General features: G+C 34.3%; 7 protein-coding genes across 22 annotated transcripts; 4 read left to right on the forward strand and 3 right to left on the reverse strand.

Moving 5' to 3' along the window:
* The first annotated feature begins 6,679 nt into the window (after positions 1–6,679).
* LOC126778410 (ryanodine receptor) lies at positions 6,680–146,098 on the forward strand. Of its 13 annotated transcripts, none has more exons than XM_050501898.1 (112): positions 6,680–6,852; positions 35,765–35,891; positions 40,563–40,712; positions 46,267–46,320; positions 47,394–47,411; positions 48,276–48,353; positions 51,807–51,925; positions 52,662–52,731; positions 53,491–53,690; positions 54,026–54,208; positions 54,367–54,538; positions 54,839–55,008; positions 55,367–55,491; positions 55,742–55,945; positions 56,082–56,251; positions 57,431–57,621; positions 57,702–57,842; positions 57,909–58,063; positions 58,880–59,021; positions 59,842–60,052; positions 60,618–60,695; positions 61,535–61,665; positions 61,775–61,865; positions 62,032–62,181; positions 63,085–63,238; positions 63,522–63,649; positions 64,299–64,379; positions 64,515–64,614; positions 66,718–66,835; positions 67,044–67,124; positions 67,567–67,679; positions 68,066–68,177; positions 68,667–68,803; positions 69,334–69,462; positions 69,971–70,088; positions 70,780–70,918; positions 71,156–71,230; positions 72,578–72,723; positions 73,320–73,463; positions 73,888–74,062; positions 78,099–78,296; positions 78,965–79,070; positions 79,693–79,804; positions 80,795–80,935; positions 81,059–81,196; positions 81,788–81,940; positions 82,657–82,772; positions 83,362–83,536; positions 83,930–84,033; positions 84,567–84,700; positions 84,991–85,080; positions 86,576–86,700; positions 87,105–87,287; positions 87,431–87,478; positions 87,665–87,782; positions 87,962–88,176; positions 88,491–88,638; positions 89,230–89,424; positions 89,955–90,086; positions 90,511–90,640; positions 91,294–91,442; positions 91,885–92,033; positions 92,341–92,503; positions 92,870–93,062; positions 93,140–93,217; positions 93,419–93,539; positions 93,918–94,011; positions 95,136–95,273; positions 95,655–95,672; positions 95,786–95,942; positions 96,268–96,590; positions 97,343–97,497; positions 97,762–97,939; positions 98,302–98,437; positions 104,156–104,280; positions 104,890–105,010; positions 105,268–105,457; positions 106,025–106,274; positions 106,821–106,965; positions 107,874–107,986; positions 108,223–108,294; positions 113,050–113,208; positions 113,425–113,652; positions 114,093–114,205; positions 115,069–115,162; positions 115,735–115,863; positions 116,061–116,198; positions 116,559–116,738; positions 117,067–117,187; positions 117,917–118,027; positions 118,848–118,975; positions 119,705–119,835; positions 120,752–120,912; positions 121,177–121,378; positions 121,911–122,072; positions 122,160–122,316; positions 122,705–122,907; positions 123,117–123,320; positions 123,995–124,140; positions 126,088–126,187; positions 127,217–127,348; positions 127,557–127,650; positions 135,320–135,475; positions 135,931–136,024; positions 140,573–140,721; positions 141,190–141,320; positions 141,477–141,635; positions 141,796–142,003; positions 142,605–142,736; positions 143,284–143,550; positions 144,288–144,390; positions 145,452–146,098. In XM_050501898.1, the coding sequence occupies exons 2-112, from the start codon at positions 35,835–35,837 to the stop codon at positions 145,553–145,555; spliced, it is 15,435 nt and encodes a 5,144-aa protein (XP_050357855.1). In that variant the 5' UTR covers positions 6,680–6,852; positions 35,765–35,834; the 3' UTR covers positions 145,556–146,098. The 13 variants fall into 13 exon arrangements, with proteins under 13 accessions (XP_050357855.1, XP_050357853.1, XP_050357857.1 ...); XM_050501896.1 differs by lacking the exon at positions 64,515–64,614 and adding an exon at positions 65,302–65,401; XM_050501900.1 differs by lacking the exon at positions 95,655–95,672.
* On the reverse strand, positions 100,245–102,915 carry LOC126778483 (uncharacterized). Its single transcript, XM_050502076.1, has 7 exons — positions 102,789–102,915; positions 101,864–102,718; positions 101,631–101,786; positions 101,346–101,541; positions 101,225–101,271; positions 100,470–101,085; positions 100,245–100,382 (listed from the first exon to the last, which is right to left on the reverse strand). Exons 1-6 carry the CDS (start codon positions 102,828–102,830, stop codon positions 100,780–100,782), a joined length of 1,602 nt encoding a protein of 533 aa, XP_050358033.1. The 5' UTR covers positions 102,831–102,915; the 3' UTR covers positions 100,245–100,382; positions 100,470–100,779.
* Positions 146,099–158,436: 12,338 nt separating the features above from the next.
* Positions 158,437–167,455, reverse strand: LOC126778503 (Golgi pH regulator). The gene is made up of 9 exons (XM_050502121.1): positions 167,311–167,455; positions 167,011–167,174; positions 166,553–166,659; positions 165,340–165,443; positions 164,692–164,813; positions 163,667–163,887; positions 162,361–162,542; positions 161,784–161,969; positions 158,437–160,862 (listed from the first exon to the last, which is right to left on the reverse strand). Exons 1-9 carry the CDS (start codon positions 167,350–167,352, stop codon positions 160,602–160,604), a joined length of 1,389 nt encoding a protein of 462 aa, XP_050358078.1. The 5' UTR covers positions 167,353–167,455; the 3' UTR covers positions 158,437–160,601.
* A 1,040-nt stretch (positions 167,456–168,495) lies between these two features.
* On the reverse strand, positions 168,496–170,220 carry LOC126778492 (zinc finger protein 782-like). The gene is made up of 2 exons (XM_050502105.1): positions 169,885–170,220; positions 168,496–169,811 (listed from the first exon to the last, which is right to left on the reverse strand). The coding sequence occupies exons 1-2, from the start codon at positions 170,065–170,067 to the stop codon at positions 168,516–168,518; spliced, it is 1,479 nt and encodes a 492-aa protein (XP_050358062.1). The 5' UTR covers positions 170,068–170,220; the 3' UTR covers positions 168,496–168,515.
* A 309-nt stretch (positions 170,221–170,529) lies between these two features.
* Positions 170,530–209,922, forward strand: LOC126778467 (glycerol kinase). 4 transcript variants are annotated; one of them, XM_050502045.1, is made up of 14 exons: positions 178,093–178,154; positions 190,978–191,060; positions 193,073–193,229; positions 194,097–194,198; positions 194,934–195,151; positions 196,394–196,503; positions 198,181–198,286; positions 200,302–200,494; positions 201,177–201,354; positions 202,942–203,022; positions 203,239–203,363; positions 204,120–204,257; positions 204,754–204,840; positions 206,921–209,922. In XM_050502045.1, the coding sequence occupies exons 1-14, from the start codon at positions 178,121–178,123 to the stop codon at positions 207,016–207,018; spliced, it is 1,710 nt and encodes a 569-aa protein (XP_050358002.1). In that variant the 5' UTR covers positions 178,093–178,120; the 3' UTR covers positions 207,019–209,922. The 4 variants fall into 4 exon arrangements, with proteins under 4 accessions (XP_050358000.1, XP_050357998.1, XP_050358002.1 ...); XM_050502043.1 differs by lacking the exons at positions 178,093–178,154; positions 206,921–209,922 and adding an exon at positions 170,530–170,679 and having other exon boundaries at positions 204,754–205,542; XM_050502041.1 differs by lacking the exon at positions 206,921–209,922 and having other exon boundaries at positions 178,079–178,154; positions 204,754–205,542.
* A 1,553-nt stretch (positions 209,923–211,475) lies between these two features.
* On the forward strand, positions 211,476–213,446 carry LOC126778511 (uncharacterized). Its single transcript, XM_050502135.1, has 3 exons — positions 211,476–211,611; positions 211,719–212,909; positions 213,307–213,446. The coding sequence occupies exons 2-3, from the start codon at positions 211,752–211,754 to the stop codon at positions 213,400–213,402; spliced, it is 1,254 nt and encodes a 417-aa protein (XP_050358092.1). The 5' UTR covers positions 211,476–211,611; positions 211,719–211,751; the 3' UTR covers positions 213,403–213,446.
* A 1,478-nt stretch (positions 213,447–214,924) lies between these two features.
* LOC126778388 (3-oxoacyl-[acyl-carrier-protein] reductase FabG-like) lies at positions 214,925–215,689 on the forward strand. Its single transcript, XM_050501877.1, has one exon. It carries the CDS (start codon positions 214,925–214,927, stop codon positions 215,687–215,689), a length of 765 nt encoding a protein of 254 aa, XP_050357834.1.
* Positions 215,690–288,358: the final 72,669 nt, after the last annotated feature.

Consider the following 288,358-nt stretch of genomic DNA (forward strand, 5'->3'; position numbering starts at 1 on the left):
ATGAGGTTCTGTAGAAAGCCTGTTACGTCAAATCCATCTACAAGTACTCGCGAACTTGCCAGGAAGTGTGGTCTATCGAAAAATACTGTAAGTCGCCATCTATGCTCCATGGGGAAGGTGAAAAAGAGCAGTAGACTGGTCCATCAATAGCTTATTCCTCTACAATCAGCTAAAAGGTTAGAAATTTGTGAAAATTTATTGAAAAACCCTTTTGATATGAGATGTTACCGGATGATTATCACCTGTAGTGAAAAGTGGACTTACTGGCGAAATCCGAATACTCGTGAGCAATGGCTAGGTCGCGGTCAAACTACTTTTTCGGTTGCTGCAAGGGGATAATTTAAAAAAATCCATGCTTTGGGTTTTTTGGAATTTTGAAGGTGCTATCCTTCACGAATTTGTTTTTGATGTATGCTCTATGAACTCTCAACTCTACTGCGAACAACTGGATAAATTGTACGCCAAATTATCAGAGCGTTATCCTGCTTTGACCAACCGAAACCTTGTCGGAATAAAGGAGTTTTATTCCAACAAGATAATGCTCGTCCTCACACTTTTCGTCGAACCAAAGAAAAGTTTGAAGAACTTCGTAGGTTCGAACTCGTACCTCATCCACCATATAGTCCAGACCTTGCACCATCAGATTAGTACTTGTTTCGCTCCATAGACCATTTTCTTAAAGGGAAAAAATTTGATAATATTGCATAAGTTGAAATTGCGGTCCAAGAGTTCTTTGAGAGCCATCTCAAGAAATGCTATCAGCGTGGGATCGAGCAATTGACTAGCAGATGGTCGATAATAATGAACCATACTTTGAGTATTAATTGTATTTTATATCAAAGAAATAATAATACAAATATTTGGTTAAAAAACGGTCATTTTTTTGATACATCCTAATATTTGATAAATTCTAAAAATAAAAAAAAATATATTTTATTTTATTTTTTATTTGAATGTTAAGTTAGCCTATAATTGATATATATATCGTTTCACTATTTTTATATAAGCAATAAGAAAATGTTTTTCGTAATATATAATGTTGGCTTCCGAATTAATAAAATAACGATATGAGGGCAACGTAAAAGACATATCAAATAATCATTATAATAAGAAATAAATATTCACTCGTAACTGATATATTCGAATCTGATCTTCATAGGATTTTACAAGGAGGAAGCGGTGATATAAATGATGAAAAGGCGTAAAGACGATCCGTGGACCATATCGGACTAAGAAAACCTTATATGAACAGATACATTTTTCAAATTTTATGGTAAACAGAAAACTTATTTACCCAATTCCTTTAGTAGAGGCATTATTCCACTTTTATACGTGGATAAAAGCATAATGGAAAAGATTTTCATCATACCAATGAATTTGGTTGGCAACTAAGGGATTCCTCTCGAATCTCGTCTTCAGGATTGCTATGAAGTTACAATAGCGAAACAGTATACATTTTATTTGGAGTGCGCAGTCGCAATGATAAATAGTGGAATATGAAAAGACAATGTAAAACGCCAAAACCTTTCTTTATAATATATGTAACAAAAATACTTTGATGTCAGCCGTTGATTATGAGTCCATTCGATCAATCTTCCAGCTTTGGTCTCAATAAACTAAAGGATTTAATAAATATACTTACTGGTGGTAGGGCTTACTGGTGGTAGGGCTTTGTGCAAGCTCGTCTGGGTAGGTACCACCCACTCATCAGATATTCTACCGCAAAACAGCAATACTTGGTATTGTTGTGTTCCGGTTTGAAGGGTGAGTGAGCCAGTGTAATTACAGGCACAAGGGACATAAAATCTTAGTTCCTAAGGTTGGTGGCGCATTGGATATGTAAGCGATGGTTGACATTTCTTACAATGCTAATGTCTAAGAGCGTTGGTGACCACTTAGCATCAGGTGGCCCATATGCTCGTCCGCCTTCCTATTCTATATAAAAAAAAAAAATATCATTGATCACTTCCTGTTTTTTCTATCGTTAAAAAGTAATAACTTAATGTTTATAATCATTGATCAACCCTTTAAGTTATAATGTAGTTATACATACTATATTTTATATTTCACCATGAACTGGATTCACCTTCTGCAAAATCTAGTTAAAGATTAGCAACTTTGCTCCTAATTAAGATCAGTCTCTATCATCGTTGCCCCGTAAATTAAGAAACTTGATGCAGTCTTGTTGCGTGGTATATAACCTACCGTGTATTTAATGGTAGGGAAGACAGAAACTGCCAAACCTATGAGCTAATTTTCTTGTTTTGCAGCGTTTTAATTTTTTGATATTTTCTAACTCTAATTTAATTCGACTTCTGTTGTCTGAGGGTAAGCTTATACTTATGGGTGTACATAATGAATCCTAACATTTGAGTGATGTTAATGTTTTGTATACACTCTTGATAGGTATAACCCATTAAAAATAAAACATCTAGGTATATATATATGATATAAAACCAGATGACCGTAACAAGTTTGGACTCTACTACTACTTACCATCAGGTGGAGTAGAGACATTTGCCATCCCGGCGCTTATAAAAAAAAAAGCTTATGACGGGTTTCATCAGTTTTGTAAAATGAATGGTGTGGTGCAGACACCAAAAGGCAGAACGTTAAATTCGTACAATCATCATCTAAAAAGAAGCGGAGATTTTTTCGAGAATCTGGATTTATATTAACTAAAAAATATCTTTCAAATCCAATGTTGCTATATAGCACTTATTAGAAATGAGTTTTAGCACAGTACGAATGTACTATGTAATTTATTTATATCTTTTAAATTTAGGATAAGCCACATCTTGTTATACGATTTTGGTACCAAGAATATACGTGGTACATGTCGATCAGGACAGGTTTTACACTTAGAAATTGCTTCGATAGATAATAGTATCTATTAATTAATGTATCTATTAAATGGGTTCTTTCAGAATCAGTGGAAGTGTTTGGCTTTGGTAAACGAGGTTGATGGACTGTTTGAACAAACTTTATTTGATAACCGTTTATTCAGGATAAAATAGATTTATCACGTGTTACTAGGGACCATTGCTTACAAAAATAGACAAGTCTGCCAGCGTAACGTACCGGATCTACAACCGGTGGGTCTGCTTGGACCGCTATGTGTTGTTGTGCGACAAGGGCGCGCGAGGCGGCGCGTTATACGTGGCAGGCGGCTGGGGACACCGCGGTGGAACCATCGGTTGTCTGCGAGCTGGGGTCGTCGCCTTCCAGTTTAAATTCTTGCTGGCAGATTCCACGGGATTCGGGTTTTTGGGTGCATCTGGTTTCAGGTCCGAAATCGATTTCAAAACAGCCTTTGCTAATTTTGCCCAAGAATGAAATGGCTACCGCCATTTGTTTCTGTCTTGATTCAATGGCCCTATCTCCTTTGACCACTTGTTCCGTTAGAGCCGCCTTAAATTCGGCATTAATCATCAGTAGATATCAGTAAATCTGGATGTGCATTGATGTGCTTGTTAATATCTGGTCCATATTCAATTGACACGGACGGAACTGCTCTAATATGTCCAGTATTTAAGCTTTAACGCCGCTTGGTTGTTCATGCGAGCATAATGTTTAATTTAATGTCATAAAACATTATATATATTGATAAATATGAAATTAGAATGAAAATTCATCTAAATTTATTTCTTTCGTCTGAAGGTTGGTTAATTTACTACCTTATAACTTATAAAAAGTAGAGTAGTAGGTATAGAATTGCAGCGAAATGTTCCCACAGAACACTCTGATGCATATGACGTTTACCGGAGCAAGCAAATGCGACGAGCTAGTCCCTCAGACTACTCTGATGCATAATTACAAACTTGGTGCTTACGTTCGATACAATACAAATGCGACGAGCTAGTCCCTCAGACTATTCTGATGCATATAAACAAACTTGACGCTTACAGTCGTTACAATATAAATGCGACGAGATATTAAGTCAGATAATTCTGATGCATTCAAATCGATTTCATAATTAAAATAGTAATATGTTAAAGTACTTACTGTCTAAGTTTGGCGAGGATACTCTTGAAGAACATGCTGATAGGCGTGATGACGATGATGACGAACTTAGTGAAATATAAATGTATTCACGTGATTGAACATTAATCATTGAACGTTTCACTTCCTTTTCCAGTTTTCGTAATTTTATTTGCTATAAATTCCAAACTACTATCGCTAACACGTTTCGGCATGATATTTGCCTAATTTGCGCGAGTTCTGAGCGAATGAGTGAAGTGGTTGAGCACTAAAATGCGAATGAGGAGCTGCCGGCTGAAGCTTAGCGGAGCTAGACTGACTTGAGTGGTGGGTGGTGGGTAGGAAAATTTTTTTTTTTTTTTAACTATAGTGTGGAAGTGGTATCACATATGTGTTACTATATTGTGTTCAATAATACTTACACGTTACTAATCTCGACGACGAAGCACGTGTATAATTTAATTGTAGTTTGAGGTTAAAATGTATGACTAACTATTATGATAAAAGCGGTAGGCTCGTGGTATATACTGTTTATAAATAAAAAAAAAAATCAAATATCCAGCTCGGCAGCCATTTATTATATATCCCCCATATTAACATTCTTTGCCGCCCTTTTAAAAGACCATGTTGCCAACTTAAAAATATTAAAAAGACAATTACCAGTTAACAGAAAAATATCACGATATAATTATAAATATAACAAAATCAATGAAATATGGAAAAACAAAATAACATAAATATATATACAATTAATATGAAATATTTATGAATCCACTTAATCACTAATTGCAGGTTTTTTAGATAGGTTTGTTACATAACAGCGTGTTTATATTCCATTGGTGGATAAAGACTACTCCTCTATAACTGACAGGTGAACTTATAAAAATGTATGTTCAGATACCAAATAGGTACTGAATGATTGTGCAAAGACATGCACTATAAGGAGCCCTTACAAACGGACGGTTATCTTGACATTAGAATGACTGGCCGTTTTTAAATTAAATTTCTTTGATAATAACAGAGGAACTAAATATTTTCAACAAACTAAATGCTGTGTTAAATCCAATTACCGATTTGAAAAATAAAACACTTATTTTTATACAAAATCGTACTATTTCGCAATACTTATAATTTGAATGAAATACAACAAAATTCTAAATATATGACAAGCCCCCGTAGCCATATTGCACGTCCCGTCCATCATGCGGTATCTATGTCATCGCCGTACGAAAACCTCCTTACTAATCATTTACGGCTCATCTCGACGTCGCGCTTAACAGCTGGTAGTATTTTAAAGCTGATATGTCACAAGTTGTTGTCAGTAAGTTGTACAGTCATTCTAATGCACGACAAGAGGAGACTTGCTAATGATGAGTTACTTAATGGTAAATTACAATGTATTTTATTCGTCACGTAACATTTCAAAAACCAAGGAATATGAAATATTATATAATGTTTAAAATCAGCTTAATACGATGCTTGGTTTTAATTAAATAATTAGAACAATCATTTGTACCTTTTTTCAATTAGGAAGTCTGGGGCTTTTGAATATTTTGTGTCTTAACGAAACATTATGGTGAGCATCAAATATATCTTGAGCTACCGTTTGAAAAGACTTTTTAGACAGAGATTATTATAAAACTTAAGCGTAGTGTATACATTTCAAACAAATGAGTGCCGTGCTATTAAAGGAACGTTAATTTTGTTTTTTTTTTTTTTACAGAATAGGAAGGCCGACGAGTTTATGGGCCACCTGATGGTAAGTGGTCACCAACGCCCATAGACATGGCATTGTAAGAAATGTAACCATCGCTTACATTACCAATGCGCCACCAATCTTGGGAACAAAGTTGTTATGTCCCTTGTGCCTGTAATTACACTGGCTCACTCACCCTTCAAACCGGAACACAACAATACCAAGTACTGCTGTTTTGCGGTAGAATATCTGATGAGTGGGTGGTACCTATCCAGACGAGCTTGCACAAAGCCCTACCACCAGTAATATTTTTTTTTATCAGATGATTTGAAAGTGTTGGTTTTTTATTTGAAATACATAAATTAATATTGAAGGATATTAACAGTTATAATTAAAAATATAAATCAAATTTTAATTTCAAATTGTAAAAACAACATAGCATTGACAATGTTTCGCAATAACCATCAGTAATATACCAAAGTAATGTGATAAATTGACTATAAGAATTTATTTATAAACGTTTTTAGCTGGTGTTAAGTAAACAATGTGTCTCGTTTTTTCAAATGTGAAATCAAAAATGACAGAAAGAGAAACCTGTATTTAATAAAACAGCGTTTATAAGTGCGGCCTTGAAACATTTAAAGAATACACGCGTAAAAATTGGAAATAGCACACACAGGTCCATTTTACCGTTTTTATTCCTGCATTTGAATTAAGAATATAATAACAATAATTTGATATGTACACTAATTTAAAACTTCAAATATACTTTTTTTACATCCAAAGATAAGAAGTGGCTAAGATGTAAGTGTAAAAGTATTTATTATAATCACTTGATTATAAAACATTATTTGAAAATGGAATTAAATTGTAATTAAATTCTTGTACTCTCGTCCTAAGTGTGATGGCATAGGTCAATTTACATTGGCTTACGAATCTCGCCCAGCCAAAATATAAATAGCGCGTATGTCTTGTGTTCCCGTCCGCTCTAAATTCCGTCCGGCGCTCGCGCAGCCCGGACTGTTGAAAATTCCTATTTTAATGTAGGAATTCAATTCGAAATACGACTGGAAAAGGCCACTTGTGTTAATATCGCTTACAAATCGTTTCGTGTTATGTGAAAATGTGTGATCAGTGCATACAACGATAGTTATATGGATTTTTGATATGTGTTGGTGAGTACTAAATATATATCTATCGAAATACGCTGGAGCTAACCTCGAAGGAGACTTCGGATATCCAATTCATTTTTCGTCATAAAATAGGCCAATCCTGAATTATTATTGTATCACCATTTATTTAATTCTTCTACAGTTGTAATCTTTTTAATAAAAATAGTTATTTATTTATAAAGACATTCATAATATGTATATTAATTATGAACAAAAAGAACACTGTTGTTAATAAATCACGAGATCTCTGAAACTATAAGTCTGATTGATTTGAAATTTAGCATAGATACTCCTTACGCGACGTAGACGCTCACTAAGTACGATTTCTTATCCCGTGCGTAACCGGAACGCTTAGCTAACATATATGCCTAAATATCATAAGACATTTTATTAAATAATTATTCGCTACGAACATGTGATAACACATTAAGAATAGCATAATTTAAATAAATTCGTTCGTGTTCACGAGAAACGTGTTTTGTTTGAAAATTATTCATTCATTTTTGAATGAATTGAAAGAACAGAACTGGGACACGGGAGAACATGCGAGAAATTTATGTATTGAACTTAAAACTCATATTTAGTATATAAGGGTACTTATCATCAATCTTTTTTTTTCTTAATTTATTATTATTTTTAAAAAGTAATAATTATTCATTTCAATTGGTTTTGCATCTGCAGCTTTAGAATGTAATAACTTTTTTAAGTTGAAAATTTATGGTTTTTTGTTATATGTACAATTTTTTTAGGTTTATATACTTTAAACTTAGAAAGTTGTATATGTGTCAATTTTTTTTTCCTTACACTCGACTTAACGAGATCGCTATTAGTTATAAGGAAGCCATTTTAGACAATTTGATTAACTTTTGTTCAATTGCCTGTGTAAAAGTAACCGTTTATTTTTTAATGAAATAAAGTAAAGTTTGTTATACATGTTCTTCTAAGAGGCCATTGGTCATTAAATAATTAAATTTACAGAAATTAGTTTCTCTGTAACTGGAAACCGTTCGGTTCAGCATAATCATCATTTATTATAATATTAGTTCTGCATGATCATAAATTATGAAATAAGGATATCATATAGCTGGTACGAGGGACATTACTTCTTAGTTCTCTTCTCAGCTTGGCGTCAATGCACCAATTGACGTGGCAGGGAGTGGTTAATAATTCTTGCAGTGCTAATGTCTGTGGGAAACTACCCTCACGTGGATCATTTACCAGTTTACATGTTTGTAAGAAAAAAATACGTTTTTAGATATTTTTGTTAATGATGGAAAAGTCCTCAGATTTTATTTACACCTTGAAACATCTATAAGTAGTGAATTCTCGAGCTCGATGCCAAATATAAATGTTTTAATATCGTGCCGTTCGTCAGCCAGTTATTTTTCAAAACACATGCTTAATACGAAGTTCGTTTGAAATGCCAATGATCGCTTAATCGGTCATCGACTTTGTATTGAAAACAAAAAATACGAAATATTTTTTTGGCCAAGAACCTTTGCGGACTTACGTAGAATTGATTACCAAAGTTAAATCCCAGTCGGAAGTATAGGAACTTATAGAGGAACGCATAGAAGACACACATACAATGTAACATTCTTTTTCATTTATTTCATTATAAGGGGAGTATAGCTCCGGAACTTGCGCTACCTAGGGTCCACTATGTAACTCCAGTCATATTCGTGTAGTCTTGTCTAATAATGAGGTTGGATTAGCTATATCTCAGCTAGCTTCAATACCTCACAATAGATAGGAAATATTTACTTAAAACAAAATCATTTCATGCAGTTTATGTTTGCTTGGCAAAGTTTTGTGATCATTGCTACCCGCTAGTTTTGTCAAGGGTACATAAGGGTACAACGCTTGTCAATAAATATAATACTAGCAATGTGATCACAATTAAAAAATAATGAGTTTGATTAATCATTTACTCTGTAATATTTTAAGAAATATCAAGTTATGGTACAAAAATGACTTGTTCATAGGTATCGACAATTTTAAATTATGATGTTTATTTTTTTCTTATTTGTTGGTATTTTCATAGAGCCATGTATCGTATTTATTTATTTACTAACTCGCGACTAGTATTTTTTGAGTGTTGTAATGCCAGATTCATCCATAAACTTTGAAAGTGAAAGTAGTGTACTAGCGAGCCCGGTAGACGTCGTCCTGCCATACAGACAGACATTTTTTCATTTGGTGACATGCCGACAGCAGCGCCACCTATCGGGTCTAATTGGGTTTTCAAATTATATATATATTATATAATTATATATACGTATGCTTGTCACCTAACTCCTCTTAAATGGCGGACCGATTTGGATGAAATATTATATATAACATAATAAAATGTTTACCAATTATAGATTATAAATAAAACATTACTCGTATCTATTAAGTATTTGTAATAAGGTCTAAACATAGTATTCATTGAAAAATATATTTTCGAATCGTGTTCAAGAAAATCAATTTTTGTTCGAGCTCAATAAATAACGTACTTGATACTTAGTATTATAAATAGTAAATTAGGTAATACAAGATCGCGTCACACTGAATTACATCATCTAAAATAGTAATGAATAATATGTCAACTACTGCCAGCTGGTTTGGAAATAGATTTTTCGATTCACTGTACAAGTATAGTGTAAAAGCCAAAAAAGTCGTAAGTCAATCTTTATTCAATAAAGAAGCGTTACACTTGCTTATTGATGAACTGGCGAGAGGAACTCAGCGGAATTTTTTATCTCATATTTTATAATTATAGGTATAATACAATAATAAAAATATATATTTTGTTTAATATTTCAAATGGCCTAGATTTCCAAGGTGTGCAATTAAAAATGCCTTGGTTTTGTATTATATATCCTTTAGCATACAGATGTATTTTTGAACGTTTTAAAAAGCGAGCGAGCAGTTAGCATTTATTCACTACTATCCCCAAGTATGTAGAAAATATGGAGGAACAGAAACATTACCAAAGCAACCATGATCCGACTCGTACAAACGCTTGTTTTCCCCATATTTCTATACGCTGCGGAGACATGGACTTTGCGGCAGGTCGAAAAAAAGAAGATCGATGCTCTGGAGATGTGGTGCTGGAGACGAATGCTAAGAGTTTCGTGGACCGAATTTCGCACCAATATCTCCATTCTTCAAGAACTCGGCATCAAACAGCGTCTTTTGGCGCTGGTTCGAAAGCGCATACTAACATTTTTTGGACACGTCTCCTGGCAAGGAAATGACTCCATTGAGCGCCTTGTTATTCAAGGCAAGGTGGATGGCATCAGACCACGTGGAAGGATGCCCATGCGATGGACCGACCAAATAAAAACAACTGTTGGCGGTCCTTTGCATGAATGCACCAGACTCACCACTAACAGGGACATATAGCGAAGGCTCGTGATGCGAATAACTTCTGCGCAGAATAATTCATAATACTTCATGGCGACCACGACCGCTCTGACAAGATTGTCACGATGAAGAAAAGAAAATCCCCAAGTATTCTTTGCCCCTATCAAAGAGGGATTAAAGACAAATAAGCAAGTTTAAAATTGACTCGACATGATATAAGATTAATAGGAGGAATGTATAGAGGATGAGGAATAATATTCTTCATTTTGTGACACAATAGTGTTCTGAATATCGACGACGTTTGTATCTGTATTTCGAAGCTTAATAAGATAAAATTGTCTTAAAAGATTAATCATGGGAGTTTCAGATCTGAATATTGATTAGAGATCAGGGCCAACGAAATATTGGGTACATCGAATAGTAATTGAAAATACTCGGAAAAAAACGCATTTTGAATGTCAGAAGCCATATTTATCATACGATACATTAAAATCGATCTTGAAAGATTATCAAGGTCGTTTTTATTCTCGTCGCGCCCAAAGAGTTTCACTCCGAAAACCTTTTTCATAATTGTGTAATAATAACCTTTAATGAACATATAAAGTTATAATTATTAGGCGCTATAAATAGATCAAAAGTAATAATATTATTAGGCAAATGAAAGTAGATCGTGGTCTATAATTTGTCGTTTTTATTTTGGTGACAAAATTTATGCGCGTCTATACACTAAATTAAACTGCCTTATAACCAATATTTACTTAGCTGTCCCCGACGCCATTAACTAGCAATCATCATTTGCGATTAAAGACAGTTATGAAATTGTGATCAAATGTTTTATAATCAAAACTGATACTAATCATCGAGTATCATAACAATGAATACCATTTTGGTTCAAAACCCTTACCTTTAAACTTGGATTTTATTTTTCTCTTGACCTGTCATCCTGAAAACTTCTTTTGCTTTTTTCTATAATTGGTGACATACGAATAAGCTTAAGTAATCCTGTAGAGATGAGATATCCTTTTGGTTAGACGGCGTGATTATGAACTGAATATAGCTTTGTATAAGTATATTATAGAAGATACAATTCATCTCATGATAATGAAATAAGGAATAAGCTTCTACTTTTCTACCCTTCTCAAGAAGAGAAGTCTTTGCCCAGATGTGTTTTTTTTTTAAATTTCGAATTCCTAACTAAGCTTACCCGATTAAATAATCCTATTGCAAATCAAAATAAATAAAGCGTATTACTATTAAGCGTATTAAAGATTGTTCAGATGACTAATAGTAAGTAATTAATATTTGTTATTTATCACGTAGGCTTAATCATAATTGACTCAATAAAATGATCAAAATATTAACTTTTTCACCAGTTCTTGTCCGTAGAATTTACTTTTCGAAACAGTGGTAATAGCTTATTTTATCTTGTAAATCGTAAAATAAATAAGAGAATGAATTAATAACATCTAATTACATACATGCCTTACTCTACTTCAGAATCAATTCACAGACGTTGATCTTTATATCGACAATTGGAACATACCATTTGGCTTCCATCCAAACTTGAAACACGACAACAAAGAAATAAATAAACGTATGCCATCTTAAAACAGCTTTGTTACCGTCTGTTACGAATATCGAAGTAATTTATTAATTAACAATCTACAGACTACAGTTTATTTTCGAAATGAAATACTATTAATGATTATCTTATAATTATTTTTTTGTTCATTTATTAATTATTGACCTATTTATACCACTATAATATTCAGTATTTTTTTAAATTCATTGTATTGTATAATTCGAGATTAAAAAATGCTTAAAGGGAGAATTTAAAAAGATATATATATATATATATATATATATATATATATATATATATATATATATATATATATATATCTTTTACTTAAGTTCGCAATATAGAAATAGAATTAAATTGAAAATTAAAAAACTGTCTTCTAAAACTAGTAAATATTCAAAAACATTATGAGATACTTGAAATTAAGTAAATCTAATTATGATCATTAATTTTTCATACAAATTTTGCCTCTCTTTTTTCTTTTAGAGTACAAATTTCTAAAAACGGTTTTTTGTTCATCTTCGTACATATACACTTCGCCCTACTTTTCTACCGTTAAATTTTTAAATTTCGAAAAAGCCTTTCATAAATGTTGCGTTCATAATAAAAATAGCACACACTTATCGTTTATGTTCAGCATTCAAAAGGGTTCATAATGGTCTCAAGCTTACCTAAGTACACATTGTGGGATGCAATAAACGATTCAGTATTGAGTATACTTTCAAGGCTTGAACTGGATATTAGGTAATGATGAGACCTTCACTTAGCATTTTATGTTGTGAGTATACTTACGTGTTACCAGCTAGTTTGGTATAAGTAAATATAAATATACTAGTTCTGATAGTTCTCTGACGTACGTTTTCAGTGTGACATTTGTTTATCAGTACAGTAACAGCCTGTTAATTTATAATATAAATTAATGTCCCACTGCAGGGCTAAGGCCTCCTCTCCCTTTTGCGGAGAAGGTTTGGAGCTTAATCCACGACGCTGCTCCAGTGCGCTTTGGTAGAATACACATGTGGCATAATTTCAATGAAATTAGACACATGTAGGTTTCCTCGCGATGTTTTCCTTCAACGTCAAGCACGGATGAATTATAAACACAAATTCATTTGTTTATCGCTTTAACATATATGACCATATTTATTTGTCTTGTGTGTTCTAAATATAATGACACTGAATGGGTCGATTGGATGAAGTTGAAGGTTGAAGGGTTGCAGTGCCCACCTTATGATCCAAATATTACAAATTCCTTTCTTAGTACATTATGAAATGATTAATGTTTTTCTAGTGATTTTATGTGATATTTATCGTTTATACTCCTATAAATTTGTCTTGGTGACGCTATTCAGACCAATAGGACCAACAGCAAACTCATTTCGGAAAAAAACGACGCTCCATTTCTGTGAAAAATAATTTAAATACACAGTCATTAATAATAAATTACAATTTAGTAAGATACATATTATTACGTTAGACACGTATGGTTATTAGACGCATGTTAAGCTTTCCGACTGCAACGAGGAGAGATTATAAATACTACGTACGATATTACTCGGCTACTCGTATACTACGAAACCGCTATGGTGACTCGGTTGTTATAATACGTCAAAAGGGCCGCATTTTGAGATCCGAGGCCTCTAAGCACTTTAAAATTTGAGGCCCCTCCTTTCCGAAGCGGTAAGAGTAAAATTATATTACTTTTGACCGGGGACCCTAGACTGGTGCCTTTTAAGTCTTGGTATGAATCTGGCTGTTCGTTGAACCTTATTGAAAGCCAGGAGCTTAAAAAGCCAAGCTTCAATTAAAACTATTTCTCAAAATTGGAGTTCATGTACAGTAATCTAATAATATTAAAATATAATTTAAGTTTATCTATATACGTGTATTTTCTGTAAAACACAAATTTTACATAATTTAGCAATCCTGAATTATGACGCGAGCGAAGCCGCGGATATAGCACTAGTATTATATATATGTATGTATTAACCTGCCATTAATAGTCGTACTAAGCTTTACTAACGTAAGCTTTACAATTATACCTAGTAATGTTCATAGCGTATATTGTGTTCATATGTTTACTACGGTATGATAATCTGTATATAAATCCCCGTTATATTCAAATGATTCGCAACTCCGAATTTTCCCGAAGGCTGCTATGAGTTTGCGGATGTCAGTAATTCACTTGTATTCAGTTTTCAGTATGTCTGCGGCACTCGTCCGCAGTGGACGTATCTGGAGCGAGTGTAAAACGAAAATAAAATACTCACTTGTTTTGTCATTAAAGTGTGTTAAAATATGTGTACAGTGACACGCAAAAGTGATTCATGGTATACTATGTGATACTGTGTTGTGGGATTTACTTTCTAAAGATAAAATAGGTTCGTTTTTGTCATTTTGAAATTTTATGTAGTTAACCTGTATAATCAGCGGCCTTTACGAGGTTTGCAAAATCGATCAATGCATTTTCGCTATTGTTTCGTATAGGAAAAGGTCATTTTTGCTTGTCCGCATTTGAATTTCGTTAGCCAATGTTTCAATATGTACATGTGATATTTATTAAAATTGTGACAAAGAACGGGCACGCTTTTCATTAAGCTTATCGTTTTATTAAAGTTTTCTCTTTCTGTGTATGAACTGCACTGCAGTAAAATTATTCCTTTGCATTGCTTGCATGACTTCTACTATCGGTATGAACTAGCTTAGTACGGATACAATACAGTTTATCGGTATGAACTAGCTTAGTACGGATACAATACAGTTTATCGGTATGAACTAGCTTAGTACGGATACAATACAGTTTATCGGTATGAACTAGCTTAGTACGGATACAATACAGTTTATCAGTATGAACTAGCTCAGTACGGATACAATACAGTTTATCAGTATGAACTAGCTTAGTACGGATACAATACAGTTTTTATTCTATCTTAAGTTTAATAGATAATCCTTGCTATCATAAATGTGAGTTTGTTTGTTACACAAATTATATTAATTATATTTTTATATTAAATTTTGCATATACCTCAGGGGTATAGAAAAGGACCTACCTACCATCTCACACCCTCACACACTATACAAAATAAAGCTTTAACACAAATCTCATGATCTAAGAATCTTATTTAAGTGATTTTATAAACGTTTGGTAAAATATTTATTAAGAACAAATAAAAGACGACTTTATGTGATCACCGGCTGTGCAACATAGTAGCATCTGTTACAAAGTAACTTAATTTTTCTTGTAAGCAAATATCTAATACGTCTATCGCTACACTTATTCCACTTTAACGGTAATATATTAGAAACCTGAACAAGATTAACTATAGAAAGTTTCAACTGAATAAGTTGAATGGTTTAGGAAGGTAGGTTCTCAAACAAAGAGCATACTATATATATACTCATATAAATATAGCAAAAAGGCTATATACGAACATGATGTGACGAGACTATGTTAAACGGATTATTCACTTTTAATACTCTCACTCAGTAACAGCCTGTTTATGTCCCACTGCTGGACTAAGGCCTCCTCTCCCTTTTTGGGAAGAAGGTTTGGAGCTTATTCCACCACGCTGCTCCAATGCGGGTTGGTGGAATACACATGTGGCAGAATTTCGATGAAATTAGACACATGCAGGTTTCCTCATGATGTTTTCCTTCACCGAAAAGCACGAGATGAATTATAAACAGAAATTAAGCACATGAAAATTCAGAGGTGCTTGCCCGGGTTTGAAACCACGTTCATCGGTTAAGATTCACGCGTTCTTGCCACTGGGCCATCTCGACTCTCACTAGTCTTTTTAAATAACTTAATTAATTTAATCAAAGGTTTTTTTTTGTTTTATTATTTAAAATAGGTAGGCATACTGGCTAGCATATGGTAAATCATTAACGCCAATAGACATTGACATTAAAAGAAATATTAACCATCTTATGGGGCCAATGTTTATGCTTTTAATACGAAATACTATTGAATAATATTATAGTCAACAAATTTGTGTTAAGCAGTCATTTTTATTCACGTTCGCTCGAATATTTTACGATACATGTTTTTCTTTACAAAAACTTTCCGTAAGCATACAATAATCCCATTTGTATTGTACGTATATTATGAAATGAATTGAATATTATTATTTCTTGAACGTCTATTAAAAGTTTCGCTACAAATTATAAATAAGAAATTTACGGTAAAAAAAAATCGACTATGAGTATGCACATGCATACTTGTTTTTGTATAAAAATTATAAATTATGAGAACACAGCTTTCTTTTTAACATCACTATATCTTTGTCTTAAATAGATATAGTGATATATAGAATGTATTAGTTGTCTATTTATTACATAATAAATGACTGCCTCGTTGGTCTAGTAGTCTTGGGTTCAAACGCCATGTTGAGCCAATAAAAAATATTTTGTTTTTATGTCGACGCATTTTAGTAGCAGCCTGGAATTTCGAAGGGTGTACACTCCCGTGCTTCGGAAAGACCGTAAAGCCTTTTATCCTACTCCTGAACCCTTTGTCGTGTCAGATGGCCGTCCCACCGGATTATGAGAGTGTGGGAATAGAGAGTGCAGTGTTTGGGTTCACGATTATGCTTTATAATATATCCTACGCAGTTGGATGATCTCTCTTGAGATTGGGCGCCCTGGCCGAAATCGGTTAGGAAAAACCCATCAGATGATAAATAATAATTAAATAGTTGGTACATGAGAATTCCGGACAAGCATATTTTCTTGTTTACTTTGGCGATATTGTCATATTGTCATATTTGGCGATACGAAGCTAATGGGCAACCTGATGGTTATTTTTTTTTAATAACTCATCACTCCGTCAATACACCGCACGGTGAGCACTTATACCTATATGTATACATATACACCTATATATACATAATATACTCTTGTATCTGTGTTAATCGATACTAATCCCGCAATAATCCGACAGACGTTTTGCAAGGCGGTGTATTATTTTTTTTCTATGTAAGAGGGTGCAAGCGAGCAGGAGGCTCACCTGATGGAAAGCGACTACCATCGCCCATAGACACCTGCAGAACCCGAGGGCTTGCAGGTGCGTTGCCGGCCTTGTCATTTCGGTTCGGAAAAGTCGCCAACGAATGCTGGTTCCACATGGTGGTTGTGCGAGGCAGGAAATGTCTCAAAAATTGCGCTGTTGTGGATTTCCAGGTTTTTTATGGATTTTCGAATTTGTCGTACTATAAAGTCGATCTACCTAGCCCTTGCCTCCAGTAAAATTATTTACTATCTAGTAGTTACCAGATATTACTAGTACCAAGATGGCCCAGTGGTAAGAACGCGTGAATCTTAACCGATGATCGTAGGTTCAAACCCGAGCAAGCACCATTGAATTTTCTTGTGCTTAATTTGTGATTATAATTCATCTCGTGCTTGACTGTGGAGAAAAACATTGTGAGGAAACCTGCATGTGCTTAATTTCACAGAAATTCTGCCACATGTGTATTCCACCAACCCGCATTGGAGCAGCGTGGTGGAATAAGCTCCATACCTTCTTCTAAAAAGGAAGAAGAGGCCTTAGCCCAGTAGTGAGACATTCACAGGCTGTTACTAATTACCAGATATGATTTATGTCCTTAGCAAACAATTTCTACAGCATGCTCTTAAGCACTGACACATGATATTAATATTCATAGCCTATACGATGCAATTAGCATACCCGAAATTATGGTCGATTTCATTTCATTACGCTACACATCGGAATATATTAACTAGCTTGTTGTAACTGGCTTCGTCTGCATTAAAGAACCTTTACATAACATGAATTTACCATCGATATTATTACTAAATTCATCAATTTTACTATTGAAACCTTACCGATTTCGGCCACCGCCAATCTTAAGCGACGCTAACCAACTGCACGGTATTAATTACATATAGTGCACAAATATGACCGCAAGCACTTCTATTCCTCAATTTGATAATCCGATTGGACGGCGAATCCGATATGGTCAGAAAGATTTTAGGCGCAGGAACAATGACTTTTTGTGCTGTATGTGGTAGGACTTTGTGCAAATTCGTCTGGGTAGGCACTACTTTTTTTTTTTTTTATAGAATAGGAAGGCGGACGAGCATATGGGCCACCTGATGGTAAGTGGTCACCAACGCTCTTAGACATTGGCATTGTAAGAAATGTCAACCATCGTTTACATATCCAATGCGCCACCAACCTTGGGAACTAAGATTTTATGTCCCTTGTGCCTGTAATTACACTGGTTCACTCACCCTTCAAACCGGAACACAACAATATCAAGTATTGCTGTTTTTCGGTAGAATATCTGATGAGTGGGTGGTACCTACCCAGACGAGCTTGCACAAAGCCCTACCACCAGTATACTATAGTACTACATATATACATCAAATATTCTACCGTTAAATGGCAATACATATTGTTGTTGTGGTAAGGTTTGAAGGGTGATTCAGCCAGTGTGCACAAGTTCCCAAGGTTGGTGGCACATTGGCGATCTCAGGAACGGTTTATATTTATTACAGCGCCAATGTACATAGACACTGGCGAACACTTATCATCAGATGACCTATATAATTTCGGTTCAATAAGTCTTTGCTACCTTTTAAGTTTTAATACGAGTCGAATTAAATCGTTTATCACAGTATTAACCGCGCCAGCGTGCTCGTTTATCTATGTAGTGTTTCGTATTTTCGCTAGAAGTCGACTGATAGCGTCATGAATTTTTTCACTTTCCGCCATCTTGGTTACCGATTTTGAATCAATTTTAAATGAACCGCGAGAACGATAATTCAAAATCGAATTAAACTGCTGTACAGGAACAAATATTTAATTTTTATACTTAAATGGATATAGTCATACTCCTTATTATAAAGGAGTCGTATGCCGCAACAGCCTGTGAATGTCCCACTGCTGGGCTAAAGGCCTCCTCTCCTCTTTTTGAGGAGAAGGAATATATAAAAAAATATAAAGGAGTATGACTAATTTATTCCACCAACCCGAATTGGAGCAGCGTGGTGGAACAAGCTCCAAACCTTCTCCTCAAAAAGGGAGAGGAGGCCTAAGCCCAGCAGTGGGGAACATTTACAGGCTGTTGCTGTTACTGATAACTAATTTAACAATTTTGTCAATAGATTTCATTTGACGCAAGCTTTGTAAAATGACAATTAAAATGAAATTTATTGTTAGACTAGAGTTACCCGCGCCTTCGCTTGCGTCATAATTCAGTATTGCTAATTAACAATTTCTATAACTCTGTTAAAAAGTGAAATTTTCATAAAAACTTTCATCGCCTTTATGGGCACCACTACCTTAGAGGTTCAATTTTCTGAAAACTTTTCTTAGTACTAAAATACTGTGTAAGAGGTGCCATGGATATATACAAATATTCATGGTGCCTCAGAAGTTTGGGCTCTGCATTGATATGTCAGAAAGTCGGTTTTCTTTTACATATATAGATGTATAAAGTACTTGGATGGCCCTAATGATAATTAGTTATCAAAACCGCAAGCCCATTTCTAGGCTATACGCATTTTTTGACATTATATTCTGATGGCACAACTTTGTTGCGCTGTAAGTAATATTATTACAAACATAATTTTATCTTTGGACCGTGATTTTTGTTGATTGCACATGTTATTAACTTGGTCGCAATGTGTTTGCTGCGATTTTTTCCTTAAGAAGATGGAGAGTATCGTATCTTAAACTAATGTTTGGTACATTTATTAGAGAAATTATTTGAAAAGTTGTACTGGTTACAAAATATCTATATTTTCGGTTTAAAGGAATATGACCAAATCTAGGAGTATTGCACCCAACTAGATTTTTTTACAATAAGGCAACATTTTAATTTACACGGCATTTTTTTAACATCGTTGTTTTTGCAAACTTTCTCTGGCTTAATTATCTTCTTCATTATAAACTTCGCTTATGACAAGCTCTTCGAGAACTTCCGGTTCGCCATTCACAGTGTTATAGTGTTTCTTGTCTGTCTGAGAATACACTTCCGCAAGAAATCCACTTTTTAATACGTTTAAAAGTAGAATGTATATTATAAATTGAATATAGAACAGCGGGGCCCTCTGACGAATATTTTCTTATACTCTCTAGAAGACCCCCTTGATTATATTTCTTATAACCAATGTATATATCAATGCTAGTGTAATGCTTCAATGTTGAATAAAGTATTTTGATTTCTTTCCGCGGCATTGACTACTTACCGCCTAATGGTCCATTTGTCTGTCATACAGTTTTATAAAAAATGGCATTTGTAAAAAAATAGGGTCATATTTGCACTATTACAAAGAACGTAAGTGCAATCATACTATACCAAAGATAGGAGATCGCTATTAGTGATAAGGCCGCATTTGCATGCAAAGTAATGTAGAATTTTCTATTTTTCCGGAAAACTTTTTATACTTGAGACAATCAAGTTTTTATATATCTATCCATATAATTATTATATTATATACATATGAACGATGGTATATGTAAAATAAAAATAATATATGTTATAGTACATATGTATAATTTGATGTCTTTGTTATAAGTATAAAAAATAAACAAAATTTTTGCGATGCCATTGTTTCGTTTGAGTAAAATTAAAGTAATTATGTTATTTTAATTAATTTAATTATAAAGAGTTCATGAACCGCCCAACCCTGTATGAATGTTAAAGAAATATCGAAACTAGACGATAGTAAAGAAAAACAGTCGATGCAAGTCGTACTCACGCATTGAGGTTTCTATAGCATCTTTGTACTTTTTTAGACATTATTAACTACATATATAGATAACAGTCATAGTAACAAATATTTTGAGAAATAAATTGTTTAGCAATAAAGATTTTATAGACAAGCGACATCAGCTTTTAGTAATTGAGTTATGTATTCTATATACTAAAGATGATAATTTTTAACTAATAAATGAAGGCCCAGTGGTAAGAACGCGGAATCTTAACCGATGATCGTAGGTTCCAACCCGGGCAAGCACCACTAAATTTTCATGTGCTTAATTTGTGTTTATAATTCATCTCGTGCTTGACGGTGGAGGAAAACATGGTGACGAAACCTGCATGTATCTAATTTCACCGAAATTCTGCCACATGTGTATTCCACCAACCTGCATTGGAACATCGTGATGGAATAAGCTCCAAACCTTCTTCTCAAAAAGGAGAGGAGGCCTTAGCCCAACAGTGGGACATTCACAGGCTGTTATATATTGTTATTTACTGGATAAATCACTTATATATTAAACAGCTTATAATATTTAATGACTACTTAATTGGTTCCAAAAATTGAAGACAGAGGGAGACATTTTAAAGTTGGAAAATTTAATTGTAGTTATATACAGATTGGCAAATTAATTAATTTCTTTGTTAAAATGTTTTAACATGGAATGTCAGACGTCGTATGCGGACCTTTTTTTAAAATGACTGTGAAAGTCATGACAATAAAAGTAGTGAAAACTCGGTGTTTTAAAATATGATGGCATAAATGCTATGACGTAAGTAATAATGACGTCATTCTACTTAAAAATACCTCGGAGATATCGTCATACAACACATACATTACAACATACATACATTTAACAGATTATATTGTTTTTATAACATTAACTAAGTATTAATAATTCTCGATAGAAAGATTCCAATAACTTTTTGATTGTATTACCTGTATTGATTACGCAAGATGCTTCGCTGCCCGCGTGTGATTGGATGCTAATTACGGTATGTCCTTTTTTGTGCCCCAGATAAGGTGTATGGAAAAAATCATAATGATTCCTGTAGCAGTTAAAACTTGAAATTGTGACAAACAAACATAATCACACTCGTATTTTTTCCGTAACAGCCTGTGAATGTCCCACTGCTGGGCTAAAGGCCTCCTCTCCACTTTTTGAGGGGAAGGTTTTACACTTTACACTCGTATTTATGATATTATAATTTATTGCTATTATTTAACCAAATTGATAAAGATATTCGTTAATTGTATTATGTAAGAACAAACTCGAAACTCACCGCAGATAACGATCGTAAAATATCAGAAAGTGATATGCGACATTGACCATTATAATAATAAAAAAAAATACAGGCATCAAAATAGTGTATCACCATAAGTCGGTTGTCGACATTTCACGGATGAGTGATGAAGTGAGTTCTTACAATATAGCACCGCTGATCTATTCGCCCGTCCCTACTGTGCTCGTGAATATATGTTCACGCGTTCATTTAAATATCTCGATACTAGATACGAATGAAAATGACCTAAATTGGGTTGAAACCGAAATAATGATTTAGTTCAATTTTCAAAAAGAAAATTGGATTTGAACTCGTTCCTTCTTTCCAAGTGCGATAATTCTGTTATCGTGTCCTGATTTTTATCACTCATAGGGAACTCTAAGTCCCGCCTTCCACTCTCGTCCGTGACCTTATTTGATCTTAGCAAATATTCAAGGATGAGAAAAATACGTAGAGAACTCGATAGCCATAATCAATTCCATTCGTAGAAAAACGCAATATCTGACTCACTCTTGAATAGTTATATATTGTATAGTATAAGCGACTGTCTATTCGATAACATTCGATTATAAAAACATACTATACTGTATATATAATTTAACTGAAATTATACCATGTATAAACGATGGTATATGTCTACATAGATAAACTTATCTTTTAATTGAGATCTCTAACGGATATTGCTGATGGTTGATTACGTGTACCACACAAACCCCAATTGGCCACTGGTGGTGCACGCGCACTACACAACGTAGCATCAATATAATCTGTACCAGTTTTCACGCGCGGCTTTTCGCGCTCCTAAGGAGGGTATTAGGTACCATATGTCCTTTTCTGGACCCTTAACAATGTTTACGCATCATGATGATTGGTTGAATAGTTAAGTGAAAGCGTAACAAACAAACAAACTTACACATTAATAATATTACTAAGGAAGTAATTATTACAATGCTAGATAAGAGTACGTGTGTACAGAATATTGGCATTGTATGTCGGTATTCGCTTGAAGGGTAAAATAAGGCCTATGTCACACCGCCTAGCTTAAGTCCTTTTCAGGAGAAATTCTAGAGCTTATTTCGTCAGACTGATTCAATCCAATATTGTTAGATAATCATGTGTTTTACAGTATTTCATCCGACATGTGCACCGTGTTTTTAACTCAAAGCTTTATTTAACGTCTATATAAATTAGCAATGAGTAATATTATTTTTTTAATTAATAAATTAATAGTAATTTGAGATTACGTTTTGATCAAATTGGGTATTTATAAATTTATGCATCTCTGCCAGTTGGTCATAGTAAATAGTGATACTATATATTACTAACTATATTAAGAAGAATAAACTAATTTTCACAAATGACGTATCATTAAAATCTTAGTTCTATCTCGATTTTTAGGATTAATGACTCCGATAAAAAAACTAAAATGCGAATGCCGATTTAACATCTTTGTTTTTCTATGTATTAATGATGTGTAATTCTTAGTTTGGCGGGTTACGAGCCGGTTTTCGTGGTTGGTGGATGCTTGCCTTTCATGCCGAAGGTTGAGGGTTCGATTCCCACCCAGGACAGATATTGGTGTATGAACATGTCTGTTTATCCTGAGTTTTGGTGTAATTATCTATATAAGAATGTATTTACAAAAGAAAAATAGTATATGTAGTATATCAGTTGTCTGGTTTCCATAGTAGAAGCTCTGTACAAGCTTAATTTGGGATCAGATGGAACCGTGTGTGAAAAATGTCGCAAGATATTATTATTATTTTATTAGTTTTATCGTGAAAGTTGCAATACCATGGCGACTCTTTGGATATTACGGCGTTAATAAATTACCATGTTATGAAAAAAGCGATACAAAAGACGATAAGACCGTCTTACATAAATAATCTAAACGCGAAATCTCTTCCAGATAACCTTTGCGTCAAGCAGGTGCATTAAATAATGTCCTCCAAGGATACAGTCTACAAGATACATTGGTATTCTTGATCGTAACTTTGAAGATATTTTAAAATATGTACAGAACAGTTCCAATAGGATATCCTATAATCTACAATTTGAATATTTATATAATTTACTCGGAACCGATCAAAATAGAATATTAATGACAAATTATTTTTTAATGATATTTTTATCTATGGCTAGGGCGAGATCGAAAAAACCGCTTAAGGCTAAGAAGTCACAGAGGAATTTTTATCCGCGCTCGCGGTAGCAGAGCAGCTGTTTTATTTCTAAACTCACGAGACCGGAGTTCTGTTCGGTTGCCGCAGACGTCGCGGTTGCGGCTATCGCCCGCAAACTTGGCGGGCGATTTTCTCAAGACGAGCGATGGCGAGAGACGGTTATACAAAATGGCGGTTTTGTATACTCGAGCCGCCCACCAACCAATTGCAACGCGCGCGGACCAAACCCGCTGAAGCTGCGGGTGACCGCGATCTGCGTTTTTCTACTAGCTAGTTGCCTGCCGGTACAACGCGATCCGCAAACAATCACACTCGTTGCGGAAGTAAAGCGTGTCGTGAAATGTGTTTAGTTTTTTACATACATATCTGCATTCTATAGAAGCCGCAGGCGCGATACCGCGGCGGGCGTGGTTGAAAGCTGCTTCGTGGGTTCTTAGCCTAAAACGTAGTTGTATGTAAGTTCAAAGAAGTATAAGATGAATGATCTCAGTTATAAAATGTATTTTCTGCGTAGCGTAGATATGCTGTACTTATTGTTTATACATCGACGGAATTGAATTATATGGAAAATTCTATCGTCCCTCCAATTACGTGATTTCGAAGAAATAATAAAATCTTTGATTGTTTTACAGAACTAAACAATATTTAAAAAAAAATGGAAAATATTTGATATATTTTATTAAAATGAAAATGATTCCGCAAGCTTCGGCCACTTATAGGCCTAATTTGAATATATATAGGCACTGGTCCCGATAATAGGTCCCGCAAATGATCTTTTTCATAATTTAACTCGGGTTTCAATCACCATTATATCTTTTTTAATAGTTTGCTCTTAATTTCGATAGAGTTGCACGTGTCACAGACTGACTAGGAGCTTTACGCGCCTTACGTAAATAAAAATATAATAAAGTAAAAGTAACGGCCTATAAATTTCCCACTGCCGCGTTTAGGGCTCTTCATTAGAGGAGAGGGCTTGTTGTTTTAATAATAATAATAATAAATTTATTTATTCTCTCCCACAGACAATAATGTTTACATTTTCTTTTTTTATAATATATATAAATACAGTTATATGTGGGAGACAGGAGCCCAAACTCGGTTGCCCTGTGCTAAAGGTCTCCTGGCTCCCCCTCTTGAGTAAGGAACTATTTATTTGTTAATTTTATAGAAAACAGGAGAAACACTAAAGCTTTTACAATATGTTATCTAGTAATAAGTTATACTTATGTTAATAGAAATAAAGACAGAGTGTGTGTGTATGTCTGTGTGTGTGTGTGTGTGTGTGTGTGTGCGTTTGTGTCTGTGTGTCTTGTATGTATGTGTATATATGGTGTGTAGATTATTTTTTTACTACAATTGCTTGTTTATTATTAATGTATTAAATTAATAATTTTTCTGTCTCTTCATAGTCCATGTTTAGTAGCTAGTTAGTTAATTTCCTCTTTCATGCGAATTTTAGTAAATTTCAAATAGAGAGTAATTTATTTAATTTACTGTAAAGCCTTGCTGCTTTAAAATCAAAAAATTTTTGGGCAAAAAAAGTTTTGACCATTACAGATTTACATACTTCATAAGATCTTCTAGAGTCAGCTTAAATGATGTTCAAAATGTAATTTTTTCTGACTGCTAGAACATTTGCTTCCCTATATAGGTCTACAGTAGGAAATATGCGTGGCTTAGAGAGAGCTACTTTAAGTATCATTCTTTGAGCTCTTTCAACTTCAATTATGTGCGTTTTGTTAGAAGTTGGAGTTACATTCATTTTTAACGAGACACATGAAAATTTAGTAATGCATGTCCGAGTTTGAACTGGCAATCTTCCACTAAAATTCACATTTTTCGACAACTGAGCCATCTCGGTGTCTTTTGAAATTACCTATTTGCAAAATGCAATAGTTACATAACCTGAGTATAACTCTGCGTCCAATTGCTACGAATCGCGTCGTTCCCACATGAATAAATCAAAGCTTACGTGCAATTTACGCCATTGTTCGCTGGTTTATTTAATACCCACGTAAAACAATGTTTCTCCATTACAAGGTTTTATTTAACTCTGGGTGTGAGAGTTGTTTCGCGATGGAATTCGGAACTAGTTCCACTCAACCGATTTAGTTAAGATTTTGCAACTGCTGACAGGACAATCTAATAGACTAAATTGTATTTGTTTTACTACATGGACAAAATAAAAAAAGGTCATTTTAAAAAGGTTTTATTAAGATAACCTTTTTATATTTTCACTATTATTACTTTCATGAGTTGCTAAGCATAAATATAGTTTTAATTAAAACTAACTGAAACACAAATAAACAAAAATGTCGTATGTCCTACGTACTAAGTTTTATTCGAATCTGCTTAGCAGTTTTTGCACTTCATTTATGATATAAGTGAGTTATATAGATATATGCGAGTAATACTCGCAGAAATATATATTATTTCTTGGTTAACCAATTACCTGCTTAATTAATATTCGTGTCATGAAAACTCGTGTCGTCATAACAATTTTCAATATACACTGGAGTTTATATAATTTTCTTAACAATAAAAATAAATAAAACATACAAATATATATAAAGACATAATATTTAGATTTGTGATAAATTTACAAAGTTATTTTATGTTCACAAAATGTAATATGATTAAAATAAATTCACATTTCACAAAATTTTTTGTTCAAATAAACTAATATCAACAATAAATAATCAATATACCAAAAAAAATGTACAGTACAGTATAGTACAGAAACAGCCTGTGAATGTCCCACTGCTGGGCTAAGGCCTCCTCTCCCTTTTTGAGGAGAAGGTATGAGCTTATTCCACCACGCTCCTCCAATGCGGGTTGGTGGAATACTCATGTGGCAGAATTTCAGTGAAATTAGACACATGGCGGTTTCCTCACGATGTTTTCCTTCACCGTATAGCAAGAGATGAATTATACTCACAAATGAAGCACATAAAAATTCAGTGGTGCTTGCCCAGGTTTGAACCCACGATCATCGGCTAAGATTCACGCGTTCTTACCACTGGGTCATCTCGGCTGCGAAAAAAAAACATAAATTTTCATAAAAATAAACTGTTTTACATTGAAATATAACACAACTTAATTCGTAGACGTATAGTATTTAAGAGTTCAACAGCATTGTGATTGCTGCTTGTATTTATTTTACCCTCCAGTAAACCACACATGAAAATACTCGATGGATATAAAAAATAACGTGGCCGTCACAAGACGCCTGGCAGTTGTGAATCATCGTAATTGATGGTTTCTGAAATAGTATATAATTATATAATATAATTAAGTATGGAGTAAATAACAATAACAAAAAGATACCGCCTTACTAACATTAACGTTGTTCAGCGGCTGTTTAGTTAAACACTAATTTCCTTATTGATTTGACATTCGAAAGAAAATGACAAAGCATTGTTTTTAAGTGTTCACCCACTAAAAACTTTTATAAGTAATATATATTATATATATATATATATATATATATATATATATATATATATATATATATATATATAATAATATGTATATATATACGTTTTTCTTACACATAAGGAGGTGAGGTGCCAGAATGAAAATTTACGCGAGTTACGCTAGTAAAATAAAGCTTTCACTGGGTCGTTATGTTTCATACACGATGAGAATATTTGTAATTCATTGTTTATTCAAAACACGTCACAAGGTTTGAATAAACGAAATTATAAGATTTTCTACACAACTAATTACTAGTGAAGCTGAAATTTCTATGTATGTACGTACGTAGTTTGTTTATTGTAGTATGTATGAAGCCAATTGCTCTCATATGTCTTTTCCCTTCTACGTGATATTGGCAGAATATTTTGCGTTCAATTAGCGTAGATACACGCAAAAAAAACATCCTACGTGTTTTTTATCAAATGTTGAATTGGCCGAATATTTTACGGCCAACGTCCAAAGATACAAGCCATAATAAAAAAAAATAAGGAAGTTATAGTTCTGTTCACACGATTTTAATTTTCATTGTGGTGCCGAAATTTAGGTCAAGGATACAAAATGTAGGGTGGGTGGAATAATTCGCGACGCATTTTTATTATAAAACATAAAATTACATTTTCCCCAAGAATCGCTTGATAATGAGGAATACAATGCATCGTAAATCCTTTTATTACTTGGAATAACAATCAAACATATTTTTTTATATATATTCCGGGACAGCAAATGACTCCACTCCACTTGATGGTAAGTGGTCACCGACGCCCATTTTTTTTTTTTTTTTTTATAGAATAGGAAGGTGGACGAGCATGTGGGCCACCTGATGGTAAGTGGTCACCAAACGCCCTTTGACATTGGCATTGTAAGAAATGTCAACCATCGCTTATAGCCAATGCGCCACCAACCTTGGGAACTAAGATTTTATGTCCCTTGTGCCTGTAATTACACTGGCTCACTCACCCTTCAAACCGGAACACAACAATATCAAGTATTGCTGTTTTGCGGTAGAATATCTGATGAGTGGGTGGTACCTACCTAGACGGGCTTGCACAAAGCCCTACTACCAGTAAAATAGTGTTTTGTAACACTAATTCCATGTCCTTTTGTCCTTTTGTCAACAGGTAACTCACCGCTAGATGACGCTACAAGACATGAACATATATATACTGTTGACGCGATCACCATATTTGATATATACAGATTTAGACCGCCTGGTTGGTTTAATGGCTCGATATAAGGCCGAGATTCTGGGTTAAAATCCTAGGTCAGCGTGATAAGAAAAGTAATTGTATTTGAAAGTTTGAACACTCCTGTGCCTCGGAGTTTAAATCACGTTCAACCATTGGTCCAACGCAGTAAACTTTAGTACTTTTCAACTTTAGTATATTTAAGCTGTAAAATTATTAAATCGCTAATTAAAATATTAAAGTTCACAATTAACATATAAAAAAGGATTTATTTAAAATGTATATTTTACTACTAGACTGATTAACTTTTTCTATCTCTATATTGAAACAAAGTACGAACACGCCACAGTCTTGTGCAATTTTGTTATAAGTACTTATAACGTGAAAGGAAGTTCCATTATACTTGATTGAATTTTACTTTAACATATAGCTTGGAGAAATAAGCTTAGTGATTAGATTATATCTCCAGGGGAATATTTACTTGAAATGTAATTGTCGCAATCATTGTTTCTATTACCTTTTAGGAAGATTACATATATCTATATTACGTATATATTTTCTGGCCCCACACTAACCTCAACGCTGTCCACCACCATCTCGAGACAGGCCAGCAATGTTGTTTCTCATGGAGACACAAATACTTCGTCCTGCCGATACCAGCTACCTTAATTATCCCGGCTACACGATTGAAGAATCCTTCAAAGCGAAAGCCGGAGTATGCTTGTTTGTCAGGACGGATGTTTGCTGTCACCGACTGCGCTGCTTGGAGGACCCCTCCTTCTCCATGTTGGTGGTAGTCTACGTGTGGCTCTACAGATCCCACAATGGTGACTTGGAGACAAGCCGATTATTTGACCATCTTAGTCGGGTGACAGATGCTGCGCAAGAGCAGTTTCCTAACGCGGAATTGGTGTTTTTGGGGGATTTTAATGCTCACCACGAATCATGGTTGACATCCCTCAAAACTGACCATGCTGGAAGGACTGCTCATGATTTTGCTCTCACACATGATTTGGCTCAACTGGTTGATCAGCCCACCAGGATCCCAGACATTGATGGGCAAGCACCTTCTCTGCTGGACCTTCTGCTGACTTCTCACCCGGTGGAATATCAGGTTGTGGTTCAGGCTCCTCTTGGCTCTTCGGATCACAGCCTTATATCTACCAGAGTGCCACAGGCCAAGCTGCCGCCACTAGCGGTATGCAAACGTCGCGTTTGGCACTATAAGTCGGCAGATTGGGACGGTATGCGCGATTACTATGCGTCGGTCCCTTGGAAGGAACGTTGCTTAAGTGGGAATGACCCGACAGCTAGTGCCGCTGCTGTTGCTGACGAGATCATGTTGGGAATGGAATATTACATTCCTAGCTCAGATCTCGTCAGTAGGAGTACGCGTAACCGTTGGTTCACTCGTGAATGTGCTGATGCTGTATCATCTATGCAGGCGGCATATCGCAAGGGGATCAACAGCTGCGTTAGCGGGACATCTAACATTGACTCACTAAAAGCAAACTATAATAAAAATTCCAAGGCCTGTAGAAAGGCATACACGAGAGCGGATGCACAGCGCATTGTACAGATTGATCATGACCTTGTTTCGCATCCTAGGGGCTCCCGTAGCTTCTGGCGTCTGACCAAGTCTGTGCAAAACAATTTCTGCCAACCTTCGCTGCCACCGCTTCGGATCCGGCCGAAATCCGGACGGATCGCTAGCTCACAGTCCGCAAGAGCAAGCTGATCTCCTGGCTAAACTCTTTGCCGACAATTCCGTCATCGATGATTGTAGTGCACTGCCACCTACAATACCTGCATGTGGCCATACGATGCCTGACATTAAAATCAGGCAACGTGATGTGCGTGCGGAGCTGCAATCACTTGATGTACGGAAAGCTAGCGGTCCCGATGGAATACCAGCCATAGTGCTGAAGAAGTGCGCAGCGGAGCTGTCTCCTGTGTTAACGCGCCTGTTCCAACTTTCTCTCTCTTCGGGATGTGTGCCGAAGGCTTGGAGAAGAGCTAATGTGCAAGCATATATATATAAGAATATAAAAAAAAAAAAAAAAAAGCGGTTCCCAAAAAAGGGGATCGGTCTGACCCGGCACTAGAGTACTTTGTAAGGTGATGAAACGGATTTTAAAAAACCAACTGATCCATTACCTAGAAGATCACTGTTTAATTAATGATCGTCAGTACGGGTTTCGACCAAAACGGTCCACAGGTGATCTTCTAGCGTACGTAACACACCTCTGGGGTGAAGCTATCGACAAGCATGGAGAATCGTTGGCTGTCAGCCTCGATATCTCCAAGGCTTTCGACAGGGTCTGGCACAGAAGTCTTCTTTCCAAGCTGCCGGCATATGGTCTGCCCGCTCAGCTATGCACCTGGATTGCCAGCTTCCTACACAAGCGTAGCCTTCGTGTTTTAGTTGATGGTTGCGCTTCACAATTCTATGTAGTGAATGCTGGGGTCCCCCAGGGATCTGTGCTATCTCCCACACTCTTTCTTCTGCATATCAATGATATGCTCTCTCTTGGGAACATACATTGCTATGCAGACGATAGTACAGTACATGGTGGATACCACGGACGCGCAGTGGCTGGGCGAGCGGAAATTGAGGAGAGGCGGAAGGATCTTGTCATTGAACTCGTTAGGACGTTAGAGCTCATCGCCAAATGGGGCTCTGATAATCTTGTTGAGTTTAATGCCAAGAAAACACAGCGCTCTCACGGCGAAAAAGTCAACATTTTCCCTTCTTCCCTCCCTCTGTGGTACTCCGCTGGTGATGCAAAGCAAAATCGCCATGCTGGGGATTGACGTTCGCTGCGACCTTAGTCCAAGGGACTAATCGAGGCTGTTATAAAAACAGCTTCACGGAAACTCTGAGTTCTGAACAAGGTTCGGCGTTTTTTCACGCCACAACAACTGTGCCTGCTGTACAAAACACAGGTACGGTCTTGCGTGGAATATTGCTCGCACCTTTGGGATGGCTCCGCTAAGTACCTACTTGAGGCCTTGGACCGGTTGCAGCGACGTGCCGTACGCATTAAGCTACTTCAGTGCATGTTTGTAAATAAATATATCCGAAACAGCCTGTGAATGTCCCACTGCTGGGCTAAAGGCCTCCTCTCCTCATTTTGAGGAGAAGGTTTTGGAGCTTATTCCACCACGCTGCTCCAATGCGGGTTGGTGGAATACACATGTGGCAGAATTTCAGTGAAATTAGACACATGCAGGTTTCCTCACGATGTTTTCCTTCACCGTGAAGCACGAGATGAATTATAATCACAAATTAAGCACATGAAAATTCAGTGGTGCTTGCCCGGGTTTGAACCCACGATCATCGGTTAAGATTCACGCGTTCTTACCACTGGGCCATCTCGGCTTCCTCTCGGCTCTATTTGTGTTTATAATTCATCTCGTGCTTGACGGTGAAGGAAAACATCGTGAGGAAACCTGCATGTGCCTAATTTCATTGAAATTATGCCACATGTGTATTCTACCAACCCGCATTGGAGCAGCGTGGTGGAATAAGCTCCAAACCTTCTTCTCAAAAGGGAGGGGAGGCCTTAGCCCAGCAGTGGGACATTAACAGGCTGTTACTATACTATGAATAATGCGTTTTCTTTAAATAAATATATGGTATAATTTAATCAGACATATACAGGTTTGTAATAATTTATTTATTATTTTATAAACACACGCATTATTAAGTATTTCTTTATGCTAAATGAAAAATTCACAAGAGTATATTCAGCAATGAGTGCTGAATATTCAAAACCCTTCTCAGAATGATTGATGTGATGAGATGAGTGCTGAGGCTGTATCTAAATCTATTCTAGGTTAAGTTAGAGTTTCTCTTCTTCAATCCGCTGTGACTCCAAAGCTAAATATGTAACTTGGTTTTTAGAATTTATTTCAGCAATATTTCGATATAGGAATATCATTTTTTATACTACATGGTGATAACTGATGCAACAAAAATGGTAGAATGCACTTTATGATAAAAAAACACCAAAAAGAAACGCCTATTGTAAAAGCACTACCTACGGTGCATGTCAATGTCAACAATTGAACTAAGCTGCCAAAACCTAAGCCTGAGGCGAAATTGATAAGCCCTGCCTCCCAAAATGAGCGCAAAATTCGTTCCACCGTTTCCTAGCCACTGGTTAGACTACTTTGCTTTAATTATATTTACGTATTACGTATCTATCTTTTTTATTTTTGTTTTTTTAAAATATATATTTATATATTTCATCCAATACTCAACAAAACCTAAAATTATATTATGTACGTAATATAATCTGACGTTAAAGCTTTTCACACAAACTCAAAAAAATATTTCTAGCATTTTTTTTCATTACAGCGTCATCGTCATTTTGGAATTCTTGTTATGTCATAGAATTTATGACTTAGGTATCCTAACTGTATCTACGACACGGACGTATATAATATAAGTATACCAATTAACCAATTCAAAATATATTTTTTATAAAAAAAAAATTAATTAATAATATCCTGGGACATTATTCACACACGGTCATCATATTCCAAACTAAGCAAAGCTTGTATTAGGAAACCAGACAACTGATACACTACATATACTATTTTTCTTTTGTTATTATTATTGTTGTTATGTAATTATTTATATAATTACATAATTATACAGATAATTACCCCCAGACGAAGAACAAACAGACACGTTCATACATACAAATGTATGTATGAACCTGGGTGGGAGCCGAACCCACAGCCTTTGGCGTGAAAGGCAAGTATCCACCAACCACGCCAACCGACCCGGTCAAATGCATTAGTATTCTTCGCTGTGTCGATATCAAACAAAAATATACATTCGAATGCATTATAATTTTGTTTATAAAACATATAAGTAGGCACTGCTTGTACGTTAATAACGAAGCATTTACGTCATGCGAGCTTGACATGGCGTTGCGATGTAATGTATGTATTCTAGAAACCCCTCTCAGCTTTAAACTTTAAGCTTGTATTTAAACTTGTATCTAGAATATAATGTCCTATATAACATAACACAAAACTATCTGATATGTTTGCAGAAAGCGGGTTAGACATATTGAAATAAAATGAGTATGTTGAGATTCGTAAGTTCGAAGGTATTCGCCGCTTTCATCTCATCCAACTTTTGAAGGCCAGTCTTAAACCTGGATTGTTAGCGACGCTAGGCGGGCGCATGAATTTCTCTTCGAAACTCCAGTGACCGACTAGGGTGAAGCCCAAATATTTCACGTACTTGCCCTCCTATTTTTGGATATTTCATTCACTTTCGCAGACGTGCGGGATGAGCGGTTCCCAGCTCTTCAGTAGTTTGTGGAAAAAAGCGCCTCGGTATTATTAGACGCTATCCTTAGTTCGCAATTTTTTGCGACGATAATGTTCATTCCGCGCCCGTTTGTATTCCAATACAGCTTTCACAAATTGAGGTCCTCGGAGTAGTTATAATAATGTACTTTTTGCTACCCACATATGTTTGTACAAATTAAATATATAAATAAAAGTTGTTTACGTATGTATACATATAAGTACGCATTGCACTAATCGTTGCGGATTTCATTATACATATAACAAATATTATTAGTGCGTTTTGAGTGTTTTTTGTGTGAGAGTGTACGTGTATGTGTGTGTGTGTATATGACTGGTGACCTTTATATAAAAGAATATAGTATGTGCTTTTATTATTATTACAAGCCATTAGCCTATCGTCGGTAAATATAGCTTCATGTTATAATTGATGAAGCTAGTGCACTGTCGCGCATATAGGAAATTACGACGTAGAATCTATAGTAGCGTAGGTATCCTGTATTGGTATATATTTTGTTTATATACTAATAATTTTGTCAACAGATAAATTAATATAGACAAATTAAATAAATAGTTTAACGAATCAACAGCCACATTGTATTTACGTGTTGAAATAAGTTCTTAACCTTCTATTTAAGAACAGTCCTTTGCCCAACAGTGGGACTGTTATGGGCTATTACTATACTGTTAATCAATACATTTCACTAATACAGGTCATAAAAATGGAGGCAATCCTAAATAATTTACTTTGTGCAAGACTGTCCTGGTACGTACCACCCACTCACCAAATATTATTGTGTTCCAGTTTGAAGGATGTGTGTGACATAACATCTTAGTTCCGAAGGTTAGTGGCATTGGCGATGTAAGGGACGATTATCATGTGACCCATTTGCCAGCCCCTACCATAACATATATCAAAATAAAAAAGATACCATACTTCGAATACACCGAATGAAATCAATATTGGTATTTCAAACTGATTTTGTAGATATTGAATGCTATAAAACTTTACTAAAGGTCAAGTATCTGCCTGGGACGAGGTCAGAAAACAGTTATCGGAAAGTTTTTAGAAAATATTTCCAATCCAGTACTGAATTCGATAACTTATTTTCTGTTCAGAAACTTGAAAATAAAATATACAGACATTGTACAGCCGTAAATAAATGCCAGCAGAGATGCCATAATTAAATTTTCAAATGCAATCACATCGCGAACGTAGCTATTTATTAAATGATAAATTCTTAAAACGTGTTAATTTTTTACGGAGATTATCCCATAGACAAACAAACAAATTTGACACTTATTTAAGATGATAACAATCTTGTGTATATATTACGGACATGTGTAGGTACATAAAAACAAATATGTGTACATAGTACTCATTTAAGTATAAAGCTTACTAGGTGAAATTCAGTTGGTTACATAATAATACTACATAACAAATTCCATTAGAGGGTTGCATTCCGCAGTCATGGGCAAAAGTTTTCATCAGGAAATTGTTCTCATTGTTTTGTCAAGGTCTGTTGAGCTATTTTCAACCGTATGTTATAACTCTTAAAGTTTATTTATATTAAAATAAAGCGACATTGCCCGTTAATTGGTTAAGTGAAAATACAAACTTGAATATCCGTCATTTTGAAATTCAAAAAATAGCTTTGGTTTTACAATTATAAAAATATATTTGTCAACTACATATTTTTTAATTAACTTTTAACTATCTATAAAAATATATTAATTTAAATATAAAACTTTACATTTTCAAAATATTTATTTATTTATGTATATTATTTGTTTCAGATATGCACTTCAAGAGGAATGATAAAGCTATAGACATAATTTGACATTCGAGTGATTTAAAGAAACAAAGATGGCGGAAGCTGAAGGAGGAGCGAGCGAGCAAGATGATGTTTCATTCTTACGAACAGTGAGTTCACTGAAAATTTTTTTTAACACAAGTAGTGATGATGTATGCACATATACATTCATAAAGTACGTTAGAGCTAATCCGAATCGTGGGAAGACGTTTTTACACAGTCTGTGATGCTTTTTTGAAGTGAAAAATCATAAATAACTAGATAAAGTCCAGCCGTCCAACCAGCTCATTCTCTAAGAGAATAAGTTCTTAACTGAACCGTGATTGATTGAATGTGATCGATTATAATTTTAAAGTAATGAAAAATCATTACAGACTATATCATTATAGTCACAATTAAAATAAACTGAATTGAATTTTAAATAAATAAGTAAACTAACTTCCGATTAAACTTATTATGATTAGATTAACTAAGTTCCGACTTGACATATTATTAATAATTATGAAAAAATTGCACTGGCTCACTCATTCTACAAACCGGAACACAACAATTCTAAATATTGCTGCTTGGCGGTAATATATATGATCACTCGGTTTTGAAATCAGCTTGAGCCATAAATCAAATGTTCAAACCTGAAAGCGAAGTTCGTGACCGACTTACGTGACCTTCAATTACATTCAAAGTATTTTTGCTTAACGGTCTTATGGTAGCCAGTAAAGTGAAAAATAATATTCATAGCGAAATAAATATAATGCGTTTCTACAGAAATAATAAATTAATTAACAAACTCTTGTTACCAATACGCGCTGTCAACACAAATCTTGCCAATTTGCAAACTGTTGAAAACTTGGTTGCGGGCTTTTGTTCAAGCCCCTCTGGTAGGTTTCCACTCATATTCTACCGCCAGACAGCAATAGTTATCTACAATATTTAGTTTTGTGTTATACTTATATAAGTCTAATGTAATTCTTATGTTAATAAAATATTAATATAATTGTAAAGGCCATTGTGGTCAATTTGAACTGCACATAGCGACATGCGTTGCGGTTCTTTTAACATCAGAATGTGGATTGGGATACTCGTAATGTGGAACGCCGCAACATCATCTAAAATTCTAAGCCTTGTTTTATTATTACTTTAAATATTAAGCCAAACTATTAAGATACCCATGCTATATATACTTTTTATTTTAAAATATGAAAAGTAACCTGTATCCGGGACGCCCAAGCATGCTTCATAATAAATGTCATCCAAATCGGCTCAGACTTTACTTTACATTCGCTTTTAAATAGTAGAGATTTTTTATTTTCATAGAATTCTCTGTATATTCAATAAAGAAAAATATATATAGAAAAAATATGTCTGTTGATTTGTCCATCTTTCACGAAACAAGTGAGTAAGATTGAAGTGATAATCGACGTTACGTTTTAAGACCGCGGCTTAGACCGCGTGGGGCGTTCCTCACGTCCTTTTCTGAACCCCTAAAAACGTCTACGCTAAAGTATATTATGATTGGTTTAGCAGTTAAGACGTGAAAGTGTAACAAACAAACAAACTCACCTTCCCATTTATAATATTAGTAAGGATTAAATTATATTAATTAATATTGCGATCACATTTTTTTAACAGGTTCTATTTACATTTATTATAAACAAACGGCCCTTATAATGTAACGGTGACGTAATATACAGAGTTCATATGCATTTTAAATATACTGATTAAAAACAGCACCTTGACGGGTCGGAAGTTTGTGTCGTGACTTAAGCACTTCAGATTGTAACAAAATTTAAAAAATAAAAGTGTCACAAAGTAGAGTAAATAATATTTTAAAACAAGTGAATTTCTTATAACGCAATAAACGTATAAGAAATACATTTGTTTAACTAGAATTCAATAGTGATAATTTGAAGTATAAAACCCATTGGATTAAAATAAAAATGAATTTATTCAAATAAGCTTTTATTATTATTCAAACGTTATTATTTTTGACAATTAATTTATAGCATAACGAAATAAAATTGCTTAATAACTACTTATAATTAACGATTTAGTTTTATGCGCAGAATGATGAATTGATGCAGAATTGATTAATTTATTAGAATAATATTTACATCTAAGTAAAATATAAACGCAAGTCAAAAAGTAAATAATATTATTTGCCTTGTATAAAAGACTTTAATGTTAATAAATTTTAATAATAATAAAAGTTTTACTTTTTTCTAAAAACAATAGTATATAAGAAAGAAATCTTCTTCTATTCTAAAATAAGCATATTTATCAAACGTTTTCAATAAAATCTAGTCTTAAATAATTATATTTTTATAAACACAGTCTCTTCTGTGATCGTCGATTCAATTAGGTATATTGTTCGTCATTCTATTCGGAAAAGGCATTGGTCTGTCACCATATAGCCATCGTTTGAAATTAAATTGTTAGTTTTTTTTAATTTACTTTTTGTTATGGGAAGTGAGCACAGATTATTAATGTAGTTTTTCATATGACAGCACAGGCATTTCCCGCCAAAATACAAAGTGACACATGTGCCATCTAGCGTATTCAATTAATAATAGCTTTTATATTGCATTTCATTCTAAATTATTTGATTATGAAAAGGTAAAATCTTTTTTTTTTATAATTTAGTCCTAATAAACAAATAAAATATAATTTTGACAGATTATTATTAAAGTTTTGATACATTTTGAGATAGCGACAAGAAACTGTTCGTATAATATAAGATAAAATCTAATTTGTACATAATATATTCTATTTATACCTGCTTTGAGTGATTCAGAACTGGGGTTTGGCAACGGACGCCAAAATATAAATGTCTACCGCTTGTTATTTATAGATTTGGCCATTTTATAGTTCGTCTAGCAGTAAGGTATCGTTAAAAGATAACTGTTTATACATACTGTTTAACATTGTGAACAAGGCCCTAGAATGTCTATACTAATATTATAAATGCGAAACTCTGTCTTACGCTTTTACGGCTAAACCGCTGAAACGATTTTAATGAAATTTTGTATGAAGCAAACTTGAAGCCCAAGGAAGGCTATAACTACTCTTTTCAATTCAAAGTCCATTATGACTTCTGGTGACCTATGTTCAAATCGACGTTGCTACTCGAATCCGAGGGTACATCTCGACCAATGTTAGGATTGTCATTAAAAATGTTTAATAGCTTCGTTTCTGTATAATTAAATTCTTTTCGAGTTAGTTAACTGTGCGGTATACTGTATTAATACAAACATCGTTTTAATAAACTATAAGATTTTGTCATAATTATTTTATACATTATTTAATTAAATAAATAATTGGTTTCCGATACATATATGCTAATTTTTACATTCAAATCCGGTAAAAGTAGAAATTCAATTGCAAGAGGTAGCTTAAGTCGAAAATCACGTATTAAAAATGGCACTAACTAATGTCAAGGTGTGTTATTAGTGCCGAATTTACGGAACCAAGAGAGCGGACAAGAGGGCAACAGGAGACCGGACCTCACAATAGATATTTCTAGAAAATAAACTGTTTAATTACGACGAGCAAACAACTAAATATATCTTGTAATATAATATAGCTACATATTTTTGTTAGCCAAGATGGCCTAGCGGTAAGAACGCGTGAATCTTAACCGATGATCGTGAGTTCAAACCTAGGCAAGCACCACAGAATTTTCATGTGCTTAATTTGTGTTTATAATTCATCTCGTGATTGACGGTGAAGGAAAACATTGTGAGGAAACCTGCTTGTGTTTAATTGCATTGAAATTCTACCACATGTGTATTCTACCAACTCGCATTGGAGCAGCGTGGTGGAATAAGCTCCAAACCTTCTCCTCAAAAAGGGAGAGGAGGCCTTAGCCTAGCAGTGGGACATTCACAGGCTGTTACCTTTACTGTACTGTGTAATAAAAATCAATAAAAACTTTTTAAGTCAAAAGCATAATATGTTGTTCCAACATAACCACATAGAAAATATATCTATTTTAACAACAGACAACAAATTTGTGACGTCATGAACACGGTACCTATATAAATATACCTTTGCCAATAATAAATTTAAATGTCACGTTAAAAAACATTTCTTAATAAAACCTAATACACAATAAAGGTTTACATAATATTCGTATATGATGTAAACGTGTACAGTTAATATTCGTTGATTTCCATGCTGGATAAATAATGATTCATTTGTATTAAATAATATTAAATATTAAATGGGACCGAGCCCTTCCTTTGTTTCCCTGGACATCTAGAACTCTAAATCGGTCTCAGTATGTAATAATATATTTTATTTTACGCTTAAATTCTCACTACATCTTACAAATACCCCGTCTTATTTTGTAACATAACAACTATTACTTTATGCCTCATAAGGTTTTGATACAAGCAGAGAAAGAAGGAAAAAGGTGCTAGAATTTTATGTCACTTGTCATATGTAATGATTTGTTCGTAATTATTAAAATTTTGACCAATTTATTTAGTTTTGTGATATACTTCATAATAGCACTGACAGACGCGGCTTCGCCCACGCAATTTAAAAAAAAAATATTCGTGCGTTTTTAGCGTGACACATTGTAATTTCGAGATGTTCATACATATATTTATTTGTCTGGGTATTATAAAAAAGTATTTTGAACCGTCGACGGATGAAAATGAAGATAATCATTCAATTTAAGTTCTCTGTCATTATCAAGTCCTACCAATTAAAGAATTCGTGTCTTGAAAATACTTAAGCAGTACGATAAAAACTGTACTAATTCCCATGATTGTTTCCAGGAAGACATGGTGTGCCTGTCTTGCACCGCGACTGGCGAGCGCGTCTGTCTCGCGGCTGAAGGATTCGGTAACAGACACTGTTTCCTGGAGAACATCGCCGATAAGAACATACCACCGGATCTATCGCAATGTGTATTTGTAATTGAACAGGTTAGTGTTATATTCTCACTATTTAAAAAGTCGTATGTATTTGATGTACTCTACAATAGACCATAATATCTGAATATTTTCTTAGGGTATTAATAAAGCTGCTCCGCGCGGATTCGTTTTCGTTAAATGTTACTACTCTGAATCTATTGGTCGTAGTGCAATGTTACATAGTCTAACCTTTCTCAATAAATGTGCTATCAAACACAATGTTTTTCAAATGTTTTTTTAAAATCGAACTATTAAATCCTGAGATTAGCACATTCAAACAAACAAACTGTCCAGCCTTATATAATACTATAGTTAAATATAATATTCGTATTTCTCCCTCTGCTATTAACGCAGTAACAAGTAATATTACTTCTAATTAATCATTAAAATAAAGTAACATGTAAATTCCAAAATGAAACTAATTTTTTTTCATGTCTTTATACTTAGTGAAGAGATAAATATTCTAGCTAAGATTTCTACACTTAAAATCATTTTATAGCAATCTCAACCTGTAAACGCAGGTGCACCGTGAAGTAACATCATTTCCGTTCCGTTATAAAATTTATGAAGTCCACAATTAAAACTGTTTCAAAAGGGATGTATAAATAAAAATCGTATTTTTTTGTTATAATGAGCAACTTGACTTCATACAAAGAATAGGATTCTATAATTATTATACTCTTACAAAAGTAACACCTCCACTGTTACGGAAGTAATAATTTTTTCATAAGTAATTACTAATAAAAACATATACTATAAAATTAAAACTTGACGAGCCGGTTGACGTGGTTGGTAGATACTTGCCTTTCACGCCGAAGGTTATGGGTTCGATTCCCACCCAGGACAGACGTCTGTCCAGAGTCTGTGTGTAATTATCTATATAAGTATGTATTTACAAAAGAAAAGTAGTATATGCTACTATATCAGTTGTCTGGTTTCCTAAGCCCCAAACTACTTGTACTAACAAGCTCTGCTTAGTTTGGGATCAGATAACCGTGTGTGATTAATGTCCTAAGATATTACATACATAGTAATGCAAAATCATTGACATATTTGCAATCAGTGAACTGTCTACTTGTGTTTTGGTGATTGGTACGCAGTGGTACAATCAAAGGGTAGTTGCGCAAATAATCATGAATGTAAAGCTCGTTCGTAACAAATATATTCAATGTAAAGTCCGTGATTAAATTTGTCCCTGTTTGATTTTGATAAAGATTAAAAAGAATTACCCTTAGAAAATGACTTAAAGTTAAAACTGCGAATATCAGATTTCGTCTCAGTGCATTGACTTCTATACCAAGTTATTAGAACCCGTTAGCATATATTGTTGATATTATAATCAGTGTTTATGCTTATATTTTATTTTTATATGAAACGTCTTAACAGACGTGTTCTCCCTGTATTTTGTAATTTTTTTACTATATAATTAATGTAGATGTTATTATTAATAAGAAATAGTTGTGTATAATTAAAATAAAACATAAATAAATAGCAATTTGGTAGAATAGGAGCACGGCTGCTTAGTCGGTAGATATTTAATAATAGTATTTATATTAATTATATAAGCAAGTGTATGTTTTACAAGGTGGTAGGCCTTGGCAAGCCCGTCTGCGTAGGTACCACCTACACTTCAGATATTCTACCGCTAAATAGCAATACTTAGTATTGTTGCGGTTTGAAGGGTGAGTGAGCCAGTAACTACAAGGACAAGACATTACATCTTAATTGCCAAGGTTGGTGGCGCTTTAGCGATATAAGGAATGATTAATATTTCTTACACCGCCAATATCGATTGGAGATGCCATTTTTTATAGATTAAAAAAGCGGACGAGCATATGGGCCACCCGATGGTAAGTGGTCACCAACGCCTATAGACATTGGCATTGTAAGAATTGTTAACCACCGCTTACATTACCAATGCGCCACCAACTTTGGGAACTAAGATGTTATATCCTTTGTGCCTATAATTACACTGGCTCACTCACTCTTCAAACCGGAACACAACAATATCAAGTACTGCTGATTTGCGATAGAATATCTGATAAGTGGGTACCTCCACAGACGAGCTTGCACAAAGCTCTGCCACCAGTAAAATTTATTGTCAGGTGCCCATTTGCCGTCCACCTACTACTAAAAATATGAAAACACACGAGCTTTAGCATAAAATAAGAATGCAAGTAAAATTGTCAAAACAATAAACAAGTAGAACAAACGGGTAACATGCATTTTCAGAGAGTTTAGTTTGAAAACGTGACACGTTTGGGCGAGGAAGGATTTTATTATATTGTTACGTGTTTCGAATACTGAATGAATATTTAAGCGTCATCGTTTATTCATAGACGATTTCACCGTTTTATAAGAAATTGTATCTTTATTTGCAACTTAACCAGATTTATGTTTATTTCCACGCGATATTTTATGTACCTATATATGTATAAAAGAAAGAAAACCCAATGCGTTTCTGTCGCTGGAAATTCGCTGGGTATTTCTTTTCAGACTCGGTGGTAATTTCTAATTTGATATTCATCAATCAATTGCTTCTATTTTGAATAAACAATTTTTATTTGATTTGATTTATAAGTCAAGTTTTGCTATTAAATTTTAATCGAGTTCCGCTCAACCAAATGAGTTAAATTTTTCTTTATTCACATGTTGAAATTTTGTTTGTGCTGATGACAATATATTTTCATATTCTATTTTTCTAGTACATAGACTTAATCAAAATGTTTCCGAATATTTATATTTTTGCCATATTCATTAAATTTTATTAAGTGTTAAATATTAAAAATTTTAGTTCCTTACATATGAAATTGGCGTTTTGTACGGGAGGAATATAAAGTCAATTTTATATGCCCTCCCAATTTTGTACCCGTAGTATGCCGGAGCGTAGATATGCGCTCGAACGTTATCTCATATTGCAAATTTTTTTGGTTTTACACGACACTAGAGAAACATATACCTAGTTCTTTTTAATCCATAGTAATTGATGTATATTTGTCTCCCTCTTTCTTTTTTATTATATTATCATTTCGACCAATCAGCGACGACGACATTCACGTCGCAAATTCGCGGGCCAACATCTTTTTTTCGAATGCTCGCGGCCATATTTGTGAATATTTCGTAAATTGCAAAATGTTTTTCGAATATAATTATCAACAGTAAAGTGATTTTATTCATGTCAACAAAGGTTCTCGGGTAAGCATAGTATTTGTATATTCTATATATAAAATAACTTTTTGTACTTCTTCCGCAAAGATTTTAGTTTACCCTAAATAAAACTTAGATTATTATTATTTTTAAATTTATAATTCGATAATAATATTAATAATTTATATTTTAATTGTTTTAATAAAGTTATCATATTAAATTAATTTCATACGTAGGTATTCAATCTTTTTAAAAAAAAATTTGTATCAATAAGATTCAGGTGTCAGTTTCAGGTTGTGTTCAAATCTTAGTATTTGTGAACTCATTTTTTTAACTTCATATATCACAGCTTATAAATGATGAAAAGGCGTAAAGACGATCCGTGGACCATATCGGACTGAGAAAACCTTATATGAACAGATACATTTTTAACATTTTATTGTAAAAAGAAAACTTATTTACCCAATTCCATTAGTAGAGACATTTGAAATATTTTTTGCAACGTGGGATAAAATATAGATATAATTAATGATTAAACGAACTTACATGTACGTGAAGTTCTATCATAATTATACGAAGTTCTTCGTCCGAAGAGATTAGTAATGTGAGTATTATTGAACACAATGTTGTAACGCATACGTGACACCGCTTCCACACTATAGTTTAGAAAAAATAAAATAAATAGTTCCTACCCCCCACTCAAGTCAGCCTACCTGCGCTAAGTTACAACCGGCAGATCCTCAAGAGATTTTTTGATATTTCCTCCTTTTTATTTTGATATAAACTTTAATTTGAAGAGCGCAGTCGCAATGATGAATAGTGGGATATGAAAAGACAATGTAAACCGCCAAAACCTTTCTTTATAATATATGTACCAAAAATACTCTAATGTCAGCCCTAGATTATGAGTAAATTCAATCAATCTTCCAGCTTTGGTCTCGATAAACTAAAGCATTTAATAAATATCATGGGTCGCTTCGTGTTTTTTTTATCGATAAAAAATAATCATTTAATGTTGATAATCATTGATAGACCCTTAATGTTATAATGTAATTATAAATTAAATATTTTATTTTTCACCATGATCTCGATTCACCTTCTACAAAATCAAGTTAAAGATTAGCAACTTTGCTCTTAATTAAGATAATTTATCATAGGTTTGAGAACAATTTTTGACGAGGCTGCTGTATATACAAGTACCTTGTTCTTGCCAATGTTTTCCGTTTAAATATTTAATAAAAAAGACTATTTCGGCTTCAAAGAATTTCATAAACATTCATGCCAAAGTGGGCAGATATAGTATATGTTCAATGCAGCCACTGCAAGATTTAAATACAAGGGCATATATATATAAAACAATTAATATTCTATATATATATATAGAAGGTTTTTTTTATATATAGGAGAATAATAAAAGAGGAGATATTTCATATCAAAGTGGTCAGTACGACAAAACGCTAATTTCATATGTAAGGACCTAATATTTATTAATTCGTTTAACAAATTGCTTTAAATGTAACTATGCCTTATGTCACTATAAACCGCGTTTACTATAGAATTTTAAAACGCATTTTTAATTAAAATTTCTGTTTTTGTTAAATTAAAATAAATACTACGCGGTATCTGTAAATTCTTCAATCTTCAGATCCCGTAAAGATAAAACAACTTTGATCGACTTCGTAATCTTACGTTAAGGTTTAAAGTGGTCATTATTTCAAGTACCAACCTATCCTTCAAAACTCAGTAGAGTAAGGAAACGAGAGAGTGAATATACTAGTATAAAATTATAACTTAACCTATTATTAAACAGGTTAGGTATAATAATGACGGTTCTACAGATACAATATTCTACTTTCAAATATTAAAAAATATATATATTAAAAATGAGACTGGTATAAATTTTGGGATTACATATGTAGGATTAGACAACCTGGTAGAGAATACAAGTTGTCATTGTTTATCTATTAATTCTTGTCTTTTAAAACAGAAAAGTGAAGATAAAGATTTTATAGAATTTTAATAACTTATAAAGTAACAAAATAATGAATTTAATATTACAGTAACAGTCTGTTAATGTCCCACTGCGGGGCTAACGCCTCCTCTACCTTTTGAGGAGAGGAAATTTAATATAATAAAACAATTATAAATATATTAATTTTCTAAAAAACTGGTCCACACTTCTGGCGATCTAAGCTGGCGCTTATTTAGCCTTAAGGCTGTCTAGCGGTGCAGAGAGACAATAGTGCCAGCGTCTAGGCTACAATGCCACAGGACGCTCCTTTAGACGGCGTGTTTTTGCTTTAAATTTGTAATGTGTATTATAAATTAACATATTTAACGAAAAAATTGGACGCGTGCTCTTCAAACTTTAGGAAACTGGATTAGGTTATAATTTTAATTGATGCCTTTTGTTCTACAGGCGTTGTCGGTAAGAGCTCTCCAAGAACTGGTCACAGCTGCTGGATCAGAAACTGTAAGTATAACATTATTTTTTAATAATTATTAATGTAAATGAAATAAAGATTACAATTAACAATTGAACACCTATCCTTGAACTACTTTAAGTTTACTTTTAAATAATTTTCAGTTTAAACTAAAATGTATAAATCTTTGCAAACAGATGATTCAAATTTTATAACATGTTACTATATAAAAAAAATATTGAATTTCGAATGTGAAATTTTAAATACAAAACCAACTTGCCAGTACAAAAAAAAAAATAGTAAAACAATTTATTTAAGAAAAAAACATGTAGCTTGATTTAGAAAACGATCGTGATAGTTAGAAAGTGGTAAGCGACGTTGAGTACTATAAAGATAAGAGACAATGGCGTAATTAACTTTTTCGGGCCCTAGTTTAAAAACTGTAATGTACTTTGCTTATTATGAAAGTGGAGTTTAAGTCCCAAATTACAATTTATACACAACAAAGTTTTTTAGTTTCACAGAAAAACTGATCGTAGATGACTATACGATCGTAATCCTCGTCCTCGAAATAATAATATCGTTGAAATCCGTTTACGGAATTAAATTACCCACTGTACACTTTTTTCTTGCGATTTCTTATCTGACATTGAAAAAAGTTTTAAAATGAATCATTTGTATCTCCCTGGGACCGTATTGATTCCATTGGCATAGCTACGCCACTGACTTGCGATATAATATTTAAAGGATACGAAACGGCGTTTTACGATTGGTCCGTGTATCGAATTTCAAATGTGATCTAAAATGTGGGGCTTGGCATCAAACAAATAATTAATTTGAAAGATTTTATAATATATTATTGTGTTGTATTTATATTTTTACTATCGAGTTAATTTTACTTTGCAACTTTTTGAATTAAAAAAAAAGTTCTTTTTAAATAACATGTTATTAAATACGAATCTATTTTTTTATTTAAAAAAAGAACGATTTTAAACAGCAAATCTTTTTCTTTATCTGATATTCGTAATTCGTTATAATAATATTGTGTTTAACATTAATGTTACCATTTGTGAATAATATTTACCCTTTTTTTAAGTATTGCGTTCGTGTTTAAATTTTACAGGGCAAAGAAAACTTAGTAGTGAGTACACGATCAAATATGAAATATTGGTAATAATTCTGTCACGATAATAAATATCTAAAAAATATTGTTATGTTCCATTTTCAAAATTCTAAATTGTTCTACAGATATTATTTGTCGTGACTTTTTGCATGATATTTTGAAGTCACATGATTCACTATGTGACTGACTTACGATTACTTTTCGATTTTTTTTTTTCGTTTTTTCGGCTAAACTGTTTTCTTTCGTAACATATCCATATTATTTATTACAATCGAACTCATTTTTTACACTAATAATAATATTTATCATCTTAAATATATGTCAATTTATATATCATCTTAAATAGAAAGATTAATTCTTTTCTAAATTATTATCTGTCAATTTGCTTTTGAAAGTATTAATTATTGAAATAAATTATACATTATGTTCATTGTACATAGCAAATTACAATACAATGATATTTTCTCATGATGTTTTTTATTATACGTAAATAAAATAATGTTATTAAATGCTGTGTAATCAAATAATGCATGCTATATATTTTTTATTATAGATAAAATAATTTATGCATTTCACATTATTTAATATAGAAAGCTTAAGGTTGAAACTAATAAAAGCTTACTAATACTATATAAAAAGCACAATTAGAAAAACGCAGCAGTATTTTAGACCAATAAATATTATAGTTTTTTTTTTAAATTTTAATTTGTAATGTTCTTATTATAACTTTATGATTGATAATAGAAGCAATACTTTTTCATTAACTAAATATTTATTTAAAAATATTTTGTATTTGTTTATTAATTATTTTTATGAAGAATATATTTCCCTTTTATTATATGTAAGTGTTGTAATTTTGGTAATAATAATGTTTTCTTCCAGGGGAAAGGCACTGGTTCTGGACATAGAACACTGCTTTACGGCAATGCTATTCTCCTGCGTCACCTCAACAGTGATATGGTAAGTGTTACATGCCTATACAATAATGTATTCAATTGTTTAGTTATAAATATTCTTTCAATATTACACATTTACAGAAATATTTATTACGTGTTTTTTAACTAATAATAATGTTATAATATTGTTAAGACGCAAGTTTTAAAAAAAAAAAAAAAACAAACGTACAAAATATATGTAGCTATACCAGCAAAGCGACGATCGATTCTATTTTTTAAAATAACTTTTTAAGGAATTACTGATATACCTATTTATCCCTCCAATTAAGCGTTCGGCTTGTGTTAGATGTGGATACGACAATATCCTAAAAGGTCAACATCAAATCTGCGCCTTTTACATCGCTGAGCAGCCCGTAAACCCAGAGCCGGATTAACTATGTTGTTGCCCCTAAGTAACACGTCATCACATACATGTCTCAAGCCTCTTTACCCTTTTATATCTTGCTAAAATATTTTTTTTTTAAACCACAAAGACATTTTATTAATAATTAAGAGATTTTAATAGTATATGTGGAAGATACACCATCATCTTTTTCGGCTTCAACAATTTTATAAACATATATTTTTACCCCTAATTTCTGGGCCCCGAGCCGATCCGGGGCCCCTAGGTGGTTGCCTATAAAGCCTAATGGATAATCCGGCCCTCCGTAAATCATTGTGCTATTGAACTTATACACAGCAGCTCTCTAGTACTTTAGTTTAAGTACTCGAAAAGTGCGTGATTAAATATGACTTTAAACAGAAACATTAAAATCTACACCCCCAAGGTCAATAGTGCTTAAAAACGCGAGAGCTGTTCCAATTAAAAAAAAACTAATCACACAAGCAACACGGATTAAGAACGGGACAAACTATTTCCATACCAAATCTCATTGGTTTAAAATGAATTCCATTATAAATATTAATACCAATCGAATAGTATTTTTAATTTACCTAGATTAGTCTAGAAGACGTAGCCTAGATGTACCTCCAAGTACATCAAATAACGATCGAAATATTCTTCATTTTCCTCAAGAACAGGATTTACTGGTGGTAGGGCTTTGTGCAAGCTCGTCTGGGTAGGTACCACCCACTCATCAGATATTCTACCGCAAAACAGCAGTACTTGGTATTTTTGTGTTCCGGTTTGAAGGGTGAGTGAGCCAGTGTAATTACAGGCACATGGAGCATAATATCTTAATTCCCAAGTTCGGTGGCGCATTGACGATGTAAGCGATGGTTAACATATCTTACAATGGCCTATGGCCAGCGGTGACCACTTACCATCAGGTGGCCCATATACTCGTCCGCTTACCTATACTATAAAAAAAGGAAGTCTTAGTCCAGCTCCCACTGCTGCATGCATGCATTTGCAGGCTGTTACTTTCATGCACTTATAATTCCACACAATAAACAATATTTGTATTTGCATAACGTCTGTATACATATCTGCAAGCAGCGAACGAATTCTGCAGTGCGCAAACAGTTGTATTATAACTTCATGTTAAAATAATTGCATTTCCTTCGGCTTAAATATGAACATATAAGTGATTTAGGGCGTGTAATGCAGTTAGATTATTATTATTATTATGATTCCATATTTTTTGATTTATAATATATTTTTAAAGTAAAAATGTACGACAATGAATACAGTTTCACTGATCGTCGAAGAATCCCTGTCAAAGAGTGTGAAAAAGTATTAGGTCAACAAGGCTAAGTAAAGTAAATCTGTTTTGTAAGGGCAAATTAGATTCTCTTCGTAGAACAATATTGAAATGTCAGAAATTTATATGCGGCATTGACTGTGTGTTAAGTGAGTGCTGAAGCTATCTCTATTTCAAATTTTATCAAAATCCGTATTATATATAATTCTTAGGTAAAATAATAACAAATATCCATCCATCATCAGAAATTTTCGCGTTTATATTACGATATAACAAGTATCTAAACAGCGTACCACAATAAATTTGCTAACATTTCTGACTAACGAAAGTCCTATAGAACAATACTACAGTTCTGATAAATCAGTACGTCTTATGCCAGTTTTTTATGTATTCAAAAACGTTAAAATTAACTGCGATTTCTGTATACAAGGATACAATGTCTCCAGAAAAGGATACACTTATGAGTACATTACATCGTGGAATAATGTTTCAAAATATGTGTGCTCCTTCTATTATGAAAGCCATTATATACTTCAAGCACATTCAATAATAACAAAGCACAATTTATAAAAAGAAAAAAAAAATTGTACGCAATAAATTATATTAACATAGTGAAATTCAATAAATCAACATAGGCGGTGCTGTTCTCATTTCAACACGCACTAGGCACACAGATGATTAAAACAAATCGTATGCAAACATATTCTAAATCTGTATGTATATTTGTAGTGTAATAGAACCGCAATTGCATAATACGATATTTTAATAAGTCAACATATATTTATAAACATTATTAAATATTAAATTACGAAAACAAAATAAAACAACTAATTTCTGTTTAAATACGCGCGTGCCGTTATTTGTTATGTAGATTGCATAGTTTTTGACTTAAATTAAAATTGGACAACTTAGTATCGCGTGACTTGTTTTCGTGATTAATGCGAACAAAGCGATGTACAATATACATACAACTAGCGTAATAGTAGCATTCTCGCGGTAATTTAATTCTATCGTAGTGTCGCGGGTTTAATTTTTACGATATTTTGGGCAAATATTTCTATTGTATGATATTAGTTAGATAGAATAAGTAAGTGGTGGCGGTAAGTGGTCGCCAACGCCAGTAGACTTTGGCATAGGAACCGTAAGTGTTATGTCTTTTGTGCCTGTATTTACACTGGCTCACTCATCCCTCAAACTGGAACACAGCAATACTAGAAATGCTGTTTGGCGATAGAAAATGTGTTGAATGGGTGGTATGCAGACGAACTTGCACAAGGACTATATACATTTATATATATTTTTACATGTATTTTATTTAATATAATATATAAAACTGTTCATATACAATTTTTATATTTGTAGACCACACATAAAATTTAAAAAAACACTATAATAAACTTTGAAGTTACCATTCGAAGACAATTCTACCGTTTGTAGGTAGATAAGTAAATTATTCCTATCAAGTGTTGCGCTATGGCAATTCCTGCCTTCAATCTCAATTTGAAACACTGCCTTGATTCTATCGGGAATCGATTACTGTAACTGTTAGACAGGAAATGAACAATTCTGTCAATATAGTCAATTTATTTCCAAATGCATTAAATGACATTTCATAGTCGAGTGCTAATGTTTCGATCGTAGTTTTAGCCAATTGTAATTGCATATGAAATCAATCTGTCACGAGAAATGAAATTCGTGGTAATTACTGACATTCAATTCTCATTTGGCGAATAACTAAAACAAATATCAATATGTAAACCGTAAAATTCTAGGAATAAAAAGCACCTTTTTAATATTTATTATTGTTCTTGTAGTACTTGGCCTGCCTGTCAACATCTTCGTCTCAAGATAAACTGGCCTTCGACGTGGGTCTTCAAGAACATTCTCAAGGTGAAGCCTGTTGGTGGACGCTGCATCCAGCTAGCAAACAGAGGTGGATTTTTTTTTATATTTTTTTTTATATTCGCCGGGAGGGCAAATGACTCTACTCCACCTGATGGTAAGTGGTAGTAGAGTCCAAACGCGACGACGGCCAGTACAGACGGGAAAAACGTTCTGCACTAGCCGCCTCCGCCTTACCGGCCCGCAAGATGCCTCTTCACGCCTCGTTTGAAGGAACCCGGGTTGTGAGAGGAGGGGAACACGTGAGCTGGTAAGGCATTCCATTTTTTGGAAGTGCGACAAAGAAAGGAGTTGCCAAATTTCTTTGTTCGCGATGGAATTGATGTCACAGTTCGGCGGTGACATCGAGAACTAGCTCGCGTGGACTTAAGAAGGAAGGGGGAAGCAGGAATTAGAGAGAATAATTCCTCAGAGCACTCGCCGAATATATTACTTTTTAAACAAATATAGTCAAAATATAAGCAGTTTATTCTTATCTACTATATTATATCGTCTCAGCGAAAACTTTACTCTTATATTACATTACATTTATATATTTCTTATAGTATCTATTTTACGATTTATTTTCTTTGAATATTATTGTTTAATTATAGTATCGCTTTAATGTATTTCTGATTAGTCTAAAGGTTGAGTAGTAGAGAATACTGTCCGGCATTAAGTCCGCTTTTTATGACAACTTCAATAATTTGGGTTAGTTTTCTTTAATAAAATAAACGATATCGACTCGTATGTGCATTTTATTGTAATATTGCTTTTCTCAACTTCAGATCTGAGGGTGAGAAAGTCCGAGTTGGTGACGATTTGATTCTCGTGTCCGTCGCTACGGAAAGATACTTGGTAAATATTTCTGACTATTATGTCGGAGAGTCAAATGTATTTTCTTCGTACACTCCGTATTTTATCTTAAATCCCGTAAATATATATAAATATGTACTAATCTCAGGTCTCAGGATAGCTCTTCCTTAAATTTTATTACAACCGGTTTAGTGTTCCAGTTTGAAGAGTAAGTGAAACAGTGTAACTACAAACACAAGGGACATCTCAGTTCCCAAAGTTGGTGGTGCATTGGCAATTTAATTTATCAAGCATTTACCATCAGTTACCCAATTGCTTATCCGCCTACCAATTTCATAAAAAGTGCACGTGATTGTATCGGTATGGTCGTGAAATTGTTCTAAACTCAACCTTCAGAGGAACTGTTAAAACTACATTAAACAAGGCATTAACCAGACTTTTAGTTTCAAAATCATTCAAGAGTTTTATACGGCCATATAAAGTTCTATCGATATTTCTGAAGCCACCAGTAATTTGCAATAAATAAATAAGGGCAGTTATATCATAAAGCTAGTTTTTAATGTCTTCATATTTTTTTTAAATTTGAAGGCATACATAGTTTACCTGGATAGAAAGTGTTATCTCTTGTTCTGACTCACAAAATAACCCCTAATAAAAATTCTTTTACAATTTATACAAAGCTGCTTGGAGGTTCTAAATAAATATTGCTGTTTGGCGTTACAAGCATCCTTTGAGCTCGATTAATCTTGTTCACTGATCAGCAGGCAAAAGTCATAATATTTATCTAACTTTGATTTCTAGCACACAACAAAAGAGAATGAGGTCTCGATTGTGAACGCCTCGTTCCACGTGACCCATTGGTCGGTACAGCCCTACGGCACGGGCATATCGCGTATGAAGTACGTCGGCTACGTGTTCGGCGGTGACGTGCTGAGATTCTTCCACGGCGGTGATGAGTGTCTCACTATACCCAGTACGTGGAGTAAAGATGGGGGACAAAAGTAAGATTATATATTAAAATATATATATATATATATATATATATTGATATTAGTACGGAAATATTTTTGAGATCTCATGGTAATTAATACTGTTCAGTCATGATGACTTGCAATTTGCCCAGCCGTGGGATAAAAAAAATCATTCAATTGCCGGTTTCAAGTACTTAATTTTTGTTAGCACGTCTCTTGCTATATGTTTAAATAAAACGTGAGAACATTACTTTATCGAAATTCTGAGACTCACCATAACACATTAGCAATACATTTTCAGAGGACATGAGCTTTGAGTCTTGAATTTTTATTTGATCGGCTACTCTAAACAAATAACATTCCAGCATTGTGGTGTACGAGGGCGGGTCGGTGATGTCGCAGGCGCGATCGCTGTGGCGCCTGGAGCTGGCGCGCACCAAGTGGGCGGGCGGGTTCATCAACTGGTACCACCCCATGAGGATCCGCCACATCACCACAGGCAGATACCTTGGAGTCAATGATCAGAATGAGTTGTATTTAATAAGCAGGTGATTATATATATATATAATAAATATGGTAGATAAGGGTATTTTAAAAACACAGAAACATTCTCATTGTTTCATTTGGTTGCATTTTTAATTAAATATTCTTTTAATTTATTCCTAATTAAAACAAAGTGAAAATTGATCAACCAATTGGTTTATAGAGAAGAGGCCACCACAGCGTCGTGTGCATTTTGCCTTCGCCAAGAAAAGGATGATCAGAAGGTGGTGTTAGAAGACAAGGATTTAGAAGTAATCGGAGCTCCCATCATCAAGTATGGTGACTCCACGGTCATCGTACAGCATTCGGAAACTGGCCTTTGGTTGTCTTATAAGGTTGTTATTGATAAATATAAACATATTTATAACTTTAGCTCAAATTAGTACAAAATATTATACTTTTTTCTACTTAATTTTTACTCTTAGTGCTTTCAAATTAATAATGATTATAGTTGATTGATATGGTGAGAGTAAAAAAAGTAATGTAGTGCTGTAAGTGTAAGGAGAGGAAGATTTAGCCCAGCAGTGGGACGTTTATAGACTGTTACTATTATCTTTCAAATCAGAAATTAAATAAACGGAAAAAATACTGGCCTGAATTTTTTACTTATGCTATGGTATACTTATATTTAACAGTCATATGAAACAAAGAAAAAGGGTCTCGGTAAAGTTGAAGAGAAGCAAGCAATCCTACACGAGGAAGGTAAAATGGACGACGGTCTGGACTTCTCAAGGTCTCAAGAAGAAGAATCTCGAACAGCCAGAGTCATTAGGAAGTGCTCCTCACTCTTTACCAAGTTTATTAAGTAAGTATTTATTTAGTGCCTTATGTACTCGAAATTCGCCTTTCATTTTAGGACAAAATTCGACAGTTTTTTGTACATCTATAATACAATACACCTTTTAAATGATAATTTTCTAAGTTCACTAATTGATATATTTGCACTCCTTGTATGTAATGTGTTACATAAAAAATATATAAATAATAACGGCCTTACTAATTTTGTGTAGTGAGTAAACATGGATTTCTCTCTTTCTGTCACCGTTGATGTGACATTAGAAAGAAAAAAACAACCATGTTTACCAAATAACCCCCTAACACTTATAGGTTAAGCCGTTATTATTTTTCCAGCTCAAAATAAAAATTAAAAAACATTTTCACAGCGGCCTTGAAACATTACAAGAGAATCGTCGTCATTCGATGTTCTTCGCGTCCGTCAATTTAGGAGAAATGGTGATGTGCTTGGAAGATCTGATCAATTACTTTGCGCAACCAGACGAAGACATGGGTGAGTTTTAGTTTCAGATTTTAGAAAATCATTTATTACTGTTTTTTTTGAAAGACAAATAATCCTATCGTTTGTCAAGCAACTGGCTTAATTTTTCTGCCAAGATACTCTCAATAGCAACTTGAAGTTAGGAAGATGTTCGTAATACAATGTCGAGCCTCGATGCGCACTAGTTTTCGCACAAACGTTTGTTCCTTATTTAAGAAATAATAAAGGCAAATAAGGGTTTATGTTCTTATTTTTGTTACAGAGCATGAGGAGAAACAAAACAAATTCCGTGCTCTCCGCAATCGCCAGGATCTGTTCCAAGAGGAGGGCATCCTGAACTTGATCCTGGAAGCTATTGACAAAATCAATGTTATCACGTCCCAGGGTTTCCTTGCTGGTTTCCTCGCTGGAGACGAATCCGGACAAAGCTGGGATATGATATCTGTGTATTTGTACCAACTTTTGGGTAAGTAATTATGTTCAGAAGAAAACAAAAAAAATCAAGCGTTTTCAGTTAAATTCTTTGTAAGTAAGTACAAAATTCATGTATCAAGTATAATGTCTTACTTATCTTCACACACAATGCACTTTTCTCTCCCCAGCCGCTATTATCAAGGGTAATCACACCAACTGTGCACAATTCGCCAATTCCAACCGTCTGAACTGGCTATTCTCGAGACTCGGCTCTCAGGCCTCTGGCGAGGGCACCGGAATGCTGGATGTATTGCACTGCGTGCTCATCGACTCACCTGAAGCTTTGAACATGATGAGGGTGAGTGAGAAGATATTGTAAATGTTTTTAGAATACATAGAATATATCTTCATGCTATTTCTTATTGATAACATCAATTAAAGAAGTTTAAACGTAACTACTGTGACATAGTTTACTGGTGGTAGGGCTTTGTGCAAGCTCGTCTGGGTAGGTACCACCCACTCATCAGATATTCTACCGCAAAACAGCAATACTTGATATTGTTGTGTTCCGGTTTGAAGGGTGAGTGAGCCAGTGTAATTACAGGCACAAGGGACATAAAATCTTAGTTCCCAAGGTTGATGGCGCATTGGATATGTAAGCGATGGTTGACATTTCTTACAATGCTAATGTCTAAGAGCGTTGGTGACAACTTACCATCAGGTGGCCCATATGCTCGTCCGCCTTCCTATTCTATAAAAAAAAAAAAATAGTCGCTTAAATGGAACATATATATGTATGACATAATATTTATTTGTATAGTAAAATTATATACCCATTTTTTAACTTTGAATGACATGTATGTGGATGGATGGAAGACAAGAGACTTTCTGAAGGGTAACATGTAGCCAACGCAACGTAATTAAGAATAATAATAATATATAGAGATAAATATAAAAGAAAAAATAAACTGCACAAATACTGAAGTAAAATACTTTAAAAAAAACCACATAATTCTTATAAGTTAGTTAATTTTTAGTACGTTAAGCTATTTTATGCTTGGTCTACTATTTCATTATTATTTAAGCCCCACTCTTTGATAGATAAGACAAATAAATATTTATTTATTCATGGTATTTTTTTACGTTTACAATAATCAATTCCATTTTATTTAACTTTGAACCGAGGAGTGGAATGGCCGAAACATAGAGGCGAGACTTTCCGTTCATTCAAATTTTGCTAGAAATGTTCAGCTTAAACTAGCTTTACCATACTAGTTTCGGTGGTACCATTCAGTCATTGTTATTCAACCGCCAATCAGCAACGCTTATGCTTTTGCTTGTATTCCAGTATAAATAATGAATGAGCATAGCAACTTAGATTCCATCGCTGAACTTTCTCCAAAAAAAGTATCAGTAGTTTAATTTTAAATGAAATATTTAAAACAATAATCTGTATATTCATCAAACGATTGATAAAATTCTGGTAAACAATATTCAATAATTGTATTCTAAAACTTATATAAAAAATATTTTTCAGGATGAGCACATCAAAGTCATTATATCGCTTTTGGAAAAGCACGGTCGAGACCCAAAAGTCCTGGATGTGTTGTGTTCTCTCTGCGTCGGTAACGGCGTGGCTGTTAGATCATCGCAGAACAACATCTGTGACTATCTCCTACCAGGAAAGAATCTGCTCTTGCAGACTCAGCTTGTAGATCATGTGTCGAGGTAATAAATATTTAAAAAATTAATGCAAAGCAACGTCAGATATTAACAAACTATATTATAAACGTTATTCATATTTTTAGTGTGCGTCCAAATATCTTCGTAGGCCGGGTTGAAGGATCAGCGGTGTACCAGAAGTGGTACTTCGAAGTTACCATGGACCACATTGAGAAAACTACCCACATGATGCCACATTTGAGAATTGGATGGGCCAATACAACTGGGTATGAATTCTCCCTAATCTTCTTCAACTATATAAGAACATACTTGACAAATATATATATTTTTAGGTATGTCCCATATCCGGGAGGTGGTGAAAAGTGGGGTGGTAATGGTGTGGGAGACGATCTTTCCTCGTACGGTTTCGATGGAGCCTTCCTCTGGTCCGGGGGCCGGAAGACGCCTGTCAATAGAACTCACGCAGAAGAACCGTATATTCGAAAAGGTAAACTTTTGCATTTACGCTTGTACTATTTTTATCGGTTATTTTAATTGTTATTAAAATTTTATAAATGAGAACATGATGAAATGCATCTCATTAAAAAAATAACTGTATGACAAAAGACGTGTCGGTTTTTTTGATTTTCCTTAAATAAATATTCTATTAAACGCAAAAATAACTTTTCAAATCGCACTATCAAACATATCAAGTCTTCATTTTTATATTACCCAACTAATTGGTCCGCTTTCAGCAGCTTTAAGCGTAACAGAGTAGTTAGTAGATCGTTTAGTGGTAATGTGATTTTATATCCTGACTAGTATTTTATATGCGACAATGAGTTTATTTGTTTGTATAAACGCATAAAGAAAAGGACAGAGTACCTAAAATCTGCCTCTCACTCGCTCATAATTTTTTTTCTTTATAAATGGGATATATAGATCCTGAGAAAAGAGCGTTCAAATCGCAACTGGATCGTTGTGTTAGTAGAATAGGGATAATAATAATAATAAAATCATTTATTTCGACCAAACAGGGATCATAAATACAAATAAATAGTAAAAAAAAATTACAACAATAAAAATTTGAATTAAACCAAATCAATTCAAATTCACACTAATCAAAAGAATCAATCACATTAAATTATATTAAATAAGATTAAATCAAATATAATAAATAATAAAATAATAATAATAAAATAATAATAATAAATAAAATAAAATTAGATTAAATCACATTAAATTAAATTACATAAAAAAGGTTAAACGGTAACGGTTACATTATATTTGCGGTTAGAGAAATGTAATTAACAAATATTTTTAGGTGACGTCATCGGATGCGCTCTCGACTTGACAGTGCCGCTAATCAACTTTATGTTCAACGGCGTAAGGGTCACGGGTTCCTTCACTAATTTCAACTTGGAAGGCATGTTCTTCCCCGTCATCAGTTGTTCCAGCAAGTTAAGGTAAATGGTTATAATTTTTTAAATTTATTAATATGTCGACGTATCAATAGAGACATTAGGTAAATCCATATTTTTTTTATTATAGAATAGGAAGGCGGACGAGCATATGGACCACCTGATGGTAAGTGGTCCCCAACGCCCATAGACATTGCATTGTAAGAAATGTCAACCATCGCTTACATATCCAATGCGCCACCAACCTTGGGAACTAAGATTTTATGTCCCTTGTGCCTGTAATTACACTGGCTCACTCACCCTTCAAACCGGAACACAACAATATCAAGTACTGCTGTTTTGCGGTAGAATATCTGATGAGTGGGTGGTACCTACCCAGACGAGCTTGCACAAAGCCCTACCACCAGTAAATAGTATATTATATTGTAATTCAAACGTAATTTAAATTAATGGCGATCCGCCGATGACGTCCAACTACGATATGTGGCTGTCAGTTTGACGTTCTACCAGAGTGACATAACGACAAAAAGTCTGCAATCACTCTCGACTCAAATTCATTAGTCAAATTTAATGACGGCACCGCAGTCTCGCTGACAAATAATACGGTAAATTATTTTATCTGACGATTGGACGTCTGCCTATTATATATATGTATATGTATATATATATGTATATTACTTAACTTTTATTAGAGTATCGTTATATCAAACATATAGCTTACATTCTTATTATACCAAACTGTACTTCCATCAGGTCCACGCTTCGCCTGTCTTTCTTGAGTATAAAACAAATAACCAGACTTAGTGTTTCACACTTGTGCAAAACAGATAATTCACAGAAAATATATCCAATCTCTTGTGAACAGTTGTCGGTTCCTCCTCGGCGGTGAACATGGACGTCTCCGATACGCAGCTCCAGAAGGATATTCTCCACTCGTGGAATCACTTCTGCCGCAACAAATCCTGAGCCTTGAACCATGTTTCTATTTCGGAAACTTGGCTAAAAGGGCGCTCGCTGGACCGCCTCTCGTTCAAGATGACACAGCATTCGTACCCACACCTGTTGATACAGTTACAGTAAGTATATACTTACTTACTGTTTGCTTAGTAACGAGTTCAGAGTTAGTTCAAACATTACAAATATGTAATTGATATGATCCTTTGAGATAATGCTTTGATTTACAACAATATAATTATAGTAAAAATATAGCTAAAAAAATGGTAAAACGTCGAATTACAGAGTTATCTGTTTTGAATAAATAACCGCGGGTTAAAGCAAAACATTATAAGGAACTCTGAGTATGTCAAATGCATGTATCACCCACGAATATGCTTGTTAAGTATAAAAAAATAGCCTATAATTTAATAAAACTTAATTAAAATCGGTACAGTGATTTCGAAAGCGTAATAGACAGACATATAGTTACTTTCGCGTTTATAATATTAGTAGAGATTATAATTTATAACTAAAAAAATTGACATCAATTTCAACAACAAGATAAAATGTAATTAATAAGTTTAAAATAAGAACTGGTTTAAAAAATAAGAAGAAAAAAAGTTGTAAGTCTTGATGAAGATGTACTTAATAATATAATTATATTTGGATGTTATAAAGAAAACTTGAAATAAAAACATTTTCCAGATTACATTAGCAACATACATCGAACAAATAAGAGACAAACTGGCTGAGAATATTCACGAAATGTGGGCTATGAATAAGGTAATGTGTACACTAATGTTATTATACACACAAATACACACACACACACACACACACACACACACACACACACACACACTACACATTACACATGTACAAAATTGGTTTATTAACTGACTTCAAAAAGAGGAAGTACTCAATTTTTTTGTATCTTTTATGTTCCTTACCTCTTCAGTTCTCATTTAAATTTAAAGAAAAAATACCACTAATTATTTTTTGTCAAGATTACTTGACAAAAATGACGAGAATGTTGAAAGAGTTATAATATTCATGTTCAGTTTTATATATTACACAAAACTGTAAATTAAATTAATTATATAATTGCATTATTATCAGCCATAACTAAAATACTGATACTTATGTAAGGCGGATTGTATACGTCTTATATATATACTGCCTCGTCGGTCTAGTGGCTAGATATAAGGCCGCTGACCCGGAGATCCTGGTTTCAATTCCCAGGTCGGGCCAATAAAAAGCTATTTGGTATTTATGTCAGAAAGTTCTCAGTAGCAGCCCGGGATCTGGTTGGAAGTGTATTCACTCCCGTGCCTCGGAAAGCGCGTAAAGCCGTTGGTCCTGCACCTGAACTCTTTCCGGTCGTGTCAGATTGCCGTCCCATCGGATTATGAGAGCTAGGGAATAGAGAGTGCACCTGTGTTTGCGCACACACTTGTGCACTATATAATATCTCCTGCGCAGTTGGCTAATCTCTCTTGAGATTGACTGCCGGGGCCGATATCGGTCTGGAGGACCTTATATAGTGCAATACAATCGTGAGATCGCTACTATGAGAGCCCTCCTCGGGGTCCGTGAGCGATGTGTGCGAGTGGCGTGCGCAGATCGAGGCGGGCTGGAGCTACGGCGCGGCGCGCGACGACGCGCGGCGCGTGCACCCGTGCCTCGTGCCCTTCGAGCGCCTGCCGCCCGCGGAGAAGCGCTACGACGTGCAGCTCGCCGTGCAGACGCTCAAGTACGTACGCACTGTTCGTTACTTTGTCTAAACTATTCATATAAATGACTTGGCAAATGTCAGTGTCATTATAGCTAATGTGAAATAATCGATTGCCATTTCTTTTTAGGACGATCCTCGCTCTGGGCTACTACATTAGCTTGGACAAACCTCCAGCGCGTATTCGTAATGTCCGCCTTCCAAATGAACCATTTATGCAAGTGAGTTGTCTTGAGTATCATTTATTTCAGTTTATCTACATAATGTTAAGAAACTTAAAATTGATTATTTTTAATATCGTTAGAGTTCGTATTTATATTCATTCATATAAATTTATAGTCATACCGTTTATTTAAGAAGAGTGGTAAAATTTATTTATCTCCTTAGTCGAACGGCTACAAACCAGCTCCATTGGACCTGAGTGCTGTCACCCTGACACCGAAAATGGACGAGCTCGTGGACCAACTGGCTGAAAACACGCACAACCTATGGGCCAGAGAACGTATCCAACAGGGCTGGACCTACGGTCTCAACGAGGTAGATTCGAATTATTTCAAAGCAATGAATATATAGCTATATGATCTGTGATGTTATATAATGATATAGAAATTCAGTTTTTGACTAAATAACGAACAGTAATTTGTCAACGAATTAGATACATAGAAAATAAATTCATCATTTTTCTATTGATTGATTTATAAGACAGATTTCGAATTAATGGTTTTTTGTTAGTTGTTTGGTAGTTTGAACGTGATCTTGTAAACACTTCCGTGCCTCGAAAGTCACGTAAGGCCATTAGTCCTACGCCTAAATTATTTACCGTTGTGTCAGATTTTCCAACCCATCGGAAAAAATAGGAATGGACTTTTTATGCAGACAATTGTGCACTAATATGTTCTGAAAAGTTTGCTAGTATCCCTTGAGAATGGCGCCGCGGGAAATAATACGTATTAGTGGTGAAGGATAGTATAAGATACTAACCATCAATATTTGTTCATTTATTTTGAGTCTTAGTATTCTCAGGGAATCGTGAACCAGCGACCAACATTAGATTTTAAAGTTCGCAGTGTGTTGGCCGAGTTAACATTGAACGAATGTAACCTCCAATACACTATTTTTCCTGATATAATAATATCTTCACGCCTTATGTGTATTATTATATATTTATTTGTTTATTTTGTGTCTTTGTTTCCTCATTTAGAATCAAGGCCGTCGTCAAGAAGTTCTAGATCCAACTGCTGTCACTCTCACATTTAATATTTGTTATATTTATTAGGTGTGAGGGTCACAGCTAGTTGTGTCCAGAAAACCACGAGGAAGACTTAAGAGAAGAATTTATCCTTTATAATATGTCCTTTTTCAATTTCATATTTTAGCATCAAATAAATGACTCAAACTTCGGATTTCAAATTTGAAAATTAACTGAAAAATTATCTACAGGATTCAGACATGCACAGATCTCCACATCTCGTCCCCTACCCGAAAGTCGACGATGCAATTAAAAAAGCCAACAGGGATACTGCATCTGAAACTGTACGAACTCTCCTCGTTTATGGATATAACCTGGATCCACCGACTGGAGAACAACACGAAGGTACCTATTTTGTATAATCGCCATTACTGGTCACTTCATCTATCTATGAAATATATTTAAGTCTTCTATAAAGATCAATTTGCTTTATCTATTGTGCAAACTTGTCTAGAATTTACGTATTGAGTTTTAAATATGTAGCTTGCCATGCTATCTATGAAGTTTTACATTCAGGTGTTCATTTATAAGATTTTAAAATTTAAAAACTATATATAAAAGTTGGTCCTTCGAGCCGAGCCGGATATTTATACAAGAAAAAAATTAAAAGCTAATATTTTTTTGACAGCTTTATTAGCTGAAGCATCAAAACAGAAGCAAGCAGACTTTAGGACATACAGAGCAGAGAAAAATTACGCGGTCAGTTCGGGAAAATGGTATTTTGAATTTGAAATCCTCACTACTGGACCAATGAGAGTAAGTACATAAGAAATATTTAAACATAACAAATATATTTAAGGTATAGCAAGCTTCAAGTAATAAATTAATCATTCTTATATAAAATATAATTATATTACGTCTCGATATATTTCACCATCACTCTCTATTTAATACTTTAGCAAATCACACTATTAAGTTAGCCGAGATGGCCCAGTGGTGAGAACGCGTGAATCTTAACCGATAATCTCATCACTGAATTTTCATGTGCTTCATAGTAATTATAATTCATCTCGTGCTTTACGGTGAAGGAAAACATTGTGAGGAAACCTGCATGTGACTAATTTCACTAAAATTCTGCCACATGTGTATTCCACCAACCCGCATTGGAGCAGCGTGGTGGAATAAGCTGCAAACCTTCTCAAAAGGGGGAGGAGGCCTTAGCCCAGCAGTGGGGCATTAACCGGCTATTACTGTACTGTACACTATTAAGATTTATATTGCCATATAATCACGGATAAATAGCCACTTATTATTATATACAATAGTATTCATTCATCATCATTTCGTTTATTTCTTTTATTGCACTCATAAAAAGATATACTTCAAAATATTTATTTAATATTATAACGTTTTTATTTGTTTATAAACTTTTAGTAAATTATGAAACTATTTCATGTATTTTAAGGTGGGATGGGCTCATGCAGACATGGCGCCCGGTATGATGCTGGGACAAGACGAAAACTCCTGGGCCTTTGATGGCTATAACGTAAGTGACCACAATTTTACATATTACAATTTTAGATTAACTTTGAAAAAGTTTAAAATCAATAACATAATGCAGTATCAGAAATAATTTTCAAGTCTTGTGTTTATCGAATGTTAAAAAGTTTAATTACAACAGTCGTTAAAATGGCACGGTGGTACGAGCGACACGTTCGGACAGCAGTTGAAAATCGGTGACATTGTCGCTTGCTTCTTAGACGTTCCCGACCAAACGATTAGTGAGTTATTAGGATGTTCAACTACTTGTCTGATAAATGGTATTAACTAAACAAAATTCGGAAAAGAAAATCCGTTATAAAATTTAAATATCACAATAAAAGCATGAAATAATATTGATGTTGTATTAAAACTAAAATAATTACGTTTCTTCTCTGTTGTAACATTAGTGTCTGTATTAGTGTAGGCTAATTTCTGTTGTTTCTATCAATCTATTCGAACGGTATTTAGTGAATATAAAATCATTCATTGATTCAATTTCGTGCCCATTGATCGTTAACATTTGAGAAGAATCTTATACACATGAAATATCTCTCTAAATTAGCCAAACTATTTTTTAAAAGTGAATTTTTAACATTTATCAGACAAGCGCAAAAGTTTGTTATGGTTGGTGGTATTATCGAGTTTTGTCGTATGTGGTACCGTCTTATATTCAGTACAATCCTTATGGTCCTCAGTATTTTGACTTACCTGTAAATATTACATCCCTATATTCCTAATGTTGCTACTTTCCTTGATCCAATAATACATTATAAACTTAAAACAAATGGAATAAAATGAATATTTTATTAGAGCTCGTCTTTTCTAAAGAGAACAGAAAAGTGAAAAGAAGAATAAGGTTATTAAATGATATTAAGTTGCATAAAACATTTGCAACATAATTGTAAATTGAGACTTTAATTTTCAAGGAGGAAAAAGTGTACTCCGGTAGTACGGAGTCGTTTGGCAAGCAATGGGCAATGGGGGACGTTGTAGGAGTATTCCTTGATCTCATTGACAAGACGATAAGTAAATACTGAAGAATTTTGACTGGCAACATTTAGCTTGCTTATAGAGGCGTGGCGGGAACATTGTTTATGATTCTTTTTTTAAATAATTTACGCCCTAAACTGTTTTTTTTAAATACAAAACTGTTCTTTCAAATAAAATAAACATACTAAGTAACCAATTATACTTAACAATTAAAGTATTAGTATCGTTTTCAACTTTTAAGATATATAGAATTTATAAATGAAGTACACATTATATACTAACCTTTGTTCTATTGGTTTATTAAGACTTAACTTTGAATCTTTAGCTATTTTGTAATATTCGACATTCTATGTAATTAATTTCTTAATTGAATATGTAAATATGTTCCTGCCACCGTTAAATTCACGCCAGGCTTTTATAGCTGCTAAGCTAATCGGCAATATTGCGTCTGTTTCCGATGTAATACCATCACATCGCTTTGCTTATAAATAAAAAAAAAATTTAGATAGTTTTTTTTTACAATCAACAATATATCGATGAATTTATCATCATCGAAAGCATGACTAGATACTTAAAACATAATTGGATAATTAATCGCTCTATTGAAAACAAAATTTTTCAATTTGAGCGAGAAGGATATAAAAATATACAAATCTATTGAAATAGATTTTTGTTATTGTAAAATTATCAATATTTACACGACCTATATTAGATGCACTTCTAAATAAATTTGTGATATACAACACTTACACATTTGCTACTAATAATTTCAAAATGGACTTGACTCAAAGTTGAAAACCGTTTTGTGTAACCAAAAATAAATTTTGCCTGTTGCCTTGATTATAACTAAATGTTTCACTTTTGGAGTATCATAATTAATCAATGCTTATTCGAATTGTTTGTTTGGACTTTTAACGCCGTTCACCTCTTGATTTGCTGTTTGTTAATTTAAATGTGTTATAAATACATAATAAGGTTCAGAAATCTAGAGTAACCAAGATGTGTAATCAATGAAGCTTAAGTGGCACAAGCGTTATAGTTACAGAAAAGTATTTAGGTTACGATTTTCTAATTTTGCGACGTTTGGGAAAAGATGTTTTAAGGATTCCACGTCATGGTTACTCTGCTTGCTTGATCGTGCAGGTGTTTTTGAACCTTTAGTATCCTTAAACCTTGTCGTTTTTCATTATTTGATTTCTTTGTTTAATAAAAAAAAAAAAACTTCACAGAAAGTTTTAAAAGTGTTTATAAATAGAACGAAAATTGCTTTATAATTTGATCATCAGGTAAGAGCATGTTGGTGTCTAATATATTTTAGTTAAATGGTAATATTGATAATAATTGCATGATAGGTTTCTCTCTGAACGGAGAATTACTGATGGACGCTCTGGGTGGTGAGACGACCTTCGCAGATGTACAAGGAGACAACTTCGTACCAGCTTGTACACTTGGAGTTGGGCAAAAAGCAAGGTAAGTCACTTTTATTTAAAATTTTAACAAATCTATATTTAAAATTAACGAATCGATAAATTATAGCGATTACGGTACAGATAATTTATATTCTTCAAGAATTTTGTCGAATATCGAATCCTGTACTTAGGGTCAGCTTTATTTTATTCTTTATAATATTCTTAACCACCCCGTTATATTATTTTAATAAATATTTTGATTTTTATAGGCTTTCATATGGTCAAGATGTAAATTCCCTAAAATATTTTACAACGTGTGGTCTTCAAGAAGGTTATGAGCCGTTTTGCGTGTAAGTATCTCATATTTCTATTCTGATGATATCCTCTTAATCAATTACGGCCAATGCATCTGATCTCAAGGGAGATGCGCAAGACATAATATAAATCACAAGTATGTGCGTAAACATAGATGCACTCCCTATTCCCTCGCTCCCATAATCTGATGGGATGCCAAGCCGACACGACTGGAAAGAGTTCAGGCGTAGGACCGAACAGGTTTACGCGCTTTTTCCGAATTTCAGACTCCGGGCTGCTACAAATAATCTTCGACAGAAAAACGCAATAACTTTTTAATGGCCCGACCTGGGGCTCAAACCGTTGACCTCGGGATCAGCTCTAAACACTAGACCGAGGCTGTAGATTTCTATTCCAAAGCTGTACTACACATATGTATAATATATATTTTCCTCTTCGAATTATGGATAGAACTCACTGGGGTTACAATGTTTTCAGTAATATGAAACGTGACGTCACACACTGGTATACGAAGGATCAACCGATATTCGAAAATACGGATGAAATGGCAGATACCAGGATCGATGTTACGAGGATACCTGCTGGATCAGGTAAGTGTTGTAAAAATCGCTTAAAAATATTATTCACAACATAACATCACATTTTATTATGTTAAATTACATCAAAAAATTGTTTATCTGCAAAATTTGGCTTTGTGCAAGCCCATCTGGGTGGGTACCATTTACTCATAATATATACTACCGCCGAACAGCAATACTTGTTTTTCTTGTAGTCCGATTGAAAGGGCGAGTGAGCTAGTAAATACTACAAGGGAAATAATATATTAGTTCTCAAGGTTGGTGGCGCATTGGTGATTTGAGGAATGGCAGTGATGATAACATACCATCAGGCCTATCAGCTTAATATAATAATAAAAAAACATATACTTAAAACAATAAAAATATATTTATATAAAATAAAACCGTTAATATTACAGATACTCCACCTTGTCTCAAAATATCTCATAACACATTTGAGACCATGGAAAAAGCAAATTGGGAGTTCCTTCGTCTGTCCTTGCCAGTGATTTGCCAAGCGGAATTCATTGAGTAAGCATTACATTCTACATTGCAATTCATGTTATATCAACACGTGAATCGTGAATCCTAGTTGCGTGTCTCTTTAAAGTGTTATAATTATTTTAGTTCGCATATCACTTTATGACATTTCGGAGCCTGTTTCGTGATTTAAAAGTTATATATAACGTTGCGTGGTTGGTAGATACTTGCCTTTCTCGCCAAAGGTTGTGGGTTCGATTTCCACCCAGAAGAGACATTTGTGTACATGAACATGTCTGTTTGTCCTGAGTCTGGGTGTAATTATCTATACAAGTATGTATTTACAAAAGAAAAGTAGTATATGTAGTATATCAGTTGTCTGGTTTCCATATTACAAGTTCTGCTTAGTTTGGGATCAGATGACCGTGTGTGAATAATGTCCCAGGATATATATAAGATATGGTCTTACGACGTCTATTTTAACAAGGAACATCAATTATCACGTGATACAATTCTTAATGTTTTTTTATATTCTTCCAGTGAATCTGAGAAAGCCCGTCGTTGGGTCGAAATAAAGGAGCGTCAACAGATTCTGATGAAGGAAGCGACTGAGGCGCAGATGCCAGCCCACATCGACCAGATTATGAGGAGCGGGTTCACCATGAACGATATTAAAGGTAACGAAATTTATTGAAGATCAAAATTATTTAACGCTTCAAAAAAGTGAATAAAAATCCATTCAATTAGTTTTTTTATCGCTTTTGGAATCTTAATTCAACGATAAAAGAAAAGTGTAATATTGCTCCATTTGATATCAACTTTTTCATAAGAGATTTTTTTTCTCTAAATAAGTTAAATTTCTCTGCATTATTAGATATTATATTACCAGGTATTACCAGTGTTAGATACTAGATTTTTTTATACTTATTGTCACTGTCAATTGGATTTTTGTGATAATATGTTATCAAGTTATTTGTCATTCTTAAGAAACTATAAATTATGATAATTTGTGGTTTGTAATTGTCATATAATTGTTTGACTCTGTTTTGCTAATATGTTATTATAAATCCCTTTAATTCGTTAGCTTTATCCTTTGTAAATAAAATTATTATTTAGTTATTTTTGTTGCGCTCAATCCCTTTTAAGGTATTATTTTAAACTTGCTTCTTTGCCCCGTGTGACCCTTTCGTTTCTCCCTCCACCTAAGGTCTGCACTATGACGAAAACCAAGAAGAAATGCCGACGTCAAAGTCCAAGAAACAGCCTCCGAGGCCTCCAAGGAAAGGTTCAATTCCTCGTGGTGTCACGATACAGCAGAATTACAGTTTGCAACCAGGTTCTGACAGAAGCTTGAAACCTAAAATAACCTTCGCTTTACCTTAATTTATTTTATCAACGTATTTACTGCTTTTAATTTTTATTTATTTTAATTTATACAAATAATTAATATGAAATAATCGCCTTATATCTGAACAATTTAAAAACGTTTGCTGTTCTAAATCTTTGATATAAAATAAACCGAAATTAAGCTGTTGTATATATTATATCTCTTTCTCACACTATCTCTTCTCTTCTTTCGTTGTCTTATTTAATTTTAATCTTGTCAAATTAATTGAGTTTAGAAAATTTTGAGTACTAAATATGATCACGTGACGAATTTCATTAATTCGCTAAATCGTAGAGTAACGAAATAATTATTCTTTATTTAAAACACAATACTCATAAATTCTTCAATAACAAATCTATCTTCATATTTCACAATAAAAATAAAGCAGTTATTAAACATGTTTAACATAAAGCTATATTGGACCAAAATTTTTATTTTGCAATCATCGCTGTATCAGGTACGGTCAACGGTATGCAACGCTCTACTAGCGAAGCAGAAATGTCCAAATATGAGCTCGGAGTTCAGAGCGTCGTTGAAGATAAGAAAGCTGATAAGAGAGGAAGATCTCCTTTCAAGTAAGAAACGACTATTATTGCATATATTATAACGGATATTTCACGATAGTTTTAAACTTAAATCGTTTAATAAAATCGCCTTCTCAATTTCATATCTAAACAATCAATGCTGAAATTTTCTTGTATCTTGTAATATTTTTCTCATAATCGGCATTAAAGGAAATATGAAGTGGTAGAGCTTATGTGGTGGTAGAACTCTGTGCAAGCTCGTCTGGGTAGATACCACCCACTCATCAGATATTCTACCACAAAACAGCAGTACTTTGTATTGTTGTGTTCCGGTTTGAAGGGTGAGTGAGCCAGTGTAATTACAGGCACAAGGGACATAACATCTTAGTTCCCAAGGTTGGCGGCGCATTGGTGATGTAAGCGATGGTTAACATTTCTTACAATGCCAATGTCTATGAGCGTTGGTGACCACTTACCATCAGGTGGCCCATATGCTCGTCCGCCTTCCTATATTCTTTAAATTCTGTAAAGAAAGAAAAAAAAAATATCGAGAAGCGTGGTGGAATAAATTCCAATCTTTAATCAAGTAAGAAAGTCCATCGGACATAAATAAGACTTTTAAGCACATTGCTCTAAATTAGAATATATTTGAATTTATAATAGAATTTATAATTCATCCCTTATTGAAACTTTGCTTTGAGCTGTAATCGAAACTTCTGTAATGAATGTATCATCCCAATAGATTCTTTAGGAGCAAACGCGGTGAAAGTGGTGAGCGTTCGAAATCTCGAAAATCAAAAACACCAGATCCCTTCAGCGACACCGAGGTGTCTCCTGAGAGGGGGATGAGACGGCCTAACCCTCAAATAAGAATATCTCAGGTACTTTAAATTCTATTTTCATGTATATAAAGTTTGTTTTGCATTGAAACCCTTTATAGTTTTAACTTATTTATAGTAAAGTTTATATAATATTTTATTTAATGATCCTAATTTTAATTTCAATAATATGCACTGTCCAAAATTTTTAATATCCCAAAAAAATTTCCAGATATAATATTATCACATAACAATCCAAAAAAATGTAAAAATTTTTACGTGATGTGTTTTGTTTCTAAGGCGAATCAAAGGTACAATAATACGCAGGCTAGACCCAGTAGGCCTAACCTGTACGGAAGCCAGACGGGCTTGAATGTAAGTTCACAGTCACTGTATAAGCTATGTTGGTCTTTGTCTTTTCTAATTTGTAACTTAATATTCAATTCTTCAGTCTTCTGTAGTCGCTCTGTCTTCTATGATTGTGTATTAATGGTTTTTCTTTTCTGTAATATAACTTATGTGTATGTCTTTAACACTATCATCTTGAGACTAAGTTATTTAGTTGTATCTGAAAGTTGGTCTAACAGAAATATTCGTACATAAACATTTATGTAAACCAGCGGCTGCCTTCGTTGGAATAAGTTCTCCTTAATTTACTGAAACACACAGTTTTATGAGTCACGAGCAAATAGACAGACAAATTTGAATACAGGTACTTCTGCATCGATTTGTATTATTAAACCATTATGAAATTATACATAATAAATATATTTTTTTAAATACGTCTATTTTACAGTTTGACTTTTATTTATTTATAAAAAAACGCGTTTCAAATGCATTTGAAATGTTCAAAATTTTACAATATTATTATTGGCTCTTTTTAAAGTACATAAATATGAATTTACATAAAGTATATATGAAAGATACCGTAACCGTAACAGCCTGTGAATGTCCCACTGCTGGGCTAAAGGCCTCCTCTCCTCTTTTTGAGGAGAAGGTTTGGAGCTTATTCCACCACGCTACTCCAATGCGGGTTGGTAGAATTCACATGTGGCAGAATTTCAGTGAAATTAGACACATGGTTAGACACAGGTTTCCTCACGATGTTTTCCTTCACCGTAAAGCACGAGATGAATTATAATCACAAATTAAGCACATGAAAATTCAGTGGTGCTTGCCCGGGTTTGAACCCACGATCATCGGTTAAGATTCACGGTTGAAAGATAAATTAATACAAAATGCAGATAAATAAAGGAATATATATACATAAAAAAATCGTAACAACATTTTATCTTCAGGAGTATTTTCAGTATCAAATATATTTTAAGATTTCATCATAATCGTCATTCACTTGTATTTATTGCTTCCATAAATTTGCCCTCATAAATTTCAAATATTGGCCTCCAGCTGTTCTTGTTAATGCTTCATGGGAATTGTTTTCGGCCACCGTGCAGGCTTTGGTTGGCACCAAGTGCTAATGATATGTGGTTGAGGCGCCTAACACAAAAAAGATCACTCAGCTCTTATAAGGTCCACGGGTATTGGGGACGATATCATCATCAGCTTATGTTCGTTTACTGCTGGACGAAGTTCTCTCTTAGGGTACGCTATTGAACCAGATCCTCAGCATTTATTTTTCAACCTATTAATTTGGGCGGCTTTATTCTTGTGGAAACCACAGCTTATAGTTGAATATTTGTAAAAGGGACCAATTTATTTCAGACCAACCTAACAGTAGCGACGCCCCCACAAGAGCGCAAGCAGATGACGACGGGCGCGCTGTCGGCCGCGGCCACGGAGACGGTCGGCAACGAGATCTTCGATGCGGACTGCTTGAAACTCATCAACGAATACTTCTACGGCGTTAGGTAACAAATACTTAACAATAATTTATTAACACATTTATGTTATTTTATTCTTATTTCTAGGAGTGTAGAGATACATGAGCTTCAAGACATTTTCGCATTTGTAGTAGTGACATATTTGTATAGCACACACAGTGACAAAATTCGGGATTAACCAGTATACGCCTACGTGATTCGAAATCTCGTGTTAGTGTCATGTAGTTTTTATTATTCCTTTGTTACTAATTTGTTCATCATTGTTGATGAACTTATGATATATTACGGATATATATAATGAATACTTTCGTCGCAAAAAAAATGTCGCAATAAATATAAATGCTATAATGACATTATTTGAGGAAAATTTTAATGCCATAACTAAAAGGAATGGAGAAATGTTTGTCTAGACGCTATTAAAGAAAAAAATAAATTTCAAGATTTAGATACAATAGAAACACAATTACAAATTACGTTTAATATATAAAATACTTAATACCTATCTATACAAAAAAAAAACGTTAATTTATTTATCTGCTGACCGTACACTTGCACAATGCACAAATCAGCTTACTGATTTTAATGTAGAATTGCTAATAATCAATGTTTTATTATTTTCACAGGATATTCCCTGGACAAGATCCGACTCACGTGTACATTGGCTGGGTGACGACACAGTACCATTTACACTCGAAGGACTTCAATCAGAACAAAGTGACTAAGTCGTCTGTCATTATCACTGATGATTACGATCGTGTCATCGAAAGGTAACGTCTTAATTACTACTAAAATTTCATAACTGCCTAGTTGGTCTAGTGGCTTGATGTAAGGCCGCAGAACCGGAGGTCCTGGGTACAACTTAATAACTATTTGGTGCAAGCCTCTCTGGGTAAGTACCACCCACTCGTGACATATTCTACCACCAAAGGACGGTTGTTTAAAGGACGATTGAGCCAGTGTAACTACATGCACAAGGAAAATAACATCTTAGTTTCTAAGGGATTTATAATGTTTCTTGCAGTGCCTATATAATGGGCGGTGGAGACCACTTTCCATTACATGGTCCATTTATAAATCTACCTACCTATTTTATATAAATGTCTTATAATTACTTCCAAGACCAACGCTTATAGTTCCAAGTGTGTTGTGTATTGATAAGTTTCAAAGAGCAAACATTACACCGATTTCCAGCGTGAACCGTCAGTCCTGCTACATGGTGCGCGCGGACGAGCTGTACAACGAGGTGATGGCGGAGGCCACCGCCAAGGGTGCCTCCCAGGGCATGTTCATCGGCTGCTCCGTGGACACCTCCACCGGAACCGTCGCCTTCACCTGCGAGGGGAAGGACAACAGCATCAAGTTCAAGGTCACCTTTTGTTCATATATTGTTCTATTCTAGATTTGGTGGTAAATCATTTTACCATGTGTTTTATTTGGATCAGTTTTCTTGAAATATTTACTACAAAAATCAATCAACCATTCGAGTCTTCTTTGAGCTTTAAAAAACATTGAATTCCTTTTAAAACTTTAATATTTGCTTTGTTAAAACTTTTTTTTTTTTTTTTTTATATCGCCGGGAGGGCAAATGACTCTACTCCACCTGATGGTAAGTGGTAGTAGAGTCCAAACGCGACGACGGCCAGTACAGACGGGAAAAACGTTCTGCACTAGCCGCCTTCGCCTTGCCGGCCCGCAAGATGCCTCTTCACGCCTCGTTTGAAGGAACCCGGGTTGTAAGAGTAGGGGAATACGTGAGCTGGTAAGGAATTCCATTTTTTGGAAGTGCGACAAAGAAAGGAGTTGCCAAATTTCTTTGTTCGCGATGGAATTGATGTCACAGTTAGGCGGTGACATCGAGAACCAGCTCGCATGGACTTAAGAAGGAAGGGGGAAGCAGGAATTAGAGAGAATAATTCCTCAGAGCACTCGCCGTGATACAGTCGATAGAAAGCGCTCAGTGCTGCTATCTCACGACGCAATTGTAAAGGTTCAAGGGTGTTTGTGACCTTTACGTCGCCAATAATGCGTACGGCACGTCGCTGCAACCGGTCCAAGGCCTCAAGTAGGTACTTAGCGGAGCCATCCCAAAGGTGCGAGCAATATTCCACGCAAGACCGTACCTGTGTTTTGTACAGCAGGCACAGTTGTTGTGGCGTGAAAAAGCGCCGCACCTTGTTCAGAACTCCGAGTTTCCGTGAAGCTGTTTTTATAACAGCCTCGATGTAATCCCTTGGACTAAGGTCGCAGCGAACGTCAATCCCCAGCATGGCGATTTTGCTTTGCATCACCAGCGGAGTACCACAGAGGGAGGGAAGAGGGGAAAATGTTGACTTTTTCGCCGTGAGAGCGCATACTTGTGTTTTCTTGGCATTAAACTCAACAAGATTATCAGAGCCCCATTTGGCGATGAGATCTAACGTCCTATCGAGTTCAATGACAAGATTCTCCCGCCTCTCCTCAGTTTCCGCCCGCCCAGCCACTGCGCGTCCGTGGTATCCACCATGCACTGTACTATCATCTGCATAGCAATGTATGTTCCCAAGGGAGAGCATATCATTGATATGCAAAAGAAAGAGTGTGGGAGATAGCACAGATCCCTGGGGGACCCCAGCATTCACTACATAGAATTGTGAAGCGCAACCATCTACTAAAACACGAAGGCTACGCTTGTGTAGGAAGCTGACAATCCAGGTGCATAGCTGAGCAGGCAGACCATATGCCGGTAGCTTGGAGAGAAGACTTCTGTGCCAGACCCTGTCGAAAGCCTTGGAGATATCGAGGCTGACAACCAACGATTCTCCATGCTTGTCGATAGCTTCACCCCAGAGGTGCGTTACGTACGCTAGAAGATCACCTGTGGACCGTTTTGGTCGAAACCCGTATTGACGATCATTAATTAAAGAGTGATCTTCTAGGTAATGGATCAGTTGGTTGTTTAAAATCCGTTCCATCACCTTACAAAGTACTGAGGTGATAGCTATTGGCCGATAATTTGCCGGGTCAGACCGATCCCCTTTTTTGGGAACCGCTTGCACATTAGCTCTTCTCCAAGCCTCCGGCACACTTCCCGAAGAGAGAGAAAGTTGGAACAGGCGCGTTAACACAGGAGACAGCTCCGCTGCGCACTTCTTCAGCACTATGGCTGGTATTCCATCGGGACCGCTAGCTTTCCGTACATCAAGTGATTGCAGCTCCGCACGCACATCACGTTGCCTGATTTTAATGTCAGGCATCGTATGGCCACATGCAGGTATTGTAGGTGGCAGTGCACTACAATCATCGATGACGGAATTGTCGGCAAAGAGTTTAGCCAGGAGATCAGCTTGCTCTTGCGGACTGTGAGCTAGCGATCCGTCCGGATTTCTGAGCGGTGGCAGCGAAGGTTGGCAGAAATTGTTTTGCACAGACTTGGTCAGACGCCAGAAGCTACGGGAGCCCCTAGGATGCGAAACAAGGTCATGACCGATCTGTACAATGCGCTGTGCATCCGCTCTCGTGTATGCCTTTCTACAGGACTTGGAATTTTTATTATAGTTTGCTTTCAGTGAGTCAATGTTAGATGCCCCGCTAATGCAGCCGTTGATCCACTTGCGATATGCCGCCTGCTTAGCTGATACAGCATCGGCACATTCACGAGTGAACCAACGGTTACGCGTACTCCTACTGACGAGATCTGAGCTAGGAATGTAGTATTCCATTCCCAGCATGATCTCGCCAGCAACAGCAGCGGCACTAGCTGTCGGGTCATTCCCACTGAAGCAACGTTCCTTCCAAGGGACCGACGCATAGTAATCGCGCATACCGTCCCAATCCGCCGACTTATAGTGCCAAACGCGACGTTTGCATACCGCTAGTGGCGGCAGCTTGGCCTGTGGCACTCTGGTAGAAATAAGGCTGTGATCCGAAGAGCCAAGAGGAGCCTGAACCATAACCTGATATTCCACCGGGTGAGAAGTCAGCAGAAGGTCCAGTAGAGAAGGTGCTTGCCCATCAATGTCTGGGATCCTGGTGGGCTGATCAACCAGTTGGGTCAAGTCATGTGTGAGAGCAAAAGCATGAGCAGTCCTTCCAGCATGGTCAGTTTTGAGGGATTTCAACCAGGATTCGTGGTGAGCATTAAAGTCCCCCAAAAACACCAATTCCGCGTTAGGAAATTGCTCTTGCGCAGCATCTGCCACCCGACTAAGATGGTCAAATAGTCGGCTTGTCTCCAAGTCACCATTGTGGGATCTGTAGAGGTACACGTAGACTCGGCTCTGACGAACCAGGTCCACACGTACCACCAACATGGAGAAGGAGGGGTCCTCCAAGCAGCGCAGTCGGTGACAGCAAACATCCGTCCTGACGAACAAGCATACTCCGGCTTTCGCTTTGAAGGATTCTTCAAGCGTGTAGCCGGGATAATTAAGGTAGCTGGTATCGGCAGGACGGAGTATTTGTGTCTCCGTGAGAAACAACATTGCTGGCCGTGCTGTCTCGAGATGGTGGTGGACAGCGTTGAGGTTAGTGTGGAGTCCTCGGATGTTAGAGAACTCGACCTCAAACAGCGAGGGTATGGTGGGGGTGAGCACCGCTGTACGACCGTTATTTCTTTTTTGTTGCGCCATTTGGGAGAAATTAAATGGAAAAGAGACGTGAAGCGAGCGATGTATTGCCACGATAGGGATGGGCAAAGTGTGGAGGCGTGTTTCCCCAAGTGGTTGCCAAAAGGAAAAATACACTGACCCGCCGGACGGAAGGGCCCCCGAACCCCCCCGGAAGTGGCCGCCGGGACCCCACCTACCGGTCACCAACCGGCACGACGGTCCACCCCGAGATTATGCGTGGCCTGGTGGGGCAGCCTCACGAGCTGGTTAGGCACGCTCGGGCCCCTGTACTATGCCACGGGCGGCCAGCGGAACAGCCGTTTCTTCGGGTCTCCCTGACCGGCAGGTCAATACAGTTTCCCCCGGCATTGGTTCAACAGCCGTCTCCAACCGGACCAACACCCATCGCGGCAATACTCGCTCGGGCTCTGGCTGTACGCTGGCTGACCTCGAAACGCGGCTGCAAGCCACTTCACGAGTTTTTCACCATGCGTACGGTGGTAACAAGCCAGGTGGATGTTAGCATCCTACCACCAGATGAGCAGATGGTCGCTCAGATATCCCTTAGTCGCCTCTTACGACACCCATGGGAAAGAGAGGGGCAGTGAAATGTATTCTTTCTCCGTCACTGCACGGATCATCAACTTTGATCTGTGATAACAAAACCATAGATTTAATTTTACAAAATTACATTAATATTTTAATTATGACGATGGTGATATTTAATATATGATATCCAAGTAATCTTTGTCAGCAAGTATTTTTAGATTGTTTGTATTGAGCATTTAAAATTGAAATAGTTATATTTTCATTTAGATGGAACCGGAAACAAAACTCTTCCCCGCTATATTCGTAGAAGCGACATCAAGAGAGATCCTACAGATCGAACTCGGCAGGTCATCCACGAGTCTCCCGCTGAGCGCCGCAGTGCTGCCGACCAGCGACAAACACGTCAACCCCCAGTTCCCGCCGAGGCTGAAGGTTCAGTGCTTGAAGCCACATCAATGGGCGAGGGTGAGCAACGAATATTATTATTTATATATCTAAAATTAATTGCTTTGTTTATGTTGACGTCTGTCTGTTATTTAAATGTCGATTCACACGATTAATGATAAGAATAAATCAGTTAATTAGTTTATTTGAAAATATTTTACTTGATAATAAATAATTCAACTGTGCTTAATTGATATAGACATTAAATTTACTAATATCTCAAATGCACTACGTCACGTACGTGACGTCACAAGTACCTAATAGAATTTTAGGAGGCCGATTTTGTATAATTGGTATTTCTAAGTGACATACCTCTAACGCGCGCTTGGTAAAAGTCAGATTTACTAATTTAGCATTAGCCTGAACGCTCATTGCTCGCCCATTGCGACATCTTCTGATTTTGATCAATCACCATTAGATTGATGTCAAAATAGTTAATTTGACTTTAATGAAGATATCAGAAGGCTCCGTACCAATAGCACTGATAAATATATTGGCGGACTTACGCAAGCTCTCAAAAGAAACAATGTATTCAACTGGAATTGACATTAAATAATCATAACTTATAATACTCCTAAGCCTTCCCATATTATGTCAGTTTGAGAGAACATAAAGAAAAACCCTTTGGCGGGAAACAATATATAACGTATGTTTAATTTATTTTCTTATTGTTGTTTAATTATCTTCAGGTACCGAACCAATCGCTACAAGTCCACGCTCTGAAGCTGTCCGACATTCGCGGTTGGTCCATGCTTTGTGAAGACGCGGTGTCGATGCTCGCTCTACACATACCCGGTAACAATAATTAAAGCCTTTTCATTTAAACAAGTTTAATTTTTAATATTTAGATAACTCATTAATTCAACAAAAAAAAAAATTGAATTCCTAATTGCATTTTTACTTTGAAAATTTAAACGCCCTCACTTTTTATTATATTAATATAAACAATAAATTTAATTGTACAGCAAATTATTGACTTATTTATTAATTTGGTAAAATAGGATCATACAATTAGTTTAAACATATATTGAATGACTAACTAAGAAAAATAGTAAGTAAATTGAAACTATTAAGAGATGAGAATGTAATGAATGAGTCTGTGTGAGTGCGTGTATGTGTGCATGTTTTTGTGTTTTTTAGGTGATTATGAAGCTTCAATAGTGCAATACAAACTGCATAACGATATAAAAGTCTTTGATTCAATAATAACCTTGGACCACACTAATAGCTTTATGCTGAATTGGAAAAGAAAATACTAACATAGTCATACTTGATGCTTTATGGTTTAAAATAAGTCTTCACTTTAAAGGAGGATAACATATAGTTTTGGCGCGAAAATAACGATCGGATTTTTTAAATTATAAATGTCACGTGTTTATCGTACGCGTTTTAATTTTTATCAATTTTAATATTACAGAGGAGGATCGTTGCATTGACATCCTGGAACTGATAGAAATGGATAAGCTGCTCAGTTTCCATTCGCACACACTCACACTGTACGCGGCGTTGTGTTACCAGAGCAATTACAGGTAAAACAGAGTAAAAATGTCAAAACTATGTTCGTTACTCCAACATTATATAGATATTTGTAAGTTCTTTTTTTATCTTTTATTTTTAAGTGGCCTTTATAGGCCCCATCGTTACACGCTAAATTAAAACAAAAAAACCTCGAAAACTAAGACTAATTCCGTTTGAGAGAGAAAATGTCTTTATAACATGCAATATATCGGGAATATATAACTTGGTTGATATTTCTTCTGTAAAAGAGGAAAAATATAGAACTTCATCAATCATGATATCATATAGGATTTAATTACCCACATTATTTTAAGCGAAGAGTTTAATTTGTTGTTCTTTATTCCCGTGTACCGTTCGTGTGTTGTATGTATAATATTTAAGTATGTTAATCTTGTTTTCTCAAATTTTTAAAGTGCACTTTTTTTTTGAGAAATAAATTCTTAAATCGTAAATGATTATTAGGCAATATATATATAATGAAATCACGTTTTTAGTACGATATGCAGTTAAAAATATTGGGCTTCTATATTTCGCCATATTGATTTTTTAAAATAATGTTTAACTTTAGACGTATAATGATCGTCACTGAATGAATCGGATATTACATCTGTAATAAGATAATATCCCGGGACATTATTCACACACGGCCATCTGATTCCAAACTAAGCAGAGCTCGTACTATGAAAACCAGACAACTGATATACTGCATATACTACTTTTCTTTTGTAAATACACACAATACTTCATGTTTATACGCACAAATGTCTGCTCTGGATGGGACTCGAACCCACAACCTGCGGCGCGAAAGGCAAGTATCTACCACCCGCGCGAACCGGTTCGTCATAGCTCTTAAGTCTCCCCTTTTTTATCGACACTAGCTGTTGCAATAAATTTCCAATTCATGGCCTTTCACATACCGTTTGGTCAAAACCTTTTTTAGGTTACATTGTTAATCGATAGCAGTTCCATCACCACTATACTTTGTTTGTGTGTGATTTCAGAGCGGCGCATGCGCTGTGCCAGCACGTGGACCAGAAGCAGTTGCTGTACGCGATACAGTCGCAGTACATGTCGGGTCCGCTCCGCCAGGGCTTCTACGATCTACTCATTGCGCTACATCTCGAAAGCCACGCTACCACTATGTAAGCTTAACCATCTTTATAAATAAAGCGAGGTAACCATTTTTGTACTTAAGATATGCCAGTGGCTGAATGATACCATACCTTTGCCTTTTCATGAAATAATTACTTTCAATTTTTCTTTAGGGAAGCGTGTAAAAACGAATTCGTAATTCCACTCGGACCTGAACTGAAGGGGCTCTATGAATACCCCGAGATGGGGCACAGCTTGAGATCGCTACAAACGGAGAGTGTACGACCGCAGATGAAGATGACTGATATCGCGTAAGTATAAAATAAGTACCTGATTAATCTATAAACACGTTTAAAAACATTGTAAAAATTTATGCAGATATTTTTATAATTTTTTTTTATAGAATAGGAACGTGGACCAGCGTATGGGCCACCTCATAGTAAGTGGTCACCAACGCCCATAGACATTGGTATTGTAAGAAATGTTAACCATTACTTATATCACCAATGCGTCACCAACCTTGGGAACTAAGATTGACCCTTGTGCCTGTAATTACACTGGTTCGCTCACCCTTCAAACCGGAACACAACAATACCAAGTACTGCTGTTTTGGAGTATCTGATGAGTGGGTGGTACCTACCCAGACGAGCTTGCATAAAGCTAGAGCTTTATGTAAATGAAACTTAATATATCTTCCAAAATTATTTTATACCTTGCAAACAAGATAACTCTCATTTTGAATAAAGTTGTATCTTGGATAATTTGTGTAAAAACGATTCCATTCCACCAACCAGACCTTTATAATCAAAGACAATTGCCGTTTTTATGCAAATGGTCGCGTTTACCTTGCTATTGTCTGGTATCTAAGTGAGTTTTGAATGTATTTGTTTATGGCTGCATAGGGAGAGTATAACCGAGATCAGCAACCTGTACTCTCCTTACTTCCCACTGGAAGTGGTGCGGGAGTTCGTGATGCAAGCGCTGGCGGAGGCGGTCGAGACCAACCAGGTCCACAACCGGGACCCTGTGGGTGGCAGCAACGAGAACTTGTTCTTGTGAGTATCAATATTACAACAATTGACTATACAGCATCAATAGCTGATAATACAAAATAAACAATAGAAACATACCTTTTCATTCAGGAGTTTCGATGCCCGATATAAAAAGAGTTGACTGAAAAATTACAGTTTTAAAAATACCATTCGTGTTTAATTAATTGAGATTTACTTCTATGCAGTAGTTAAACTCAAAATATATTATCATACTATTATTTTTATATATTATATATGTATGTTTATGTATATATATTATTTATTTAAAAAATAAAAGTTAAGTTGATCTGTACACCTCCTTACCGCTTTATTTATTTATTTATTTCATGTCCTTCACCCAAAGGTTGTCTGGACGAGATCGCTCTTTTAGCGACAAGACCGCCTTTGGTACAATAATAGTTTTTTGTTTTTGTTTATGACTGTATATGTCTGTAACTCTTCTGGTGTACAATAAAGCATATAAATAAATAAATATTGACCAGTTTATAATAAAAATAACGTCTCGATCTTACAGAAATAATTGATAAACAAAAACTAATTATCTCTCGTCGGGTAATACTGAGTATATTACTGGAGATAAAAACTCAATAACTTTTATCCAGACCTGGCATTATACCCAAAAGTTGCAGGCTTACAAGCTACTAAACCGAGACATTTAAATATTAGGAAATAACTACAACTGTAAGAGCTTTTATATTTATTTTTACTGTTATTTTCAGACCCCTTATCAAACTCGTGGACCGCCTGCTGCTGGTGGGTATGATGAGAGATGAAGACGTGGAGAAGTTACTTATAATGATCAACCCTGAGACTTGGGACCCAACGTTTGATAAAGGTACGAAAACGGATACATTTTGATACGTGTTAGAATATTATTCCTCTTCGGAATAATATATTTTTTTTTTTTTTTATAGAATAGGAAGGCGGACGAGCATATGGGCCACCTGATGGTAAGTGGTCACCAACGCTCTTAGACATTGGCATTGTAAGAAATGTCAACCATCGCTTACATATCCAATGCGCCACCAACCTTGGGAACTAAGATTTTATGTCCCTTGCGCCTGTAATTACACTGGCTCACTCACCCTTCAAACCGGAACACAACAATATCAAGTATTGCTGTTTTGCGGTAGAATATCTGATGAGTGGCTGGTACCTACCCAGACGAGCTTGCATAAAGCCCTACCACCAGTATTACAATTTATACTATACGTTTTCTAAATAAATAAATAGTTTTTAAATTATTATAAGTAGTTGTTTGTATGAATTCGAAAAGTCTTAATTCTTAGTAAATTAAATTAATTAAAAAAATATTTCATTTTATTAAAAACAAAAATCAAAAATATTGTGATTATAAGGAACTGACTCTTTAGTACATCGTAGTATTATATACATGTAGTCTCAAATCGTTAAACTCCTTACAGAAGGTAAAGATGAGCATCGGAAAGGTCTCCTGCACATGAAGATGGCTGAAGGTGCCAAGCTGCAAATGTGCTACTTGCTGCAACATCTCAACGACATCCAGCTGAGACACAGAGTAGAGTTTATCATTGCGTTCGCGCACGACTTCGTCGGTGACCTGCAGACAGATCAGCTCAGGTAGATTCGAAAATCATTCATTCACGTTTCTTTTTTATAAAATAGTGGATTTATTGGACAGCCAAAAGGACCTCGTTAGGAACCCTATTATATGTATTTTTTGCTATCTATCTATTTATATATATATATATATATATATATATATATATATATATGAAACAGCGTCACTTAAATGGAAACAATAAATAAAAATAAAGCTATGTGACTGTAATCTATTACAAGATATTTATTTTTTATTTACCCATTTAATATAGTTACTTCTGAAGTTTGTGGTTTTAAATAATATGTTCCAAGTTTCGTTTAAAATACATTAAATGAGCTCAAAGTCACGTTTTAAAGCAGACGGCAATTTAATATATACTCATATCTACTGCTTAAATACCTTTATTTCAGACGTTACACGGAAATTAAACAATCGGACTTACCAAGTGCAGTCGCAGCCAAGAAGACAAAAGAGTTCCGTTGTCCGCCGCGGGAACAGATGAACGCCATCCTGAGTAAGTAACAAATTGGTTTCCTGTGTTATGGGCAGCTTTGCGTTTACTTTTTAAAATTTGATAGTCATTAATCAATTTTATATAGTTTGTTTTGTAATAATAATAATAATAATAATTGTATAATAATTAAAGGCAAATATTATATTGATTTAAATTAAATAAAAAAAGTTGGTACATTTTCTAAAAATAATTATTTATATATAGTCGTACATGATTACTTTTAACATATTGCACATCTGGCAATTGAATCCATTTGCTCGTTTACCGCCTCAAAATATAAATAAAATGGGTTTCTTAATTATTACTAAACGGAAATAATTGTAAATAAAATCGCAGACGTAATATTTATACGTATGCAAGATATCTCTCGAAACCGCAAAGGTTTTTAATGTATTTTCAATTTTGCTATCGCTACGATTCAAGATTATGAGAAAATAAAGCATCAAAATATCCAACAGATTTCAAGTCGCTAATATTATCAATTAAAAAAATGAGGTACCAAGATAATGGTTTCTAAATCACTCCTCAAACAGGTTTCAAGCACCTGGAGGACGACGACCCGGAGAACTGCCCGTGCGGCGAGGAGCTCGTGTCGCGCATGAACGAGTTCCACGAGAGCCTCATGGCGCACGTGTCGCTGCACGCGCTGCAGGAGCCCGACGGGGACGTGAGTCGCCTCCCACCATAATCTGCTTGTAGGTTGTAGACAAACGACTCCCTTGGTCAATTGCTCAAGAGGGGCAAACTAACAAACACACTTTTGCATCCACTGTAGGACTTTTGCTGAAGTAAAGGTATTTTTTAAGATCTAAATGTTTATCAAGGAAAACTTTGCAAGTATTTTTGTTTTGTCCATACATCAATTTTATGTAAAACGGTCATTGATCGTATTGTTTTCGTCAAACATTAGAGATTTTGGAAAAACTTGATGCAATTAACTAAATGGTTATGATGTAGGTATCAACCGAGCCAGAAACAAAGCCTGGAGCAATGGGGAGACTCTACAACATAATCAATACTGTTAAGGAGTTAGATGAAGAACCGAAGGTAAGTAACGCTTGTCAATACCGCTTTATTAATAAAACAAAAGTCAGGTTATAAAATTTTAATTGTTTTTATAACTAACAACAAAATCAGGGGTGGACCGTGAATCAGGGGTTTACAGCATCCGATCATGAAAAAACATATAACTAAATCACCAATACACACTATAATGTATTTCAATCATTATCGTTAAAGTGAAGTTAAATTATTTACTGTTTTTTAATTAAATAAAAAAAAATGTAAAAAGTACTAAGTGATATTATAAGTGAGTTGACATCGATTAAAATAAAGTGATAGATTTAAATATGATATTTATATATTAAACAAATAAGCAGGATAGCGTAAACCCCGAATGCAGCATCAAATAATAAATTAAAAAAAACACTGAACAAAACAACTAATTTCTATCTTAAATAAACATGAAGAAGGTCCTAAGAATGCCATAGATACAGGTACAAAGAAGAATAATTTATTAAAATTAAGTAATAACTTATATAATTAAGGTTATTAATGTTAACTTTTAAAGTGCCAAATTATGGAAAATTATTATTAATTAGCAATTAAATATTACGAGAACTATATTTAAATTAATGAAGCAAAGCTTTCAAACGATTCAAATCACATTAGGATTCAATCTAGGTCACCTAGTACATTGACAAAGTCTACGTTCAATTTTTGAGTAAATTATGAAGAAAAGAATAAAAGTAAATATTGAACCACGTGGAATATTGGTTAATGAATCTAACTATTGCATCAACTCACCTCAGGAGTGTTCAAATATATATAAATTAGGAAATATATGACTAATATTGCACGTAGCCGGTTTTGGTGCAAAGACTGGAATTAAACAAAAAATAGATTAAATACTACTCAGACAATAATGAACATGCCTCGACTAAACGAATACAATGTGTTTTACTTACGGTTTGGTAACCCGAACCTCTCAAATGAATTTTACAAAGTAGATGGCATAGGTAAGCCTCCGTTACATGAGATAGGTATATAATTTGAAACGTATATAAAAACCAATATACGAAATATACAAACGATATATATTCAATGCCAATAATCTGCCATATTCACTGAATATAATTAATTCGAATTCATCAGAAAAAATTAAGCGGAAAAACACACGTACACACACATACAAAAACACAAGCGCGCGCACACACATATGCGATTTTCTCGCGGTAATATGAAGCAAGAATGCTTTTTTTAACGGTAAATATTAAAACTTATATTATGTTCTTACTTTTAATAATTTATTTTCTCAAGTTTTGTATTATAAAATTGTAATCCTATATATAATACCAAATAGGTAATAACTGTACAACTATTTCTCTAACGCTGTTGATTGCAAGTAAAAATAAATAAATAAAAAATAATACTCGCTTTTTTATGTCAATAATAATTTCAAGAATAATTGTTATTTTTTTAAGAACTTATTCGGTAATCATTAAAATTTTAATATTTAAAAAATATTTTGATAATCTTTAAGGCAATTGAAGAACCATCAAAGAAATCGCCTGAAGAAAAGTTCAGGAAAATTCTAATACAGACCATTGTGAATTGGGCGGAGGAATCTCAAATTGAAACACCAAAACTCGTCAGAGAAATGTTCAGGTAATAATAATAATTCCCAATAAAAAATATTATATTCCCAATAAAAAATGGAAATCCATTTTGGAATTTGTAATGAGCTGGAATATGTTCTAAAGCTTCTCCTCAAAGGGAGAGGAGGCCGTAGCCTTTAGTGGGATATTAATTATAGTGGGATATTACTTTTATAGATTGGAAAAAAATTTGTGACATGAAAAACAAAACAATTAATATACCATCAATAAAACATTATATTTATCTCTATAAACTCTATAAGTTACGTTTAATATAGTCCTGCTGATAAGAGCCCACTTAAATAAGGGAACTGTTGCATGTACAATAGCTTGGTATTTAAATCTATGTACAATATTAACACCAAAAATATCTCTTTGTTTTCAAATAATATAAAATATTTTAAAATGTTTCAGCCTCTTGGTCCGTCAATATGACGCAGTGGGTGAGCTGATTCGCGCGCTCGAGAAGACGTATGTCATCAACGCGAAGACGAAACTGGACGTGGCCGAGATGTGGGTGGGTCTCAGTCAGATCCGCGCCCTGCTGCCCGTGCAAATGAGCCAGGAGGAAGAGGAACTAATGAGGAAAAGATTATGGTGAGCGAAGCTTTCGACTTCTCCCAAACGAGGATGATGATGATGTAGGGAATTGGGGATTCTTTCAAGCAACGATATTATTATTCACAGTTATTATAAAAAAACCATATAATTGTTAAAATTTAAAAAATAATTCCTCGCAGGAAGTTGGTGAACAACCACACATTCTTCCAGCATCCAGATTTAATCAGGTAAAGAAAACATTTATATATCGATTTTAGTTGTTAATATTTAATGAAAGAAATACTTATACGCACATATTTGATGTGTTTGAAGTCACATTTAGATTATAAAATTTAATATTTAAATTTTTTTTTAACTTTAACCAATCAGCATAAATCCTACGTTTTTGATAAATACTCATGTCGGAACACCAGAGTTCTGCGCGTGCACGAGAACGTGATGGCGGTGATGATGAACACGCTGGGCCGGCGCGCGCAGGCGCAGTCCGACGCGCCCGCCGCCGCGCCCTCCGCCGCCGACGACAAGGAGAAGGTGCGCCCGCTGACTTTGTCGCGACTTCATACGAACCCGTAACCCCGTACCAGCCTGTGACTGTCCCACTGCTGGGCTAACGGCCTCCTCTCCTCTTTTCGAGGAGAAAGTTTGGAGCTTATTCTTATATTATTAATATGAAAGCTAGCTTAAAATATATATATCTATTTATTTGACAGGACACGTCTCATGAAATGGTGGTGGCGTGTTGCCGTTTCCTCTGCTACTTCTGTCGTACCGGCCGCCAGAATCAGAAGGCTATGTTCGACCACTTCGACTTCTTGCTCGAAAACTCAAACATTCTTCTCTCGAGACCCTCTCTCAGAGGTTCTACGCCTCTCGACGTGGCGTATTCCAGTTTGATGGAAAATACGGAATTGGCTCTGGCATTGAGGTTTGACTTTTTATTATAAATTACTATCAGATATCTTCTAAATTTTTAGTTCGACTTACGTTTTTTCCCTAAATATAAAGCTATTAAGCAAAATCATTAATTAGCTAGATTACATACACATGTCATGACATAGTGTTATGTTCAGTTAAGTTTCTTCTTGATTTAAATTATTTTCCCAAACAGTTTACTTTTACTTTTCATAAGTAATTGTAAATGACTTCAAAAGAGCTCCTAAAAGTCTATTCGAATAAAGTAATTTAATAATTGGATTCTGACTTTCGTATGACGATGAATAATATTCATATTTGTTACAGAGAACATTACTTGGAGAAAATCGCAGTTTATCTGTCTCGTTGTGGATTGCAAAGCAACTCTGAGCTGGTGGAGAAAGGGTACCCCGACCTTGGCTGGGATCCCGTGGAAGGTGAACGTTATCTGGATTTCCTCCGTTTTTGTGTTTGGGTAAGTTCAAAAACTTTAAAACCTTACAGATTATCTTAGTTGTCGTTTAATTTAATACATATATTTGTTATTTATATTAAACAACCGTACTAATAAGTAAAATTAATTAAAAGCTTGTATTATAACGTAACAGCCTGTATATGTCCCACTGCTGGGCTAAAGGTCGCCTATCCTCTTTTAGCGGAGAAGGTTTGGAGCTTATTCCACCACGCTGCTCCAATGCGGGTTGGTGGAATACACATGTGGAAGAATTTCAGTGAAATTCGACACATGCAGGTTTCCTCACGATGTTTTCCTTTACCGTTAAGCACGAGATGAATTATAATCATAAATTAGGCACATGAAAATTCAGTGGTGCTTGCTCAGGTTTGAACCCACGATCATCGGTTAAGATTCACGCGTTCTTACCACTGGGCCGTCTCGGTTCTTATATGTATTATAGTACAAAGTTTTTTTTGTTGTTATATTCTATAATTATATAATGATCTGCTCACGTATCTACCAAACCGCATTGATGTAGTAGGTTCCAAACCTCCTCAAAAAGGAGAGGAAGTCTTAGCCCGCCGGTGAGACTTTACTTACTTTTTTTAGGTAAACGGTGAAAGTGTTGAGGAAAACGCCAATCTTGTGATCCGTCTCCTTATTCGAAGACCAGAATGCTTGGGTCCAGCGTTGAGAGGTGAAGGCGAAGGTTTACTTAAGGCCATTGTCGACGCGAACAAAATGAGCGAAAGAATCGCCGACAGACGGAAGTTAAGAGAGATGGAGCAAGAAGGTGACATCAATGTGAGTAATGGACTGTTGGTCAGTTTTTATTAATCAACTAGCTGTTGCCTGTGGCTTCGCTTTTAAGTATAAATAAAAGATAAATTATTTTTTGGAAATCTATGATTTTAAAGTAACAAGCATGAAACGTCATTCTAGTTAGAAAAAAGGATAATTAGGGTTTTTTTTTTAATTTGAGATCAATGATTATTCTTTTATAATTATTATTTTATAATCTTCACTAAGCTTCCTGACTATGTAGTTTTATTTGATATAATATTTTATAGTGACCTAAATGGTTTGAAGGAAAAATTATTTTTTATATGCATTCCGATATAGGATTCTGTTTTAAACATATTTACACATTGCATATTATTACTTAATTGGTTAAATAATACGATAAATTCTATCATTAAAGTTTCAGTTTTAAATACTTTATACAAATACCAATATAGACTTTCGTTTTAACGTTCGCTATGGATGTTTCGAAAGCATGCAAATATCGTAGGTACTCAAAGGTAGCGTTATTAAGCGAGTGGTTTGCGCGGCAGTTCAGCCACCCGCTGCCGCAGTCGGAGGACGACGAGGACTACATCGACACGGGCGCCGCCATCCTCAACTTCTACTGCACGCTCGTCGACCTGCTCGGCCGGTGCGCGCCCGACGCCGGCGTCATCGCTCTGGTAAGTAGATAACTCGACACAGGCACGCCTTGGCTAGTTCCTCGACTAGGTTCCTAAACTAGGTTCCTTACGGTAGAGATCATTTCATATTTGTAAATTTAAATTCAAAAGTGTTAAAGTATGTTTTGATTGTGTAACTATGTACAAATGTAATGAAGTTTCTAATTAATTGTAATTTTACGCTCATATTATAATTCATTTTCTTTTATTTTATAAAATATAAATGAACACAATAAAAAATATGCATTATATATATTTTTTATTCGAACTTCATTTATCTTAAAATTGCATCTAATATTTAAATATTACAATATACATTTTTATTAAAAATAAATAGAGACTTTACAATTTACTTTACAAACAAGTTATCAAATAACAATAATATAAGCAAATCAATTAATATGACTTTTTACATTTTCAACAGGGGAAAAATGAATCGCTCAGAGCTAGAGCGATCTTGCGATCTCTCGTTCCTTTAGAAGATTTACAAGGGGTCCTCAGTCTCCGCTTCACACTCAACAATCCCGCTGCTGGCGAAGAAAGACCTAAATCTGGTGACTATACAACTAAATTTAAATTATTCCTTCAACGACAAATATATTTTACATAATTATGAGATATAATGAGCACTTACAGTATCACCAGTTTATTTAATGGAATGAATACCAGTGGCAGAGTATGTATTTAGAATGTACGCTCACCTGGTAGATTTATATTCGAGACTAACCATCGGATAGAATATATATCTGCCCCTAAAAACAATTAACAAAAACATCTAAAATTGTTTTCAAAAACTAATACTAATATATTAGTAAATTCATCGCCTGCGAAGATTGTCTTGGAGATTACGCTTTATTGCTGAAATTCGGTCAGCAAAGTTATATATTGATATTATTATTATACATTTAATATAAAAGCGTTTATTTGTTATGTATTTTTTTAATATACCTTAAATAATTTTATTTTTATTTTATTATCTTAGGATCATATTAAAATTCATCGTGATATCTAAATTGCTAACAAAATATATCGACACTATGCTTCTAGGGCAATCTTTCTTATTCAAGAAAGTTATTAGATTTTAGTATTAGATAAAGTTATTATAATAAATTTGGAATATGTACATAATAGTATAAGAAAAACATTATTAACTTCATCACGTAATGCAATCGATAACACTTCATTATCTTTGATTGTTTTGTTACAGACATGCCCTCTGGTCTAATTCCTGGACACAAACAAAGTGTGGGATTGTTTTTGGAGCGAGTGTATGGAATCGAAACGCAGGAGCTGTTCTATCGACTATTGGAAGAGGCTTTCTTACCAGATCTGAGGGCTGCTACAATGCTAGATAGAGTAAGTTGAATACAATATTGTATTAATTAAATGTTGTTCCAGATTAAATAATGTCCTGATATCCTAAAGCTATTGTGTTTTATCCACATCAACTTAAAATATATTATAAGCTTTTTGTCTATTCGTGGTGAATTCTATTTTCACTTTTTTACGATGTACTCGGGCATCTTATAAATACGATAAACCCAAACGAACGGATAGAGATCAGCTGCAGGCTTTATTCAAATTCGTACTCGGGAAGAACTATTGTTAGTTTTTTTACAGAAAACCTATTACTTTTTCCGCCCAACACGAAATTTCAACCTCTTAAGGAAATCTTCAGAAATTTCAGAAATCTTTAGGCTAATCACTAGACCAAGAATACATACAAACACAAACTATGCAATCTTTTAAGATTCATTCATAATGCGGTATAACAGTAAATCGCATGTTTTTGCTTCAGAATGATGGTTGCGAGTCTGACATGGCGTTATCCATGAACCGTTACATCGGCAACTCGATCCTTCCACTTCTCATCAAACATGCCAACTTCTATAACGAGGCGGAGAATTACGCCAGTTTGTTGGATGCCACGCTGCATACAGTGTACAGGTAAGCACCAAATAATATTAAGTTGGGAACTTTTGAAAAAAGCAGTTTTACCATATTAGCATTCCGACATCAAAGTATTCGGTTAACTGTACCGTTTAAATTTGCATTTAATCAAATGATTCTCATTATCTAAATTCCAGTACGATTCGATGGTTGACGATTATGGGCACTGGTTCGTTCTTAAGGTCGTGAAGTTATATGGTCTATATAACCTTTCTCATAGTATGTTCTATCTAACGCTTATATGTTGTTTGCAAATAATCGTTTATCATACAAACAGTCAGTAATAGACATTCCCGTGTGTCAGACTCTCCAAGAACCGCATGCTGACGAAGGGTCAGCGCGAGGCGGTGTCGGACTTCCTGGTGGCGCTGACGGCCGCCATGCAGCCCTCCATGCTGCTGAAGCTGCTGCGCAAGCTGACCGTCGACGTGTCGCGCCTGTCGGAGTACACCACTGTCGCGCTCAGGGTACGTGTCGACACATGCACACATACAGCGTTATATTTCTTTGTTCCAACGTGAAGGGTATATAAATCAGTTTTACTGAAGATAGTTATTGTTAAAAGTCATTAAAGGATTATTATAACGTAGCGCATGGGGTCGGCACAGCTTGTTTCTCTCTTTCATTCATCTCATCTTTAGTCAAATCCCTTCTAGTAAACATAATATTTTGAATTTTTAACTATTCCGCCCATATCATATGAATATTATCTTATATCATAACTCCCAAAATTTCTATATCTATCACAACGTTATATACATACGGTACATTTAAATAGTCAGCACATGGGATTTTTATATGTTGACTGTTAGATGTTGATGTGACGTTTACAGCTGCTGACGCTGCACTACGAGCGCTGCGCGAAGTACTACGGCAGCACGGGCGGCCAGGGGATATACGGCGCCTCCTCGGACGAGGAGAAGCGACTCACCATGATGCTGTTCTCCAACATCTTCGACTCACTCAGCAAGATGGACTACGAGCCAGAACTGTTTGGGAAAGCTCTACCCTGTCTTATTGCCATAGGTATCTGAGATAAAATTACTAACTTTAGAATTGGAGGATCTGAAGATTATACAATTGAAAATTTGTTTTTTTTTCAGGTTGTGCCTTACCACCTGACTATTCGCTATCGATGAATTACGACGATGAGTTCTACGGAAAGGAAACGCAGAGTATAGGTGATTACATTTAATATTACTTTTCGAGGATAATCAAAATGGCCCCGTGGTCGGAATGCGTTAATCTCAACCGAGGATAACGGATTTTAAGACAAGAACAGATGAGTTTGCATGTGCTTAATTTGTATCTAGCATCCTTGACAGAAAATAATTCCCCAGTACTGGACTACATACAGAGTTAACTTTTATACCACCAATCAGGAGCCGATAACCCACAATACGACCCGCAACCCATCAACACGTCATCGGTGGCGCTCAACAACGACCTCAACACGATCGTGCAGAAGTTCTCCGAGCATTACCACGACGCTTGGGCATCCAGGTAAAAATATACAATCGAGTTTATCGAGATAATTACAGGCACAAGGGACATAACATCTTAGTTCCCAAGGTTGGTGGCGCGTTGGTGATGTAAGCGATGGTTAACATTTCTTACAATGCCAATGTCTAAGGGTTGGTGACCACTTACCATCAGGTTGCCTAGATGCTCGTCCGCCTTCCCATTCTATAAAAAAAAGAGTTTAGTGCAATCAGATAAATCTTGTTAGATGATGAATCAGAATTGATAGATTGTTAGAGAATATGTTTATTACGTATATAACAAATTCTATATAAATAGTATATATTAGTATTCAATTATTTATATATGTAGCTTGTTCTATGTTTTATTTATTGTATTATGTGATATTTATTTTATCAGGAAAATTGAAAACGGTTGGGTCTACGCGGAGTCATGGTCTGATAGCCAGAAATCTCATCCAAGACTCAAGCCATATAACATGCTTAATGATTACGTGAGTATATGATGACATTTTTACGTATTTGAATATTTTTGGCGACTTGTTTTGCCTTTTTGTATACCTCTCACTGTTTAATTCGCGAATAGCAACTTTATCATGTTTTAGCTACTTGCACGATTTGTACGGGTATCACTAATCATACTAAGTTACCGCACCTTAAGGATGATTACCAAAAATACTTCCTTAGCGAATGCTTATGTTGTAATAATAAATCATTTTATTTCGACCAAACAGGTATCATAAATACAAAACAATAAATAGTAAAAAGACAAAAATTACAATCACGATATTTTGCAGATTTTACATACTAAAATTAGATTAAATTAATTCGAATTAAATTATAATACCTAATCTTAATTAATTAAATCAAAATAAAATTTGAATCAAATTAAATCAAATTCACACTAATCAAAATAAATCAATCACATTAAATTAGATTAAATTAAATTATAAAAACTTTTTTTTAATATTATAATTTGGAAATATACAGTAAACACCACATACATTATACAACGATTAACTTTCACACACCAATCAAGTTTCCATTTAAAACTAATTCGTGAATGTCAGTAAACAAGCAATTCAGTAAATTATAAATAATAATTATCAAGATTTAAACAGTTAACAAACAGCAAAACAATAAAATATAAATATAAAAAAAGAAAAAATATATATATATTTGTGTGTTTAGTATTAGTTAAAAAACTTTGTTCCCAATTTCAGTTTTCTAGACTCAGAGTTTTTGCGCACACACTTGTGTTATGTAATAACTTCCGCGTGATTGAATCTTTCTTTAAAAAGGCTACCATTACGGATGTCGGTCAAAAAGACATTTTACATTTAAGTTTGTTCTGGATATTCCCTCTCAATTTAAAGTAGGTTTTAAAAATAAAACCGCCCTTCAAAAAGAGAGCTAACAACAGCATCCTAACTGCTATAAATTTGAATGTGTAATTCTTTATAACAATTTTTTGTTTTAACTACTCAACCAATCATGAAATTTTACATAGATGTTTTCCAGAGAACAGAGAAGTACATAAGAGTCCTTATACCATACTCTCACATGCGAGCAAAGTCGCGGCTGGAAACTAGTATCTTATAACTAATCAATTTCGTAGGAGAAAGAGCGTTACAAGGAGCCAGTGCGTGAGTCGTTGAAAGCCTTATTGGCTATCGGCTGGTCCGTCGAACATTCTGAAGTGGACATACCCAGCACCAACCGCAGCTCCATGCGGCGACAGTCCAAAACTGGAATCGTGAGTACACTTATAATATATGAAATAAAAGATCTTATGCAAAATGAATGAGATAAATTAAAATTTTGTTAAATTCTCGATTTTTCGATTGGAGATATACAATAAACAGTACATTGTAACTTAGATGAGTTATTATGAAAGTAAATTCTACTTATTGCTAAGATCAGTTTGCTGAGCGACTTAAAATTCTTTTGAAAATGCAACTGTCAGAAATGTTAAATTACTTATATGAAATAAATCACATTTCGTTCTCATCATCATTATTCCAACCAATAATTAGGATAATAATCCGTTTTACTTCATGTTTCATTAAATACTTATTATTTTTTATTAACTAAATAATATACGAAACTTTTTTTTTTATTTTCTTGCGCACTGAAGCAAGCTCTCGAGGTTTTTGTAAGTATTTTTTTTTCTTTTTTTCAAAATCTTCGAAAATATTATTTTAAATAAATATGATTTTAATTTAAGATCTTTCGAGTAAATTTTACTAAGTTAGTTTCACTCATTAGACGGATTCAGCGACACCCTTCAACTACAATCCACACCCCGTCGACATGACCAACCTGACGCTATCCAGAGAGATGCAGAACATGGCGGAGAGACTCGCAGAGAACGCGCATGACATCTGGGCTAAGAAGAAGAAAGAAGAATTAGTTACAAATGGAGGTATACTGTAGAAACTTAATTTATTTATAATACGAAGGCAGACTGACAATTAATGGACCTGATGGTACCTGGTCACCACTGCCACTGGATTGGTACTGTAATAAATGTCAACCATCCCCTAAAACTTGTTTCCGAAATAGTGTAAACTATACATTTTATAATAATTTTTCTATAAACTCATCGTTGAAATAGAATAATATAGCTATATATCAAGCTAATTTCGCTTCATTTAAATCAAAAGTATTATATTTAACAATATATTTTGAAAAACACTACAAAATAATGTTACTGTTTAATTAAAATTCATAACTGAATGTATTTGTAGGTGGAATCCATCCTCAATTAGTCCCGTACGATCTTCTAACTGATAAAGAGAAGAAAAAGGATCGAGAACGTTCTCAAGAATTCCTCAAATATCTCCAATACCAAGGCTACAAGCTGCACAGACCTAAAACGGCACAAAGTGATACAGAACAGACCACTACTGGTGTTGCAATAGAGCTCAGATTCGCTTACTCGCTGTTGGAGAAGTTGATACAGTATATAGACCGAGCTACAATTAATATGAAACTACTGAAGCCTTCCACCACGTTCAGTAGACGAACCAGTTTCAAAACAAGCACGAGGGATATTAAATTCTTTTCCAAGGTATGTAATTAAGATTGTCTATCCAAAAGTTCTAAGCGGATTTCTTACCAAAAAACCGCCTTTTGCACAACTTTTCTATATAAATATATCTGATTTTTACTAATTTATATTAAATTTTAATTATAGTAATAAACAGAAGATTTTATAATACTTTAGTATTAAAATAGATTCCAAGTGATTTTCTTAAGACAATTGCATGTGATCACAGTTTCGAGACAATTTAATATCAAAGATAATGAAAAATTTAATTTATCTAATTTAATTTTAAAACTAATTACAATAGTTCGTATTTTTTCACTTTTATCTTTAAATTTTTTTCGTGTAAATTTTTATTTTCCCTGCCTTTTGTATTTTTATTGTATTACAAGCAAGACAAATCGGAGCTAAAGTATTTCAAGAAGGTATAACTTTGATTTTATTAGAATAATCGTTAGTTGTTCTTACAGTTATATATTTATACTAAGCTTTCTAAATTATAGAGTATATATAGCTTTTGGTACATTCCTTATTGTAAATATGCTTCTATATAAAGGCTTATTATGTGTATAATATCAGAGACGTCCTTATAATATTATGTAGTATATTTTTTTTGCTTTAAAGCGTAACTCACATTTCAATTTATTTTTTAATATCGAACATGTTACCCAAAATTTTAAAATAAGTATTTCTTTAACTGGTAATATTTTTTTTTTGTCTCAATGTCATCTTGGGCTAATTTGAACAGTATTCAAATCCATTATACTTATCTTTAGGTGGTACTTCCTCTAATGGAGAAATATTTCTCGACCCATCGCAATTATTTCATCGCAGTGGCGACCGCCACTAATAATGTGGGAGCGGCCAGCTTAAAAGAGAAAGAAATGGTCGCTGCTCTCTTCTGCAAGTTGGCTAGCTTGCTAAGATCTAGGTATTTTTTTCTTTTAACTATATACTACCGTCTACTATTTCAAATTAATGGTACTTTATAAAATATTTCAATAATATTTTATAGTAATTTGAAAAATATCTATACGTTGTCAGTATTTCGTGTAATTTTTACAAGCTTTAAACAATTAAAAAATATTTATATGCGCAGATTTACATGTGTTTACATATTATGTACCAAGAATTAGTGGTTTCTCTGGTGGCGCTAATCCGAAGACATATCTTCAAATTGCATTTATTCTAACAGATTAGCAGCCTTCGGTCCTGATGTACGCATAACAGTCCGCTGCCTCCAAGTACTAGTCAAGGGTATTGACGCGAAGTCCCTCGTGAAGAACTGTCCTGAGTTCATCCGCACTTCCATGCTCACCTTCTTCAATAACGTAGCTGATGATCTTGGGCATACCATCATGAATTTACAGGATGTAAGAAATTAAATTTAGTTGTTTCAGTTTTTAAAAGCATATCGCAGGTACATGTCAGAAAAAGTAAAGTTGATATTTCATCTGTTACTTTATTCTAAAGAAAATCCATATTCATCCTTGATTTCATCGATTAGAAGTCAGAAAGGCAAATATGAAGCTAATAGTGGATATCAGCTCCACTTATTGAAATTGGAACTAAAAACCTTGCACCCACAAAACGGAAAAACGCCAATTAAAAAAATGAAGGCTTAATTATAATGTGGTGAGCGAGTTGATGTGGATAATTATCGCCTGCAGTCATATTGTGTAAACGTAACATATTCGTCACAGTTTTGGTACAATGTCGTGTATGGCACGTGCAGGGCAAGTACGCGCACCTGCGCGGCACGCACCTGAAGACGTCGACGTCGCTCGGCTACATCAACGGCGTGCTGCTGCCCGTGCTCACCGCCATGTTCGACCACCTCGCCAACTGCGAGTACGGCGCCGACTTGTTGTGTGAGTTGCTTTGACGAGCTTAAAAATACTACTACTATCTATAACAGATTATCTCTAACGATAAAACAGTTTTCCCAGCAACTTGGGTTTATGTGTATTATATCTGACATTTTTATTTAGTACTTAATGTAATAAAAATCCCGAGATGGCCCAGTGGTAAGAACACGTGAATCTTAACCGATGATCGTGGGTTCAAACCCGGGCAAGCACCACTGAATTTTCATGTGCTTAATTTGTGATTATAATTCATCTCGTGCTTGACGGTGAAGGAAAACATCGTGAGGAAACCTGCATGTGTCTAATTTCACTGAAATTCTGCCACATGTGTATTCCACCAACCCGCATTGGAGCAGCGTGGTGGAATAAGCTCCAAACCTTCTCCTCAAAAAGAGGTGCGGGGAGGCCTTTAGCCCAGCAGTGGGACATTTAAATAAAGCAAAATTTAAATAAAGCAAAATGATAATTCAAAATTGATCGTATGACTATTACGTGCTCAGACTTCAATAAAGTAAATTTTAATTTATGTACACAATAAAAACACCCAATTATCAAAATTTTAATAATTTTATATTTATTACAATTTAACTTTCGCTGTCACTCGAACTTGTAGATGCCGTATGTACCTGATATGCACTATTACATTCTTTCTTACATGTACTTTTAAAAGTCCCTTTCCTGCGTCTGCTACAGTCATGAATGGAACAAACCTCACTGCTCACATCATCACATGCCTTAATACATTTATCTCGAGACAACTTCTTGCATTCTTTCTCGGAACTACTGCGAAGTATTTGCTCGACTAAAGTTTCTAACGCATTATCGCGTAGACCTCTATTATTATTTTTCTGCAAATATAATAGCATTATTAATAATGAAGATCATCATGTCCTGACCAAATTTGGTCACGACAGCATGTTCTCAACGTAGAATAACTAATTCCATAGCTTATTATAGTGCTCAATTACGCCCGCAAGCACAAATGGACACAATCCGACGGGATGGTAAACTGACCCGATAAGAAAGATCCGTTCTCTATACCAGACCGGACAATCAACGGCTTTACGTTCTTTCCTAGACTCAATTAACTTTCAAACTTTGAGCTGCTGCTGAGAATTTCTTCAGTGAAATACTTAATAATTTTGTATTGCTCTCAACCGGGGCTTGAACCCAGGACCTCGGAATGGCTGTGCTTTATAAGGTACCCAGAACAACGGGGCCATGGAATTAATATTGTTACGACCCACGGTATATTCTAAATATTGCGCTCAATCGGTAATTCGTAAAAACGCATGAATAATTTTAATGTATTCTATTGATCGGTCGAGAAAAAGATAAAGATATTTGTTCGTATTTGGCCGCATAACTTTGACTTCCTTTCATCAAATTAAAATAAATTACAATCACTAACCATATTTCGAGGTATCATATGAGGTATGCAGACGTCTAAGAATGGTTTTCTAGTCGCATCGTGAACCCTGGAATCACCTGAAACTAACGTTATTTCTCAAATTATAACTCAAATAAACTTGCTTTTATATGAAAATTTTATTTAATAAAAATGTTGTCAATCTACCTTCTTCGTCGTACTCCTGACTATTATTTTTATTTTCAATTTCTATGTAGTCAAATTCTCGTATGCATTTAGTCTTAGCTTGGCTCTTAAAATCTGATTTCAAAGTTGAATTACATTCGGGATATGAATTGCAGACTTTTTTACTTACTTGCATAAGCGTCTGAAAATTATATTAAAAGAAAAAAATATATTCTTTTAAAACATTTATCGAGATGTCTTACGCACAAGCCTTACCTTGAAACATTTTCTTATAGCTACTTTAATACAGGCATCGCTATATTTGTCTCGCAGTATGTTGTGTCCTTGATCTTTCTTCCATTCATTTCGATCTATTTTTAAAATAAGAAAGCTCTTTTTTGCTTCACATTTTATCTGAAATTGTAAAAAGTAAACGGATTTTAAATATTAAAAATACGATTTTAATAATCGGTTCATATATTTTCAAGTTATCATTCTTACCAAAGAAAAAATAAATATTAACAGAAAACAATAATAAAATTTAGACAATTTCATTTCATTTTGCTTCAGAACACAATAAAACAAGATTGATTTTACGATTGGTTGCATTTCATTTATTCCGTTTATAAGTTTTGCAATTAAAACTAATTATTATAAGACTGAAAACGCTCTATATTCATTCTTAACTTTTACAATTACATTTTCTATTATATTAAGAGATTTAAGGAGCTTTTGGTTCTCTTATGTACCAATATTTGTGTTTTTTGCTATAGTTTTTGTTGCTATAATGAAATTACTGTTAATAAATGTTTCATGAGCCGCTACCAGAATCGCTGCTGTCGCTATTATCGCTGTCACTAGAATCTTTATCTGAATCTTTGCCTTTATTGACAATAAATATATTCTTACATTCCTCTTTACAAGATTTTTTAAAAGCTTTCTTTTTATTTTTCTCGCAAGAATTTTCCGAACATGTTTCCGTTGCAGCGTCATTACATGCTAGTATACATTTCATTCTGGAATTTTTTTGGCACTCTCTTTCATATTTATCACGTAATGAGGATTTCGGTGAAGTAATTGAAACAACGGTTTTATTGTTTGAATAAATTATGAAATCCTGCAATCAAATAATAATAATAATATTTTTTTATTTAGACCCAAATGTATTAGTATAGTATATAAGTATTGTATTTATATTTAATAATAATTAATGTCACCATTATTGTGTAAATCTGTCATTATATTTATGTACTTACATAATTATTGTCTGGTAATATATCCTTTGTAACACCAATAGAACTGTCTAAAACATAACAATTGACAATATGTTATCAATATTAAATAAAATTTATCTCATATTAAAAAAAGTTATCGTACCATTGTATTTGTATTTTCGTAAATGTAACGGATGAACTTTCTCGTCACTTTTTTTAATTTTGTCATCGTTAATTCTTTTGCTAACTGCGAAATGTTTCTTGCATCCGATTTTTCCATTTTTTATAAACTTGGCTTTGAAATCGGACTTGCATTTAAATCGTACCTTGCAAACTTTCTTGTTTACTGCTTTCACGGCCTTAAAATCAAAAACATATTAAATACTAAAATATGGTATCGAGTCATTATAAAGTATAGTTATATATACGCGGGCACTAACGAACTTACTCTATTGCATTTTTTAATAGGAACCAGTAAACACGTATCTCCATATGTATTTCGCAACAAAATTGGTTCGCGGTTTTTGAATTTATGTTCGTTTGATAGTGCCAGTTTTTCATCTACGTCTTGCTTAGCTGATTCTTCGAAAGTATTTTTATCATCCTAAAACGAGAAATTATAGAAACAAATAGATAACATGTAAAACTTCATTAAAGTTACAATTACCAAAAACCAGTTACCATTTCTTCTTTTGTCAAAATGACGATTGTTATTTTATCGTTTTTTTCTCTTCTTGGTCTTTGAGATTTGAAAAATGGATCTTCATTATTGTTCAGTTTTATGGGTCTACTAATAATTTCTTGCCAAATATTATTTGGAGAAAACGTTTCTGAATATACTATCCTCTTTATTCTCCTACCGTTATCTGCTATATTTAATGGTGCTCTAAAATTTATTTGTGGATTGCTATAATTTTTATTCGTTTGACGAGAACTAAGACGTTGTATACTGAACCTAGTTTTTTCACCTAAAATATTTTGAAATACTTTAGGCTTTTTATTTTTCATGGATTTCTTGTTATTCTTTATAGTGATTTTGTTTCCTTTCGAGTCTATTTTCGCAGGCATATCAATAGGTATTACTTGTATATCTTCTGATTCATTATATTCAGATGAATCATTATCAGTATCGTCTTTAGCATATTCTAAAGAAATATTTTTATTATTTGAATTACCGATCGATTTTTTTGGTTTATTTTTTTTAATTACATCATCATCAAACCATTCACTTTCATATATAAGCGCTGTCACTGGTCGAAATGTACTTGCCCTGATATTATCAACTTTTTTAAGTAACCTGTTCTTCTGCGTTTCGTTTTGTTTTTCATAAGATGAAACATTGGGGTCGTCATTACTCTTTAAAGTTACAGAATCGTTTCGTATTGTATCTTCTTTAGACTTGAAGATTTTTAGTATTTTATCATAATTGTTGATTAAATCGTACAATGCTTTATTTACTAACGAAATATTATCACTATCATCAGATAGAAGTTTAATATTTGCTTCTTTAGTTCTTACTACACTATTACATATTACCTGTAACATGAGTTGATTTTAAAATATAAAAATATATACTTATATTACTTTAAAAAAAAATTGTACTAACAGTAAATATCAAGAATATTTCAGGCAAATACTTGCGCAACATCTAAATTTTATTTCCGAATAACGATAAAGTAAATTGTTTGTTATACGACCTAGCGTGTTATTTCTTTAACAATATAATACGTATATATACAATATAATAAATACTATCACGAAAATATAATAGAAGATTTTACATGTAATAACTATATGTATGCTTAATACATATTTTGTATCAAATAACAAAAAATGTTCGATAAAATTTCAATAAATATTATTTAAGTATATTGTTTATAATGTATTTTTTGTATCGTGGTAGACGATTTTTCGGAGTCAATGACACATTAGAGATATGTTTTCCTAGTTCTTTGTGAACATCTGGGAATATATTTAAGATAAACTAAAATTTAATGATGAAAATTAACGCACACATCTTTTTTAATTTTATCTTTTGTTTATAAAGCTACTTATAGAAATATCGTTTTTATAATTCGTCTCTCGCTTGGCGGTTCATAAAATCTCAGTATGAAAATATTAACGAGCTATTTCTTCATTTTGATAAGATGAAATCTTATGCTGGTGACAATTAATATATTGAAACAGAATACGTATTTATTTGATACATTAATATATATTTAAGATAAATGTATGTTTGCTGTTGTTGCGGAGGAAAGTATATTAAAATGTGGAAAACCATGAAATAAAATTTACCTCTTAATAACAATTAAAGTAAAAGTAAAGTAATAGCCTGTAAATGTCCCACTGCTGGGCTAAGGCCTCCTCTCCCTATTTGAGGAGAAGGTTTGGAGCTTATTCCACCACGCTGCTCCAATGCGGGTTGGTGGAATACACATGTGGCAGAATTTCGATGAAATTAGACACATGCAGGTTTCCTCACGATGTTTTCCTTGACCGAAAAGCACGAGATGAATTATAAACAGAAATTAAGCACATGAAAATTCAGAGGTGCTTGCCCGGGTTTGAACCCACGTTCATCGGTTAAGATTCACGCGTTCTTACCACTGGGCCATCTCGACTTCAATCGAATAACAATTGGTATGATTTAAAAAGATAACAAGCACATTCTAATATTTAAACGTATAGTTACTATAAGATAAGAATATAGATTCTATCGAAAAAACGTCAAAAGAACTCTTTCAAAATAATTACAATTCAACTTATATATTTAGAAATGTGTCATAAAGTTATTACTTAGTAAAGTTAATGATCCTGAATCTGTTCTGAACGAAGGATTTTCATGCCAACAGACAGAAAAACCGAATAGCTTTTTAATGGCCCGAGATTTGAATTCAGGTCCTCGGAATTTTCAGCCTTAACTAGATCAACGAAGCAACCAAGTAATGTTACTAAATTAGTATTTTTGTTTAGTGGATGAAATTCAAGTGGCATCGTACAAGATGCTGGGCTCCCTGTACACGCTAGGAACTGATGTGGGACTTACACACGATAGGAAATACCTTAAAACTGAAATAGAGAGACATAAACCGGCTTTGGTAAGTATGACATATAACAGTTAAAACAGAAAACATTACGCAATTCAAGTTTTGTGTTGTTATATTTATTGACCAGCTAACATTCCAAGCGCTTCAATACCAAATTTTCTTATAAGAGTAATTTAGCGGATGATTAGTTAACGCTGTGTCTCCTTCTTTCGAATGTCACATGAATAATGATAGAAAGAGATAAATCAGTGTTTAACTAAACAGTCGCTAAGCAACGTTTACAGTAAGACTAAGATCATTTATCCGATACTCGTGCGTTATCTATTGTACATTAGAGATACCAAAAACTTTAACTGCACTAAGTCTGTCTTTTTACGGTTCAATTCTGTCGGGTGAACTATATATACAAACGAATACGAATAAAACAATCATTATCTTTATATACGAGTATAAGATAAAGTCAGACACATCTGATTGATGACAATGGGAATAGTTATACAAGTAACAAAAATAATATTTATTATTATTTTGTTGTATTTTTCCCTCCGACAAAAAAAGGACCTTCATTTCATTGATTTTTTAATGTCCTGTGTAGAACGAATAATTTATTATTTTCGTTTATCGTTTTGTTTTTTTTAAATGAATTTACAAAATTTCTAGGGCTCATGCTTAGGAGCATTTAGTTCAACATTCCCAGTAGCGTACCTCGAGCCTCATCTCAATAAACACAATCAATTCTCTTTGTTGAACCGCATCGCTGACCACTCGCTTGAAGCACAAGGTAAGAACAACAACATCACCAATTAAAATATCGTATCCAACAAGAACAACATTGGCCTAGAAATAAACAGAATAGTAAGAATTAATAAGAAAGTATTGAAGGAAACAGTTATAATTATTTCGCATAAGTCATGCAATTGGGTAAGATTGGAATCCCAACCTGGATGTTGGGATACTCATTGGTAGTACAATCACTTTTAAAACAATACTATAATAATAATAATGATTATATTTATTGAATACTTTATTTTTCCACAGATATAATGGCGAAAATGGAGCAATCGATGCCGACATTAGAGTCGATACTTAATGAAGTTGATCACTTTGTTGAATCTGACAAAACTTATAGCGAAGCTCCACACATTATTGATGTGGTTATGCCTTTACTGTGTTCGTACTTACCATTCTGGTGGGCGCAAGGACCTGATAATGTTACACCAACTGCAGGGTGAGTTATCATTTGACTGTTATTAGACTCATTAATTTAGTGGCTTATTTATAGAGCTGGAGCTTCCGAAGTACTTCCGATCTTGGGTAAGGCTAATTTGTCAAGAAATTCTCAGTAGCATCTTGGATTAAGCTATCATTATTATATTCCCCTGTCTCGTAAAGAACAATGGATTTGCGCGTGATCTGGTAAATAGGATAAGGAGAGTAACAAAATATAGAGTGCGCGATTTATGCACATTTATGTGCATTATATTACCAGTAGTCTAGTTCTTAAGATTAGACTTAATTTAACTATTAGCTTATATGCTTCCAACTTATTATTTAGAAAGTCTGTGTGTTTTAGTTAGAAAAAAGTATTCGAACCACTAAGCTGCTCCATTTTTGTTGGAACTCGTCTTGAAAGCCCTTACGATAAATATAAGTTTTCTTAGGATCTTTTTCGTCAACGTTGAAATTATAATAGCACTTAGAACAAGACAATTTCACTGTTGTTACATGAATTTGAGTCTATAACCTATTATTAAGAGAGCAAATTAAGATATCATAAAAATCACCTCATTTCCAGTAACCATGTCACGATGGTGACCGCGGAACATATGAATCAACTGTTGAAGAATGTTCTCAAACTTATCAAGAAAAATATTGGTAATGAGAACGCCCCTTGGATGACTCGTATCGCGACATACACGCAACAAATTATCATTAATAGTTCAGAGGAATTATTGAGGGAGTCGTTCCTACCGCTAGCCGAGAGGGTCAGGAAGAGGACCGATAATATGTTCCATAAAGAGGAAAGCTTGAGAGGTTTCATTAAGGTTTGTTTTTTTTATATTTTAAACTGTATAAAATACCTGCTTTTTACCGCATTTATTAGTATGAAAATTAAATATTATGTTAAACTATATTCGAATCCATAAATATACTTACGTTACGTAATATGTTCCAATTCTTTGAGATCTTCAGCTTCTTAGATATTTATAGTAAAGCTTAATTCTTATTTCACAAAGAAAACAAAGACGAATATCATATCTTTCAGTAAAGCCTGTCATACAAAGAAAATTATTCATATTTATATTTCTAGTAAAGTTTGACATACACGGAAAACAGTTTATATTTCCAAATATATCTTAAGCTGATTGCAAACTGTATTATTGTTATAATTGCTCTTTAGTCTTAGTTTATACACCTATGTACTATTAAAGTATTGTCAGTGAGTTGACTTGCAGACCTTGCTAACACGCAGCTTTGGGACAGACTTAATCTTATGAAAGATATCGAGATGAGGCCATAGACAGATTTTAATACTTTTTATAGTCTGAACACAAACATCATACTAAAATTAAATTGTTTTCCACTCCCAGTCATCAACCGACGACACATCTCAAGTTGAATCACAAATACAAGAAGACTGGCAACTCCTCGTGCGAGACATTTACTCCTTCTACCCGTTACTTATAAAGTACGTTGACTTGCAGAGGAACCACTGGTTGAGGAACAATGTGCCAGGTGAGTTTGTTTTACAATTTTCAAGGTCATAGTTATTTTTTTGTTTCCCTTCTTCATATGTCAAAAATTTGATGATGAAAAGAGATAGTAAATGAATTAAGATATCGTTATTGTAAAGTTGAAAATCATTTCGAAAATTTAAGGTTTTTTTGGTGTGACCATATAGAACCTAACCAAGAAACAATTAAGCAACCTGTCAACAAAATCTGTCTTATTGAAACTCACCGTAGAAATGTCAGATCGTGGTATGCGACATTGACTGTAATAATTATAATATTTATAAGGTTATATAGATCAAAATTGCACAGCAACATAAGTAGGTTTTCAATATTTTACGAGTGAGATACGAAGTGAATTCTAAAAAAAATGCATGGCTGGTTTACGTCAAAAAAATGTAAAAGACGCGAATGAAATAATTAGTAAAGAGTTACTAAACAAAAGCCGAGATGGCCCAGTGGTAAGAACGCGTGAATCTTAACCGATGATCGTGGGTTCAAACCCAAGCAAGCACCACTGAACTTTCATGTGCTTAATTTGTGATTATAATTCATCTCGTGCTTTACGGTGAAGGAAAACAACGTGAGGAAACCTGCATGTGTCTAATTTCACTGAAATTCTGCCACATGTGTATTCCACCAACCCGCATTGAAGCAGCGTGGTGGAATAAGCTCCAAACCTTATCCTCAAAATGAGGAGAGCCTTTAGCCCAGCAGTGGGACATTCACAGGCTGTCGGTTTTGGTACTAAAAATATTAAAAATTTAACTATTACTGTAATTGCGAATGTCTTCAAGGGCTGAGACAAACGGCATAGTGGTTCAAAGGTTCAATTATGAGTAATATGTATTAGTGTAATAAAGATGTATAAAAAAATAAAGATCTATTCTTAAAACATTCTGAATATAACAGAGGCGGAGGAACTTTACAATCACGTGGCCGAAATATTCAACATTTGGTCCAAGAGTCAATACTTCCTCAAAGAAGAACAAAACTTCATATCAGCGAACGAAATCGACAATATGGTAAGACAAATGAAAATGATCTCTATTCCAATTACATTACGTACTATTTCTGAACGTTGTATTCTTGATGTTAGTTGTTAATGTGTCGTTTCATCTCTATGTGTACCATTTGTTGGTAAATTTATATATGTTGGTTTATTTATATGTTGGTAAAGGCGCTAGTATCATACCAAACATTTGTGTCGTCTCTTTCTTTTGCCATTGTATTAAGGTTCATTTTCGTTTGTCATGAATAGGTGTTGATAATGCCCACTGCTACTCGGAGAGTTACCACCGTTGTGGATGGAACACCACAAGGTGGCGGGAAGGTAAATGTTAATCTACATTGTTTCTAACATTATTCTTCTTAATAATGACATGGTTCGCTTGATTCTTCTATCCTGGAATTAATTAAAATAAACTATTAACATAACTATTTTAATACGTAATTAAAATTAAATGTTGTCATATTATATAAATTAATATCTAGTATGAATAATATTTTAACAACTTAATTTGTTTTTTTTTTATTTATTTATAAGTAATACATAATTAGTTTACAACTGTCACGCTTTCCTACCTTGCTTAAAAGCACAGTAGTTAATGCAAATTATTCGTAGCTTCGTCTATGCTTCATGCTTAATCCTGCACTTTTTACTTGATCGGTAGATTTATCCATTAATTAATGAAAAAATAATATCGCATGTTATTGTCTCGCAAACTCTTAGATAGTTAAAATAAATTTAAAAACTTATTAACATTTCTAAATATTTAATAAACTAAAATCGTGGCGACTGAAATCGTGGCGGTATATAAATGTGGCGGCCACACAAATGCTGGAATCCGAAAATGCAAATCCTGATAGCGGGCAGCAGCGCTATTAGTGAAAGATTTCCAGCCACTGCGGTCACCAACCCGCCTGCCAAGCATGGTGACTAAGGCAAAAACCCCCCTATGAGCGACGACAAAAATTCACGGCCCCCAATTCCCGGTAATCACACTATTCCTGGCCACGGTACCGGCCATGGTAACGGTGCGATGGGGGGTGCTAAGAATCCCCGGGCTACGGCAGGGTACCACAAACGGCGACTGTTTCTGGCCACGTATAATGGACGCTCTCTGCGGCTGGACGAACATCTGACAGAATTGGAAGTAGAGTTAAATCGTATTAACTGGGATATAGTAGGTCTATCAGAAGTCCGAAGACAGGGCGAGGACACGATGACACTAGATGCCGGTCACTTACTCTACTTCCGAGAAGGATACCAACCATCCCAAGGTGGCGTCGGCTTTTTGATCCACAAGTCACTCAGATGCAATGTCGTGGAGGTTGGCAGTGTGTCGGCGAGGGTGGCATACCTTGTCTTAAAGATAACCGAGAGGTATGCCTTGAAGGTTATACAAGTGTATGCCCCAACGTCTACATACACTGACGAAGAGGTCGAAGCCATGTACGAAGACATAGTGAAAGCTATGTCTCGTACCAATACCTTCTACACAATTGTTATGGGTGTCAATGCCAAAGTGGGAGTACAAGAAGATTGTGAATCGAGGGTAGGAAAATTCGGCTATGTAAATTCGGCTAAATCATCGGGGACAAATGCTGGTAAACTTCCTCGAGGCTCAGCGATTATTTCTGATGAATTCATTTTTCCAGAAAAAGCCCCAAAGGAAGTGGACCTTGCGAAGCCCCGATAACATAGCGATGAATGAGATCGACTTCATTTTATCCAATAAGCGCCAAATATTTAGGGATGTCTCCGTGATCAACAGGGTAAACACTGGAAGTGATCACCGCCTGGTAAGAGGCACTCTGAATATTAACACTAAAATAGAACGATCGCGGTTAATGAAGTCGACTCTTAGACCAACTCTGCCTCAGGTCGAAGCTGGTTGCGAAAGCTTCCAGCTGGAACTACAGAACCGATTTGCCATGTTGGAAACCAGGCAGGGCATTGACGACGCCACCAATGGTCTGGTGCGTGTCATTCGCGAGGTAGGCCAAAATTACTTTCGACAAAAGAGCAATGGACGTAAGTCGAAGCTCTCAGGCGAAACTCTGAACGAGATGACGAGGAGACGAGAACAGCAGAACATGACGCCATCTGAGTGTCAGGCACTTAACAGGAACCTTCCTGTTTTTAACCTTTGTTTTTAACTTAAAAAACTAATAAGGCGTGACACAAGACGAGCGAATACCCGGAATATTGAAGATCCTATAGCACTCAATAGGGGCTCAAAGGTTCTTGCAAAGTCACATACCTCCTGTTGTCACCTGACAAAACTCAGAACCATACAAGGCACAATCGTCACCTCAAAACCAGAGGTTCTAGTTGAAGTCGAAAAGTACTATGGCGATTTATACTCATCACGAGTACCTCCACCTGAGTCCCACAGTGCGGATGACCCACGAGCCAGACTAACACGCCATCTATCAGACGATCTTCCCGACATCGATTTGGGCGAGATTAGGATTGCTCTCGGGCAACTTGGAAACAACAAGGCTCTAGGAGATGACGGAATTACCTCAGAGCTTCTCAAAGTAGGAGGCACACCAGTTCTGAGAGAGCTGGCTAACATCTTTAATTCCGTCCTCCACAATGGTATAACACCGAAGACATGGAGCAGAAGTCTGGTGGTGCTGTTTTTCAAGAAGGGCGATAAAGCTCTTCTGAAAAACTACCGCCCCATTTCACTTTTAAGCCATGTTTACAAATTGTTTTCGAGGGTAATCACGAATCGTCTTGCCCAAAAATTCGATGACTTCCAACCCGTGGAACAGGCTGGGTTTCGAAAAGGCTTCAGTACCGTAGACCACATACACACACTAAGGCAAATAATACAGAAGACCGAGGAATATAATCAGCCTCTATGCCTAGCGTTTGTGGACTACGAAAAAGCCTTCGATACCATCGAGACCTGGGCTGTTCTGGAATCCATGCAGAGATGCCTAATTGACTGTCGGTATGTCCAGGTGGTAAAGTGTTTGTACGAAGCCGCAACCATGACCGTCCAAGTACAAGATCAGAGCACAAGACCAATCCAATTGCATCGCGGGGTAAGACAGGGAGATGTAATATCACCGAAACTCTTTACCAATGCATTGAAGGACGTCTTCAAGACGCTCGATTGGAACGGACGCGGCATTAATATAAATGGCCAACACATTACACATCTGCGATTTGCCGACGACATTGTCATCATGGCGGAGACTCTGCAGGATTTGGAAGAGATGCTAAACAGCCTGAGCGATTCTTCAAGACAAGTAGGTCTCGGAATGAACATTGAAAAGACCAAAATTATGGCAAACCGTCATGTATCCCCGAGACCAGTGGTCGTAAATGGCTCTCCACTTGAAGTTGTGCAGGAATATATCTACCTGGGCCAAACTATACAACTTGGCCAGCACAACTTTGAGAAGGAGGCTAAAAGAAGAATACGTTTGGGCTGGGCGTTATTCGGGAGGTTACGTCATATTTTTGAATCGATCCCACAGTCGCTTAAGACCAGGGTCTACAATCAGTGCGTCCTACCTGTAATGACTTACGGTGCCGAAACGTGGACACTTACCGTAGGACTGGTCCACCAATTTAGGGTCGCTCAGCGAGCAATGGAACGCGCGATGCTGGGGGTTTCTCTGGCAGATAGAATCCGAAATGAGGACATTTGCCAGAGAACTAAAGTCACCGACATCGCGCTTAGAATTAGCTCGCTGAAGTGGAAGTGGGCTGGTCATGTCTCCAGGCGCATTGATGGCCGATGGAGCCGACACGTGTTGGAGTGGAGACCACGCTTGGGCAAACGTAGTGTAGGACGCCCTGTGACGAGATGGGCCGACGATTTAAAAAAGGTGGCAGGTTCGGGATGGATGCGGACTGCCCAAGATCGGGATGGTTGGCGTTCTATGGGGGAGGCTTTCGTCCAGCAGTGGACGGCAAAAGGCTGAAAAAAAAAAAAAACCTAAATAATAATATTGGACTTTAAAAAGTAATTGGAATAACAAATACGAAGTTCAATTGCGTTTCGTTTTATGAAACATATTTCAAAAGAGAACAATAGAACTATTCTGTACGAACAATTTTGCTATACTGTAAGAACAAACTCGAAACTCACAGCTGAAAACGGTCGTAAAATATCAGAAACTAATATGCGACATTGACCGTAATGATTATAACATTTCAATATAACACGCATTAAAACAGTATATCTCCATAAGTTGGCTGTCAACATTTAACGGGTGAGTAAAGTGAGTTCTTACAGAATAGCACTGCAGTCCGTAAATATCCCACACCTGGACAAAGGTTTCCTGACCTCTTAAGGTAAGTTTTAGACCAACTATCAGGTTTGGGATAATTTATACCTTCTAAGTTAGCTACTAGACCAATACACAAATTTATAAACTATTATCTGTGACAATACTGTTAGGTTGTATAATACTCAAATAACAATCGTCTGGAACGAAAACGTTAAATTAAAAAAAATGTGTGAGTGTCGAAGTACTCACGAGAATTGATGTGTTAGCATGTGTGCTCATGTACCGATCTCACGCACACTTACGATAACAAATATTACGCTGACGTCATCTGACGCTCGAACTCCGAGTTAGCCCCGACCGTGTACTAAAAAGCCGTGATGGCCCAATAGTGAATCTTAACCGATGATCGTGGATTCAAATCCGGGCAAGCATCACTGAATTTTCATGTGTTTAATTTGAGATTATAATTCATCTCGTGCTATACGGCGAAGGAAAACATTGTTAAGAAACCTGCATGTGTCTAACTTCACTGAAATTCTGGACATTCACAGGCTGTTACTGTTTACTGTACCGTGTACTAAAAATAAATAATAATCCTATAAGAAACTTTTATACAAGATCCATATAAGTACAAAAAAAATGTATACTCAATAATTGTGACCAGCACCAATTGTGTGTACAAAATCGGTTGTATGGAACATGTTTGAAAATCATTTGCAAGATTTTCTCGCACACGCTAATAAGTAAAAATAAAAATTTTACTTTGACAGTCTTTAACTTCGACTGAACCACAAAATAATATTTTAATATTTTAATTAAAATCTTACAGAAAAAGAAAAAGCACCGTGATAAAAAACGTGACAAAGATAAGGAGGTCCAAGCGTCGCTCATGGTTGCTTGTTTGAAGAGGTTGCTACCAGTCGGTCTCAACCTCTTCGCTGGTAGAGAACAGGAGCTTGTTCAGCATTGTAAAGATCGTTTCTTGAAGGTAAATTAAAGATACATATCTTCTTATTGCCTTCTTCTCATTAAGTTTCTTTCATATCTTGTCTTTTCCTTTAACTTTATTCAAGTAGGCTTTTATTTAATCAACATTTTACAAGAAATTAAAGCCGATACCGATTTGGAATATAGATTCTGCTCAGTATTTTTTACTTTAAAGTAAAAACCAATGTTAACTGTACATTAATTAAATATCATCTAGAAAATGTCGGAACAAGATGTCGCGGAGTTCGCAAAAACGCAGCTAACGTTGCCAGATAAGATCGACCCCGCGGACGAGATGTCCTGGCAACATTACCTCTACAGCAAACTTGGGTCGAAGAGTAAAGCCACTGTTACTGTGGAAACAACCGAGAACAAAGCCAAGATCATAGACGACACAGTGGAACGAATAGTCGCTATGAGCAAAGTACTCTTCGGTTTGCATATGGTAAGTTTATCTATGTATTAATTATTTTCGTAGTTTCTAAATATGTCATAAATTAAATAACTGATAGTATTTTATTGGGAACGTCTAATGAGATATTAAGTTTATCTCAAACGACTTATAATTGGTCATAATTTCCACTTACAATTTGTTCAATAATTATTTTCGGTTATCTAGTTGGTTCTTAATATTTATTGTTGAGATAGCTTAAATTGACACAAAAACTTATTTGAACAATGCAACGTTGGGGCAAAAATCCCCAAGAATAGTTCGAGTCCTACCATTATGCATATAATTACCGTAGCTTAAGTACCAAGTGAGTGCCGTATTTAGGGAAAGAATGAGTGAAGACCTATTAGCCAGACGTCAAACAGGTTAATAGGGTATACGAAGATGTTTTATTAAATCAGTTTTTTTATATTTTATCCCAAATTGTCGTATAGATTGATCATCCACAACAAATGAGTAAAAACGTGTATCGTTCCGTGGTATCGATACAACGTAAGCGCGCCGTCATCGCCTGCTTCAGGCAGACCTCTCTGCATTCTTTGCCAAGGTTTATAAGACATATCGTGTGTGTTTGGTGTTTTATTATAACATATTTTTATTGTTAATACATAACACAACGCGTTCAGTTTAATCATAACATAATTTTGGTTCCATTTGTTTTTCAAGTCTTTATGATTTGAAATTAGTTATTCTGAAATTCATCCTCTCGAGGTTCTAACGAAATAAGACAGCACCGTAAACAATGTATGCATGTTTTTTGGTTACAAAATACTACTAATATTAAAAACATTATTTTTATTTTCCTTTTTCAATACACATTTATAGCTTAAAGACCTGAACCTGACCTGAACTAGACATTGATGTAATTGACCCTAAAAATACAGTTAAACTTAAAGCTAGTTTGATAATAATTTAATGTTAACCTAATAATAAGTGATATGCATGCTGCATTGGACTAATAAGGCCACAAAGCCGAAACAACGTTCGAATAACTGGAAAAGAATTCTTTGTGCTGCGAGGAAAAGAGCGGCGGTCGCATGCTTAAGATCTAAACACCTTTATAAGATCAGTCGGTAAGCAAATGTAAACAAATGAACATGGTCGGTTTGTTCCCAAGAATCAGCATCTTAGTTAGACTTTATTGTAATTATTCCAAACTTCATTATAATCATATTTATAAAAAAAAAACTGAGTACCTTACACACGAGAATTGATGTGTAAATATCAAATCTTACGCTGACGTCACCTGACGCTTGAAATCTTGCTTACTCGTCTGACTATCAAAGTTACAGTTATTCCATAAATTTTAATCATGCGTTACGAATTCGTAATGTTCTTTAGTAGCTTTCTAAAAACACTGAATTTATTTTGACAGTCATTATGATATTTTTTTATCATATTACTCCCCAGACATCGAGCTTGCAATATTTTCGCCCGCACGTATTACGAATTGTGGCTGGAAGAGGAGAACATAGGGCAAGAAGTTATGATAGAAGATTTAACTGTAAGTTCTGCTTAAAATATTTCTTGTACCTGAATTTAAACTAGCACTTTAAATACCGTATTTTTGAGACAGTTATTTCTTGTAACTGTATTATATTATATGATCAAAATATTAGAATCAAATATAATAATCCTTAATTTGTAAGCACATCACAATACGGTGGTTCACTGGTGGTAAAGCTTTGTTCAAGCTCGTCTAGGTAGGTACCACCCACTCATCAGATATTCTACCGCAAAACAGCAGTAGTTGGTATTGTTTTGTTCCGGTTTGCACTGGCTCACTCACCCTGAGCCAGTGCAATTACAGGCATAAGGGACATAAAATCTTAGGTCCCAAGGTTGGTGGTGCATTAGCGATGTAAGCGATGGTTAACATTTCTTACAGTGCCAATGTCTAAGGGCGTTGGTATGTAGGTATGGTTGGTAGTATATGGGCCACTTTCCTATTCTTTAAAAAAATATGGAAGAAGGAATAGATATAGTGAAATAAATACCTAAATAGTACGACTTTCTTAAGCCATGTTTCCTAAGTCATGGTTATGATTGTAATATTATTACTCTATAAACTTACAGCAATCATTCGAAGACGCGGAACTGAAGAAGAGTGATGTGGTAGAAGAAGAAGGCAAGCCGGACCCTCTCACTCAGCTGGTTACGACGTTCTGTCGCGGCGCTATGACTGAACGTTCAGGAGCCCTACAGGTAACCTAAATTACTTCACATATTTTTCCCATCGAAAAATTCTAAATTTCTCCCTTAAGCTATTTCTTTATACAGTGTTAAAATATTTATTTTAAAAAATTCTGGGATTTTATATTATTTGCTATTATTAAGAAAAGGACTACAAAAATGATCTTTATTACTCTCAAATAATGACGTATTATGTGTCTATTTTGTAGGAGGATCCTCTATATATGTCATACGCTCACATAATAGCAAAGTCTTGTGGAGAGGAAGAGGAAGAAGGTGGTGAGGAAGAAGAGAGCAGTGGGGGAGAAGCAGAGGCTGGTGAAGATGAAGGCGGTGCTAGTATACATGTGAGATTGACGCTTTTGGTTATATTTTTAATTTAATTAGATGACTTGTGAAATCAATGAAGATTATACGATTAAAGTTAAAGTGTTTGCTAATTGCAATTTAAAATGAATTATATATTATGTTACATGCAGAAAACTATGGATACATATATGGTATGTATGGATATCGTAAGTGATAGATAAAAGTGATCGACGAAAAAGTTATTTGTTCAGTTTATACCAAATTACTCATTGATAGCAATGCAAAAATTACGACTGGCTTGGAATAGAAATACCCAGACCAGAAAATAACTGTTAAAATAAAACTAAATTATTAAAAACGACAAACATAATCGACTACAATGTCTTTCATACCCCCAGGAGCAAGAGATGGAGAAGCAGAAACTGCTGTTCCACCAGGCGCGGCTCGCCAACCGCGGTGTGGCGGAGATGGTGCTGCTGCACATCTCTGCGTCCAAGGGCGTGCCCAGCGACATGGTCATGAAGACGCTGCAGCTCGGGATCTCCATCCTGCGTGGCGGAAACATCGACATACAGATGGTGAGCACTGGCTGTCGTTCTTAGCACTTCTTACCACTGGGCCAACTATTGCCGAGCGGATTTAGGCTTGTTTTTTCTTATTCCCTTGCATTTATAATTGAATGATATTAATTGAAATATATATATCTTTGTAAATATATATATCTTTCAATTATACATTTTTTATTAAAATATACTAGAAACTAGAAATAGCAGAAATTAGTACAGCATGTGCACTAACCACCAATGCACTATTAAATTTTCCAAATTGTCTTCTGTCCTCTTCTGTCAATGAATATTACCTTTCAAAACATAAACCCTAGTTAACTATATTACTTTAAATTTTCAGGGTATGCTTAACCATCTGAAAGATAAGAAAGACGTAGGCTTCTTCACGTCCATCGCTGGTCTTATGAACTCCTGTTCGGTTTTGGACTTGGATGCCTTTGAAAGAAATACTAAAGCTGAAGGTTGGTACTTAACTACTATTACGCATAAAGATCTTATTTTTTATTTATTGACATGAACATTCTTTTGATTCCATAAGTTACAATATTAATACATTATAATTTTTTTCATATTTTTTTATTAATGTCAATCAACGATAAATATTATTTATGCAATTTCCACATTGCTCCGACCTCAAATAAATGAAATGGATGGAAGGATGATGAAATGGAATTATACTAGTAAATATTCGAGATGCATCCCTTTACTTTACTCTTTAAATTTGTTGGTAACAATTATCCTGTACACACATGCCACTTATAACAGTTGATAGTATTATGTCATATAGTATTTGACGAGCCGGTTGGCGTGGTTGGTGGATGCTTGCCTCTCACGCCGAAGGTTGTGGGTTCGATTCCCACCCAGGACAGATATTTGTGTGCATGAAAATGTCTGTTTGTCCTGAGTCTGGATGTAATTATCTATATAAGTATGTATTTACAAAAGAAAAATAGTATATCTAGTATATCAGTTGTCTGGTTTCCATAGTACAAGCTCTGTACAAGCTTAATTTGGGATCAGATGGCCGTGTGTGAAAAATGTCCCAGGATATTATTATTATTATGTCAGAAATTTTCAAGCCCCTAGCAACAACATCATTACAACTCAATCGGTTGAGCTAAAAGCGAAGGCATAGAATTCGAACAAAAACAAGCCTTATATTCTATATAAGGGGACTTATTTCTTGGTAGGATTGGGAGTCGGTCTGGAAGGAGCCGCGGGAGAGAAGAATATGCACGATGCGGAGTTCACGTGTGCGCTATTCCGCTTTATACAACTAACTTGCGAAGGTCACAATTTAGGTGAGTGCTATTTTATGAGTTAGATGATATAACGTTAAATACTGCTAACTAACTAGCTGCTAAACAACCGAGATTGGTCAATCGCCCTAGGCAACTGCTGCTTCACGACAACGCAAGACCACACACTGCACAACAAACAACCACTAAGTTAGATGAGCTACAGTTAGAATGTCAGCGACATCCATCGTACTCCTCGCACCTTGCTCCAACAGATTACCGTTTTTTCCGGAATTTGGACATTTTCTTACAAGGAAAAAAACTCCGATGCGGCAGTCCAAACCGCCTTCAAAGAGTTTATTAATTCTCGCCCCCATGGTTTTTTTAGTAAAGGGATCAATGAACTACCTATGAGATGGCAAAAGTGCATAGATAACAATGGTGTATACTTTGATTAAGTAAATATATTTTACAAAAAAAATATATTACTTTATGTTCCTCCCGTACAAAATGCCAATTTCCTATGTAAGGACCTAATATTTATTTTGAACAATTAATACATACAAAAACAATATATACGATAGTAATTACAATAGTATTAAACTGCGTCGTAGCTACTGAAGCCCTCCATCTCGGCAGCACTTAATTGTCGTATTATATTTCTTATTTCGTCAATAAAAATACCTCATTCACATAACAATATATTAAAAAAGCTATATTGATACTTATTTTGTGACGATTAAAATATACATGTTAATATCAGCCATATCTTCTTGGCTGAAATTTAAAAGACGAATATTGTAGAAGTAAATAAGAAATATTAATTGTCTTTAATTCTATGATTTAATTGTTAATTAGGTTTTAAATTGCATATCTTTTACAGAATGGCAAAACTATCTCCGAACCCAAGCTGGTAACACGACCACCGTGAACGTGGTCATCTGCACTGTCGACTACCTGCTACGTTTACAGGAGTCTATCATGGACTTCTATTGGCATTACTCCAGCAAGGTATTAAGCCTTTATTTACGCAAATCCACGGCAAACAATATAAGGAGACCAGTTAATTAAGAAATATTGGAGAGAATAGGTGTGTGCACCAGCAAAAATACCTTTCTACTATAATTCTAGGAAGGGAATCCGACAAGACGGGAGAACGATAGGAGAAGTATTGACAATTTTACTTATTTTCAAACATGGGAGTTTAACAATGCCAACTTTTTAACTTGAAGTTTCTGAGAATTTTATGCCAAAAAAACAAATCACGTATTTGGCCAATCCAATATTTGTTTCTAGCTAGTCAATGAAACATTTAGTATTAAATAAAAGATCTTATACTAAATATTACTTTTAAATATACATACTATCTATGTTTGAAATGGTATCAACCAATAATGACTGCGATTTTTTCACTAGTTGGCTGAGAAAAAAAAAACAATTAATCTGTTGGAAATAAACCTAAATCAAGTTCCGAACAATTAAATATAAAAATTTAATTAGTTACTACCTTTTGTTTCTGTTTTTTGTTCTTTATTTAAATATTTTTATTTTCTTTTTTTTATTCTATTTTTGATTTGTATATTTTGTAATTGTGTTTGTGAATGGCGTGTTCTCCTGTAATTGATTATTCATAGTTAATTTAATTTAATTTAAAAGTGATGTGTATGTGTCTTATGTTGGAGATAAAAATAAATCTTATTTAAAATATTCTGACATCAAATATTTTGTATTGTTTAACAGGAATTAATAGATCCAGCCGGTAAAGCAAACTTCTTCAAAGCGATAGGCGTAGCGTCGCAAGTGTTCAACACACTCACTGAAGTCATTCAAGGTCCCTGCACGCAAAATCAACAGGCTCTAGCACATTCGAGGTATAAATACCAAATACTACCTGACCGACACTACTAACTCTGTTTCTTTCTACACATATCAAGTGATATAACGTGTAGCTTTGTTTATAAATTACTTTATGAAAATACTCGTTTCATTCGATCAATGACGTCTCAAACAATGTTTTTTTTTTATCACAAGAGAGATAGGGAGAGATAGAGAAATTAACGGGGGGTGATCTATTCGGTACAGCTTTTATGTATATATACACGTACACATTATATATTATATATATATATACAAATGTGTATCGTATAATTCTATGTATGCGCGACGACGAATACAGAGTTAAACTGGTAACACACGTAACGATATAACTCAATTACTCATTTACCTTAATCATGAGCGAGTGTCACACAGTGAATAAATATTATGATGATGATGATTATTATTATTATTAAAACAATTTTAAATTCAATTCATACATGTTATTGCCGTTTAGTCGGGTAGTCGCTCTCACACAATGTATACATATGTATTACGCGCTGAAATTAAAACTGTCGACAACTCATAATATAGTAACGTTATCTGTGGTCTGTTAAATTAAACATTGTTAAAATTACATTATTTTGATTAACTACATATAATTTTACTGGAGGCTTTGTGTATGGGTAGATACCACCCACTTATCGGATATTCTACCGCAAAACAGTAGTATTTGGTATTGTTGTGTTCGGGTTTGAAGGGTGAGTGAGCCAGTGTAATTACAGGCACAAGGAACACAACATCTTTGTTCCCAAGATTGTTAGTGCATTGGCGATGTAAGCGACGGTTTACATTTCGTACAATGCCAATGTCTATGCTCTAGCATATGCTCGTCCGCCTACCTATTCTATAAAAAAACTTATTACACAATCTTAACTCGAGCTTTTAATATATGTACAAACTATTTTTTAGGTTATGGGACGCAGTCGGTGGTTTCCTGTTCCTTTTCTCCCACATGCAAGACAAGCTGTCGAAGCATTCTTCTCAAGTGGATCTACTGAAGGAACTTCTCAACTTGCAAAAGGACATGATCACCATGATGCTGTCTATGCTTGAAGGAAATGTTGTCAATGGTGAGAATATGAATAATACGATTTTATATTTGTTATGTGAATTCCTCACATCATTAATTTACCTAATCCACTGTGGGTTGCAACGTACATTTTCCAAAATTTCTTCATACATTAAAACTTTCCGACATAGTATTGCTGTAGTCAATAAAAAGCGCAGTGGTTTTCCAGCAATTCTAAAACTCGCATTTTGAGAAACGCCTTTTTTTCAGACAAATTTTACCTAACAATTATAATAATAGTAACATGAAATGTCTTTCATCATAGGTACTATTGGTAAGCAAATGGTAGACACGCTAGTCGAATCCGCATCAAATGTAGAATTAATTCTGAAGTACTTCGATATGTTCCTGAAACTAAAAGATTTGACGTCAAGCGCTAGTTTCAAGGAAATAGACACCAACAGCGATGGCTGGGTCCTGCCGAAGGATTTCAAAGAAAAAATGGAACAACAGAAGAGTTACACACCGTAAGTTTATTAGTATTTGTTATTAATCATATTAAAGTACAGAAGAAACAAAATAAACCTAACGTGCTGTTGCAAATAATTCCTTTCATATAAAAGAAAATTTGCGTATAAAGTCGCTTGCATTATATTACATATATAAAGAGACGGATAAACTTAACTTTTGTATCAGAAAAGGTATTATTAATAGATTATTTAATGTATTTTATTTATCTATTCATATATTTAAAAGTTATCACATGAAATTATTATATGCCGTTATAACTCCCACTACCCACACACTTCAATTAAGTGTAAAACTTGTGGTATAAATGTAAAAACCCAATAGTTTAAGAGGTTAGGACTAATTTACTGTTGAGCTATTGACACACACACATATATATATATATATATATATATATATACATATATATATATATATATATATATATATGTCAATAGGTTAGTACCTTTGTATAATATATAATTATTATATACATTAAATATTATATAAAATTATTTGGGAAATCCCCTTATATATGTTATTTTCTTACAGTGAAGAAATAGAATTTTTGCTAGCCTGCTGCGAAACCAACCACGATGGTAAACTTGACTATGTCGGATTCTGTGATCGCTTCCACGAACCAGCTAAAGAAATCGGTTTCAATCTTGCCGTTCTACTCACCAACTTATCGGAGCACATGCCCAATGAGCCAAGGTAAGACTTCAGTACCCATATTATTTTCAGGGGATATGTAAAATTTTTTGGACTAAATTAAAATTTGCTCCATCTCTCTATATTCAGATTAGCTCGCTTCCTGGAGACGGCTGGTTCCGTACTGAACTACTTCGAGCCGTTCCTCGGCCGTATCGAAATCATGGGTGGCTCCAAGCGCATCGAGCGTGTCTACTTTGAAATCAAAGAGTCTAATATCGAACAGTGGGAGAAACCTCAAATTAAGGTACAAACTTGCTAGCAAAATACTCTACATCTTGATGTAAAGATAAAATAAAAATGTTCTTTCTTATATTATAAATGCGAAAGTGAGTTGGTTTGTTTGTTACGCTTTCGTGTCTTAATTTCTCAACCAATCATCATGAAATTTTGCATACACCTTGTCAGGGGTAAATAACGGGACATAGTGTACCGAAGACTACCCCTTAAACACAATCGAAACCGCGGGCAAATACTAATTTATTTAATGGCTTGTTACATCTTCAGAATGACATTTAGCAAATCTAATTAGTCCTATACTATATGCATGTATATTTAAGTGTTCGATGGAATCAAAGTTTCCACGCCTCATATGTATACTCCCTTTATAATAATTGCTACCTGATGTGTTCCAGGAGTCGAAGCGCGCGTTCTTCTACAGCATCGTGACGGAGGGAGGAGACAAGGAGAAGCTGGAAGCGTTTGTCAACTTCTGCGAGGACGCCATCTTTGAGATGACGCACGCGTCCGGTCTCATGGCGGCCGGGGAGGACGCCGTCGGGGGGCCCAAGCACCGGGAAGCCTACCACGTGTACATGGGAGACGACGAGGACGAGAGGTGAGCCTGGGGCTACGTGTCAACATTGGAGATCTACTACGACGTCTTCATATTTTCCTTATAGCAAAAATATCTTAGAAGCATATTCAAACTTATATATACACACAATACAACAATGTTAGCATATTATTCTAATTAAATCATATCTGAATCACTTACTCCAACTAAGTATTTAAAAACATTAAAAGATAATATAATATTCCTTACAGAGCAGGAAAAGATCCAATCCGTCGCGGTTACCAATCCGTTAAGGACGGCATCTCCGCGGCATTTTCATCATTATCCCCTTCTAACATAAAGGCGAAAATTGCGGATCTTCAACAGATGCCTCCATCGGAACTCTTCATTGGCTTCTTCAAGCTTTTCTTCTACTTCTTCTATTATATCGGATACGGTTTTGTCGTTGTTATCAGGTGAGTTCGGTACTTATTTCGCTAACTATAAGGTTTAAATTTGATTGAAATAATAATGATGGTTGTCTCATTTCACGCAACGTTCTCGGTGCACAGTCATTGGTAAAAATTCATATTTCACTTGATGTTTTATAAAATTTTTACACTTTATTTATTTAATTATATTTTTGGCACTTTTCTTTATGTTTTTATCTGAATATATACGGAATTAATAGCTAAAATATATTTGAATGGCAAAGTCATGTGAATGTTGCAGAATCAATGCCGATCTTTTAGTTTTTGTTACCTTATATTATCACAGAAAATCAATGTTATATTCTCATTTTATAGTCAAACGAGAGTTATTATAATATTTTATTACTTTTTAATGGCGCTTAGTTGCTTTTTACCTTTTTTTTATGTAACGTGGCGATTAGAACGATAATTGTACTTACGCTAGCATTATATTTGTTTTATGAATATAGCTTTCATTTCGTAACATCTTAAAGTACATTTAATCTCAAGACACATTAAAATTAAAATTAACGTTTTAGTATCAATGCATTTTTAGAATAAAACTATAAAGGACTTCAAAGAAATAAGGTTCACTGTTTCCCCCGTATGAGTGCTGTATACCCAATTATTGAATCGAGTTATCCGCTTCTCGCTCGTTTACAACGTCCCGCTGGGCGCAGGTACGTGTTCGGCGTGCTGCTGGGCCTGATGCGCGGCCCGCAGAGCGAGGAGGCGCCGCCCGAGCCCACGGAGGAGGAGAAAATCGGTCAGTTGAAGCTCTCCCTCGCACACGCACACACACACGCGCTGCGAGCCGCGCCCGCAAGTAAGACACGCACGCGCACGCGCACGACGCTTGCCGCCACTCACACCGTGCTGCCGCGCTCGCCGGGGAAGATGCACTAACAGAAGACGGCCTTCATTGAATTCATTCAACCTACATATACTACTGTACAAGAGGGTTTATCTTTATCCCATTTTCGTGGGATCGGTGGTGTGTTTTGGTCAAACATTGCAAGACAGAGGATTTAGTAAACTATTATGAGAGCCCGTCTGCCGGACGCCAAACCTTCTTGGACTTAATTTACTTTTCATTCAGAACATCCAACGACAGTAACATTAGTTATATAAAACACATGAAATAATATAACAAATACAGTTAAATGCACTTCTAATTATAGGACATTATATGAATTATAGTCTGAACAAATTATAGTTAATAAATGGCTTCTCCTTTTTTGAGGAGAAGGTTTGGAGCTTTTTCTACCAAGCTGCTCTAATGCGGGTTGGTGGAATACACATGTGGCAGAATTTCAGTGAAATTAGACACATGGCAGGTTTGCTTACGATGTTTTCCTTCACCATCAATCACGAAATAAATTAAATTACAAATTAAGCACATGTAAATTCAGTGGTGCTTGCCCGGGTTTGAACCCACGATCACCGGTTAAGATTCACGCATTCTAACCACTAGGCCATCTCGGCTTTTTTAATTAATATAATTATACAAGCTAATGGTTACATTAAAGAAAACAATGACAATATCATCAAATTTTATCATTTTACTGTTGGATTGATTTTCCATCCTTCGAGTTATTTCTTAGATAACTAACCGGCCCGTAAATGCATCAATTGCATTTAGGAGGTTGGCGTGGTTGGTAGATACTTGCCTGTCACGCCAAAGGTTGTGAATTCGATTCCCACCCAGGACAGACATTTGTGTTCATGAACATGTTTGTTTGTCCTGAGTCTGGGTGTAATTATCTATATAAATATGTATTTACAAAAGAAAAGTAGTATATGTAGTATATCAGTTGTCTAGTTTCCATAGCACAAGCTCTGCCTAGTTTGGGATCAGAAGGCCGTGTGTGAATAAATTCCCAGGATATTATTATTATTTAGCACAAAATTTCGATTAAGTTGGCTCATACGACACCTACATGTTGAGATAACAGAGAGTACAAACAGTGAAATTTATAACCGAACGTATAGTGGGTCACCGCGCTATAATGCTATGCAGGTTTTACGATTTAATTAACATTTGTTTGAAATAACGCGTTGCCATAATTAATATGAAATTTAACAACAATTTTCTTTTGATTTGACTAATAAGTAAAACTACACAAGGTATATAAGTACGTAAAATAGTGTTTACGTTCACAACCACCAACAAAAACAAATAATGATTGCTATGGCAAAAATATGTCTTCGTCTTAAAAGTTTTCACAACATAAATACCTATAGTCCGACACACACATACACACGGATACTCACACAAACAAAAACTCTCACAACACACACACACTTTTACGACTATTAATTCTTTGTTTTTTTTTCAGTAATAATCTTTCATTCAAGGGAATTTTGTTTAATATCATAAATGCTTGAATAAAATTTCACACGCTAAAACAGATTGTATATTTTTCTATTGAGAGATTTTCTGTGAGATTTTTCATTAATAACAATCAATAAATTATATTTTCTTTAAGCAAGTAATACAAATGTATACTATTGCAGTACATAAAATTTTTAAAAAAGAACATAAGTTATCTTACATCTATCTATCTATAATATATCAAAATATCTATTTAAGATTAATAACACATATATGCTTACCAATCATATACATATATGTTTACCAATCAAGATCAAACGATTTTGAAATTGATCAATGTTAAACAGATGTACCAACAATATTTTTTGTATTTAAAAGCTTTTAAATCCCTTTTCGCAATTAAGTAAAGGATTGATATTGAAATTCCGATTTACGCAGGTCCAGTTCGGCATCTACCAGCGTTACCACCAGCGGACGACACTGGACAAATGCAAGTCTCAGCATTCGGTCTGGATATCACCAAAGAAGATAATGGCCAGTAAGTTTCTAACAATGTGTAAACTTTTGAATGAAAATAGTGTATTTTTAAATCCGTTCAATGGCGCATTACCCTCAAACGTAAGAGACTCCTCAAGTTGATCGGGGTCTCACACTACTTAGACAACGAAAAGGTCGTGGAAACCCTAATAAACAGAATGGTCGCATCATACCAGGTGATTTCAAGCCAGAGGACAAGACTGAAAAGGTCATTAGGAGGCAAAAGGGTCGGAACTCGGCTATGAGTAACATCATAGTTGAAGTAAGCCCAAGCATAAGCCCACTCATCAGATATTCTACCGCAAAACAGCAATACTTGATATTGTTGTGTTCCGGTTTGAAGGGTGAGTGAGCCAGTGTAATTACAGGCACAAGGGACATAAAATCTTAGTTCCCAAGGTTGGTGGCGCATTGGCTATAAGCTATGGTTGACATTTCTTACAATGCCAATGTCTAAGAGCGTTGGTGACCACTTACCACCAGGTGGCCCATATGCTCGTCCGCCTTCCTATTCTATAAAAAAAAAAAAAATACATTTTAAATAATTCATTGTAGCAAAATTATCGTGTATGTATTGATAGAATTACTAGTGGCGAATCGTAAATAAATTAAAAAATAAACAAATAAGTCATCACCATTTTATAGTTAGCATAATATATTTAGCATTACATTAGGCAAAGTTCTCGATGGTGACGATAGAACAGATCAAAGCCTACAGTTACATTTATTTGGTATCGGCTGACTGCAAGAAAAGTCTAACTTTACCTTCCACCTGGATAACGCTAACCCTTCTCGGGAGTGCTTTTGCTGGTGGGTTGGTTTATTGCCACCACACAGTTGTTAAGGTTCTGCTACTGATGGTATTGGTATTAATGCAAAATATCCACTCAATTGTAACTTATAGCAATGGGGTTACATGGGTTGTACTTTATTGAATAGTATACGACTTTCTAACGGGTATAAGTATCAGCAAATAAATATGCTTCGGTGAGTTACTCTTTTCTCTGATAAAAATAAACTATTGTTTCAGAATTCAAGTAAAACCACACGAATCACCCAGTACATCCACTCCATCATCAGGCGAGGAGGCGGAAGTGTCTCCGGATGAAAGCGTGGAGCATACTGAGGAACAACAACCGCCCTCTCTTATCGATTTGTTGGGGTATGGAATTATTTGATTACTCTTCCACAATTACTGTCACAATTTCCTCCCTTCCTCAATGTTTGACCTAATTTGTTCAAATGAATATTAGTCCTTATTAGTTTTAATGAACTTGACTCGGGGTTTGAAACAAGGACCTCGGACCTTAATGAGGAGTTTTCTTTCGAATTATCTCTATATGTTATTGTATGTTGTAATTATATTTCAGTGGCGAGCAAGCGAAGAAACAAGCCCAGGAGCGACTGGAAGCTCAGGCAGTTCAACAAGCCGCTATGTCGGCCATCGAGGCTGAAAGCAAGAAGGTATGTTATGTTTATTTCTGTGTAATTCTAGAAAAAAAATACTCGAAGAATATTGACGTCATTTACAGAGTTCATATATTTTCGGCTTTATCTTTAAATGTTAAGGGAGTGGTTTGTTAAACGATGCTGTGTCTTCTTCTTTATGCCAATACAACGTTGACAGGCAGAAAGAAAAACAGTGTTCAACTAAACACCCGCTAAACGTTTACGAGTAAAGCCATCATATAAATTTGTAGGAAGTTCTTTATTAATATTAAAATTAACTATTTTGATATTCCCAACCATTAATTAACATTCTAACATTTATACAAATAATGATCGAATTATTTTTTTGTAAATTATACATATAACAAAAATAATGTATATGTGTATACAAGTTACAACACGACATGTTATTAAAATAACAAAAAAAAACAAACAACGTTAAATTTGAATCGTTCTTATCCATCACAAAAATAAATTTAAAAAAACGTTCTCACTATTCACGCAGCAAGGATACGGGAAAACATATTTCCACAACAAACAGGTAAACTAACAGATAATAATGTTATCGTTCCATTTGAGGAGTACATTCGTAGCTGGCCTTTTTCTCACATAATTAATACTTAAAGAATATCAGCCTTCGAACTTTTTTTTTAGTCGAATACACGTAACTTTTGGAATAACGTCAGTGACAGTTACCATTCCATTCCGAAAGGTTCTATCTTAATGGTATTCGCAACGGATAATAAGTTAATTGCTTATGTAAACTTTCTTAATTTCGAAGGTATTAAAATTCAAACATTCTTCTCCGTCTTAACAGTTTTATTATTTTAATATAACTCAATATTATCCACAGTGGTAATACAATTTGTTTTACAACTCAAAAATTACCGATCCTCTTTTTAAAAAACAAAACAAAACAATGCTAGCTTCTTGCTAGTACTCAACTGACTAATCATAAAATAATATTTTTCGGAACCGGTAGTCAAAATAGAGCTACTAAATAATAAAAGTACGAAATATTTAAATATACAATATAAAAAATAAACAGGCAAAAATCACGTTTTGTAGTAAATATGATAATAATATTAATTATAACTTATTAAATTCTTTTCATAATGCAGACTTATTTTAATGGGCACGGATATTCTTTACAAAATGCTCAATAGTTATTTGAAATTACAGTATGATTATTTTATCAAGCTAACAATTCGTCCATCCTGATAAGTTTCGCGTCCCCGCGACGAATACAAATTTATATGGTGTTTACATTCGATTACATATATAACTACTAGTATGTTCTCACAAACACATGTTTATTTATTATTATATAACGGTAATTACACAAACATAGGATAATTGGATAAATTAAATTTACTATTCTAAAATCACTCATTCCTATAGTTACTGTGCACTTTGCACTTCACAAGTAGTGTATCATCTTAGCAGTACATACTTACCTCCGTGCACATTGCACTTCACGTAATAATCGCTCATAGCGTTTCATATGGGTAATTATGTGCACCTTGCACTTCAAAATTGTTTTGCTCATAGCAAATTAACATTAATATACAATTCTAAATTAGTAATATATATATATATACAAACTCAAAAATAGAATTCCAAATAAAATTACTGTTTTTATTTTGCATTTCTTATTTAGTTAAACATGAAAATTAAGCACATGAAAAAATTTTTCATGTGCTTAATTTGTGATTATGATTCATCTCGTGCTTTACGGTGAAGGAAAACATCGTGAGGAAACCTGCATGTGTCTAATTTCACTGAAATTCTGCCATATGTGAATTCTACCAACCCGCATTGGAGCAGCGTGGTGGAATAAGCTCCAAACCTTCTCCTCAAAAAGAGGAGCCTTTAGCCCAGCAGTGGGATATTCACAGGCTGTTACGGATTACGGTTACGGATTTAGTTAAACAAATCATTATTGTTTATCTTTCACGACACTATGCTTTATAAATACACGAAACACCCGCAAATAAATATAATCGACCACAATAATATTTTAAATTAATCATCAGTATTCTCGCTAGTAGATGATTCACTATCCTGGCAATTAAAACAAAGCCAAGGATGTATTTTATCAACTGAGTATATACCCTTATACTTTGTACCCCCTTTTTTTGTAATAGAGTATCTACTACCTCAATTCTATCGTGATCCATAATTTTTGTTATTCTATATGGCCCTGTACACTTTGGTAATAACTTTCTACTTCTACCTATGGTATGAGTTGTTCTTTCAACTCTTACCAAATCCCCAACTTTAAAATCTAACAGTTTTTTTCTCTTTTTATCATATCTATTTTTCTGTTTTTCTTGTGATATTTTTGTATGTTCATCTACTTCATCCCTCATCTTACGTAAACTGTCATGTATGTTGCTTATTTCATTTTCATCAGGATTGCTTTTGATTATGTCTTCATCTATTTGCGAAATGAGTCTACCTTCATTAATTCCAGTAAGCCTTAATCCGAATAAAACTTCAGTAGGAGTTTTGCCCGTACCTTTATTAACTGTATTATTTAATCCCCATTGTACCTGTAATAATCTGTCATCCCAAAGTCTTTCGTCTTTACCGTGATTTTGTGAGGCAAAGGAGTCCAAAATAGTCCGATTATATCGCTCTACCTGGCCATTTGCCCTAGGTGAAGCAACTGCATTCTTTATGTGATGAACTCCCACTTCAGTAAGAAATTTTTAAATTTCAAACTTGTAAATGACGTGCCCCTATCACTAATTAGCCGTTTCGGTAAACCAAACGTTCCAAAATAGTCCCTAAGAACTGTAATAGTGGAAGTGGATTTAGTATTTTTAACCGCCTTCAAAACAATAAATTTTGTGAACGACTCTACTATAACCAAGATGTAACAATTCTTCCTTTTTGATTTTACAAATGGTCCAACATGATCAATATGAATAGTATGGAAGGGCGTAGTTTCTTTAGGGATCGGGTGCAAATAGCCCTGCTTTTTCCCCGATGGTATTTTATTATAAGCACACTCTAGGCAGGAATTTACATATTTTTTTATAAATTTCCGCATGCGTGGAAACCAATAATGTTGTTTTATTTTATCAAATGTCTTATCAAAGGCAAAATGACCTATTTCATCGTGATTTTTCTGTAGTATCTGCCACCTACAACCCTTCGGCACCACCCATCTTAATCCATCCTCAGTTATTTTATACACTCTCTCTCGTTTAAGGACAAAATTCTTACGTATCTCTAACAAATTCTCAAATTCTTTATCAGAAAGATTTTTTTTTATGCGTTGTATTTCGGAGTCCTCTAGCTGTACTGTCGTTAACCAATCATCTGTTATAGTCATTATATCTGAAGCGTCAATAGCTTGAATTATCCCTGCGCCTTCCATTATCTATTTCTCATTATACTCAATGCATCAACATGTATCATACCTTTGCCAGATTTATATACCACATTACAGTCATACTCCTGAATCAAACTCCACCAACGCGCCACTCTTGGTACCATATCTCGTTTTAAAAATGTGGCTCGAAGAGAGTTGCAGTCTGTTACAATGGTGAAGCTTAACCCAAGCACATAGGTTCTGAATTTCACCAACGCGGAAATGACTGCGAGAGTTTCTAACTCATATGATGAAAAATGGGACTCTTCAGGCGATGTCTGTCTACTGTAATATGCTACTGGCTTAAAAACTCCATCGTTTTGTTTCTGTAACAAAATGCTCCCTATGCCATGTTTGCTTGCATCTGTATGTATCTCTGTTTCCAGTTTGGGACTGTAAAGTGCTAACACTGGCCTTAAAATAAGGACGTTTTTCAATTTATCAAACGCTTCTTCTTGAGCTTGAGTCCATTCCCAATGAGAGTTCTTCTTCAATAACTTGGTAAGGGGACGAGCTATTTCACCAAAACCCCTAATAAAACGTCGGAAAAAACTGGCTAAGCCGATAAACTGTCTGATATTATGTACGTCTTTGGGCTTGGGAAAATTTTTGACGGATTCAATTTTATTAATTCCTGGTCTTACGTCTTCGCTGGAAATTTCAAAACCTAGGTAGTCAACATTTTTTCGGAAGAAGTAACATTTTTGGGGTTTTAGGGTCAATCCCGACTCTCTAAGTCTTTCAAGTACGATTTCTAATCTCTTAATACCTTCTTCAAACGATGTACTAGATACCAAAATGTCGTCCATATACGCTAATGCGATGCTATATCGTAAATTGCCCAGAACCAAATTAACAGTTCTCTGGAAAACGGCTGGTGCATTAGCTAATCCGAAGGGCATTCTATTAAACTCAAATTGCCCATCAGGTGTTACAAACGAACTTTTACTCTTACTTTCTTCAGCCAGTGGAATTTGGTAATATCCCGACGCCAAATCTAAAGCACAAAAATATTTATTTTTGCATATGGCGATTGAGATTCCCGTTCAATGTCATATTTCAAGAGTTCTTCGACCATGATTCTAACTTCTTCGCGTTCTGAGTGGCTCAATCTATATGGTCGATAAACAACTGGTTCTGAATCCTTTAAGTGAATATTCATTTCTGCAATCGTTGTCTGTCCTAGTTCCGACAAGTCCTTAGCAAAACAATTGCGGTACTGGTTTAATGTTTGTAATAATTTAAGTTTCTGTCTTTTATCGAGATTTTCATCAATGTTAAGGTCATCCAATGTAAGTGGAGTTTTAGCGTGGTGATCTTGTACATCTTGTATTCTATTAATGCTTTTAAAGTTTTTATTTGTTTCCATAATACAGGCACGAGCTAGGATTTGACCTTCTTTAAAATGAATTAATTTATTTTCATAGTTCAGAATAGTTAAATGACCACTACCGTTTTTGATATTGTAAATACCAATCATTATATCATATTTTAAGCGACGACCATTTTCAACAAAAACAATTCCACTAAAATTTGTATTGATGAACACCTTTACAGAAATACAACCTTCAGTCATAACAGTCTTTAGAGATCTTAAAACCAGTCGCGTATCGTATCTCACTCGCCTATCGGTAATCAATAATTCTTTACTAGTTTTAAATACCCATAAGTGTGGTTGCTCCGTGGCAGTCTGTCCAATAAGTAGATCATGATTTAGATAATTATCAGGTACCACAACTGTCTCTACTGTAATTTTTGCATTGTCAATACTTAACGAAATTTTAATTTTACCTAAGGCATTCACGTATGTATTACCAAAACCCTTGAGAGATGGTAGATTATTTACTTGCCACTTTTCGCGTGGTACTATTCCTTTCATGACTGATTCTTTTATCAAAGTACACTGACTACCAAAATCTACGTACCCCGTTAACTGTACATCATTAACTGTTATACTCTTGATAAATTTGTCGTCTTCTCGCATGTCAGAACTGGTCTCTAGTCATAATGTTCTAACTTCGGCTTTATTTACCCAACCGCTCCTATTACATTCAGGATCATCATGACCAATTCGTTTACACTTTTGACATTTAATAATAGGTTTTTGACATCCCGATACTACATGACCTGTTTCATGACATTTAAAACATTTTAATGGCCTTCCTAAATCATTCTTAATTGGTTGATGTGGATTTCCAGTTACAGAACGTACCGGTTTTTTATTGAAGTTGTCTAATCGCTCATGCTTAACACCCCTCAAATAACCCAATAGTTTATCAGTATTCTCGAAGCCTACTGCCTCTGCCCCGTATCGCACCGACCTATCGTCTATTCCATAAACAATGCAATCAACAGCGTTCCTTCCCACTATCCCACATCGATTCAAGGCTATTAACTTTTCATAGTAGTACTCTTCTAAATCATTTCCAAATTTTGCTCTTTTTGCTAACATTTCTGTAAGTAAATGGCCATAATTTTCGTATGACGGGAAGGCAGATTTCAATTTTGCGACCCATTTGTCCCATGTAATCAAAACTGATGGCTGCCCTTCGTACCATTTTTTTGCATTACCAATTAGCTTTGGTAGAGCGTAATGAGCAATCTGTTTGCTATCCCAACCATAAATCTCAGAGCATTCTTTTACTTTATGCAGCCATGTATCAATTGTTTGATTTTTTGATTTAGGATCAAATTCTGGAACTACATTGTTATTCGTAAAACCATCTTTATTTTGTGGTTGTATAGCAGAAATAGATTGTAAGGACTCTTTGATACATTTGAGTAATTCACTATTAACATCACGGACTGAACTACATGATGTATTAACTCTTTCTCTACAAGGAGTCTTTAATCTGCGACGCTTTTGCCTACTACTACTACGATGATCTATTAGTTTATCTATCGGTCCACGTAACTGCGTGTCCAAGGGTGATGTACGCTGTAGTGGAGATGTTACAACTGACCTGCTTCGACTTCTTGCCTGGGGCTCCCTTGGAGGTGATCTTCTTGATCTGCGACGCTCGATGTCACGACGATCAGCGTGGAGCTCTGCTGGTGAACGATGACGTTGCCTCGAGCCTCGAGCACGCGTCCGGGATCGGCTGTGTTTCGCAATACCTCCCAGCACAATGCTGTGATGCCTCCCAGTTGACCTCCGTCTACTATTGGACCTACCACGAGGCATTTTCACTCGATTGTACTGCACCCACTGATTCTGAAATAATTATAACAACAAGTATCTATTTTGTAAAATAAAGTTAATTGTACGAAACACAATTTTTAGTGACAACTGAGTAAAGTACATAAATTGATAACTTTGCAAAATCGCATAGTTAAGTTTTCAATTTCGTCATATATGCATATTTTAATTATAATTTAGTATTTTATTAATTATAATTTTTATTGACAGAGCAAACTGTATTATTTTATATTTGTTTGTAAAACAATCATAAATTCTAGTATCCTTCTAACCTATACTATTATAGACAAACTAATTTCGTTACCAGTTAAATGATTATAACAAGAAGATACTGTTTATTTAGAATTACACAGTTAAAGTAGTCTAATTATGATATACCTTACAAGAAGTATTCAAATTCATCAATTACTATTATCAATAATCTCAATTCATCATAGAGTAAACCAAAAAAAAATTTTTTTTTATACCATTGTTTTGAACAAAAATAACTAACTAAAAGTTTGTACTTTTAATAGATAAATAATTAAATTTAATGGTTACATACCTTGATGCAGGCGTATGATCACACCAGAGTAATAGAATCTCACCAGTATACCCCGATGTAATATCACTTCTGAATTGTAAACTTTCTTAATTTCGAAGGTATTAAAATTCAAACATTCTTCTCCGTCTTAACAGTTTTATTATTTTAATATAAGTCAATATTATCCACAGTGGTAATACAATTTGTTTTACAACTCAAAAATTACCGTTCCTCTTTTTAAAAAAAAAACAAAACAATGCTAGCTTCTTGCTAGTACTCAACTGACTAATCATAATATAATATTTTTCGGAACCGGTAGTCAAAATAGAGCTACTAAATAATAAAAGTACGAAATATTTAAATATACAATATAAAAAATAAACAGGCAAAAATCACGTTTTGTAGTAAATATGACAATAATATTAATTATAACTTATTAAATTCTTTTCATAATGCAGACTTATTTTAATGGGCACGGATATTCTTTACAAAATGCTCAATAGTTATTTGAAATTACAGTATGATTATTTTATCAAGCTAACACTTATAAGAATAAGCTTTACAAACGTGAGTTCATCAGGCGGTGCAAGGACCCGCGCCGTCCGCGCTGTCGCAAGTGGACCTCTCGCAGTACACTCGCCGTGCCGTCTCGTTCCTGGCACGGAACTTCTACAACCTGAAGTACGTCGCACTCGTGCTCGCCTTCTGCATCAACTTCGTGCTGCTATTTTACAAGGTGGGTTATTTTAAATTTTCTATTAGTTCTATGGATAACGTAAGTGCAATAAGTCGTATGTGAAAATTAAGTCCCATTTAGAAACAACACAAGAAACACTGGAAAAAAATATATGAACATTATACTAAAAATCAAAAAGTTATTTTAATGTTTTCTTTTAAAATAAACAGACGTTACATACGACCTTTTACACTAACACTAGATATATGTAATCATTGTCATAACTTTTGGGGCGTGTGTACATGAATTTGCGAAAATACCTAAATGATCAACCTATTTAAGTAGAGGCTTACGCATTGGTATAAACAATATGCGTTCAATTTGGGCATCTCTCTACACTTTATTGTATTTATTATTTAATATATATATATATATCAATACTATGCACATATCCAATCCGCTACTACATTGGCATGTCTAAGAACATATTTCATGGACTGTCCTTTTGATTTCAGGTTTCAACATTGGAGGTGGAGCGCGGCGACGGTTCTGGTATGGGTGACATTATCAGCGGATCGGGTTCTGGACAAGGCTCCGGTAGTGGAGACGGTATGTCATTATTATACATTCCAGAATGTTCTAATACCAGATTTATTTTAAACACGTTTGGTCGAAATTCTACAAATATTTTCATATATATCTGTAGCACAGCACTTTTCAAATGATATTAATTGAATTCCCCTCTTTTTTTAAAACGAATAAAATACAGTTGTAAGACAAATTACGATTAAAATAATATATTTGTATTTAACTGAGTAACTGACGGTACGTCGGTACGGTGCGACACAGAATAAAAAGCTCCGTAATATTCTCACAGTAAAAAATTACAAAAGTTAATAAATGTGTGTGTTTGTGTGCTTATAATTGACTGATGCCTATGTGTTATTATATTGATAAATAAATATATATATATAAAAACTCTAATAATTCTCGTATAAAAGAGTGTACTCAAGAAAGAAAAAAGAAGGGAAATCTTAACAGGCTTAGTGTGTGGCGATCAAATGTGATTGTAGAATGAGTGTAAGATTATTAAAAAACGAAATGATAAACAAATTGGAATAAATAACAATAACTTTTTGCGTCGGTAATGGTTAAATAAAAATAGTGACTGAGATTGAGAAGTATCCTACCTTCAGTTAATTTTATACGTTATAACAATGGTACATAAGGAATAACATCTTTAACTGTCTCACTTGTACGAAATTGGTGTAGCGGCAAGGCCCTAAGGTGATACACGACGAGTTAGGGATCCCTCCCTCCCAGCTGCGCCTACTCATTCGAAATTGTATTTTTTTTATATTTGATTTGGATTTGTGCGAAATGCATATGGATAAAAAATCAATCAACTTTAGATAAGTTAGAATAAGATATTAGATGTTCAATGCATGATAGACAAGAGATAACTCATAAAATTCTTTCCGTTATCTATATATTACCAAAACGTGCGAGGGCTTCGTACTAACACACGAGTTTCTATGTAACCTTCAGAGTTGTAACCATGATGTTATAATACCCACAGAAACTTGGCTTAACAACCAAATCAATGACTCCGAACTGTTTGATAACCGGTATATTGTCTACAGAAAAGATAGAGAAAATTCAAACTTTCATAAAAATAAAGAAGGTGGTGGTGTATTAGTGGTAGTGTTGAAAAAAATTAACTCGTACAGACTAAAAACATATGAAAGTAAATGTGAGGAATTATGGGTAAGAGTTCAACCAGCGAATAGTAACTGCTATGGAATTAATATATGTGCGATGTACCTTCCTCCTCCTGTAAAAATTGACATTCTTACTCATTACATAGAAAATTACAACAAGATCTCCGAAATCATTAAAAATATTGTTGTCGTCGGTGATTTTAATCTAAGTTGCATAAAATGGTCTCCAAACGAAACGGATGTCACCTACATTAGTAAAAATAACGTTAATGTAGCGAAGGAATTTGTAAATTATGTATATCTCAACAATTTCACTCAACACAACAATGTTAGCAACTGCAATGATAGAATACTAGATTTAGTTTTGAGTGATAACAATAACGTGTCGCGGAATTTCATACCTCTGGTACCAGCCGATCAATTTCATTCACCGCTAGAGATATTTATTCATAATAACACGTCATCCAAAGGAATTTATAATAACACAGAACAAATAAGAATGAATTTTTTCAAGGCTGATTATGATAAGATAAACAGTGCACTGGGTGAAATTAACTGGCTACATTAATTTAAAAAATTGCAGTACAGTTAACGTAATGGTCGATATCTTTTACCGGAGACTATATGAAATACATAATAGTTAAATATGTACCTAAATGTAAATCCAAGGGAAACAAGCACCCACCGTGGTTTACAAGATGCCTTATCAAAATGTTAAAAGAAAAACATAAGCTACTAAAAAAATTCAAATTATACGGCAATCCGTTAGATGAAATATCATTGCAAATATTAAGTAAACGTTGTAGGGTGCGATCAAAGGAATGCTACAATAATTACATTAAAAATAATGAAGATTGTATAGGCAAGAATCCAAAATACTTTTGGATTTTCTTAAAGAATAAAAATAAAAAAACATAATAGATATCCTAATAATATGTACATACAGGGTAAAAATGTAGAGGGTGAAATCAAAATTTGTAACGACCCACTATCACAAACCACCATAGAAGAGCGAGGGAATGACTTGATGGGCACATCTCTTCTGAATCATTTGCATATTACAAGAAAACTAATAAAACATCATTTAAATAGTCTCACAGTAAACAAAAGCACAGGCTCAGATGACATCCCACCTATATTCGTGAAGAGATGTGCTAATCAATTAAGCCCTCCGTTATGCTTGATATTTAACAAGAGTCTGCAAACAGGAACAATTCCCTTGAAATGGAAAGTTGCAAAGGTTGTCCAAATCCACAAATCCGGTGATGTAGATAAAATTGAAAATTATAGGCCAATGTCTATTTTACCAGTAATTGCCAAAACTTTAGTAGCTTTGGTTCTTCAGCTCCTTACTTTTTATTTTAAGCATCACCAAAACAATAATCAACACGGTTTTGTAAAAGGCAGATCGACAAATACTAATCTGGTGGCATTTATAGACCATATTATGATGTTATTGGACGATCAAATACAAGTCGATGCTATCTACACAGACTTTTCGAAAGCCTTCGACAGAGTATGTCATGATACACTATTAAAAAAACTATCCAGTTATGGAATAGTTGAATCTTAACTCGATTGGCTTAAATCGTATTTAAACGATCGTACACAGTACGTTGTTGTAAGTGGTTTTCGATCTGTCTCTTACAAAGTCAGTTCTGGGGTTCCACAAGGGTCACATCTGGGTCCATGGCTTTTCAATGTTTTCATAAGGGATGTAACCAATACAATCAAGCATAGTGAAGTTTTCCTTTTTGTAGATGATTTGCAACTTATTAAACCAATTAAAAGTAATTTAGACTCTGTACAACTTCAAGAAGATTTAAACGCTTTACATATGTGGTGTGAAATGAACAAAATGATAATGAATCCCGAAAAATGTTTTCATATAAAGTTCACCCACAATATAAAAAAACATCTCATCAGATTATTGCACTCAGGGATCCATTTTAAAAGAAGTTACACAAATTCGGGATCTGGGCATCATTTTAGATTCAAAGTTAACTTTTTTGCCTCATTTAGATCACATCACTGCAAAAGCTTCAAGAAATTTGGGTTTCTTAATAAGAAAAACCAAAATATTTAATCACGCGTCAACAAAAAAAAAATGCTATACAATGTATACGTACGAAGCATCCTAGAATATTGTAGTACAGTATGGTTACCACATTATAACGTGAAATAAATAAATATTGAGAGAGTACAAAAAAGATTTTTGCGTCATTTAACTTTTTCAAGTGAAGGTTCAAAACAAAATTATAACTACAAAGACCAATTAACATTTTATAACATGTAAAGCCTTTCAAATCGTAGAATTCTCTTGTATCTTTTGTTATTGTACAAAATAGTTAGAAATAAAATTGACTGCCCTCAAATTCCCAGGGGAATAAATTTCAATGTGCCTAGGAAAGTATGTCCAAGTTATCCAATAAGTGTATTTTACATTAGACCATCTAAAACTAAACTAGGACAAAACGCACCTCTTGTAAGATTAAGTAAAATGTATAATAAATACTCAATGTCACTTGACATATCTGAGGACGCCATTAATAAATACAAAAAAATAATTCTGAAGTTATTATTAGAATTCTAATTACAAAAAAACATATGTTGCATGTTACAACATAGCATGTTAGTATAAGAAATTAATGAAAAAATTTATTTAAAGTTATTATTATTATTTAACTTAAATTTTGAAATTTTTAATTATTTACTATTTATTGTTTTCTTATTTAAATTATTTTATTATATATTTTTAATGTGATAAGTGAAATGAGTGCACTCGTTAATTATAATATTTACAGCTTTATTTTCAATGTTATTAATTATTATTTTTTATTTATTTTTTTTTTCTATAAAAATGTGGTAACAATTTTTAGTAATTTAGTATTATAAAAATATTGCGTATGTTATTATCTGTTTATACTGTACCTTAATATGCATGTGTGGCCGTCTTTAAAAGTCGCACATTTTATGTAAGTTGAATGTGTTTGTTTTTTTATTACATGTAAAAGTGTAGTGAAAGCTGATGGTCCTTAATAAAATAAAATAAAATAAAATTGGTGGAGTCTGTATTATTGTTATTTATTGGTTTTTAGTATTTGTTTATTTCACTTATATACTTTTAATGTATCTTGTCTTGTATCACCGATTATACTGACATAGACTTTGGTCACACGCAGCCGTGATGCGGACTGCCAATACTGTCTTATGAAAGGTATCACGATGAGTTGTAGGAAAATTTTAGTACTTTTTATATTTTTGACATATTCCTAACAGAATATTTATTATATTTAATTTTTTATATCAATTATTTCCTAAGTGTTGATTTGTTTACCGGTTATTCTCGCCAGAAACAAACATTCTGAAATAGTCTACAGCCTACTCAAATAAAGTATGTTTTCATATGTAATAGATATTGGTGTTTCACCCTTAGGTGGTAGTGGTGAAGGTGACGATGAGGATCCACTAGAAGTGGTGCTTATAGATGAAGACTTCTTCTACATGGAACACGTGATCAAAATCGCCGCCGCGCTGCATTCTATCGTATCCCTCGCTATTCTGATTGGTTACTATCACCTTAAGGTAAGCTTTATCGACAACAGAATATAACTTTTATTATATAACAAGAACATGAAATTTACGCTTGTCACCTCAATAGTCTATATTTGTAGCGCTTGACTACAGTGGTAAGAACGCGTGAATCTTAAGCGATGATCGTGGATTCAAACCCGGGCAAGCACCACTGAATTTTCATGTGCTTAATTTGTAATTATAATTCATCTCGTGCTTGGCGGTGAAGGTAAACCTCGTGAGGAAACCTGCATGTATCTAATTTCACTGAAATTCAACCACATGTGTATTCCACCATCCCGCTCTCGAGCAGCGTGGTAGAATAAGCTCCACACCTTCACCTCAAAAAAATGGGAGAGGAGGCCTTTAGCCCAGCAGTGGGACATTCACTGGCTGTTACGGTTACGGTTGCCTATCAACACGTAATCTTCTTTTAAGATTTACAGTTCTAACCACTGGTCCACCTCTAATATATTACAGGTACCGCTAGCTATATTCAAACGAGAGAAGGAAATAGCTCGTAAACTTGAGTTTGACGGTCTGTATATTGCGGAACAGCCAGAGGACGATGATCTGAAGAGCCATTGGGATAAACTCGTGATTTCTGCTAAGTGAGTCAATGTATATATTATCTGTTAAGAAAATTTTATGTTCCATATGAGTTTTGACCATAGCGATTAATCACAAATACTATTCTGGTGATGTACTAAATAAAGCAATATACATATTTGATTGAAAAAAAATAATAATTAATGTTTCGTTAACAGATCTTTCCCGGTTAACTATTGGGATAAGTTCATCAAGAAGAAGGTCCGAGTGAAATATTCGGAGACGTACGACTTCGATTCGATTTCCAACATGCTCGGGATGGAGAAGACTTCATTCTCAGCTCAGGAAGAAGAGAGCAGCAAGGGATTCATCCATTAGTGAGCAGAAATTTGTTATATAGCTTTGTTGGTTTAGCTATAAGAATAATTCCCGTTTCTATTATATATTGTATTGTATATTTTTTCGGAAACAAAATGTATCCCATAATAGAATTAGAATAACTTAATTTAGTCTCATAATAAATGTTCTAATTCTTAGCATAATCAACATCGACTGGAGGTACCAAGTGTGGAAGGCGGGTGTAACGATCACCGACAACTCATTCCTGTACTCCCTTTGGTATTTCTCCTTCTCCGTGATGGGCAACTTTAACAACTTCTTCTTTGCCGCTCATTTGCTGGACGTGGCTGTCGGCTTCAAGACCTTAAGGACCATCTTACAATCTGTCACTCACAACGGGAAACAGGTCACTTTTTTATTGTTTCGGAAAGAAAAACTTGTATTTCTATTTATGAATTGCAGGATTTGTAATGATGAATGATGATGTCCTCCACCGAAACGTGACCGATTTTGGCTTCGGTGATAATCTCAAGAGAGATTAGCCAACTGCGCAGGACATATTATAGTGCACAAGTGTGTACGTAAACACAGGTGCACTATATTCCCTAACTCTCATAACACTATAACCGTATGATAACCGATGGGACGGCAATCCGACACGACCGGAAAGAGTTCAGGCGCAGGACCAACGGTTTTACGTGCTTTCCGAGGCATGGGAGTGTACACACTTCCAACTTCCAGACTTCGGGTTGCTACTGAGAAACCCAATAACTTTATATTCGCCCGACCTTGAATTGAACCAGAACCTCGGTGTCTGCGGCCTTATATCTAGCCACTAGATCAAGTCATACATTATTATATTTTATTCTTTTACAGAACAAAAATTGCCTACCTACCATGAAATGTTACATTGCAAAAAAAAAACAACGAATACATCTCGAATTCTTAAATAATTATTTTTTAAGTTATTTAATGTAATGCCACGTCATATGAAACAATCTCCGCAGCTGGTGCTCACGGTGATGCTGCTGACCATCATCGTGTACATCTACACCGTCATAGCGTTCAACTTCTTCCGCAAGTTCTACGTGCAAGAGGAGGATGACGAAATCAACCGGAACTGCCACGACATGCTCACGGTTTGTTTCTGTTGTGTTCCTCGTGTATACTGTAATAATTTCTTTTTTTATTAAAAAAAAAATCTGAAAAATCTTTTATATGATTTTGCATTACTCTGTACAAGTTTTAATCTTATATCATATTTCTTTTAATACGTATTTATATTAAAATCGCTAGCAAACCAACTTGCTTCTGACTTGAAACTTGAGATCTAATCCTCCAAGAATCCATTTGACATTTTTCACACACGGCCATCTGTTCCTAAATTAAGCTTGTACAGAGCCCAAACTATGGGAACCAGACAACTGATATACTAAATATACTATTTTTATTTTGTAAATACATACTTATATAATTACACCCAGACTCAGGAAAACCGGAATCGAACCCACAACCTTCGGCGTGAAAGGCAAGCATCTACCAACCACGCCAACCCACTCGTCATAATAAAAATCACTATATATTTCGATACGTTTTAAAACTCCTACGTACTTTTAATCAGTAGAAGGCTAATCAGTGTACAGTACTACGAGTGTAAGAGTTCTCTACGACTCCGGGTGTCCGCAGTGCTTCGTGTTCAACCTGTACAAGGGCGTGCGCGCGGGCGGCGGCATCGGCGACGAGCTGGAGCCGCCGGACGGGGACGACTCCGAGGTGTACCGGATCATCTTCGACATCTCCTTCTTCTTCTTCGTCATCGTCATCCTGCTGGCCATCCTGCAGGGTCTCATCATCGACGCCTTCGGGGAGCTCCGTGACCAGCTGGAGTCCGTGAAGGAGGACATGGAGTCCAACTGCTTCATATGCGGCATTAACAAGGATTACTTCGATAAGGTAAGATCTTGAATTTCTCTCATTATAAATTTAAGTTTCATTTGATATTTACTCGATGATAGACAACAAAGCATGGAGTTAATATTTACAGTAACAGCCTGTTAATGTCCCACTGCTGGGCTAAGGCTTCCTCTCCCTTTTTGAGGAGAAGGTTTTAGAGCTTATTCCACCACGCTGCTCCAATGCGGGTTGGTAGAATACACATGTGACATAATTTCAATGAAATTAGACACATGCAGGTTTCCTCACGATGTTTTCCTTCACCGTCAAGCACGAGATGAATTTTAATCACAAATTAAGCACATGAAAATTCAGTGGTGCTTACCCGGATTTGAACCCACGATCATCGGTTAAGATTCACGCGTTCTAAGCACTAGGCCATCTCGACTTACACAGTTAATATTTGATAGTTTTCAATAAAAATATATGTATATTATTTATTCAATATACTTATTTTTTTATACAGATTCCATTATTGGATTAAAAATTGGCTTAATTTAATATCTCTTATCTGACCAACCTTACTTTTGTTGACAAAGATTTCAACAAAAGTATGGTTATGGGTAACGAATAATTATAGTAGAAATAATGTTAAAACTATTTAATCACATCGAAAACTCTTTCCCTGATTCGTATCGCCGATTATTGTTAAGATTAATTTAAGTCATACACTAATATATTTTTTGGGTGTAAAGTCATTCCTATTTTTTTTTCAATTAATAATAATAATGTTTCAGGTTCCACACGGGTTCGACACCCACGTGCAGAGGGAGCATAACCTTGCCAACTACATGTTCTTCCTCATGCATCTCATCAACAAACCTGACACTGAGTATACAGGTGATTGAATTATATTAAAAAATAAACATTTTAAATAATACCTTCACCATACAAGTAATAAAATTATTTGTAAAATAATTTTCATAGACAAATTAATAAAGCTGCTATTCACTATTGTTATTTCCCAGCACTTAAGTTTTATAATAAAATATAACGATTAAGGAATTGATTAGATAATATAATATTAAAAATAATAACACACAAAGACGTAATAATTAAAGTAAAAGAGCATTTTCATTCAGACTACTGGTGGTAGGACTTTGGGCAAGCTCGTCTGGGTAGGTACCACCCACTTATCAGATATTCTACCGAAAAACAGCAGTACTTGGTATTGTTGTGTTCCGGTTTGAAGGGTGAGTGAGCCAATGTAATTACAGGCACAAGGGACATAAACTCTTGGTTCCCAAGGTTGGTATCGAATTGGCGATGTAAGCGATGGTTAACATTTCTTACGATGCCAATGTCTATGAGCGTTAGTGACAACTTACCATCAGGTGGCCCATATGCTCGTCCGCCTTCCTATTCTATAAAAAAGACTACCTTTTTATTTATTTTTATAGCCAATAAGCATCATTTTTTTCTAAAATATCACGGAATCCCTCTAAAGCTGTATTCTAAATTCAAATAATATGTTCAAATATATAATATATATTATATATATATATATATATATATATATGTATATATAACATATTATTTGAAAAAATAATATGTTCAAATAATATGTTATATATACATATATATATATATATATATATATATATATATATATATATATATATATATATATATATATATATATATATATATATATAAAGTGTAATCTATAGAAAAGTTAAGTAGCAACCTGTAAATGTTTCACACATAATATCTGTCATTTTAATAGGATAAGATTTTTAATAAGTGCTAGGAAAAATGTTACACTATTATTGAATATCGCCTTTTGTCTATGAAGAAATTTATAACAATAAGTGAGCACGAAATCTTCTTCTTGAGGTTTAAGACTAATCGTGTATCTCAAACAATACACTAACATATTTTTTTTTCTAATTATTCTCCAGGTCAAGAAACATTCGTATGGAACATGTACACTCAAAGGTGTTGGGACTTCTTCCCAGTGGGTGACTGCTTCAGGAAGCAATATGAAGATGTAATGGGAGAATAGATTAATAAGTCCAAATGTTAATCAATAACCTACCTGTCTCTTTTTCTCTATCATTTCTATGAAGAGTGACAAAGACGAGAAGGGTGACCTGACGTTTGGAATTATCCTGTACAAATGTTAAGTTTCAAAGTGTAATCATAATTTAAACATCAATTGTTGCTCAAAACTAAAAAAAAAAATATAAAATGAAGCGCTAAAATTATATTTCATTGATATAGATATTAAAAAAAGTTACAGTGACGTCAAATTTTGTTTTTATTTTAAATTATGCGCGTATTATATTGCCTAATCCGAACTAAGCTATTTATTTTTATATTTATACGTTTTCAATATAACTAAATTTTTAATATTTCAGAAATAAAAATTATCATAAAATGTTTAATCTGTGGCTTCATGAATGTTACAAATGTCAAATGTTATATTCTTCTCTAGTAAATTAATTAAGGTGGCCTTTCCAAGAAAATTTTCTATTTTAACATTTGATATAGTTTATGTAAGATAGTTTAAATGTGTTAATATATAAATAAATCTCTAATTTATCCATTTTAGTGGTTTTATTTGAAATAAAATTCTTCCCTTTTGAAATATTGCCTTAAATAAATAATTTTGTTCAGTACGTGCACTTTTACAAAATCAAATAAAGTTATCCCATTTAGAATCCTTGATTAAATAATTGAGAAATTTAAACGTTCTCAATGTCCCCAATTCTTCTCGATAGCCAAGAGTAATTTACTGATGGGCCTCCTCTAATGCCTCCTCTCCTTTTTAGGAGGTTTTAGAGCATATCCCAAAACGACTTGCAGTTTATGACAAGTGTCGTAATTATAGACTATAATTAAGTATTATCTGTATCTTCAGAAACACAGATAATTAATTTTACTTTCGCTTTCAAAATGTCACAAATTCAGGCAAGCTTAAGCTATATTTATATTAATATTCTTTTTTTATGTTAGAGTGGGCAAACGAGCAGGAGGCTCACCTGATGAAAAGTGAAAAATAAATAATTTATATAATAACTAATTTCCGCCGACGTGTGAGCCTGTGTTAGGTAGCCTAACGTGTATGAACAATTTGATGATTGGCCAATGGATCATTCCTTTATAATGCAGGAGCTTTAAGACTTATTGACTTTAAGACTTCTTGACTCCTTAGAACACAGCAAAAGGTCGCACCAGAGCAGTGATGAGGCACGAGGAAGACAACAACAGCCGAGACGGAAATACTCTACGCAAACGTCACATCTAACACGCCCTGTTGCTTGCTGCAATTTATAAGCACACAAGCGTTTAGCGGATAAATATTAGCCTATAGCCGAATTTTACCTATTGTTGTCGCTGTTATTTATATATATTAAAAATCGAATATATTAATATGTCGTGTTCATGTACACCAATCGGATCCGATTTAGCACTTTATACGCTCGAAAGCCATGAACGTGTATATCAAAATATTATAAAAACCCCGATTGAAGGACCCACTAAAATACATATATAATCCTAAAAAAAAAAAAAAATATAATATATATATATGAAAATGAAAATGAAAATAAAAAAATAGTTTATTCTTTATCATGTTGTACATAGCAAATAAAGGTTGGGACCCTCTAGTGAGTATAATATAATACTCGTGACAGAAGGACCCGCTCTTCCATAACATACAATTCTGTCCATGTTCTTAAAAAGAATAAACAATATCTTATTATATACTAAAACTCACAATCAGTAGGTAAACTAACATTATATCAAAATGAATTTTACTTGTTTGTGTGTGTGTGTGTGTGTGTGTATGTGTGTGTGTATGTGTAGATTACAGTAGATTAGATTATGTTTTATGAAACAGAATTAATTCGGTGTCATCGTATGTTTTTGTTTTTAACCATTCAAATAATTTCTGTTTGACGTTAAAATATTGTTCGGGATATATGTTTAGAATTTTATTAATTTTATTATAAAGGTAGGCAGAACGTGTTATATATTGGTTGCAAGCAAAAGTAGTCTTAGCACCATACGTTTCAGCAATTTTATGTTTTATTCTTCCGTTTAATGAACTGGATTTAATGAATTTTAATGATTTATGAGCTTTAAGAATGATACGTTGGATATACATTTGTCTGACAGTCAGTATCTGGCTCATTGAATATAGCGTGTCCATTGAGAAGCGATATGGCTTGAAGTGGATAACTTTTAGCAAAAGCCTTTGCGCTTTCTCAACTTCAATGAACTTAGATTTAGCAGCTCCTCCCCATACAGGAATACAGTATTCCAATATTGACTGCGCCAGAGCTTTATATATTTTATGTAATAAGGCCCAAAAGGCTTTGTGGCGTAACATCTTAAATATCCAAATTAGTTTACGCAATCTACATCCTATAGCTTCTAGCTGTGCATCCCATGATAGTCTTTGATCTATTAACACACCAAGGTACTTGAAAGAGTTCACTCGTTTGATCATGGAGCAGTTATTACAATCCTCACATTTAATGCTATTGGAAACATGAACTGTAATATTATAGTTACTATCTGGCTGGGTTCGATTATAGATGGAAAAGGGCATGTAGTTTGTTTTGGTTGTGTTTAGAGACAGTAAATTTGACTTCAGCCAACAGGAGACAGTGAAGAGACCTCTTTCTGTTGTATTTTTAACTTTAGTCCAACTAGTATCTGTAAAAACAATTGCGGTATCGTCTGCATAGGAAAATATTTTAGCATTGTTTATTTTTAAATTACTGAGATCATTAATGTAAATTAGAAACAAGGTAGGTCCTAAGACACTACCTTGCGGTACGCCATAAGTTATTTTTAAGGCACGACTAACAAACTGTCCAATTTTGACTTCTTGAGTTCGGTCGCTCAAGTAGTCCCTAAAAAGAGCCAGCGAGGTATCTCTGATTCCCAAATTTTCTAACTTTTTCACAAGAATGGGGACAGAGACCGTATCAAAGGCTTTTTTTAAATCAAGGAATACAGCCAAAGACCTTTTACCACTGTCAAGACTCTTAACAATGTGCGAGGTTAGAGCTTCAACAGCGTCCTCCGTGGATTTGCCCTGACGAAAACCATATTGAGAGTCTGACAAAAGCTTAAATTTATTTAAATAGTTTAATAATCTCACATTTATAATTTTTTCTATTAACTTTGATATTGACGGCAAAACGGAAATTGGACGATAGTTACTAACGTCATCTCTGTCACCACCCTTGTGAACGGGAGTTATGATAGATCATTTAAGCAGGGACGGAAAGATTCCTTTTCTAAAGCAAAGGTTCGTTAGACGACAGATTATTGGAACAACTACTAATTTAGCTATTTTTAAAAATTTAGTTGGAATATTATCCCATCCAGGGGCACTATCTGTTTTAAGAGACATAAGTAGATCATGCACTTCTTTACAGTCTGTATCAAGAAGTACAAAGGAGTTTAACTGACTTGTATGAGTATTGGAAAAAAATTAACCACTTGTTTGGACAATATCAGTGGCCAGTTTTTCACCTACGCTAGCAAAGTAGTCATTGATATAATTAATTGATTCAGTGGGATAAGATCTTATGTTTAGTAATTCTGTATTATCTGATTTTGAGCAGTTCAAGTTAGTTATAGATTTAATGTTATACCAAATTTTTTTAGAGTTTTTAGATGATTTTTCCAACTGATCTCTGTCGTATTTTCGTTTTAATTGTTTGATAAGTTTATTGCAGAAATTACGATACCTTTTGTATGAGATTTTTAAAATTTCGTTAGATGGGTCTGATCTTAGCCTTTTTTGCATTCTACATATTTCTGTTTCGAATACATTTCAATATACCGGGAGTTATCCACGGCTTTATAACTCTTTTATTTTTAGGTACACGTATAGTTTTGGAGTTATCTTTCAAGGACTCAGCAATATTATGAATAAGCTTTTCAATTACAGTTATTGGGTTATCACAAAATAGTAATTCTGACAGATTTTTCTCCGCTAAACTAACAAGAGCCCCATCAAAATCTACAATAGTTTTTATGTTCATATGTGCTTTATGTTTAGATGTAAGTGAAGCCAAACAAAGAAATATCATATTATGGTCTGTGATGGTAGTGTTCAGGACTGCGATTTGGGCAGAATTTTTGTTTTTGTCTAATTTTAACATGAAGTGATCAAGACAATTGTTTTCCCTTGTTGGGAATGAGTGACCCGGCATCAAACTGTGCATCGATAGCATGTTCACATAGTTTAATCTATTATTACGTTCCTGACTTTGCTCTGTTTCTTTAGCGACAATATTTATATTAATGTCCCCAGTTAATATAATATTTTTAAAAGATTTTAAAGTTTCCAGATGGGAATTTAATGAATTGATGAACTGTTCAGCGTTTATGTTTGATGGCGAACGATATATGCCCAGAATAACAGTAGTTCCAATACTTATTTGAATACATGAAGCATGACATAATTTAATTTCTTTTGCTTTTGTGCAAACAATATTTTTATTTAAGTATACCACAACCCCATCATTCTGATTGAGGTGATGAGTCATGGCGTGCACATTATAATTAGAAAGGTTTGGAATTGTTTTACTAGGATTAATTCTACATTCGGTTAGTATAATTATGTCAGGGACAAAGTTTAATACACTTAAGGCAACATTCAAATCGCATATATTACTATAAACACTTCTAATGTTTTGTGATATGATAGTTAAGTCGTTTTCTTTAACGGGTATATACTGCTTAAGGTCTTCAATATCACATTGCATTGCTCTACTAACTTCGAGATCGTCTATTTCATTCTGAGTAGTAAGAGACCTATCCATAACAATGTGATAAATTTAGTAAGCCAAGTATGTAGAGTATGTAAGTTATATATATAGTAGTATAATATATAGATATTTTTGTGAAATATTGTTTTAATAAAGTTAAAAAGAATACGCGTGCTTCTGTTGTGAATGGTTTTAACATATACTTTTGTAGTCAGAAAATATATGGTTATTAGGTGGTGTGTATGTGTGAATGTGTATTTGTGTATATAAGATTTAGATATGTGTACATTGTAAATGTGTAAGTGTGCTGTTGATTGTATGATGACGAAAAAAGGTAAATGAGTTCCATGCTGTGTAGTATAAATGTTCTTAGTACTAATAATTACATTTATATATAATAACAGCTAATTCTAATAATAACCAAAACATAATTTTACATATAATATTTTTAAAGTACTTTAAATTGAAACACATTTGGTATATAAAGCCGGCTACATGTAGTCATTTTTGTAATAATTGATGCGCTTGTGTCTCACTATTTATGTTAATAATAGGTGAATTTTCATCTTTCCGTAGATAAACTTTACCGTAAGCAGTCCAACAGAACCGATACTTTTTCGATTTAGCGATGTCCCGAGCCAGAAAGTACAGTCGGACCCCTCTTGGAGTAAGTTGTTCCGATATGTAAATCGGAGTTTCTTCGGCTGTTCTTATCCCTAAGTGTTTGGCACATAATTTAGATTTATGTTTAATATTGTAGGCTTTACACATTTTCAAAATGCCAGTTTTTAAAGTGGTGGACGAAGTCTCAACAACGATGGAGCTATTTTTTGTTTTTTCTTTTTTCACCCGTACTCTATAAATGTCCTTAATATCGGTTTTCTCAATATTATAGCCTACATTTCTGGCCAAACATAAAACCATTTCAGTAAGGTCTTCTTTGGTTTCGTTGGATTGTGATGGAACGTTCTTTATTTCGAAGTTACATTTACGCATCCCTCTTTGAAGATCTTCAATCCGATCCTCCAGCGTGCTTATATACAGTTGATCGTCCTTAATTTTACCTTCTAATAATTCAATTTTCTTTTTAAATTCCTCATTCTGGTCGGTTAAATAGGCGATTGAGTTTTCGATATTTATATTTGTTTGTTGTATTTCTTTTTGAGTAGCAATAATTTTTTGGATTTCCTTCGTTTGTGTAGCAAATAAAGATGTTATCATACTTTTTATCTCGAGCTTAAAACTATGTAGGTCTATGTTGAATTCGGTTTCTCTAGCCCGTTTGTTCCGATACGCAACATAGTTCGGTGGTGTTTTATCCTCTCTACTAATTAAGTCTATTTCCGAATAGGAGGCTGACTTGTTTAACGATGAATCCATGGTACTAGGATAGTGTATATCAGTAGGAGCTTATAATAAATAACGCTGGTTAGATCTCGTATGGTAGGTGGGATTTTAGATTCCAATCAGTAATTAGTACGTAAATCGTAAGTGCAAGATGGTCCGGTCAAAAGTACCTCATAGGTGATATAAGCAGTTGGGCGGAGTCATACGACCAATTACAAAGCAGTTGGGCTGGGTCATAGGACCAATGGCCAACAGTTGGGTGGAGCCACCTGACCAATCACGTAGCTATAGGCAGAAATTTCAGTCGCAAGCGCAAGGTACCAGGGCAACAGGTAAACAGAAGATTCACTCACTTTACAGACGGTCTCTTGCGATTTATGTTCTCCTATTTTTCACAACACTATTTATTTACTTTAAGTGTTTTTTTTTTTTTTTAATAAGATAAAAAGAGGTTCAAGTAGCACGTCTACACCGTACGGCGATCCGGGGGGAAGAGGATATATATAATATATAAGAGGATATGTATATATATATATAACACTATCGGATCTCATGATACGGATCGATGGTATTAAAAACAGCAAGACGCTAAATTTGCTTCGTTGGAATTATCATTAAATGAAATATCTATCCAAAATATGAAATTAAGAACACAACAACAACAAGTATGTCCGTATTCATCCACATGTCATTATTAAATCATTGTTTTAATATCGTATGCATGTCTAATTTTAAGAATCTTTAAATAACTTGATTTTTTTTCCTAATATTTTTATTTATTATAGTTTAATTTTTTTTAATGTGTGTCTTTTTTTAGCGCCCTTAATGTTTTGTCTATAATTGGAAACTTTATCGGTTTATGTATCTGTTATGTTCATTGATTTTATAGAACTATAATATTGTTTGTTTCCTGCATTTAAATAAATAAATCTTTCAGTAAATTATGACGGGCGGGTTGGCGTGGTTGGTAGATACTTGCCTTTCACGCCGAAGGTTGTGGGTTCGATTCCCACTCAAGACAGACATTTGTGTGCATGAACATGTCTATTTGTCCCGAGTCTGGGTGTAATTATCTATATAAGTATGTATTTACAAAAGAAAAGTAGTATATATAGTATATCAGTTGTCTGGTTTCCATAGCACAAGCTTTGTACAAGCTTAATTTGGGATCAGTAGCCGTGTGTAAAACATGTCCCAGGATATTATTATTATATTTTTATTTTACATTTTCCCTCGTATGAGGTAACAAAAACCTAAAAACACGGGGCGTAACTAAGCGCGAGTAGGGTCTAGGTGATTGTATAAGAAGAAGGATGAAGTCGTTAGGAACTTGCGAGTGAGGCGGCATGTGTTCAGGATTGCCTTTTGGAGTAAATTATGAGTGTGTTGAGGAACCTGTAACATATCAAGGCTACGTTGTAGGCTTTTAGGTACGACTCCAGTCAACGATATGACAATGGGAACAATATGGATGGTGTTTGCTCGCCACTGACGTTTCGATTCAATTGATAGATCTTGGTACTTGTTACTGAGCTTTTCCAAAATTGTCGACTGTATGTTATGTGTGTTAGGAATAGCTATATCAATAAGATAAATAGTTTTGTTAATTTTGTCATGAAATGTGATATCTGGTCTATTGAAATGTATTGTTTTATCCGTGATTATAGTTCTGTCCCAGTATATTCTGTAACTATTATTTTCTAGTGTAGTGTTGGGTTTGTATTTATAATATGGAGTCTTCTTTTTTATAAAATTATGTTTATGTGCCGAGATGGCCCTGTGGTAAGAACGCGTGAATCTTAACCGATGATCGTGGGTTCAAACCCGGGCAAGCACCACTGAATTTTCATGTGCTTAATTTGTGATTATAATTCATCTCGTGCTTTACGGTGAAGGAAAACATCGTGAGGAAACCTGCATGTGTCTAATTTCACTGAAATTCTGCCACATGTGAATTCTACCAACCCGCATTGGAGCAGCGTGGTGGAATAAGCTCCAAACCTTCTCCTCAAAAAGAGGAGAGGAGGCCTTTAGCCCAGCAGTGGGACATTCACAGGCTGTTACGTACGTACGTATGTTTATGTGCGAGATGTTGATGTATGATGGCGCTCACTTGGTCGTGTCGATGTTTATAGTCAGTTTGCGCAAGGGCTCTACAGGCGGATGTTATGTGTTGAATAGTTTCAGTATTAGAATCACAGTGCCGGCATGTATCTGATTGGATATTAAGTGTACGTATTATGTATTTCTGGTAGTTCCGGGTGTCGATGACCTGGTCCTGAATTGCCAACATAAAGCCTTCAGTTTCAGGAAAGAGTTCACCACGCCTCAGCCAAGCGTTTGACGCTGCTTTGTCAACATATGATTGCTGTAAGTCATGGCGATGTCTTCCATGAAGGGATTTCTGTTGCCATGAGGTAGTTTTTCATTAATGTCGGTAATACGTTCATTCCTTTGCAGGTTTTGATCTTTAAGGTTTAGAGGGGTAAAGTGTTTGTTGCGAGTGTTACTGTTTTATGCAGTGGAGAGTGTTCCGAGCGTTGATGAAAAAAGTGTCAAAGAGATATGATTTGTTTGTTGTGTAGGTTGACTACGTCTATTAAGCCTCGTCCACCTTCACCTCTGGGAAGGGTCATTCTCTGTACGCAAGATCTAGGATGGTGTTTTCGGTGGGCAGTTAGAGAAGTGTTAATAACACGTTGAAGGTTGAGTAGTTCACATTGAGACCATTTAAAACTATAAAGAATAAGTATGTACCGGAATCGCGTAACTATTTATTGCTTTAAACAAATTGCGGGAGTTGAGTTGAGACCAGAATAGAATATTTAAACGATGTCTGAATTTAGTTTTAAGACTATCTTTTGCTCCTTTTTGATTAATCTGTCTAGCTTGTTTAAAACCTAAGTATTTGTAGGTAGTGTACGGTTCTAGAGGTTCAATAATCTCTTCTGATTCTAAGATGTAGCTACTTGGGATGATTTTTCCATTTTTAACCGAAAATGTCTTACACTTGTCTATCCCAAACTCCATATGAATGTCGCTTGAGAAAGTTTAGGTGATATCTGCAAGATGACGTAATGATGCTATTGTGCTACTGTATAATTTTATGTCATCCATGTACATGAGGTGTGTAAGAGTAGTTTCTGTATTTGGTGCGGTGATAGAGTAACCGTGATTTGATTTGTTCAGCATATGGGAGAGAGGATTTAGCGCAAGACAAAACCACAGCGGGCTAAGGGCGTCTCCTTCAAAAATACCTCAGCGTATTGAGATTTCAGCCGTTTCGGTTTTAACCTGTCCTGCGATTTTAAGCTTTGTTTTCCAGTTTTGCATAGAGCTTTCAAGAAAATAAATAAGCTGTGGGTGGACTTTATAGTATTGTAGTACGTAAAGAAGACAACTATGTGGTACAGAGTCAAAAGCTTTTCTATAATCTATATACATGGTATTAATATTTTTTTTCCTAGACGTAGCGTGTTTCATGGCTATTGTGTCTATTACAAGCTGTTCCTTGCAACCTTCTCTACTTTTTCGGCATCCTTTTTGTTCTTCGGCAAGAATATTGTTAGTTGCAATGTGTTCGTGTAGGATTTTAGCAATACATCCTGTAAGTATTTTTGGACGATATTTAGCTGGATTTTGATGGTCAGTGTCTTTCGGTATCATATACGTGAGGCCCTGTGTAACGAAGTGTGGCATTATGTTAGGTGTTTGAATAAAGTCGTTGATGTGATTGTGGAGTAATGTATGGACTGTTGTAAATTTTTTGTACCAATAATTGTGTATACAGTCACTTGCAGGTGCCAGTTGTGAGTCTTATTTAGTACCCGCACGAATATGTCAAAAGGTATATGGTTGAAATTCATAGGCTCGATTGAATTAATTTCTTCCAAGTCTAGTCACGCAGCGTCTATATTGTGATTTACTGGATCAGCCCACACGCTAGACCAGAGACTATGTATTGTGTTGGTAGGTGGTGATGGTAAATCTTGATTATCTGTGCGTGTGTTGTGTTGTGAGGCAAATGACAAGGTTCTATAAAAATGTTTCTCATTGTCCGATTGAAATTGTGTTATGTGACTTTCTAAGAGTGAAATTTAAATATGTTTTCAACCTACTAGATGCGGCAATTAGTTTTTGTTTGGGGGTGTCAAGGAAATGTTCATTGTTTGTGTTATGTTCTTCATGCTGTGAGTGTATCTGGTATTTATTCCTTACCTTTTCCACTAATAAGATAAGCCTATTGCTCCTATTGCCATTGTTATATTCTGTGAGTCTTCCAATGTCTCTTCTTGATGATCTTGTATCTTTTTCTGAAACCTTTTCTGCTATGCAGGTTCTTTTTTCTGTTGGTTGTTAAGTTGGGGGGTGATATCCTTAATCTTAGTTCCATTGCAAACAGCTGCTTTGTATGCTGCACAATAGATTATGGCATGAGTGGTCTGAAAATCTTGTTCTGCTGAAATTTGTTGCGGTATTATTTCGGTATTAATCATATTAACAATTTGAGCTAATTTTCTTGAGGTGTTTTGTTTTAGTATGCAGGGACGGGCAACCGGGTTGGTGCTTTGAAATTTTTGTACTGTAATTTTGTATTGTTCCTTAATTTTTTCTACATCGGGATAGTAAGTAGTTTGGTTCAGTTCATTATTTCCAGCGATGTCTAATAGAGCATGTATTTTTGTTGATGGGGTGAATAGATGTGTGTGATTGTTATTTTCTTCTCTGTTGTTAGGTGTTTGTACGGGTGTTGTATTTTGTGATAACATTGCGTGTTGTGAAGTATGTTCTAAACGGTTACGGCGCAAACAAAGATCGTCCGATATTTCTTCATGGATTTCTTTAAGTTTTCATCACTAATCATTTTATTATTAAGGATGACTCGTAGCTGGTCTGATATTCTCTGTTCACTTACTTCTGACAATTCTGGGTGTTCTGCAATTACTGCTTAATAAAGGGGTTGACGGTAAGCTGATCTATTTTCTTCTAGCTCTGTAATTTTATAGTAGTTTCTAATAATGGTTTCATTGTACTCAGTGGTCCATCTTCTTCTCTGCCGTACCCCTTGACAGTGTTTGTGTGTCTGTATGTTTGAATAAGTTTGTATGTTTTGTACTGTGTCCTGGTTATTGGTTTGTTGTAGATAAACAGTAACTTCTTTTTTATTTGGTCTAATGTTTCTTGGGAGAGTAAATTATTTCTTACAATAGCTCTGCATTGGTCACCTAATCTCTGTCTGGATGCCTGCATCTGTGGGAATTTCCTTGAAAATTCGTGGTGTATTTTTTGCTTGTAGATAATTTTGTAATGATGATGGCAATGAGGTACGTGCGCCCTACTGGTGGTAGAGCTTTGTGCAAGCTCGTCTGGGTAGGTACCACCCACTCATCAGATATTCTACCGCAAAACAGCAATACTTGATATTGTTGTGTTCCGGTTTGAAGGGTGAGTGAGCCTGTGTAATTACAGGCACAAGGGACATAAAATCTTAGTTCCCAAGGTTGGTGGCGCATTGGCTATAAGCGATGGTTGACATTTCTTACAATGCCAATGTCTAAGGGCGTTTGGTGACCACTTACCATCAGGTGGCCCATATGCTCGTCCACCTTCCTATTCTATAAAAAAAAAAAAAAGATGAACTTATTCATCTCTTTCGACCATCTTTTGCGCGCACGGCTTGTGTCTGTAGCGGGTGCAGGTTCAATGGCAAATGCCTCCTGCACAACATCCACAGACGTAGGTGAAATGGTGTTTGATGAAATATGACATGAGAGTGGAGATGAAATGGGTGATTTATATGAATTGAATGGTGACGATGTCGATGGAATTATTTCACTAAGTAAATCGGAGTCCTTTTTATCTTCTGCTAGGGTCACATCGCGGGAGCGAGTCGTAGGGGTAGATAAAATTAGTAAATTTTTATCATCGCCCAAGGGGTCGGCTGTATTTTCTACGTTGTGAGTCCGCCTGTTCAGCTCAAAACGACTGGCTGTAACACTTTTACTGGTGAGTGCCCGCCTGCTCAGCTCCTCACCACCGATGGTTCGCATGCTGTAGCATCCAGCGTCGGCTCCAGATGCGCCCCGGCGCACCCCGGGAAGCGGCCGTAAATTGTAGATTCTTTTATTTATCTCCATTTGGGTTTGGGACCGTTAGTTGAGAAAGACGTAGCCAAGGTTTAAGTGGCTATTAAATTTTGTGTATCTCCCGTTGTTGTGTATTTAACAGGTCAAGACCAAGAGACCTTTCATGTCTTCTCATAAGCCACGGCAAGGTGGGGTTATTATTATAATTATTAATTATGATGATGTATTGAGTCACTTAAAAAAACATCTCCAGGAGAACAACTTTTTAAAAAGTCACGTTAAAAATAGTGTCGTCCACACTTGTATGTTTTTTATGAGAGGGCGTAAAATATTGATCGGTCAGTTCGGATATCAATGACACAAGGGTAGTTCCACGCAAGTGGCGCTGTAATCGCTCGTCTAACCAATAGGAACGTTCCTATTCGGTTTCCTCTATTATGAATTAAGAAAGTACTCAAATTAATTTAAAAAAAGATATAAAAAAACTAGATAAATCTTTTTTCTTAGGATTGCATTGTCTTTAAATTGAAACAAAAAATAATAATTAAATTTATAGTATTAATTCTGATAAGAAATTAATTAGAAGTTTATTACGGTTCGAAACATATTACATATTATACAAATAAAATATATTTAAATATACCTGAAAATAAAATATTCTTATAATATGAGTTACGCAATAAAACAATTACTTTTTTTAGCATTTTAATAAAACAAATATACATATTTCTTGATCTTAACATAATCTTAATACTTAAACACTAGACTGTCAGTCTTAATTACAAACGGCCTTAATTATAAACGTTGCTTAGCGACTGTTCTGTTAAACACTGATTTCTCTCTTTCTGTCATTATTAATTTGACATGCAAAGGAAGAAGACAGCATTATTTAACTAATCACCCGCTAAGCAACGTTTATAAGTAAGGCCGTATGTTTCTGCTTAGTCTTCACATGACTGATGACTTTAGTAATCTCTAACCCTAATACTTTAAAAAAGTTAAACTAGAATATTTCTCAGCTTAGATAGTTTTATTATATATATTATTATGTTTGTAAATGGTCAAACTAAACAAGAATACTGGTGATAGGGTTTCGTTTGGATATATAGCACCTAATTTGTTATACCGCTAAACATTAATTGGAAGTTGAAAGGTGAGTGAGCCAATTTTTAACTTTGACTGACTGACTTTGACTCATCTCCGTGAGCATATTTTGTCAGAAAGTTCCTAGTTCTTGTTATATATATATATATATATATTACAGGTCATTTGACTGCCTCGTTGGTCTAGTGGCTTGATGTAAGGCCGCAGACCCCGAGGTTCTGGGTTCAATTCCCAGGTCGGGCCACTAAAAAGTTATTGGGTTTTTCTGTCAGAAAATTTTCAGTAGCAGCCCGGAGTCTGGAAGTTGGAAATGACTACACTCCCGTGCCTCGGAAAGCACGTAAAGCCGTTAGTCCTGCGCCTGAACTCTTTTCGGTCGTGTCGGATTGCCGTCCCATCGGATTATGAGAGTTAGGGAATAGAGAGTGCACTTGTGTTTGCGCGCACACTTGTGCACTATAATATCTTCTGCGTAGTTGGCTAATCTCACTTGAGATTGGCCGCCGTGGCCGAAATCGGTACCATTTCAAAAGTGTTTTGTAAAATTACAGTTTGCCTGTTTTACGAGAAACCATTTCACATATTACAACAAAAATACTTATCGGGATGAAATCTAAATTCAAACCGTTTTATTTAGCGATTTTTTTCCCAACCATAAAAGTGGTAACAGAAAAGCGTATAGTGTTCGAGTGAGGTAGCATGATATAATACGTCATTGATAAACCTTTTTTAATAGCACAGGTTATACCAAAGATAATTTTGCAAATGCCTTCATGGTATTCATACCATATTTTAAATGAAAACGAAATCATTTTAAGCTGATATCACTGTTTTATGGAAAATTTTAGATACTTAATTCATAGTATTGAATATGCCCATAAAAATTCTTTAAGAGATAAGGACTATTTATTGCTCAGCAATGTAATAATTATCTATCGTATATGAAGGATATAAGTGGAAGGTATCGTGAAACAAAAAGATTATTTTAAGTAATTATCAGTTTTATGTATTAGAGTTGATTACTTATTTGTTTACAAAGGTCATTCAAACATTACGTTTATAACTTCTAAAGTTTTAAAACTTGAGAATTGAAGGTACCATCATGTGTATAGTGACTTAAACGTGTAAAAGTGACGAGCCGGTTGGCGTGGTTGGTAGATACTTGCCTTTCACGCCGAAGGTTGTGGGTTCGATTCCCACTCAGGACAGACATTTGTTTGCATGAACATGTCTGTTTGTCCTGAGTCTGGGTGTAATTATCTATAAAAGTATGTATTTACAAAATAAAAATAGTATACGTAGTATATCAGTTGTCTGGTTTCTATAGTACAAGCTCTGGTTAGTTTGGGATCAGATGGCCGTGTGTGAATAATATCCCAGGATATTATAGGATATTATTAAAATGTTCATTGATGTAACAAATTAAAAAAAAATATATGAGACAACACTTTTATATACTTATATTTATTTTTATGTTTGAAGTAGGCAAACGGGCCACCTGATGGTATGTGGTCACCACCGCCTATAGACATTGGCGATGTAAAAAAAAAATATTAACCATTCCTAACATCGCCAATACGCCACCAATCTTTATGTATCATTTGCCTTTAGTTACACTGGCTCACTCACCGTTCAAACCGAAATACAACAATATTAAACATTGTTTATCGGTAGAATATCTAATGAATGGATACCTACCCTGACGGGCTCGCACGAAACCCTACCTAGTATACGTCTTCATATATTTAATTACGGAAATGCATTAGTATTATAAAATTTAATTAACGGATGGTTGTTTATGAGCCAAGTACAGTGTGAATATACTCGTTAAGGCACTTACGAGGAATATCACGTCGAACCACCTGTGATAGAAGTTAAATTGCAAATCGCCCAGCACCTGTGTTATTATTATCCTGTACTCCGGGGGCATGTTCATCCTCATCAGCAGGACTGACGAACAAAAGTACATCCCCATTATTTGTGCAAGTATCAAGACTATTATGTTTGATGATTTCGATGACGATATTTTGTAGAAGAACTGTAAACAAAGAAGATCAATTAGAAGAAAATAAAGCAATATTAATGTCCCACGGCTGGGAGAAAACCCACTCTCCTTTTGTATAGAAAGGTTTTCTTCCATCAGGTTTTTTTTTACGACTTACCCTTCATCACACGAGACGAATTTGAAACACAAATTAATCTTCTAAAATTTTAAATACTTCACTTAAAATCATTTCGACCCATCAGAAATATTCTAGAAAACATATCAAATGTCCAACTTGCAATTTTGTTTGATTGATTAAAGTTTAAGACTGTTAGACATACAAACTAAAATAGACCTTATTCGTTGCGCCGTTAAAGTCGTTTGTTGTGGATTTTAGTTATTTATAAAGTGCCTTATATAATTGAGTAAATGGATTTTTTTTTTCGAACTTTCTAGTTGCTGTTGGCCTTTATGGCCTCTACAGCGTCACACGGCGGGTTGGGCGAGATGAACTCAGCCGGATGTTGGGAGCCACACGAGGGGCTCAAGAGAAACGGACATCCTAAGGGCGCCTCCTGTGAGGTCGGACCTCGGCTTAGGTCCTCGTTGAAGTCGGAAGGGAGGAGTGCATTTTAAACGCAGTCATACGCTTATGAATAAGGGTCGTCAACCCCGCCGACGGGATCGGTGTTTATTCTATAACCTAGCGTGTTACTATTGGCCGATGTAATATTATCATCGGGGGATTAAGGACGTCTTTAGGACGCCTACGAATGGTTAAGGAGTAAATGGTCGTGAACGAAGCCACGAACGGTAAAAAGAAACAAGCTAATTAATAAATCTTTATAATTGAAATTATAGAAAAGAGTAAGAACTCGATATAATGTACATTGACGAACCGCTAGTAGAGTGGCGATCTACTAAGCACGCCCTCTGTTAAACAAAGAGCTAAGCACATAAGCTAATGCAACGTACCTTGGTGAGTGTGAGCAGTAACCCTCGTATGCTGGTGAGAACGATGCAGCCCACCAACAGGAAGGACACGTGTTGCGACCAGAAGCCCACGTCGATGTCCACTCCCAGCCGCAACACGGCGAGTTCGAGCCCACGTGTAACGGGATCCTTTTTGCCCACTCGGTCGAACACTATGTTGATTGTTGACTGGAATTAATATTTACCACGTCATTATTAAAAGTAAGAAACTGTTTACTGGAAATGGTGGTAGAATTCTGTGCAAGCTTGTCTGATTAGGGTACACCCTCATCAGTTAATCTGCACTAAAGTAACAGACAAATAATGTCCCAGAGCTAAAATCACATCTATCTAAGAGGTTTGCACTTGATTCTATAACTTTGGCACAGCAATGAGGTGACGCATTGCTCCATTGCGGGGTGGTAACATATGTAGCAAAAGATAATTGCACCATGATAGAATTAAGCACCGACATTTTTCAAAAAGCAGTTTCCCAACCGTCGGATAATTTCTGGTTGTTATCCTATCTATATTAGTAACATACATAAAAGTATGTATATAAAACAAATTGATTACTTACAATAAATATCTTCCAAATACAATACAACGAGAAGAAATAACCGAGGAAATTGAAATATTTCCCCTGGAACGTTCTAGACCATTCTATCTTCTCTCGCATTGTTCTTGCATCGTGTGCTTCTAGGAATAGCTGCCTACTTAACTCTTCCAGGCTGGATATCTCTTGACGTAATTGATTTATGTCTGAAAAGTTGTATGTAAATTTACATTTAATATCCGTTTTCATAGACCTACATGTAACTTTATAAGAGTGGAATACTTTTTTTTTTTTTTTATATCGCCGGGAGGGCAAATGACTCTACTCCACCTGATGGTAAGTGGTAGTAGAGTCCAAACGCGACGACGGCCAGTACAGACGGGAAAAACGTTCTGCACTAGCCGCCTTCGCCTTGCCGGCCCGCAAGATGCCTCTTCACGCCTCGTTTGAAGGAACCCGGGTTGTAAGAGGAGGGGAATACGTGAGCTGGTAAGGAATTCCATTTTTTGGTAGTGCGACAAAGAAAGGAGTTGCCAAATTTCTTTGTTCGCGATGGAATTGATGTCACAGTTAGGCGGTGACATCGAGAACCAGCTCGCGTGGACTTAAGAAGGAAGGGGGAAGCGGGAATTAGAGAGAATAATTCCTCAGAGCACTCGCCGTGATACAGTCGATAGAAAGAAAATACATATTTTTTTCTGTATTAAAATGTATAAAATTTAGTAATTATATTGTCATAAAAAAAATTGTCATTACAAAAAACATAAGGCATATTACACAACACAAAATTACATAGGCTATATAAAAAAGTGTCGAGTAAGTATTTATTGATTATATTTTATTTGATCGAGTCTGATTAAAATGGTGAAAAATATTGAATACTGATATTCTTATCGGTTCTTCTTGGTAGAATTTATGTACATTATTACCAGTGGTACTTTTTGCACTGAATTCGACGAATTTTTTGACTTTATTTCATTTAATTTTTGCAAAAATAGTATATAATTTGTTGTAATTTGATACACAAATAATCATATCATTGTAATAAGTCATATATTATGAAATAATAATAATAAAATCAATATGTATATATATGAATGACACACAGACAAAAATATTTACCTGAACTACAGAAATTAAATTTTATTTCAGCGAGAGCTATATCAATCAATTGACACCAACAGTGTTATATAACTGCACTGCTTATCCCTTATGTAAAGAGATTTGGGCCAGCAGTGAGACATTCAGACAATAAGTGAAGAAAACAAAACTAAAATAAAGCTTTTTTTTATAAAACACCTATATTTGATATATATAAAACATTGCTCACTCTCGCTTCCCTGGCTCAATGGGTTAGCAATACTCCCAACGCTGGACAAAATATTGGTCCAAAACCCTTTGTTCTTCGCATTAGACTGGTCCATCATATACTGGTTTCGGCCCATACTGTTATTCTCCGCTAATGCTATCCTTTTCTTCTTAACTAATATCATGTCCATGGTTTGGAGAAGTTTCTTTTCTATTGATAGAACATCTGACTGCGTAACGGGCCTGTAAATATTTGAGAAATGTTATTACACTTTTAATATATTTAATAATAGGTGTTTGGGCTTTGTGTAAGCTCGCCTGGATAGGTATTACCCACTCGTCAGGTGTTATGCTGCAAAACAGCAGTATTTAGTATTGTTGTGTTCCAGTTTGAATGGTGACTGAGTCAGTGTAATTTCACTCAAAGGATATAACATCTTAGTTCCCAAGATTGGTGGCACATTCAGGATGGTACACGAATGGTACATATATTTAACAATACTAATTCTATGAATTGTGATGACCGCTTAACATCAGGTGGCCCATTTACCCTTTCACTTATGTGTTCCTTAAAAAGAAAAGTATATATATGTAGTAAGGTTTTCTCCTAGCCTGACGGGGTAAGTACGACCCACTCTAATACAAACATAATTATTTCTTATTGTACAACAAAGTACACAAAACCTTTCATAAGATTCAGGGAAAAATAATTGTTATTAAAAGTATGTATGACTGGTGGCAGGGCTTTGTGCAAGCCCGTCTGGGTAGATACCACAGACTTATTGTTGTGTTCCGGTTTGAAGGGTGAGTGAGTCAGTGTAATTACAGGCACAAGGGACATAACATCTTAGTTCCCAAGGTTGGTGGCGCATTGGCCATGTAAACGATGGTTAACATTTCTTACAATGCCAATGTCTATGGGCGTTGGTGACCACTTACCATCTGGTGGCACATATGCTCGTCCGCCAACCTATACTATAAATATATATATTATTGTTTTTTTTTTTAAATAACGTTAAGCCTAATGTTTTACACAACCTCTGTTACCTTATAAATATAGCCATTGAAGTGTATGGGTAATTGACCGCACCAAATCCAGATAATAATGCCATCACTGTAACACCTATCACTCCAATCCGAGACACACCTTGTTCTATTGAAAATATACCCTGAAAATTAAACAATTTTTAGAATATTATCATTCCTAAGGTGAAATTATTAAAACAAAAACATATGTGTATAGTATCATCAAGAATAAGTAAATATAAAATTAGAGCCAGATGTGGCTTGTAGCTTCTTCTCATGCATGCTCACGATGTTTTCCTGTATCGCCAATAACGAGACGACTATTGTCGTCTTGAAAATTTAGTAATGTTTACCCAGGTTTGAATTTCAATCTTTGGTTAAGATTCGCATGTTCTAGCCATTTGGCATTTCTTTGTTAAATTGCATCGTTAAAGCATATTTCAGTATAGCGCAGCCTAATATATATCAGTATAGCATAGCAACTCATACAGATTTTGTTAAAATACAAATATGTTAAGACATCTTATAAATACACTTAACATAATATATCCAAAATAATCATTAACAAATATTAATATACAAGTAAATTGTTGTTACTTGGCTTACATTCACATAAGCGTCGTCTGTTGTTACTGGACACTAAATATGATAAAATAATATTGACCTTACTTGTTTTGGACTGAGAATAGGAAATGGATCTCCGATTTTCCAGAAGAAGTATAGGTAAATGAACCAAACAAACATCGTCAAGGGCCTTATCATGTTCTTCGACACTGCAATAAGATATTTATATATAAGCAAGTTTCCTCCAGCAGCTTCGCTCTCAAGAGAGAAAGAGAGGGGATCAGTTGTTAGGTACCCTATGGCCATTTCTGTAACCCTTAACATGTAATGTATCAATGTGTGTGCAAAATTTCATAATGATTAGTTGAGTATTCAAGATGTAAAATATAACAAAACAAATTCACTTTGGTGTTTTTAATATTTGATAAAATTTTAATTTTAACTTTAAATCTACAATCTTCACGAGCTGCGACAAAAAATTGTCATAAACTACCAACTACTACTACTACAAATTGTAATTGATTATTTGTGTTATTTTTAGCTCGATTAATTTCCAGTACCAGTAACAGCCTGTTAATATCCCACTGCTGGGCTAAGGCCTCCTCTCCCTTTTTGGGGAGAAGGTTTGGAGCTTATTCCACCACGCTACTCCAATGTGGGTTGGTGGAATACACATGTGGCAGAATTTCGATGAAATTAGACACATGCAGGTTTCCTCACGATGTTTTCCTTCACCGAAAAGCACGAGATGAATTATAATCAGAAATTAAGCACATGAAAATTCAGAGGTGCTTGCCCGGGTTTGAACCCACGTTCATCGGTTAAGATTCACGCGTTCTTACCACTGGGCCATCTCGACTCTCTCATCTCATCTCGATTAATTTGCACTCTTTATTATCTATTACATAAACTGTCAGGTGATTTGTTGCAATAAATTTTATTTCAAATATCACTTATGAATTTGGTACCATAATGAATTTTAAAGTAAATTGCTGATTGTGTAGTACATCAGTTTTGCTACTACTGTAGTGCATATAGTTTTGCAAATAAGCTTATCAAAATGTTATCATAAAATAATGGTGATACCGGTGTATTATTTTCTATCATATTATTTCATATAAATAAACCACTCATCTTGCATTAACATTATGTTTACATATATCAAATAAAAAAGTATACTAGACCAGGAAGACTGACAATTAGAAAAAGACAGCAGAAAGCCATTCAAAAGGCACAGGATTAGAGCGGCCCCAATTGGGGAAGGCAAATATTATCCAGCGGTGTATATTTAAAAGTATTGGATAGATAGAAAACTTACCAAATCTCACATTACTGATGCAGAAGTAAGCAATATAAAATGGGATGAGTGCTATCACCATGAACAGCAAGAAATAGAGACCCATGTTCCAATGGAAATATCTAGAACTGCAAAGATTTAGATTAAGTCTAAAATATATTCAAATATATAAATCTAATATCCAATGTATTTAATTAAGTAATGAATTCTGTGGTTAGATCATATGGATCAAAAATACTTTGATTTTTAATATTAATAAAACAACTCTGTGTCTATAAATGCTACATTTATCAACTTATTTTCTAAAACTTAAAAAAAACTATTTTAAAAATGCAAATAATTTTTATGTAATTAAATATTTTTACATTTTTGTGCTTTCATTATTTTAGTATTTACAGACTTCATAGCTAAAGTTTTACTGCTGGAGGCTGCTACCTGTTCTATTTAAACAAATTAATTAATTTTATTACTTTTATTACCTTGACTCTAAGTACCCTATTATCTCAAAAATTATAAGTTCAAACATTGTACAGCTCAACGCAAATGTCACTGAAAATATGAGCTGCACTAGTGTATGATGAACTTCATAATCACGGAATAGCTGCTTTACAAAAAATATCCACCCGCCGACGAAGAAAATTGTCTGAAATATAAAAGAATTATTTAGCACCGTTACAATTGAATTTTACAATACAATAATAATAATAATATTTTGTAAATGTTCAAAGGAAAACAAATACAATAACTGAAGATTCAAAGTTTCAAGCATATCTACATACTTGTGAAATTAATATTATAAGTGTATCTTCTAGAAACGACATCTTAGTTTTCGAATTTAGTAAGATTTATACCATTATCGTTATAATTAAAACTGTTTTAAACTATTTTAAATTGTTGTCGTAAAATCGCCGACTGTTTTGCAAATTGCAGTACATGTCATGCATGTCAAATGTCAATCTTACAGTCAAAGCTAAACGTCAAAGTAGAAACCGTAATCAAGTTTCATGCCCTGAATGATGGTCAATTGGCTCAAGCTCAAGACTAAAATAGTTACACTATGATTAAAAATACTAGGCAAGTCATTTGAGCGATTTTTTGCTATCCGCTTTCTTAGAAAAAAGATAGGTGAACAGTCAAAAATGCCACCTGATGGTATAGTAGATGGTCACCACCACAATACATACCAATACATTTAATACGGCACCAATACATATTGGTGCCGTATTAAATATTAACCATTCTTTACATCGCCAATGCACCACTTACTTTGTGAACTTAGATGTAACATCGCATATGCCTATAGTACACTGACTCACGCACCCTTCTAACTGGAACAAAGTAATACTAAATATTGCTGTTTGGCGGTAAAACATGTAATAAGTAATTAACCTACTTCCACCAAGTCTTTACTTGGTACCTACATTAAGTTTCTACATTATTGAATTAGTATTTATCACTGAAAGGAACCGGCTAGAAATTCAGTAGTTACCTGTTTCTGAATCTAAATTTACAGTGAACTATAAATATTTTATTTAATGTCTGTCTTTGCATGGATAGAATAAGGGTCCAAAGACATGTATTCAAAAAATTTTATTATAAAAATAAAAGAAAAAAAGAAAAATTATGGTTTAAGGCAGTAACTACATTATGTATATAACCAAAATATAAAAATTGAACAATATCAATATTATTTGATCAATTTTTTAGCAATGTATGTTGCAGAATTAAGTTTTAAGATAGTATTATAAATCTTTCTAGATTTAATATAATATGTTTCTAGGTATAATATAATAAAATGTTTTGTAAAATATATGCAATTTTTAAATAAAATACATTTATTTATGATTGAATAAAAGCTTAGAATTTGATTTACTTATTATAAACTAAAACAAATACTACAATTTTATTACATAATAAAACCAAATAATTTTGTAAATATTTAATACAAAAGATGACATAAAATTTGTAAATTATTAAATATTGGTTAACTAATATGTTGAGTTAAATTGTATTCTTCATCGGACATCTCCAAGAAAATTTTTTCCTCTTCTGATAATTGTAAGCGGTGATTTGACTTTTCGTGTGTTTTTTTATGTTTCTCTAAACATACCTGCGTTGTATATTTTATATTACAAACATCACATTTATATGTTACATCAGAATGGTGACGTTTGATGTGATCTGCTCTTCTTGACGCAGACAAGAATTTACTATCACAAAAGCGGCATTGGTAAGGTTTCTCACCTGTGTGTGTGCGTGTGTGATACAATAATGATTCCTTAGATACAAATTTACCTCCACATGTAGTACATTGAAAATTCTTTTCTTGTGTGTGTTTGACTATGTGTGCATTCAATCTGCTTATAGCCCAAAATTTCTTTTTACACCATTTACATTCATGTCCCTTATAATTGCCATGTTCATGTTGTATGTGAACTCGTAAGGATACTTTTTGAGTATATTTTTTGTTACAATAGTCACAAGTGAACTTAGCATCAGCCTGAGAGGCTCTAGTATTTTGACCACAGACATTCAAGTCTATATGTTTTTTGAATGTCGTTTGGCTTTTATAAATTCGTCCACAATCTTGACAGACGAGTTTCAAATGATGGCTAATTTCATGCATTTTAAGTGTGTGACGGTTATGGAATGTTTTCCCACACTCTATGCAAATAAGAGTGCAATGACTTTCACTCTTATGACTTTCTACAAGAGCTAGGGAACCAAATTTTTTATTACAAATTGAGCATTTATAGTCTTTTGGAGCGTGAACTCTAATGAAATGATTTCTTAAATTTGACAAAGAAGGATATGTCCTGAAGCAAACTTTACACTTTAAATTTGTTCGATCATTTTTGTCATAAAGCATTTCCCTTGTTTTAATAGGAACAGAGAAGTAATCTCTTCTTTTTCTTTTATGAGTTTGTTCAGACATTGTAATATTTTCTTTTTTGATTGGAATTTCAGTGTTTATATTGAAACCAGAGTGATTATCGATAATCGATTGGAATCTTTTAAATGCATTTGTAGTTGGTGAACCTGAATGTTTATAATCATAGTATTGTTGAGTAGAAAAATTATTTGGATCTAATGTCACATACAATGCATTGCATTTATAACTATTATCGGCAATATTATCGATACAAGAATTTAGGCTACACAGTGCCTTACTAAGTACTTCAAAATTCTCTTTACACATTGTAATGAATTTATAGCATGTAACCGCTGAATGAGTACACTGCTTACATAAAAATTCGACAGCAGATATATTGTTGTATGTCTGAAACAGTAAAAAATTATAAATGTATACACTTGTATAAAAAATACAGTTTAAGTGTTAAAGTATAACATACATCGGAACCGAGTACGAAAGATAAAACATCAAATATCTTAATAGCGCAGTCTTTGTCATCTTCTTTTAAAATAACTTCATCTTGTATATTAACAGGGTTTTCCTTGATTACTTTTAAGCATAAGCAACAAAATTCATTTTTTCTTGTGATTATGCTTTGTAAGACACGATTGAGACCTGCCATACTGGTCAGTGATTAAGATTAAGTATTTATTATAAATCCAATGTAACACGAATTGTATATTAAATAACTTATTAGTAAATTGCTATAGTACGAGTTAAAATCATTTTTGTCACTAAACTCTGGTAAAGGAACAACTTTCCAAGTTTTACAACAGACTGCAGAAAATTGTTGTTGATGTCAACAATGACAATTGAATATTGACATTTGACATACGTAGTTAGTATTTAGTAATTGTAGATTAATGAAAAGTTATACAAGAACTGAAAAACTAATATTTCTATTAATAAATTGATTATATCAAAAAAATAAGTCAAATATCTTTATACTCATACTAATATGAACGGTATTCAAGTAAAATCAGTTTATAAATTACATAGATTGTGACTTTGGCCTCAAAATATTTCATTGACATTTCTGAATATTTATAATTTATCTGTGTCAGTATTTCCGCGAATTTGCAATTGCAAGGGAGTAAATTTCTCTTTTACTTCTTTCATTTATATTAAAATAGTAATTTACAATGATGTGCAATCAATGAAAAATAATTTATAAATCGGTTTGACTTTTCTGGATCCTTGGATCATAATTTATTTTGAAGACATTTATAAAAAGGTGAGAACACTTTTTTTAATAAATGCAATTTCTTATTGGTTACACAATTTTGTTGGAATATATTTTGTGAGGCTTTTGAGTATATTCATATGTGAGTAATTGGCTATAACTGAACACTAGCAGGAATTAATTCATTCGCTTAAATTTAATAATGTAATGGTTTCAAAATAAGTATAATCTTTCTATTTAAATTTACGAATATTTTTCGGTTACACATCTTATTTTTCTATACACACATAATATATTTAGTGTTTAACTACAGAATCTACATATAAGACAGCAAATAATTTCAAATCTTTGAATACTTAACCATTTTCTATTAGACTTTTTTTATAAATATTCGATTTTTAAGTTTAAGTTGCAAAATAAAATCGTATTCCTTTAATCTATTTCCATTTTATATAACAACTGTAAGCACAGTCAATTATAAGAAAAACAAATAAATATAACAATGTTTAGTAACTATACATAGATGTCATATTTTTATAGTTTCGTAAAAACTAAGGGCAAAAGTACAATTGTGTAATAAATATTCTTATCATTTGTACTTTGGAAGCGACATATTGCTATCTAGAATTGTACTTAAACAAAATTGTTGACAAATATTTTTATTTATTATTTTATTGATAGCAGTAATTATTAAGATTAGTTTTTGTACTCATACCAGTTTCTTTTTAAAATTTACAGATTAAACATTTGTAATGGAAAATACACAATTTTTATTGATTATATAAATAGAGAATAGTTTCATTATTTTTATTTAACCTCACATATATGTGTGGGTCAAATATTTAAATATTGAAACAACTTTCGCCTAAATTAGATTTAATTGAAATTTTGTACAACATTTTGGTGCTGATTTAGTATTAAATAATTTTCCTTAAAATTGTGGGGCCAAATAGCTTTTTAATTAATTTATTTTAATTTTTTTGCTTATTAGTGAATGTATACCCACATTCAACCATTTAAAATAACTATATGCAAAATTTTCCTTATCTAAAAAAAATGTTTTAAGCAATAAATATTTAAACATTTGAAAACAAATATCATATGTTTTATAGGTAATCTAAGTGTAATAATAAATAAACTTCAATTTGTAAAATAAGCAATATATAATAACATGTTAAATTATTTTGTTTGTTTTCTGAATTTGTCGTTTGTATTTTTCGTATAATAGTTTACAAACAAAACATTGGATATGAAGATATATACATTTATACATTCTAGATAAACTATGTGTACAATTAAAATGTTTTTAATCACATTAAATATCTTTAATAATAAAATACATGTATGTATTGTTAATTAAGCTTATTTAATATACATTACTTATTTATTTAATACACATTCAATAAATATGATTCAATTAATAACTGTTTCGGAGAATATAATAAAATGAAATATTAGATGCAGATAAGAAATCTGACCATTATTAAATAGATAAATGATTCCTACTCTATTAAAAGTTTGTCATACATTAGTGTGCACATGAGCGGGTATTAACTTTAACTCCAACCTGCTATAAGTGATAATGCCAACATTCTAGTGGCATCCATATTGCATTTGGAAAAAAAACCACAAATGATAGAATTTGTAAATAATTTTTTTTTTTTATTTGTGCATAATCGTCATGCTTATTTTAGTAGTAGTAACAGCCTGTTAATGTCCCACTGCTGGGCTAAGGCCTCCTCTCCCTTTTTGAGGAGAAGGTTTGGAGCTTATTCCACCACGCTGCTCCAATGCGGGTTGGTAGAATACACATGTGGCAGAAATTCAATGAAATTAGACACATGCAGGTTTCCTCACGATGTTTTCCTTCACCGTCAAGCACAAGATGAATTATAAACACAAATTATGCACATGAAAATTCAGTGGTGCTTGCCTGGGTTTGAACCCACGATCATCGGTTAAGATTCACGCGTTCTAACCACTAGGCCATCACGGCTTTTTTTTTTTTTTTTTTAAATTCAATTTTTTCTTTAATGTAGAACACTCAAATTTCCTTTCTATTCTGTTTTTCTTAAATGCTTTAGTTTTGACAGCATTACTTATGAAGTTCTTCCTATCACTCATTTTATGGACGTTATAATACGTTAGTTAAGTCGCGAAGTCGGAGGTGAATGACCGATTACACCAGTGACGTCAGATGGTCGCCCTATAATGTTGGTACATATTCAAAAGTACGGAAATTATAGATGTCTTTTATTTCTTTCCGTTGTATCCTACGAGCGCAAAATATGCTGCCATTGGTATGTCTAACATCAGTGGATTAAACATTTGCTTTCATGGTTCGTCGTTGGACTGAACTAGAAAAATGACATTGCACACAGAATAATAACAAACATCTTTAATTTTTTTTTTTAATGAATAAATTAACATGACGAATAAAATAATGTTGCCATTAAAAAAAACCAACAATTAATTCGATCGTGGCGTATACAAAATTTTAAGGCAAGCAACGATAGAACGGGCTTCGTAGGGCAAGGATTTTCGAATATATAAAAAAATAATTGAAATTATACAATTATTAGGGTTGTTAAAAAGGCTGCAAACAATCATCGTAGACCTTAGCCTATTAATATAATTAATTTAATCCAAATTTTAAATGTTATAGTTTCCAGGAAATTTTAATTAATTATATTTGTATTTTATAAATACATGTATACACCAATAATTTACAATGCCCAATAATTTCAAGGCTACTTAAAACACTTAGCACCACCTCATCAATTATTTTATTTCTCAATTTATATTTATTTAAATTGTCGTGCTCTAGACAGAAAAAAATGTAATTGAATGAAAGCTACTTCAAAAGCCAAAGTCTATGGTTAGATGTGTGTAATTGGCATATAATATGCTCGTATGCTTTCCAATGGGGAGTGTCCCGAAATCGTCTGATTCTTATGTAATGTAAAATGAAAAAGTAATATAGATTAACGTATGTGTAGATACATATGTATATCAATGATAATTCTATTCAGCTGTAAAACACACTATTTTATCATTTTAATACGATATCATTATCAAATCGATATATTTTATTAAAATTTTACTAAAATATATTCTTGTAAATACAATGTCTACATTTTTAAATAAGAAGGTATCCATACCATCTTATTTTCATATCTTCTTACTTAAAAAAAAAAAAATGTCGAGTAAGATTTTTCGAATGATTTCACACCTTCGCCCATTTGTACTGGAACTAGAAGAATTATAATTACCTTTAAATGTTATATAATGTATAAACATCTATAGGTAATGCTGACAATCAAAAATCAACGATGACACAAGGAAATCGGTGTTTAACCTAAACACGCGCTTCTTAAAAGTAGGGCTATTAATGTTTTGCGATTTCAACTGATAAGTTTATTATAAGTATATGATCTGTTTATATATAGTAAGGGTTACCAGACTTGCACAAGGCTCGAACATCGGTAGAACGTCACGGTAGCATGCGAAAGCGATCCCGTGGCGCTCCTCGTTAAGACGGAAAGGGTACCGCTGGTTTTTTAGTCGGTATTAAGATGTTAGGGGCGCACTCGGCGCCTTGGACACTGGCGAGCCCCACATACCCCCCCACTGTTCCCGTGGGGGAAACGCGTAACGCGTTTTTACAACCTAACATCGTACATTCAAGTAGCAGTAGGCTGAAAGATAAAAATCAAGGATCGAATATAATTTTTAATTTCGTCACATATCGTTAATATTATCTGATAAGGAGGCATGGAATTAGCAATCGTTGATTTTCATGCAGGATAATATACAAAATTATTATAAATATTATAATAAGAGTAATTACAAAGCTTATTGCCGGTTCATCATTTTACTGGTGGTAGAGCTTTGTGCAAGCTCGTCTGGGTAGGTACCACCCACTCATCAGATATTCTACCTTCACCTTCCTATTCTATAAAAAAAAAAAAAAAAATTGGGTAATTAACATCGAAAGGTTCGACAAAAAGAACAGCCACAGGTGGAGGCGTGGAAGAACCCGCAACTTCACCAAGTGTGGATCGCTGGAACCGTGGTGGTTTTAGTCGGTAAGAGTCCGACATAACCCTCCTTGGGTAATTGGGTAATTAAGATAAAAAAAAATCCGCTTCGATTCATTCGGTAGTTTTTCTCAGATTTGAGGTATATCTTTCTAATCCGATGGTAAATATTTGACAGTCAATAAGCAAGTATATTCGTTTTATTTTGAAATCTGGACTTTTTACGTACATACGTAATGCAATTATCCTTTCAGTAAAGTCAATAGAGCCCAATAAGGGTTCGAAAAATTGAAAAATAAGAGGCTGTGCTAGTCTGTCTGAGTAGGTACCCTCGTCATGTATCCTCTCCAAAGAGCAATACTTAGTATTCTTGTGTTCACATTTGCAGGGTAAGTGAGCAGTGTAGCAACTGCAAGTGCAACTACAGACACATGATAAATAACATCTGACTTCCTAATATTGGTGGCGTATTGACGATGGTACACTTGGCTAAAATTTCTTGCCGAAGGTGGCCCGATTGCATATTATTTAAAAAAATATTGTAAATATCGAAAGGGCAAAGTCAACATGAAATCGAGAACTTGTTTAAGGACTTTGTACGTGATATCAGGGTAGTAGGTACAACCGCACAACCAACGAATTCTTCATTATATAACATTGGTATATAAAATATAATGTCATTTATATTTTATTTACCAAGGCTTAAATGAAATATATTTAAAAGTTTTGGTAATGTTACATAAATTATTTAATTTTTTACATCCGACTAAAATGAATATGTATTCGAAGCTATTTAATAATTTCCAAAATACAGTGGAAACGAACTTATCGCTGCTACTACGACTTTCGCACCGCACCTTTGAAGTTATCGAGAAGCCGCGGATACGACGCACCGCTACGGACTTATCTGCGATTCCACAGACGATACTCTTATGTTGATAAGAAAAGATGTTATGTCCCATATGTCGGTTGACTGTAGATCACTCACCCTTCAAACCAGAACACAATAATGCTAAATATTACTATTTGGAGGTAGGATATCTGATAACCAGCTAATCGAGCCATTGAATGTTTCACGTCAAAGAGAGACGTCTCGCTTTGTCAGAAATGTATCCGTTTATATAACATGCCTAAAGATCAACTATCATTGGATTTGGAACGTAATAGCCAATTACGTTTTGATTATTTTTTATGTTGGACTGTTTTTTTTTTAAATTATTTGTTACATCAACAAAGGGGCAATTAGTTAAGACAATAGCATTGTTCGAATCGTCTTTTGTCACTCACGTGTGCCCCTGCCGAATTGCAAAAATAGTTTCAACGCGGGTGTGTGATGACGTGACAATCATTCCTTTAGAATTCCACGCGATTTTATTTATTTAAATTTATTTTTATATATATCTTTTGGATGATTTAGAATAATCTAAATCATTTGCGTATATAGGTATACACGTAACAGAAGCGAAGTCTTTTTAGTTTCACTCAAACGTTACATGTTAATACGTTGCACTAAAATTTCACCTTAACAACAAACGTTTAATGTATTCAGGGTCAATGTTCTTATGCGTATAAATAATATATGTAGAGTTTACTACATAATTTGATGAACAAACGATTCTCACAACTATAAAGCCAAATGTTTGTACCTACGTGTTACAATAAATTATAATGCTTGTAATTCAATGGTCTATAGCCGCTTAATCAAATGACTGATCAAAGTGGATAACTTAATGTCCTCTACTAATGTTTCCGTACTTAAAAATAAATTATATACAAAAAACTAAGCAATTTAACAACAATAGTACGTTTTGTAATTTTGATAGTTGAATTATTCGATAAGGAGTTTCTTGATACTTTGCGATCGTCGTGATTAAAGTAACAAGATATATTTAGGTGAATAATGTAAATTTTAAAATGACTATACAAAATTGTTCTTTTTATAATGTTTTTATTTTATGTGCCATTTTTCGTGTGCCCATTTTTGTTTTGTTTCGCAACGTTAGGTAATTGGGATTTTTTAATACATCATTTACTTATATACATCGTTATATTATATTATATATATTTTTATGGTATTGATAAGTGGATGAGCAAATGGGCCACCTGATGGTAAGTGGTCACCATTGCCATTGTAAGAAATGTTAACCATCGCTTACATCGCCAATGCGCCACCAACCTTGGGAACTGAATGTTATGTCCCTTGTGCCCGTAATTACACTGGCTCACTCACCCTCAAACCTAAAAACAACAATACCAAGTACTGTTGTTTTGCGGTAGAATATTTGATGAGTGGTTGGGTGGTACCTACCCAGACGAGCTTGCACAAAGCCCTACCACCAGTGTTATTTCAAGTCATATTTTTTGAATAGAATTAAAGGTATAATTCATTTTTGATATGAGGAAATACTTGTTATAATTTATTTTTAGAGTATATAATGGTAAAAACATAGTGAATGCCAAAAAAACTGGGCTGGTAGATTGCGTAAAATAATGTCAGGTTTCTATGAGCACGTACAGTGTATCAAAATTTTTTGTTAATCAGATATATTAAGTAATTGTTCACTTAAATTTTTAGACAGTTGGTAAATTTAAATATAATTGTAGCGCTTTTTTGCTGCTGCTACAAGGAATACAGATATAAGTCAGTGTATCCATGAACTTAAATCAAAACTTAATACAAGCAAAGAGCGTAATCATTCCTTAAAGGCCGGCAACGCACCTGCAAGCCCTTGGGTGTTGCAGATGGGCGGTGGTAGTCATTTTCCATCAGGTGAGCCTCCTGCACGTTTCCCCCCTCTTATACAAAAAAAAAAAATTATTATTATACTTACTTTTTTAAGTTGGTAGTCTCTTGCGAGTATTTTTGATTCGGTAACGAGATGAAAAAGTTCATAGTTAAAATAGGTTCAATACTAACCTCAATACTTTTTAAATATATTTTTCATGTAAAACATCCATTCGTGCGCCGTGGGTGTAAGGCCGACTCGCATGCCGTTACGGCATACGGGATGAGCACAGTACGCATAACGCTCTCTTATTATGCCGTTATGCTTCGACGCCGCTCTCTGCAGCCTTGTGTATTCGTAACACGTACATACATAATTACGTATACTTCGTTGCTATATATTATTATAACAATAAGTGACATTTATTTATGTTATCAAAAAAAAAAAATTATAATGTTAATAAAAAAAATCTTTCAATAACGATCAATTACGATGTTTTACATTAGTCGGGCGTCCTGTGACGGCTGTTTTTTTTAATTGTATAGAAGAACGTCTCAATGAATCATATATATACATTTATGCAATGTTAATTACAACTATTTTTATCTTGTTCGCAATGTTCATTGTCTCGCCAACTTCCCAATCGCAAGACCCAATTCAATAACTAAATTTAGTACGTATAATGTGGTGTAGTTGTGTACAGGTGTGCTTAAATTGTGATAAATAATGAGTTCCAAGATTCTACGGAGACAAAATTCTGGTATTATTTTTTTCTTTTCTTAAAGCTCAAATCTTGCTGCCTTTGCATAACTAAGAAATAAAAACGTAATGGTAGTTAAAATATAGATACGACAATAAATAAAAAGCATTTATTGATTTTATGAATTTTTTGAAAATTCGTTTAATGTCTTATATTTTAATGTAATATGTAATATATTATCTATAATTTTTGGGGGTGTTTTATCATATTATATTGCAAGCGTTGCCGATAAAGAATTAGGATGGCTGTAATTTGATAATAAATATACGTAGGCTCAATGTCAATATGTTTTGATGACGTAATACCTACGTCATGTCGCTGAATGTGAACGGAACGGGTCGCGGGCGTGCCGTGCCGCGCCTCCCCAGTGCAGCTATTTGTTTGCGCGGGAAAGCGCGCGTCTCTACATTAAATCGGTCTGGCCTGTGTTAAACGTTTGTTTATAAGTGTTTTTCTTTGAGTAGGAAAGAAAAGTGTTGTGTATTTTCCTGTTTTAATAATGGAAGATGGTATGTTCTTTTTTTAAATTATGTTGGTGATTAATGATTCTGTTACTTGTAAAAAAAAAAAATTCCAAAGTAAATTAACTCGTCGGTTTCAAGATTTATTTGATGTAGTTTATTAAATTACATGTTATAAAATGTTTATATCTTTCTAGAACAATTTATAATCTTCAATAATAATCATAAAGTTCATTTATTGAGGAAAATTAAATATCAAGAAAATAAAACTGCTATATTTTCCAAATGAAGTTATTGCTTCATATTTAATATTTTTTTATGAGTAATTTTGTACTTGTGCGAATATTTATTTTATTTATTATTTTGCCTTCGTAAGTTTAGATTTCCTTATTTAATGTAAATTAAATATATAAATATTTGGAATGCATTTGAATTTTATAATTTTTCATTCAAATCCAAATACAAAATATTTTTTGACGTTCACAAATAATACAATCAAGAAGAGCTAAACAGTTTGAACAATAACTAATAGGCATCAAAATGACAATATTAGCATTAAAATATGTAAATAATAATAATAAAAGTATTAAATATTATCTAAAAATAATAATAAAATAATGTTGTACCTATTATCATAGAGATAAGATTATTTTAACAAATGGATTATAGAATAGGTATTTACTTTATTTAATATTATACCACAGATTGGTAATTAATTATTTCATTATGAATTATCAGATATTTAATTATGAATATTTTTTTTAATAAAACAAGAACCAAGTCTAGGATAATTATACAGCCTAGAATAAAATTTAGTGGCGTAGCATAGGCTGCTAGTGCGGTTCACAAATTTCCCGCCATCTTATTTTTGCAATTAATTATAATAAATTTGGGGCATTGTAAAAATAGTACTCTTATTGAAGGACATTTGTTGACATACGGAACAATATATTTGTAAAAAAAAACAATAAATGTTCATTGATAATATTGCATATTATTGGTAAACTTTTTTTTTACTGCGACCTGTGTAATATTTTTTTAAATGTACCAGGCCATTATCTAAGTTTACAATGTTTAAATTTTTTAACCGAATACGGCTTAACTAAGAAATATATACTAAATGCATACATAAATTTGATCAGCAAAAGGAGGTATTATATGTATATCAGTATATCACTGGCAGATAGAAATTTATGGCGACGCGGACGCATGAAAGGGTGTGCGAGGGGGGTGGCACGGTAAATGTAAACTTAATAATTTGAATATATACTATTACGTTTTATAATATATAATATAATTGATACGTGCATAGATATATATGTACGTATATAAGGTTATATTTAAATTTACGATGATGGATATAAATTTATATTTAAATCGTTCATTATAGTTTAAAAGCGGACAGTTTGAATCCTTTTTTATTATTGTCTCGTTACTCGCAAAGGCTGAAAAGTAAAAAAAGGATCTGTGCAGTAAAAGGAGATTACATTTCTTTGTATAGTACTTCTGTACAAGTTTTATCAATAGTTAAGAAGTGCCTCAGAATGACCCTTCATATTAGTTTTTTCCAGTCCTGTCGGATGTTCCGTCCAAAAGATTAGAGTGCATTTGTGTTAGCGCACTGGTGGTAGGGCTTTGTGCAAGCTCGTCTGGGTAGGTACCACCCACTCATCAGATATTCTTACGCAAAACAGCAATACTTGATATTGTTGTGTTCCGGTTTGAAGGGTGAGTGAGCCAGTGTAATTACAGGCACAAGGGACATAAAATCTTAGTTCCCAAGGTTGGTGGCGCATTGGCTATAAGCGATGGTTGACATTTCTTACAATGCCAATGTCTAAGGGCGTTTGGTGACCACTTACCATCAGGTGGCCCATATGCTCGTCCACCTTCCTATTCTATAAAAAAAAAAAAAAACGCACACACTTGTGCACGCGTAAGCAAGTTAACTTTGAGTATGGTCAGGAGAATACCATCATCACTATAATTATATTAGGTAAAAGTATTAGGTATTAAAACTGTCTTGCTATTTATGAATGATTCATCTATTGATATAAATTAAAATTGCTCTCGAGTTTACGGTTCACAGTTCAAATCCGAGATTACATCGCAAGACAAAGGACGACATTTCTATCTATTACAAGTTATTTTCAGCTTTAAGTACTACTGGTTAAGTCTAAATTTGCTTAAATAATAAAATGCATTATTATTAATTAATTTCCATCAGAGTTAATTAATAAATAATTAGTCGTTAGTAATAACACGCGCTTATGCGTGGCTGATTTATCGGCCTCGTTTGTCTACTGCAGCGATACTCATTTTCTTTATAGGCCCCACATACATGTTAGTCACGGTGTCGCGGGCCGCAAACAAATAATATTTAAGTTATGATTTCTTGTACTGGAGACCCGCACTGGAGCAGCGTGGTGGAATAAGCTCCAAACCTTCTCAAAAAAAAGGAAGAGGAGGCCTTAGCCCAGCAGTGGGACATTTACAGGCTGTTACTGTACTGTACTGTACTGATTTCTTGTAGTAATGTTTCGGGATTGTTACAAATTGAACATTTTTTTAAAAAAACATTTCATTACGTTTCAAACGCTTTGCAGTGTCGTGGCCACGAGCAGTTGTTTATTTAGAATTATTTATGTGTTAATAAAGCCGAGATGGCCTGGTGGTCAGAACGCGTGAATCTTAACCGACGATCGTGGGTTCAAATCCGGACAAGCACCACTGAATTTTCATGTGCTTAATTTGTGATTCATCTCGTGCTTGTCGGTGAAGGAAAACATCGTGAGGAAACCTGCATGTGTCTAATTTCATTGAAATTATGCCACATATGTATTTTACCAACCCGAAAAAAGGGAGAGGAGGCCCTAGCCCTAGCAGTGGGACATTTACAGGCTGTTAATGTAATAAAGCCAATTGAAATTTGAAATAGTTGAAAATAAAGTAACATCAAAGGGACTAACCACAAATGCATGGCGGGCCGCAGGTTGAGTACAGCTGGTCTACTGGTTAGCTAATAATGCTGTAGATCGAGGCTCCGGTTTCGAATACCACGTCGGCTTTGTAATAGTTATTAGGTTTCTCTATTAAGAAATATTGTCATGCGTGTTCAGGAGTTTGGTGTCTGTGAATTTATTTGTCGCCACTATCTCTTCATTCCCGTTATTTGGAAAGCACGTAATGCCGCTGGTGGGACGCCAGATCTCTTGTCAGATTGTATCACTTAGGATTTTATTGAAGTGAATCTTTGCATTTACTGTGGAATATACCTAATATCTCCTTTCAAGTTGTTCAGTGATAGCCTTCGAGATTTGATACCTTAGCTAAACTAAAACTCAAATATTATGCAGACAACATTTTGAACTTTTTCTTTAACCACTTTTATTTGACCCTTAATGTTTAAATATATTGTATTAAATTTAAATGATAACATATTCCCAACAACGGTGAATGCCCTCGTATTTTACTTTTATTCTTTTTTTAATTGGGCCCAACTCCACTGACCTCGTATAAATAATTTAATAAAGAAGGTCGTATTGACGCGGTGGAAACTGTATTTTTAAATGCAATATAATTAATTCATTAATTTTTTAAAATTAATTAATTAGTTTATGCACTTTTATATGGAGGAAATATCTTTCGAGATACCGAGATCTTGGTGGTAGGGCTTTGTGCCAGATACTACCCATCACACATTCTACCGCCAAACAGAAATACTTTAGTATTGTTGTACCGTTTTGAATGGTCAGTGAGCCAGTGCAACTAGAGGCACAAGGGACAACATCTTACTCCCGAAGGTTGGTGGTGCAATGACGATTTAAGGAACGGTTAATATTAATGGACTATGGGCGATGGTAACCATTTACCGTCAATTATAATATATTTCATAAATTAAAAAGATACCTTAGAACAATATATTGACATTAAAGATATTATTTTTATTCACGGTCGTGACACACTTTTTTGTTCACAAGTATTATAATTATGTGAAAATGATAAGGGCTGTCATACTGGCCGGGCTGGCTGACAATTTTTTACTTAAATTCGAATGAAATTATGACAGTTACATAGATATTTAACGTAATATTAGCAAAGCCCAGACGTCCTGTGTGTACTAGTTTTCGTCCGCGTGTTACGGGAAGAGGGGTAGGTAAAAAGTAGTCTATGTTCTTCCTTGAGGTTCAAGCTTGTTTCAGCAAAATCGGTTCAGTCGCTGAGCCTTGAAAGCATAGAGGGTTGCTTTCTCATTTAACGGCAATAACATTACAAGCACAATGTGAATCATGGAATATGTCGATGACAGAGACAAATTTTAATATTACATAATAATTTATTTGTCTATTTAATTGTTTTTTGAAATACCTTTGACAGAACGATTCACTCAGTCTAATCTCTTCGAGGTCGCCCCCAGAGTTGTGTACTTGTGCGAACGTAAACATAATTATTTCGCGGATTTCTCCTTTACATCAATCTAAGACTTGTTTGCTATGAACTAATTATCTTAATTCTGCAATTATGTTCCGCGAAGAGATATCAGTCCTTGTTTTTTGGTGGATTTGGAAATCCGGGAAAGTCCGGATGCGTTTGATCGAGTAACTAGTTACTAGACTTTTTTTTCTGAAAGTATTTTTTCTACTTAATAATATAAGTGGTTTTGTTTTAGTAATAAGTTTTGCCAATTTTTTTTAATTTTATTTTCGATTTTACACAAAAGATAATATTCGCAAATTTATACTTTACGTGTCCCAAAAAAAAAAAAAACAAATGCAACCGCTTTATTTTAATTGAAATAACTAAATATTTAAATAGTAGACTTTGCCTTCGTTTATTTGGAAGTAAATTAAAAATGCAATTATATTTAATCGATAATAAAAAAAAAAAATGTTTTTTTTTTCATTTCACTACTTAATCTACTTATTTCTCTTCGCATCGTGTGCTTGGCCTTTGGGATTTTGTTTTACTCCCGCCTGCGTTAGTACCACCCACTTATGAGGTGTAACTACTTCGTAATTTGCTACTAGATTACGTTCCAAAAATATCCCATACAAAATTTCATTAGATTTCGTGCATTCTTTCGATCTTGATTGAGTAATAATCATAAACACACAAGCTTTAGCATTTATACAATAGCAGTGGTATAAATACTATATAATATAACCCTGCCAAATTACAAGCCCCTCTACATATCTTACTTCTTCATAATTCTGATGAAATGACTCGTGAACTTTTGAAAATGCTTACGTTGGCACTACACTGTCTCCACGGCCTTTCATTTCGCTTAGGTAAATATATAAATGGGTTTATATAGTATGTGGGGTTTATATATAGCTTAGCCTGATAAGACTGACTCTATGTATTTTTCTCTTTCATATGAGTTTTGATGAGATTTTTTTAAAGTTATTTGTTTTTTAGTTATATGTTATTATTGCTATTTCTTTGGACTAAGAGCTGAATATTTGAGTTTAGTGGTATAGACGGCTATTTATATATCGATTTTATAATTAATGTTGATTTTTCTTAGCTTAACTTGTTTGATAAAGATATTCTGCTGACCGATTCTGGCCAGAGTGATCAATTCCAAAGGAGTCTGAGGCGCACTCTCTAATCTTCAAGCGCGGGTTCAACGTATTTTCGTGCTTTCTGAGAAACGAGAGTTTAACTACTGTCAGCCTCCAGACTTCAGGCTTTCAGTGAAAACTTCTCGGGAGAAAAACACCATAATATTTTGGGTGTGGCTTTATAAGCTAACTAGACGAACGATGAAGTCTAAGTTAGCATGTTTAAAGTTTGCGTAATATTTTGAATAACAGTTATAAAATTCAACTATAAAGATTAACAATTTTCTGTCATAATAATCGCGCGCTAAGATTATTTTACAGCGCAGATAAGCTGGCAATTGTCGTTGTTTGATAAATATTATGACTGTTTTAATACTAGTTGTGTAATTTATATATCAACTTATATAATATGTTACAAGCGGTACGTCATTGTTGCAAGCTGAGCCGTAAATACAACAATTGGACTAATTGCTTACTTTCACGTGTTGAAAATTCAGCTCTAAGATTTTAATATTGTGTTTGGTTTTCGTATTTAATTCAAAGCTAGAATGGGAACGATTATTTCATTTTGAATATTAATGATCTTAATGGAGCTTATATTAATTCAATTAAAACAGGTTTTTTAAATAATATGTAACTCATGTGTCTGACGTTATTGCGTCAAGTTATTTTTACTGCAGTTCGTTTTTTTTTATTGTAAAAGTGCTTAGTGCTTACGAGACATTCGCCATTTTTAATAAGAAAAGACTTGTAGCCTTCCTTGGGTACTTTTTGTGAGCCAGTGTATCATACATTCCTAATATGTTTACCATACGCTTTTTTATAAAGCATACTTTTAAAGAGTAGTTTATTAAACATTTTTATGACGTTATAACTTTCACTAAAAACTGTCAATTATGTTTTCAATATATTTTGATTGAAATTGAGAATAAAGGTGGGAAAGTATTGCGAACTTATAATATATAGATATATATAATATTTTTGTCGAAAACAAACAATTATGTTGCACATTGTATGAGCCAGTAATTCTTTGAAGGGTTTTCCTTTACAAACGAACGTCGGGAAAATACCGAGAATGCTTAGACTTTACGTTTCTCTGTTACAATTATAGACTCAATGTCTGTATGTATATGGTATATTTTTAAACGTCACATTAATATTTTTTTAGCTAAGTAAGCACTAAGCATGACAATAATATGTATTTTAACATTTTACTGTTCCATAAATATGTGCCTATGTCTCGTTTTGTTTATGCTTAATTATATATAAATTTAATTCTTATAAAAAAATGTAATGCCGTTAGAATTGTTTTCAAGGCACGGCTATCTGCGAACAAAGGGGTTTGACGTAAGTCACGTGAAACTTAACACGCTTCTGCAATTAACTATCGAGAGGACATTAATATAATCAATACTTTCGATAAAAAAAAATTTACGTTGTTGTTTTGGTGAACTGTAAAACGCGAGTCTACATATCAATGGAGAAAATATTTCATAGAATAGAACAGTAATGTAATTATATAATTGTGATTTAGTAATTAGTATATAAAGCTATAGATAAGGTTCTGGATTTAAATCGAATCATGTCTGCTACACTCCCGTGTCGTGGATATCACGTAAAGCCTTTAGTCCAGAGCCTTATCTCTCCCCGACCGTGTCGAAATGCCCTTCCATTATATAGTATTATGAATTTAAGGAAATAGAAAGCAAACATACTTATAAACTGTACTGTTTTCTGGACAATTGCCTATTCTTCTTTGTGATTCGAAAACGTTCAACATAAATTAGTGTATCGAATGTAATTCGTTTGTTTATTTTCACATGAGAGAAAGGAGAAACACGTTCACAGACACAAAAACACGCAAAGAATTGAATTTAAGGAAATAGAAAGCAAACATACTTATAAACTGTACTGTTTTCTGGACAATTGCCTATTCTTCTTTGTGATTCGAAAACGTTCAACATAAATTAGTGTATCGAATGTAATTCGTTTGTTTATTTTCACATGAGAGAAAGGAGAAACACGTTCACAGACACAAAAACACGCAAAGAAATACAAATAGAAAACAGAGTCATCCTCTTGGAGAAGTTTATTTCAGGGTGGAGGTCGTATCAGTTACATTATTTTCTAAATGGGATATCTTTAAATATGGGTAATATACCCAGGAAGAGTTAACCAAGTATCCTCTTCCATTTAACTTCAAAAAAACGGAGACACGGCTACTCGTTAGTGCTGAAATTTGTATAAAACCGGTTTCGGTAATGAGGTCAAAGTTCTTGTGACAATTCGAACTAAAGATTACTTGTAAAATAAATGAATGATATCAAAAGTAGGTCAACTGATTTCGGAATTCTTTTATGTAATGTTTTTTTTTTTAAATAACAAGATGCCTTTTCTGACTTCGAACGATTAAATTAAAGATTTTTTACCAAAATAGTTTTTAACCAATGAGTGATTATGAAAAAGTGTATTGTGAGGCTATGATATATGATATATAAGGATATGATTCCTAATAATTATGATTATTTAGGTGAGAAAAAAAATTGGAATACTTGCAACAACGTCACTTACCGGGTCCAATAGCTAAGAACCATCCAGGCGACCGCACTAGTATCAGATTATTATATTAAGAATGTTTCATTAAAATCGGTCAAGTCACTAAGGAGAAGAATAACGAAACGCACATCTGAATGATCTACATGAAGATAGCCTGTGCAACTTCTCGCCAGAAACGCTACAGTCAAACGTTCAGACTCGATTTTGAAATTTATGCGGTCAAAGAAACTTCATCTCAAAACTACAATAAAATATACATACTAGTTTTATGATGTTAGAGTTGGACGATAAATATGTTTAAATATGAGAGTAAATTGATCGTTATCGTGTGAGATTGCGTACTTCCTCACTTAGTATAATTATTGGATAGTTAGTAATTACTGGCACAAGGGACATAACATCTTAGTTCCCAAGGTTGGTGGCGCATTGGCGATGTAAGAGATGGTTAACATTATATTTACATATAATGCCAATGTCTATGGGCGTAGGTGACCACTTACCATCAGGTGGCCCATATGCTCGTCTGCCTTCCTATTCAAAGAATTCAAGAAAAGTTATAATCTTTATATTATCTACAAATCGTCTTGATGCAAACACTATTTTCTCGATCCATCGTCGACATCACTTTCTCGTAACAGTCTAGATTGCGGTCTAGAGCAAAAAATAGGTACTATAACTCGCTGCGTCAAGCTGCTTAGTACAAGTGGAAGCATGGTTGCCAGAAGATGCCGCACACTTTTTGTGCAGCGAAGTATTTTAATTCATTCAGTTATTGTCACCTTTTTTATCATAAAGCACAGTAGATTTCTTGTCAAAAAATTTCGATGATGAATGATTGCGTTATCAGGATTTTCACATGTAATTAATTGACCGGTCTAGATTACCCACAAATAATCCAACGTTATCAATATTTTTGTCGAAACCATCTGTTACTCGTATCGTAATCACTTAGTAAATAATATGTTTAAGGTTATGTCGCTAGGATGTAATGGAAGAATCTAGAATGTCGTTATAAGTCGTTAGTCGTGGCCTTTGTTCGGATTAAACTTGAGAGTTAGTTGCATAGATGGATGAAAATCTTCAGTTTATATATTTGTTATAGACTTAACCGTTCCATCGGATTATGAGATTGAGGGAATAGATAATGCATCTGTGTTTGCGCCCACACTTGTGCACTATAATACGTTCTAGGCGGTTGACTAATCTTTCTTAAGATTGGTCGCCGTGGCCGATATCGGTCAGGAGGATACCATAGACCTGCATATATGTAATTTATTATGTTTAGTATATATTAAACATTCCAAAAAAATTGTATGTTTTTTTTTCTTTTTTATTCCGATTTTCGTCTACAGTTTATCTCCTATCATGGCTGTGAATCAAAATTAGTTAACAAACAAACCGCATCTCTTTTTCTTCTATCATTTGCTTTTCGTTGAAAATATGAATAATTTCATGTAATACTTCTTGGTTTTGCGGTAAACGATGTTCGTGTAAGACACGTGACACCTGTGTCATACAAGGTCATATTTATTAGATCATACGTTAAAATACTATGTTAAAATAAATCTAATTTTATCACCAAGTTGTTTTTTTGTGTTTTTTTTATTAATAATATTCGTGTCCAAGGTCATTTCGCGTCCTTGCCTTTTTAAATTTTTTTTGGGGATATATTTCGTGGCTTCGGTTTTGCAAATTTAAGGTTACTTATACATACATAACGCAATACTACTTTTTACTATTAATTTATATTGCGGGCCGGCAAGGCGGGGACGGCTAGTACGGAACATTCTTCCCGACTGTACTGGCCGTCGTCGCGTTTGGACTCTACTACCACTTACCATCAGGTGGAGTAGAGTCATTTGCTATCCTGGTGCATATAAAAAAATACTATATAAAATAGACTGACTTTGCAACGTATAATCTATACCTACGTAAAAATCACATCAATGTATCGACTCATTGCCACTTTCCATGTAGGAAAGGACAAAACAATAAACAATTTCATATTTGTTATATATTATAATTTGTGATTATAATTCATCTCGTGCTTTACGGTGAAGGAAAACATCGTGAGGAAACCTGCATGTGTCTAATTTCACTAAAGTTCTGCCACATGTGAATTCTATCAACCCGCATTGGAGCAGCGTGGTGGAATAAGCTCCAAACCTTCTCCTCAAAAAGAGGAGAGGAGGCCTTTAGCCCAGCAGTGGGACATTCACAGGCTGTTACGGTTACGGTATATATTATATACATATATAGTACATAATTACACATCCGCGTCTACATAAATAATTATATTTTGTTTTATCTGCGACTTTGTGATATAGCCGTGGATCAGCCAAAGAGTTTACGCGAATGATGCGTAGGTATATAATTTGTTATTTATTATATAATAGCTAACATGAAGATTACGATGTTACGATTGAAATAAATATAACGATGATAAATGTTTTTGTTTTATTGATGTTTTATCGATAGCTTTGATGTTGTGGAAAATTTTATTGTTATAATTAATAAAAACATTTTGGAACAATATATATGATTACATTCGAAATAAGATATACTCGGGTATTACGATATAATATATAATTATTAGATTATTTGTCAAAAAACCTTTTCAGCCTTTATTTAACTGTCTATCTAATGTATCTAATGTTGGTTGTCCAAAATAAAATAAATAATAATATTATAAATCGAAAGTAACTGGCTGTCTGTTACGCTTTCACGGCTAAACCATTGAAGCGATTATGATGAAATTTTATATGAAGTAAGCTTGAATCCCATGGAAAGACATAGACTGCCTTTTAAATACCTAACCCCCCACACACACCTCCTAAAACGCTGGCGAATACTGATCTTTTAAAAAACAATTTACACTCTTATATACTAGCGACACACCTGGATTCGTCCGCGTGCAAGTTCAGTGCATTTCTTCATTCAAGTGTTTGTTATGTTTAAAATAAATACCGTTCCATCGACTTGAGTTTATGGATGAAGCGTGCTGAAGATATAAAGCGTGCTGAGCAAATATATAATAAATAATTAAATCTCGCCTTAATCGCGTGTACTGGCGACGGGACTAGTTAATTTTTCGCTCAGAGGATTCAAAAGTCAAGTCCTGCTAGTATTCTTGCCACCTTCTACGTGGTCATGATTTGTACAGTAGCCGTTTTAATTTTTTATTTGTACATATCCTTAGGTTAGGGCCTTAATGTAAATAAAAGTATATCTCTCTGGTGGTAGGGCTTTGTGCAAGCTCGTCTGGGTAGGTACCACCCACTCATCAGATATTCTACCGCAAAACAGCAGTACTTGTTATTGTTGTGTTCCGGTTTGAAGGGTGAGTGAGCCAGTGTAATTACAGGCACAAGGGACATAAAATCTTAGTTCCCAAGGTTGGTGGCGCATTGGCTATGTAAGCGATGGTTGACATTTCTTACAATGCCAATGTCTAAGGGCGTTTGGTGACCACTTACTATCAGGTGGCACATATGCTCGTCCGCCTTCCTATTCTATAAAAAAATAAAAAAAATAAAAGTATGTATAAAAAATCTTATCATTTCTATTATGTATTTTTTATTAATTTATTTGGAAATTTTATAGCAAAAAATTTTTGGTATAAAAATGCCTTTTAAATGTCTTAGTTCCTAGGAAGTCACTTTAAGAATTGTTGATCTAAATATCCGAAAATATTAGATTTGAGGCCTGAATTTCAGCAGCCTATCCACTATATATACAACTTATTATCAGAGATCAAATGCACTTCAATGTTATAAGGTATCCGATACACGTGTTCAAGTAATAACATTAATCAATTCGGATAATCCATCGAGAGAAGCCAACGCTAACAGCATAAGTTGGAAGTTGGCTATGATAAAATCCTATCGAGTTTATATATTTATCAATCAATTCAATGAGATTCTTGTTCAAGAAAATGAAGGAAAATGCCTTATACCTGTCAATTGAACTTACATGTACCATAAATAAGGAAAGAAAAAATAAACTCGTTTCATAGAACACCTAAGAATTCCTTAGATTTTTTTAAATATATCTTTTATAGCAACATTGTATAAAATATTAAAAAAAAATCGTAGTTACTTATAATAGTTTATAGTTAAATATTCCTCATTTAAATTGTTCTCGATTATTAATTATTATTAATAAACCCTTAACCGATATTCGAAAGTTTATTAAACGAATTTTAAATATTTTTAAAATAAAGATTATTTTTTTCATTTTCAGTGGACGAGATGCCAGTCAAGGACGGCGCCAAAAGGTCACTCATCGGTGTCATTGACGATGGGACAAAGACAGTTCGATTTGTGGTATGAATGACTTTTAAATATTATTTGGCTTGTTGTTCCGATTCGAAGGGTGAGCGAGACAGTAACTACTGCGTGTAACTACACGCACAAGGGACATTACAACTTAGTTTCCAGTTGACGATGTAAGGAATGGTCAATCGCCTATATCTAATGACGGTGGTGACCGCTTCCGCCTATATATGTACACAGCAAAATGGCTAATATTATAAACTAGTTTTTTGCATCAACTGCATGGATTTCAGATTACATTTGCCAAGCTAATAGTTAATTGTCAATACTTTCGCTTTTTATACGAAACGTCTGCTAGAATAATATTATGTTAGCTATTTAATTGCATTTAATTGTCTCTACTTAGATGAAGCCAATATTGGATTGACTGAGTGGATTCGTTCTGCTACTGGCTTTGTGTAACTGCTTTTAATGCTTCCTTTTTATTTCTATTGAAATCTAAAATGGCTTTTTAATTTGAGGCAGCAGAGGCTGAAACGTTACAGTAAATCATAGATAATAATAAACTTGAACGTGATGTGACTGTCATATTAAATACATAGTCATAGATATATCGCGCGCGTCCTGTGCAGCCGCCCTCACCGGGATTCACTTCAACAGTTTAATACGTCCTGTAAAAATAGAAATATACTCGTCATTTTAAACTATACACGTTTAAATATAAATAGACAAAGACAAATCAGTTCAATACGTTTCTCTTCTCTGTTTGTCATCGATTTTTATTGACGAGCTTTCATTATTAAATAATTTGTAATAAAGATTAGAAAAAATCATATATGTTTTCCTAAATTTTTCAATAATGTCTTTCGAATGGGCGATCGTTCATCAAGAGTTAATGATGAGTGTTCTGACTCCGAACGAGTCTACGTCGGATTTACATGTAAAATCGCGATAGAAGAACGCTTAATAGCCTGTGTGAATAAAGTATATTTTGATATTGAGTTCAGTAATAAGGTCATTAAAAAACCTTTGTCACGTGATGGTAAGTGTTTAATCCTCCCATAAACATTGACACTGTAAGAAATATTATCCATTTCTTATATATTCAAGGCGTCACCAACCTTAGGAGCTAAGATATTATTTGCCTGTAGTTACACTGGCTTACTCACACAGAAAAGACAGGTGGATTTTAGTGTAAATCTAAATCTAGCTCAAATAATAATTGCAAAGTTATTCAGGTACATAACCGAATAATGGAACGTCTATTTTGTATGAACATTACTGGTTATGCTAATTTTCTAGATATTTCGAAATAGTAACTTACGTAGTAATAAAAGTATATCGTATAAATAGATATAGTAGTTTGGTTCAGTTAGGATGAAGTTTGCATTGAATATTTATAAATTCAACTCATTTTTAACAACAAAAAAATGCTCTAAAGTGGGGATGAATCCAAGAAGCGTTTTCTGCTAACCTTGAGACATAGTACATAATGTTTGGAAGTGTGACAAAATATACGCGGAAAATAAAATTCTACTCAATTAAATACATATTTACGAATCCATACGAGATAATATGTATATATGTATTTGGGACAGTTGGTAGATGTTAATACTACGATTGTCATGTTCTAACCCATCCTGAGTTATTATTAATATAAATTTCAAACATTTTTGCCTTTTGTCTAGTAAATCAAGACTTGCCCTAATTTTATATTTTATCTCAATAGGTTGTAATATAGCCGTAGCATGTAAAATACACTTGTATGTGGACGGTAATATGGCTAACGGTGAACCAGATTCATAGAAACAGCTTCGGTTTTTGTGATTGGTTTATACACGCAACTAAATGAAATAACTATCATTTATCAACTAGAAGGTTTAAATAGTTTAAAGAATTGAACATTGTTTGTGGGTTTTTTCCGCTTAAATTTGGTCTAACCTACTTGGTAACTATTGATAAGACAAGAATAATATCTCCTGAATAAAATAAATTATACGCAATATTTCATAAAAACAGTTTTAAAAACAAGACCATCTTTAAGTATATCAATTTTATTTTAGGTATACGAAGCGGAAAGGTCTGAAGAATTGGTTTCACATCAGTTAGACAAAACAGAGGCTCAGCCGCAGGAAGGATGGTACGAACAAGATCCCTTAGAGATTTTACAAAATATTAAAATGTGTGCTGAAAATGCTATCGACCAGTTGGCTGAATTTGGTAAGATTTGTTTTTCAGTCTTATTTAAATATATCTTTTTTAATAATTTGTACCATTTCATCCGGCTCGAAGGACCAATTTTATTTTAAAGTAAATATTCACATGAAATAGAGTTTTGAAACATATTCAATAGTTATTTAGTTGCGATAACTTAAAATATGAAGAATCGATCAATGATGACAGATTCAAACCTAGATTTGCATATAAAAATACATATTCAACCAAGTTTAATTTCGAAAATGATTATTATTTGCCATTGTAAGATTATATTCCATTAAACCTTAGTGCTGATTTGGATGTAGACGTCTTTAAAAGACGAATATCGGTCTTTATCATAAGAGGATTAAATAGAAAGCAAGTTTTTAGACTTGTCAAATTAATCTTGTATGTATCTCTGTGATAAGCTTTAGGCGTCTACACAACAAACCCGCCGAAACAGCCCGGTGGCTAGCTATATGGTAGCATCCTTTTCTGGGAATCATATCGGGACTTACGTACATATAGCCCAGCAACTTGTGGTGTCCTGTGTATGTGCTCAGTTGCCCGATGTATATAATATATAATTCAATAGCAATCTTTGCATATATCGTGCCGCCAAGATTTTCGATATAATTACGAGATGTTAAGCTGGCGACCGGAAGGGGGTTTTGGAGTGCGGACTTCTAACACAAGCTTAAATATTTATTAAATGGGAAAATAGTATATATTAGATTCGAAAATAGCGATTTTTTTAAAGATCAATAAACAAGTCAGTACTTATTGAAACGTTTTGCGGACATCGAAACTGAATTTTGGTTTATCTTTAAACTAATTATATTTCTAAGGTGTATGTATACCTTTTTCATTTCCCATTATACTTTTTTGCAGGATATTCAAAAGACGATATAGTTACTTTAGGTGTGACGAATCAAAGGGAGACGACAATAGCATGGGATAAATATACGGGTGAACCTCTGCATCCTGCAATATGTAAGTATTGACAGAAATTCATAGATTTTATTGACAAATTTATTATGCGCAATAGGTGATTTGTTAAACGATTGAGAACGGACCTAATTATGAACGTCTAATAATGCTTTCTCTCCTTCTGTCGTCATTGATTCGACATTTGTAAGTCGAAGATAGCATTGTTTAACAAACCATCCTCTATAAAATAGAAATCTACTTACTAACCAAACCTGTATAATAATGTTAAGATTATGAATAAAACAGCATTAAACATACAATTGAAATATATGTATATATATATATTACTGGTAACACTTGGTTATATCGCATTTTTAAACATAATTAGTTTTTCTCTCCGTCGAAGCAAACGTCTTTTCAGTCCATTTTAAAATTCCACGCTCGTTGTCTAGTTCTCTTACTCCTAGTTCAAACTTTGATTGAAACGGAGTTTTTTAAAAAATTTTTTTATAGAATAGGAAGGCGGACGAGCTGGTAAGTGGTCACCAAACGCCCTTAAACATTGGCGTTGTCAGAAATATCAACCATCGCTTACATAGCCAATGCGCCACCAACCTTGGGAACTAAGATTTTATGTCCCTCGTGCCTCTAATTACACTGGCTCACTCACCCTTCAAACCGGAACACAACAATACCAAGTACTGCTGTTTTGCGGTAGAATATCTGATGAGGGAGTGGTACCTACCCAGACGAGCTTGCACAAAGCCCTACCACCAGTAAAGACCATTTTCCTTTCAGCATGGAACGACATCCGCACAGATAGCACAGTTGATGCGATATTAGCGAAATTACCAGACCGTAACAAGAATTATCTTAAAAATATCTCCGGCTTACCAATCAGTCCCTACTTCAGTGCTCTGAAGATGAGGTGGATGAAGGATAATGTGATGGCCGTGAGACGAGCGAGCAGGGATAAGAGACTACTATTTGGTACCGTTGACTCTTGGATCGTTTGGGTGAGTACTGTAACAGTAGCAGCCCGTGAATGTCCCACTGCTGGGCTAAGGCCTCCTCTCCTTTTTTGAGGAGAAGGTTTCGACCTTGTTCCGCCACGCTGCTCCAATGCGGGTTGGTGGAATACACATGTGGCAGAATTGCAGTGAAATTTGACACTTGCAGGTTTCCTCACGATGTTTTCCTTCAAGTGCGAGATGAATTATAAACCCAAATTAAGCACATGGAAATTCAGTGGTGCTTGCCAGGGTTTGAACCCACGATCATCGGTTAAGATTCACGCGTTCTAACCACTGGGCCATCTCGGCTCAAGGGTGAGTAATAATTAAAAAAAAATCGAACGCACCTTTTTTATATAGATACATAACTTTATATCATTAGCCATTAGGATTCACCGAGAAGTCATTAGCGAAATAGGGTTGCTTATTCAAAAAGAACCCGTTTCAATAACTACGGACGTTACAATAAGGTTTTAGTTCACTCGGCAAAATTACTTGACATATAATGAGAGATTTGTTATGTAAAATATACTAATACTTGAATATGCTTACTTGAATAACGTATGAATATCCTATTTCCAGTTCCATCCTATCTACCGTTTAGTCATATGCTCCTCCTAACTGCCGCTCCTTCTACCACTGCATTATTTTTTTATAGTATAGATAGGCGGACGAGCATATGGGCCACCTGATGGTAAGTGGTCATTAACGCCCATAGACATTGGCATTGTAAGAAATGTTAACCATCGCTTACATCGCCAATGCGTCACCAACGTTGGAACCAAGATGCTATGTCTCTTGTGACTGAAATTACACTGGCTCACTCATAAATCCTGTAAAATCACAATATTGATACGATTGCATACAAATAAGCTGAATTTCACTATTTAATATAGTTTGAAGGGTGAGTGAGCCAGTGTAATTACAGGCACAAGGGACATAACATCTTCGTTCCCAAGGTTGGTGGCGCATTGGTGATGTAAGCGATGGTTAAGCGATGGTTATTATATATATATATATATATATTTCTTGTATCTTTAGACTATTTTTATTGTTTGGGGGAGAGATATCCTTAACCAGGATATCCTTAACCTGAATTAACCTCGCCAGCCTATATGCTGAGTTTTATACGGTCCTAGATCAATTATATTATGTTCATAAAAGTTTTTCTATGAAATAAATATATTCAATTAAAGTTATTGTTTGTAATCTTTATATAACTTATTATATAAAATTGTTTAATAGAACTTAACCGGAGGTGTCCACGGCGGGCTTCATATAACTGACGTGACAAATGCTTCACGGACGCTGCTAATGAATTTAGAAACATTGAACTGGGATCCAATGTTATGTAGGTATGTATGGATTAATTTTGTATTGTACCCTCAATCACTGTAAATGATGATGTTCTGATTGATTCCGGTCACATAGCACAGGATATATTAAAGTGGCCAATAGTTTTTTTGTTTATATAATAGTTGGGCGGACGGGCAAATGGGTCATATATATAAGTAATTATTGCCGTTTATATATACAAGTAATTATATATAATAATTCGAGGCACATAAAATGCATATAATTTGTCAATAGGCTGATGATAGGAAAGGAAAAGAGAAGATGATGAAATGTGGACTATATATATATATATATATATACTACTGTGGTCAGTATTATGTGGTAGTATTTATCTAGGGGTTAGTCAAGGTAGTACCTTGGGTCCTATGCAATTTTTGATGATGATGATAAATGATTTACCTAGTGTTATCTCTAATGCCAAATGCCTTATGTTTGCTGATGATTTGAAACTGTACCTATCTGTAACCGAGACTAAAGACTGTGTAGCGCTACAACGTGATATCGATGCCGTAGTTGACTGGACTATAAGAAACAAATTATCATTTAATAATTCAAAATGTAAAACTATCACTTTTTCTCGATCTCGTAAACTTATTAAAAATATATATAATCTGTCTGACACACCAATGGAACATGTACCCAAAATCAGGGATTTAGGTGTTATAATGGATAGAAAACTAAATTTTCATGACCATATACTTAAAACATGCAAAGATGCTAATAAATGCCTTGGTTTCATTATTAGAATATCATCGCAATTTAAGAATACCCAAGTAATAGAACAATTGTATAATGCCTATGTCCGTAGTAAATTAGAATATAATGCAATAGTTTGGAGTCCGCTTGAGGCAATGTATAGTATAATGTTAGAAAAAATTCAACGAAAATTCTGTAGATATTTATTTAAACGTAAATATGGATATTACCCTTTTCTCTATCCTTCAATGTTTGTGTCAGGTATGGTTGGTCTAGATTCACTTCAGCTTAGACGGGAAGCCGCACTTATAAAATTTTACTATTTAATTCTAGTGCATAGGGTGGATAGCACTGCTGTACGCGAATCAATATATTTATATGTTCCCGACAAATATATGCGTGGTGTTGGAAGACGGCAACATAGATTGTTTTGCTATCCACCTATGTGGCATTCTCCCCAAGCTAGCAACAGCCCCACTGCTAGGGCTGTTAAACTTTTAAATGACTTCGTGCGTTGTCGAGATGTAGACATATTTTATGATCCCTTTTATACTATGTTAAAACAAATTTATATATTTCAGAATTTTAAAAATTAATTTTGTGGTTCCTAAATAGATTTAAGCTTATTTTGTTTACAAATTTTAATTCTATTTTTGTTTTACTAAATTTTATTTTATTTATCCTTGTAGTATGTTATGTTAAATTAGTATGAATAATTAAAAAATGTTTAGTAATTAGTGTAGATATAAGCGACTTGGTGTAAATACTGTAATGCTTATATTTTCAAATAAAGATTATTATTATTATTATTTATCTAGAAGGACCACGTGTTTGCGGTGTGTGGTGTATGGTGCCACCCTGTCATTAATATCCTTTGATTTCTAACAGTTTTTTAATTTGTATTTTTTACCGATTGATCTTGTCAAGGCAGTTCTCACGATCATTTTCAATGTGTTTTATATCGATTTTTTTTTCTACAGACTATTTGGCATACATAGAGATTCGTTACCACAAATACGTAGCAGCGCAGAAATATATGGTGCCGTCAAAGATGGCTCTGTTTTAGAAGGCATTAGGATATCAGGGGTGAGTTTAAGCTTGAATTACTTAAATTTGAATCTCTGTATTTTCATTAGTCTGTAACGATACTCTTTACTCACTATTCAAATAGAATATAGATATTATATAGAGTTTTGAAGTTTGGAAGCGAAATATTTAAAGCGGTCGAGATCTTGCCCTGAAATACATTATAAAACTAAGAGGATAATATTTTTCATTTAAATTATTTTAATTAAATACTCTGTTTTTTCATTAGTCTGTAATCATACTCTCTGCTAACTATTTAAATAGAATACAGATTATATAGTTTTGAAGTTTGGAAGCGAAATATTTAAAGCGGTCGAGATCTTGCCCTGAAATACATTATAAAACTAAGAGGATAATATTTTTCATTTAAATTATTTTAATTAAATACTCTGTTTTTTCATTAGTCTGTAATCATACTCTCTGCTAACTATTTAAATAGAATACAGATTATATAGTTTTGAAGTTTGGAAGCGAAATATTTAAAGCGGTCGAGATCTTGCCCTGAAATACATTATAAAACTAAGAGGATAATATTTTTCATTTAAATTATTTTAATTAAATACTCTGTTTTTTCATTAGTCTGTAATCATAATCTCTGCTAACTATTTAAATAGAATACAGATTATATAGTTTTGAAGTTTGGAAGCGAAATATTTAAAGCGGTCGAGATCTTGCCCTGAAATACATTATAAAACTAAGAGGATAATATTTTTCATTTAAATTATTTTAATTAAATACTCTGTTTTTTCATTAGTCTGTAATCATACTCTCTGGTAACTATTTAAACAAAATACAGATAATATATACAGTTTTGATGTTTGGCAATGAAATCATTAAATAATTACATTACAAACATTAGAAGAACAACAATAGCAGTAGTACATTTAAATATTTTTAATTATATACTCAAAGTGCCGACGATGGTAGCTTCTTTATCAATCGACTTGCTTGATCTCCAGGCGTGGGTATTCGGGCGAGGAGAATACTTCTAGTACTTCAACAATAAGTTGGATAACGCTTAACCAATCACGTAGTAATAATAATAACACGGAACTAAAAGAAGAAATAGCACGTATGTGGCACTTGCAGAAAGTTACAATAGTCCCTTTAATTGTTTCTACAACTGGCGTCATACCCAAACAAATGCATACGTCCTTAAATACTCTAAATCTCCCAAATGCTCTTTATGTTAATATGCAGAAGGCAAGGCTGAACACATGCCGAATTGTGCGCAAATTCCTTGCAACAGAAGGTGAACGGGAATTGCTTTAAAAGCTCAAGGTTTTAATAAGTATCTGCTCACTTGGCTTCGGCCGTAATTCGACGTAAATCCCGGCTCTAAGCAGAGCTGTTAAAAATGACTAAATAATAATAATAATAAATAAGTTTATTCACCGAAAAGAAACAAAAACAAAATTAAGGTACAAAACCATAAAGAGTTAACAATATGATATTTGATAATTTGGTGAAAGGGTCGTAGTCTCTAGGCTGCTTTTTAGTCTACGCCTTATACATATGCTGCCAACGCAAACGTTACATTCGGTGCAGTAAAGTTTGGTAGCGCTACTCTTGACGTCGTAATGGGCGGTCCTGTCAAATTTGTCGCACTAAATGTCGTTGGTCTAGTGGCGTTATGTAAGGCCGCAGACCCGGAGGTCCTGGGTTCAATTTCCAGGTCGGGCCAGTAAAAAGTTATTGGGTTTTTCTGTTAGAAATTTCTCAGTATCAGCCCCGAGTTTGGAAGTTGGAAGTGTGTACACTCCCGTGCCACGGAAAGCACGTAAAGCCGTTGGTCGTGCGCCTGAACTCTTTGCGGTCGTGTCGGATTGCCGTCCCATCGGATTATGAGAGTTAGGGAATAGAGTGTGCACCTATGTTTGCGCACACACTTTTGCACTATAATTTCCAATGCAGTAGGCTAATCTCTCTTGAGATTGGCGGCCGTGGCCGAAATCGGTCTGGAGGACATTATCATACTAATATAAATAGATATTCATATGAATTCCCATCGATAGATTCTTGGCAACCAGCAGTCAGCGTTAGTCGGCCAGAACTGTCTCCAGGCCGGGCAGGCGAAGAACACGTACCGGACCGGCTGCTTCCTGCTGTACAACACGGGCCCCCGTCGCGTGCAGTCCACGCACGGCCTGCTCACCACCGTGGCCTACAAGCTGGGCCCCTCCGCGCCCGCCATCTACGCGCTGGAAGGTACCCCCTATTCATAAATACATTGAGAAATTGTTTATGGTTAATATAGGGATGTGATAATACAATTGAAATAGAGCTACAAATTAAATTTTATTACATAAAAGACTGTATGTATTAAATTGAAAATGCGTGAGTATAATTTCCATAGTCTATGGCAAATATTGTCTATACATGGTGTTCTAATTGATATAGCGTGTAAATTAGAACGCACGTGGCTTTGAAAGGCATTTTTTGAATGTTTAGTCATAGTAGGAATATGAATATCGATCAGCTACTGGGCTAAGGCCTCCTCTCCCTTTGGAGGAGAAGGTTTTAGAACTTATTCCACCATGCTGCTCCAAACGGGTTGGTAGAATACACATGTGGCAGAATTTCAATGAAATTAGACACATGCAGGTGTTTTCACGATGTTTTCCTTCACCGTCAAGCACGAGATGAATTATAAACTCAAATTAAGTACATGAAAATTCAGTGGTGCTTGTTCCACGATCATCGTTTAAGATTCACGCGTTCTAACCACTGGGCCATCTCGGCTTTTTTTTAATATGTATATTTAATATGTATATTAAGAGTCTATTAAACCATGATAATTAGTGAATATATCATTAACAGAATTATATTCGACAAGTGAAGATTCCGCTTCCCTCTTATTTCTAATCAGTTTTATTAAAAATCGATATAGGGTCGATAGCAGTAGCCGGCGGTGCGATGAAGTTCCTCCGCGACAACCTGAAGCTGATCAAGGACGTGACTCAGGACACGGAGCACATTGCGGGGCAGGTTTTCTCCACTGGAGACGTATACTTCGTGCCGGCTTTCAATGGACTCTACGCACCCTACTGGCGGAAGGATGCTCGGGGGTAACTACTCATTGTAATTTTATCGAGGACTGAACCCTGGAAGTGCGTTCAGATATCAGAATACACAATAGTATAATATGCCACATAATCTTTATGAATAGACTTCATAAAGATTATAGATCAGGAATAATAATAATAATAATCATTTATTTCTCAGACAACAAAAGTACATACTATTGAGATAGAACAAAAAAAAAAATATATAAATTTCTTACTATATTATTGTTAGACAGGTGTCTTGTTCGACAGACCTTTTAATAGAACGACAATTAAACGTGCTTAATTTGATATTTGTTCTGACCATCTGACCCATATTATTTATTATTTAAAGCGTTCCGTGTATGTCGTTCTCTAAAGCATCTGTATACTAAACCTGCTGGCCAAAAATTGGTTTCTAAAAATGAATAGGATGTAATAGAAATTATAACTAAATTTTTTTTTTTTTTATAGCATAGGAAGGTGTACGAGCATATGGGCCACCTGATGGTAAGTGGTCACCAAACGCCCTTAGACATTGGAATTGTAAGAAATGTCAACCATCGCTTATAGCCAATGCGGCACCAACCTTGGGAACTAAGATTTTATGTCCCTTGTGCCTATAATTACACTGGCTCACTCACCCTTCAAACCGGAACACAACAATATCAAGTATTGCTGTTTTGCGGTAGAATATCTGATGAGTGGGTGGTACCTACCCAGACGAGCTTGCACAAAGCCCTACCACCAGTATTTATTTAGTTTTACCAGAATTTCACTCAAAATCACCCAAAAATGACCCAGTAAGTTTATAAAGAAAGTTATCTATTAATTACACAGATTATATATTAAATTTTTAAGGATATAATTTGTTTTAATTTTTAAATCTGAAATAACGATAAAAATATCTCTATAATATACAGATAAACATTTATGAGATTTTCGTTGTCTATTGTGTAGGAAGCGTGGATTTAGCTAAAAAAAATTCGAAATTGGATCAAGTGGAGTAAAGACAAATAACTATGACCTAGAATTGACGTGATCTCATTGGTCGAGATCTAAAATAATCTATGGATTTGTAAAACAAATGCCAAATTCATCCTATTAATATTATAAACGCGAAAGTTTTTGAGGGTGGCTGGATGGATATTTGGTACTCTTCCATAACGCTAATACTACTGATCGGATTAGGATGAAATGTGGAATAGAGATGGCTGACTATACCCTGACTTAACTAGGCTACGTAACACCTCTTACAACCTGGGTTCCTTCAAATAAGGCGTGAAGAGGCATTTGCGGGCCGGCAAGGCGGAGGCGGCTAGTGCAGAACATTCTTCCCGACTGTACTGGCCGTCGTCGCGTTTGGACTCTACTACCACTTACCATCAAGTGGAGTAGAGCTATTTGTCCTCCCGGCGCATATAAAAAAAACCTGCCCACCTACTATAACACGCGAGCGTTGCTGCAAGCTAAATCCAATGTTTTATTAAATTATCTAATTATAAATGCCTTCAATACTCATCAATTTCGATGTTACACGTCTGCCTTGTGACGGACGTGACGTCACATTTATTTTAAATCTATTAAATATTTTTTGTCTTATTCTTCTAGTATCATCTGCGGTTTGACAGCATTTACGACGAAAAATCACATAATTCGAGCTGCTTTAGAAGCTGTATGCTTTCAAACAAGGTGAGTCATGTCAACAATGATTAAATAAATATGTAATAATTTGTTTAGCATTTCCATTCATAGAGAGTTGGCAAAGTTTTTAATTGATACAACGAGATACATATGTTATTAAAATACCCGCTCGTGCCGAAATAAACAGCTCCGAAGGAACCCGAGCTGAGGCCTTCATCTGAACATTGGTTAGAGATACTATACTGTGTCTCTTTCACCTTCCAGAGATATCCTGGAGGCCATGAACAAAGACTGCGGCATGCCGCTGTCGAAGCTCCACGTGGACGGTCGGATGACTTCCAACGACCTCCTCATGCAGCTGCAGGCGGATCTCACCGGGATACCCGTGTGTGAGTATATAACTCGCATATCACATATACATATATTATGTATGTGTCTTATATACACTCTTTTTATATCTCCATAGGCGTGCTATTCGTTATTAACGTTATTTTAATACATGCGTGCCTGCATTTTTTTTTATTTCCAGGCAGCATCAAAATCTATCTATATCTATCTCATTTTACGATTGCAAATTGATGACAATTTAGTTCTTACTCATCATCATCATCATCATCATGATCATAGTATGCTAATAATGTCAATATTTGCATAGTCCAATACAAACATTGACATACGACGACAACTTTTTTCTTTATTGCCTTTCATGGCAAGCAATCGGGCAGCGTGATGTGTAGTGGTCACGGTCAACGATACCAGAGAGACAGCCAACAGAAAACACTTCATAAGTCTCGCTTAATAAAAGACCAATTGTAACGATGAGGGAACACTGGAGACGCGATCATTCTATATTATTAAAGAAAATAATTTATTCATTGACTGTCTAATATACATTATGAAATACAATAATTTAGTAATTTTTTCACAATTAAATTCAATCTTATTGCTTAGAGGCTAAGACATATAATTAATCTGTTTTTATAATTCTTCTAATTTCAAGTCGAAAGAGCCAACTAGACTAAGTAGCCTGTCAGTCAATATCTTGAGCAATAAGTGACGCATGCGAAAGGAAAGAAGCGTTTTAGGATAAGTGCAAGAAAATAATGCGGGTAAACACACCTTAACATTTCGATATATCGTTCTAGTGCGTGCGCAGTCGTGGGATATGTCCGCGCTGGGCGTGGGCGTGGCGGCGGGCCACGCGGTGGGCGTGTGGGCCATCGAGCGCTGGCGGCATCACGCCACACCCACGCACACCTTCCTGCCCACCACCACGGACGATGGTCAGTAATGATCGATGAAATCTATTGCATTTTGTATTGATGACAAATACCCGTTTGAACGATGAATTGATCCAGTTTTTTTTTTTAATAAAAACAGAAACGAATTAAATTTATTTAATGTCATTGTATATAAATTAGAAAAATTCCTCTTATAACATAGACGAGCCGGTTGGCGTGGTTGTGGGTTCGATTCCCACCCAGGACCCACCTTTGTGTGCATGAACATGTCTGTTGGTCCTGAGTCTGGGTGTAATTATCTATATAAGTATGTATTTACAAAAGCACATAGCACAAGCTTTGTACAAGCTTAATTTGGGATCAGATGGCCGTGTGTGAAAAATGTCCGAGGATATATATATATATATCCCAGGATATATATATATATATCCCAGGATATATATATATATATCCCAGGATATACATATTTTGTTACGTTGTTTATGATCAGCTCCCCTAAAAGTCCAATCGAATAAAATATACCTTGATTGTATTACAGACCGCGATGCGAGATACACGAAGTGGAAGATGGCGGTTCAACGGTCGCTGGGCTGGGCGAGTACTAAGAAATCCATCACAATGACAGGTCAGGCCAAAAGAAAAAGTAGCATGTTTCAAAGCTCCGATACACTGACCCCGCCCGGCAGTAGGAAGAGTTCCTGGGATATAGACAATATAAAACCGGCCATAGACAACATAAAACCAGCCACAGACGAAGGCGTAGATAACTATATCGAGGAGTTAATACAATATTCGGCGCGAAAGTTCTCGATATTCGTACCCCTTAAAGGTCCTAAAGACGAACATACAATATTAGACGATGCAGAGTATTATATGAGTAAAAAAGAATGCGATTACGACATGTGTCAATGTTGCCAGGGCAAGAAAAAGATACATACAGATTGGAAGACGATTGAGGAAATAATTGAAAACGATCCCGAAATTATTTTCGATAGCGACGACAATCCGATAGTCGTCGAGCCGATAAAAGATTATATGTACGAATCGGCGCCGTTAGTCGGGACTAGTATGAGGAAACGGATGCAGTTGGGAAAATTGCCCGTCGCTTTTAAAACGCACACTTCCTTATCATGAGAATGCAATGAATTCCCACTGCTATAAGACATCGAATATAATTTTAGAAGCTTGTTCTTTGTAGTTGGTACTGTTATGTTCAGGTGTAGTCCACATATAGTTTTAATTTATTTTAATTTTAATATTTGTAACGGCACGTACAATAAGGCTACTTGACCTCAGAATAAAAGTATCATTTTACCTACTAAAGGTCTTTAATTTTTTTTTTAACTTTAATTTCATACTTGCATGCTCTTGCATGAATTTTTTTACCAATAACTTTGGCTTAAGCACACTAAAATACAAATCATGGAATTAAACTGTAAGGTTCATGGGACATTCACGATTAAAATTATTTATGAGATTCGATCATACACTTTATACAAACCAACTTTAAGAGAAAATTAAAAATATGGAAGGGAAGGAATTGGAATTAAAAAACAAATAACTATTAATATTTTCCATTTTTCCAAACATTCAATTATTTATATAAATTTTGAGTGTTTATTTGACCATTAGGTATCGCATACTACATATTGCTGTCAATATTTTTTGTCAGTTAAAACAATTTTTTAAATGGCAATACTAATCAAATTACTTTTTATAACAGTTAAGTTACTTAAATTATATTTATTTCTGTATTGTCTCGTTGATAATATATAAGTACAAGGATCGTACTATCCTTTTGCTGACATCAATTTTATCTTTAACTGATTACGTCAGTCAAAAGTAGTTATGACTCTAACATATATTTATGCACATTAATGTGAAAGTAGAGTGAATTTTTTTTCTCAATATTAATATTAAAGTATTCAAGTCCTACCTCAAAGAAAAGTTTTTTTGTTTTTTAATGAAAACATAAATCTTTTTAGGACAAGGAACTTATAACCATAAATATTTTGACTACTTTCAGTGTGTTTTGTTTTGTTTTTTTGAGTCAGAACTAACTTTAAACTCGATAATTAAAATATATTAATCAATTGAGCAATTTAAACATAAAAATTATGTTTTCGAGTGCATCTCGTTTTTAATAAATTAGTCATGGAGAGATGAAATAAAAAACAGGCGCAAAATTTGAATATCTTTTTTCTAGTAATTTATGCTCTTATAGAAAATTTTATGAGGCTATGTAACTGACTAAGATATTTTGTGACGTCATATTAACGAGCTTACGAAATCACACAGTAATCGAGGCGTAATATAATCGTCGACGGTTTTTCAATCATGAAATAAGCCATTAAATACTCTATCATAAATTATATATCATATGTTGGTTTAAACTAAATTCTGTAACCCAGTGCTAAAAGGGCCAATATCAAAAACTCTTGGTAATCAGAATGGAATCAATGAGCAGAAACATAAGCTTTTTGTGTAGTATTGTTGGTATTATTACATTAAAGCTTATGCCAAATTAGCACAAAAAAAAAATTAAATAATTTGGAATATGTCAAAATTTGGTTTATATTTAACTCATGTACTTTGGCCTTTTTAACACCAGGCTACAGGTACAGATAATAAATAAAACATTGTTTTTTTTTTTTTAAATTGACTTTTCGACGTTATGTGATTTTGAACTTTTCATTTTTTTACAGAAGAGAGATTCAAGCTATTGGCGTCAATTCCTGCTACGCTATATCTCATTGGTAGCTTCACCATGCTAGTCGTATCGAATATCCTTAAGGATAGGTGATAAGTTAATAAAATGGTGCGTTTCCACATAAACTGTTGGCAATTTCTGTGTTTGCAACTATTTACAATTCATTGTCACAATTAATTACACAATATTTTTGTTGATAAATACATTTTTCCTACAACATGTTATAACACACAAGTTGCCAAGTTTCCTTTTGTGGACAGAGCTTAACATTTAAGGAGTGAACACACTAGCGCTACCGAGTAGGGAGGGAGTACCGTCTGCACCTAAATTCCTTCCAATAAATGAAATTGTATTCGACTTTTATTGATTAATTTTGAGTATCGAATGTTTTTTTATTACTTTTATTATCTTTTTAAAAAGGAAAAAAAAACTATAAGGGTTTGCATTTATAATTTTATTTATTTAAATATTGATACTTTTATAAAATCTGGAATATTCGCTAATTTTAATTGTAAATAATTAATTTATTACTAAATCGCTTGGAATCATGCTAATATTATTTTTAAAGTGTTTACATTTTTGGTGTTTTGTTTAGTCAATCGCTAAATTCTGCTCGTCAATAAATAAGACGAGGTTTTTTACAGACAACATTGGCAACATTTAAAAGCTTTGTGAATGATTAGCACTTTAAGCGCTTACAAAATATCTATGTTTATGATGTTTCGCTTGATCGTAAACGTGTTGTATCCTTAGAAACTTCGATAAATGTTTTTAGCAGTGCCACTGTGTTCGTTCTTTGACATGTTATTGTCAATTTTAAATATCTAATAAAAAAATGAAATCCTATTTAAACTATAAGAATGCTCAGACAATACTTTTTCTAAGTCTTAATATTTTTTTATTCTCACAATCAATTACAATATGACATATTTAGTTAGAATATAAAATTTTGTTAATTTATTTGACTAAATATTGCATTTTTTGTTGCCATATTATTAAAATCTTTTATACCGATGTATGTGTCATAAATAATTTTATTAAAAATATGATTTTCCCTAAAACTATAACTGTGAGTAGGTTTTGTAAGCATTTATTAATCATTAGTCAATTTTAAAATATTCCAGTGTTCGGTTATATGATTGGTGTAAAATATTTATAATAATTATTAGAATCAATTGTATAATTGTATCGAGTAGCATATATCCGACTCCATAGTTAAGAAGTGCTATGTATGTACAGTTTGTTTTTGTATATGTAATCGTGTAGACAATGCCAGCGAATTGACTATTCAAAAACCGATACCATAATAGTAAATTAATATTTAAAATCTCAAATTGCTTAATACTATATGTAAATAATCAATATGATGCCCGCCGCCCGACTCGGATATGAAAATAATCGATCAGCGCCATCTATTGGTTCTGGGTTGTAACTTAGGCATTTAATATGTTTGTAAGAAAAATCGTGTTCAATTTAATCGCACTACCATATAATGCAGCTCAATGTTAGATATATAAGAAAGTATGATTAAAACAATTAGTGATTATTCTATCCAAATAAGATTGGAAGTGGATTGAAAAACTACATTTCGCTATATTATTATGCCATTAATTAACCAAGCACAGTTAAAAATTTTGAATAAAAGTTAAAATAAAATTCAAAATATTTTTTTGTAAACTGTACTTTTAGTGTCAATTGATAGGTCATACTATCCTTATGTGGATCGCTTAATAACTAAAATTTCTTCTATTATATTCCCACTTACATTTACGTATTCTTTACATTGTATATAGCATGTCATATTTTGTATTGTATAATAAAGTTATACGACAAACTACTCTACGATTGAATTTAGTTGGCAACTCGCTGAATATTTTAATTTTTTATCTGTAATAATTTTTAATAACTGTTTGTAAGACCTGTTATTGATTTGTAACAAAATCGAAGAAGTGCAAGTTGCCAAGTTCATTCAACTGCATAGTAAAAACATAATGCACAAAAATTTAATATATCGAGACGAATAAATATTAATGATAAGGTCTTAAAAATATTGTTATCATATATACATTTATCGAGTAAGTTATAAATGTCAATAGTCACGATGAGATTGAAATTTTAAGGTCAGATTTGAATCTCGAATTTAAGTGACATGATATGACATATATTGAATTACAAGCATTTTTTTTTTAAATCTATGCCGTGACTTAAGTGTAATTTGGGTCATCACAATCTAAAATTTAGAATAAATGCTTTGCCTGTCTATTTTTGATGTGTATAACAATAAATTGTGACTATTTCAAGTTTATTTCAATGTTATTATAATTAATGTTGTAAAATCATGTTTGACATTATCGATATATCCACGCCATAAAAGAAAAACAATACTAAAAGTTAGTTTGACATCCTGTCATGGAAATGACATATAATCCATATTACTGGGGTTTTATCTGCAATCGTCCTTTTCTATTTGTTTTTTTTTTCGCCGACATTTCATAGATTTTCAATGTGATCTACTGACTGATGTTGCCAATAAAAAAATGATCGCGTGTAAAACCTAAGTAAAAAAATATAAAATAATATGTAGGTATTGTAATTTGTATAAAAAGATCGCAAAAATTTTAAAATGTAATCTAAAATATATTCATTCCCGTTGTTCATGCATTTCGATCAAATTATACCAAATAAAACTTTAATTATGATTATTATGTGATATTAATATAAAGTAATTTGATATTATTTTGTATAAATTTGTTTTTTTTTTTACGGTACTTAAGTCAGTTTTGGTTTGGGAACATTTTTGCGTTTAGAGGTTTTTATATTATAAGATAAATTTTATTTAATTCTTCGAGGTTATTTCTCAATTTAAGCGCTTTTTTACTTTATGTTTTTGTAATAAAATTTGGAATTATTTCATCACAACAATGATTTTTTTATAATGTTAAATCAATTTGTTAATTGTTTATTTCAGCTCAATATGAATAAAGAATTTGTTGGTTATTGTAATTTGTTTTATTATCAAATAAATTATTTGGCAACAACAACATCAACTTTTACCTATTTTACCAGACAATACAAAACTAAATAGTAATTATTTAGTTACCACTGCCTGTTATCGCTTCTACAATAGGATATCAGAAAATATTGAAAAATAATATAGTTAGTTGTAAAACGTTTGTGTGATAATTACAACTGATATGATAACTGTGATACATAGTTAAAACTTACGATTTTATAGATGAAAGCAAACTTTATGAATGATACGATCCTCCCCAGCCTTTATTCAATAATAACTTATTATTGTAAATAAAAATAAAAATGGCGTGAAAAAATATTCAACCCATCAGTTATTTTCGTTAGTTAGGTATTTTTTACCAATATCTGGTAATTTTTTGACAAAAGTGATGGCTATATTATATATGGGAAACCTCTCGAAGTTGTTAGTGAATATACCTACCTAGGACAGATAATACAAGTCGGTAGGAACAACTTCGAGAAGGAAGCCGATCGAAGAATTCGCTTGGGATGGGCAGCATTTGGTAACCTTCGTCAAGTCCTCAAGTCGTCTATACCGCAGTGTTTGAAGACGAAAGTCTTCAACCAATGCGTCTTACCTGCCATGACATACGGTGCCGAAACGTGGACACTAACTGCGGGACTAGTCCACAAATTCAAAGTCGCTCAGCGTGCTATGGAGCGAGCTATGCTCGGAGTATCTTTGAAGGATAAGATCAGAAATGAGATTATCCGGAAAAGAACCGGAGTCACCGACATAGCTTGCAAAATTAGCAGGCTGAAGTGGCAGTGGGCTGATCACGTATGTCGTAGGACCGATGGCCGTTGGAGCAGACGAGTCCTAGAGTGGAGACCGCAAATCGGCAAGCGCAGCGTAGGGTGCCCTCCAGCCAGGTGGACCGACGACCTTAAGAAGGTGGCGGGCACCAACTGGATGCGGAAGGCGGAGGACAGGGAGCTTTGGCGCACCTTGGGAGAGGCCTATGTTCAGCAGTGGACAACGATTGGCTGTTGATTGATTGATTGATTGATGGCTATATTATCAATAAGTAACATTACATTTATATATAGTCATATAACCATAAAGTACTTCACTAAGTTAACTCAAAAGTTAGATTAAAATTTTCAGGACAATTTTAGGTGCGTCCCTTTTTGGGCTCGTTTTTATTTAATAAATATATAATTATTTATCTTACTACATGTATAACTTAAAACATTAATGCACTTTATTTCTTATATTGTTTATATTTTTGCGATCCGTGACTGGATGACTATGAATTAGAAACTCACTTCAGTTTCAAATGTTTGCGCCTTGTAACCGTTCTGAAATTCAATTTTGCGGCAAATCTTTTTTTTAAATTGACTTTAATCAATATGGCACTTTTATTTTCTTATTAGATATGCAATGCGGCTAATGATAACACAAAAAAATAATAATACGTGAATGTTTACAAAAGTAGTAATCTTATATCTTTAATAATCTAAAAAAGAATACGGCGTTTTTGATTATACAATCAATTCTACCAATATTATCAACGTAACCGCGAAGGCTAAATTGTCAAAATCACGAGTTTCACCTTGATTATATATTAAATTAATGTTACTTATTTTTTAAAATGTTTATTATTTATAATCAACTAGTTCATACAGTCTTTAATATAATGTTAATATAAGGTAAGAATGTATTATAAAATAATAGTTACATCAATTAATAGAAATATGATTGAACGCAAATATAGTTTATTTATTTATATTTATTTTGAAAGTGTAAAAAATTTCAGTAAATAACAGCATAAATTTGAAGCTTAATAAAAATGGAAGAAGTAAAAATGGTTAACGAAGTTTTACATATAAATGATTTGCCCCTAGAAACAATATTGGAAATACTTTTAAAAATTGATGGAAAAACATTAGGTGGATGTAGACGAGTCTGTAAAAGATGGAGAGAATTTATTGACGAAATTGATTATTTATGGCAGGAGATGTGCCGTAAGGAGTTTAAATATTCATCTAAAATTGCCAAAAGGAAATCTGGAACTGATTGCAGCTGGTATCACGTATATAGAAATCTTAACCAATGGTCGGACTTGGCAAAGTTCGAAAAAAATGTTAAAGAATTTTACAAATTCAATATACACGACAAATCTCATGTATTAGATATTGACTATGGGATATTGCCGCTTAAAGATTCTAAAGGCATAGTATTGTACGATGTTAGCACATTTAAATATATACCAGCTGCATTACCGGAAATAAATTGTTTAAAAATAGTTAACAACGATAATGTGACTGTAGTACAAATTAAATCAGGTCTTCTCATTCAAAGATCGGTTGACACACAACCACCAAATTATGTTATGGAGGAATTCTTTAAAGCTGATGATTTCATTGTATCAAATGATATATTATACTTTTATAACAACAGAGATATTTATAAATGTGACCTGTCGAGTCAAAATTTAACTCCAATTTTCATCTTACACTGCGATTATGATATCAAAGATATACAACATAGCAATAATAAAATACATGTTTTTACCGATAGCGGTCAAATTGTAAGCATAACAAATAGTAAGGAAGTGACCGTTAAACCAATAAAGTGTCCAATAGAATGGATAAAACAATTGAAATACATTCGTGCAGTAAATGATAAAAATTTCGTATGTTACTCGAGAAATATATTTAAAATTGAAACTGATAAATATCAGCATTTGTATTTGGAGTTTCCACTGGTCACAGCTTTATTTTTTTATGTTGACATTGTCTTAATTGGAACAAAGGCTGGTGAAATCTTGCTATACAGGTTAGCAAGTCAGAAGAAAGCAACTCTGCCTATATTTGAAACGCTGGCAACATTACCTGAAGGCAAATATGCAGTACAATTAGATGTGTGTGAGAGGAAAACCGGACCGACAATAATTGTTTCAACATTTTTTGAATTATATCTTCTAGAAATAAACTTTTTTCCCAATGTAAGTCAATTCAATATATCTTATATAATAATAATATATTTCTATTTCTGTTATATACAGGTATACAAAAAAACCTTATTAATGTGAAGAAAACCTATTTGCTCAAAGTACTTTAACTATGTTGTGAAGAAACAGCTATGAGTATGATTCTGTCCAATGAAATATCTCTAAAATAGTATCTTGTTCTAGTTTATATGAAATGTCCATGATTATTCTTTTAAATACTGTTTTAAAAAATGAATACATGAATTTCAATATATTGAAATAATACAAATTAAAAAAAAACATATTCAGCTGTAAGTAACAGCATTAAAGCTAGTTGCTTATTTATAGAAATGCAAGATAATGAAGTTTGTTGAACAGTATTACCAACATAACAAATTGAATTTATTTTCAGGAACCATCAAAGAAGCAATCATTTTCGACAAATAAAATGCATATGTATAAAAGATTGTTGAAACTTAAAGACAGGCTCCAAGGATCTCAAGTTTGAAAATCTTAATTTATTGGAAGAGAATAATATAATTAAACCAAAAATGTTTTTTTGTTAATAAATACATATTATTATAATTTATTCGAAATTATTAATTATTATTTTATAGCATAGAGAAACAACATGAAAGAGAGAAGAGGTTTGGAATATCTGTTAAAATTGTTTTCATATAATATTTTCACAACTTTACTTTTGTTTTAAATTCATAAACATTTGCAATGAGAATATTCATAATTAACCCATAGAATTATTTAACAATGAAAACACTGTTCAGAATAAAAAATGATTAATAAGGTTTATTTTGTATTTTTGTATATGGGTTTCGTTGGCACCACAGCTTAGAGATAGTCAGACCAAGACCGTAGCCACCGAGGGTACACTTTGCAGACATAACCTGAAGGTTACTTGGGCAGAAACTTACAAATTGCATATAATATAAATTAGGATATTTGAACAATCCATCGGAACGGCCATCGGTCCTACGACATACGTATGTCGTAGGACCGATGGCCGTTGGAGCAGACGAGTCCTAGAGTGGAGACCGCGAATCGGCAAGCGCAGCGTAGGGCGCCCTCCAGCCAGGTGGACCGACGACCTTAAGAAGGTGGCGGGCACCAACTGGATGCGGAAGGCGGAGGACAGGGAGCTTTGGCGCACCTTGGGAGAGACCTATGTTCAGCAGTGGACAACGATTGGCTGTTGATTGAACAAACTAGTTTTGTATTAAAAAAAAAAAAAAAAAACAAAAATCTCTTTCAATATAGAAGCGTTACACTTATTGATTGTCATAAATCTACCACCGGTTCGGAAATAAACACCTCAGACCTGAGATTATTTTCTTTCCTGCATAATAGCAAGAACTATTTTTATGCTTAATGCATACAACTTTAGTGTGACATTTCTCTTCAAATCTTACCAGAGGCGTTGCTAACCCTAATTTCGAAGCTGCCTTTCTTATGATCTTCATGAGTACCAGTAACTTGGTGTTAGGGTCTTAGGCAAGCCCGTCTGGGTAGGACTATCCACTCATCACTTATTCTGCCGCCAAGCAGCAATATTTACTGTTGCTGTGTTCCGGTTAAAAGGGTGAGTGAGCCACTTTTATGATATAACAAGATGTTTACTGCAGTTCCATTCTGACATAACTCACTTTATTACTCACCCGTAAAATGTTGACTACCCACTTATGGTGATATACTATTTTGATGCGTGTATTCTTGAAATGTTGTAATTATTGTGGTCAATATCGCATATCACTTCCTGACGTTTCACGGCCGTTTTCTATTATGAGTTTTGAGTGTGTCCTTACGGTATAGTTCGTTCGATCGTTTACTTGAGTACAAGTACTTCAAAGGTAATCTAATAGATATTATAATTAATCAACAAATATGAAAATTACTTATCAATACATAAATTGCCTCTTGAGATAAAAAACAGTAACTTTTTTTTCACACCATTCTATATATTTCCTGTCATTTGCAATTGATTAAGAGCAGTGTAAACACCTGTAACAATTATCATAATGAGTTTCATGAACAAAATAGTACTAATAACGGGCGCTGCATCTGGTAATGGAGAAACTATTGCGCTCCATTTCGCGAAAGCGTCAGCGAGATTATCGTTATTCGACATTGATTTCGATAAACTCAATAAAGTGGCCGAGAAGTGCGAAAATTTGAGCAAAACTAAAGTTTTCAAAGTGTACGTTGATGTTTCGAAAGACGTAGATTTAAAAGAAGCAGTTAACTCGACAATAAGGGAATATGGAAAAATTGATATTCTCGTTAACTGTGCTAAAATTAAAAAATCGAATGGAATAGAAAATTTCGATATATTAGATGATTATGATAGAATTGTTAACGTAAATCTTAGATCTGTAGTAGCTATAATACGTTTCGCGGCAGAGGCTTTAAAGGAAAGTAGAGGATGTGTTATTAATGTGTCAAGTGTTCTAGGTCAGAGGATAAATTCTCATGGCTTAGCATACAATATATCGGAAGCCGCTGTGGTACATTTAACGAAATGTGTTGCTTTGGAATTAGCTGACAAAGGAGTAAGAGTCAATTGTATTTCGCCTGGTATAGTCAAGAGAGATATTGCATTAAATGATGGAACTAGAGAAGATGATAAAACAATAGTAAGCTATATAAAATCGTTGCCATTGAAGCACACAGTAAAAGCTGAAGAAATTGCGGAGTTAGTTGCATACGTAGCAAGTGATAAGGCTAATAGTATTACCGGTGCAAATTTTTTAGTCGATTCCGGTTTCACATTAACAAGTTTGTAGATTAAATTTTAATTTAAATACATGTTATTATACCTTTAAATATATATGTTATACTTGTGAATATTTGAATTTACTGTCAATTCCCTGCAATGTATTTAAATGGTGTTTTGTCAGAGGTAGAGATATTTTTTTTAGATAAATAGTTATAGCGATCTTGTAATATAATCATAATTTCTAAAACATACTAAGTAATATGTATCATTTCTAATACGAACATAACTAACATCATTATTAAAAAAATGGTATGTACAAAATGTGTTTATATATATAAAAAACATAATAATATGTGTATGTGTATATATATAAATAAGTATATACATTTATAAAATCTATAGTTCTGAACACAGCGTTATCGATCCATATTGATATCAGTTTGTAATAAAATAGTCAATTAACAATGCAGCATATTCTAATGTTAATATTTTAACAAAACCTACGAAAGACGTTATTATAATATTAATTTATTTTATAACTCTGGTATATCGGTTTTATTAAAACTATTATGTCGAAAATGTCAGTTATACTGATGTTTGAAAACATGTAATTAAAGCGCCTGTTACTAAATCTTCTTGGTGATATCCTCAGGGCGTAATTAAAATAAGACACTCGACAGTAGATACTTAGGTACGTATTATGCTTCAATTTATCGCTATCTATGCTTCAATTTATTATAAAGTTAAAATCTATTTATTATCTGTTCTTATTTTTCTGTTACAAATTTATAATATAAAAAATGTTGTCTTTAAGGAATTAATTTTCTATCTCGGTTTTTTTTATTCTTTTTTATAGTATAGGAAGAGACGACGGATGGACGAGCATATGGGCCACGTGATGGTAAGTGGTCACCAACGCCCATAGACATTGGCATTGTAAGAAATGTTAACCATCGCTAACATCACCAATGCGCCACCAACCTTGGGAACTAAGACGTTATTGTCCCTTGTGCCTGTAATTACACTGGATCACTCACCCTTCAAACCGGAACACAACAATACCAAGTACTGCTGTTTTAGAATATCTGATGAGTGGGTGGTACCCACCCAGACGAGCTTGTACAAAGCTCTACCAGTAAGTTATTTGATTTATATGTATGTATGTGTTTGAGTTTTCTCTTTAAGAACGCGTAAATCGTTACTGACGATCGCGGCTTAAAACCCAGGCAAGCACTGAATTTTCTTGTTCGGCGGTGAAGGAAAGGATGAATAGCAGAAAATGCTTTTAGCGTTAAGCCCACCTCATATACGATGTGTGTTGTGCAATAGTGTTAAATAAATAAATAAGCTAAATTGTAATATAATTTATTTGTGTGTGTGATAAGAGTGAGGGAATAGAGAATTAATTTGTTTCTGCACACACACTTTTATACTATAATATATATCTAGGCATAGAAAGAAGCGAGGAAATTAGTATATCAAAGGGTGATCGATTCCCAAGTCTGAACTCAAAATCGGCCTGTGAATGTCCCACTGTCACCACGCACCTGCATGCGTGGCAATGGGTGGTGGTAGTCACTTTCCATCAAGTGAGCCTCCTGTCTTTTTGCTTGCATTGTCATAAAAAAACCTTTTATTAGATTTTTCTTAGCAATTTACCCATCGGGCGTTCGGCGAATATAAATAGAATCTTATATTTTACTTCCCTAAATAAATATTTACTTTTGCACAATTTCTGGTTCCCTAATTTTTATTGTTTATCCTTCATTAGTACTTATCTAAGTATTTCTCGTCACGTAAATTTATAAATCGTGTTATGAAACGTTTCCGTTCATGAAAATTTGAAATAAGAAAACCATTTTAATATTTGAAAATTACAAACTACTGTAACTGACCTCATTTGAGTCTGGGCATATACGGGTTATATTACATAAAATGTTGGCTTTTTGATATTTACATAATTATGTGGTTTTATAAAACCACTGTTTTATAAAACTTTGTTAATTTTGACGATTTTTTGAGTAAATATTAAAGCGAATATTAACATTTGGTTAAGTTTAATACTAAGTTTATTAAAATAAGTTTGTTAAGAAATTATAAGTATCCACCAGAAGTTGGGAAGTTATCTATGGTTGTAAAACAAAACGTACGCAACATTACGTTTTATATGGAGGTTGAGATGATCCGGTTAGAACAAGAGAGTCTTAACTGATGATTGCAGGATCAAACCTGGAAAAGCACTGATTTTTTAAATAAATCTCTATCTTGGCGTACGTGAAGAAAAACATTGAATTAGATTAAAGATTATAAATCTGTCACATGCCGTTTCTTGTATACCTAGCTGGAGCATCGCGTTAGAGGCCTTAGTCCAGCAGTGGTATACATGTTTTTGTACTTATACAATTAAAAATACGCTTAGAACAAAATGAAATGTTATCGTATTTTCCATCTATTTATTTATGTAAAAAATATATTAAATACAAACACAAGCTTTAGCAAAATTGGTATAGAAATCATAACATTTAACGAATGAATATAAAATAAAAACGGTAACTAACTTTTCTATTCATTACTTTCATTGCAAAATTTCGAATTTCCATAATAAATATCAAGTTTGATAACGATCCTTACAACTTCGTAACTGTTAAAAAAATATCCTAAGCAATTATATTACGTTGAAATATAATAGCGTCGAGTTTTCCGAGGTTAATTAGTTATTTTAGAAGTGCACAATTTAATCTTGAAACAGTTGTGTGAACTTTTCATAATTAATTTTGTTCATTTATTTAAGTACAATGACATGTCTTTTAATATATGCACACACATATATAATATGAAAGAACTGTACACACACATATAATTATCAGGATGCGTTCAGAATAAACATAATTTTCAATTATAATAATGGTAATTAATAGCGGTAATAGTAATCATAGTCGTCGATGTGGAAGAGCGGTTATTTTTTATTAGTTTACACTCGATATATATTATACCTGATGGTTAGTTATGATGCGTCTATAACGCACTTGCCCTGCAGATACCCAGATTATAATGCTCTGGAAACATAACCGCTGGACATCCTACATCTTGGCTGTGCGCATAAAAAATGAGGAAGCAATCGTAAAGTATGGGTATGCACTGACGGCGTCTAATTGTCCCATGTGAGAAGTGTGAAGAAGGTATTAACTCATGTAATTCCCGTGTAAAGTTACGACCAAGATGGTCGTAACTTTACACAATGGTTCAACTTCAAACAAGTTGTATATTTAAAAATTAATTATCCAAAGATAATAAAATAATTCTTTAAAAAGAACTACTGCCCAGAGTCGATTGTTATAAGACGTGTCGGGTTTAGAAGGTTGTAATTTAATTCAATAACGAAGCACTTGATCGCATCTTAAGGAGATGCAAATTAGTTTAATGACGTTTCCTCCCATCCACTTAGTAGGGTTGTCCATTGTTATTTTAAGAGCACAGCGGATCGGTAATATTAAAATATGTTTTATTAATGAATTACTGCCATTTAGAAAATTACTTTTTTTATATAATTTATTTTAAAGAGGGTTTTTTCTTCAAGAATATGCCACTCTCATAGTGCTTACCGAACATTAAACTTTATACATTGCTTAATGATATCTATTCTAAATATATAATTCACTAATTTGTAGAAAAATTTCGCTGGTTCTGATGTAGGGTCAGCGAGGACATTGTTACATGCCTCCACATCCCTGCAATAATTAATTAAACCTAAAAAAAATATCTATCAGCTTTATTTCGAGCACACTCCATGTAATACATGATACGTGTCTTTTGTCTTTGATATTATATACACTGCAATTGGGTGGCGGTGTTTTACCCATAACATAACCAAAGTTATTTAATGGAATGTGTCCGGAACGGAATTGAAGAGCTGTAACAATTGAAGACCTAATCATATTGGCACCATCAAACCAAAGACTTTTCCATAGTCCAGGCTGCATTGTTTTGTACCAGACCCACTTAGTATGCGATTGCCAGATAAATTTTGCTAGATATAATAATTGCAAATGGAGGAAAGTACTTACGTTGTAGAAGACATATAAGATCATGATCAGATAAATAAGATAATATATGGAGTTCTTAGGTAAATATTATTTACAAATTAAGCATATAAAAAAAAATGAGAACATTGTCAAGTCGAAGGAAATACCAACTTTACCTTAGGACCTAATTATCTCAGGATCTGTTGATCTGATTATATTTTTACGTTTACCTATAAAGGTTAAAATAATAATAATAATTAAGGCATATTATTGTATACAAGATTGATTATGTCCGCCTAACTGATTTCCATAGTGGCTATTATCAAATAAATAAATAAATAAAGAGATTAGCTGCGGCGCAGAAGAAAAAAATAATCTTAAAACCAAAATGCAACCAGACGCAGGTCCTACTTAAAACTTCATCTTTCCGAGTACAATACGGAATCACACCTCGAAAAAAGGTGTATAGGATACCACAAACTAGGTGGATTGATGACGTAAAGAAGACGACGGGAAATACCGTATACAGAAGTCTCAAGACCCTGGATTAGCGCTTATTAGGGAAAGCATATGTACTAGCAACAGGTGGTATAACCACATAATATGCCGAGGAAGAACCGCTGGTGGTAGGGCTTTGTGCAAGCTCGTCTGGGTAGGTACCACCCACTCATCAGATATTCTACCGCAAAACAGCAATACTTGCTATTGTTGTGTTCCGGTTTGAAGGGTGAGTGAGCCAGTGAATGCCAATGTCTATGGACGTTGTTGACCACTTACCATCAGGTGGCCCATAAGTTCGTCCGCCTACCTAAACTATAAAAAAATAATACAGTGGTAGAAGGAGCGCCAGTTAGAAGGAGCATATGACTGTATAAACGATGGATAGGATGGTACTGGAAATAGGATATTCATACGTTATTCAAGTAAGCATATGCAAGTATTAGTATATTTTACATAACAAATCTCTCTTATATGTCAAGTAATTTTGCCGAGTGAACTAAAACCGTTTCAATAACTATGGTTATAACAACCATAGTTATTGAAACGGGTTCTTTTTGAATATGCAACCCTATTTCACGAATGACTTCTCGGTGAATCCTAATAGCTAATGATATAAAGTTATGAAAAATTTATGTGAATACTCGACATGCCGCCGTATTTTTAAGTGCCTCATTAAATATCATACCGTCTAATTTATCATCATACGCGGTAATTTATTTTGATAAATATGTGGCCCCGCCCACAGCGTCCAGCATCGATTACCGCGAACTACAAGAACAGGACTTATGGATGTAACTAGTTTCCGCTCGTGGCTTCGCTTGCGTGTGAGGTTTTATGTACCCTGTGTACTTTTATGTAGCGTGACAACGTGCATGTAAATTTTCATGATAATCGGTTGAAAAGTTAAGACGTGAAAACGTTGCAAGCTAACAAATCGACCAGACAGATGGACGGACGGACGTATTAGTAAGAGAATTTGATTGTAAGATTTTAGATATAAAGGATTCTAAGATGTGCCAAAATGATTTAAGGCAGATTTTTTACTATTTAATGAACTGGTAGTGTTCTGGAAGTTGTAAGTGTGTACAATCCCGTGAATCGGAAAGCACGTAAAGCCGTTGGTCCTGCGCCTGAACTCTTTCCGGTCGTGTCGGATTGCCGTTCCATCGGATTATGAGAGTTAGGGAATAAAGAGTGCACCTGTGCTTGCACCCACACTTGTGCACTATAATATCTCCTGCGTAGTTGGATTCTCCATCTTGGGATTGGCCGCCGTGGCCGAAATCGGTCTGGAGGACATTATTAGTGCTCTGAATATTTTATATAATAATATTAATTATCTATTTAAGTGAAGCTTACGTGATCTGTTGGAGGACGTTCAACATATATCGGAAGATCACTTCATAATTTATTAATAAAAAGGGGAAGTGACACCGCAATAGCTACTTAACAAGTTAATAGTTAAAAGGTCCTATTGATAACAAAAGAGTAGTTAATTATACAAACACTGGAATTTAATATATGAGAGAAAGTGAGAGAAAATAAATAGTAAAACCAATATATAAGTAAACATAGCATATATTTAAAATAATAAGTATACGTATTTCTAAGCGAACTTTATTAACTCGACATGAAATAATTAATATAAGTCACATAATCATTAACATGATAAATACAGAAACATGCTCACCCAGTACGTTACCAAATGAACAGATCAGAGCACTGATTGTGCCGCGTTCAACACTGAACCACTTCTGTACTGTTGGCATTTGTTGAATTTTATATAAAGATTTGTCATTTGAATCTATTGTGCTATAAGTCCGGAACTTTATTAAGATAATATTATCTATATATATCCTTGGCACTCGTCGATAAGACGGAAAGGGTACCGCTGGTTTTTTAGTGGGTATTCCGATGTTCGGGGCACACTCGGCGTCTTGCACACCGGCGAGCAACACGTACCCCCCCCCCCCATTGTATCCGTGGGGGAAACGCGTAACGCGTTCCAGCGATAAAAAAAGGGAGAATCCGTAGGCTTACCGGTGCACCTTTAAAGGCAATAGAATAGCAGCGCTATTTTGTAACACACAGCGTACTCACGACTTATGATGATATCATATTTTGATGCGTGTGTTCTTGAAATGTTAGGATTATTATGGTCAATGTCGCATATCTCTTTCTTACATTTCTCGACCATATTCAACCATATTGGAGTTTGTTCTTACATAATAGCTACGCTAAAAACTTTTTAAGTAAATAAAAGTTTATAGTTTGGCCGTGTTTTTAGTCGAAGCGGTTTTTATGTTTTTAAATTTTTCCACATTAAAATGTTCTATATGTTGATTTAGACAATCAGCTATGACTACATTAAAGGAGAATGACAATTTCGCTTAGGAATGAACAGAGATATAAGTCAAGTTATACCATAATTCTTAGCTATGCCTTAATTTCAAATACTAGAAATCAACGGACACTTCATATTAATAAAATAAAAAAATAACAGTCATTTTTTTGATTTCGATATGGTAACTTAGATCCCCAAAATAGAGACAAATTCAATTTTAATCCGTAATCGTCCGTAATATTAGAAAAACGATTAATACACTAATTTTTGTATCGCGTGGCATAAAACATATATAGACTGTTTGTTTGTTTGTCTCAAAGAAAGTGCCATCCACTGTTCATATAACTAAAATGATTTGATCACCTTATGATAACTTCCACACTATATATACCCAGAAGCGAATATTTAGACAGCACGATTCAGGAATGTGACAGATTCAATCAACGCCATCTATCGCTATTTATTAGTAATATACGCCTTTATTTATTATGTAGGCGGATCGACAAATGGACAAAAAATTAACGATTTTGTATTTGGCCTCTGTAATTATGACAATTAGAATAAATTATTCAACATACAGACGCTACTTAGCTACATTTTTGTTATTTGTACAGATTAAAGAAATTATTACATAGTATAATTAACCAATAATTTAATTATATAACAATTAAACAACAAATGAATTGAAATATTATAACACAAGCTTATAAAACATGAATAAAACTTTGTAAAGTTTAAAATTTGTTTTAAGTTAAATCGTAAATTCACTTTGGTTTCAAAATGATCTTTAATGCATCGTAATAAAGTTCAATCAAAAATGGTAGACTACAGTATTGCTATGAATACTATCAAGTTTATTTCCACTGTCTTAAAAACGTATCACCGTAATGTATACTCATATAAATGCGAAAGTTACTCTCTGTTCGCTACGCTTCTTCTTTGCAAACAATTTATCAACGAAGTCACTTTCTTCACTGTCGCAATTTTTTTAATTTTTTTATTTAAACACAAACGAACAATAATAAGTTGATACATGGATTACAAACTGGTAAGCTTATGTACTAAGGCATAACATTAACAGTAGCATTACATAAAAATGTTGGTTTCACTTTTATTTTATTAGGTGACATTCGCATTTATAATATTAGTAAGTAAAATTACTCCTATTAGTTTGATGCTGTTTGTCGTGATTATTCACGAGGTTTATTTTGTTAAGGCATAAGCCTATATAAATATAGAAACATTAACAAAATAAACCTCTAATAGGTGAAAAAATCAAATGTGTTTGGTGGCCCTTTCAGATTTCAAACAGTAAACACCGCGTCGAAATTTGACAATTCGTTTAGGACTTACGATGCCACATACCGACACAGATACACAGGTGGACACACGTTAAACTTATAATAACCTTTTTTTATTTCGCGAATTAAAAATAAATCGATATTTGTCAGTCCATTTATCTATCTATTCTGATAGTAAAATACATATTCAAATTATAAGTGTAACTGGTGATAGGGCTTTGTGCAAGCTCGTCTGGGTAGGTACCACCCACTCATCAGATATTCTACCACAAAACAGCAGTACTTGGTATTGTTGTGTTCCGGTTTCAAGGGTGAGTGAGCCAGTGTAATTACGAGCACACGGGACATAACATCTTAGTTCCCAAGGTTGGTGGCGCATTGGCGATGTAGGGGATGGTTAACATTTCTTACAATGCCAATATCTATGGGCGTTGGTTACTTACCATCAGGTGGCCCATATTCTCGTCCGCCTATCAATAATATATTTTAAAAAATTAGCTTAACACTTATTGATAGTCAAAGTAAAATGTAAAAAAGATTTATGATTTGAGTAAATATAATTAATTTGTTATTTAGTTTTAAGACAGCAAAATTTAATGGAAACAGATCCATACTCGGACGAAATTGTGGGTGATGGATACGAAAAGTTTGAGAAAGAGCAACTTCTTCCCCGACACGGCTTCAATATAATTTACCAACGTTATTACATTAAATTAGAAACTCAGAAATAATTATATTATATATTTTAAATAAAATACTTTAACGGAGTTTCAATTGATGTCGTTTTAAGCTGTTTCGTAGCACGGCATTGCAATTTGTTCTTCATTTTGAGTTCGTGTCTATGTCAAGTATTAATAATGTCATTATATTATTTTCATTATTGTACCGAGAATGGTTTTTTAATAACAGTAACTTGGTGCTAAGGCTTTGTGCCCGGTTTGGTATTCATTCATTACATATTCAACATTGACCTAACTTATTTTTTCTTCCAACTAGGAAGGGATGGGCCTTCCTTACACTTTATAAATTATATTTAGGTTAATTATATTACATTTTGTTAAATTAAATTGTATTCTATTTTATGTTTGCATTGGACAAATCTATACATATAAATAAAATTGAAGTGTCTGTCTGTGATTTCAAAATAACTGCCTCTTTTAAAGTTAATATGGCTATTTGCGATTTACCAAAACCAAAACAATATTTTTTTTATTTTTGCCTGTCTGTCTGTTTGTCCAGGCTAATCTCAGAAATGGCTAAAAATTATAAATTGAATATAACTAAATTATTATAAGAAGTATTTCGGGGTTTCGTTTAGTCTTTGTTTCATCAAAATCGGTTGAGTCTATCAAAAGTTATAAAAAATACGTATTTTTGTATACAAATATAATTTACTGACTAATAACTTTTACTGACTAATTCATAAACACAGAACCTGGGGTTAGAAACTTGAAATTTTGGCAGTTGATACATCTAATGATGTAAACACCTACTAAGGAAGTATTTTTGGAAATTCCACTCCTGAAGGGTTAAAATAAGGGATAAACGATTGTATGGAAGGCATGAAATTTCATATACAAGTTTCTGGTTATAAATAAATATGTATTTCAGTGCTTTTGAAAATTTACCCCCTAAGTAAAATTGGAGTTGATAGTATGGGAATCCCATCATTTTTGATGTAAGAAGAATGATATTTAATATTAAAGCTTCTGATTAGAAATAAATGAATATGTTTTTCGTCGTTTTTAGAAATTCAACACCAAACGAGAGAAATGGGGTTGAAACATTGATGGGGTTGATGAATTGATATAAATATAGTTCAAAGTTTTCAAAAATTCTAGATAGATATTTCTTTAGTTGTTTTTTTAAGTGTTAGAACGGTCGTATGTACATATTCGCTTAAAAACTTCATTTTCACATACCTCTTGTTGCAAATACCGAAATGCAAAATACACAATGTTTTAATATCGATATCATCTAGGGAGGTGCAAGTAATACTTTTTTTTAAACGAACTTTACTATGTTAGTGATGTTTGTATAAAGAAAACGTGTCCCATTATTGCCATGTGCACCACTTAATTTATATACTCGAAGCTTAAACATAACTATTAACTCCTACAGATTAGTTTTCATTACAAGAATACCATCCATGAGAATATATCATGGACATTTAACAGGATACATGGACAGTTTTTATGTTGCATGCTCCAGGGTGAGCTCTGCGAGTAAGTTAGTAAATTAAGCCCCAAAAGGAAATACCGCGTTTTTTATGTAAATAATATGTATTTATATAAGTTGTATTAGCGTCGTATGTGTCTAATTTAATTGAAATTCTGCCACATGTGTATTCTCCCAAACCGCAATGAAGCAAGCGTAGTGGAATAAGCTCCAAACTTTTTCCTCAAAAGGCTAAGGAGCCTTAGCTTAGCAGTGGGACATTAACAGGCTGTCACCGTTACTTACTTACTACTATGAACGTACAAGTAACGGCACGTGTCAACTTGGGATATACATATATATTACAATATTTCTGTTAACATCTTCACAGTAATAGGGCAGGCCGGTTGGCGTGGTTGGTAGATATTTGCCTTTCACGCCGAAGGTTGTGGGTACGATACCCACCCAGGACAGACATTTGTGTGCATGGACATGTGTGTTTATCCCGAGTCTGGGTGTGATTATCTATATAATTATGCATTTACAAAAGAAAAGTAGTATATATAGTAAATCAGTTATCTGGTTTCCAAAGTACAAGCTCTGCATAGTTTGGGATTAGATGGCCGTGTGTGAATATCCCAGGTTATTATTATTATATGTATCAAACGTCTGTCGAAAAGAAAATTAAAAATATAACTTTAGTTATTGTTATTTTTAATAAATATAATCATTATTTAAATGGGCATTCAGACCGTAATCGCTTGAGCCGTAATCTCGAGTATTGCTGCGAATCGCATAATAATCCACTTGCTTTAATTTTCGTTTCAAATTTTAAAATTGACCGTTGCATGGTATATTTAAAAAGAAAATCATTCAAAACATTTTGTTTTTGGCACAAAAAAAAAAACAAAGTTTTATTTGCGCTTGAACGCAGAACTAATCAAAGTTTCGTCACATTCGGATAAGTAGTTTAGGAATGCCTAGCGGAAAAACATACAGACATGAATTTTTATTCCTATCAGAACGATATATATAAATGAAATATTCTCAACGTATCTGGCCGTATGCGGTTTGTTATTGTACTAGTGCTTTATCCGCTCGCATCATAATTTTTAATTGTTTCTCCAGAAACCAATTTCCATATCTTACAAAAAAGGAACCCGTATGCAAATCTTTATAGTGCTAGTGTTAGTAGATTGAGCTGTTGATATGTTAGTCAGTCAGTCAGATATTCTTTTATCGGAATAAACTTCTATTTAATTTCTTATAAGAATTTATACTACAAATTTAATTATTGTTTTTTTTTTGTTTCAATTTATTAGATAACACAATCTTTAGAAACAAGATTTATTTAGTTTTTTTATTATTTTTTTGGAATAAGTTTGAGCATTTTTTTCATTCATAATAGAAGAAACCAAATAGGTTCTCAATCTCAAGGTTCTCATCGGTTAGACGCGCGACTACAGTGCCACATGCGTTGAACAACCCTCATGTCATCGATATCCAAACTCATCGGTCCTTATTTTACGCGCTCTCATAAAAAAGCTGTGATTTGTGTTCTCTGCGAGTTCTATCATCATATATGTAGGTGTGGACGATACTCCCTTCAGCAACTGGTAACCTATGGAAAGCGTATAAATAGGATACTTCGTAAGCTGGTTGGTGCTGGAGGTAGGTGCTTAGACTCAATTTCCTATTGTTTGTTATAAAAAGTATTTTTACAATCAGTACTATTATATCCACACTAACTATATTTATGTTTTAAAAAAAATGGGAACAAAAAACGACTTATATACTTTTATTTAGTTTTAATTTTCACTGACTTTTAATCCGTATCAAAATAAATAACAAATTAATTTGATGGAAATAAATATTGCCTTTTACAATTTGAAATTTGAAATACTAGTTTTAGAAGTATTACTATTTATGTAAATAAACGTGAAATAACGCGGGATGTGTTCTATCACTCAAACACGATCATGCATCTACAATTTTTGTCTGATCTATTTTTATGATTACAATGACGGCTTACGAGGAAAAATTAAGCAACCGATACTTTTGAAATTTCACCTTGGGTGATAAAAATAGAATATTATTATAAGAATAAATAATATATTTAGGTGAAGGTTTTGGAGCTTATTCCTTAACCTTATCCTCAAAAGGGAGAAGAGGCCTTAGCCCAGCAGTGGGACATTCACAGGCTGTTACTAATAAAAAATATTATTTAGCATGGGGAATCTTTGGAAATTTTTGATATTTCTTTTTAATAGTGTATACTTAGGTATCTATAACATATTCCAATTTTCTCTATGCGAATTACTGTTAATTGAAATGTGTATTTTGTCCGGACTAGTATAATGCACAGTCTCATAATCATCAGAATTAAGACGGTTTCGGCACCACGGTGACCCACGGCGTTGCTTTCCTTGGCATGTGTGTGTAAGCAAATTCCGGGAGCTACTGAAAAATTGTTAGCAGAATCCAATAACTTTTGATGACCTGGGATTTGAACCCACAACCTCGGTATCCTTATAAACTAACCACTAGACTAATAAGACAATTGTATAATTATGAACTCAATTAAAATCTATATAAAAAATTTACTTAATACTTATCTTAATCATGAACTTTTAATCCTAAATGGCCTAAAGGCTAGAAAACGTGAATCATAACAAGCGCTGGGGAGTCAAACCCGAGAGAGCACCACTATAAATAATAAAATAAATAATATATGCTAAGGAAAACATCGTGAAGAAAACTGCACATTTTAGATGAATCCCTTCAACATGTGTAATTCTACTCACACTGTAGCAGCGTGGTGAAATAAGCTCCAAAATTTCTTAAACGTATAATATTTATTTATTAAGGATCTCCAACAAAGGATACACAATTACGAATACATTACACCGTGGAATAATGTTTTATATTATCAGTGGTCCTCCAAGTATAGGAGACCATATCAAGCAAATAATATAATGACTATATAAAATTAAAAAAAAAGTTACATAGTCGTACTCAATAAATTAATATAGGAACTACAAAACGGTAAACAATGTAAGTTAAAGTACATATTACAAAACAAAATATAAAATTTATTTAAATGTTAATAAAAATTAAGATTACGAAAATAATAAAATTAAAAAAGAAAATTTAAAAAAGACAATCAAAACAAAACATTATGATATTATTGACAAAAATTTTTGAGATATTTTTTAAACTAAGATGAATTCTTAGCTCAGCAGTGGAATATTTACAGCTTATTACTTAACTTTTAATATGAGTATTGTCTTATTCTCGTGACTTGGACCACTTAAAACATTCACGAACCAGGCCAAGTGGTCTCTCATTGCATTTTCTGTACAGTCGAAAATGGAAACAAATGAGCACTCTTATAATCAAGTACATTGCATTAAGATGAACTCGATATTATATTAATATGATTATAAGAGATTCAAAGAATTTGATCATTTTGAACAGATGGCTTCCCTGCTGACGTCAATGTTCTATACATCTTGACAAATCATACTATCTCCGATTTCAAAATAACTGCCTCTTTTTAAGTTAATTTGGTTACATTCAAATAGCAATTATTTGAATGTAACCAAAACAAAAACTTTTTTATTTTGGTTTAGATTTTTTTTTAAATTGACAATAAATAAGTATAGTGCTCAAATATGATTAAGGTTCTACGTCAAATATTTATATCGTAATATATAACTCTATTGGTTTAGTCGGCATAATTTTTTTCTACGTCTTATTAATTAGATAATTAACACAAAACCTTAATTAATTATACACTTAAACCTTCTACCTAAATCACTCCGTACATTAGCGAAAATCGTATGAAAATACAATTTACCTTTTTTTTCGAAGGTTTATAACCCAATTGTAAAATATGTATCGATGTAAATTTTACTTCATTCAGTAACAGTCTGTGAATGTCCTACAGCTGGGCTAAGGCCTCCTCTCCCTTTTTGAGGAGAAGGTTTGGAGCTTATTCCACGCTGCTCCAATGCGGGTTGGTGGAATACACATATGGCAGAATTTCAATGAAATTAGACATGCAGGTTTCCTCACGATGTTTTCCTTTACCGTCAAGCACAAGATAAATTATAGCCACAAATTAAACATGAAAATTCTGTGGTGCGTGTCCGGGTTTTAACCCACGATCATCGGTTAAGATCGCCATAGCCATTCTCCATCTCATGCGTTCGTTTACTTTATTCGTGAATTACTATAAATATTAACCCTTTAAGTGAAAATGTTGTTGTTACCTTGTTGAATATAAACACTACCGAGCCTTTTAGGCCTTTCAGGAAGTGTCGAGGTCCACAACCACTTACATCAAATGGATGTCCTGTTTCCGCCTTTCCTGAAACATCGCCTAAATGAAAGCATAAATGTCGCCAAATGAACTTCAACATAACTCTTTCGATTATCACCTTTTTCACACTAAGCATAAAGTACATAATCGCATACAATTCAACCGAACCAACCGAATTTCTCTGCAAATATTTACGACATTTTAACATTGAAAAGAAATTTCTATTTATGTAGGATTATTTTGTACGTTTTATTAGACGTGTATAGTATTTGCAGCTGACTGTTGCTAATGTTAACGGGTTCATTTCCAACATACGATAAAAAATAGCCAAATTGTCAGAGCATTATCCTGCTTTGACCAACCAAAAAGACGTTTTATTCCAACAAGATTATGCTCGTCCCCACACTTCCCGTCGAACCAAAAAAAAATTTCAAGAACTTCATGACTCTCGAAATCCTGCTTCATCCGCCAATAGTCCAGACCTCGCACCATCAGATTACTACTTGTTTTGATCCATGGCCCATTTTCCTCAAAGGAAAAAAATGATAATTTTGCGGAAGTTGAAATTGCGGTCCAAGAGTTCTTTGATAGCCATCCCAAGGAATGTATCAGCGTGGGATCCAACAATTGGCTAGCAGATGGCTAATGACGGTTGATAACAATGGACTGTATTTTGATTATTAATTGTATTTTGTATTAAATAAATAATAATACAAATATTTAGTTAAAAAATGGTCATTTTTTTGTATGAAAAAATTAGTGCACAAGTCTGGTGAGCCGAGATGGCGTAGTAGTTAGAACGCGTGAATCTTAACCGATGATCGTGGGTTCGAACCCGGGCAAGCACCTGACTCTGTGGTTAAACTTAAAATTTGAATGACATTGTGATTAATTAAAACGGGACAATGAATTAAAACGTATACCAAAATACATAAACCTCAGTAAGAATAATTGAATTTAGTAACGACGTGTTTATTTAAAATCTTTATTATAACTCACTATTTCTTGATTATTAGAACATAGAAAAAGACCGGTGTGATATTTGAAGTAAAGTAACAACATGTGAATGTCCCACTGCTATATTCGTTAAAAAAGTCATAAGAAATAATTAATAGTTTGAAATCACAATTGTAAGTATATAGAATAGAATAGAATAGAATATGCTTTATTGTATACCAAAAGAGTTACAGAACCATTTTAAACACAAACACAAAAGTAAGTATATATTTAAGGAACTATTAATATTTGTATTTATCCCTCCAATTAAGCTTACAGCTTGTATTAGGAGTGGGGACAACAATAGCCCAATAAGGGGAATCGCACCCAACACTTCTAAAAATCTAGTAAACTATTACACTATTGACGCTTTAATGAGATTTAATATATGTGTAAAGATAAATTCAATGGTCTTTTTAAGCACTTTTCGTATTATGCTATGTATCTTTTTTGTCTGCGTAAATGATTTTATATTACGGCACATTAATTGCGCGAATATATTGCCCTTTTCATATCTCGTCTTTACGGGCAGCATTCGTCTTGTGTTTCTTCAATAAATAAAAGCTCTTCCTTATTTCCATTTTCAAAATAAATAAACAGATCGTTTTGTGTTCTGACTTATTTGTTATGTTTGTAAGACCACATTAGCAATTGATAGTTTTTTTTAATAGACACGATTTCTCATACTCACTCATGGCAAAGATTACATAGAATGATTTAAAAATTATAACTTTCCACTAAACTCTTTATTATATTTATTTTAAGGAATATAAGAACCCGTTCGCATGTCACGAGATCATTATTTGTTATGTATCTGATTTTAATTGTATTTACAAAAATACATTTTAAATGTTATTGCACAATAACTTTCACACAATGATAGGAGAGTTTCCAATTTCCTCTCTCGTGGGACGTAAGGTGATATCAATAGCTAAAAACTATGTTATATCATAAATCTATAACAAATTATAACTTTTGATATATATTTTGTAACGCTCCAAAAAATTACACTTTTTTATCATATCAACTTAAAACATAAAATATTTGAAATCTTGACGCAAAAAGGTTGGTCCGTGTTCAACCTGCTTTCTAATTTTATGATAGGCATAAGTTATATGGCAGTTCAGCCATAAAGCAGCATATTTTTTTTTTTTATAGAATAGGAAGGTGGACGAGCATATGGGCCACCTGATGGTAAGTGGTCACCAAACGCCCTTAGACATTGGCATTGTAAGAAATGGTAACCATCGCTTACATCACCAATGCGCCACCAACCTTGGGAACTAAGATGTTATGTCCCTTGTGCCTGTAATTACACTGGCTCACTCACCCTTCAAACCGGAACACAACAATACCAAATACTGCTGTTTTGCGGTAGAATATCTGATGAGTGGGTGGTACCTACCCAGACGAGCTTGCACAAAGCTCTACCACCAGTATTTGATATATATTTACTATTTGATTGTGATGATTTTAACGGAGAATAGCCGACAGTGCATGAGGTTTTATAGTGCTCAAGTGAGTACACAAATATAGGTGCACTCTTATAATCCGATGGAACGGTGATCCGAAGAAAACTCATTTCAAGCGCAAGACCTGCGTTTCGTTTTTTCTAAAGCACGTGACTTCCAAATTTCTGGCTGCTACTAAGAATGAGAGAGAGAAGAGACTATGAGTTCAGTCCATCACGTATTGAGGGTTTGTATGCATGCAGTAGTTTTTCATCCAGCACATGCAGATTGAACAATGTATCAGATTTATTCACCACCGAGAACCAGATTCATGATTAACTACGGGCACAAGGAACATGACATCTTAATTCCTAAGGTTGGTGGCACTTTGTCTATGTAAGAAATTGTTAATGTTTCTTACAGTGCCAATGTCTATGGGAGAAGATAGAGACATTCATTAAATAAAAAAAAATTAATAAATAACACAAATTAAGCACGTAAAACATAGCAATGCTAATAATGGAATTTTTTCTTCGAAGTTATTGGAACTACTCAAAGTTGTTTCATCAGTTAATTTCTAAAGGAAGATCTTGTCCAATATTATTACATTGGTTTTCATTTATTTGTTGCCAAAAGTCTTCAACTAAATAAAACTATGATCAACTGATCTTATCACTCGGATGTGGTGAATTTTATTCAAGTCTAAATACGCCCTAAATTTGTATAGAAAAAATTACTTCCACGAGCGAAGTAAGCGAAGAAGAGAGTTCCACTAACATATAAAACTATTGAATTGTATAAAATATCAGACGGTTACTTGCTTTATACAATTGTTATAGAAGGACTGGTTTTACTGGCTCGTCGGTCTAATGGCCAGCTTTTCCAATTGTATACATAAGGGCTCTCAGGTTCGTGGAAATAAAAATCAATGTTGATGATATACTTTCTTCAAATAGGCATGAGACTATGCACTTTTTTATACCATTGTTAATATACTATTAGAAATCAGTAACGAAATAGGTTTTTATAAAGAGATAAATCGAAACAACTATACAAAAATAAAGTAAACGTAGGTCGACACGTTTTTATCAATTTACACACACAAATAGAACAAAAGAATCAAAACTGAGCAACTGAAATATTATTTTTGAGATATCCGCCACAACCGAGAGTCCATTTGCCAGACACAGACAGGGTCCTTGCGCCAACGGTCCAGTCAAAATATTGAATAAATATGCCGTGTTTTATTTATTAATGACAAAGAGAAACCCATTTGTAAGCTGATATTTTTGTCGTACACAAAATGCAATGGCCTTTCGCAAAAAATACATTTCTCTGTGATTAATTGAATGTTATCAATCTTTTCACCGTCGTATCTCGGTTTTATTGACTGTCTCTTTGGCCTAGTGGTTAGCTTATAAAGCTGTAGATCCCGAGGTTCTGATGTTGGTCCCGTGAATTCTTGGACCGTCCCATCGGAATAATCCCAGTAAGCGAATAGAGATTGCGCTTGAATTTGCTTACACATTTGTGCACTATGATATATCTTGTATGAAGACATCGAATTGTATTTACTGATCAATACAAATATTTAACTATATGCTCAGTCCCTTGCGTAATCATTTTTCTATTAAATATCTGAAACTATTTTACAATAACTATGTACAAACGTTACTTTGAAAGAGTTTATAGAAAACACTTCTGATATTTCAAACAAACGAACCAAATATATAATAGGTACTTGAATATCCTTGGGAGTAAAGAAAATAAATTGTCAACTGAATAGTGGACTGCGATTTGTTCACATTCGTTCAGAGAATACTAGACACATAGTGCCCTAACGATCTTCACGGAGTTATAAGGTTTATTTTCAAGAACTGAAAGACCATAATGGCGTACACTTCCGTGTATACAGAACGTGCTGAGCTCAGCGCTTTATTGAATTGGCTTGACTTTAAGATACCTCATCTTGAAAAATCGTAGTTTCTTAGAGTTCATCTATCAATTTGTTTTGGCTTCCTTATATCATCTATTTGATGTGTATTGTCTTCAATAAAATAAAGCGGTTCATTTAAAGTTATACTTTATAATATGTTTATAAGAGGTAAAGACTACGGAGGTTATATATCAGTCTAGCTTTTACCGCCAAATATCCAATATCGTATATCTATGTCACAAACGGCAGTAAGACATTGTAATTCAGGCTTAAGTTGCACCTACATCGCAACTCCATTTTTTTAGATCTCCAACAGTTTTACATAACATACATCCAAAACATGCCTTATATTTACTTAAAACTAAGTATGTATAACCAATTACAGGACACACCATTCCCTACCACAATAACGACAAAACGGTAACAAATTTATATACAAATAAAAATCAAAAAACAGATACAAAAAGTTGTACTAATTAAATTTTGAAATGAATTTAATTTTTAAACTAAAATATATATCACACTTATTCATAAACGACGAGAGTCCATCACAACCCGTCAAAACAAAATGTCTAGTATTATTGTGGTTTTTACACAATTGTCGCGAGTATATTCGCGATGTTAGTGATAGTGGCAATGAAATGAATGCATCTTACAATACCGTGTCTATTAGCAGACGTAACCTTTTACAAAATAATCTCTTTTCATTATAAAAAAATAACAAACATTTAAATGTACATTATATAAAAGTTATAACTATCCTCCTAAAAATATATAAAAAACATTTTTTTTATTTTACTTATTTAGTTACATTAATTACACATTTAATTCATTCTTAATCACACATCAATAATAAAACATGATACACATTAATTATTAGTATTAAATTAGAATTGTAGTTATGATAATGATAATAATAAAAAAGGGAATAAAATTAATCACAAAAATAACAATAAGAAATCATAAGAATGAATAATTAAATAATGCCATTTGAAGAAAAACAATAAAAAATATGTAATAAAAGTTTAAGTATAATTTAAGTATCATTACTTATGTTATAATAATAATAATAACCACGAAGCAGGTACAATTAACAAGGTTAACCATCTATACCACTTTCTACCCCTTTAGGGAGATACCAAATTTACAGGCACTTACATCTGACACAAAAACGTACACCTTCCTACTCACAATCCCAAAACCTTTTTTATAGAGAAATGTTTAATCGAGTGTACAATTTGCTGTCGCTACCCGGGGGGCGCCGGGGCAAATCTGGAGCCGATGCTGGATGTGACAGCATGCGATCCATCGGCTATGAGAAGTTGAACAGTCGGGCTTCTATCGCAAAGTCTACTACAGCCAATGACAGTTCAGGAACACCTTATCGAACCCCACCTTCCACTACGAGTAATACATCGCATACGAGTGTTGCACAAGATACGCTTTATGTCGAACAACTTGTGCCCACCGTTAGCGCTAAGCGCAAAAAATGGACGCAAGACATGAATGAGTTCATACTGCGCACTTATCTCTGTCTTACCACAATGGAAACAGATATTGCAGCCTATTTATCACCATTACATACAAAATTTCTCGAAAAATATCCTCATATGCAAGTAAGCCGACAACGTGTTGATGATGATGCAATTATGCGTAACAAATTGTTGACTTACCATACTATTGAAAATATATATGAAGAAGTAAGATCCGATTTACAGACACTTAACCCTTAACACAAACACCGGTACACACTCGTATGCACTGGAGTAAGGAACATAATGAAGCTATTATTAATATATACTATCGAGTCACATTAATGGAAACTAATTTAACAGCATATAGGAAGCAATTCCATATGAATTTAATCGGAGTATTTCCAGCTCTTTCGCATTTATCCGAAAAAAGAATAGCAGATCAACGAAGGGCTATTATTAATAATGAGCGTCTGGAACAAATTAAACAAAATGTACCTAATGTAAAAGATTTACAATTAACAATTAATATAATAGATTTAACGGTCAATACTTATTTAACAGAAAATAATTCCGAGTTAATTAATATTAATTTTTTTTTTTTTTTTATATTCGCCGGGAGGGCAAATGACTCTACTCCACCTGATGGTAAGTGGTAGTAGAGTCCAAACGCGACGACGGCCAGTACAGACGGGAAAAACGTTCTGCACTAGCCGCCTTCGCCTTGCCGGCCCGCAAGATGCCTCTTCACGCCTCGTTTGAAGGAACCCGGGTTGTAAGAGGAGGGGAATACGTGAGCTGGTAAGGAATTCCATTTTTTGGAAGTGCGACAAAGAAAGGAGTTGCCAAATTTCTTTGTTCGCGATGGAATTGATGTCACAGTTAGGCGGTGACATCGAGAACCAGCTCGCGTGGACTTAAGAAGGAAGGGGGAAGCAGGAATTAGAGAGAATAATTCCTCAGAGCACTCGCCGTGATACAGTCGATAGAAAGCGCTCAGTGCTGCTATCTCACGACGCAATTGTAAAGGTTCAAGGGTGTTTGTGACCTTTACGTCGCCAATAATGCGTACGCCACGTCGCTGCAACCGGTCCAAGGCCTCAAGTAGGTACTTAGCGGAGCCATCCCAAAGGTGCGAGCAATATTCCACGCAAGACCGTACCTGTGTTTTGTACAGCAGGCACAGTTGTTGTGGCGTGAAAAAGCGCCGCACCTTGTTCAGAACTCCGAGTTTCCGTGAAGCTGTTTTTATAACAGCCTCGATGTAATCCCTTGGACTAAGGTCGTAGCGAACGTCAATCCCCAGCATGGCGATTTTGCTTTGCATCACCAGCGGAGTACCACAGAGGGAGGGAAGAGGGGAAAATGTTGACTTTTTCGCCGTGAGAGCGCATACCTGTGTTTTCTTGGCATTAAACTCAACAAGATTATCAGAGCCCCATTTGGCGATGAGCTCTAACGTCCTATCGAGTTCAATGACAAGATTCTCCCGCCTCTCCTCAGTTTCCGCCCGCCCAGCCACTGCGCGTCCGTGGTATCCACCATGCACTGTACTATCATCTGCATAGCAATGTATGTTCCCAAGGGAGAGCATATCATTGATATGCAAAAGAAAGAGTGTGGGAGATAGCACAGATCCCTGGGGGACCCCAGCATTCACTACATAGAATTGTGAAGCGCAACCATCTACTAAAACACGAAGGCTACGCTTGTGTAGGAAGCTGGCAATCCAGGTGCATAGCTGAGCAGGCAGACCATATGCCGGTAGCTTGGAGAGAAGACTTCTGTGCCAGACCCTGTCGAAAGCCTTGGAGATATCGAGGCTGACAGCCAACGATTCTCCATGCTTGTCGATAGCTTCACCCCAGAGGTGTGTTACGTACGCTAGAAGATCACCTGTGGACCGTTTTGGTCGAAACCCGTACTGACGATCATTAATTAGACAGTGATCTTCTAGGTAATGGATCAGTTGGTTGTTTAAAATCCGTTCCATCACCTTACAAAGTACTGAGGTGATAGCTATTGGCCGATAATTTGCCGGGTCAGACCGATCCCCTTTTTTGGGAACCGCTTGCACATTAGCTCTTCTCCAAGCCTCCGGCACATTTCCCGAAGAGAGAGAAAGTTGGAACAGGCGCGTTAACACAGGAGACAGCTCCGCTGCGCACTTCTTCAGCACTATGGATGGTATTCCATCGGGACCGCTAGCTTTCCGTACATCAAGTGATTGCAGCTCCGCACGCACATCGCGTTGCCTGATTTTAATGTCAGGCATCGTATGGCCACATGCAGGTATTGTAGGTGGCAGTGCACTACAATCATCGATGACGGAATTGTCGGCAAAGAGTTTAGCCAGGAGATCAGCTTGCTCTTGCGGACTGTGAGCTAGCGATCCGTCCGGATTTCTGAGCGGTGGCAGCGAAGGTTGGCAGAAATTGTTTAAATTAATAAAAAAAAATTAAGGTCAATAATTAATAAAAAAGTCTTATTAAAAAATGTTTTTACTAATTTGTTCTGCTTAGCTTGTGATTGCGCTAAGTTTGTTGGGGCAGTTGTACCCCAGATTTCTATTAAATAGTCTAAATGTGGTTTGATAAGGGAGTTATAAATATAAAGAGTTATAATTAATACAACGAAAGGATTAATCGAAACCACTCCTATAAAAATTCAACGAGGCATATTCCAAGGTGACACTCTAAGCCCTCTTTGGTTCTGCCTTGCTCTCAGACCACTATCTAATTCATTAAAAACAATGCACGTAGGATACCAATTACACAAACCCACAGACAGACAAAATATTACACTAAATCAATTATTTTATATGGATGACATAAAACTTTACACTTCTACTCAAAAATATTTAGAAATTATAACAAAATCTATATAACGGTTTTCACAGGACATTTGTATGGAACTTTGTATAAATAAGTGTAAAATCAGGTCAGTAAAAGCAGGTCAATTTGAAAGATCAGTTATTTAACAGAAAATGGCACACAAATCGATCCATTAGATGAAAATGAAACTTACAAATACTTAGGCTCAATCAAAACAAATTTTACAAAAGGAAACAAAAATAAAAGTTACGCAGGCTTTTAGGCATCGAATAAACTCTATTTTTATATCTAATTTAAATTCAAGAAATTTAATAAAAGCCATCAACACCTACGCCATAGCCACATTGACATATTCGTTTGGACCAAGGATGCAAAATTTTTTCGCATTAATGCGTCGTAAAAAACAGTCTATATTCGCTTCAGCAAACAGCCCTGAAGCACTACAGAAGCGAGGCAACCCCATCAGCAACCTAAAGGCGTTATTGTACTGGACACGAAGAGCATTGTATGATTTTAATGAATAATTAGCCTACATGTATAAACAGAGGTACAGTAAGCGCGGAATAATGTTTTCTTTACAGCCCTTGACGCACGCGCAAAATCTTCTGACAATCATGTTAGCTTTTATTGACAATACTCTCCTCTCCCTTTCAATGTCATTATTATCGTTAAGACTGGTGGTTAGTATATGTCCAAGGTATTTAAATTGGAAAACCTGAGTCAAGCCCATATTACTAATTTTTACCGAAGGTATTACTTTTGGACATTTACTACCACTTTCAAAGATCGCTTTTTTATACATTATATATAAGTCCATATGTTTTGGCATAGCCTTCACAAGTTGCTAATAGTTTTCTTAGACCACAAACTGATGCGCTAAGCAAAACCATATCATCAGCGTAACTGATATTATTGACGTTAACTCCATCAATATGGCAACCAAAATGCTGGTTACTGAGTATGTCAATGAGCTCGTTAACATAATGATTGAAGAGTGTAGGTGAGCTCAGCCCTCCTTGTCTTACCCCGCATTCCAAACTATACGATCGAGATAGCACTCCATCCCATTTGACATTGTTAATTTGACTGCTATGACCAATGTTTTAAAAATTCTAGTAACCTCTGGTGTCATTTGTGTCTGTTCCAGCTTTATTCAAAGGATATCATAGGCAACCAAATCAAATGCTTTCGACAGATCGAGAAAACATGCGTAAATAGGTGTTTTATGTTCCGTATAGTATTTTACAGTTTTCTTTAAACTTAATATTGCAGCATCAGTCGAGAGACCAGATCGAAAACCAAACTGATTATCATGTGGCTTAAAATATTTATTAAGTTGATTGTTAAGTACACTGTCAAAAACTTTGGAAATTATCGTAGCTAGTGATATATTATTTTTTATAATAGGTATCACTATTGTTTTTATCATATTACTTGGCAAATATGCATGAGATAGACAAAAGGAAATAACATTGCCAAGATTCTGGGCAAATGAGCATACCAGCAAGTTATAGATGCTCTACGTTGAGACCATCATGACCAGGAGATCTACCTTTAGCTAAATTATTTATTGTCTCTGCAATGCCAAAGGCGGTAACTCTTATTCTGATTATATCAGAACCTAGAGGCGAACAGAAAAGTGATCTACAAAAAGATTTGCTATCTCAATAGAATCACTAACACCATCAACGCTCATGGGAATGCCAGGTTTATTGTTTAGATTATTTAAGTGTTTCCAAAAAGTTTGGAAGTCTTTGTTGTAATGATGTAAAGCTAAAATATCCATCTTAATTTGATTTTCATGATCTTCACTATTTCAGACGTGATTTAAGTATTCTCCTAGCTTCACACATTTGCTTATATAAACGACCCGCAACAGGCTTTGTTTTTGTAAGCCCGAATTCCAAATTACTGGACATCTAGATTGCATTCAATTACTAATGGAAAGTGATCAGACCATAATACATCATATCTAACATAAGTATTAACTACTGAGTTCTCAGTCGTTTTAGTTACTATACAATGATCTAACCATCTCCATTTCTTGTTATGTTTTGGCAAACATTTTTTATTTTTATATCCTATATTTTTATTATATAACCTATAACTACGAAATGTTAACTTTTGTTGTTAACTTTTTTTAATGTCATAAAAATAATTAAATATCCCTCGTCCGTTCAATTAACTTGATTTTAAAGCAATCTTAAGCAATCTTCATTACTTTTACTACGCATTTAAAATCTGAGTTTATTTTCCGCTCGATCAGACAATTAATAACGTCTAAAAATCTTAAAAGATTAGCTTATTTGTTGAGGACTGTTCAACGTTGCACAAAAGTACTTTCTTCTATATTCATTAAAACTTTTCGAACCTTTTAATATACTTCTTACAATCCGTATAAAATACCTAATTTACCGAAGTCGTAAAAAATTCTAGGGTGCTGCCAACTCTCTAATTAATAAAATTTCGCTTCAGTTCAATGTTAGAGGCTAGGTTTTTTAATCAATATAGAATCCAAGGCTTAACTTTCTGTGAATTCTTGTTTTAAATACTTCAAAAGCAATCCTATTGCATTCTTGTTAAGGAAATCAGTTTGAAAGCGAAGTGTCTTTCATAGTTCTTGTTTTTGCCTTTCGTTAATTCCAGCTATAGATTCAGAATTACTATTCGGATATATATCATCATATCTGTTACTTATTGCTAAGCTAAGCGAGGATTGCTGATTGCAATGAATTTTCAATCTGTGAAAAGATGTATGTGTTGATATTCAGCCATATGTATCCATCAAGACGAATTGGAGTATAGTACTGGAATCAGCATCAATACTTCTTCTTGAGAGGAGAGCAGACCTCTGCCCAGCAGTGGGACATTTATAGATTACTATATTGAAAAATCATTAGTAAGCTTAATATTTACAAGAATAATATATAAATGATAAAGACGAGTATTTTTTTAAGCAATGAATATGAATATTAATTGCCTCAACACTCCACTAGGGTATGAAGCGCCATATCTCGAGTGGTACCATGTTAACGGCTAAAGTCTTGCTATGTTGTACGGGCAGTGCACATAAAACTGAAATTAAAAAAAAAATAACAACACGTATAATATTATTTTGTGAGAAATATGCATTGAGTCGTTTCATGGGTGTTTGAAAAAAATTTTAATATATAACAAGCACCTAAAGGATTGCTATAAGCAGTATAAACACAACAGAATTGTATGCAAGCATTCCATTTTGGTTAGACTTATTTTGTTTATTTAATAATGACGTCAATATAAATACTAATTGTACATATGTACGTACGTATTTAAAAATACAATTCCGGTAAAGGGAAATATATTACCTGTTACTCGTATTAAAAAACGCTTACATTGCAGCTGCGCTTGCTTATTCATGGTCCTTATTCATTTCGTCCTCACTGTCATTTGAAATTCTGTTACATAAATATCTCGCAACCATCGTAACAGGAAAGCCTTTGTCAGCAGATCCTTTACTTGGCTGTGTGATTATATATTTTGTTAATTTTCGTATTCATTTACATGATTTTCATGTAGAATAAATAATAATATATACATATATGTTCAATTGCATTTAATATATTTTTATGTAAATTAATACTTATATATAATTCGTATCTACATTTGGAACCGGCTTTACATTAAATATAATCGCGCCTGTGTGTCGCGGCTTTAGTTAAATAATTAATTGATTTTGAATTAAAATTAAGTATGTATTTTATATGGTTAAAAATATAAGTTCTAATAAAAAACGACGATTAGAGTACATTATAAACAACTTTAACTTGGTATAAGGGCTTTGTGCAAGCCCGCATAGGAAGGTACCACCCACTCATCAGATAATCTACCGCTAAACAGCAATGGTTAGTATTGTTGTGTTCCGGTTTCAAGGGTGAGTCAATTACCAAGGTTGGTGGTGTATTAGCAATGTACGGGATGGTTAAAATTTTTAACTTACCAACAGATGGCCCATTTGCCCTTCCTTTCTCTTCTCATTCAATGTTATTCCTATATGAAAGTTATTCAAAATAAATAAAAATATATTTATATTTTAGTTTTTTTCTCGCGGCTTAATGCTAATCTAGTAATTTGGTCACAGTTTGCATAGAACTAACAAAAATAACGAGGAATTTGATTCGCGTTCTGTTGAAATTCCACACACTGAATATGAAACTGAATATGAAAATACAATAGGGTTTTGTGAATTCGCAGTGCAGCATCAAACTAAGAAGAACATTCGGATTTCGGCACGGTTACAACTTTTGCCGACATTGAAAATCTATTTTTAATTCAAGTGACGTCAGGTCGTTGCATCAGTCAATCATCGCATGCAGTCGATTCTTTATCAGCAGCGCTATTTCGTAAGAACTCACTTCATAATTCATTTATAAATTACGGTGATACGCTATTTTATTTTGTGTATCGTTTGAAAGATGTAATAATAATTATTATAGTCAACATCGCATATCACTTTCTGATATTTCTAATATTTCACAATAGTATGCTCTGTGAATTTCAAATTTAGAAAAGCTTTACAGTTCAGCTCTGTTGCTACTACCCGGTAGTACAATTTTTTTAGCTTTACTGTTGTAGAACAAATAAGCTTGGTTACAATTTTGTCTTGTCGGTCTATCATTTTATATTTTTATCTAGTCTAGTGGCTAGATTATTAGGTTGCCGCTCTCGATCTATATTCGTATTTCGGGTCAGGTCAGACGAGATGGAAGATTGAAGGTTCAATTCTGATAAGATCCAAAGTGTGTGTGTTTGTGTTTGTGCGTGTGTATGTGTGTGTGCGTGTGTATGTGTGTGTGCGTGTGTATGTGTGTGTGCGTGTGTATGTGTGTGTGTGCTTAATTTGTGTGTACAATTCAACTTGTGTTCGGTCTTTAAAGATGACATTGCGCCGAAATCTACATTTGTCGGATATAAATCTTCCACATGTGTAACCCCTGTACTTCATTTGAACAACTTGGCCGAATGAGCTCAGGAGGAAAAGGTTCTTAAACCGAGACGATGCGATGAAATTAGTTTTCATAATTCAATATATTTGAACAAATACATGGCACATTTTGTCTGACAATATATAGATTTCTAGAAAAAAGCCGTAATTAAAAAAAAAAGATTATTCTACTATTACAAAAGTTTTTATATTATGAAGAAATTCGTTCTTTTATAAATCCTCTTGTGTGGATCTAACGAATCGTGAACTTAGATTATTGCATTGGTAGCCTTAACAATTTGTATCATTAAAATCAAATTTCATGGCTCGAAAAATTCTTTGTATGCCACGACCATATTTTAGTTAAGATATCTTTTGAGTAACGAATAAATCTTAACAAATTGAATAAAAAAAGGTTTGTCTGAATGGATTCTTTGTCCTTTCGAAGACACTATGCGTAACTTTATTGCTTTTACTGGTGCGCTGGTTCGGTGGCTGCCCAAAAAAATCTAATTAAAATTCAACGGGAAAATGTTACTAGCAATTTCGCCATCAAACCACACTATCGTTGTACAGTAGCTTTTAGTCATTATTTGTAAAGTAACTATTTCCGATTTGTATGTAACATATTTGGTTAAGTCTTCAATAAAAGTGGATTAGGAAGAAGCATACAATACCAAAGTCTGTGGGTGTAATATACCATCGGGGAATTCACTTACCAGTCTGCCTACTTAATATCATAAAAATGACGTGGACAGCGTGACCGGACCCAAAAATTAAAGACCTCAAACAATGATCCATTAGTAGTCCAATGAAATACTGGAATAAAAGTAAATAGAAAATTTCCATTTATTTATGTAGATAGAAAAAGCCGAGATGGCCCAGTGGTAAGAACGTGTGAATCTTAACCGATGATCGTGGGTTCAAACCCGGGCAAGCACCACTGAATTATCATGTGCTTGATCTATAATTATAATTCATCTCGTGTTTTACGGTGAAGGAAAACACCGCGAGGAAACCTACATGTGTCTAATTTTACTGAAATTCTGCCACATTTGTAATTGTAACACCAAGCCGCATTGGAGCAGCATGGTGTAATAAGCTCTAAACCCTCACCTCAAAAAAGGAGAGGAGGCCTTAGCTCAGCAGTGGGACATTCACAGGCTTACCTTACCTACTTATGTAGATAAATATTGCCTTTCACACTTGCAATTCATAATATAAGAAATATAACGAGATATTTAAATAAACAAGAACAGTTAATTTATATATTAAATCGTATATAATTATCTATGTAATCATTTGAGACTAAGACTAACAACTGAGTTTCTTGCAAGAAATTCTCCTTAAAAAAAAATTAAATTAAATGTGTAATCAGCGCTTTCCACGCGGCTTTGCTCGACCTTAATTAAGAATACAAATTCTCTTCTTCAATCCTTTCTTGAAATTACAAATTGTCATACAAACTTTTTTCCCCTTAGGAGTTAAATTTTCAAAAATCCTTCCTTAGTGGTGTATAAGGAACCCGTGTACAAATTTTTATGGTTAGTTTCAGTAGTTTGGGCTGTGCGTGGATATGTCAGTCAGCCAGTGAATTATCCTTCTGTATATATTTTAAAGTTTATATATATCAAAATCAGTGAATCAGTGGTCTCCTTCATTCTATAACTACGTAACTTATCAGTTACATAGTCCTATTAAAATTACTTACAAATCTAAGCTATCTGTGTCTTATAGAGTCGGCTCGCTTACATAGGTTGGTTTTTTTATAGAATTGGAAGGCGGACAAGCATTTGGGCCACTTGATGTAAGTTGTCACCAACGCCCGTAGACATTGGGCCACTAAACTTAGGAACTAAAATGCTATGTCTCTTGTGCCTGTAATTACACTGGCTCACTCACCCTTCAAACCGAAACACGACTATACCAAGTACTGCTGTTTTGCGGTAGAATATCTGATGAGTGGGTGGTACTTACCCAGATGAGCTTACACAAAGTTCTACCACCAGTAATATAACTTCAGATCCGTGAAACTCGAACCTCGTACAAAGTTTTAAAACCGACTAAAATTTAAAATCAATTTTGCATTCCATCGACCATAAGAACATATTTTAAAGTTTGGTTTGATTGTTTTGTTTTTTTTTTTATGTAAGAGCAAATGGGCCACCTGATGTAAGTGGTATAACATTGTAGTGGCCATAAACATTGGCAAGGTAAGAAATAATAACCATTCCTTACATCGCCAATGCGCCACCAATCTTGGGAACTGTTTGTCTGTTTGAAGATGTTATGTTCCTTGTGCCTGTAGTTACACTGGCTCCTTCACGCTTCAAAACTGAACACAATAATTCTGTGTATTGCTGTTTAGCGGCAGAATATCTGATGAGTGGATGGCACCTACCCAGACGAGCCTGTTCAAATCCCTACTACCAGCAAAAGTTGTATTTTAATAATTAGCAAACCACATACATAGCTGCAAATATTCTAAAATATAAGAATAATATAATCATTGAATAAATCTTTAAATAACAGATTTTTTGTTTATTTTTTTTATTGAAAAAAGGCTGTGTAACTACCATAATTCATTTAGGTCCATAAATATAGGATTAATTAAATGAATTGACTACAGAGCTATCTATCCTAACATAACTATGAACATATTATCTTGTCAAAATAATTCTAAATACCTTAATGAATTACATCATTGGGACTAGAAGTATCTTAAACAATATGTGGATGAAACGGTGGTGCCGTTATTGATTCACAATATTGAATTTGAAACGAGAGTGATTGCATACTTTTTTGTTGTTATGTCACTCTGGCGGCCATCTAGTGGTTGGACGTCATCGACGGGTCGCCGTTAATGGGTTTACCTAATGTCTCTATTTACCTTTTGTCTACGCCGATACCGACTTATACATAAAGATTAAATACAGAATTAAATGAATACAATAACAGTAACAGCTTGTTAATGTCCCAGTGCTGGGCTAAGGCCTCCTATCCCTTTTGAAGAGAAGATTTGGAGCTTATTCCACTACGCTGCTCCAATGCGGGTGGATAGAATATACATGTGGAATAATTTCAATGAAATTATACTCAGAGGTGCTTGCTTTGAACCCACGATCATCGGTTAAGATGATCTAACTACTAGGCCATCTAGGCTTAAATGAATTAATTAATGAAATGGATTTAGACACAAAACGTCACTCGATAAATCTACAATAAAAAATATAATTAAAACAAATATAACAATTCTATATGAATAATAAAATCAAATCTATATATCACGTCGTGTTTAAAAACAATAAATATGTTATAATTAAACAAATATACTATACTGATTATTTACTATATACTCTCATAAACTCTTTTGTAAAATCTTTACTTAATTAATAGTTGTATATAATATAAAAAGCTGAAAGGAACAATCGTTGCAAATATTTGTCTCCTATCCCAAATTATGTCTTAGTTCTGTTTGCAGATGAAGCGTTTGGACCTTCGAGGGATAGTGCGAAAACCTTCATTATAAATATCACACGTCTTATTGCTTCCTTTATTTGCCTCATGTTCTAATTAGTGATCGAAGCCATAGGTTGGGAATCCAAAGGGTAACGCTGCTGTCTTGTCACCATTTCACGGGGTGATGATTTCAGTATCTATTTTTAATTTTTATACATTAGAGACTTTAATGTAAATAATTATTATCTATATAAGTATGTATTTACAAAAGAAAAATAGTATATTGATTGTCTGGTTTTCATAGTACAAGTTCTGTACAAGCTTAATTTGGGATCAGATGGCCGTGTGTGAAAAATGTTCCAGGATATTATATATATATTAAATAATGTTTTTTTTTCATATTTTAGATACTATTATTACTGTTTTTATTTTATATTGTAATTTTTAAATATATGTATACAAAACTGTAATAATAATATCCAAAATATTTGAAAAAAAGACATATCAAAATTAAAAGTCAGTGCTGACTTATTGTAATTTCAACCAGCCCGAACGTGGATCTCGAATATGAATTATCCATCTAGTCAGTAAAGGGCTTTGTTGGTCCGTCCGAGTACGTTCTACCTATTCATGAGTTATTATTTTGCTCTATATAATTTGTAGTGCGTTACAGACTTTAACTTACAGTGTAGTGAAAATTCGCCTGTGTATGTACTATTCGATTATTTTTATTTCATTCTCGATAGACCTTTGTGTCCGATTTTTGAGGTTTTGATTATTTTTATGTGTTTTTTATGTCGCCGAGATGGCCTACTGGTTAGAATGTGTGAATTTTAACCGATGATCGTGGATTCAATCCCGGGCAAGCACCACTGAATTTTCATGTGCTTAATTTGTGTTCATAGTTTATCTCATGCTTGACGGTGAAGGAAAACATCGTGAGGAAACCTGCATGTATCAAATTTCACTGAAATTCTGCCACATGTGTATTTCCACCAATACGCATTGAAACAGCGTGGTGGAATAAGCCACAAACCTTCTCTTCAAAAAAAAAAACAAAAGGAGAAGAGGCCTTAGCCCAGCAGTGGAACATTCACAGGCTGTTACTACTTTTTATGTATATTTTGAATTAGTTGGATCAGTTACATACGAATATATTTTTAATTTCGTTTGTAATTTTGTATGTAGCGAAAAAAAAGTAAAGTAACAACCTTTTAACATGTGTGTTGGTCTGAAGCTTCCTCGCTCATTTTAGGAAAGGAATATTAATATAAACACAAATTAAGCACATGAAAATTAAGCTCGGCTCGTCTCAGTTATTCTACCACTGGGGCTTACCTTACTTATCTTTTAATTATGAAATAAATTATGAATATTTTTTATGCAAAACAATGTGTACGATAACAATATAATTATTTATAACCTTGTTTTTATTATTTCCTCAGAAGGGAGAGGAGGCCTTAGCCCAGCAGTGGGACATTAACAGGCTGTTATTGTTACTGTACTGTTGTTTTTATTATTAAAAGTTTTGGGTCAAAAGTAACATTAAAAAAAAAGAGATATAACAAAGTTTTTAAATATTTTAATCTGTTTTAAAATTTTTATTACCAGAGGGATTATTCTCAGCTTACTCTTTTATTATTATGAATGATAGTTTGTAAGTTGTATGTTATTTCCGTTTTGGCTTTTTGCCAACTAACTTTTGATAGTGTCGTACGAATAACTAGTAAAACAGCGAAGATATTTCATTATTAAAAAAAAACATAGACATGATTTATACTTGAGAGCTGACAAAGACAAGTAGATCGAAATGTGCATCACGATGTGAAATCCAGGTTTTGAAATTGTCATGGTACGCTTTTAGGCCCGTTTTAGAAGTTTTGAGAATTCGATTTTTCTGCGTTAGTCTCTTTTGTCATGGCTCTGATATTGGGTTACGTAGCTGAAAAACTAAAATGTTCCACTTATATCGAAACGTATGGTCACGTTATGTACAGATTATGTAAATATTTGGCACGGGAGAAATTGAACAAGCAGCTTTTAGTATATGAGCCTAATGCAGCTGCTACTGCAGCGACCAATTATTTTCGTTTCAATTTAAGTATTAATTGTATTTATTTATTGAAACTTTTATACTTATGAATTACATACTGACAAACTGCACTGTAAATACTTATCATGAATTAAGACTAATAAATAAATAAACAAATACTAACACAACGCTTTTTAAACATCTTATATATGTAGATGGATCGTATGTTAATTAGAATCATCCATTGTATTACGTGTGCTGGAATGAATGTACTTGTGCGTTTAACAGGAAAAGACTAATTTAAACAATAAAAATAAATTAATCAATTATGTTCTGAAATATTTGTTTATGACGTTTAATTAATTTTAACAGGTCTATCTACTTTTGCGGGTAAGCAAACTAACGTGTTTATGATTCAAATTTTACATCTTCGCGATACCAAAACTGAAAACTTTGAAGAAGACTATCTCGAAACAAGGAACAACTGTCGTTATAGCTAAGGACTTCGCACTTGGTAATGGAATAAAACCATATAAAATTCTAAGTTAAGAAGATAAAATCAATAAAATGTTGCAATTTCCTTACAAAGTTTGTACACAAACAAACTTTATGTTTTGATACTTACATTTAAGATAGAAGCATTATCAAAATTACGTTAATCGTTAAAACTTTAAGACGCGTAATTTAAGTTTGCCGGTCTGGGGTTAGAATCTCCGAGGTTATTAATTACTTACTTAAGACAGTTACGAGTACATATCGCGCTAAATACGCATTCCTTAATCTCTTCTCAAGCAAAGTCGAGGCCTCAACTCAGGGATAAAATAATTCTCACTTGGAGCAGAATGGGTCTCAATCCTAGATAAGGTTATGTATGGGTAGGTGGTGAATACGTAGTAGTGGGTACATACTTCTGCCCAACCATGGCCTGCCGGAGTTCAAGATATATTTCGGCTCTGTAGCAGAGATATTTTGTAAAATAAACTTGTTTTACGAATCTCAATCAAAACCCACTTATGATATAAATATCATAGAATGGACATTTATATAATTTTATATATCCATCGATTCCAAAACGCTTCATTTAACTCGATTTGTCGCAATAAATGTTCGATACAAAATATTGAGCATTTCGGTAAATTTAACGTTTCCCTAAAGAACGAAATGAGATGTAATACGTGACTAGTAATAGTAATACGATTTATCTATCGATACTATAGTCCTTTGGGTAAGTTTTGGACGTAATTGAAGAACTCTTGGGATGTACATTAAAATTTAGTTATATAAAAAATCATACAGTAGAAAAAATCATGCTTTAAATACATATTGTATGTGCATATTATGAAAACGTGATAATCATGTGAATTATGCATTGCAATACCGTTATCTAATTTTTTTTTTGACATTTTGTAATAAATAGAAATATTGAATATAATAAATAGTGAAAAAATCAGCGTTATTTGTAAACTAATTATCTAAAACATGACAATACTAAGTATAATAACTAAGATAGTAAGTATACCTGCCCAGACGTGCTCGCACAAAGTCCTACCACCAAGTAAGGCTACAGCGTAAATGAAGCGTATGATAACCAAAATACAGCTTTCGATCAGCATCATCAGCAGCATGTTGACGAGAAATATCTTGTGTATCTGACAAAAATGGATAAAGTTTTGAATTTGCTGGATTCCGTGTAGAAATAGCACCAAATACATTGGTATGGTTTTACATTAAGTGACCATACGCTCCGTTTGTAAATGGGATAATCCCACTTTACTATATGACTCCAAAATATCACGCAATGAAAACATGTCATCCATGACAATAAATTAAAAAAAATCTTCATAAACTAAAACAAAACTAAGCTGATAATCTAAAACATATTAACGTGATATTTTAGAACAATGCAAGAGCCAATGCTCTTGCATTGTTCTAAAAACATAGAAAGCTGGTCTAGTTTAAAATTGATCATTAAATAATTGATAGACATTACGTTTATTTTCAAATTTAGTTATAAAATTAACAGGCAAAAGGTTTGACGTAAAAAAGTAGTATATGCTTTAATTATATTCAGACAACTATTGAGATTCATGCAGGTTTTCAATAGAATGGACGTGCCGAATGTTAGTTGAAGTGAAGTTAAATTCAAAAGAATATTTCACATATATTTTCACGAACTTACAACCAACTATATAGGTGCAATTTATATTTTCAGATTGTATCAAATCTATATCCTCAAAAGAACTCATTAAACAAGTCGCTTCGAAGTTTCAGAATATCAAAATCTAATATATATTGGATTTGAAGAAGCTATTCTGTTTAGTTGCGGTATACGCGTTCCAATATCCCTTTGTATAGCTGAGTTGCAAATCTATAATCAGAATATAGAATTCAGTTGGAATTGAAACATGATTGCATGTGCAATGGTTTTATCATTTAAATGTGTAGGAAGTTTAAATTCGCAGTTGTGTTAAGTAAGAGTTTATTTTAACAGCACATGTGATGGAGCTGTTCTCCTCAATTTCTCATGAATATCCGTCAACTGTCAGTGGAGCAGAGTGGTGGAATAAGCTCCCAAGCTTCTCCTCATCTTTTCTCAGCAAGTGGAACACTTACGGGTAACTAAAATATCCTAGTCTTTAATTATTTAAAATTTTAGTAAATTTTTGTGACGAAAACATTTAATAAATAGTTTTGATAATTGGTTTAGGTTTAAGCAAGTAATGCTAATTAGTAGCACTTGGCAGCTGCACTATTCTAATAAGATGGACTATAGTGTAAATTTTGCTGTTTATTCTGAGAGTTTTAACTGTAAGAACGTAAATGGGATGCTGTCGACAAAACATGCATAGAAAATTTTTATGCAAAGAAAAAACAACACATCAAAAGCAGTGAATAGCTCGTGCGAAGCACTTGCTCCGTCTGGAAGTCGTCAAATGGTACAAGTTACAAGCAATAGCGGGAAGAGTTTTAGTAAATTAGCTTTAACGTCTACGTAAGACAAGATTATTTATTTTTTTGTTGATAAACGATATACGTTCAACATACGTGCAGTAGAGACCACCCTTCCTGGCCGAGCGCCAGAATACCCATTAGAATCAATAACACCCTCTGTGTGTTTGAGTTACGGCAAGCGATCGCTTACAACCAGTAGAACATACAAATGAATCTAAACCTAGAAAAAATATCACCCTTGATCTTATAAGTAGAATTACGTCACAGAAGTAATTTATATTAGGTAATAATATTCATTGTTTTTCAAATCAATGCGTGACACATAGACTTTAAACTGATAAATTCCAGAGAATGTTGTATGTTTTGAAAGAAGTTAAATGATGAATATCTGCCGTGAAGGCTCAATTAGACCACATTAAATATTAATATATTACTTATCTGTTAATAAAAATAGAATGTTATTTTTTATCTGTGAGATTTTTTTAATAATTAGTTTTAATATATATAAATTATTATTATTGTACTACAAAAATGATCGTTTATGCAGCGATCTATTCCAGACAACCTTTGAGCAGAGAACTAAAAATTGCAGAAAGAGAATTTAAAATGCGAAAGGGGTACAATAAACACAGATACCCCCATTTCGATAATAGAATGATTTCCGTTTTCTCTGAGTTCGTTTGTAATGCTATAAGGTCTAAAATGCTACCGCTGTAAATCGCTATATCCTATAACATTAAGCAAGTCTTTATGTAAGGACTTGTCGCTAGCTTACTACGTAGTGCCTCATTATAATACGTTCGCTAGAAGATTTGAAAACTTCTCTTTTGGATGTACTTTTAAATTTTTGCGGCTTACGTTAGCTTGTTCCGTTTTCCGTGAAAACTTCTTGTCTTGTGATAAATTTTAATTTTTTCTAGTTTCAGAGTTTTTTGGGTTCATTTAATATTTATGAAACGAATATGTTAGATAGTAAGTTTTTTAATTAATTGTTATTTACAGATAATTTACTATTTTGATACTTTATTGAATATTATTTATCCGTTTATTTTTTTATTCTTTTTATTGAAAAAAAACCATTTATAGTTTTATTAAAATATATTTTATATGTTTTAAATGCATTTTAGAATGAACTAGTACAAATATATTGATTTGGTTTTAGGTACATATATGTTCTCATTATATATACAATATGCTTTTAACACAAACTCGTAATTGATTCCATCATTATAATAAGCATACTAATAAGCTAATAAGTGCCGAGCTGTCTTATATATCAGCATACAATAACGCTACATCGTAAGCACTATTTTGATATTGATCTCTTATAACATTTTAATAGGAACATACAGTAAATATTACATACATTATACATTAATTAACTTGTATATTAACCAATCAAGTTTTCATATAAAACTAATTCATATATGGCAGTAAACAGAGGCATCTCGCGGGCTAGCAAGGCGGGGGCAGCTAATGCAGAACATTCTTCTCGAATGTATTGGCCATCGCAATTGGATTCCACTACCACATACCATCAGGTGGAATGGAGGTATTTGCTTTCCCAGTTTAAAAAAAAAAAAAAACATTATAAAAATTTAAAAAAGTTAAGTAAACAGTAAAGAATATAAAACAATAACTAAAATAACAAGGGGGATTTGACAGTCGCTCCGGGTCACACTTGGCACAAAGGTTGTCCATTGCCATACAACGCGGAAATGCGGCCTGCATTATGGGCAGCTTTGCGTCGGGTGGGAATCGGGAGGGACTATTTTAAAATTTGACTAAAATAATAAAAATTAATAATCTAAATTTAAATAAAATCCTATGTAATGATCATTAAAAGAATATTTTGATTTTATTAAATAAATTACCATAAATATGTAGTTGAAAATATAATCCAAATAACAAGTGCTTATTGATTATTTTTTTAGTTTATTGCCATCCACTGCTGGACGAAAGCGTCCCCCATAGAACGCCAACCATCCTGATATTGGGCATTCCACATCCATTCCGTACCTGCCACCTTTTTAAAATCGTTTGCCACATGACGTTCTACACTACGTTTACCTAAGCGTGGTAAATTGCCATCAATGCGCCTGCAGACATGATCAGTCCACTTCCAGCTCAGCGAGCTAATTCTACGCTGAATTTTCTTTATACAGCATTTACTATATAACAATCGTGTCGTGTATTAGTAGCATATGCTTATAAGGCTGCGTAATCCATATAATGATGCATATGAATGAAAAAATGGATGCATAAAAAGTTATCGGGTCTTTCCGTGGAAACTCAGTAACAGATCAGACTGTGAAGTAGTTGGAATTGTCCTTTGCCATGAAAAGTACTGAGTTCTTTCCAGTCTTGTCCGAACTACTGTCACATCGTATTATAAGAGTGTGGAAATAAAAAGTGCCATCGTGTTTGCGCACACGATGGCACTTTTTATTTCCACACTTATACAATTTACACTTTACTTTTACACTTTTTATTTATTTTTGGGATGTGTGCTGGAGGCTTGGAGAAGAGCTAATGTGCAAGCGGTTCCCAAAAAAGGGGATCGGTCTGACCCGGCAAATTATCGACCAATAGCTATCACCTCAGTACTTTGTAAGGTGATGGAACGGATTCAAACAACCAACTGATCCATTACCTAGAAGATCACTCTCTAATTAATGATCGTCAGTACGGGTTTCGACCAAAACGGTCCACAGGTGATCTTCTAGCGTACGTAACACACCTCTGGGGTGAAGCTATCGACAAGCATGGAGAATCGTTGGCTGTCAGCCTCGATATCTCCAAGGCTTTCGACAGGGTCTGGCACAGAAGTCTTCTCTCCAAGCTACCGGCATATGGTCTGCCTGCTCAGTTATGCACCTGGATTGCCAGCTTCCTACACAAGCGTAGCCTTCGTGTTTTAGTAGATGGTTGCGCTTCACAATTCTATGTAGTGAATGCTGGGGTCCCCCAGGGATCTGTGCTATCTCCCACACTCTTTCTTTTGCATATCAATGATATGCTCCCCTTGGGAACATACATTGCTATGCAGATGATAGTACAGTGCATGGTGGATACCACGGAAGCGCAGTGGCTGGGCGGGCGGAAACTGAGGAGAGGCGGGAGAATCTTGTCATTGAACTCGATAGGACGATAGAGCTTATTGCCAAATGGGGTTCTGATAATCTTGTTAAGTTTAATGCCAAGAAAACACAGGTATGCGCTCTCACAGCGAAAAAGTCACCATTTTACCCTCATCTCTCCCTCTGTGGCATACCGCTGATGATACAAAGCAAAATCGCCATGCTGAGGATGGACGTTCGCTGCGACCTTAGTCCAAGGGATTACATCGAGGCTATTATAAAAACAGCTTCACGAAAACTCGGAGTTCTGAACAAGGTGCGGCGTTTTTTCACGCCACAACAACTGTGCCTGCTGTACAAAACACAGGTACGGTGTTGCGTTGAATATTGCTCGCACCTTTGGGATGGCTCCGCTAAGTACCTACTCGAGGCCTTGGACCGGTTGCAGCGACGTGCCGTACGCATTATTGGCGACGTAAAGGTCACAAACACCCTTGAACCTTTACAATTGCGTCGTGAGATAGCAGCACTGAGCGCTTTCTATCGACTCGATCGATCCCGGACATATAAAAAAAAACACACTTGTGTACTATAATATGTTTCTTTTTTTTTTTTTCATATTCGCCGGGAGGGCATATGACTCTACTCCACCTGATGGTAAGTAGTAGTAGAGTCCAAACGCGACGACGGCCAGTACAGACGGGAAAAACGTTCTGCACTAGCCGCCTTCGCCTTGCCGGCCCGCAAGATGCCTCTTCACGCCTCGTTTGAAGGAACCCGGGTTGTAAGAGGAGGGGAACACGTGAGATGGTAAGGAATTCCATTTTTTGGAAGTGCGACAAAGAAAGGAGTTGCCAAATTTCTTTATTCGCGATGGAATTGATGTCACAGTTAGGCGGTGACATCGAGAACCAGCTCGCGTGGACTTAAGAAGGAAGGGGGAAGCAGGAATTAGAGAGAATAATTCCTCAGAGCACTCGCCGTGATACAGTCGATAGAAAGCGCTCAGTGCTGCTATCTCACGACGCAATTGTAAAGGTTCAAGGGTGTTTGTGACCTTTACGTCGCCAATAATGCGTACGGCACGTCGCTGCAACCGGTCCAAGGCCTCGAGTAGGTACTTAGCGGAGCCATCCCAAAGGTGCGAGCAATATTCCACGCAAGACCGTACCTGTGTTTTCTACAGCAGGCACAGTTGTTGTGGTGTGAAAAAGCGCCGCACCTTGTTCAGAACTCCGAGTTTCCGTGAAGCTGTTTTTATAACAGCCTCGATGTAATCCCTTGGACTAAGGTCGCAGCGAACGTCAATCCCCAGCATGGCGATTTTGCTTTGCATCACCAGCGGAGTACCACAGAGGGAGGGAAGAGGGGAAAATGTTGACTTTTTCACCGTAAGAGCGCATACCTGTGTTTTCTTGGCATTAAACTCAATAAGATTATCAGAGCCCCATTTGGCGATGAGCTCTAACGTCCTATCGAGTTCAATGACAAGATTCTCCCGCCTCTCCTCAGTTTCCGCCCGCCCAGCCACTGCGCGTCCGTGGTATCCACCATGCAATGTACTATCGTCTGCATAGCAATGTATGTTCCCAAGAGAGAGCATATCATTGATATGCAAAAGAAAGAGTGTGGGAGATAGCACAGATCCCTGGGGGACCCCAGCATTCACTACATAGAATTGTGAAGCGCAACCATCAACTAAAACACGAAGGCTACGCTTGTGTAGGAAGCTGGCAATCCAGGTGCATAGCTGAGCAGGCAGACCATATGCCGGGTCAGTGTATTTTTCCTTTTGGCAACCACTTGGGGAAACACGCCTCCACACTTTGCCCATCCCTATCGTGGCAATACATCGCTCGCTTCACGTCTCTTTTCCATTTCATTTTTCCCAAATGGCGCAACAAAACAGAAATAACGGTCGTACAGCGGTGCACACCCCCACCATACTCTCGCTGTTTGAGGTCGAGTTCTCTAACATCCGAGGACTCCACACTAACCTCAACGCTGTCCACCACCATCTCGAGACAGCACGGCCAGCAATGTTGTTTCTCACGGAGACACAAATACTCCGTCCTGCCGATACCAGCTACCTTAATTGGATAATTAAGGTAGCTGAAGAATCCTTCAAAGCGAAAGCCGGAGTATGCCTGTTCGTCAGGACGGATGTTTGCTGTCACCGACTGCGCTGCTTGGAGGACCCCTCCTTCTCCATGTTGGTGGTACGTGTGGACCTGGTTCGTCAGAGCCGAGTCTACGTGTGCCTCTACAGATCCCACAATGGTGACTTCGAGACAAGCCGATTATTTGACCATCTTAGTCGGGTGGCAGATGCTGCGCAAGAGCAATTTCCTAACGCGGAATTGGTGTTTTTGGGGAATTTTAATGCTCACCACGAATCCTGGTTGAAATCCCTCAAAACTGACCATGCTGGAAGGACTGCTCATGCTTTTGCTCTCACACATGACTTGACCCAACTGGTTGATCAGCCCACCAGGATCCCAGACATTGATGGGCAAGCACCTTCTCTACTGGACCTTCTGCTGACTTCTCACCCGGTTGAATATCAGGTTGTGGTTCAGGCTCCTCTTGGCTCTTCGGATCACAGCCTTATTTCTACCAGAGTGCCACAGGCCAAGCTGCCGCCACTAGCGGTATGCAAACGTCGCGTTTGGCACTATAAGTCGGCGGATTGGGACGGTATGCGCGATTACTATGCGTCGGTCCCTTGGAAGGAACGTTGCTTCAGTGGGAATGACCCGACAGCTAGTGCCGCTGCTGTTGCTGGCGAGATCATGCTGGGAATGGAATACTACATTCCTAGCTCAGATCTCGTCAGTAGGAGTACGCGTAACCGTTGGTTCACTCGTGAATGTGCCGATGCTGTATCATCTAAGCAGGCGGCATATCGCAAGTGGATCAACGGCTGCATTAGCGGGGCATCTAACATTGACTCACTGAAAGCAAACTATAATAAAAATTCCAAGTCCTGTAGAAAGGCATACACGAGAGCGGATGCACAGCGCATTGTACAGATTGGTCATGACCTTGTTTCGCATCCTAGGGGCTCCCGTAGCTTCTGGCGTCTGACCAAGTCTGTGCAAAACAATTTCTGCCAACCTTCGCTGCCACCGCTCAGAAATCCGGACGGATCGCTAGCTCACAGTCCGCAAGAGCAAGCTGATCTCCTGGCTTAACTCTTTGCCGACAATTCCGTCATCGATGATTGTAGTGCACTGCCACCTACAATACCTGCATGTGGCCATACGATGTCTGACATTAAAATCAGGCAACGTGATGTGCGTGCGGAGCTGCAATCACTTGATGTACGGAAAGCTAGCGGTCCCGATGGAATACCAGCCATAGTGCTGAAGAAGTGCGCAGCGGAGCTGTCTCCTGTGTTAACGCGCCTGTTCCAACTTTCTCTCTCTTCGGGAAGTGTGCCGGAGGCTTGGAGAAGAGCTAATGTGCAAGCGGTTCCCAAAAAAGGGGATCGGTCTGACCCGGCAAATTATCGGCCAATAGCTATCACCTCAGTACTTTGTAAGGTGATGGAACGGATTTTAAACAACCAACTGATCCATTACCTAGAAGATCACTCTTTAATTAATGATCGTCAATACGGGTTTTGACCAAAACGGTCCACAGGTGATCTTCTAGCGTACGTAACGCACCTCTGGGGTGAAGCTATCGACAAGCATGGAGAATCGTTGGTTGTCAGCCTCGATATCTCCAAGGCTTTCGACAGGGTCTGGCACAGAAGTCTTCTCTCCAAGCTGCCGGCATATGGTCTGCCTGCTCAACTAAACTCAACTGTTTCATGTAGAAACTGCTAGTCTCCCTTGAGAACGGCTGTCATGGCCAAATTCAGTACGCAGTCACAATTATTAGTAAAAATCTTTTATGTTTTAAGAATAAAGTTTTTAAATATCCATATTGTATCCAAATCATTGAACGCTAATAAAATCATATTTAAATAATTGAAAAGCATATTCTATTTAAAATCAGACATCTATACTAATGAATGCGAAAGTAACTGTCCGTCTGTTGTGCTTTGAAGTAATTGAAACGATTTTCATAAAATTTGGTATGAAGCGAGCTTTTTTTTTTTATATAAAATAGGAAGGCGGACGAGACTATGGGCCACCTAATGGTAAGTGGTCACCAACGCCCTTAGACATTGGCATTGTAAGAAATGTCAACCATCGCTTACATATCCAATGCGCCACCAACCTTGGAAACTAATATTTTATGTCCCTTGTGCCTGTTGCCGAAACACAACAATACCAAGTACTGCTGTTTTGCGGTAGAATATCTGATGAGTGGGTGGTACCTACCCAGACGAGCTTGCACAAAGCCCTACCACCAGTGCTTGAATCCCAAGGACGAATATTAGGTGTTTTTATACTAATACTCGCCTCTATTCTAACACACGGGTGAAGCCGCGGTCAAATAATAATACGTACATTAAATCAATTTACTAATTTTACAGTAACACCTGTGAATGTCCCACTGCTCGGCTAAGGCCACCTCTCCCTTTTGAGGAGAAGGTTTTGGAGCTTATTCCACCACGCTGCTCCAATGCGGGTTTGTGGAATACACATGTGGCAGAATTTCAGTGAAATTACTAATATTGAATATATTAAAACGTAAATAAATCAATTCGTCGAATTTCAAAAATTTCCCCTGAAGTCAGAACAGCAAGCATATTAATTAAACTATGCAAATGATATAACAACGAAACAGGTCACTAAAACCCGAACAGCATGTGCCTAAGCCTATAATGAAAATTCACAACCATTCATACCAGTAATACTAATTAACAAACCAATTTAATTAATACAGGAAACCGCGAACCAGTGTCAAAGTTTATGTTTTGTATATTACAATATTTAATTAAAATTATATATCATGCAGTTGAATAGACATAATAGAACTAGTGCTTCATTTTATTGGTTTCTTTATTGGTATTAAATATACCTAACGACGGCCTCGTTGGTCTAGTGGCTAGATATAAGGCCGCTGACCCGAATGTCCTGGTTTCAATTCCTTGATCGGGCCAATAAATAGTTATTGGGTTTTTCTGTCAGAAAATTCTCAGTAGCAGCCTGGGTTCTGGAAGCTTGAAGTAAAGCCGTTGGGCCTGCACCTGAACTCATTTCGGTCTTGTCGGATTGCCGCCCCATCGGATTATGAGAGCTAGGGAATAGAGAGTGCACCTCTGTTTGCGCACACACTTGTGCACTATAATATGTCCAGCACAGTTGGCTAATCTCTCTTGATATTGGCCGCCGTGGCCACAATTGGTCTGGAGGACCTTATATACCTAACGGTGTCTCTTTAAATTTTATTTAAAATTATATGGATTACTGATGAGATATATAAATGCAAAACAGTTCTGTTATTGTCGGTAGCTTTAGAGTTATCAAAAAAAAAGAAGCCGTTCCTCAATCTTGGTGAGAGAATAGAAATTACTTTTGTGTATTATATACTGGACAAAATATTCAACTCAGTGAGCTGCCTTAAAATCTCTTAAAGAATATTTTCCAACAATATTGTAAGACTTTTTTTAAAAATCTTTTACGAACATCAACAAAGTATACAATCAAACAACAAATGGTAATCGAAACGTTCTTTTTAGACGATTTTTTTTTAAAACAAACACATATAAAACATTCTTTGTTTAAAATAAATTGAAAAGTTAAAAACATTGTTTCGCTTCAAAAGATCCGATGTTTCAACGTTTGTTTCAATATTTTTACGAATTTTCCTTAACGTGCTTCGAAGACTTTTGAACTTTGCTCTTTGGATAATATTAAATATGAACTTTAGCTTGATTTGATATCAAATATGGACTTTAGATGATTTCGTAAATTAACTTTATACTATATAAATGTATTTATTATTAGCGATTAATTAAATCTTCATATACGGGTACGGGGAGAGCTCCGTCGAGCCACGAGCGGAGCAGAGCACGGGAGAGGCCGCGGATGCGTTATATCAACAGGATCCCGCAGGCTCTCCGATCCGTGCTGAGGACGGCCATCACAGTGGTTTTAGTTGGTAAGAATCCCACATAACCCGGTTCCACCCCCATGGGACCCGGGTACCTTTATGAAGGTACCCGGGTATATCTGATGTTAGGAATATCTGATGAGTGGGTGATACCGGTTATTCTACCACAAAACAGCAGTACTTGTTATTGTTGTGTTCCGGTTTTAAGGGTGAGTGAGCCAGTGTAATTACAGGCACAAGGGACATAAAATCTTAGTTCCCAAGGTTAGTGGCGCATTGGCTATATAAGCGATGGTTGACATTTTTTACAATGCCAAAGTCTAAGGGCGTTTGGTGACCACTTACCATCAGTTGGCCCACATGCTTGTCCGCCTTCTATTTTATAAAAAAAAATACCTACCCAGACGAGCTTGCACAAAGCCCTACCACCAGTACATCGATTCTACCTAAGTATCGACTTGACATTTCGATCCATTTCGTAAGCTAGCAACAATAAAGAAATATTTTATCTTATCGCTAATAGATGGCGTTGCTAACTCTGCAACATACATTTGATTTAATCGCTGGCAAGGGTAACTACTGAGTTTCTTAACGATTATTGGTATGATCTAAATTTCGAACAGGCAGTTACTTTAAATTAATATTGTAATTTCGCTTAAAAAGTGCTCACGAGAGTCTACTTGCATTTAATTTGATTTGATTAATTATGAAGTCTTGATTATGCAATGAAGACAACACGTGAATTTCAATCAAAAAGCATTCAAATCGTTGATGATGACGTACAAAAATTGACACTTGACGATGTACAAGTGTCACAAGGATATAACCTTAGAGTAAAATAAACTTCAAACCTTTCTCAATCGGAGCGGAAGACTTTTTGGACTATAACTATTCCTCAACATATATCAAAAGGACTCATATTAATTCACATAAAAAAGACACGAAATATGTTAGAACAGGCATAAATACTAATAAAATCCAATAAAAGTATGGAAACAGGCTTATTCTTATCCTAATCACATCCTACCCTTCTCAAGCTCTGTCGCCTCTAATCCAATATCGTGACCGTGACATAGGGTACTTGAACTCTAGTGTAATAGTATTATCCTTCGGATTACTTTTCACCGCATGAAAATTCGTTAAACAGTAACATGTTTAACGTTTTAAATTTTAAATGAAATAATATTACCTTTATAATATAGGTATTTACTCAGGCGCGTATCCAGTCCTCAAATAAGGTCGTGGTCACGGCCACGCGAAAATCGGCCAAGTGCGAATCGGACCTTGGCCCGACTTATAATCGATACATTGCATTCGTACTCGTACAAAGTTGAAGTTAAAAAAATGTATGACGCCTCCGTCGACTTTCCTCAAGCTTTGCCCATATGGATCTATAGGCACTTCTATTGAACCTAGAGTCTAGGGTAGGGTTGTGGGCATGCCTATCATGTCATGGTGGATCCGCACCTGTATTTATTATCATTTATATATATATAATTAATTAATTAAATATATATATATATATATATATATATATATATATATATATATATTTCTCATTTCGTGGATGGTTTTGGTTACATTTAAGGGCGATAATCAAGTAAATGCAGCATATGGTATGTCAGTTTGGTGGAGGACTGACATTTATTATTATTATATGGTCACCACCGCCTATATAATCATTGGTGCCATTAGAAATATTACATATGTAATGTGTACGTATAAGCCTCCCCGGTTCACAAAAAATGCTCTCACATTATATATAATAGAGGATTAATAATCGAACCTTGGAGCCAAACAATTGTCTCATTCGTTCTCACATTACAACCCTTCCTTACATCGTCATTGTGCCACTAAGCTTGGAAACTAATATGTTATGTCCCTTGTGCCTGAAATTTCGCTGGCTCAATTATACTAAAATAATACAAATTATGATGTAAAAGAGATTTAAACACTTATGTGGCCGGTTTGTACGATTTAACAGTTGTTTTAGCATCAAACAGAAATGATTTGTTTTCTGTCCCTCATCAACTAACTTATAAAGACGACGAGGCAAACGGCAAACCAGGTACTTTCGTACGGATTTGCGCTGTGTCTTTTTTTATTAAAAAAAAGAGAATGTGTAGGTACATAAAAATACTAATAACAACATCCGAAGCGCTACTTTATGTTATATAATTATTAAATTAAAAAAAATCAATGTGAATAACTCTTGTGTGTTGACTCTTTCATACAGGAATAATGTTAAATGGTATAGGGGAAGGATAAGCAAATAGGCTATATGAAGGTAAAAAATATTAACCATCATTACATCACCAATGCGCCAACTGTTAGAACTAAGATGTTATTTCCCTCGTAAGCCGTATACTCGACCTTGAACTGACTTCTTACCCCTCCCGCAGCGTAAAGATAAGCTGTAGTAGCTTCTAAACAATAGGATAATTTTCTCCTGACAAACTACTGTTCAGGGGACGGCTAACAAACTGTATGTAAAAGATATATGTAAATATATCTTTTTTCAAACATGTTTTTACACAAACAGTAATCTGTGATCACCACACCCTAAGATAGTATTAATAGATATATGGAATAATATGTAGAACATATAGGCGGACGAGCATATGGGCCACGTGTTGGTGGTGTTGTCACCAACGCCCATAGACATTGGCATTGCAAGAAATGATAACCATCGTTTATATCGCCAATGCGCCACCAACCTTGGGAACTAAGATGATATGTCCCTTGTGACTATACTTACACTGGCTCACTCAACCTTCAAATCGGAACACAACAATACTAAGTACTACTGCTTTGTGGTAGAGTATCTAATGAGTGATACCTAATTCTACTACCAAGTAAGCTTTTAAAGAAGGAACCATTAAAATAGAATATATCCCATTTCCAATACTAATTTTGTGGTTCGCTGAATCACAGGAATTGTAACAAAGTAATACAAACAAAGCTTACTTTGTAAATTTCGAGTAGCGCAGTCAAAACTTAATATAACTTCGCCCATTCCAGCCGTGGGGAAGGAATTTAATTTTTTTTATTGGTTACGACTTCTAGCTCGATAGAAAACAACTTATTTCTAGTTTAGCATTAATAATACATTTTTTTATCACCTTTACTATGTTTAAAGTTACAACCCGCAAAATGTCCTACTGCCGGGCCAAGGCCAGTAAGTCTATGTTTCATTTCGTGCTCAATCATTGTGATCCTCTCATAAAAGCTGATATATTTTTCTATTACAATGTGATATGAGGGGTGAAATTTGATTATCCCGTTATTGTTTTGCATTTTTCACGGATCTTACTCTGAAGTCCATGCAGTCGCACGCAGCTAGTTTGTAGTATAGTCATTTGTCTGAATATTTTTTTTATAAAAAATCGGTAGGCGGACTAACAAATGGGGTATTTGATACCGCCCATAGATATTGGCACTGTAAGAAATATTAACCATTTTCTTTTTTTTCTTTTGAATAATAATATCCTGGGACATTATTCACATCATCACGGCCATCTGATTCCAAATTTAGCAGAGCTTGTCTATGGAAACCGGACAACTGATATACTACATATACTACTTTTCTTTTGTAAATACATACTTATATAGATAATAATACCCAGACTCAGGACAAACAGACATGTTCATGCACACAAATGTCTGTCCTGGGTGGGAATCGAACCCACAACCTTCAGCGTGAAAGGCAAGTATCTACCAACCACGCCAACCGGCACGTCATTCCTCACATTGCCGTTGCTACTAACTTTGATAACTAAGGTTTTATGTCCCTTGCGCCTGTAGTTACACATATACGTGGGACAGGCGCGGAATGTGTAAAATATTCTAGATATATTGTAAATAATGTCTTCGATACATTCTTGTATTAATAATTGTGGTAGATTTCTATCTCAAATTTCTTATTCTATACGGTTTAAGCCCACGACTTAGCCTGCTTGTAAAGAGGGAAGGGGTTGTTGCTATTAGGTACTCAATATTAATCTATGTACACCTGGTAATGTTTATGCCTGCCTCGTTGGTCTAGTGGCTTGATGTAAGGATGCAGACCCGGAGGCCCTGTTTTCAATTCCCAGGTCGGGCCAATAAAAAAGTTATTGGGTTTTTCTGTTAGAAAATTCTCAGTAGCAGCCTGGAGTCTGGAAGTTGGAAGTGTGTACACTCCCGTGCCTCGGAAAGCACGTAAAGCCATTGGTCCTGCGATTGAAATCTTTCCGGTCGTGTCAGATTGCCGTCCCGTCCCGGATTATGAGAGGTAGGGAATAGAGAGTGCACCTGTGTTTGCGCACACTCTTGTGCACTATAATATCTCCTGCGCATTTGGCTAATCTCTCTTGAGATTGGCCACCGTGGCCGAAATCGGGACCTTAAATGTTTATGCAAAATTTCATGATGTTATAGTTAAGTCGTGACATCATGAAAAACAAACTCACTTGTACATTTATAATATGAGTTAAGATTTTATATTAGTATTCGAAATAAATACTTCCGTGACATTTATAAAATTTTGTTTATACTGTGCTTCTGAACTACGAAACAAAATACACAGAATATTCAAACATTCGCATATTATTCGGTCGCTGTTTAATGAACAAATTTTAATTTCATATACGTAGTTTAAGCCGTGCATTTTCAATGTGGTTAAAAGAGTTTTCTGACTAGAAATCTACTACATTGGCAATGTGGGCTACAAACGCTTATGAACCCTATTGTTTAGACGTTAAGATTTATTTTGTATTATATTCATATTGCAGTGTAGTCCATTAATTCAATATCTAAAGGAACAAGGTATCTGAGAACGGATATTAATAATTCAAAAAGAGGAAAGCGCTTGAATTAAGCAGCCTTCGTGTAGGACGAGTAAAGGTTGACACATTTTTGGCTAACAAACTTCGGAATGATTTAATATCACGAAAATACAATAAGCTTATTATTTCAAGTATTCATCGTATTGTTTGTTGGTATTTTATAAAATAAACAAATCGACAGGGGTTTTTAGCCATTAAATGTCTTCGATATTTGGTACTTTTAAATTTATTCGGATTGTTTTTTGTGGTGCAGTGTGGGGTTTTTAGAGGTAGTAAAACATTCTCTCTAAAATTGCATTGTACATATATTTATTTTTGTATTTACTGTTTTAGAATTTGGCTTACACGTAAACTAAAATATAAACGTGGCTCTTATACAAAGATAGCACAGTGCTTGATTTGGTTTGAATTTGAGCTCTCGTGTTGATTATAATTTGTGATTATAATAGTCTCTTGCTCGGTGGTAAAGGAAAACATTGTGGGGAAACTTGCATATGTAAGAAATCTGTTCGTATCCGTGCATATTTAGCTCTCAGTGAAGCATGTGTTTGGTGTGAGCGTAGTGTGAGCATACCTTCACCCTTGGAGGGAAAATTTGAGCCCAGCAGTGGGACAGTTACAAGTTTTGGAACGTTTTTTAAACATTATATGAAAATTAGTTGCCAGAAAAAATATAAATATTTAAAGGAGAACCAGACACTGCGCGTTGTTATTAGTATTATCAATATGAAATCATATATCAATCAATCAATCAATCAACAGCCAATCGTTGTCCACTGCTGAACATAGGCCTCTCCCAAGGTGCGCCAAAGCTCCCTGTCCTCCGCCTTCCGCATCCAGTTGGTGCCCGCCACCTTCTTAAGGTCGTCGGTCCACCTGGCTGGAGGGCGCCCTACGCTGCGCTTGCCGATTCGCGGTCTCCACTCTAGGACTCGTCTGCTCCAACGGCCATCGGTCCTACGACATACGTGACCAGCCCACTGCCACTTCAGCCTGCTAATTTTGCAAGCTATGTCGGTGACTCCGGTTCTTTTCTGGATAATCTCATTTCTGATCTTATCCTTCAAAGATACTCCGAGCATAACTCGCTCCATAGCACGCTGAGCGACTTTGAATTTGTGGACTAGTCCCGCAGTTAGTGTCCACGTTTCGGCACCGTATGTATGGCAGGTAAGACGCATTGGTTGAAGACTTTGTCTTCAAACATTGTGGTATAGACGACTTGAGGACTTGACGAAGGTCGCCAAATGCTGCCCATCCCAAGCGAATTCTTCGATCGGCTTCCTTCTCGAAGTTTTATCAATACCTAATTATTATATCAATACCTAATTATTATTAACTATTTATAACAGAGCTTAAGTGTCTACTTTGTACGTCGTGTATCATTAAATCTCATAAATTTAAGCTATGTGGTACAAAATCATACGTTAATATGCTAATACGTTATACGGAAATGAATAATGTACTGAATTGCATGTGTACTGCCATAAATGAATTCGTTTTAGTTGAAACTTGATTGGTTTATGTACAAGTTAATTAATGTATAATGTATGTAATATTTACTGTATGATTCCCTTAAAAATAGCATTTATTAAGCTGCCATCTTTATTAAATTTAATAGAGGCAAGTTATTGGTAAGTTGTCACTGTCACCCATAGACATTCACTGTAAGGAATGTCAATCATCCCAAATCTACAATACGCCACCAATATTGGGAACTTAGATGTTATGTCCCACATTGGCTCACGCACTCTTCAATCCGGAACACAACAATACTTTAAACGATGCGTGAAGAAGCATCTTGCGGGCCAGCAAGGCGGGGGCGGCTAGTGCAGAACATTCTTACCGACTGTACTGGCCGTCGTCGCGTTTGGACTCCACTACCATTTAACATCAGGCGGAGTAGTCATATAAGAAAATAAAATACTAAATATTGCTGTTTGGCGTTAGGATATTTTATGATTACCAAATCATATAAGCATATTTTTCATTTAACCTTTGCGCTAATGGTTATGAAATTTCACGTGATAGTTGGATATTAATTACTCGTAGTCACCATTATAAAGCTAACAAAGTAACGCGTGCTTCATTGGTCTGGTAGCTTAAAATGTTGCAGGCAAAATGTAAAATTCATTTGATTTATTTATGAAAAATAAAAATTAACATGTTTATTTTAATATATCATATTTACATTCTTAATAAATAATTATATGTTTGCTTCCGGACTGAGTAATTCGAATCATTGATATTTGTAATCATAAATTATTAGATTTTAAATAATTTATAGTTGTCGCCGCAGATATATTAATTAATTTGGTTTTGTTACAAAAGAATTATCATTATTTCATTACAAATTCATTAATCATTATCAACATAAATAGAGGTCTTATGTTTAATAATAAAAAGCTTGAAATTTAATTACTCATGAATTTGACTAATTTATGACGCGCGAAATTCATTATTGTAACGTTTTATTTAATTGTAAAATAATTTAGATAAAACTTATGTGATTTTAGAATTATGTTAAGTAAATAATAGCATCCATAATTATATTAAAATATAAAGAGATGGTAAAGCCTATCTGTATACTTTAGTGTTTTTGTGACATAACATTTGCTTTTGGTGGAGCAAGCGAAAGCATAAAGTCGGTGAATTGAGCGCAGAACTCAGTCTGCGGCCGACTTTCGAAGAGACACAACACATTGTAAGTAAAAACTATGTCCGTTTGATTAAATATTGCTAGTCTATCATCTTTAACTTTAATTATTTGTTAAATTCCTTTTGTTCAAATAAAATACTTATAAACTTGAGTATGTAATTATTTAACTACCTTTTAGCTTAACTCCTTTGCCTTGCTTCAAATAGTTAAAGCAGAACCGATGGCGCTAATGGGTCGGCGGTTCTGCGCTTATTTTTTATTATAACCACTTCTGAGATTCGACATAGTTAATAAAATAGTAAATTTGTAATACAATAAATAAAAACATTACGAGTTTTGTAACCGAAATAAATATATATTATAATGTTATTATCATAATATACAGTAACGAGGTATATAAGCTTCGCGTATATAAGGTAGTAAAGTCGGTGGCGAAGTGGGTATGACGGCATTAGAGAGTGCCATGCTATTTGCCGTCCATATTATTCGGTATACACAAGGCGTACCAATAGATGTCTAAAAAAATATGTACTATATTTTGAAAATAGCTTAATCCCTAATCAGCGTTGTTAAAAAAAGACGCGCACCAATTTAAAATAGCCATTTTGTCGGTGGGCAGAAAGGAAAAGTCAATAATTAATTATTTGGCGCGACTTGTCGTTTGTTAAATGTATAAAATTGTGTTATCTGGTTCTTTAAGAGTAATTGAGTAAGACATTTATATAAGAATGATTTGGTGTTCTACTTTTGTAAATACAAATTTGAGGTTTTTATAAAAACAGTTTCACTTCGGGATACTAAATCTGTATATAATCAGTGCCTGGCTTATATAATTAACGATGTAAGTAAGATGATCTATTTAAAAACAACCTATTGTTCAAACATTTTCGAAACGTAACTAATGAATCAGAATATTAATCATTTAAGTTTGGTTTAAAAGAAAGTCCAAAACGGATCCCAGTGCAAACGATCATTACATTTCTAAATATTACAAGTCCCACTTTTATGCACCCTGAGAATATGTAAGGGTTTAGAATTATCAAATCTGAGCACTAAGCACTAGAATTATCTAGAAGGTAGCACAATACGCTTGAGCAGTCTTTTTGAACACAAATGTGTCTAGCACATAGCTCCGCTAGATATGTCATGCGTGTTTGTATCAAGTGTATTTACATATTTTATTCATTTTATTGAATGCTTTTACCTAATAAATATATGAACGGTAAACAGGACTTTGTGCTGCTTGTATAGAATAGGTAGGCGGAAGAGCATATGGGCCACCTGATGGTAAGTGATCACCAACGTCCATGGACATTGGAATTGTAAGAAATGTTAAACATCGCTTACATAACCAATGCGCCACCAACCTTGGGAACTAAGATATTATGTCCCTTGTGACTATAATTATATATAACACTGGCTCAATCACTCTTCAAACCGGAACACAACAATACCAAGTACTGCTGTTTGCGGTAAATTATACCCAGACGAGCTTGCACAAAGCCCTACCACCAGTTAAAATCTTTAAAAAACTTATTTCTTAAAAGTTATTTTTTTCATGTATGTATATCTGTGTTACTGCAGTTTCACGCGCGTCTTGAGTTGCACAACAGAGAAGTAGTTTATCTATGGTAAATAGTACCTTGCGAAATTGTTCTCAAGCTATCCTCAGTCTTTGTTTTTAGTATAATTTATTCAGAGATTAGCTTAATCATATGTGTTGCTTCTGTTTTGAGCATATTTTAGAATACAATAAGTTATCAAAATTAAATGAAATTTAAACCTGCTTCAAACAATGGAGCCGAATTTTTGTACACACTTTGTCTTTGTGTTATATAAAAATCTAAATAAAAGTTAGGTTAAAAGAAAAAAAAACTACTTTTCATTGAACAGAAATATAATTTAATTTAATCGGGTTTATAAAATAAACATACTACATAAGTATTTTAATCAAATACAATTAATTTATTATTTATTCTTGTTTTTTATTATCTATTTTGTCTTTTGTCGATTAAAAATAAATCAATGTTTTAAAATAAAATTAAAACCGACAGACCTAGTTAAAGCTTTGTCTTGTTAAAGACAGCGATTCGATGTCATTTCTATGCTTCAGCGATCCACAAAATTACTTTTGGAAATAGAAAATAATTAATTTTTATTGTTCAATGTTTAAAAGCAATTAAAAAAACCGATTTTAGTGAGTAACTTTGTATTGTGTATAAAATTATACACAGTTATGGAATTTTAACTTATTCAGTATAAGGACTGATTGTCATCGTCTTAATGCCGAGATGGCCCAGTGGTTAGAGCGCGTGAATCTTAACCGATGATCGTAGGTTCAAACCGGGCAAGCACCACTGAATTTTCATGTGTTTAATTTGTGATTATAATTCATTTCGTGCTTGACGGTGAAAGAAAACATCGTGAGGAAACCTGCATGTGTCTAATTTCACTGAAATTCTGCCACATGTGTATTCCATCAACTCGCATTGAAGCAGCGTGGTGGAATAAGCTCCAAACCTTCTCCTCAAAAAGGGAGAAGAGGCCTTAGCCCAGCAGTGGGACATTCACACCCTGTTTACTGTACTGATTGTCAATAAATAAAGTATGCTGGCCTTGAAAAGGAGATTTTTTTTTTTGAGATAGGTTGAACCCTTATTCACCACGCTGCTCCGCTGTATGTAATAAAATAAGGTCTAGGAGTATGTGAATACCAAAGTGCATCAAGCAATTTACTGACAATGCATAATTTTTATGCCATCATGTGTATAAGATCAGCTTTTTTAATTGTGACGGATTTGGCAGAACACTAACAATAAAAATTATTTCTATGAAGTCTACATCTGGTTTTATATTAAGAGATAAATGGATAATTTTATTTTAAATTCATATTTTTACCAACGATATAAAACTAACATAGGCTTAAGACATTTTTAAGTAACAAAATATTATAGACATTTTCTACCGAGACGCATTTGTGTCCTTACAATAGTTTTTTTTTGCCAATAAGCTTGCGATACCATTTTAAATATATAAACTCTGAAGTGGTTGCATAGATTTACAAACATATTCTGTCCACTGGAGTATAGTATCTCATATACTATGAAACATGGCTTATCAATAATGTATATATAAGCAAAATTTTAATTATAATGGATTAGATATAAGTAAACTTAAGGTTGCTCTGTACACAAAGAAACGACATTTAAAATTTATTATTCCGCCTTTCCTTCACAATTCCTTATTTCAATCAATTCCGGATCAAATATTTTTTTAAATGTCATTTCTAATTTTTTTTAATTATCACACGTAAACTTTTACAGAAAACTTATATGCCTGTATCAAGGCAAACTTATCAAACATTAACTGATCGTTGTCTATACATGAAAGATATTTGAGTAAAACTATTATCAGGGTTCTTTATTTTGATTTTATCTATTTTTTTTTGTATTTATTAACTTATATAGGCAATAGAACCCAAAACAAAGATTGTTAGAATTTTTGTCTGTTTTTCTGTGCGTTTGTGCGCGCTAATCTTAGAAACGGCTTAATGGATTTGTGAGGTGAGTGCGGTTTTCACTAATGTATTGTAGCTAATTTCACTTAAAATGTTATGTTTGTTTAATATCAATCGGTTAATAAATAATAAAGTTATGTCAATTTAAAGAATTACGTCAAACATTTATTCGATGAAATTGCTGTAAAATAACTTCAGTTGAATTGGCTGAAAGTTAACTGGTGGTAGGGCTTTGTGCAAGCTCGTCTGGGTAGGTACCACCCACTTATCAGATATTCTATCAAAAAACAGCAGTACTTGGTATTTTTGTATTCTGGATTGAAGGGTGAGTGGGTCAGTGTAATTACAGGCACAAGGGACATAACATCTTAGTTCCCAAGGTTGGTGGCGCATTGGCGATGTAAGCGATTGTTAATATTTCTTGCAATGCCAATGTCTAAGGGCGTTGGTGACCACGTATCATCAGGTGGCCATTATGCTCGTCCGCCTTCCTATTCTTTAATATAATAATTTATTCAATACATTTATTAATACTATCTTAAGGTGTGGAGATCACCGATTACTGTTTGTGTAAAAAGTGTATATGTACGACAAATAAATGCATATATATAATAAAAATATAAAAAATATAAAAAATATAAAAATATATTTAAAGAATTTCTTGACTTTAATTCGCTATATCAGTTTAACAACGTAAAAAATATTAAACACAATTTGCTGGACTATGTTCTCTGTGACCGGGACATGATGAGTGTAAATGAGAGCTTATCTCCATTACGTAAAATCGATACATTCCATCCTCCTCTAGATGTAATTATAAAAATACCTTCGAAATCTCCCTCTTCAAAAAATAATTCAAAAAACAAATATCAATTCTTTAAAGCCGATTATGACATCATATTGGCATCTCTTAACAATGTTGATTGGCTTCAAGAATTCAAGGATTGTCTCGATAATGTTAATGAAATGGTAGATAGGTTTTATACCATACTATATACAACTATTAATAAATACGTCCCGAAAAAACCTGTGTCACAAAAGTCTTATCCATCTTGGTTTACACCCACCTTAATAAAATGCCTAAAAAGAAAATATAAGCTCCATATTAAATTAAAACGGTATAACAACCCATTGGATAAAATAGAATTTCAATACCTAAGAAAAGACTGTAACAAATTGATCAAACACTGTTATGACAATTACATAACGATGATTGAAAATGCAATCTCGAAGAATCCTCGGTATTTTTGGACGCATTTCAAAAACAAGCGTAAAAATTCTAGCGCCTACCCTACATCGATGGTCTATGGAAATGTCGAAGCAAAAAATAAACAAGATGTTTCGAATCTTTTTGCAGCGTATTTTTCCTCCGTCTATGTAAATGACAACACATCAAACTACTGTGCACCTGATCCCAAAACTTACGTTGGTAATATATACCTATCACAAGGCGACATCGAAAAAAAATTAAAGAGGCTTGATCATAATAAAGGCGCAGGACCAGATAACATATCTCCCTACTTCCTTTCAATGTGTGCGTCTACTTTATCTTTTCCATTGTATCTCATTTTTAATACATCTTTAAATACAGGAATATTTCCACAAGTTTGGAAGGAGGCGAGAATTGTACCTGTGTTTAAAAGCAATGATCCCGCTTCCGTCGAAAATTATCGTCCGATATCAATCTTGTCAGCTGTGGCAAAGGTCTTCGAAAGTCTTGTACATTATAATTTAGCAGATTATCTTAAATCCCATATAAATAGTAATCAGCACGGATTCGTATCAGGAAGATCTACTAATACCAACCTTGTCACCTTTGTTACAGAAACAGTTAGGGCTGTAGATGAGGGTGAACAAATTGATGCAATTTATACAGATTTTTCGAAGGCTTTTGATACGGTTAATCACTCTATATTATTGGAGAGATTGAGATCGTTCGGTATAACTGACACCTTACTAAAGTGGTGCACCTCTTATATTAACGCACGCCCATCTACAGTAGTTATTGATGGATATCAGTCAGTTCCATACATTGCACATTCAGGAGTACCACAGGGATCAAATCTAGGTCCAATATTTTTTAATATATTTATAAACGAGTTACCCTTAATATTTAAACACGTTAGAGCCTACTTGTATGCTGATGATTTAAAAATAACAAAGACTATTAAAACTCACAATGACGTGACAATAGTACAGGAAGATATTGATCGCCTTGAAAACTGGTGCAAATTACATAAAATGAAATTAAACATCAAGAAGTGCTACCATATTCAGTTTACACGAAAAAGAAACACTATAGAAAGTGCGTACAATATATCTGGTATTACTATAAACAAGGTGCAAACTATTCGAGATTTAGGAGTTATTTTGGACTCGAAGCTTCAATTTAATACTCACGTCGAACACATTACAACATCCGCATTCAAGTCTTTGGGATTCATTTTGAGAAACTCTAAGGAGCTACATAAGTCATATACAATCATAACTCTTTACAACTCCTTGGTTAGAAGTAAACTGGAATACTGTTCTGTTGTCTGGAGCCCTCAATATAAAATTCATATTGATACAATCGAGAGAGTGCAAAAGAAGTTTTTAAAATTTTTACATTATAGATTTAATAACTTGAGGGGCGAACAGTACCAGGACCGACTTAATAACTACCACTTACTATCCTTGAATTGTCGAAGAAAACTTTTAGATCTAACGTTTCTACACAAATTATTAAATAATAAAATTGATTGCCCACAAATCCTCTCTATGATTGGTTTTAACGTGCCTTTCAGAATACCTAGATACGAGTCACCGTTATTTGTAACAACTAAACAAAAAACCAACCTAGGAAAAAATTCACCAATAAACAGACTAGCTAGGACGTATAACGAGCTATCGACTGGTATCAATGAACTAGACATCTTGCATGATAGTAACTACTCCTTTAAAAATAAAATTGCCTAACATCTAAAACACTTTACATAGAATATAAATAAATAGTTATGATGTTATGTTATCTGCTTTTTTCTGTGTTTTTTTTTTATATCGTGAATTTTTTTTTTAAATACTTGTGAACAATTTTTTGACACTATTACTTTGTTACTTTGATTATTCAATGGAATTCTTATATAGTTTTATTAGCTTTTTTTCCTTTTTTACAATTTTTATTTTTTACATAAATTAAGATAAATCCTGTATTTTGTAAGCATGTTTTTTTACGCAAATGAATATCTATTATTTTTATTAATGTAACTCTGTTAGTCGATGATTGCCTATAACAAATTGCATGCTGTAATTACCTGTAAGTAAAAGAACAATTGAAATGTATTACTAAAAATTACTGCTGTACACGAATTATTGTATCTTTTGTTGGTAGTTCTAAAATAAAATAAAAAAAAAAAATAAAAAAAAATAAAAAAATATATAAATATAGTTTGTTTACCGTCCTCTGAACAATAGTTTGTCAAGAAGTAATCATCCTATTGTTTAGAAGCACCTACAGCTTAACTTTACGCTGCAGGAGGGGTATGAAAGCAGTTCAAGGTCGAGTATACTATTTACAACAAGCTCAGCTATTTCAAGCATATAATGAATAATAGTGTTATTATATAATTCGATATAACAAAGTAACAAATATATATTGACTAATTTTTTACAAAACTGGTTTTAACTAGATTAATGTAATTTAGATCTGGAATTAACCAGTTCACATGTAATTAAATGCTTCATAAAAATATAAAGCTTATGAGCAGAAAATACTAAGTCATAATTATCTCCAAAAACAAAGAAAATAGAACAAAAAAAAAATCGCATACAAGTTACACCGAGTTGGATGTTTTTTCATCTCACTTCGTTAAGTTCGTTATTGCATTCAGTGCGCTCTTACTTATTTTAATTTTTACACTTCGCGTTGGTTTTTTACCAAAATGTACTCCGTAGATGTGCCGGGATGGATGAACTCGCCAAGAGGCTTTGGTCGAATAGACGTAGTGTGATGTTGTGGTTGTCGGTGCTTCTAATTGCATGGTGGTGATGTTCCAATACTACCGACTTATTCTGCGAAATGGATATATTTCATTACACATCATCGACTATAATAAACAGTTTAGTATTTTCATCTGTAGCGTTCTATCAAAGCTGGCTTTTATAGTTAACTATTTAGTGGTTTAGCCGTCAAAGCGTAACAGACAGTATTTATATTAGTATTTTTATAATATTAGTATCTTAGTACTTGCTAAGAATATAAGTAGTTATAATATGACTAATCTCCACGCTGTGTGGTTGTGAGGTTTTTAAAATGATAAGCAAAGAATAAGACTAGATTTTTTCTAAATAAATTTATATATATTAAAATAAAGTAACAGCCTGTAAATGTCTACCTGCAGGATTAAGGTATCCTCTCCTTTTGAGGACATCGTTTGGGTCTTACTACACCACGCTACTCCAATGCGGATTGGTAGATGCAAGCGGCTGATTTTCGTCCACTATGTGCAGGTTTCCTCACGATGTTTTAATTCACTGCCGAACACGAGTTGAATTATAAATACAAATTAATCACGTGAAAAGTCAAAGCTTGCCCGGGTTTTGAATCCGAAATTATTGCTAATGGTTCTCGTTTTCTAACCAATGTGCCATCACGGCATACCATCATAATAATAACTTCAAATTAAATTCATGCGATGTGGTCTATCACATTATTCAGTTTTCGTTGAAATCGAGTTTATAGTGCGGGCACATATGATCGAAGCCAATTTTTATTATAAATTGTATTTGGGATGAGCATAAAGATTGCACAACGCTTGCAGGCTACTTTGCTATTGGGCGATAGGTGTGTCCCGAACCGGGATAAATATTTTTCTTCAATATACGGCAACCGTTTAATCGAATATCTTAATACAAGCCTTAACGTACATAATATAATAAAACATAGATATGTACATATAAGGTGATATATGTAAGTGTGTGTTCTGCTTTTTTTATTTTAGTTTTTTTTTCACGCTAGAAAAACGCATTACGCGTTTCCCACACGGGAACAGTGGGGTAAGACGAGCTTGCTCAAAGCTCTACCACCTGTAAATTATTGCTTACATCCACCACCAACCTTGGGAACTAAGATATTATGTCCCTTGTGACTAGGTGCTGATTCACTCACCCATTAAACCGGAACACGACAATTCTAAATATTGCTGTTTGGTTTAATGTGTAATGTAAGGGTTTCCCTGAAGGGTTTGCACAAAGTCTTACCACCGAGTCAAAACCATGCGATCAATTCAAAACATCATCATCATCTTTGATGCCCTCCTATTTATGACTATGATGAAGGTGATTAAAACATTAGATATCACCTTTCCACCCACATACAGATAACCATCCAACCCAACGCCTATGTTTTATTTCCAATATTATATGTAGAAATTTATCCTTATTTTAATATGAAGTGAAGAGAATAGTTATGGTGGGTTATTTATAAAGATAAGCTAAAGTCCAAAGTATAATGTATGATAATGTATGCGAACGTTAAGCGAATAGCACCCGGGTCGATTCCATCGGCTGTCGGTATCGGCGATGCTATTTTGTAGGAACTCGCTTCGTCTCTCACTTAAAATTTGAATTTCGATGCGTGTTTAAATATTATAATTGTAACAGTCAGTCGTATATTTTCTAGTATTTCAAAGCCGTGTTTCCGAGTTATTTTCTACAGAAAAAAATTTACAATTTTTTTCGTAATTATATTCTAAAAATGTACTATTTTGTCGTATCTTTATACAATATATGAACATACTATTAACATTTATCCATCTTAAAAATATAAAATTATATTAGAAGATTATAAATTTAAAAAGAAATAAAACAATAATACAAACAGAAGTTGACTGTGATGTTTCCCGAAACATTTAGAGTTTTCCAATAATTTGGGTCGATATTGAAATGGAATAAAAGAAGCGTGTTAGGTATTAAGGGAATTATTTTATATGGTATTATGAATGGAATGTACAAACTTTCAACTGTCCGCCGTGACTTCCCACGGTGGCACGAATGCATAGATCGTTCATACATTCCTGTAGAATGACCATCGTGATTCCCGCTTTGTGGCGTTGTGTCACGTAGCACCGATCTATATACAAGAATAGCTTCAGTTAATACTAGTTTTTTTTTTCTACCGCGACATACACCAACAGAAAATATTATAGGAAATAACTACCAACATTCGCAGATACTTTACCAAGTTCAAACAAAGCCTATTCACAAAATATTTATAAAAAACGAATACCAATTAGCCCGATGCCACCAACACAACATGACGGCCACTGGTTACCAACATTTACCCGACCCAATTGAAAAGCCTGAGTAAGGGTTCCTCCTGAGTGCTTTTCATTTGAGATGAATTATTAAGCTATATTGTAGCATATTAAAAAAAATAAGCATAAAACATTTAAAAGCCTATTTTTTACCCGAATAAGAAAATTCCGTCGACAAAATTTAAAAAAAAATCGACACAAATACACAACTGTGGAGCAGCGCATAGAAAAACTGGGCAGAAAAACACATAAAAACATACTCATACTCCAAACGCGTCGGAGTGTTTGAGGCTGTACATATGGCCTGCATTCAGGCGGTTTCACGCTAACACTGGAAACTTGCAACTACCGTTATCAAAATTAAGCGGACTAAGTCATAGGCGATAGCGGATTAGTCAGTGGAAAAACTCATTTTCCCACCAATTCACTGGACTCGCCGGTGTCAAGTGCGCTGGAATAACTAGTAATAAGCCAGCGGTAACAACTCCGTCTTTTCGAAGGGTGTCACGGGTTCGCTTTTGCTGCTTGCTCTTGCTTCAACATAGAAGTTCTCATTTCCCATTGTTCAACATTGTTCCCGAGGTGTGCTATTGTCGTAGTCGATTCTAAAAGCAGCTTACAATATTGGGAAGGAAAATTTTCTTCCGTATGTCAAAATACTGATGGCAGAAAGAGTGAAATTGATGCGTAGACAATCACTTACACAAAGTACATAAGTTTAGTATATAAGGCCGTAAAAGAGTTAGTTATTTATTTAATACGAGTACAATAGAATACTGCCGATATTGTTAACATATTTCAACTTTATTCGTTCGCTTGCGTAAATATTGTTTACTGAAACATTCCTCTAGATATTATTTTGATTATTGACATTATTATATTATATATTGACATTATTTGTAAATAAATTCAAGTTTTTCTGTATACCTACTAAACTAGATTATAAAAGATAACATATGTATAACAAAAGAACGACATCTGACATCGACGTTTCTAATCTTAAGTCTGGAATTCGCTGTGATAATGGCAAAAGAACGAGTCCTATTGTGGGATGCTATATGCGTTGATACATTTGGAATCGCAGCGGAAAATGCTGAAGCGAACAAATGACACAAATATTCCTCTCTATTTCCGAATTAAAAATGTGCCGTTTTCTGTAAGAGCACTTATACACACTGCAATTCTAACAAATGTAACACCCCGTTCTATTGCCTCCACAGATAACATTTTTCAACCAAAAAATCGGGACTTCCATTAAACGCGAAAATGCTGCTAGCGCTCTTACCAAAATTCTACCTAGCAATGATTGGTACAGTACTTATTTTTAATTTCGTTTTGTTTATACTTATTTAAGTCCTTAGCTACAATTTCTGATGAAATGAAAACAATATTAATAAAAAATATAAATAAATTTGTGATTTATGAGGCTCTGCTAGGGAAATAACAAAAATATTGCTTCGAGGAGAATTTTATGATAAAAACAAATACAGCGTATTCTGATAAAATAATTTGCTTACACGCATACAATACATACTGCATTATGACTAATTAATAAAATTATTGCCGTCACTTTGTTGATTCTTGTTATATTTTCTTTATTTGTTTTACCGTAACAGCCTGTGAATGTCCCACTGCTGGGCTAAAGGCCTCCGCACCTCTTTTTGAGGAGAAGGTTTGAGGCTTTTTCCACCACGCTGCTCCAATGCGGGTTGGTGGAATACACATGTGGCAGAATTTCAGTGAAATTAGACACAAGCAGGTTTCCTCACGATGTTTTCCTTCACCGCCAAGCACGAGATGAATTATAATCACAAATTAAGCACATGAAAATTCAGTGGTGCTTGCCCGGGTTTTGAACCCACGATCATCGGTTTTATGTATACATTATTATCTATAAATAGTAGCATACTTTCTATATAATACTTTTGTTTCATAGTATAACATATAGATTACACTGTATATTTATTTTTACGAGTCTGTATGTAGGCATATATAATAGAATAGAACGGAATAGCATGGCATATAACGGTAACGAATAAAATACCTCTATTACACTAAATATATCACTAAATTTATTTTAAAAAAATTCTTAAAAATATATATAAAAAAATGACTTTTCCACATTCATATGTTGTCAGGGCTTTGCCCAAGAAGGTACCACCCTTTTGAATATATCATCATATATTCTACCGCCAAAAAATAATACTTAGTATTGATGTGTTCCGGTTGGAAAGGTGAGTTAGTCAGCCAGTGTAACTTTGGGCACGCGGCACATAATTTCTTAGTTCTCTAGTTTGGTGGCGCATTGGCGATGTATGGTATTGTCAATATTTCTCACAAATCTTGATCCATCGATTTATTAGAAATGATTAAAAATATGTCTATATTAATAAATAGCATGAAAAAGCACGTTCAATAAATATCCTATACAAATTTAATCAATTCGTTTAGAAGTGCGTAAACATTTGCATAGTTGGACTTTACAAATATCTATTTAATCAAATTGTTTCGCAGCGTATCGGTATGGTAAATATATAATATCAATATTTACATTGCGAAGCTGGAGGCAAAATTATGTTATTTGTCGTTTTGTTAAAAAACAGTCGTAACACCTAAGAGCTTAGAGTAAAATGATGAAATTGCTCCTCAATAAGTTATAATGCGGACCAATCAATTGATCGCCTCGTTGTTAATGTCTAGCTAATCGTTACGCAATTACCGATGGCGTAGGATCAAACCACGGGTCGAGCATCACTAGCAACCCGCAGTCTGTCGGTGGAATTTTGCAGTCTTTATAACCACGTGTCTCAGAAAGGACAAAGTCATGCTTCTGAATTCCGATCGTGTCGTATTGGCCGTTCTATCAGATTATGATATTGAGGGCTTAGGATAAACCCGTCTTACCAACACACTTGAGCACTATAATATACTTTGGCTTGGGACGCCTTGGCTGAAAATGTTCAGGATGACATCATAGAAACATAAGCTTCTAAAATATATGAGGTATTGGGTACAAGCAATGCTTATTTTATCATGTATTATATATACTATAATCTAAAGTAATTAATTTAATTGCAATAATTAATTTAACGTTATTTTTCATATATATTTTTAAATTAATCTCATTTTTATAGCTTTTTGTATTAACATTGTGATGGCGAAAAATTATACTCTTTGTATATTTTATTACTAGGAGGTTAATTTTTTGCAATAATAAACTGCTATTGCAGGAAAAAAATTGAACAGAAAAATGATGTAGGAGGCTCTTTAAGCAATTTTGATCCTCATTTTACACGTGTTAAATGGCAATTTACTGGGCAGCTATAACATATATCGGAAAGGCAACCATTAAATAAATTATAAATAGTTGCTTATTAACATAATTACCAAATTTTATATTCTACCTTGGATTCAAAAATGAGAAAAATTTGTTTGATTTTTATGATTTTAAGGCTTCCTGCTATCACGTTTTGGTACTTATTCATCAGCTCCATCACTAACTATATCACCAAAAGCACTTGCATTGCTGTGTTACTTTGATCTTTACACAACATCATTGGTATAAAAAGCAGGGTTTCTAGCTGGTTAGATTGCCGGAGTGGAATACACATTTCGAACTAGTGGTAGCTTTACTTAGTTTACAAAAGAGCTTGTAAGTAAAGGTAAAGTACTTAAATGAAGTATTTTTGTTTTGGTCATAAGATGACTTTGTGCAAATTCAACCACATACCGGATATTTTTAGACCAATTATAAAATATAATTGAGCCAATGTAATCCTGCAGTTGACATCGAAAGGAGTGGTTTATATTTCTTAAAGTGCCAGTAGCTATGGGTAAAGGTGGCTTACCTTTAGATAATCCATTTAGCCGTCTGTGTTCTTAAAGTAAAATAAAAAGTAAATGTCTCACTGTTGTGCTGATTAATCTCCTCTTCTCCTCCTCGGGAGAAGGTTTGGAGCAGAATTCATGCGACACATAACGTTTTCATAACGATATTTTCCTTAACTGCCGGTCATGATATTAATTATAAGCACAAATTACGCATAATATGAATATAGGTATATCCACAATCTTTAGTCAAAAATCACAAAAATAAAACAAACCTTACTAATTTGCTCCCTTGTCTTTCTCCTAAATTAAAAAAAATTGATTCATTTTATGATAAACGGAATTAGATAATCATATCCAAATCTATCAGATGAGAACTAAATTTCCTGATTTCTTTCATAACTTGTTCCGCACAGCAGCGCTCAGACGCTGAGAGTGGTGTACATGACCTATTCAGAGCTTTCGACGCGGAGCTAATGTATTCTTACGTGTGTTTGTACTTGTCTGGTTCTTCTTGCAAACAGACTTAGACGTTTGTGATGAGGAGTCAACTCCTGAAGTTCTATGACTATGAGGAAGTAGTTGAATGTTGCTGTTATCATATTATGAATTTTTGGAGGTTTGTAACTCACTTTTTAGGTAATATACCGATTATAAAATGCTTAAAAGAATATTGCTCGCTTGGTATTCTTGAATTATTTGTATTTAAAACTCATCTTGAGCTGGACGTTATTTGTATACAGTGTTAAAGAAAACATATACTTGCACTGGTGGAATAAGTTCAACACTACTCCCTGTGCTGAAATCCTTTTCGCAGTAGTGGGACTTCCAATTTCAAACTTTATTGTTTTTAATTTTTTTTTCGAGATTAAAAATGATTGGTCAACAAATATCGAACCGTGTGATCTATTACAAAATATTTAATCAAGAATTGTCAGAGCGATTTTCAAACTTTGATTTCGTCTACGATTTTTACAAACCACTGACAAATGGCAGACAAACAAAGAAAATAAAGGAAAGAAACAAACACTCTTGTCTCGAGCTTTTAGAAACAAATTGAACAAGGTCGATTGTTTCAAAATTAACAAAGCTGTGAATTTCGTTGACATTTGTATTTTTTTTTGGAAGAAACAATAATAAATGAGTCGATGAAAAATAAGGCGATTAAAATAGAAAAGCTACAATTTCGATTGTAATCATATTACATAAATAGTAAAACAAACAAAATAACAAAAAGCTATAAAAGAACCAAAAGAAAACATATCTGTGGAGATTTGTAACTAGAAAAAAATATATTACAGCACACACTTGCTTTATTATTTATGTAGTTGTAAAGAAGTACCCTATTCTTTTTTTTTTATATTCGCCGGGAGGGCAAATGACTCTATTCCACCTGATGGTAAGTGGTAGTAGAGTCCAAACGCGACTATATTATATATCCAATTGACTATACTGAATAATAGCTGGAAAGGTTACATAGTAACGGTATGCTATAGTATACACGAATCCCATCTTCCATTTGGCTTAACCTGAAAATATTAGAAAATGAAATTGTATGGGCCATTGTCAGATATTTATAATGAAAATAATTTCATTCTATGAACTGAAAAGATTTTAAAGGAATACTTATTAAATTATTATTTTCTTACAGTAATCCTTACTAATTTTATAAATTACACAATAGGTTACCTAACATCGCCCCCCCCCCCTAAACGTAAGTTTACTTGTAGGGCTTTGTGCAGGCTCGTCTGGGTAGATACCACCCACTCATCAGATATTCTACCGCAAAACAGAAGTACTTGTATTTTTTTTTGTAAGTTTTTTTTTTCTTATTTAATGTTTGAGGAATTATCGTTATCGTTTTTATTCGCTCTTATTGTTTATAGTATGTATTTATATTGTATACTTATAATTTTGTATGTATTGATAATATAATTTATTTATTGATATATATTATGTGTGTTTTATATTTGCATTTATTTATTACTTTGTTTAATCATAAATTTATGTTATCTTATTTATTGTTGGAACACCACCTACCTCATATCCTATGAGTTATCACTTGCACCGTTCGTTGCTTGGAAGAGATCGCTATGTAGCGATAAGGTCGCCAGAATTGTATATTACTTTTATTTAGGCTGAATCCATGTTTTGTATTTTTTTTTCTTCTCATTGTGGTGTACAATAAAGTATAAAGTAAAGTACTTGGTATTGTTGTATTCCGGTTTGAAGGATGCATGAGCCAGTGTGATTACAGGCACACGGGACATAACATCTTAGTTCCCAAGGTTGGTGTTGATGTTTCTTGCATCGCCAATATATATGGGTGATGGTGAGCACTTACTATCGGGTGCCATATTTGCCAGTCCACCTTCCTATTTCATAAAAAGTCTGTGTTTCATTTGCGACCCCACCACAAACCTTAATTAAAATGGCGAATATCTAACACTGCAGGCCTCGGAAACGCACTTTTCAAAAGATATCGAACCGATAGCGCTTCGAACACATAGATAAACCGCCAATAAAAGTGCCTCAGTAATCCGCAAGTGAAAAGTTTTCAGACTACGCAATTCGCTCTAAAAGTGCACAATTTGTTTTTCGCAGGCGTTATTTCAAATTAAACTTTTACGAGTCAGATACTGCAATATACTTAAAAATATGTTGACTTACTAAGGTATTAGTGAATTAAGGTAAATGAAAATATTACCGTTGTTTCTCTATATATATTTGATGGTACTATGTATGTTCATAAATACATAAATTATTTTTCTAGACATTGACACACAATAGTGTAGGTAGGTCAAATTGGAACACGAGAATACTAAGCATTGCTGCTTTTGTATGTACGTTATGCCGTATTGTATGTACATATTGCTGCTTTTGTATGGTAAATATATAACTAACGACTTTATAGATGGTAGCAATGAATATAATAAAACGATCGCCTCCAGGGCGTTTTACATAATAAATAAAATTGTCGTTAAAAATTATATTTCACTACGCTGAGTTTCTTCCACTAGTTCTGGATTATGAAGTATTATATTTAATATAATGTATAATATTATGTGCCTATATTAAGCGTTAATTGTGCTATAGTTGACAGGCCGCGAAGCGATGTAAAAGTCGCAGGTTCGATCCTGATTTCATGGCCCCTTGGGCTATTGTCGTCTCCAATACTAGCACAAGCTTTACGCTCAATTTTATGATATAAAGCCCCTCTGGGTACCACTAACTCATAGACTATTGCCAATCTGATGTATTCTGAAGGAGTGATCATTTGAGAGAAATCATGGGACTTAACATGATAGACAGTTGACGGCCTTGGCGTTGTAAACTTAATATTTGTCCACTTACCCTCAATATAAGATTTAGCTATACTGCCTTCCTAAAGCAAGTAACTTTTAATCAGCATTTTTGGTTTGCATATTCATTTATCCTAAATTCTACTTTACTTTCCATTCATACGTGAAGATAACCCAAAAGGATTCTTACAGAATAGCGAATCCAATGTAGGTTTCGTTCCGTTATAAATATAGGTGTTTTCGATTCACTTTCAAGGCACGTAGTATCCTAATAAGATTCACACGTGGATTTCCTTTGATGGAAATAGCAAATTTAAAGGGCTTCTTTATCAGATCAAGATAATTTTGGTTTTGCAACGTGTGAAGATGTTACTTGTAAGGATTAATATATGGAAGGTAATAAGGATGGAGTGATCGAGATGATAGAAGACCATTAATGGCTGTTGGAAGTATTATGAGTTCTTATTTTTGCAGTTGATAAATATAAAGTTGGAATTTGGAAATGGAATGAAATTGATCGAAATTTAGAGCTGAACATCGAGCTCAGTAGCGTTCCACTGGAGAGGGCTTTGTCCAGCAGTGGACATAAAAGCCCTGATGATGATGATGAAATATAGTGTGATTTTAATTTTTATTACTCTATCAATTATACACTGAATGTATGAAATTGAATTAAAAATATACTTTATTCAAGTGGACTCTTATATATACTTTTGGATTGTTATATTACAAGATTAAATTAAATTTTAAGTTACTAAAGACTGATGATTATAATGAGTAGTACCTTCTAATGACTCACAAATTAATTTATTTCCGAACAGATCTACGGAGTAATTATGTTGTTAAAAATAACATTAAAAGGTTGTCAGTTTCAAAAAGTATATAGAAAGTAAATGACTTTAAATATGAGTTTAAGACATGCTTATATATGAAGAATATATATTTTAATAAAAATAAGAATTGAGATTTTATCCAAACGTAAACTGTATTATCCCTTATTATAGCTAAGTTTGTAGGCTAAGCTACCTCGAGTAGCTATTTGCTTTTCAGCTGCCTCGACTCGACAAATATATTTATTTTATTTTATTTTATTTTATTAAGGACCATCAGCAGTCACCACACTTTTACTTGTAATAATAAACAAACACATTCAACTTACATAAAATGTGCGACTCTTAAAGACGCCCAAAACATGCATTTTAAAGTACAGTATAAACAGATTATAACGTAAGCAATATTTTTTATAATACTAAATTACTAAAAATTGTTTCCAGATTACTATAGAAAAAAAAATAAAAAATAAATAAATAATAATAATTAATAACATTGCAAATAAAGCTGCAAATATTATAATTAACGAGTCCACTCATTTCATTTATCACATTAAAAATATATAATAAAATAATTTAAATAAGAAAACAATAAATAGTAATTAATTAAAAATTTCAAAATTTAAGTTGAATAATAAAAATAACTTTAAATCCATTTTTTCATTAATTTCTGAAACTAACATGCTTGCAACATGTTTTTTTGTAATTAGGATTCTAATATAATAAAATATGTTTATTAGAAATAATAATGTTAGCTTACATGCGTACATATGTAACAGCCCGTAATAGTCCCACTTCTGGTCAAAGGCCTCCTTTCATCTTAGCTCTTGGAACTTATTCTATTACACTTCTAGCGATTCGGCGAAAAACCACGTGACAAAATTTTATTTAAACATTCAGTGATTGCTCAAATTTTCTTCGATTGAATTTATTGTTAGTTGTAAATAGTTACAAAATGATCATATTAGAACTAATTAATCAACATTAAATTTGAGATGAGATAGCCCAGTGGTAAGAACGCGTGAATCTTAACCGATAGTCGTGGGTTCAAACCCGGGCGAGCACCACTGAATTTTCATGTGCTTAATTTGTCATTATAATTCATGTCATGCTTTACGGTGAAGGAAACATCGTGAGGAAACCTGCATGTGACTAATTTCACTGAAATTCTGCCACATGTGTATTCGACCAACCCGCATTGGAGCAGCGTGGTGGAATAAGCTCCATACCTTCTCCTCAAAAAGGGAGAGGAGGCCTTAGCCCAGCAGTGGGACATTCACAGGCTGTTACTTTAATCAACATTAAATTAAACACGTCTTCAATTTATAACACGACAATTTTTAAAAAAAATAACATTAAATATTTACAAAACAGATATCCTCTTAAACCGAGATGGCCCAGTGGTAAGAGCGCGTCAATCTTAACCGATAATCGTGGGTTCAAACCCAGGCAAGCACCAATGAATTTTCATGTGCTTAATTTGTTATTATAATTCATCTCGTGCTTGACGGTGAAGGAAAACATCATGAGGAAACTTGCATGTGTCTGATTTCATTGAAATTCGGCTACATGTGTATTCCACCAACCCGTATTGGACTAACGTAGTGGAATAATCTCCAAAACCTTCCACTCAAAAAGGGAGAGG

Source organism: Nymphalis io, chromosome 26 (assembly GCF_905147045.1).
Source record: "Nymphalis io chromosome 26, ilAglIoxx1.1, whole genome shotgun sequence".
Lineage (NCBI taxonomy): Eukaryota > Metazoa > Arthropoda > Insecta > Lepidoptera > Nymphalidae > Nymphalis > Nymphalis io.

Bases quoted from the DNA above. Each gene is read 5' to 3' on its own strand.
- LOC126778492 (XM_050502105.1), bottom strand. From the start codon at position 170,067: ATGGCAGGTCTCAATCGTGTCTTACAAAGCATAATCACAAGAAAAAAT. The intron at 169,812-169,884 runs GTATGTTATACT...TTACTGTTTCAG, and splicing joins CTTTCGTACTCGGTTCCGAT to ACATACAACAATATATCTGC.
- LOC126778483 (XM_050502076.1), bottom strand. From the start codon at position 102,830: ATGTTGCGCAAGTATTTGCCTGAAATATTCTTGATATTTACT. The intron at 101,542-101,630 runs GTAAGTTCGTTA...TTTGATTTTAAG, and splicing joins CTATTAAAAAATGCAATAGA to GCCGTGAAAGCAGTAAACAA. The intron at 101,272-101,345 runs GTACGATAACTT...GTTATGTTTTAG, and splicing joins ACGAAAATACAAATACAATG to ACAGTTCTATTGGTGTTACA.
- LOC126778410 (XM_050501898.1), top strand. From the start codon at position 35,835: ATGGCGGAAGCTGAAGGAGGAGCGAGCGAGCAAGATGATGTTTCATTC. The intron at 60,053-60,617 runs GTAAGTATATAC...AACATTTTCCAG, and splicing joins CACCTGTTGATACAGTTACA to ATTACATTAGCAACATACAT. The intron at 79,071-79,692 runs GTAACAATAATT...TTAATATTACAG, and splicing joins GCTCGCTCTACACATACCCG to AGGAGGATCGTTGCATTGAC.
- LOC126778467 (XM_050502041.1), top strand. From the start codon at position 178,121: ATGAGTTCCAAGATTCTACGGAGACAAAATTCTG. The intron at 201,355-202,941 runs GTAACTACTCAT...TTATTCTTCTAG, and splicing joins TGGCGGAAGGATGCTCGGGG to TATCATCTGCGGTTTGACAG. The intron at 203,023-203,238 runs GTGAGTCATGTC...TTCACCTTCCAG, and splicing joins GCTGTATGCTTTCAAACAAG to AGATATCCTGGAGGCCATGA.
- LOC126778503 (XM_050502121.1), bottom strand. From the start codon at position 167,352: ATGTCGTTTCTAGAAGATACACTTATAATATTAATTTCACAA. The intron at 162,543-163,666 runs GTGAGCAATGTT...ACAACTTTTCAG, and splicing joins ATTGAGCCAGGGAAGCGAGA to ACATAAATCAATTACGTCAA. The intron at 160,863-161,783 runs GTACGTTGCATT...CTTTGTTTACAG, and splicing joins TACTGCTCACACTCACCAAG to TTCTTCTACAAAATATCGTC.
- LOC126778511 (XM_050502135.1), top strand. From the start codon at position 211,752: ATGGAAGAAGTAAAAATGGTTAACGAAGTTTTACATATAAATGATTTG. The intron at 212,910-213,306 runs GTAAGTCAATTC...ATTTATTTTCAG, and splicing joins AAATAAACTTTTTTCCCAAT to GAACCATCAAAGAAGCAATC.
- LOC126778388 (XM_050501877.1), top strand. From the start codon at position 214,925: ATGAGTTTCATGAACAAAATAGTACTAATAACGGGCGCTGCATCTGGT.